This window comes from Meriones unguiculatus (genome assembly GCF_030254825.1).
Source record: "Meriones unguiculatus strain TT.TT164.6M chromosome 13 unlocalized genomic scaffold, Bangor_MerUng_6.1 Chr13_unordered_Scaffold_37, whole genome shotgun sequence".
NCBI lineage: Eukaryota > Metazoa > Chordata > Mammalia > Rodentia > Muridae > Meriones > Meriones unguiculatus.
This window is the reverse complement of record NW_026843647.1, coordinates 5,874,073-6,123,606: the sequence shown is the minus strand read 5'-3', so window position 1 is coordinate 6,123,606 and position 249,534 is coordinate 5,874,073. Positions and strand designations below refer to the sequence as shown.

General features: G+C 39.5%; 1 protein-coding gene and 4 pseudogenes across 1 annotated transcript; 2 read left to right on the top strand and 3 right to left on the bottom strand.

Annotated features, from left to right (window-relative positions):
* Positions 1 to 42,302: 42,302 nt before the first annotated feature.
* On the bottom strand, positions 42,303 to 57,024 carry LOC132650963 (zinc finger protein 431-like; annotated as a pseudogene).
* Positions 57,025 to 60,272: 3,248 nt separating this feature from the next.
* LOC132650962 (zinc finger protein 239-like) lies at positions 60,273 to 92,207 on the bottom strand. Its single transcript, XM_060376280.1, has 5 exons — positions 92,190 to 92,207; positions 68,088 to 68,214; positions 67,830 to 67,890; positions 61,312 to 61,398; positions 60,273 to 61,149 (listed from the first exon to the last, which is right to left on the bottom strand). The coding sequence occupies exons 1-5, from the start codon at positions 92,205 to 92,207 to the stop codon at positions 60,273 to 60,275; spliced, it is 1,170 nt and encodes a 389-aa protein (XP_060232263.1).
* LOC132651019 (U4 spliceosomal RNA) lies at positions 69,753 to 69,879 on the top strand (annotated as a pseudogene).
* A 535-nt stretch (positions 92,208 to 92,742) lies between the features above and the next one.
* On the bottom strand, positions 92,743 to 95,731 carry LOC132650961 (zinc finger protein 239-like; annotated as a pseudogene).
* Positions 95,732 to 108,993: 13,262 nt separating this feature from the next.
* Positions 108,994 to 195,172, top strand: LOC132650977 (zinc finger protein 135-like; annotated as a pseudogene).
* The last annotated feature ends 54,362 nt before the right edge of the window (positions 195,173 to 249,534 follow it).

The window sequence follows — 249,534 nt, the reverse complement described above, 5'->3', positions numbered from 1 at the left end:
CTGCAGTCTTCAGCACTCAGGGCTCCTAAGAGAATGTTTGTGTGCATCAGGGAAGCAGAATACAATCCACTTCAGAAAAGTTGGTCTTCATGCCTTCAAATTCTTCTTCACTTTTTACACTAGGTATCATCTCAAGCAGGTGTCCTTGTGGGCTCTCATTGCTGCCTATTTACGACGTGTGGGATAAACTCAGTCTGGTGGTTTTGGTCAAGTGGTCATGCACTTTTTAAACACTTGTAGTCTCAGTCTCTATCCTGATAATTTTGGATACTTCCATATTTTTGTGAAGATATTGGATTAGAAACTTCTTTTAGCACCAAGCCTAAGTTACTTTTTATGCTCTCAATTTTCTCTTTCTTCTGGGTCATCAGGGATGAGTTAAAGATGAAGTTAGGATTAACCTTTCACTCCTCAAAAGGCTATTCATGACACGTTTATGGGGCCAAATACATGGCTCAGCACCTAGGAGAACTGGCTGCACACTATCATTTTCAAACAAATTTTATCCTTCAAATTGCCCTGAATCCCTCAATTATTTCATGACAGTATGTTTACAATGTAAAAAGAAGACAGTATTTTATTGATGTAATATCTCAACAAATCTAATTTGAGCATCAGGGAAACAGAGCTGTAGGAAAGGCTTTTGGTGTCCAAAGCTGGCAATCAGTCCTCAATCATCATATTAAGAAGGCCAAAGGAGTTCCAACAAACTTGTCTCCCACTCTGTACATATCAGTCATGGCCTAAAACCCATAATAACCTTACACACACACTAGAAATGTTTCTTTTTAAGTAAATATCCTTTCTGTTACTTTATCTATAACCTTTATATTACATATTTCCTATAGAATGCAGAACTTTAAGATGAAATGACATATGGATAATTCGGAGGAACATATGGATTCACAGAATCCAATCTTATGTATATATTCATGTCACATCAAGGTATGTAGTGAGATGCAGTTGATGGATGATTAGACCACTTCATTACATCTCCAGGATAGTTCAAAACACAAAGCTTTGAGTTAACAAAATGGACATATTCTTACAGTTTCTCTTCAGTATGTTTCATTCATGAAAGTGAAGCCTATAGAAATTTACAAAGGCTTCATCACAGTGAGTATATTCATAAGGATTTCTCTTGAGTATGATTTCCTTTATGGCTTTGAAAATTTGTGACATGCAAAGGCTTAACTAGTTATAGTCATACGGTTTATTTCTAGTATGAAATCTTTCATGCCTTCGGATATCATATCAATGTACAGAGGCTTTACCACACTGATTACAATCTTATAGGTTCTCTCCAGTATGTGTTCTTTTATGTACTTGAAGACTACTGAATTGTGAAAAGGCTTTACCACCTTGATTACATTGAAAATGTTTCTCTCCAGTATGAATCCTTTCATGCCTCTGGAGGTAGCAGCAAAATGGAAAGGCTTTCCCTCATTGATTACATTCATACGTTTTCTCCTCAGTAGGTGTTCTTTTATGCTTTTTGAGATTTCCGTGTTTTGAAAAGGCTTTCACACACTGATTGCATTCGTATGGTTTGGCTCCAGTATGAATACTTTCATGTCTCTGGAGGTTGCACCAACCTGAAAAGGCTTTATCACATTGATTATATTCATAGGATTGCTCCCCAGGATGTATTCTTTTATGCTTCTTGAGATTTCCGTGTTGTAAAAAAAGCTTTCTCACACTGATTACATTCGTAGGGTTTGGCTCCAGTATGAATTCTTTCATGTTTGTAAAGGTTGCACAAATGTGCCAAGGCTTTAACACATAGATTGCATTCAAGGGGTTTCTCTCAAGGATGTATTCTTTTATGCCTTTGGAGATGTCCTTTTTGTGAAAAGGCTTTCCCACACTGATTACACTTGTAGGGTTTCACTCTAGTATGTATTCTTTTATGCACTTGGAGATTTCCTTTTTTTGAAAAGGCTTTCCCACACTGATTACATTCGGAGGGTTTCTCTCCAGTATGTGTTCTTTTATGGAGTTTGAGATTACTGTTATCTGAAAAGGCTTTCCCACACTGATTACATTCGTAGGGTTTCTCTCCAGTATGTGTTCTTTTATGTCTTTGGAGACTTTTACAACATGCAAAGGCTTTACCACATTGATTACATTTGTAGGGTTTCTCTCCAGTATGTGTTCTTTTATGTAGTTTGAGAGTACCGGTTTCTGAAAAGGCTTTCCCACACTGATTACATTCGTAGGGTTTCTCTCCAGTATGTGTTCTTTTATGCTTTTGGAGACATACGTGTTGTGAAAAGGCTTTCCCACACTGATTACATTCATAGGGTTTCTCTCCAGTATGTGTTCTTTTATGCAGTTGGAGACCACTAGGTTGGGAAAAGGCTTTACCACACTGTTTACATTCATAGGGTTTGTCATAAATATGTATTCTTTTCTTTCTGCAAAGATAATTCAGATATGTGTAAGCTTTACCATATTCGTTACCCCATTAAATCTTTTTTTAAAGATATATTTACTTAATATTTATACTGTGTTCTGACTGCATGCTAGATGAGGACACCAGATCTTAGTATAGAGGGTTACAAGCCACCATGTGGTTCGCTGGAAAATGAATTCAGGACCTATGGAATAACAGCCAGTGCTCTTAACCTCTGAGCCATCTCTCCAGCCACTGATGAATCTCTATGTCATTGTAAACTATGTTTGCAATTTGGTTTAATCATAAACTGAAGTTACATCTTAACCTCTTATCACTTTCTTTACATTCATAGTTTTCCCCTTGATTGTGGGTTTCTGTACCTTACAAGATACCTTTGATGGTAAGAAACTTCATTACATGGCTCACTGACAGCACCACGTTTCTATGAGTGGTTTTTCATATTTAAAAAGAACTAGAAGGAGTCAGCTTTAATACAGGGACTGCAATCATAAATTTTCCTATAATTGTAATCACACTGCATTCATAAAGGGAACCAAAATAAACACAACAATTATAGTAATCATAGGGATTTTCTGTAATGTGATTCCTTTGGCTATATTTTCATTGAGCTTGGAAATCTAATTAAGTATATTAGTTGAATTTTTAACAGTCCTCTCTTTTGAGCAGATATTCCGAAGGTGATAGGAGTTCATAATTCATTCGTTATTAATCATGAATGGATGAATGAATACATGAACAAATATAAATTTATAGTGTTGACACTATCATGCTTTCTACTGTACACATGTACAGGACAGTTTAGAATGCAATAGTCTATAATGATGTGCATCTGGAAAAACCCAACCAGGAAAACTGGGCATTGCTGGATCCTTCCCAAAAGCATCTCTACACAGATGTAATGATGGAGATCTACAAGATCATCACTCCTTTGAGCAGACAATAAATACTCTTTAACAATTCTCTGCAGAGTGGAGGGAATTTTATGAATTAAGGAGAAGATAGCAAGGGGAGGACAGGAGCTCCACAAGAACAATTGAATCAATATATTTGAGCACAGGGTTCTTTTCTAAGACTAATATTCCAACCAAGGACAATTCACGAATATAACCTAGAACCCCTGCTCAGATGTAGCCCATGGCAGCTCAGTGTCCAAGTGAAATTCCCTAGTAATAGGAACAGGAACTGTCTCTGAACAACCTTTGCTCTTTGAATAAACCCTGCTGAGGGTGCAACAGCCTTGGCAGGCCACAAAGGAGGACAATGTAGCCTGTCCTGATGAAACCTGGGAAGCTAGGGTCAGACTGAAGGGGAGGAGGGACTCACATATCAGTGGACTTGAGGAGGGGCTTGAGAGGATATGAGAAAGGGAGGGAGAATTGGCAGGTAATGGGGTACAGCTGGGATACAATGTGAATAAACCGTAATTAATATTAAAATATAAATAAAAACGGAAGAACAACAAATGAAACATTTGAACGTACACACACTTTTGCTTTTTGTTCTTCAAAGACATGGGGATTATGGTTCCTCCACAACAGTATTCTTGACCCTCACAATTTCCATCTGAATAAACTTCACAACTTTGCTTCAGGTATTTGAGTAACATAACCTTTATTATGGAATATTTGCTCATCAGTAGTTTGTGTAACACAAAATTATCACCTATTTTATGAGTATGATGTTTACAATATGAGTGGCGAGAGAGGATCAACAGATGGGGATTTCTACAGAGTATCTGCAATGTGCATATGATTAATGATTTATCATTTATAGAGGAATTTTAAGTTACAACATGGCTGCTCTGGCAAAAGACCCCATCCAAATACCTTCTATGTCAATGTGATCTGGCTAGAATACAAACACGCCTTTAATCCAGGAGACAGAGGCAAGCAGATCTGACTTCAATGCCTGCCTGGTATAGAGCAATGTCCAGTAAAGAAAAGCTTGGATTCAGGCATGGTGGTACATGCTTATAATCCCAAACTATGGGTGTAAAAATAGCAGGTAGAAGGAAGCACCCATATTTGAAAGTGCTGTCTAATTAAGTGGCAGCAAAGGGGACAAATTCAGAGAAATATTTGACAGAATAGGATACATGTATCTCTCATGAGAAGAGAGAGAAAAATGACGATCCTTAAAGTGGCAGTACATGGACAGAGGAGAGAGTTTTACTTGGATATTAATAGAAAGAGAGGGTGGAGAGAGAGAACTAAGGTGAAGATCAAATGAAGCAGAGAATAAAAAAGAGCTGAAGATTAGAAAAGACTGATGGAGTTAGTTTGAGACTAAACAATGAAATTTAGAATTCAGGACAAAAGCCAGATTAAGCAGTAATTCTCAAGCCCAGAAAATCTTGTAGGCCAAAGAAAGAGTGTATGGAACCTAGAAGCTACCCTGCCCAGGCCTACGGTAGCAGACAGAGGGGCAGTAATTTTCAGAGATCATAATTTCTAGATTGAGTAAATGTCATTTTTACAGCAATATCTATTTAGCAAGGGTTTCATTGTCTTCTTTTGCATTGAAATGCCTGGCAAAAATAAATAATATAATATACCTAACAGTGAGGAACATGGGTTTGGGAGAATTTAATGTTCCTTACTACTCTTAAAGTGGTGTTTGTTTTTCCACTGTTGCTTTTCTTTAAAATTTCTGGGACACATTCAAATTTCTTCACAGAGCTGGGGAGCTGGCTCAGAGGTTAAGAGCACTGGCTATTCCTACAGAGGTCATGAGTTCAATTCCCTGAAACAACATGGTGGCTCACAAGCATCTATAATGAGATCCCATGCCCTCTTCTGGTGGGCAGGCACATGTGCAGGCAGAATAATATATAAATAATGAATAAATAAATAATCTTTAAACATTTCTTCATAGGCATATTTATATAAGCTTCAATGAGTAATTACCTTCCATATCTAGTAGATAGTCCATAATGTTCTTCAGTATTATGCTCTTCCCAATTGTAGCCTGAAATATGGACCAAAAAGTGAATGAGAGGGAATTAAAAATTAGGCAAAATTTAAGTTTCTATATTCAGTGAACCTTAGAAACATGCCTGATTTTTTCTTCCTCATTCCAAGTGAACTTATATAAGAACATCAATAAGAAAAGTCAACAGTAACAACAGTTGTCCTATTTACCTGAATAGAGAAAGAACATTCACTGTCTTACCTATAGCTGTAAGGTGCTTTAAGGTCTCCATCATCACATCTTTGTAGAGACTCTTCTGGGAAGGATCCAGCAAGGCCCACTCTTCCCGAGTGAAGTTCACATCCACATCAGCATAGGTAATTGAATTCTAAAAGATCCCATACATGAGTAGAACACAAAGCACAATGGTGACAACCTTTTATACCTTCCTCCAAAGAAGTACACAAAGAAGAAATAAATGTTCAATGGTATTCTCCTACTTGATTCTGTGGATCTTTTCCACTCTCTGTTACTGAAGACTCAATTCTCAATGCCTCTACCACTCCAAAAGAACAGCAGTGGCAGCTCCCCTTTCCTGTGTCCAAGTCTCCCTTGGATTACACACTCCCACTCTCTGTTCTGTTCCCGGGAACCCACTCCCAAGTCTTCAGGTAAACCGTAGGCCATGTTTGCATAGAGACCGAGGCAGTGTACCAGGGATCTTCTCCACTACCTTTGTTACATCACTCTCAATTCTCAGGATCTTCCCGAGTGTTCCAACAGAACACATATGGCACCATCCACTCCATACCATCCCAGCAAGCCTAACACCATGAATACACTAGCCAAGGAGGTCATTAAAAAAGTAACACTCCGCCAACACACTTTCTGAAATTTGAGATAACTAACAGAAAACTAAGAACAAAATCCCCCCACAAGAAAAGAGCACTTGCACCTATAATCAATAAAGTAGAAGGAGAAGATGAAGAAACAATGAAACAAAGGGTTGGTTCTTTGCGAAAAACAAACAAGATAAACCCTTACCTAAACTAAATAAAAGACAGAGAGGAAATATCCAAATTAATAGCATCAGTAATTGTATTAAATATTTTTGTTTCTTTAAAATCCCACTCATGTTATGTGAATTTTTTTTTTTCTATTATCCCCAGGTGTGGAGCAAGAAGCTGCTTCAGTTTGTCCATAGCTGTTCCTTATGATTGTCTCGTGCTCTAGCAGGGCTGTGGTTGTTCCACCTGCACATATTTTAGTTCTGAGTCTTCTGGATAGGGTACACATGCAGAGCCATGAGAGGACACTGGGTCTTGGAAGAAGAAAGAAGCTGCTGCTCTTCCTGATGCTGTTCACCCACACTGCTACTCTGTTTGCCATTGCTGGTTTATGGGCTGCTGGATATCCTGGTGACTAAGAGGTATTGCCCCAAAGATCCTGACCACCCTAATCCACAGGAAGTAGTTAAAGAGACCTCTGTTTCTTTCCCCTCTAGCATTCTCTCTCCTTTACCAATTGGGGGTTTTGGAAGGAATAAGGGTTGTAAGGGGGATATAGGTTTAAGAATCCAAATAAAGGGCTGAAGAGATGGCTTATGTTAGGAGCACTGGCTGCTCTTCCAAAAAACCTAAATCAATGAGATTTAAACAAACAGTGCCATTTGTTGTTTGCTGTTTCAGTGGGGTTCTGGAATCCACACAAGTAAGACAGTTATTGCACTAAAGTACCCAATGAACCCTAATCAGCATTAAGTAGCTGGAAATCTGCATTCCTTGTCTGTACTAACTGTTTTCTCTCCTAACAAGGGGTGGTGAGTGAAAGGGAGGTAGAGGTATTTAAGAACCAAGAATAAAGTAGGTATTTGAAAAAGGAAAGCTTACAGTTTTGCTCTCAGTAATATGAAATATAATTCCTAGTTGAAAAAAAAAAACCTCATGTCACATTTTTTTGTTCTTTCCATTGCTTAAATTGTGGCATTCCTGCTCATTTCATTCCAAAGCAATACTTTTGCTACCAAAAAAAAAATCCCATGCCTCAACCTTCAGGTCACCTGTGCCTGTGCCCTTACATCGAAATACCCACTACTGTGAGGCTACATCTGAAAGCCAGAACGCATTTAGGTTCTCCTAGACATATTTCATCAGAAGGAAGACTATTCCAGAGTCTGGAGATGAACTTCTGGAGGTAACTACATACATGACTTCAAAGTATACTAAGAGTACTAATAATAAAAACTGCATGGTACTGGCATAGAAATAGGCTGGGTGATCAATGGAAACAAATCAAAGACCCAGAAATAAATCCACACACCCATTCACAATTGCTTTTGGACAAAGGAGCCGAAACCATACAATGGAAAAAGACAGCATCTTCAACAAATAGTGCTGCTCCAAATGGATGTCCATATCTAGAAAAAAGCAAACAGATCCATATTTCTCACCCTGCACAAAACTCAATTCCAAGTGGAACAAAAACTTAAACATGAAGTCAGATTCACGAAAACTGCCAGAGGAGAAATTGTGTAACTCCCTTGAACTCACTTGTCTACGAGACAACTTCCTGAATAGAACACCTGGAGCTCAGGCTCTAAAAGGTACAATTAAAAAATGGAACAAAAGCTTTGGTAAAGCAATTGACACTATGAACAAGAGGAAATGGCTATCTACAGATTGAGAAAAGGTCTTCACAACCCTCCACCTGAAAAAGGGCTAATATCCAGAATTATATTAAAGAAATCAAGAAATTAAACATCAACAGACAAAATAATCCAATTAAAAATGGGACACAGGCATAGAGAATTCTCAACAGTGCATAAACCCTTAAAAAAGGGCTCAACATCCTTACTCATCAGGGAAATGCAAATCAGAACTGTCTGTGAGACTCCATCTTACATTTGTCACAATGACTATGGCCAGAACCTCAAGTAGCAATACATGCTGGCAAGGATGTACAGAAAGGGGAACACTCCTCCATTGCTGGTGGGGGAGCAAATTTATATAACCACTTTGGAAATCAATCTGGCACGTTCTCAGAAAACTGGGAAAAGACACACCTAAAGACCCAGCTATACCACTCCTGGGCACACACCTGAAAGTTGCTTCACCATCCAACAAGGACATTCCCTCAACCATGCTCATAGCAGCATCAATTCTACTAACCAGAAACTGGAAACAATCTCTATGCCTCTCAACCGAAGAATGGGTAAAGAAACTGATATTTACACAATAGAATACTACCCAGCCATTAAACACAAGGAAATCATGAAATTTTCAGTCAAATGAATGCAACTAGAAAAGATCTTCCTGAGTGACATGACATAGACCCGGAAAGACACACAGAGAAGACAGTAGTAAGCCTCAAGGACAACATAAACAGGACAATGAGACTCCCTTTTAGAGGACAGAGCCGCAGAGTCTCCTCCTCACCAGGGAATCCACACTCAGAAAAGCTGACAGGGAAAGGGCCTCTGCCCAGGGCACCACATACATACTGGCTCACAATCCATCCCACTTCTAACACGTGGAACTCTCCTAGCTCAGCAGACCAGCTTTTCTGGGACTGGCATCAATGAAACGCATTGTCTCCATGGCATAGCTTGTGGTCCTGGATATTGATCACTTTAGAAGCACCAGAGAAGAATCTTGGAAAACTCTGCAAGGTACTTTGTACTGGTCCTCGTTCCTGGTTGTGTAGCTTCCCCAGAGTCCATCATCATTTGCTTAATCCAAGCATTTGGGCCTCAGGGCTCTGGCAGATCCTCTACTGGAGGATTAGAGATAAGGGGACTCAGACAGCACAAACTATCTCAGCTCTTCCCTAGGGCAGACAGAGCCTCAGCCTAGTAAATTAATAGTTTAATAAATGTTTCCACTCTCCCAGGGTACATGTTTATTTTACAAGTCACAGGGTGCTGCATGTATACATTTCATTACCCTCTCACTGTCCAATGCAGCCATCTCTACCTCACAGCTGAGAATTCCTGCATCACCCCTCAGTCAAATGCAAACAGTAACAAAAACTGAAGCCTAAAGGAGCCTTGAAGTTGAAAGAAAAGAGTAGCAAATAAGAGATGAATGAAAAACTAAAAATTAAATGACATGATTCTTCCTAGGTATGGTGGGGAGAAAATTTATTATCCCTAGAAAGGCACACACACCGGCAAGTACTTCTGGGACAGCCCAAGGTGCACACATCCCTGAGCCATGGGAGGACAGGGAGGAGAGGAGAGGGGCACGCCAAACTATGAGACTATGATAGTAAATAGATGAAACAGATCAGGGAACCAAATTGTGTAAATAACAGAAAGAAAGGCAGCTGGGTTAAGGGCCCGAGCCCTGGGCTCGAGGGCAGTGTATTCCAGCCATAGCCTGTAAACAGGGAAGGACTCGGCGATGCTGGGCAAACTTGGTAGCTAATTCTGCTCTGAACTGTTAAATAGGCACCTCAGCCATTTGTCCCAGGATTTGAGTCTTAACAGTGCCCAGGTCGCCACATCCAGTCTGCTCACAGTCCATCCCACTTCTAACACGTGGGACTCAGTCAGCTCAGCATTCCTAAGGCCAGGACAAAGGACCTCACAAGCAGCTGCTGGCTGCCAGGTTCCATCCAGCCGGGGAAGGACCAACCACACCAGCTCCTGCTGCTCAGCCCTCAGCCTCCTACTCCACCACCATGTTGGGGGCTGCAGCCACACACTCACCATGGTGCCGTTTTGGATGTCGCCTGAAACCCCTCACAGGACCCAGCAGCTGAGCTCAGACCACTGGATGCCAAACACTCCTGAGAGCTCAGCTTCCAAATGGAACCTGAAACCTGGCACCCGGAAGAACCCTCCTCTTCCTCTGAGTACAGGATTCGTCTGGAAGTCCTGATTGGCCAGTGAGTCTTGAGCGACAGGAGCACCTTCCATAGGGTCACAGTGTACTGAAGAGACAAAGTAAAGTGCTTCCTGGACCAGTCGGAATGAATGCATGTTTGCTAATTAGGAAGAGTAGTGAGGGCCTGGCTTAGGGAGGAAGCTCAGGAGAATCCTATGCCTCAGGCAGGGACTTTGGATCCATGATTCGACCTTTGGTTTCATATGTGGAGAATCAGGGTCACACCTTTCCCAAATCGGCAGAGATTTTTTAAGTAGATTTGTTCCTGTTGTCTAATAACCTACCCTTCCATCTTTCAGCTCTTTGTAAGCTGTTCCTCCTCCTGGAATCAATTGGGATAGCTTGTACAGCCCATTATTCAACTTGCAGTGGAGTGAACAATCTGTACACAGGCAGAAGGCTATCACGAATATTAACAATTAAAGAGCGATTTTAGGAAACAAAGGAGATTTTTTTTGTGACTTCACACTGGTTCAGGTTAACTACAGCTAATTTTCACCTGGTTGGTGTGAGATAACCTTGTGAGAAAAGCAGGAAACAGATGATACATAATTTGGAGCATGTGTATCATCCTCATGATAAGGTTAGTTCTTTGTTCTGACTCCTGATTTGTTCCTCTATAAGCCACACTGGACATTTATTGATCATGTACAACTGATTACCTCACTTCACATTGTTACTGTCAACTCCTGTCACAGCAAGAATGCTTTCTCCCTCTTTCTTGCCCATTCCCTTCAGTGCTGTGATTTTAAAAGCTCCAATACTGGTCAGTTATCTCACTTCGTACACAGTTCCTCCTTCATTTGTAAGGCACCAATAAAAGTCAGAGAGGTTGAAAAAACTACAGTCCCTTATAGGTCCTAAAAGCCCACTGAACCCCTTCTTATCTGTACTCTAAAGCTGCCCATCTACCCCAGCCTTTCCCACAGATGACATTCTCCCTATGAGAACTTGGCCTTTCTGCCCATAAAGCCCTGGTACTAGGCAAGGAGGTTCCTGGTTTTAGCTGGGCTAAGTCCCTGACCTGCAGTCCTATTTGGTTGATGAACCACTAGCCACATGGTCCAGTTCCATTTCCCCTTTCTCATGCACAGGAATGACTTCTTCATATTCTCTTCTCTTTGGGAAACATGTAGTTTCTCCACTGATATGTGCCCTACTCAAATGTCTCATACCAAGGAACACTAAGAGTGATCAGAAAGTCAAAGCGATTTCCTGTATTTCTTTTCTCAAAGTCCTGTCTCTTTCTCTCTTCCTGCTATCCCACTAAATAAAAATACTCTCTGGTTTCTTTTTATACTCTCAAAAGAAATGTGAAGATTAAACTGTAAACCTTAAGGGGACCACATGGTATGAACAATTTTAATCATAACTAATTCTCTGTTTATTTTATCTCCTTTTAGATAAAGAGAGGGACAACTCTCATTTTAAATTGGAATGGAATTTTATAAAAATTCCAGTTATATTTTAAACCTGCTATGCAAAATGCTTCAACCCTGGTTCAACATAATTTTTATAAGATGCTAAAATTTCAAGACTATAAAAGTCTATTCAAATTAAGCTAATTTAAAATGCCTGTCTAACTGCCTGTGGCTTTATCTATTCCTAAATTCATAAATAAATGCCTTTTTTCCTGCCATGAGCTGCCTATGATCCAGATTTACCACTAGACTTTCTGGTTAATGTATTTGGTAAAATAAATTCACATGTAATTTTAAAGTTGCTTTATAAAAAATTGCTTTATACTATTCTACTATATGGTTGTTTATTCTATATCTCACAGCTTGAGGGTTAGTAAGTGAAAGTTTTGGCCTAAATACCTTAAAACTATATGATATAATTCCAAGAATATAATAAATTAAGATCTGTTAATTTTAGAGTCATTTATTTATTCATGTTAAATCTTGGTCATTATGCTATATCTTCACTATGAAGGTTAAAATATTTTTTCTTATTTTCTAAGTATAAAAATATTATTGATCTACAATATAAGTTATAGACTATGTTTATGACTTTTAAGGCTCTACCTTGACAGGGACAAAACCTAAAGTCCTAATATTTGATGGTTTACAAATGCAAGTTAACAGTCAGTCATCTCACACATGATCAATTCTTCAAACATGTCCAAAATTATATTTATATTCCTACAGATGCAAACATGGTCTCACTGCTATCTTAATAAAACAAGTAAGGATGGTTCCTGAATCACCATATAGGATCTGGTAAAAAAGAATAAGAGAGGTGTCTTCCCGACAGGCTCATCTATGGCATAAACTATGCTCCAGACCTTGGCTGCTGCTCTGAGGCTGTTGGCATTCTCACACAGAAAACCAGAGGTCTTCAGTGCCCCATCGAGTGGGAGTGTAGCCAAAAGTCAACTTCACCAGGTGACTGCTTGAAATGCAGCCAAAGGGGACACTGGTCCCATGGCTGCCTCCAAAATCCATGACTACCTGCTAGAAGATTGGCTTCTGGTAGTCAGAATGCTCCCAGGCAGGCTTTTTCTCTATGCCCAGCCATGGAGGCTAAACCAGTACAAGAGCCACAGATACTTCCAGCCTTCCTGCTCTTGTCCTGGTAGAGAACAAATGGCTCCTAGATTCAGTGACCCCCACCACCCTTGCCAAGCCCACGGTAACACTACAGGTCTGTGTTGACCTCACACTAGGGTTCCTTGGTCATATTGTCAATTTCTGTGTTGGCAGGCTTCAGATGCCTTCTCAGTTCTCTTCATATACAGGAGACCAGGCCTTAAGCCTCACTGGTAGAGTTGTAAGTTCTAGGTGGTCTAGTTTGCTTCAGACTGAAAAAAAACAAGCCTCAGTTGTAACCTTTTGCCATCCCTTTGGCTAAAGAACAATAAATGTTCACAGCAGTCTCACATATGTCTCATGGTATGTAACTAGATATAAAGGTCTAAGGAGAAGAAGTTTAAGTTATAAAGGTTCTACAAAAATGTTTAAGGGTCTAAGAATGTGTTTTAAGGTTGATAAATGCAAACTTAAAAATTTGTTAAGCCTCTTTCCATAAGGTATAGTCATAGTAAAAGTTAAGACCAAGTGAGCTTTTGTCCCTTCTACTTCATGAAAGGCTTCTGCCTTTCCACAGTTCACCTTTGGAAATGTTGATGTAGTTAACACAAAGGTGTATGTCTACCACCTTTTCTACAATGTGTATTTCAATGCATGTTATAATGGTGATGCTGCCATCTCTAAAAGTTTATCTCCATTATAAAACTTAAAAGTGCCAGTCATTGAGTTCCTGTTAGAAATAGTCCTTGTTCCCCTCACTTTGGAAACCAATTGGTTACTGAGCTACCACAGGCTACATCTGAGTGGAGGTTCTAGGTTATATCCATACATGGTCCTTGGTTGAATGTCAGTCTCAAAAAAGACCCTGTGCCCAGATATATTTGGTCCCTGTGGAGCTCCTATCCTTTCCCCATCAGACTAACTCCCCTTCTTTCTTATGATTCCCTGTACTCTGCCAAAGGTTTGGTCATGAGTCCTTGCTTTGAAAACACTGCTAGTTAGAGTCTTTCAGATGCACTCAGTAGACTCCTGTCATACGTTCAATGCACATCCCATCTGTCTTTCTAAACGAGGATTGATCATCTCACCCCATGTCCGCTCATTTGATTATAGTTTTTAGGTGTATAGATTTCATTATGTTTATCATATCTTATAGGTCTATATAAGTGAGTATATCCCATGTTTGTTTCCCCACCCCCGAAGGGAGGAGCAGTCCTGTTAGGCCACAGAGGAGTGCTTTGCAGCCAGTCCTGAAGATACCTGATAAAACAGGATCAGATGAATGGGGATGAGGTCCCCCCTATCAGTGGACTTGGAAAGGGGCACGGTGGAGATGAGGGAGGGAGGGAGGGACTGGGAGGGAATGAGGGATCGGGAAACGGCTGGGATACAGAGTTAATAAAATGTAACTGATAAAAATAAAAATAAAAAAAATAAAGTAAAAAAAAAATAAAAAAATTTAAAACTTAAAAGTGATCCTTGTAAGCTGCAGAAAAGCCACCTGAACCCACCTCTCAGATCAATTAGGCTCCAGATATTGTACTGCACCTATTGTTTATCTCAAAAGGGGGGATTATTCCCTCTCCCTTCCCTGGGTTTGGAACTCCTCTTTCTTGGCCACTCAGTTGCTATATCCATACATGCAACACCAGTTGACTGATGCTTTCCTTTCCATGTTTCGCATAAATGTTTCCCTTTGCCTGAGAGACTGATGGGTATCTTTCTATTTCCCTGGAAAAAGGAAGTATCCTCCCTTTTGGCCAACCCACACACAGATGCCTTCCCTTGGTTGAATCATCTTTTTCTTTTTAGCAACAAGATTTTTGGCTTTCCTTTCCTCTCCTGTGTGGGGTGTTTCCTCTGAAAATCTTAGTACTAGTTGAGCCATGACTCCCGACAGTCTTCCCTGTGGCCCCTGTGTTGTAAGCGGTGATTAATGTTTAGTATTAGTTTATCTTTTATTAAAGCTTGCTGTTAATCCTAAACAGCTGTATAACCAAATCACCACACAGAGACCTGGTTTATTTACTTAACCTAGAACACAATGCTGGACAATATTTACACTCTCCTAAACCTCCAAACCCTCATAGTGTCCTAACACTTAGATTTAACTCATTATATTTGCTTTTTTTGAAATCTTAGGTCTGGTTCATTCTCTCCATGCTGTTCCAAGATCTCTCCTCCAGGTCTCTCTCATCATTCTCCTCCAGCCTTGCTCTCCCAGCTCTTTTCCCATCTTCCTGTCTTCTGGCTCCTCCCTCTCTTCCTGCTTCCTTTCCCTGCTCAACATTGTGCCTAGTTACTTTATTTTGGATGTTTGCACAAAGTTGAGACAAGTGATGTTTAGAATAAGTATCACAATGCAATGTCTGGATTGAAACCAGACAGTAGGGGAGAGAAAGCAGCATTTGAATGAACAACGGTAAAGTGTATTACATTTCAAAAGAACATTATACCAACATTTCCCACTTTAAGTCCAATAAAAGGCTCCTTTTCTTTCAATACAATAATAATTTTGAAATTATGAAAACTGTTAGGTAAAATCTACATGTGCAATGTCCAGTGCATGTGTATTTAGCAACTTAGGAGAAAGTATCTGATCATTCTATTTATCTTGACAAGTTTAAAGTTCTATACTTAAATTAACTTTTATCCCTATTGGTATGACCTATAGGAAAGCATTTCTTAACTTCTAAACAACTTGAGCTTAATTGTGGCACTATAACTCTTTGGTCTTCAACCCTATCAGAGACTTGAGAAAGAATAAAATTAAGTATTAGATTAAATAGGAAGTGCATGTTAGCAACTTCCAAATATTAAGAATTGAGAGAAACAGTTTGCTGCCTGAACAGTCATCCATAACTCTCTGTAAGGTTGGAGCATCATCTTCAGCCTTCTGGCTCAGAATGTTTGACAGACATATATGTGAAACAGGAACTATTTAGGGCTTGCTTACCCTGTCTTGGCATAGTTCAGCAGTCAACTTGTCCTGCATTATCTTGCCCATTTTTGGCAGAATTTGTCTTTCATGAAGGAAGGGTATTTATCTGAGTGGCTTGTTTGCCACATTTAAAGCCATGGAGGTTCTTCGATGCTCATTATCTTCTTTCATGTAGGTGGGGTGCTGCCAGGAGATGACCTGTCTCATTGTCAAAGAATCTTTAAAATAATAAAGACATTTCAAAAGTCCATATTCTGTAGGTCTCTGAAGTTTTTGAAGACTACCTATCTTTATATCATCGATCTGTCTACAAAATCATATTTATCTGTTAAAACTCAGATGTATGCTCATTGGATAAATTAGACTGGTGTCTGACATGACTATGAGTTAAATAACTAGCAATTAACTTGCATTACCTAATATCCTAACCAGTCTTTAATAGCAGTTTAAAAGTATTGGAAGTAACTTTGAATTTGTATCAATATACTAAAGCTTATACCAATGTGTCAAAAATACTTATTTTTGTATCAGTATGAAAATTCCTATACCAGAGTTAAATTTACCTTACTTGAGAATAACAAATTAAACCCTAAGCTGAATAGATTCAATAATCTAAATTTTGTCTTATTCCTATAAGTAGTCTCTGTATACTATTTTCTTTTTAACCCCTTTTCTCCTTATCTAAGAAAGAAAAAGGAAAAGAGAGAAATCCCTGAGTATAACCTTGTTTCACTCTGAATATGACCATTAATAATTATAAACAGCTCTCAATTACAATAAATTTTTGTAGCCATAGCAAACAACCAAAACACACCCAACCCCCTTTAAGGAAAATCAGACGTTGTTCTTATGGATTTCTTCTAGCTGACATTTTGGACATGTAGAAATCCTGCAGTGAGTACAAGTAAAATTGGGAAAATGGTTAATTAAGCAAGCAATAACATTTGTGGTCCAGTCTTTGAATGTTGAGAAATGTTAGGCTTAATAAAAGTCCTCTTTGGAACAGTCTACAATGCTGGACCAATAACGATTAGTAGCTTTCTTCAAAGTTCTTTTGGGAGCAGGCTTAGATGAGATACAGCAATTGAAGCAGTTGAGTCAGGAACAAGCAGAATGCTGGAACATGCAAGATGCTGGAACAGATGTGTCAATGTCTCAGCATGCTGAAGAATGCTTCTGTTTAGGTTTGATCTGGCATCTCTGGTGTCCAGTTCTTTTGTTCGGCAAACACATAATTTCTCACAAGCATTATAGAGTTCTAAAATTATAAATGTATGAGATGTGCAGGATGAAATTAAAGTGTGAGCAAATTCTATCTATGCAAATTAAAAAAGATTAGCATAATATATTTTGAGGACATTATAGCCAAGGATTTACTGGCCAAGTATTGTTGAAGTTCTGCCTAGAGATATTTTTTAATCTCTCAGTTAGTTTTAGAGTTGTTCCCATGTAAAATGATCAGAGCAATATAACTTACCATTATTATTGAACATACAGTCATTATCTTGTTGAAATCAAAACAAGGTTGGATAAGTTAAAATAGCTTTTGGGGCTCTTGCATGCCTATTTTATTAGGCCAAGTTGCTACCTATTTCCCTAGAAAAGCCTCCCATTATAGAGACAAGCTGTTGTCTTGATCGATAGAAAACGCATGTTTTAAGTAAATTTTATATAAACACCTTTTTAATTGAGAATATAAGCATAAAGCAAGTGGCTTGTATCTGTTTAGAAGTTTAGCCCCAGATTTTTATAGATGGTGTAGCTATGTGTCCTATTCCTTTTTTATACAGAATGGGTAGTTTTTCCTTTACAGCCAAACTTTATATAAACTCCCTCTTACCTTTAGCATTTAAGCATACCCTAGGCATCTTATACCTGGGCTTTACATTGATAATGGCTATTTTTTAGCTTGCCCCTTTTTTATACAGAGTGGACAGCCTTTATAGCCACCCTTTATATAAACTCTCAGCATAAAGCATATAAACTCTCTTACCCTTAGCATTTTAGTATATCCTAAGCATCTTGTACCTGGGTTTTTACATTGGTTTGGGCTATTCTTTGGCTTCCCATCTTTTTGATATGGGATGGACAGTGTTGTTTTTTAAACGTATGAATATAATTTTTGAGTGTTTTTGACTAAACTAGGTTGGCATGCACTTTGCCATCTTTAAGCCTCTTGTGTCTTTTTTACATAAGCATGGCCAGTATTTTTTACCTGTGAAAATATCTCATGTTTAAAAGGATAAAGCAGTTTCCAGAGCAGTGTGACATTATCTCTCTTTACATAAACCTAAAATATATGTGAATCCAACCTTTAGATCAGTAAGTACATAACATCTATTATTAGGAAAAAAGAATTTACATGGTAACCTTGAGGAAAATGTTGTCATTTTGAACCTTAGAGTATCTCTGCAAGTGGCTAAACAGCAGGAGTTGCCATCTTGGCTTTTATTATGTAAATTAGTTTGATCATGAACTCAGAGACTTGCCTGTTTCATTTTATTTCATGTTGGGAAGAAAGGCATGTGCCTTCACTACCTTGTCCAAATCATTATCATTGTAACTCAAAGCCCTTTAATAAAAATCAAACAAAGATACAAGAAAATTTAAGTTTAAGTTCAGTTTTGCCAATTTATGCTGTAACTAACAAAGCTCAGTTGGTTATTTTAGTTGATGTTTTAGTGAATTGATGGACCTTTACCTGAAAGAGCTGACAAGTATATTGCAGCCAGAGAGCTTTGAATTTTAGCTGTTATTAATCTAATTATTAGGAAGAGTGCCCTTTCTCTTGTCTGTAACTTAGTATTCCAATCCTTGTTATTTTTCCCCCATTTTTCTCCTTGAACTTTCTTGGAGAAGGCATGGAAAAGAACCATCACCATTAAAAATATTGTAACTAGATCCATGACTATGAAAGCCAAAATGAAGCCAAAAGCAGGTAAAACACCCTCTGCCATGGCATTTTTAAAAATTTAAGATGCAGTTCAGGCCAAACTCTGTCTAGAAGTTTTTCTGCCTCCAATGCCTCTCCTTCCCACCATGGCTGCTGAGCTGAGCTGAGCTGAGCCAGCCACAGTATAAGGAAGCCATGCTTGTTTACCCCTCAGTTAAACTGCTGAAGCAGTCAGTTTTGTTATGGAAGTCTCAGGTCTGCTAAAAGGAGGCTATTTTTTGCTCCTCACTGGGTTTAAGAGTCTCTCTTAAAAAGACAGTAACTGAACTGGGAGTTTTTAGGTTTTAAGTTTGGGTTTTATCACTGGGAGCTTATTACCCCCACCAAGTTATGATAAAGTGTGATTACTTAGATTACTTGGGCGTTATTTGTTGTAAGTTGCTGTTAAAATTTACTATTATCTGTTAGTAATGCTTGCTGTTACCCTTAAACAGCTGTGCAACCAAATCGCCACACAGACACGGGGATTTCCTTAGTTAACCTAGAACACAATGCTGGGCAATATTTACTCCATCCTAATCCTCAAAGCCCTCATAGTTTCCTAACATTTAGATTTTCCGCATTATACTTGCTTTTAGTGATAACTTAGGTCTAGTCCATTTCCACCTAGTTCCAAGATCTCTCCCCCAGCTCTCTACTCCCTTAGCTTTCCTCCCACACATTTCCTGTCCTCTAGCTCCTCCCCTCTTTCCTACCCTCTGGCTCCTCCCATTGCTCAACATTGTGGCTAGTTGATTTATTTTGGCCTGTTTAAACAAAGTTGAGACAGGATGCATAGAACAAGTATCACAATGCAATATCCGAATTGAAGCGAGAGAATGGGGGGAGGGAGAAGAGAAATCAGCATTGGAATGAACAAGGGTAAGGTGTATACATTTCAAAGGAACATTAAAAGAAAAGAGAACACACTAGCACTCCATGTGACTGGGTCTGTGTCCAGCCCTAGGATAATGTATGTGTTAAGGGTATGTAAGTGACCCTAGTCTATATGTGTATACCACTAAGATGAATGGGGAGTGTTGGTCTATGGGGGATGGGATTCAGCATCAACTTTTGGGAAGTCCTGAATGTTCATTTCTTCTGGAAGCTGGGATCTACATGGATCAAGATCAGCAACAGTGTGTGATCTCCTCAGAAGAGTGTAAGTGATGTGTTTGGTGGTGTCCTTGACCAGAAGGGATGCCAAGGAGCAGGTTGAGCTGATGTCTGTGGATTCAGTTGGTATTTTTCACACTTAAGAGGCAAGGCACTAGTTTCTGGAGAAGGAAAGAGTACAAGGATCTGCCTTGGCATCCTTGGAGAGAGTGAGGGTGCAGGGCAGACAGAGAATACAGGAGGCCAAATGAGGGGTTTAGGGGGGAATATACAAGGGATTTTGTGCCAGATTTTGTGTCTCTGTCACTCAGACTCATTTGGGCTGGGCCATCCTGGATCCATGTTCCAGGTGCTTCCACAGTTTGCCTCGTCTGGGTGACCAGTGAACTGTGGCTTCAATGTTGGGTACTCATCCCAAGGAACCCCAATACTGCTTTCAGGGGACCAGGAGGGATCCAATGTCTGGGTGCTGGAGAGGAAAGTCCCTGGACCTGATGATCTCCATTCACTGGCATATCTGTCAAGTGCTGGGGGTCCATGTTTAATGACTGTCAGACCTGAGAAACAGCTCTGGGTGTACCAGATCTATTGACCCCAAAATGTTCCAAGAATCCTGAAGATGCTTGAAGGGGATTAAATGAGATTAGATGTCGGGCTGCAAGAACAGAGGTTCCCTAGACCTAGGGGTCTTCAGTCGCTGGCATCAGCATAAAGTGTAGAGCCCCCATGGTTCATGACTCTCAGACCTGGCAGACAGCCATGGGGGGACTGGGTGCAATTGAGCCTAACTGTCCAAGGAATACTGAAGCTCTCTTGAGGGGAGCACGGGCCATGTGATGTCTGGCTGTTTGAGCGGAGGTTCCTGGACCTGGGGATGCTCACTGGCAGGGATGGGCAGAAAGTGCAGGAGCTCCGCACTTTGACTCTCAAATATTAGAGATGACCATGGTGGGGCTGGGTCCAATAGGCCTCAACTCACAGGATGTCCCCTGTAATCAGGGAAAATTCAAGGTTGATGCTCTGGATCCAGCTTCCTAGCCCCTTACCAGTTTCAGAGTCTCAGATCCTCTGCCCCTCTAATACAGGGCACACTGGTCACCGCCATCTTGGGAACCTCCCACACTTTGAATAATCCCATCTGGAAATGAAGACTGCAAGTCAAGTTCCTGAAGCAGATGAAGATTTTCCCAGAAAATCTATCTTCTAGATCCTCATGTGTGATATAAAAGATACATTTACAAGATTCATCAATGCCACAAGTCTCTCACATACCAAGGGGAGAGATCACAAATACAGAAAACATCAAGGAAATGTCACCAATCAGGACTGTGTTTGCAGTTCTTAGATGAACAGCTATGTTGAGTTAGTTCAACCTTAGAATAAGGCTGTTTTGCCTCTAGTCAGGTTGGCTCAATTAAGAAAGAGGAGTTCATTGCAGCTACCCAAGACTGCTATCTTTCTCAGAACTGTTACATCGATATAGAGAATTCTGTTAGTAAAATTTATTGGTTTTTTTTATTATTATTATTTCATGTGCATTGATGTATTGTAAAAGTGATGGACCCTGGAGTTCTAGGCAGCTGTAAGATGCCATGTGGTTGTTGGGATAAAACCCAGGTCATCTGGAAGACCAGTCACTGCTTCAAATCACTGAGCACTCCAACCCTGAGAAAGCCACATAGTTAAGCTTTCCATGTCTTTCAGATATATGCACGTTTTATGTTCAAGTGTCTGTGTACCCTACTTGCAATGGCCAAAGTAGGCACCAGATCCCATGGGAACGCATTTACATGGAACTTGCTGGCTAGCAAGTGATATCTGAAATGGAACTTGTCTTCTGTAACAACACCCAGTGCTGTTAACTTCCATGCTAATCCAGCCACCATTTATTTAACTTTTTCTACAGATGTTAATTAAAATATATTACACCATTTCCCCTTTCCTTCTGCTTTCTCCATGCCTTTCTGAATTCCCTCCTTCCAATGTCTTAAAAAGTAATATGTGAATATGTATGGACCTGTATATATATAAAACCTACTAAGTCTATTCCTATTGGTTGTGTAGATAAGGTTTCTGTGTTGAATCCTTTGTATAGGATATATAATTCAGGAGTGCATCCCTGCCTGAGGTTAATCCTCCAACTTGGTGGGTGTTCTAGTCTTCAATACCCACAGGAGTGTAACCCTGAAGTGAACTAAACTGTCTTGGACAGGAAACATTAGAAAGCACAGGGTGACGAATTCTTTAGATAACACATGGTGCTGGAATGGCTTTGATGTTCTGGAGCTGTGGGGAGGACTATGGACATTGGTCTTATCCAATCTGTCTCCCTTTGTTCTGTGGACCTCCCATTATACCATTCACCTGGGATATTTCCGTGGATTACTTTGTCATCTTGAACTTCCTGCATTATCTTTCTGAACACCATGATTACGGGCCTGTGTTACCATGCCTGGCTTGGATGGTTTCAACCTCAGTGATTTACTAGAATGTTGGGATGAGTGTAGTGAGTACTTACACTTAACTATATTGAGAATCTCCTTATGTCTGTGAGGCTGGTTTTCACTATCTGTTGAATGAAGAACAGAACTCCAATCTACTTTGATGTGTCATAAAATCTCAATGTTAAAGAAAAAGACAATAATTTTCTTTATACTTAGAAGAGAGGATTTTAAGCCAAACAACTGCAACTGATCAATGCTTTTTTTTCCATTACTGGACTAAGGAACAGAGTCTGTGTCCTGCCTAACATGACCATTTGGATTCAGCAATTTACTCTCAATAAGCCCACTGAAAAAACTGAATTATTGAGGGAGACCATGCCCAACTATACTGCAGGTACTAGGGAGGCAAGGTAAGCAGATCTATTATGTACACTAAGTTCAAGGTCAGCCTAAAATTTAGAGTGAGACTATGATTTCAAATAAAAAAGAGAAAACAATGTTAGAAAATGAAAATACATTTAATTAAGCTATTTGTTTATTACAATTTATTCCCTTTGTATCATGGCTGTATCCACTTACAATTTTGACCATTTCCAGCCAGCCTCCCAATCTCCCCCATGAACCTTCCCTAGTCCTCATATAGCGGGCTAGGGAAAAATCAAAAACAATGGTTAAAACACAAATTATTAATAAAAACTGGAAACATATTCACATATTTATTCAGTGTGACAAATTTTGACCAGTGATGAATATATAATGTTATGGTGTTTCTTTCTTCCCACAGGTAATATTTACTAATTGAAGACATGGTAAAGTATTTAATTGCAAGCTTATGCAAACAGTTCTCAGGGGGTTCCCAGTTCCCAAGTAATAAGGCCATGCAAGCTACCGTGGAGGAATCCTAAATGTGGGCAAAGAGAAGGGTGGAGAGAGAGAGAGAGAGAGAGAGAGAGAGAGAGAGAGAGAGAGAGAGAGAGAAAGAGAGAACAAACAGAAAACAGAGAAAGAGAAGAAAAGCATATAGAAGAAAATAAAATATCTGGGTACCTCTGGGAGAGGGCAGTCCCATTCCACTGGACTGAAAATTTAAGGGTGGAGGTGGGGAACACCAATCTTACCCTTTAGAAGGTAGGGACTGAAGGATCCTGGGAGAACCTGGAATCCAGAAAACCTTCTGTCAAAAAGGCACCTCAGCAGCTTGTCTTATGTGTGAAGTTCAACATATGGTTAAACGTTCATCCTTTACATGTAATAGGTTCAGAGAGAAGAGATACACAACCACGTAATCTCTCCAAGCCATACATTAAAATCTTCCTGCCTATAAGTTGCTTTCTCATTCTCAGCTTATTTCTCTCCTGCAAGGTATTCAAAGAATGACATAATGCTATTGAGCAGAAAATATCTCATCTAGGGGAATAGGTCTTTTCATCAATGACAGTCCAGACCAGATTAGAATTTCAAGGAGTCTATTGATTTATTAGATGTTCACCTAAGGGAGGTATAGGAATGTTTATTCAGAATATCCCTATTCCTACCAGGCAGAGAGGTTGCAGTGATGAAAGATGGGGGAGAGAGATTTAAAATCAATTTGAGACCACCAACTGGCAGCCTACATGGTGTTCTGACTGACATACATATACATGTATCTGAGAAGACAAGGAAAGAGTGAAAGAACTGGAGAGTTGACCTACCATAGCTGAGTAGATACAGAGACTACAGTAGGAAACAGCTTGTGCTCAGGTACAGACCTAGAATTAATTGCTCTCTGGGGATTGTATCCTTTCTTTAACATCCAAATCTACTTCCCTTTCTTTAACACCCAAATCTCCTTCTCCATGTCTCTTCAGTCTCTGCAAATGCCTGATTTCTCCAGCCTTCTATTGACATCTGTTTGAACCTCAGGCTCCCCTGACAACAACCTTCACAGCACCTGCAGTCTTCACCACTTAGGGCTCCTAACAGAATGTTTGTGTGCATCAGGGAAGCAGAATACAATCCACTTCAGAAAAGTTGGTCTTCATGCCTTCAAATTCTTCTTCACTTTTTACACTAGGTATCATCTCAAGCAGGTGTCCTTGTGGGCTCTCATTGCTGCCTATTTACGACGTGTGGGATAAACTCAGTCTGGTGATTTTGGTCAAGTGGTCATGCACTTTTTAAACACTTGTAGTCCCAGTTTCTATCCTGATAATTTTGGATACTTCCATATTTTTGTGAAGATATTGGATTTGAAAATTCTTTCAGCACCAAGCTTAAGTTACTTTTTATGCTCTCCATCTGTTCTTTCTTCTGGGTCATCAGGGATGAGTTAAAGATGAATTTAGGATTAACCTTTCACACCTCAAAAGGCTATTCATGACACGTTTATGGGGCCAAATACATGGCTCAGCACGTAGGAGAACTGGCTGCACACTATCATTTTCAAAGGAATTTTATCCTTCAAATTGCCCTGGATCCCTCAATTATTACATGACAGTATGTTTACAATATAAAAAGAAGACAGTATTTTATTGATGTAATATCTCAACTAATCTAATTTGAGCATCAGGGAAACAGAGCTGTAGGAAAGGCTTTTGGTGTCAAAAGCTGGCAATCAGTCCTCAATCATCATATTAAGAAGGCCAAAGGAGTTCCAACAAACTTGTCTCCCACTCTGTACATATCAGTCATGGCCTAAAAGCCCATAATGACCTTACACACACAACAGAAATGTTTCTTTTTAAGTAAATATCCTTGCTGTTACTTTATCTATAACCTTTATAGTACATATTTCCTATAGAATGCAGTACTTTAAGATGAAATGACATATGAATAAATCGGAGGAACATATGGATTCACAGAATCCAATCTTATGTATACATTCATATCACATCAAGCTATGTAGTGAGATGCACTTGATGGATGATTAGACCACTTCATTACATCTCCAGAACAGTTCAAAACACAAAGCTTTGAGTTAACAAAATGGACACATTCTTACATTTTCTCTTCAGTATGTTTCATTCATGAAAGTGAAGCTTATAGAAATTTACAAAGGCTTCATCACAGTAAATATATTCATAAGGATTTCTCTTGAGTATGATTTCTTTCATGGCTTTGAAAATTTGTGACATGCAAAGGCTTTACTAGTTATAGTCATAGGGTTTATTTCTAGTATGAAATCTTTCATGCCTTCGGATATCATATCAATGTGCAGAGGCTTTACCACACTGATTACATTCTTAGAGGTTCTCTCCAGTATGTGTTCTTTTATGTACTTGAAGACTACTGAATTGTGAAAAGGCTTTACCACCTTGATTACATTGAAAATGTTTCTCTCCAGTATGAATCCTTTCATCCCTCTGGAGGTAGCAGCAAAATGGAAACACTTTCCCACATTGATTACATTCATATGTTTTCTCCTCAGTAGGTGTTCTTTTATGCTTTTTGAGATTTCTGTGTTGTGAAAAGGCTTTCTCACACTGATTACATTCGTAGGGTTTGGCTCCAGTATGAATACTTTCATGTCTCTGGAGGTTGCACCAACCTGAAAAGGCTTTATCACATTGATTATATTTATAGGATTGCTCCCCAGGATGTATTCTTTTATGCTTCTTGAGATTTCCGTGTTGTGAAAAAGCTTTCTCACAGTGATTATATTCGTAGGGTTTCGCTAAAGTATGAATTCTTTCATGTCTGTAAAGGTTGCACCAATGTGCCAATGCTTTAACACATAGATTGCATTCATGGGGTTTCTCTCAAGGATGTATTCTTTTATGCCTTTGGAGATGTCCGTGTTGTGAAAAGTCTTTCCCACACTGATTACATTTGTAGGGTTTCACTCTAGTATGTATTATTTTATGCACTTGGAGATTTCCTTTTTTTGAAAAGGCTTTCCCACACTGATTACATTCATAGGGTTTCTCTCCACTATGTGTTCTTTTATGTAGTTTGAGATTACTGTTATGTGAAAAGGCTTTCACACACTGATCACATTCGTAGGGTTTCTCTCCAGTATGTGTTCTTCTATGTCTTTGGAGACTTTTACAACATGCAAAGGCTTTACCACATTGATTATATTCATAGCATTTCTCTCCACTATGTGTTCTTTTATGTAGTTTGAGAGTACCGGTTTCTGAAAAGGCTTTCCCACACTGATTACATTCGTAGAGTTTCTCTCCAGTATGTGTTCTTTTATGCTTTTGCTTTTGGAGATGTCGGTGTTGTGAAAAGGCTTTCCCACACTGATTACATTTGTAGGGTTTCTCTCCACTATGTGTTCTTTTATGCAGTTGGAGACTACTAGGTTGGGAAAAGGCTTTACCGCACTGTTTACATTCATAGGGTTTCTCATTAATATGTATTCTTTTCTTTCTGCAAAGATAATTCAGATATGTGTAAGCTTTACCATATTCGTTATCCTCATGAATCTGTTTTTTAAAGATTTATTTACTTAATATTTATACTGTGTTCTGCCTGCATGCTAGATGAGGACACCAGATCTTAGTATAGAGGGTTACAAGCCAACATGTGGTTGGCTGGAAAATGAACTCAGGACCTTTGGAGTAACAGCCAGTGCTCATAACCTCTGAGCCATGTCTCCAGCCAGTGATGATTCTTTACGTCAGTGTAAATTATGTTTGCAATTCGGTTTAATCATAAACTGAAGTTACTTCTTATCCTCTTATCACTTTCTTTACATTCATAGTTTCCCCCTGGATTGTGGGTTTCTGTACCTTACAAGATACCTTTGATGGTAAGAAACTTCATTACATGGCTCACTGACAGCATCGCTCTTCTATAAGTGGTTTTTCATATTTAAAAAGAACTAGAAGGAGCCAGCTTTAACACAGGGACTGCATCCATAAATTTTCCTATAGTTGTAATTACAGTGCATTCATAAAAGGAACCAAAATAAACACAACAATTTCCACAGGGCTAGTAATCATAGGGATTTTTGTAATGTGATTTCTTTGGCTATATTTTCATTGAGCTTGGAAATCTAATTAAGTATATTAGTTTAATTGTTAGCAGTCCTCTCTTTTGAGCAGACTTTCTGAAGGTGATAGGAGTTCATAATTCATTCTTTATTAATCATGAATGGATGAATGAACACACAAAAAATATAAAATTATAGTGTTGTCACTATCATGCTTTCTATTGTACACATGTACAGGATAGTTTAGAATGCAATAGTCTATGATGATGTGCATCTGGAAAAACCCAACCAGGAAAAGTGGGCATTGCTGGATCCTTCCCCAAAGCATCTCTACACAGATGTAATGATGGAGATCTACAAGATCATCACTTCTATTGAGGAGATAATAAATACTGTTTAACAATTCTCTGCAGAGTGGAGGGGATTTTATGAATGAAGGGAAGATAGCAAGGGGAGGACAGGAGCTCCACCAGGAGAACAATTGAATCAATATACTTGGGCACAGGGGTCTTTTCTAAGACTAATACTCCAACCAAGGACAATTCATGAATATAACCTAGAACCCCTGCTCAGATGAAGCCCATGGTAGCTCAGTATCCAAGTGAAATTCTCTAGTAATAGGAACAGGAACTGTCTCTGAAAAACCTTTGCTCTTTGAACAACCCCTGCTGAGGGTGCAACAGCCTTGGCAGGCCACAAAGGAGGACAATGTACCCTGTCCTGATGAAAACTGGGAAGCTTGGGTCAGACTGAAGTGGAGGAGGGACTCACATATCAGTGGCCTTTAGGAAGGGGCTTGACAGGATATGAGAAAGGGAGGGAGAATTTGGAGGTAATGGGGTACAACTGGGATACAATCCGAATAAACTGTAATTAATATTAAAATATAAATAAAAAAGGAAGAACAACAAATGAAACATTTCCACATACACACAATTTTGCTTTTTGTTCTTCAAAGTCATGGGGATTATGATTCCTCCATAACAGTATTCTTGACCCTCATAATTTCCATCTGATTAAGCTTCACAACTTTCCTTCAGGTATTTGAGTAATATAAAATTTGTTATGGAATATTTGCTCATCAGTAGGTTTTGTACACTAAATTATCACCTATTTTATGAGTATTCTGTTTACAATATGAGTGGCGAGAGGCTCAACAGGTAGGGATTTCTACAGAGTATCTGCAATGTAGATATGATTAATGATTTATCATTTACAGAGGAATTTTAATTTAGAACATGGCTGCTCTGTCAAAAGACCCCATCCAAACACCTTCTATGTCAATGTGATCTGGCTAGAATACAAACACGCCTTTAATCCAGGAGACAGAGGCAAGCAGATCTGACTTCTATGCCAGCCTGGTATAGAGCAATGTCCAGTAAAGAAAAGCTTGGATTCAGGCATGGTGGTACATGCTTTTTATCCCAAACTATGAGTGTAAAAATAGCAGGTAGAAGGAAGCACCCATATTTGAAAGTGCTGTCTAATTCAATGGCAAAGGGGACCAATTCAGAGAAATATTTGACAGAATAGGATACATGTATCTCTCATGCATATCTCATTTGAAGAGAGAGAAAAATGAAGCTCCTTAATGTGGCAGTACATGGAGAGAGGAGAGAGTTTTACTGGGATATTAATAGAAAGACAGGTTGGAGAGAGAGAACTAAGGTGAAGATCAAATGTAGCAGAGAATAAAAAAGAGCTGAAGATTAGAAAATTCTGATGGAGTTAAGTTTGAGACTAAATAATGCAATTTAGAATTCAGGACAAAAGCCAGATTAAGCAGTAATTCCCAAGGACAGAAAATCTTGTAGGCCAAAGAAAGAGTGTATGGAACCTAGAAGCTGCCCTGCCCAGGCCTAGGGTAGCAGACAGAGGGGCAGTAATTTTCAGAGATCATAATTTCTAGATTGAGTAAATGTTATTTGTACAGTAATATCTATTTAGCAAGGGTTTCACTGTATTCTTTTGCATTGAAATGCCTGGCAAACGTAAATAATATAATATACCTAACAGTGAGGAACATGGGTTTGGGAGAATTTAATGTTCCTTACTACTCTTAAAGTGGTGTTTGGTTTTCCACTGTTGCTTTTCTTTAAAATTTCTGGGACACATTAAAATGTTTTCACAGAGCTGGAGAGCTGGCTCAGAGGTTAAGAGCACTGGCTATTCTTACAGAGGTCCTGAGTTCAATTCCCTGAAACAACATGGTGGCTCACAAGCATCTATAATGAAATCCCATGCCCTCTTCTGGTGGGCAGGCACATGTGCAGGCAGAATAATATATAAATAATGAATAAATAAATCATCTTTAAACATTTCTTCATAGGCATATTTATATAAGCTTCCATGAGTAATTACCTTCCATATCTAGTAGATAATCGATAATGTTCTTCAGTATTATGCTCTTCCCAATTGTAGCCTGAAATATGGACCAAAAAGTGAATGAGAGAGGATTAAAAATTAGGCAAAATTTAAGTTTCTATGTTCAGTGAACCTTAAAAACATGCCTGATTTTTTCTTCCTCATTCCAAGTGAACTTATATAAGAACATCAATAAAAAAAGTCAACAGTAACAACAGTTGTCCCATTTACCTGAATAGAGAAAGAAAATTCACTGTCTTACCTATAGCTGTAAGGTACTTGAAGGTCTCCAGCATCACATCTTTGTAGAGACTCTTCTGGGAAGGATTCAGCAAGGCCCACTCTTCCCGAGTGAAGTTCACATCCACATCAGCATAGGTAATTGAATTCTAAATGATCCCATACATGAGTAGAACAGAAAGCACAATGGTGACAACAGTGTAAATGTATACTTCAATGAAAATATATTCATATTATTCTGGTGCTTCCCTGACTTCTACTGACACAGAAATTTCGATGTACTCACCAAATCATTTTAGAAGGAAACTAAATGGGGAGGTTCACCTCATTTCAGCAACTTTTGAATAGAATTCAGCCTTTCAAGAGAAATGAAAATTAACAGAAGTAAAGAAAGCAAGACATGCAAATAGATGAAAAGTACGGAACACAAATCACAGACATTGTATGCAAAATCACTACCTAAAAACAGGGGCAAACAAGAAGTACTGGTTCATAACTTTAATTCCAGCATTCAAGAGGCAGAGGTATGTGTATCTCATTGAGTCAAAGGCCAGCCTAGTCTCTGAAACAAGTTTCATGACATGCAGAGGTACATTTAAGACCTGAATCCACCACAAAAATCATTCAAATAAAAAAAAAATACTGCAAACTCTGTGATCTATCTGAAGTTCCTACAAAGAATTATATATTCACTACATTTCTGTATCTATCTTCCAGAAACCTGAAGTGTCCCAGGTTAAACTGTAATATTAATGAAAGCTAAGTAAAAGGGAACGAGTGGTCAAGAAGGTACAAATGTACATATGAAAACATTAGTACTGGAAATAAATGAGCAACATAAGGCAGTTGAGGTGGCTCAGCAATGAAAAGCTCTTGTTTGTCTTGCCAATAACTGGGCTCAATTGCCAGTGCTTACATTCAGGCTCACAACTACACATTGCTCCAAATTCTGAAGTTCTGAGGCCATCAGCTGACTATTGTGAGGACCAGGTACACAAGAGGTGCATAGTCACACATACAGGCAAAATACTACTCATATTCACCCAGTTAAAACAAAATAAACACATGAGGCAGGAATAAGGAGACACACCTGCAATCCAATGACTCATAAGTCTCAGTAAGTATTAATGTTATGAATACAAAACATCCTGAGAAACAAAATATACTCGGTGCCAAATAGCAGAATCCAAGAGTGGATATGGATGAAGATCAGGAAAGTACCATATCCTTGACATGTACAAAAAGCTACATACCACATCAGCCAACATATCAAAAGAATAACAGCCAGGCATATTGGGCCACATTGAATCCCAGCCCTCTGGAGACAGAGTGAGGTGGATCTCTAAGTTTGAGGCCGGGTTGGATTGCATACCAGCATCCAGGACAGACAAATCTGCACAGAAACCTTGGTATTCAAAAACAACAAAATAAAAAATGTAAAAACCTCAGGATACCAAAATAGCTTAGCAATGAATAGCAATTTCTTTGACTCTTTCTTGTGATTTAGAGATAGACTGGATAACGATGAAGCCCACGTGAGCATGAAAGGGAAACAGAATTATCAGTTTCAATCACAACACAGACGGAAACAAAAGGAAATGGTTTGAGATCATAGACACTCAAATCCATTCCCCAGTAAGGAATCTAGACAGGTTCCTCCTACAAAACCTTTTATACCTTCCTCCAAAGAAGCACACAAACATAAATAAATGTTCAATGATATTCTCCTACTTGATTCTGTGGACCCTTTCCACTCTCTGTTACTGAAGACCCAATTCTCATGGTTGCCCCTAGCACTCCAAAAGAATAGCAGTGGCAGCTCCCCTTTCCTGTGTCCAAGTCTCCTGTGGATTACACATTCCCACTCTCTGTTCTGCTTCCAGGATCCCACTCCCAAGTCCTCAGCTCAACCAGAGGCCATGCTGGATAGAGAGCAACGCACTATACCAGGGATCTTCTCCACTATCTTTTTTAGAGCACACTCAATTCTCAGGATCTTCCCTAGTGTTCCAACAGAACACATATGACAACGTCCACTGCATACCATCCCAGCAAGCCTAACACCAGGAACACACTAGCCAAGCAGGTCATTAAAAAAGTAACACTCCGCAAACACACTTTCTGAAACTTGAGAGCACTAACAGAGCCCCAAGAACAAAACTCCCACACAACAAAGAGCACTTGTACCTATAAAAAATAAAATAGAAAGAGAAGATAAAAAACGATGAAACAAAGGGTTGGTTCTTTGCAAAAAACAAACAAGATAGATAAACCCTTACCTACACTAAATAAAAGACAGAGAGGAAATATCCAAATAATAGAATCAGCAATTGTATTAAAATTTTTGTTTCTTTAAAATCCCACTCATGTTATGTGAATGTGTTTTTCTTTAACCCCAGGTGTGAAAAATGAGGCTGCTTCAGTTTGTCCGCAGCTGTTACTTTTGATTGTCTCGTGCTCTAGCAGGTCTGCGGTATTGCCACCTGCACATAGTTTAGTTCTGAGTCTTCTGGAGAGGGTACACATGCAGAGCCATGAGAAGGCCCTGGGTCTTTGAAGAACAAAGAAGCTGCTGCTCTTCCTGATGCTGTTCACCCACACTGCTACTGTGTTTGTCATTGCTGCTTTGTTGGGCTGCTGAATATCCTGGTGACTAAGAGGTATTGCCCCAAAGATCCTGACACCTCTAATCCACCAGAACCAGTTAAAGAGATCTATATTTCTTTCCCCTCTAGCATTCTCTCTCCTTTAGCTATTGGGGGTTTTGGAAGGAATAAGGGTTTTAAGGGAGGTATAGGTTTAAGAATCCAAAAAAAGTGCTGAAGCGATGGCTCAAGTTAGGAGCACTGGCTGCTCTTCCAATAAACCCAAATCAAAGAGATTTAAACAAACAGTGCCATTTGTTGTTTGCTGTTTCAGTGGGCTTCTGGAATCCACACAACTGAGACAGTTATTTCACTAAAGAACCCAATGATTAGGGAATCAGCATTAAGTAGCTGGAGATCTGCATTCCTTCTCTGTACTAACTGTTTTCTCTCCTAACTAGGGGTAGTCGAAGGGAGGTATAGGTATTTACGAACCAAGAATGAAGTAGGTATTTGAAAAAGGAAAGTTTACAGTTCTGCTCTCAGTAATATGAAATATAATTCCTAGTTGAAAAAAAAAAAAAAACTCATGTCACATTTTGTGTTCTTTCCATAGCTTGAACTGTGGCATTCCTGCTCATTTCATTCCAAAGTAATACTTTTGCTACCAAAAAAATAATCCCATGCCTCAACCTTCAGGTCACCTGTGCCTGTGCCCTTACATCGAAATACCCACTACTGTGAGGCTACATCTGAAAGCCAGAAACCATTTGGGTTCTCCTGGACATATTTCATCAGATGTAAGACTGTTCCAAAGTCTGGAGATGAACTACTGGAGGTATCTCCATACTTGACTTCAAGATATACTAAGAGTAATAGTAATAAAAACTGCATGGTACTGGCATAGAAGTAGGCTGGGTGATCAATGAAAACAAATCAAAGACACAAAAATAAACCACACACCTATCCACAATTGCTTTTGGACAAAGGAGCCAAATCCATACAATGGAAAAAGACAGCGTCTTTAAAAAATAGTGCTGCTCCAAATACATGTCCACATGTAGAAAAAAAAGAAAACATCCATATTTCTCACCCTGCACAAAACTCAGGACCAAGTGGATCAACAACTTAAACATAAAGCCAGATTCCCAAAATCTGCCAGAGGAAAAAGTGGGTAACACCCTTGAACTTACTGGTCCAAGAGACAACTTCCCTAACAGAACACCTACAGTGCAGACTCTAAGATCTACAATTAATGAATGGAACATCTTGAATCTCAAAAGCTTTGTAAAGCAATGGACACTATCAATACAAGGAGATAGCCATCTAAAGATTGAGAAAAGGTCTTCACCAACCTAAATCTGAAAAAGGGCTAATTTCTAGAATTATATTAAAGATCTCAAGAAATTAAACACCAACAAACCAAATAATCCTATTAATAATGGGACACAGGGACAGAGAACTCTCAGCAGAGAATTCTTGAATGGTGCATAAGCACTTAAAGAAATGCTCAACATCCTTACTCATCAGGGAAATGCAAATCAAAATTAACTTTGAGACTCCATCTTACACTTGTCAGAATAACTAAGATCAAAACCTGAAGTGACAACACATGCTGGCAAGGATGTACAGAAAGGTGAACACTCCTCCATTGCTGGTGGGGGAGCAAACTTGTACAACCACTTTGGAAATCATTCTGGCATTTTCTCAGAAACTAGGAAAAGACATATGTAAAGACCCAGCCATTCCACTCCAGGGGAAACACATGAACGATACCCCACCATCCAACAAGGACATTTCCACAACCATGTTCATAGCAGCTTTATTTCTAATAACCAGAAACTGGAAACAACCTATATGCCTGTCAACCGAAGAATGGGTAATGAACCTGATAATATTTACACAATAGAACACTACCCAGCCATTTAAAACAAGGAAATCATGAAATCTGCACAAAAATGAATGCAACAAGAAAAGGTCTTCCTGAGTGACATACATAGACCCGGAAAGACACACAGAAGACAGTGCTAAACCTCAAAGACAACTATAAGAAGAGAAGGAAAGTCCCCTTTACAGGACAGAGCTGTAGAGTCTCCTCCTCTCCAGGGAATCCACACTCAAAAAGGCTGACAGGGCAAGGGCCTCTGCCCAGGTCACCACATACATACTGGCTCACAGTCCATCCCACTTCTAACACATCGGACTCTCCTAGCTCAGCAGACCAGGACTGGCAACAATGAATCCCATGGTCTCCATGGCATAGCTTGTGGTCCTGGATATATGATCACTATAGAAGAATCAGAGAAGAATCTTGGAAAGACTCTGTAAGGTACTTTGTACTGTTCCTCCTTCCAGGATGTGAACTTTCCCCAGAGTCCATCATAATATGCTTACACCAAGCATTTGGTCCTCAGGACTCTGGCAGATCCTCTACTGGAGGATGAGAGATCAGTTGTCTCAGACAGCACAAACTATCTCAGCTCTGCCCTTCCATTCTAGGGGCAGACAGAGCCTTAGCCTAGTAAATTAGTAGTTTAATAAATGTTTCCTCTCTCCCAGGGTACATGTTTATTTTAAGAGTCACAGGGTCCTGCATGTACACATTTCATTACCCTCTCAGTGTCCAATGCAGCCATCTCTACCTCATAGATGGGAATTTTTGCAGCAACCCTCAGTCAAATGCAAACAGTAACAACAACTGAAGCCTAAAAAGCTATGAATTTGAAAGAAAGGAGTAGCAAATGAGAGATGAATGAAAAACTAAAATTTTAATGACATGATTCTTCCTAGGTATGGTGGGGAGAAAATTTATTATCCCTAGAAAGGCACACACACCGGCAAGTACTTCTGGGAGAGCCCAAGGTGAACACATCCCTGAGCCATGGGAGGAGAGGGAGGAGAGGAGAGGGGCACGCCAAACCAAGGGACTATGACAGTAAATAATAGATGAAACAGATTAGGTAACCTAATTGGGTAGATAACAGAAAGTAGTGGATGCTGGGTTAAGGGCCCGAGCCCTGGGCTCGAGGGCAGTGTATGCCAGCCAGAACCTGTAAACAGGGAGCGAATCGGCGATGCTGGGCAAACCTGGTAGCTAATTCTGCTCTGAACTGTTAAATAGGCCCCTCAGCCATTTGTCCCAGGATTTCAGTCTTAACAGTGCCCAGGTTGCCACATCCAGTCTGCTCACAGTCCATCCCACTTCTAACACGTGGGACTCAGTCAGCTCAGCATTCCTAAGGCCAGGACAAAGGACCTCACAAGCAGCTGATGGCTGCCAGGTTCCATCCAGCTGGGGAAGGACCAACCACACCAGCTCCTGCTGCTCAGCCCTCAGCCTCCTACTCCACCACCATGTTGGGGGCTGCGGCCACACACTCACCATGGCGCCGTTTTGGAAGTCGCCTGAAACCCCTCACAGGACCCAGCAGCTGAGCTCAGACCACTGGATGCCAAACACTCCTGAGAGCTCAGCTTCCAAATGGAACATGAAACCTGGCACCCGGAAGAACCCTCCTCTTCCTCTGAGTACAGGATTCATCTGGAAGTCCTGATTGGCCAGTGAGTCTTGAGGGACATGAGCACCTTCCATAGGGTCATGGTGTACTGAAGAGACAAAGCAAAGTGCTTCCTGGCCCAGGCGGAATGAATGCATGTTTGCTAATTACGAAGAGTAGTGAGGGCCTGGCTTAGGGAGGAAGCTCAGGAGAATCCTATGCTCCAGGGAGGGACTTTGGATCCATGATTCGACCTTTGGGTTCATATGTGGAGAATCAGGGTCACACCTTTCCCAAATCGGCAGAGATTTTTTAATTAGATTTGTTCCTGTTGTCTAATAACCTACCCTTCCATCTTTCAGCTCTTTGTAAGCTGTTCCTCCTCCTGGAATCAATTGGGATAGCTTGAACAGCCCATTATTCAACTTGCAGAGGAGTGAACAATCTGTCCACAGGCAGAAGGCTATCACGAATATTAACAATTAAAGAGCGATTTTAGGAAACAAAAGGAGATTGTTGTTCTGTGACTTCACACTGGTTCAGGTTAACTACAGCTACTTTTCACCTGGTAGGTATGAGATAACCTTGGGAGAAAAGCAGGAAACAGATGATACACAATTTGGGGCATGGGTATCTTCCTCATGATAAGGTTAGTTCTTTGTTCTCACTCCTGATTTGGTCCTCTATAGGCCACACAGGACATTTATTGATCATGTACAACTGAGTACCTCACTTCACATTGCTACTGTCAACTCATTTCACAGCAAGAAAGCTTTCTCCCTCTTTCTTGCCCATTCCCTTCGGTGCTGTGACTATAAAAGCTCCAATACTTGTCAGTTATCTCACTTCATACACAGTTCCTCCTTTATTTGTAAGGCACCAATTAAAGCCAGAGAGGTTGGAAAAACTTCAGTCCCTTATAGGTCCTAAAAGACCACTGAACCCCTTCTTATCTCCGCTCTAAACCTGCCCTTCTACCCCATTCTTTCCCACAGATGAGATTCTCCCTATGAGAACTCAGCCTTTCTGCTGATAAAGCCCTGGTACTAGGCAAGGTGGTTCCTAGTTTTAGCTGGGCTAAGCCCCTGACCTGCAGTCCTATTTGGTTGATGAACCACTAGCCACATGGTCCAGTTCAATTCCCCTTTCTCATGCACAGGAATGGCTTCTTCATATTCTCTTCTCTTTGGGAAACATCTAGTTTCTACACTGATATTTGCCCTACTCAAATGTCTCATACCAAGGAACACTAAGAGTGATCAGAAAGTAAAAGCGATTCCCTGTATTTCTTTTCTCAAAGTCCTGTCTCTTTCTCTCTTCCTGCTATCCCACTAAATAAAAATACTCTCTGGTTTCTTTTTATACTCTCAAAAGAAATGTGAAGATTAAACTGTAAACCTTAAGGGGACCACATGGTATGAACAATTTTAATCATAATTATCTGTTTATTTTATCTTCTTTTAGATAAAGACAGGAACAACTCTCATTTTAAATTGGAATGGAACTTTATGAAAATTCCAAGTTATATTTTACAACATGCTATGTAATATGCTTCAACCATGGCATCAGCATAAAGTGTGCGGCCCCCATGGTTCATGACTGTCAGACCTGGCAGGTAGCCTTGGGGGGGCTGGGTTTAATTGACACTAACTGTCCCACGAATACTGAAGCTCCCTTGAGGGGAGCATGGACCATCTGATGTCTGGCTGCTGGAGTGGAGGTTCCTGGACCTGGGGATCCTCACTCCCTGGGATGGGCAGAGTGCAGGAGCTCCACACTTTGACTCTCAAACAGGAAAGATGACCATGGCGGGGTTGGGTCCAATAGGCCTCAACTCACAGGATGTCCCCTGTAATCAGCGAAAATTCAAGGCTGAAGCTCTGGATCCAGCTTCCTATCCCCTAACCGGTTTCAGAGTCTCAGATCCTCTGCCCCTCTAATACAGGGCACACTGGTCACCACCATCTTGGAAACCTTCCACACTTTGAATAATTCCAACAGGAAATGAAGACTGCAAGTCTAGTTCCTGAAGCAGACAGAGATGTCCCAAGCAAATCTATCTTCTAGATCCTCATGTGTGATATAAAAGATAGATTTACAATATTCATCTATGTATGTCAAAAGTGGCTCACATACCAAGGGGAGAGATCACAAATACAGAAAATATCAAGGAAATGTCACCAATCAGGACTGTGCTTGCAGTTCTGAGATAAACAGCTATGGTGAGCTAGTCCAACCTTAGAATAAGGCTGCTTTTGCCCCTAGGCAGGTTGGTTCAATAAAGGAAGAGGAGTTCATTGCAGCTACCCAAGACTGCTATCTTTCTCAGAACTGTGACATCAATATAGAGAATTCTCTTCTTTTTATTTCATGTGCATTGGTGTATTGTGAAAGTGATGGACCCTGGAGTTCTAGGCAGCTGTAAGATGCCATGTGGTTGTTGGGATAAAACCCAGGTCATCTGGAAGACCAGTCACTGCTTCAAACCACTGAGCACTCTAACCCTGAGAAAGCACCTTTTTAAGCTTTAAATGTCTTTCAGATGTATGCATGTTTTGTGTTCATGTGTCTGTGTACCCTACTTGAAATGGCCAAAGTGGGCAACAGAACCCATGGGAACGCATTTACAGGGTACATGCTGGCTAGCAAGTGATATCTGAAATGGAACTTGTCTTCTGTAAGAACATCCAGTGCTGTTAACTTCCATGCTATCTCCTGCCACCATTTATTTAAAACTTTTTCTACAGATGTTAATTAAAATATATTATACCATTTCCCCTTTTCTTCTGCTATCTCCATGTCTTTCTGAATTCCTTCCTTCTAATGTCTTAAAAAAGAATGTGTGAATAAGTATGGACCTACTAAGTCTATTCCTATTGGTTGTGAGGATAAGGTATAAGGTTTCTGTGCTGAACCCTTTGTGTAGGATATATAATTAAGGAGTGTATCCCTGCCTGAGGCTAATCCCACAACTTGGAGGGAGTTCTAGTCTTCAATGCCCACAGGAGTCTAACCCTGAAGAGACCTAAGCTGTCTTGGACAGGAAACATTAGAAAGCACAGGGTGACAAATTCCTTAGATAACCCATGGTGCTGGAATGGCCTTGATGTTCTGGAGCTGTGGGGAGGACTATGGACATTGGTCTCAGCTAATCAGTCTCTCTTTGTTCTGTGGACCTCCCATTATACCATTGATCTAGGATGTTTCCTTGGATTACTTTGACATCTTGTACTTCCTGCCAACTCTTTCTAAACACCATGACTACAGGCCTGTGTTACCATGCCTGGCTTGGATGGTTTCAACCTCAGTGATTTACTAGAATGTTGGGATGAGTATAATGAATAGTTACACTTAACTATGTTGAGAATCTCCTTATGTCTGTGAGGCTACTTTTCACTATCGGTTGAATTAAGAACAGAACTCCAATATACTTTGATGTGTCACAAATTCTCACTGTTAAAGAAAAAAAAACAAAATAATTTTCTTTATACATAAAGGAGAGGATTTTAAGCCAAGCAACTGCACCTGAAGAATGCTTATTTCCATTACTGGACTTAGGACCAGAGCCTGTGTCCTGCCTACCATGACCATTTGAACTCAGCAACTCACTCTAAGTAAGCCCACAGAAAAACTGAATTATTGTGGTAGACCATGCGCAACTACATTGCAGGTACTAGGGAGGCAAGGTAAGCAGATCTATTATGTACACTAAGTTCAAGGTTAGCCTGAAATTTATAGTGAGAGTATTATTTCAAATAAAAAAGAGAGAAAACAATGTTTAAAAATGAAAATATATTTAATTAAGCTATTTATTTATTACAATTTATTCCCTTTGTATCATGGCTGTATCAACTTAAACTCTGACCATTTACACCCAGCCTCCCAATCTCACCCATGCACCTTCCCTAATCCACATATAGGGGTTGAGGGAAAAAAGAAAAACAATGGTTAAAACACAAATTATTAATGAAAACTGGAAACATATTGACATATTTATTCAGTGTGACTAATTTTGAACAGTGATGAATATATAACCTTATGTTGTTCCTTTCTTCCCACAGGTAATATTTGCTAATTGAGGACATGGTAAAGTATTTAATTGCAAACTTATGCAAACAGTTCTCAGAGGGTTCCCAGTTCCCAAGGAATAAGGCCATGGAAGCTACCATGGAGGAATCCTAAATGTGGGCAAAGAGAAGAGTGGAGAGATAGAAAGAGAGAGAGATAGAAAGAGAGAGAGAGAGAGAGAGAGAGAAAGAGAGAGAGAGAGAGAGAGAACAAACAGAAAACAGAGAAAGAGAAGAAAAGCATATAGAAGAAAATAAAATATCTGGGTATTTCTGGGAGAGGGCAGACCCATTCTACTGGACTGAAAATTTAAGGGTAGAGGTGGGGAACACCAATCATACCCTTTAGAAGGTAGGGACTGAAGGATGCTGGGAGAACCTGGAAGCCAGAAAACCTTCTGTCAAAAAGGCACCTCAGCAGCTTGTCTTAGGTGTGAAGTACAATGTATGTTAAAACATTCATCCTTTAGGTTTAATAGGTTTAGAGAGCAGAGATACACAAATAAGTAATCTCACCAAGCCTTACATTAAAATCTTCCTGCCTATAAGTTGCTCCTCATTCTCAGCTTATTTCTCTCCTGCAAGGTATTCAAAGAATGGCATAATGCTATTGACAGAAAATATCTCATCTAGAGGAATAGGTCTTTTCATCAATGACAGTCCAGACCAGATTAGAATTTCAAGGAGTCCATTGATTTATTAGATGTTCACCTAAGGAGATATAGGAATGTTTATTCAGAATATCCATATTCCTGCCAGGCAGAGAGGTTGCAGTGATGACAGTTGGGGGAGATTTAAAATCAATTTGAGACCACCAACTGGCAGCCTACATGGTATTCTGACTGACATACATATACATGTATCTGAGAAGACAAGGAAAGAGTGAAAGTACTGGAGAGTTGACCTACTATAGCTGAGTAGATACAGAGACTACAGTAGGAGGCAGCTTGTGCTCAGGTACAGACCTAGAATTAATTGCTCTCTGGGAATTGTATCCTTTCTTTAACATCCAAATCTACTTCCCTTTCTTTAACACCCAAATCTCCTTCTCCATGTCTCTTCGGTCTCTGTAAATGCCTGATTTCTCCAGCCTTCTATTGACATCTCTTTGAACCTCAGGCTCTCCTGACAACAACCTTCACAGCACTTGCAGTCTTCACCACTTAGGGCTCCTAAAAGAATGTTTGTGTGCATCAGGGAAGCAGAATTCAATCCACTTCAGAAAAGTTGGTCTTCATGCCTTCAAATTCTTCTTCACTCTTTACACTAGGTATCATCTCAAGCAGGTGTCCTTGTGGGCTCTCACTGCTGCCTATTTACCACGTGTGGGATAAACTCAGTCTGGTGGTTTTGGTCAAGTGGTCATGCACTTTTTAAACACTTGTAGTCTCAGTCTCTATCCTGATAATTTTGGATACTTCCATATTTTTGTGAAGATATTGGATTAGAAACTTCTTTCAGCACCAAGCCTAAGTTACGTTTTATGCTCTCAATTTTCTCTTTCTTCTGGGTCATCAGGGATGAGTTAAAGATGAAGTTAGGATTAACCTTTCACACCTCAAAAGGCTATTCATGACATGTTTATGGGGCCAAATACATGGCTCAGCACCTAGGAGAACTGGCTGCACACTATCATTTTCAAACAAATTTTATCCTTCAAATTGCCCTGAATCCCTCAATTATTACATGACAGTATTTTTACAATGTAAAAAGAAGACAATATTTTATTGATGTAATATCTCAACTAATCTAATTTGAGCATCAGGGAAACAGAACTTTAGGAAAGGCTTTTGGTGTTCAAAGCTGGAAATCAGTCCTCAATCATCATATTAAGAAGGCCAAAGGAGTTCCAACAAACTTGTCTCAAACTCTGTACATACCAGTCATTGTCTAAAAGCCCATAATGGCCTTACACACACACCAGAAATGTTTCTTTTTAAGTAAATATCCTTGCTTTTACTTTATCTATAACCTTGATTTACATATTTCCTATAGAATGCAGAACTTTAAGATGAAATGACATATGGATAATTCGGAGGAACATATGGAGTCACAGAATCCAATCTTATGTATATATTCATATCACATCAAGCTATGTAGTGAGATGCAGTTGATGGATGATTAGACCACTTCATTATATCTCCAGGATAGTTCAAAACACAAAGCTTTGAGTTAACAAAATGGACACATTCTTACAGTTTCTCTTCAGTATGTTTCATTCATGAAAGTGAAGCCTATAGAAATTTACAAAGGCTTCATCACAGTGAATATATTCATAAGGATTTCTCTTGAGTATGATTTCTTTTATGGCTTTGAAAATTTGTGACATGCAAAGGCTTTACTAGTTATAGTCATACGGTTTGTTTCTAGTATGAAAACTTTCATGTCTTCGGATATCATATCAATGTGCAGAGGCTTTACCACACTGATTACATTCTTAGGGGTTCTCTCCAGTATGTGTTCTTTTATGTACTTGAAGACTACTGAATTGTGAAAAGGCTTTACCACCTTGAATACATTGAAAATGTTTCTCTCCAGTATGAATCCTTTCATGCCTCTGGAGGTAGCAGCAAAATGGAAAGGCTTTACCTCATTGATTACATTTATAGGTTTTCTCCTCAGTATGTGTTCTTTTATGTTTCTTGATATATCCATGTTGTGAAAAGGCTTTCTCACACTGATTACATTCGTAGAGTTTGGCTCCAGTATGAATCCTTTCATGTCTGTAAAGGTTGCACCAATGTGCCAAGGCTTTACCACATAGATTACATTCATGGGGTTTCTCTCAAGGATGTATTCTTTTATGCCTTTGGAGATGTCCGTGCTGTGAAAAGTCTTTCCCACACTGATTACATTTGTAGGGTTTCACTCTAGTATGTATTATTTTATGCACTTGGAGATTTCCTTTTTTTGAAAAGGCTTTCCCACACTGATTACATTCGTAGGGTTTCTCTCCACTATGTGTTCTTTTATGTAGTTTGAGATTACTGTTATGTGAAAAGGCTTTCCCACACTGATTACATTTGTAGGGTTTCTCTCCAGTATGTGTTCTTCTATGTCTTTGGAGACTGTTACAACATGCAAAGGCTTTACCACATTGATTACATTCATAGCATTTCTCTCCACTATGTGTTCTTTTATGTAGTTTGAGAGTACCTGTTTCTGAAAAGGCTTTCCCACACTGATTACATTCATAGGGTTTCTCTCCAGTATGTGTTCTTTTATGCTTTTGGAGATGTCCGTGTTGTGAAAAGGCTTTCCCACACTGATTACATTCGTAGGGTTTCTCTCCGCTATGTGTTCTTTTATGCCTCTGGAGATTTCCATGTCGTGAAAAGGCTTTCCCACACTGATTACATTTGTAGGGTTTCTCTCCAGTATGTGTTCTTTTATGCAGTTGGAGAATACTAGGTTGGGAAAAGGCTTTACCACACTGATTACATCCGTAGGGTTTCTCTCCAGTATGTATTCTTTTATGCTTTTGGAGATGTCCGAGGTGTGAAAAGGCTTTCCCACACTGATTACATTCGTAGGACTTCTCTCCAGTATGTGTTCTTTTATGCCTCTGGAGATTTCCGTGTTGTGAAAAGGCTTTCCCACACTGATTACATTTGTAGGGTTTCTCTCTACTATGTGTTCTTTTATGCAGTTGGAGACTACTAGGTTGGGAAAAGGCTTTACCACACTGTTTACATTCATAGTGTTTGTCATAAATATGTATTCTTTTCTTTCTGCAAAGATAATTCAGATATGTGTAAGCTTTACCATATTCGTTACCCTCATGAATCTGTTTTTTAAAGATTTATTTACTTAATATTTATACTGTGTTCTGCCTGCATGCTAGATGAGGACACCAGATCTTAGTATAGAGGGTTACAAGCCAACATGTGGTTGGCTGGAAAATGAACTCAGGACCTTTGGAGTAACAGCCAGTGCTCATAACCTCTGAGCCATCTCTCCAGCCAGTGATGAATCTTTATGTCAGTGTAAATTATGTTTGCAATTCGGTTTAATCATAAACTGAAGTTACTTCTTATCCTCTTATCACTTTCTTTACATTCATAGTTTCCCCCTGGATTGTGGGTTTCTGTACCTTACAAGATACCTTTGATGGTAAGAAACTTCATTACATGGCTCACTGACAGCATCGCTCTTCTATAAGTGGTTTTTCATATTTAAAAAGAACTAGAAGGAGTCAGCATTAACACAGGGACTGCATTCATAAATTTTCCTACAGTTTTAATCACACTGCATTCATAAAGGGAACCAAAATAAACACAACAATTTCCACAGGGCTAGTAATCATAGGGATTTTTGTAATGTGATTTCTTTGGCTACTTTTCATTGAGCTTGGAAATCTAATTAAGTATATTAGTTTAATTTTTAGCAGTCCTCTCTTTTGAGCAGACTTCCTGAAGGTGATAGGAGTTCATAATTCATTCGTTATTGATCATGAATGGATGAATGAACACATGAAAAAATATAAAATTATAGTGTTGTCACTATCATGCTTTCTATTGTACACATGTACAGGATAGTTTAGAATGCAATAGTCTATGATGATGTGCATCTGGAAAAACCCAACCAGGAAAACTGGGCATTGCTGGATCCTTCCCAACAGCATCTCTACACAGATGTAATGATGGAGATCTACAAGATCATCACTTCTATTGAGGAGATAATAAATACTGTTTAACAATTCTCTGCAGAGTGGAGGGGATTTTATGAATGAAGGTAAGATAGCAAGGGGAGGACAGGAGCTCCACCAGGAGAACAATTGAATCAATATACTTGGGCACAGGGGTCTTTTCTAAGACTAATACTCCAACCAAGGACAATTCATGAATATAACCTAGAATCCCTGCTCAGATGAAGCCCATGGTAGCTCAGTATCCAAGTGAAATTACCTAGTAATAGGAACAGGAACTGTCTCTGAACAACCTTTGCTCTTTGAATAAACCCTGCTGAGGGTGCAACAGCCTTGGCAGGCCACAAAGGAGGACAATGTACCCTGTCCTGATGAAAACAGGGAAGCTTGGGTCAGACTGAAGTGGAGGAGGGACTCACATATCAGTGGACTTGAGGAGGGGCTTGACAGGATATGAGAAAGGGAGGGAGAATTGGGAGGTAATGTGGTACAACTGGGATACAATGTGAATAAACTGTAATTAATATTAAAATATTAATAAAAAAGGAAGAACAACAAATGAAACATTTCCACATACACACAATTTTGCTTTTTGTTCTTCAAAGACATGGGGATTATGGTTCCTCCATTAACAGTATTCTTGACCCTCATAATTTCCATCTGATTAAGCTTCACAACTTTCCTTCAGGTATTTGAGTAACATAACATTTGTTATGGAATATTTGCTCATCAGTAGGTTTTGTACACAAAATTATCACCTATTTTATGAGTATGCTGTTTACAATATGAGTGGCGAGAGGCTCAACAGATAGGGATTTCTACAGAGTATCTGCAATGTAGATATGATTAATGATTTATCATTTACAGAGGAATTTTAATTTAGAACATGGCTGCTCTGTCAAAAGACCCCATCCAAACACCTTCTATGTCAATGTGATCTGGCTAGAATACAAACACGCCTTTAATCCAGGAGACAGAGGCAAGCAGATCTGACTTCAATGCCAGCCTGGTATAGAGCAATGTCCAGTAAAGAAAAGCTTGGACTCAGGCATGGTGGTACATGCTTTTTATCCCAAACTATGAGTGTAAAAATAGCAGGTAGAAGGAAGCACCCATATTTGAAAGTGCTGTCTAATTCAGTGGCAAAGGGGACCAATTCAGAGAAATATTTGACAGAATAGGATACATGTATCTCTCATGCATATCTCATTTGAAGAGAGAGAAAAATGAAGCTCCTTAATGTGGCAGTACATGGAGAGAGGAGAGATTTTTACTGGGATATTAATAGAAAGACAGGTTGGAGAGATAGAACTAAGGTGAAGATCAAATGAAGCAGAGAATAAAAAAGAGCTGAAGATTAGAAAAGACTGATGGAGTTAAGTTTGAGACTAAACAATGCAATTTAGAATTCAGGACAAAAGCCAGATTAAGCAGTAATTCTCAAGACAGAAAATCTTGTAGGCCAAAGAAAGAGTGTATGGAACCTAGAAGCTGCCCTGCCCAGGCCTAGGGTAGCAGACAGAGGGGCAGTAATTTTTCAGAGATCATAATTTCTAGATTGAGTAAATGTCATTTGTACAGTAATATCTATTTAGCAAGGGTTTCACTGTCTTCTTTTGCATTGAAATGCCTGGCAAACATAAATGATATAATATACCTTACAGTGAGGAATATGGGTTTGGGAGAATTTAATGTTCCTTACTACTCTTAAAGTGGTGTTTGGTTTTCCACTGTTGCTTTTCTTTAAAATTTCTGGGACACATTAAAATTTTTTCACAGTGCTGGAGAGCTGGCTCAGAGGTTAAGACCACTGGCTGTTCCTACAGAGGTCCTGAGTTCAATTCCCTGAAACCACATGGTGGCTCACAAGCATCTACAATGAAATCCCATGCCCTCTTCTGGTGGGCAGGCACATGTGCAGGCAGAATAATATATAAATAATGAATAAATAAATCATCTTTAAACATTTCTTCATAGGCATATTTATATAAGCTTCGGTGATTAATTACCTTCCATATCTAGTAGATAGTCGATAATGTTCTTCAGTATTATGCTCTTCCCAATGGTAGCCTGAAATATGGACCAGAAAGTGAATGAGAGAGGATTAAAAATTAGACAAAATTTAAGTTTCTATATTCAGTGAACCTTAGAAACATGCCTGAATTTTTATTTCTCATCCCAAGTAAACTTATATTAGAATATCAATAAGAAAAGTCAACAGTAACAACAGTTGTCCCCTTTACCTGAATAGAGAAAGAAAATTCACTGTCTTACCTATAGCTGTAAGGTGCTTGAAGGTCTCTATCATCACATCTTTGTAGAGACACTTCTGGGAAGGATTCAGCAAGGCCCACTCTTCCCGAGTGAAGTTCACATTCACATCAGCAAAGGTAATTGAATTCTAAATGATCCCATACATGAGTAGAACAGAAAGCACAATGGTGACAACAGTGTAAATGTATACTTCATTGACAATATATTCATATAATTCTGGTGATTCTCTGATATTTCCTGAACCAGAAGTTTCGATATACTCATCAAGTCATTTTAGAAGGAAACTAAATGAGGAGGTTCTCCTCATTTCTGCAACCTTTGAATAGAATGCAGTCTTTCAAGAGAAATGAAAAGTAACAGACATAAAAGCAAGACAAGCAAGTAGATGAAAAGTACAGAACACAGATCTGCATGCACAATTACTAACTACAAAATTTAGGAGCAAGCAGGATGAACTGGTTCAAGACTTTAATTCAGGCACTCAAGAGGCAGAGATATGTGTATCTTATTGAGTCAGAGGCCAGCGCAGCCTCTGAATCAAGTTTCATGACATCCAGAGGTACATTTAAGACCTGAATCCACCACAATCATTCAAATAAGAAAGATAAGAAAGATACAAAGAACTCCATAGTATTTCTGAAGTTCCTACAAAGAATTATATATTCACAACATTTCTGTATCTATCTTCCAGAAACCTGAAGTGTCCCAGCTTAAACTGTAATATTAATGAAAGCTAACTAAAAGGGAATGCATGTTCAAACAGGTACAAATGGACAGATGAAAACATTAGTACTGGAATAGTTGGTCATAAATGAGCAACATAAGGCAGTTGCGGGGCTCAGCAATGAAAAGCTCTTGTTGGTCTTGCCAATAACTGGGCTCAACTGCCAGTGCTTACATGGAGGCTCACAACTACCCATTACTTTAAATTCTGAAGTTCTGAGGCCAGTCAGCTGCTGACTATTGTGAGGACCAGGTACACAAGAGTTGCATAATCACACATACAGCAAAAATATTAGTAATATTCAATCACTTAAAACAAAACAAGAAGCAGGAAGAACCTGACTTGCCTGAAATCCAATGACTCAGAAGACTCACGCAGTATTAATGTTATGAATACAAAACATCCTGATAAACAGAATATACTCTCTACCAAATATCAAAATTCAAGTGTGGATGTGGATGAAGATCAGCATAGTAGCATATGCTTGACATGTACAAAAACCTACATACCACACTCATCAGCAAACATATGAAAACAAAAACTGCTAGGCATATTGGGCCACAATGAACCCCAGTCCTCTGGAGCCAGAGTGAGGAGGATCTCTAAGTTTGAGGCATGGCTGGATTGCATACCTACATCCAGGACAGTCAAATCTACACAAAAGCCTTGGTCTTGAAAAACAACAAAATTAAAAATGTAAAACCTCAGGATACCAAAATAGCTTAGCAATGAATAGCAATTTCTTTGACTCCTTCTTGTGATTTAGAGATAGATTGGATAATGATGAAGCCCACATGAGCATGAGAAGGAAATAGACTGATCGGTTTCAATCACAACACAGTAGACAGAAACAAAAGGAAATGGTTTGTGATTTCAGACACTCAAATCCAATCCCCAGTAAGGAATCTGGACAGTTTCCTCCTACAAAACCTTTTATAACTTCCTCCAAAGAAGCACACATAGAAGAAATAAATGTTCAATGATATTCTCCTACTTGTTTCTGTGAACCTTTTCCACTTTCTGTTACTGAAGACCCAGTTCTTACGGTTGCCCCTAGCACTCCAAAAGAACAGCAATGGCAACTTCCCTTTCCCTGTGTCCAAGTCTCCTGTGGATTACACACTCCCACTTTCTGTTCTGTGTCCAGGATCCCAACTGAAAGTACTCAACTCAACTCTAGGCCATGTTTGCATGGAGACCAAGTGGTATACTGGGCATCTTCCCCACTATATTTCTTACAGCATGCCCAATTCTCAGGATCTTCACTAGTGTTTCAACTGAACACATGTGGCACCATCCACTCCATACCATCCCAGCAACCTTAACACCATGAACAAACTAGCCAAGCAGGCCATTAAATAAACAACATTCCGCCAACAAACTTTCTGAAACTTGAGAGCACTAACAGAACCCCAAGAACAAAACTCCCACACATCAAATCAGCACTTATACCTATAATCACACCAAATGATGCCTAGATCCCAGCTTAGAAACAGATTCAAGAACAGTCAGGCAATATATCACCACCTGAGCTCAGCTATAATACCACAGCAGGACCTACAGCTATCTGAAAATTACAAAACTTTCTACAGAAACACAAAGGATATACCTTCTCTTCATTTCATGAAACTTCCTCTAACATTGACCACATACTCAGACACAATGTAAGTCTTAACAGAAAATTGAAATAACACCCTGTATCCTAACAGACCACCATGGTTTAAAGCTGAGCAGAAATATCATCAGAAAGAACACATAGTTTACAAACTCATGGAAAGTGAATAATCTTCTACTGAATGAAAAATGGGTTAAAACAGAAATTAAAAAAATTTCAAATTTGAAGACTATTGAATTCAATGAAAATAAATACAAATCATATTCAAACTCATGGAATGTAATGAGGAATAAAAGTGATGCAAAGAGGAAATATCATAGCACAAATTGCCTACATAAAGATATTGGGGAGATCTCATACTATCAACATAATGGCACACCTGAAAAGTCTACAACAAAAATATGTAAGCACACAAAAGGAGTAGACATCAAGGAAGAATCACTTTGAGGGCAGAAATCAATAAAATAGAAACAGAAGTTAAAGAATCAATGAGACAAAGGGTTGGTTCACAAGAAAGACAAACCCTTATCTAAACTAAGTATAAGACAGAGAGGAAATATCCAAAGTAAGAAAATTAGAAATTTTATTAAGAGTTTATTGTGACAATGCAGCCACTTCTGATGAAAATTGATAGACTAAGATAAGAAAGGAGAGGAGGACCTCCCCTATCAGTGGACTTGGGGAGGGGCATGCATGCAGAAAGGGGGGGAGGGGAAGAGGGAGGGGCTTATGGGGTGATACAAAATGAATGAAGTTTAATTAATAAAACTTAAATAAAAAAATAAAAAAATCAGTAAAAAATAAAAATAAAAATAAATAAATAAAATTTCACTCATGTTATGTGAATGTGTTTTTCTTTTAACCCCAGGTATGGACCTTGAGGCTGATTCAGTTTGATTATGATTAAATCATAGCTGTTAGTTATGATTGTCTCATAATTTAATTTTGAGTTTTCTGGAGAGGGTACACATGCCAGAACCATGAGAGGGCCTGGGTTCTTTGAAGAAGAAAGAAGCTGCTGCTCTTTCTGCTGCTTTTCACCCACACTGCTACTGTGTTTGTCATTGCTAGTTTATTGGACTGCTGGATAGCCTGTGAATAACAGGTATTGCCCCAAAGAACCTGGCCACCTTAATCCACAGGAAGCAGCTTAAAGGGACCCTAGATCTCCTTTCCCTCTACTCTTCTTTCTCTTTTACATAGTGGGGGTGTTGGAAGGAATAAGGGTTGTAAGGGAGGTATAGATTTAAGATCCCAAATAAAGGGCTGGAGAGATGGCTCAGAAGTGAAAAGTACTGGTTCCTCTTCCAAAGACCCCAAATAAAATAGCTTAAACAAATAGTGCCATTTGCTGTTTGCTGGTTGAGTAGAATTCCAGAATCCAGATGTCTGAGACTGGCACTGTCCAAAAGAAGCCAATGACCCTACACAGCATTAAGAAGCTGGAGAAGTCAGAGTTCCTTCTCCGTACGAACCTACTTTCTCTCCTAAATAGGGGTGGTGGATAGAAAGGAGGTAGAAGCATTTAAGAGCCCTAAATTAATTAGGTTTTTGAAAAAACAAAGCCTATAGTTTTGCTCTCAGCAATACGAAATGTGTATCCTTGAGGAAAATACTCAGGTCATTTTTTTTATGTTATCTTTCACTAGCTTGGACTGTGGCATTACAGAGGTTTCTTCTCATTTCATCTCAAATCGATACCTTTGCTTCTCAAAAAGATAAGAAAACTGAACTCTATCCATGTCCCTTACCCTTCAAAGGCTGCCATTACCATGCCTCACCCTTCCGGGCACTATGCCCATTCTCTTCCCTTTGAAATACACACCCCTGCATGTCTCCATCCCCAAAGCCAACACTCACTCTTGTCATAGAGAAGAGTACTACAGACTACAGAGATGAACTTCTGGAAGTATCTCCATACGTGACCTCAAGATAAATTACAGAAAAAAACAGTAATAAAAATGGCATGGTACTAGCATAAAAATAGGCTGTTTGATCAATGGAATCAAATCAAAGACCCAGAAATAAACCCACACAGCTGTGCACAATTGCTTTTTGACAGAGGAGTCAAAACCATACAATGGTAAAAGACAGCATTTTCAACAAATAGTGCTGCTCCAAATACATGTCCACATGTAAAAAATGCAAATAGTTCCATATTTTTTTTCTCACCCTGCACAAAACTCAAGTCCAAGTGGATCATAGACTTCAACAAAAACCCAGGCTCCTTAAATCTGCTAGAGGAGAACCTGGGTAACAACAGCCTTAAACTCATTGGTCCACGAGACAAATTCCTGAACAGAACACCAACAGCACAGACTGTAAGATCTACAATTATTAAATGGAACATCTTGAATCTGAAAATATTTTGTAAAGCAATGAACACTATCAATAATATAAGATGGTCATCTGCAGATTGAGAAAAGATCTTTACCACCCTACAGCTGACAAATTACAACACATTGTACAGAAACACAATAGAATATACCTTCTCATCATATCATGAAACTTCCTCTACAATTGGCCACGTACTCAGACACAATCTAAGTTTTAATAGAAAAATGAAATAACATCCTGTATCCTATCAGTCACGATCGTATAAAGGAAGATATAAATAGCATCGTAAAAAGCACAAAGCTTACAAACTCATGGAAAGCGAATCATCTACTGAATGAAAAATGAGTTAAAACAGAAATAAAAACTTTTAAAGACTATAAAATTCAATGAAAATAAATACACACCATATGAAAACTCATGGAATACAATGAGGAATGAAAATGGTGTTAAGAAGAAACTTCACAGCACAAAGTGCCTACATAAAGATATTGGAGAGATTTCACGCTATCAACTTAACAACACACCTGAATAATCTAAAACAAACACATGTAAGCACACACAAAAGGAGTAGACATGAAGAAAGCATCAACTTGAGGGCAGAAATCAAAGAAATATAAAGAGAAGGTATAGAATCAATGAAACATAGGGTTGGTTCTTTGAGAAAATCACAAGATGGACAAACTCTTATCAAAACTAACGAAGAGAGAGAGAGAGAGAGAATACCCAAGTTAATAAAATCAGAAATTGTATTAAGAATTTTTGTTTCTTTAAAATCCCACTCATGTCATGTGAATATGTTTTTCTGTTTTTCTTTTAACCCAATATGGGGAGTATGATGCTGATTGTCTTGTGCTCTAACAAGCATTTTGTTTTGCCCCCTGCACATAGTTTAATGTTGAGTCCTCTGGAGAAGGTACACATGCCAAAGTTATAAGAGGGCCTGGGGTCTTTGAAGAAGGAAGAAGCTGCTCTTCCTGATGCTGTTCACCCACACTGCTACTGAGAATTCCTGCAGCAGACCAGACAAAATATCAAACAGTAACAACAATTAAAGCTAAAATGAGATATCAGTTTCAAAGAAAGGAGTAGTAAATGGGAGGTGAATGAAGAAAATAAAAATTAAATGACATGACTCTTCCTAGGTATGGTGGGGAGAAAGTTTATTATAGATAGAAAGGCACACCCACAGGCAGGAAGATCTGGGGAAGACCATGGTGAACACAACCCTGAGCCATGGGAGGACAGGGAGGAAAAGAGAGGCGCACACAAACCCCAGAGCCAATGACAGTAAATAACAGCTGAAACGGAGCAGGTAACCAAAATGGGTAGACTACAGAAAAAAGGGCAGCCCCAGCTCTGGGCTAGAGGGCAGTGTATGCCAGCCATGTCCTGTGAACAGGTAGGGATCAGGGATGCTGGGCAAACCTGGTAGCTAATTCTGCTCTGAACTGTTAAATAGGCACCTCAGACATTTGTCCCAGGATTTCAGTCTTAACAGTGCCCAGGGCCACATGAAGTAGGGCTCACCATCCATCCCACTTCTAACACGTGGGACTCAGCTAGCTCAGCATTCCTAAGGCCAGGACAAAGGACCTCACAAGCAGCTGATGGCTGCGGGTTCTCACCCAGCCTGGGAATGACAAACCACACCAGCTCCTTCTGTTCTGCCTCCTGCTCCACCACGTTGGGGGCGGCAGCCACACACTCACCATATCGCCGCTTTGGAAGTCGCCTGAAATCCCCTCACTGGACCCAGCAGCTAAGCTCAGACCACAGCACGCCAAACATTCCACACACCTCAGCTACTGATCTGAACCTGCAACATGGCGCCCGGAAGAACCCTCCCCTTCCTCTGATTCCTGGAATCGTCTGCAAGTCCTGATTGGCCAGTGAGTCTTGAGCGACATGAGCACCTCCCCTAGGATTGCAGTGTACTGAAAAGACAAAGCATAGTGCTTCTTGCCCTAGGAGAAATGAATGCATGTTTGCTAATTAAAAGAGCAATGAGGACCTGGCTTAGGGAAGAAGCTGACTCTGGAGAAGCCTATGCTCCGGGCAGACACCTTGGATCCATGACTTGAACTTTGGATTCATATGTGGAGAATCAGGGCCACACATTTTCCAGATCTGCAGAGATTTGTGTTTCGACAGACTTATGCCTGATGTCAAATAGCCTAACTTTCAATCTTCCAGCACTCAGTAGACACTTCCCATCCTCCTCCTGGAATCAAGGTGAATAGCTTGAACAGCCCATTACTCAAATTCAGTGGAATGAACAATCCATCCACAAGTGTAAGAATATTAACAATTTGGAAAGATTTTAGGAAACAAAATGAGATTGTTGTTCTGTGACTTCACACTGGGGTCAGCTAAACTGTAGCTACTTTTCACCTGGTAGGTATCAGACAACTCTGGGAGAAAAGCAGGAAAGAGATGATACACAATTTGGACCAGGCATATCTTCCTCTGTGGGATTTTGGAATTAAAGAAAAATGAAACACACTGTGTTATCACAAATGCAGTGTAGATGAACACAACAGATAGAATGACTCTCTCTATTGATGAAGAAACTGGATCTATAAAAATTGCCTGTACCTGTGGACAAATGGAATATTGAAGAATCCAGTAGCTGCTCATAGCATGTGGCTGAATGTCTCAGCTGGTCTTCAGTAGATACCAGAATTCCAAAGTAGGCTCTACTCCCAGTTTAAAAAAAATGAACTTGCTAGCTAGCGTTCTGGCAAGCTGAAAAGAGGCAGAGGTATCATCTTCACTGGCCTTTTCATGTGTAGGTTGCCATCAGAAATATGTATTAGAATAAAGAATGATCTTATAACCTCAAAAGATGCAGATTAATCTCCTAGTGGTGGTGGCACAGGCTTTTAATCCTAGAAATCCAAAAACAGAGCCAGGCAGATCTGTGTGACTTCAAGGCCCACCAGGTATACAGAGGGAGTTCCAAGATATGCCTGGCTACATAGAGAAGCCCTGTCTCAAAAAATAAAAATAAAAATGAATAAAAACAAAAATCAAGATCAATAAGTAGTACTTGAGGAACTGGAAAAAATTGTCATGGCTCAGAAACACTAGGGACTTAATATAATAAGAATTCAGAGCTATGTTGCATTAAAGAAGTCAAATTTAAAGAGAGAAACCAACAGTTGCCCCTTCAAAATGATGAGTAAATTGTGAAATGCACAACTATACTGTGACCTTGACAAAGTTCAGACCATTTCCTGGTAGACCAAATGTGATTAGTAAGATACTCATCAACCTTGACCCTATGTGCAATGTTAGCTGCTTAGATCTATAACCCAACACACACAGCTCTAGCAGGTTACCTGTATCTCAAAATTTGAAGAGACTGAACATGGTCAACCAGAATACCATATATTTTTTAGGAGAAAGCCTTATTTTAAATTCAATATCCATTGGCTCAACCTAACGTTCACAAATTGCACAACCCTTAATCTTATCTCTCTTCATTATATAATATAAATTAAGACATGCTGTGATATTACAAAATCAATCACACTGCCATAAACAACTTCATTTTCTTAATGGTATTCCCAGCAGCTGATTGCCTGCCTGTGTCTGGTGCAGTTTACACAATGAACTATGCCCCCAACACTGGTCTGAAGACCAAAACCATGCACCATGTACAAATCCTGTGCTTAGGTGGACATCTATGATATGATGTGTTAATAGCTCAAGATGAAATAAATTTCAAATGTTTCCATTTTTATAAATATTTAGTTTTTAGATTATACTATACTCATAATTCCCTCCTTTGGTTCCCTCCAAATACTATATACACCAACTATTCATGGATTTGTTGTCTCTTTATTCTTTTCTTGTTTATAAACATATGTATTCATAAATATGTACAAAATAGCACAGTAAACATTGCTGTATGTTATGCAATAAATGGTTATTTGACTGAAAATGATATATTGGAACAAACTCTAAGTTAAACAAGAGGGAAAATAACAAGGGAACATAGATTGAAAATTAGTATCAATAAGGTACATATCATAAATTCTATCTGAAAAGATGGTGTGGCTTTGCAAACATTTCTAATAGATTGTAGCTAAAAGGTGTGAAATTAGATCTTCACACACTTAGTAGCTGTATAACTCTGTAATAGTTTGTATGGACTGCTGTCCGTCGACCCTAAACCATCCTGAAACTACCACTGATGCCTGGAAGTAAGGGTTTGACAGCAGTTTTAATTATGCCTTATAAATTATCCTTGAACTGAGAAAACAAAAAGCATGGAAATACCATGTCAATACATTAAACAATATCAAACATATGAAAAGATTTTTCTCAAACCCAGAAATTTTCACTAAACTGTGGTACTTTTATTGTAATAAGCAATATCATGGCTTAAACTCTCTCATAATTTGATAGAAATAGTGATCTTTAGTCGAGTAGCTAAAGAAATTGTATATCAGTTTTCAGTGCTGTTATATTTTGGGTCTTTATTTTCCTCCATGTCCTGCTTTTTGCTTCTTGTTAGTTTCAAAGTCGGCCTCATAAGTGGTAGAGCTGCTGACAATGTCCCCACTGACAGTCCAGGAGAACTTCTGACCGGGAAACAGAAGGACTGCTGTCAGAGAAACAGAAATTGAAACTCAGTATTTCTCAGAGATTTGTGCAGCAGATCTCTGTTTGGTAGAAAAGTCACCCCTTCCTTTGTCAACCCAAAGGGTCATCTGGTGCTGATAAGAACAAAGAGACTACAACAGACCAAATTTGCCAAGCTAACTCCCAGGTAGTCCTAGGATGGACTCTTCTTCTGCTGCAAACTCTCCTTATAAAACTGACATGGATTTTACAGCCAGGTACAGTTCTCTGCCATATAAAGACATTCAACAGTTTGTTTACCCAAAGGAAGTGTTCTTTGGACACACAAAGTGGTCTAGTTCAGTGATTTCATTCCTGTAAGTTCAGTTGTTGGTAGTAAGTTTTTCAGGTACTTGCATGGAAACGTGGAACCTGCCCTGGAAACCCTGGCCCAGGTCTAACAGGTTCATGTCTTGCTCTAGACATTTTGAGAGCTTTAGAAGGCCCTGAGAATTTTGTCTGTCTATCTGTCTGTCTGTTTGTTTGTTGGGGTTTGGGCTTTTGTTTTTGCTGTTTTGTTTTTGGCATTTTGGTGATTCAGGTGAAGGCCAAGCACCAAGTCAGCCTATGAAAAATGCCTGCTGCTATTCTACATCATAGGCCCTAAAGAAGGCCTAGTCAAGTTTCCCATAGTTATATAAACCACTCCTTAGCATGCGATGTAAACTGGTGAGCAATAAGGTTAGATTCCTTGTGGCTATCTCTTGACCCAGGACAGATCTCATCATAGGAAATTCAAAGCAACTGGGCCCTTCATCTGTTCATTATGCAAGTTCCCATCAGCTTTAAGTGGTCAGTCTTAACATGTAGGGTCAGTGGCCTGGTATGCCAGGTCTACTATCATTTGTAGAACGACTTGGGGCACAGATCATTGACATACTCACCATAACAACCGTTGCCAGGTAAAATTCCTGACTCTTCACAGATGGACCCAAAGGCCAAATCATACCTTCAAGGTCCCTGCCCTTGAAGAAACATAGGCTTCTCCTGGGTCAACTTCCTCCCTATTCCAGGCAGCAGTGCACCACAATATCTTGCACAGCCTCAGTCTAAGCAAGACCTGATTCTTGATGCCTGGCTCTACTCTCAGCCTGCACTGTTATCAAATTACCCTAATTGGTAAATTCGTGTTTTCCTACTGTGTCATGTGTCTGTGTGTCATACCTGCAAAGGCCAAAGAGGACAGCAGATCCCTTGGGAATTCATTTACAGGGTATGCTATCTTCTATAACATCACCCAGTGCTATTAACTCCTATGCCCTCTATAGCCAAATTTTATTTAAATTTAATATTACAGATGTTAATTCAAATATATTACACCATTTCCCCTATTCTTGTCCTTTCTCCACCCTGTTCCAAATTCTTTCCTTCCAATGTCTTAAAAAAGAATGTGTGAATAAGTATGGACCGATGTATATAAACAAAACTTACTGAGTCCATTTATATGGCTTGTGTGGGTAAGGGTTTTTGTGTTTAACCATTTCCATAGGATATATAAATAAGGAACTAACCACTGCCTGAGGCTAATTCTCCCACTTCCAAGAGTGTTCTAATCTTCAATGCCCAGAATGAGTCTGACTCTGAAGTGACCTGAGCTGTCTTGGACAGGAAACATTAACAAGGAAAGGGTGGCAAATTCCTTAGGTAACACATGGTGCTGGCATGGCCTGGATGTTCTGGGGCTGTAGGGAGGACTATGGACATTGGTCTTAGCCAATCAGTCTTCCTTTGTATTGTGGACCTCCCATTATACGTTTGACCTTGGATATTTGCTAGGATGTCATTGAAATCTTGAAGTTCCTGCCTCCTCTTTCTGTACACCATGACTATAGGCCTGTGTTACCAAGCCTGGCTTAGGTGGTTTCAACCTCAGTGATTTAGTAGAATGTTGGGATGAGTGTAATGAGTAGTGACACATACATATACATACTTATGTCTGTGAGGCACCTGCTCAGTATATGTTGAATAAGGACAGAACTACGATTTACTATGATGAGTGATAAAAACTCAATGTTAAAGAAAAAAATATTTTTCTTTATAATTATAGGAGAGGATTTTAAGCCAAACAACTGTAGTTGAACAAAGATATTTTTTCTCTTACTGGAGTTAAGACCAGAGCCTGTGTCCTGCCTACCATGACCATTTGAACTCAGCGATTCATTCTTAATCAGCCCATTGAAAGAACTCAGTTACTGAGGTAGACCGTGCCCAACTATACTGCAGACACTAAGAAGGCAAGGTAAGCAGATCTAGTATGTATACTAACTTCCAGGTAGGCCTGAGATTCATATTGAGACTATTCTTTCAAATGAAAAAAAAAAAAGAAATCAATGATTGAAAATGAAATAACCTTTAATTATTTATTTATTACAATTTCTTCATTTTGTGTTCTGGCTGTATCCCCTTCCAAATCCACCCATTCTCACCCACTTCCCATCTTCCCATATGCAATTTCCCTAGTTCACTGATAAGTAGCTAAGGAAAAAAGAAAAAAAAAACAATGGTTAAAACACAAATTATTAACGAAAACTGGAAACATATTAACATATTTCTGCATTGTGACTAATTTTGAACAGTGATAAATATATAAGGTTTCACTTTATCTTTCTTCCTGCAAGTGAAATTTGGTAATTGAAGACATGTGAATGCATTTAAAAGCAGGCTTATTGCAAACAGTTCTCAGAGGGTTCCCAGTTTCTAAGGAATTGCATGGAAGCTCCCATGCAGAAAATATAAATGTTGCCAGAGAAGTATGTGTAGAGAGAAAGAGAGACAGAGGGAGCAAAAGAAATAGAGAGAGAACACACAGAGAGTAAACAGAAAGCAGAGAAGAAGCAAAGAAAGGAAGAGTGAGAGAAGAAAAGCATATAGAAGAAAACAAAATATCTAGCTATATGGGGAAGAGCCTCTAGGAGAGCGGAAGCCTATTCTACAGGACTGGAAAGTTAACCGTAGTGGTTGAGTATGCCAATCATGCCTTTTAGAAGGTAGGGACTGAGGGATGCTGGGAGAACCTGGAAGCCAGATCCCCTTCTGTCAAAAAGGCACCTCAGCAGCTTTTCTCAGTGGTGAAGTACAACATATGGTACCTAATTCACCCTTTAGGTTTAATAGGTTTAGACAGCAGGTAAGAGATACACAACTCAGTAATATAACCAAGCCATGTATTAAAAACTTCCCATCTGTAAATTCCTCCTCCATGCTCAGCTTATGTCTCTCCTGCAAGGTATTCAAAGAATGACATAATGTTATTGAGCAGAAAATACCTCATCTACAGGAATAGGTCTTTTGAACAATGACATTTCAGAGGAGATCAGAATTTCATGGAGTTCATTGATTGACTAGATATTCACCCAAGGGAGATATAGAAATGTTTATTCAGAATATCCTTATTCCTGCTAGGCAGAGAGATTACAGGGATGACAGAGTGGGGACTGAGGAGATTTAAACTCCTATTTGAGACCACAAAGTGGTGGCCTGCTTGGTATTCTGACTAACAAGTACACATGTCTGAGAAGACAAAAAAAGAGAGGAAGAACTGGAGAATTGACTCACCATAGCTGAGTAGATACAGAGAATACAGTAGGAGGTAGCTTGTCCTCAGGTTGTCTAAAGCAGGTAACCAGACCTCAATCATCATATTTAGATGGCCAAAGGAGATGGGACAAAGTTGTGTCCCACTCTGTACATATCTGCCATGGCCTCAAACCCCATGAACCTTAAACACACACACCAGAAGTGGTTCTATTTTAGTAATTATCCTTGCTGTTACATTATCTAGAACCTTTTTTTACATATTTCCTATAGAACATAGTACTTCAAGATGAAATGACAAACGGATAATTAGCAGAAACATACAGAATCATGGAACATCAAATTATAAATACATATTCATATCACATCATGCTATGTAGTGAGATGCAGTCAATTGCTAATTATACCATAGTCATCAGCTTTCTTGTCAGTATCAATCATTCATGAAAGTGAAGCCTATAAAAATGAACAAAGATTTTATCATACTAAATACATTCATAAGGTTTTCTCTCTAGTATGATTTTTTTCCTGGCTTTGAAAAAAAATGTGACATGCAAAGGCTTTACTGGTAATATTCAGAGAGTTTCACTCCAGTATGAAATCTTTCATGCTTTCGGAGATCACAGCAATATTCAAACGCTTTACCACTTTGAGTACATTCTTAGGGTTTCCCTGAAGTATGAATTCTTTTATGCCTCTGGAGACCACTACAACTTGCAAAGGCTGTATCACATTGATTACATTCATAGGGTTTCTCTCCAGTATGTGTTCTTTTGTGCACTTGGAGCCTATTGTTTTGTGAAAAGGCTTTCCCACACTGATTACATTTGTAAGGTTTCTCTCCAGTATGTGTTCTTTTATGCACCTGGAGATTACTGCAGTGTGAAAAGGCTTTCCCACACTGATTACATCCATAGGGTTTCTCTCCAGTATGTGTACTTTTGTGCACATGGAGACTACCGGGGTGTGAAAAGGCTTTACCACACTGATTACATTTGTAGGGTTTCTCTCCAGTATGTGTTCTTTTATGCACATGGAGAGTACTGGGGTGTGAAAAGGCTTTCCCACACTGATTACATTTGTAAGGTTTCTCTCCAGTATGTGTTCTTTTATGCTTTTTGAGACTACTGTGTTGTGAAAAGGCTTTCCCACAGTGATTACATTTGTAGGGTTTCTCTCCAGTATGTGTTCTTTTATGCACATGGAGACCACTGGGTTGTGAAAAGGCTTTACCACACTGATTACATTTGTAGGGTTTCTCTCCAGTATGTGTTCGTTTGTGCTCCTGGAGAATACTAGTGTTTGAAAAGGCTTTCCCGCACTGATTACATTTGTAGGGTTTCTCTCCAGTATGTGTTCTCTTATGCCTTTGGAGACTACTGGGGCATGAAAAAGCATTACTACTTTGGTTACATTCATAAAGTTTCTCTCTAGTATGTGTTCTTTTATGCATTTGGAGACTACCCTGTTGTGAAAAGGCTTGACAACAATGATTATAGTCACAGGACTGCTTTCCAGTATGAGTTCTTTCATGCTTTCGGAGATCACTGCAACATACAAAGGCTTTATCACTTTGATTACATTGGTATGGTTTCGCTCCTGTTTGTGTTCTTTTATGCATTTGGAGATTTCCATATTGGGAAAAGATTTTCTCACCCTCATTCCATTCATAGGGTTTCTCTCCAGCATTTGTTTTTCTATGTAGGTGGAGTTTACTGTGTTGCAAAAAGCCTTTACCACATTGATTATATTCACATGGTTTCTCTCCACTCTGATTCCTTTTATGCCTTTGAAGATCAGTGTGATGTGTGAAGGCTTTACCACACTGGTTACTTTCATAGGGTTTCCCATAAACATGTGTTCTTTCATTCCTGCAAAGATAATTAGGATATGTGTAAGCTTTACCATAATCATTACAATGATGATCTATTTGTCAGTGTAAATTAAGGTTGCAATTTGGCATAACTGTAAAATAAAGGTTCATATTTACATTTTATCCCTTTGTTTACATTCATAGTTTCCCCCTTGATTGTGGGTGTTTTGTACCCTACAAGATACCATTGATCGGGAGAAACTTTATTACATGCCTCACTTATAGCATCATTTTTCCATAAGTGGTTCATCACATATTTAAAAAGACCTAGAAGAACTCAGCTTTATCACAGTGAATGCATTCATTTAGTTGTAGTCATACTGATTTTGTAAAGTGAACCATCATAAACACAACAATTTCCAGAGGGCTTGTAATCATAGTGATTTTTTGTAGTGTGATTTATTTGACTTTATTTTCAATGAGTTTGGAAAACTAATTAAGTAATTAGTTTAATTATTAAAAATCCCCTGCTCAGACTAGACTTTATGAATGTGATACAAGTTCATGATTTATTTGTTATTAATAATGAATGTATGAAAACATGAACAAATATAAATTTATACTATGGTCACTATCATGTGTTCTATTGTACACAAGTACAGTGATGTTTAGAACGCAATAACTTATGATAATATACATCAGGAAAAAGCCTGCTCAGGAAAAGTGAGCTTTGGTGAATCCTTCCCAAAAGTACCTCTACACAGATGTAATGATGGAGACCTACAAGATCATCACTGCTACTAGAGAGACAATGAATAAAATTTAACATTTTATTAATATATTTTTTTATGATTAATGATCAATAAATTAAATATAAACGTGCACCACATTAACAAAGTCTGAATTAAAGAAGAACTACATATCTTCTACTTGTTCTGGGAAAGATAGTTACATTTCTATTTTCCATATCTTTATGCTTACATGACTTGTATCAAACTTGACAAAAAATATACTTATTAAAAAAAGGACAACAAGGGATCCAAGATGGTAGCGACCAGCACACATCATATCTGAGAGGACGAGTATCTGAACTCTGAAATTGGTGAGTGGAGATGCAGCTAAAGCCAGGACATCTACATTGATGCTTCCTTGGTGAGAAGGGACAAAACATGACCTGAGACCATTTGGATCCATGTCATCCAAGGACTCCTCTGGGGACTGAGAGTAGGAACATTCAATCCCTCTGCACTTACCCTTGGCAGGTCTCCCTTCTCCTTAGCCGAGGCAGCCCACAGTGCCCTGCAGCTTCTAGCTAATCACACCCTGCTTCCTGACTAAGACAGAAGGAGCAGGCCTCCTAAGTCCTCAGCGGCAGTTGCTGGCTATACCAGCCTTCTATGTCCCAGGTCCACAAGCAACTGTATTGGCCCTTCAGGGCCTCCCAGCCAGTGACTGTACCAGCTTCCCAGACCCTAACTGGAGGGCAGCTGGCTGTACAGGCCACCCAGGACTGCAGACCGCTGTAGGGTCTCCACAAGGCTTCCCATCAGACATCTATACCTGCCTCCCACTTCTGCAGCTGTCGCTGGACTCCCCCAGTGGACTGTTTTACCAGCTTCCAAGTTTTGCAGCTGCAGCACCACTGAGCTGATAGAGCTCCTACACCCACATTTGCCCAAGCAGGGACACATCTGGGAGTAGAAAACTGGGGGAAACCCTGTGTTCTCTCATTAGACCAAAGAGCTCTGAGCATGCCTTAAAATGAGTGCCTGCAGAGCCCCAGATCCAGGGTCCCTCTATGCTAGCAACCAGACATCGGATCCCTCCCACCCACATACCCACTGTGGACAACATTGGTATTCTTGGGACAGTGTTCTCAACATGGAAGCCCCTGTTCTGCAGATTTACCAGTGGACTCCAGGCAAAAAACTCCTGGAGCCTATGCAGAGCTACCAGTGGCCTGTAGAATAATGAGATAGTCAGGGAATCTGCACACGTGCATTGTGTCTGCCAACTCTGGCAGCATAAACAACCACACTTGTGCCTGCACTATCCCCAGCAACATATTCCAGGCATTTACACTCTTTAACACACTGTCCTTCAAGGCACAATTCCATGCACAAGCTTGCTCACCCACATTTGTGCTTCTATGCTTGTGGATTTTCCAACACACACACTCAAACCTGTGGACCTCTCCCATCTTCCTGAAGAATACTCCATATACCAGAGAAAGATGTAACCAGTCTGAACTACAGACTTCAAGAACAAAAAGTGAAGAGTACAGATAGGCAGGTGGCCAGTGGTCAGTTTAGGAACACATCCAACAAAAATCAGGACATCATGGCTTCACCAGCAAACCCCCCCCCCAAATGAATGGATACTCTAATTCATCAGAAACACAGGAAAATGATTTTGAAGCTATACTTATCCATTTATCACTGGATAACCACACAAATGGAGGGAAATAAAGAGGAAATGACGAAAGCTCTTAAAGAAATACAGGCAAACATAGCCAAATGAAGAGAGGCACAAGTAGAGGCACAATTAGTGCCATATAGAGAGGACACCAGCAAAAAATAGAGCCCATCACAGAAAGACAGAAATCCACATTCAAACAGATGAAGGAAATGGTGCAAGGTGTGAAAACAGAATTAAAACCAATAACAAAAACACAAACAGAGAAACCCCTGGAGCTGGAGAACTTATAGAAAACATCAGGAACCACAAAAGTAAGCATCACCAATAGAATACATGAGATGGAAGGGAGAATCTCAGGTACTTCAGATACACTTGCAGCAACTTAAACTTCTCTCAAAGAAAAAGCAAAATCAGAAAAGTTGAAAACACAATCATTCTAAGAAATCAAGGATACTCTGAGAAGACAAAATCTATATAAAGAACTAAGGAAGTTAAACAGCAAAAAAAATCAAGTAATCCAATTAAAATTGGTGTACAGAGCTAAACAGAGAATTCTCAATAGAGGAATATCGAATGGCAGAGCAACACTTAAAGAAATGCTCAACCTCATTAGCCATCAGGGAAATACATATCAAAACGACCTTAAGATTTCACCTTACACGTATCAGAGTGGCTAAGATAAAAACCTCAAGAGACAACACATGCTGGAGAGGTTGTGGAGAAAGGGGAACCCGACTCCACTGCTGGTGGGAATGTAAACTTGTACAACCACACTGGAGAGCAATCTGGCACTTTCTCAGACAACTAGGAATAGCGCTTCCTCAAGATCCAGATACACCACTCCTAGGCACATATTCAAAACAGGCTCAAGTACACAATAAGGACATTTGCTAAACAATGTTGGTAGCAGCCTTATTTGTAATAGCCAGAACCTGGAAACAGCCCCGATGCCCCTCAGTGGAGGAATGGAAGCACAAAAGAGGTAATATAAAATAGACTATTACTCAGCAATAAGAAACAAGGAAATCATAATAAATGCAGGTAAATGGTGGGATCGGGAAAAGATCATCCCAATTGAGCTATCCCAGAAGGAAAAAGATGCACACGGTATATACTCACTCATACAGACATATAATATAGGATAAACCTACTAAAATCTATACACCTAAAGAAAATAATCCAGAGGGAAGACTCTTCCTAAACTGCTCAATTCCTATCCAGAAAGACAAAGAGGATGGACATCAGAAGAAGGAGAAAAGAGGGAACAAGTCAGGAGCCTGACATAGAGGACCTCTGAAAGACTCTGCCCTGCAGACTATCAATGCAGATGCTGAGACTAATGGGCAACCTTTGGGCACAGTGCAGGGAATCTTAGGAAAAAAGTGAGAAACAGTAAGATTTGGAGAGGACAGGAACTCCATAAGGAGAGCAACAGAACAAAAAATCTGAGCACAGGGGTCTTTCCTGAAACTGATAATCCAACCAAGGACTGTGCATGGAGATAACCTAAGACTCCTGCACAGATGTAACGATGGTAGTTCAGTATCCAAGTTTGTTCCATTGAAATAGGAATAGGGATGTCTCTGACATGAACTGATTGGCCTGCTCTTTAATTACCTCCTCCAAAGGGGGAAGCATCATTACCAGGCCACAGAAGATGACAATGCAGCCACTCCTTATGAGACCTATTTGACTAGGATCAGAAGGAAGGAAAAGAAGACCTCCCCTATCAGTGGACTTGGGGAGGAGCATGCATGCAGAGGGTGAAGGAAGAGAGGGATTGGGACAGGAGGAGTGAGGGAACCACAGGGGGAATAAAAAAGGAAAAAAGTTTAATTAATAAAGAATAAAAAAAGAAAAAATCTAAGAATAATAGGAATAGATGGAAAAGAAGATTCCAGGCTCCGAGGTCCTGAAAATGTTTTCCAGAAAATCATGGAAGAAAATGTTCCCAACTTAAAGAAAGAGATGTCCATTACCACAAAAGAGGCCTACTGGACACCAATAGAGAGGGCCAGGATAGAAACTCAAATCACATCATAGTCAAAATGTAATCTACATATAAACAAAATGAAGAAGAAAAACCACCTGATCATCTCCTTAGATGCCGAAAAAGTATTTGACAAAAATCCAACACCCATTCAAATTTAAACTGTTGGAGAGATCAGGGATACAGGCCCATACATAAACATAGTGAAGACAATATACAGCAGGCCTATAGCCAACATCAAACTAAAGGCAGAGAAACTTCAATCAATCCTACTGCAAACAGGGAGAAGGCAAGGCTGCCCACTCTCTCCATATCTCTTCAACACAGTACTTGAAGTCCTAGCTACAGCAATACGACAACTAAAGGAGAGAAGGGGATACAAATAAGAAAGGAAGAGGTCAAAGTATCACTAATCACAGATGATATGATAGTATACATGAGTTACCCCAAAAATTCAACCAGAGAACTCCTTCAGCTGAAAAACTCCTTCAACAAAGTGGCTGGATCCAAAATAAATGAAAAATAATCAGAAGCCCTCCTGTATACCAAAGACAAAAGGGTTGAGAAGTTAGTGAAACAACACCCTTTACAATAGCGACAAATAAAAAAGTACCTTGGTGTGACTCTAAACAAGCAAGTGAAAGACCTCTTTGAAAAAGCTTCAAGTTCCTGAAGAAAGAAATTGAAATCACAAGATGGAAAGATCTCTCATGCTTATGGATCCATAGGATTAACATAGTGAAAATGGCCATCCTGCCAAAAGCAATCTACAGATTCAATGCAATTCCCTTCAAAATAGCAACATAAATCTTGCAGACCTGCAAAGAACAATTCTCAACTACATATGGAAAAAGAAAAAAAACCCAAATTGCCCAAACAATCCAGTACAACAACAATTTGTCTGTAGGTATATCTATCCCTGTTCTCAAGCTATACGACATAGCCATAGTAATAAAACCTACATGGTATTGGCATAAGAACAGAATGGTGGATCAATGGAACCAAATAAAGGACTCAGAAAAAAAAAAAAAACACACACCTACAGTCACTTGATTTTTGACAAAGAATCCAAAAGCATACAATGTAAAAAATGCAAGCACCTTCAACAAATGGTGCTGGTCTAACTGGATATCTACCTGTAGGAAAATGCAAATAGATCCATACTACCCACTCTGTACAAAACTAAAGTCCAATTATATCAAAGACCTCAACATAAAACCAGACACACTAAATCAGTTAGAAGAAAAAGTAGTGGCAGAAAAGCCGACAGAATCAGAAAAATATTTGGCAGAATATGATACATGCATCTCTCACGAGACAAGAATGGAAATGAGCTTCTTAAGGGGTACTACATGAAGATGAAGGGAGTTTTACTGGGACAGTAATAGAAAGACAGGTTGGAAGGAGAGAACTGAGGTCAAGATCAAATGAGCCAGAGAATAAAAAAGACCTGAAGATTGGAAAAGACAGATGGAGTTAGTTTGAGACTATACAAAGCAATTAGGTGACAGCAGAAAAGCCAGATTTAATAAGGAAGCTATGAGAGGAGTTTGAGCCAGAAAAGCTGAAATGAATCAGCCATCTATGAGCTCAGAAAGAACAAGATAGGGTGTGTCTATTGAGCAGTAATTCTCAGAAGCCAAAAAACTGCTAGGCCTAAAGTAGGTTGTATGAAACCTAGAATCTGCCCTGCCCAGGCCTAGGGTAGCAGACAGAGGGGCAGTAATCTTTGGAGACCATGATTTCTGGGTTGAATAAAAGTCCTTTTTACAGTAATATCTGTTTAGCAAAGGTTTCACTGCCTTCATTCATATCAAAAAGCCTTGAAAACATAAGGAAAATAGCTTACATTGAGGAACATGAGTTTGGGAGAATTTAATATTCCTTAATACTCTAGAATATTGGATTCTTTACACTATTGCTTTCCTTTGAAATTCCTGGGACACATTGAAAATTTTTCACAGGCATATTTATATCAGCATCCATGAGATAATTACCTTCCATATCTTCTAGAACGTTGACACTGTTCTTCAATATTATGGTCTTCCCAATTGTAGCCTAAAATATATACCAGAAAGAGTTGATATTTTACTGAAAATTAGGGAAAATTTAACTTTCTCTCTTCAGTGAACTTTAGAAACATGATTGATTTATTCTCCCTGATTCCAATTGAAATTACATAAGAGCATCATTGAGAAAAATCAACAAAAGATGTCCCCTTTACCTTAATAGTGAAAGAAAATTCACTGTCTTACCTATGGCTGTAAGGTGCTTGTAGGTGTCTATCATCACATCTTTGTAGAGACTCTTCTGGGAAGGATCCAGCAAAGCCCACTCTTCCCGAGTGAAGTACACATTCACATCATCATAGGTGATAAAATTCTAAATTATCCCAAACATGGGTATAAGAGAAAGCACAATAGTGGCAACAATGTAAAAGTATACATCATCGACAATATATTCATATAATTCTGGATCTTCCCTGACTTACCTCCTGACAGAGAAGTTCTGATGTACTCACCTGGTCATTTTAGAAGTAAACTAAATGAGGAGGTTCATATCATTTCTGCACCTTTTGAATAGAATATAGCCTTCCAAGAGAAACGTCAATTAACAGACATAAAGTAAGCAAGGCAAGGATGCTGATGAACAGTACAGACCGCAGATCACAGAATTTGTATGCACAATTACTAACTACAATAATTATGGACAAGCAGGATGTATTGGCTCATGACTTTGATTCCAGTAGTCAGGAAGCAGAGGTATGTGTATCTCATTGAGCTAGAAGCCTGTCTGGCCTCCAAAACAAATTTCATGACATCCAGATGAGGTAAAGTTAAGGCCTTTATCTGCTGCAAAAATCATTCAATTAAGAAAGATACAAAGAACTACATGGCATTTCTGAAGTTCCTACAAAAATTATATATTCAATACAGTTCTGTATCTATCTTCCAGAAACCTGAAGTGTCCCAGTTTAAACTCTAATATTAATGAGAGCTTACTAAAAGGGAATTTGTGTTCAAACAGGTACAAATGGACAGATGAAAACATTAGTACTGGAATAGCTGGTCATAAATGAGCAACATAAGGCAGTTGAGGTGGCTCCGCAATGAAAAGCTGTTGTTGGTCTTACCAATAACTGGGCTCAATTGCCAGTGCTTACATTCAGGCTCACAAGTACCCATTACTCCAAATTCTGAAGTTCTGAGGCCATTGGCTGACTATTGTGAGGACCAGGTACACAAGAGGTGCATAGTCACACATACAGGCAAAATACTACTCGTATTACTTCATTTAAAAACTCAAAACAAACACAAGAGGTAGGAAGAATGTTACACACTTGCAATTCAATGACACAGAAGTCTCAGGAAGTATTAATGTCATGAGTATATGACATCCCGAGATAAAGAATATACTCTCTGGCAAATATTAAAACATAAGGGTGGATTTGGATCAGCACAATAGCATATGCTTGCATGGAGTCTAAGGTGGTATACTGGGTATCTTCCCCAATATATTTGTTAATTGAAACCCAATTCTCAGGATCTTCCCTAGTGCTCTAACTAAACACATGTGGCTCCTTCCTTTCCATACCATCCAGCAAACAGAACACCATGAATACAGTAGCCAAGCAGGCCATTAAAATAGCAACACTCATCCCACACTTTCTGAAACTTCAGAGTGCTAACAGAACCCCAAGAACAAAACTCCCACACATCAAATCAGCACTTGGCCTATAATTGCACCAAACCCAGATGCCTAGACACCAGTTTACGGATAGATTCAAGAACAGTCAGGTAATATGTCACCACCTGAGCTCAGCTATATTACCACAGCAGGATCTAAGTATCTGAAATTGACAAAACTTTTTACAGAAACATAAAAAAATACATCTTTTCATCATTTCATGAAACATCCATAGCTTTGCGCAGTGGCAGTATCATAGCCAATGATGTTTATCCGAGGCGCAATTATTGCTAATTGAAATATCCTTTATAATTGACCACATACTCAAACAGAATATAAGTTTTTAGAGCACATTGAAGTAACATCCTGTATCCTATCAGACCACCCTGGCTTAAGGCTGGATATATATAGCATCAGAAAGAACACAAAGCTTACAAACTCATGGAAAGTGAATAACCTTTAAACAAGTGAAAAAAAAAAGGTTTCAAACAGAAATAAAACATTTGAAAAGCATAAAATTCATAGAAAATAAATACATATCACATGCAAACTCATGGAAAATAATGAGGAATGAAAAGTGATACTAAGAGGAAACTTCATAGCACAAAGTGCCTACATAAAGATACTGGAGAACATTCATACCATCCATGTAACAGCAGACCTGAAATGTCTAGAAGAAAAATATATAAGCACACAAAAGGAGTAGAGATCAAGAAATTATCAAATTGAGAGCAGAAATTAAAAAAAAATTATATAAAGAGATGATAAAGAATCCAAAAAATAAAGGTTTGGGTTTGGGAGAAAATAAAACAGATGGACACACTCTAATCAAAACTAACTAAAAGAGAGAGAAGATATTAAATTATAAAATCAGAAACTGTGTTAAGAATTTTTGTTTCTTTAAAATCCCACTCATGTTATGTGAATGTGTTTTTCTTTTAACCCCAGGTGTGGAGCCTGAGGCTGCTTCAGTTTATCCACAGCTGTTACATATGATTGTCTCATGCTCTAGCAGGCCTGTGGTTTTGTCACCTGCACATAGTTATTTCTGAGTCTTCTGGAGAAATTTCACATGACAGAGCCATGAGAGGGCCCGGGGTCTTTGAAGAAGGAAGAAGCTGCTGCTCTTCCTGATGCTGTTTACCCACAATGCTACTCTGTTTGTTACTGCTGGTTTGTTGGACTGCTGGATATCCTGGTGACTAAGAGGTATTGCCCCAAAGAACCTGGCCACCCTAAACCTCACAGAGTAGCTTTAAGGGACTTAAAACTTTTTCCCTTCTAGCTTTTGTTCTCTTTTACCTAGTCAGGGTGTTGGAAGGAATAAAGTTTTGAAGGGAGGTAGACATTAAGAAATGGACAAAGAAAAGAGATTCAAGAAAACAGTTCCATTTGCTGTTTGAGTGGACTTCTAGAATCCAGATGACATAGACTGGTAATGCCCTAAAGAAGTCAATTGCCGTAACTCATTTTGTGTTCTCTTTCAATAGCTTAAATTGTGGCATTCCGGCTCATTTCATTCCAAAGCAAAATGTTTGCTTCTTAAAAAACAAAAACAAAAACAAAAAATACTAAACAACCTTTGACCCGTCCCTTCAAGGCATCTGTTCCCATGCTTCATCCTTTAGGTCACCTGTGCCTGTGTCCTTACATCAAAGCACCCACTACTGTGTGGCTACATCTGAAAGCCAACACCCATTTGTGTTCTCCTGGACATATTTTTTCAGACAAAGATTACTTCAGCCTAGAATGATGAACTTCTGGTAGTATCTCCATACGTGTCTTCAAGATATATTAATAGCAATAGTAATAAAAACTACCTGGGGCTGGCATAGCAATAAGCTGAGTGATCAATGGAAACAAATAAAAGACACAGATAAATAAATAAATACAATGGAAAAGACAGTATCTTCAACAAATAGTGTTGCTCCAAATACATGTCCACATGTAGAAAAATGCAAACAGATCCATATTTCTCACCCTGCAGAAAACTCAAATCCAAGTAGATCAAAAACTTAAACATAAAGCCAGATTCCCAAAATGTGCAAGAGGAGAAAGTAGGTAACACTCTTGAACTCATTGGTCCAGGAGAGACAACTTCCTGAACAGAATATCTGCAATGCAGGCGATAAGATCTACAATTAATAAATGGAACATCTTGAATCTCAAAAGCTTTGTAAAGCAATGGACACTATCAAGACGAGAAGATGGCTATCTACAGATTGAGAAAAGGTCTTCACCACCCTACATCTGAAAAAGGGCTAATATCCAGAATTATGTTAAAGATATCAAGAAATTAAGCACCAACAGACCAAATAATACAATTAGTAATAGGACACAGGGATAGAGAATTCTCAACAGTGCATAAATACTTAAAAAAGTGCTCAACATCCTCACTCATCAGGGAAATGCAAATCAAAACTGTCTGTGAGACTCCATCTTACACTTGTCAGAATGTGTAACCATGAGACTATGGCCAAAACCTCAAGTAGCAACATATGCTGGCAAGGATGTGCAGAAAGGGGAACACTCCTCCATTGCTGGAGGGGAAGCAAATTTATATAACCACTTTGGAAATCAATCTGGCAATTTCTCAGAAAACTGGGAAAAGTCACACCTAAAGACCCAGCTATACCACTCCTGGGCACACACCTGAAAGTTGCTCCACCATCCAACAAGGACATTCCGTCAAAAATGCTCATAGCAGCATTATTTCTACTAACCAGAAACTGGAAACAATCTATATGTCTCTCAACCGAAGAATGGGTAAAGAAACTGATATTTACACAATAGAATACTACCCAGCCATTAAACACAAGGAAATCATGAAATTTGCAGGCAAATGGATGCAACTAGAAAAGATCTTCCTTGGTGACATACACAGACCTCAAAAGACAGTACTAAGCCTCAAGGACAAATATTAGAGGAGAATAATGAAAATCCCTTTTACAGGACAGAGCTGTAGAATCTCCTCCTCCCCAGGGAATCCACACTCAGAAAGGCTGACAGGACAAGGGACTCTGTCCAGGGCACGACATACATACTGGCTCACAGTCCATCCCACTTCTAACACATCGGACTCTCCTAGCTCAGCAGACCAGCTTTTCTGGGACTGTCAACAATGAATCCCATGGTCTCCATGGCATAGCTAGCTTATTTTCCAGGATATTGATCACTATATAAGCACCAGAGAAGAATCTTGGAAAGACTCTGCAAGGTACTTTGTACTGTTCCTCCTTCCAGGATGTGAACTTTCCCCAGAATCCATCATAATATGCTTACTCCAAGCATTTGGTCCTCAGGACTCTGGCAGATCCTCTACTGGAGGATGGGAGATCAGGTGTCTCAGACAGCACAAACTATCTCAGCTCTGCCCTTCCATTCTAGGGGCAGACAGAGCCTTAGCCTAGTAAATTAGTAGTTTAATAAATGTTTCCTCTCTCCCAAGGTACATGTTTATTTTACAAGTCACAGGGTCCTGCATGTATACATTTCATTACCCTCTCACTGTCCAATGCAGCCATCTCTACCTCACAGCTGAGAATTTTTGCAGCAACCCTCAGTCAAATGCAAACAGTAACAACAACTAAAGCCTAAGGGAGCTTTGCATTTGAAAGAAAGGAGTAGCAAATGGGAGGTGAATGGAAAAAATAAAAATTAAGTGACATGACTCTTCCTTGGTATTTTGGGGAGAAAGTTTATTATACGTAGAAAGGCCCCTGTGAGCTATGTGAGGAAAGGGAGGAGAGGAGAGGGGCACACCAAACCATGAGACTATGGCAGTAAATAATAGATGAAATAGAGCAGGTAACCAAATTGGATAGCTAAGAGAAAGAAGGGCAGCTGGGTTAAGGGCCCGAGCCCTTGGCTACAGGACAGGGTACGCTTGGGCAAACTGATAGCTAATTCTGCTCTGAATTGTTAAAAAGGCATCTCAGCCATTTGTCCCAGGATTTGAGTCTTAACAGTGCCCAGGTCACCACATCCATTCTGGTCACAGTCCATCCCACTTCTAACATGTGGAACTCAGGGAGCTCAGTATTCCTAAGGAAGGACAAAGGACCTCACATGCAACTGATGACTGCCGGTTTCCTTCCAGCCCAGGAAGGACAAACCACACCAGCTCCAGCTCTTCAGCCTCCTACTCCAAAAACCACGTTGGAGGTGGTGGCCACAAACTCACCATGTCGCCTCTTTGGAAGTCGCCTGAAATCCCCTCACAGGACCCAGTAGCTGAGCTCAGACCACTGCATGCCAAACCCTCCGGAAAGCTCAGCTTCCAAACCGAACATGCAACAAACCACCAGGAAAAACCCTCCCCTTCCTCTGATTACAGGCCTCGCCTAGAATTCCTGATTGGTCTGGAGCGACATGAGCACCTCCCCTAGGCTCACAGTGTACTGAAGAGACAAAGCATAGTGCTTCCTCACCCAGGAGGAATGAATGCATGCTTGTTAATTACAAAAGCAATGAGGGCCTGGCTTAGGGAGGAAGCTATGCTCAGGGCAGGGACTTTGGATCCATGACTTGAACTTTGGGTCCATATGGGGAGAATAAGGGCCCCACCTTTTCCAGATCTGCAGAGATTTCTTTGTCAGTAGACTTGTGCCTGTTGTCTACTAGCCTACCCTTCTGTTTTCCAGCACTCAGTAGGCCCTTCCCCTCCTCCTCCTGGAATCAAGTGGGATAGCTTGAACAGCCCATTATTCAACTTGCAGTGGAGTAAACAATCTGTCCACAGGAGGAAAGCTGCCAAAAATGCAGACAATTAAAGAGAGATTTTAGAAAAGCAAATGACATTGTTATTGTGTGACTTCACAGTGGGGTCAGTGAAACTGCAGCTACTTTTCACCTGGTAGGTATCAGACAATTCTTGGAGAGAAGCAAAAACATACAAACAAACAAACATACATACAAAAAACCAAAACAACAACAACAACAAAAACCAAGGTAATATACAATTTAGAGGAGGCATGTCTTCCTCTTGAGAAGAATAGTTCTTTATTCTGATTCTTGAATGCCTGCGCTCTAAAACACATGAATGTCCAATCAGGACATTTATTGATCATCTATAACTGACTACCTCACTTCATATTGTTAATGTCAACTACTGTCAAAGCATGAAAGCTTCCTCCCTCTTTTTGCCCATCCTTTTCAGTGCTGTGACTACAAAAGCACTGGATGTTATTATGTGGGCTTATAATGTAGGCAAGCAACCAACAGTGTAACACAGCTGTACGTATAAACTATAGCAGTGATTACCATGGCAAGATATCCCTATGGTTTCCATAGCGGCATTCATATCTTGATGGTAACTAACACCTGATCAGTTGAACTGAGGTCCCAACCAAGAAAATGGAAAAAAAAAACTGGTATAAGAAACCTAGGCAAGTACTCCAGGAGAATGAAGTCATGGACCTGAGAAAAAGAACCTACAGCATTCAACTTAATAAACCACAACTATTGACCTAATTCTAATTTATAGACTTGTATCTACTTCTCTGTATCCATTGCCTTCCTCATAGAAAATCATTGAAACATGAAAATTAGTTGAAATGCCATAACAAAATATTGCACAATAACCAGGCTCTCTCTCTCTCTCTCTCTCTCTCTCTCTCTCTATATATATATATATATATATATATATACAAAGATGAGCATAAATATAGCATTATTTATAAATATGTCATATGTAACTATAAAACATAAAATTCTATACCCTGGAAGACATAAAAATCAACTCTAATGTTAGGATCAAGAACCATGATTATTATGACTATGTTTTAAAGAGATTGTCATTAAATAGAATTCAATGCAATATAATTGGATTAATGGTGAACATTAAGTGTATGTGTAAAAACCAATCTGTAATACTAGGCAAAACTATTTAAAAAGTATTCATCACTTGGTGAACAAACTAGCTGTTTAACAGTGTATGAACTGAGTAAAATAATAATTATTCCCTGCATTGTATATGAAAATATAAAAAGAGTTATGTGAAGCTCACAGGTTTCTTACCAATGTTTTCAGTAGGGATAAGGATATTGTGTAATTCAAACGCTGATTTCTCTATCCTCTTTTGTGGTTGGAAGCCTTGTTCTGAGAATCTCCTGTCTTAACGTTGTATAAACTTTGCTCCCCAGTGATCCACTGATATATCAATAAAGCAGCGATAACCAGTTGCTGAGCAGGATAGAGAATCGGGCTGGATTGCATACCAACATCCAGGACAGCCAAATCTATACAGAAACCTTGATCTTCAAAAACAACAAAATTAAAAATGTAAAAACCTCAGGATACCAAAATAGCTTAGCAATGAATAGCAATTTCTTTGACTCTTTTCTTGTGATTTAGAGATAGACTGGATAATGATGAAGCCCACGTGAGCATGAAAAGGAAACAGAATTATCAGTTTCAATCACAACACAGATAGAAACAAAAGGAAATGGTTTGAGATCATAGACACTCAAATCCAATCCCCAGTAGGGAATCTAGACAGGTTCGTCCTACGAAACCTTTTATACCTTCCTCCAAAGAAGCACACAAAGAAGAAATAAATGTTCAATGATATTCTCCTACTTGATTCTGTGAAACCTTTCTACTCTGTTACTGAAGACTCAATTCTCATGGTTGCCCCTAGAACTCCAAAAGAACAGCAGTGGCGGCTCCCCTTTCCTGTGTCCAAGTCTCCTGTGGATTACACATTCCCACTCTCTGTTCTGCTTCCGGGATCCCACTCCCAAGTCCTCAGCTCAACCATAGGCCATGCTTGCATAGAGACCAAGGCAGTATACCAGGGATCTTCTCCACTATCTTTTTTAGAGCACACCCAATTGTCAGGATCTTCCCTAGTATTCCAACAGAACACATATGACACCGTACACTCCATACCATCCTAGCAAGTGTAACACAATGAACACACTAGCCAAGCAGGTCATTAAAAAAGTAACACTTCGCCAACACACTTTCTGAAACTTGAGAGCCCTAACAGAGCCCCAAGAACAAAACTCCCACACAACAAAGAGCACTTGCACCTATAAAAAATAAAATAGAAAGAGAAGATAAAAAACGATGAAACAAAGGGTTGGTTCTTCCAAAAAAAAAAAAAAAAAAACAAACAAACAAGATAGATAAACCCTTACCTAAACTAAATAAAAGACACAGAGGAAATATCCAAAATAATAGAATCAGCAATTGTATTAAAATTTTTGTTTCTTTAAAATCCCACTCATGTTATGTGAATGTGTTTTTCTTTAACCCCAGGTGTGGAGCATGAGGCTGCTTCAGTTCGTCCACAGCTGTTACTTATGATTGTCTTCTGCTCTAGCAGGTCTGCGGTTTTGCGACCTGCACATAGTTTAGTTCTGAGTCTTCTGGAGAGGGTACACATGCAGAGCCATGAGAGGGCCTGGGGTCTTTGAAGAAGAAAGAAGCTGCTGCTCTTCCTGATGCTGTTCACCCACAGTGCTACTGTGTATGTCATTGCTGGTTTGTGGGCTGCTGGATATCCTGGTGACTAAGAGGTATTGTCCCAAAGATCCTGACCAGCCTAATCCATTGGAAGCAGTTAAAGAGACCTATATGTCTTTCCCCTATAGCAGTCTCTCTCCTTTACCTATGGGGGGTTTTGGAAGGAATAAGTGTTTTAAGGGAGGTATAGGTTTAAGAATCCAAATAAAGTGCTGAAGAGATGGCTCAGGCTAGGAGCACTGGTCCTCTTCCAATAAACCCAAATTAAAAAGATTTAAACAAACAGTGCGATTTCTTGTTTGCTGTTTCAGTGGGCTTCTGGAATCCACACAACTGAGACACTAAAGAACCCAATGACCCTAATCAGCATTAAGTAGCTGGAGATCTGCATTCCTTCTCTGTACTAACTGTTTTCTCTCCTAACTAGGGATAGTGAGTGGAAGGGAGGTAGAGGTATTTAAGAACCAAGAATAAGGTAGGTATTTCAAAAAGGAAAGCTTACAGTTTTGCTCTCAGTAATATCAAATATAATTCCTAGTTGAAAAAAAAAAAAAAAACCTCATGTCACATTTTGTGTTCTTTCCATAGCTTAAATTGTGCTTTCCTGCTTATTTCATTCCAAGGTAATACTTTTGCTACCAAAAAAAAAATCCCATGCCTCAACCTTCAGGTCACCTGTGCCTGTGCCCTTTCATCAAAATACCCAGTACTGTGAGGCTACATCTGAAAGCCAGAACCCATTTGGGTTCTCCTGGATATATTTCATCAGACGTAAGACTGTTCCAAAGTCTGGAGATGAACTACTGGAGGTATCTCCATACCTAACTTCAAGATATACTAAAAGTAATAGTAATGAAAACTGCATGGTACTGGCATAGAAGTAGGCTGGGTGATCAATGGAAACAAATCAAAGACCCAGAAATAAACCCATACACCTATGCACAATTGCTTTTGGACAAAGGAGCCAAAACCATACAATGGAAAAACAGCGTCTTCAACAAATCGTGCTGCTGAAAATACATGTCCACATGAAAAAAAAATGCAAAGAGATCCATATTTCTCATCCTGCACAAAACTCAGGACCAAGTGGATCAACAACTTAAACATAAAGCCAGATTCCCAAAATCTGCCAGAGGAGAAAGTGGGTAACACCCTTGAACTTACTGGTCCAAGAGACAACTTCCTGAACAGAACACCTGCTGTGCAGACTCTAAGATCTACAAGTAATAAATGGAACATCTTGAATCTCAAAAGCTTTTGTAAAGCAATGGCACTATTATTACCAGGAGATGGCAATCTACAGATTGAGAAAAGGTCTTCACCAATCCTCCATCTGACAAAGGGCTAATTTCCAGAATATATTAAAGATTTCAAGAAATTAAACACCAACAAAACAAATAATCCTATTAATAATGGGACAAAGGGATAGAAAACTCTCAGCAGAGAATTTGTGAATGGTGCATAAGCACTTAAAGAAATGCTCAACATCCTTACTCATCAGGGAAATGCAAATCAAAATTAGCTTTGAGACTCCATCTTACACCTGTCAGAATAACTAAGATCAAAACCTGAAGTGACAAAACATGCTGGCAAGGATGTGCAGAAAGGGGAACAGTCCTCCATTGCTGGCAGGGGAGCAAACTTTTACAACCACTTTGGAAATCCATCTGGCACTTTCTCAGAAAACTGGGAAAAGACATACCTAAAGATCCAGCTATACCACTCCAGGGGATACATATGAAAGATGTTCCAACATACAACAAGGACATTTCCTCAACGATGTTCATAGCAGCTTCATTTCTAGTAACCAGAAACTGGAAATAACCTATATGCCTCTCAACCGAAGAATGGAAAAGAAACTGATATATTTACACAGAAGAATATTACCCAGTCATTAAAAACAAGAAAATCATGAAATCTGCAGGCAAATGGGTGCAACAAGATCTTCCTGAATGAAATAACACAGACCCAGAAAGACACACAGAAGACAGTACTAAGCCTCAAGGACAACAAAAACAGGACAATGAAAGTCCCTTTTAGAGGCCAGAGCTGCAGAGTCTCCTCCTCTCCAGGGAATCCACACTCAGAAAGGCTGACAGGGCAAGGACCTCTGCCCAGGTCACAACATCCAGTCTGGCTCAAAGTCCATCCCACCTCTAACACATGGGACTCTCCTAGCTCAGCAGACCAGCTTTTCCGGGACTGGCAACAACGAACCCCATGATATCCATGGCATAGCTGCTGGTCCTGCATATTCATCACTACAGAAGAACCAGAGATGAATCTTGGAAAGACTCTGCAAGGTAATTTATACTGTTCCTCCTTCCAGGTTGTGAAGTTTTCCCAGAGTCCATCATTAGCTTAGACCAGGCATTTGGGCCTCAGGACTCTGGCAGATCCTCTACTGGAGGATGAGAGATCAGGTGTCTCAGACAGCACAAACAATCTCAGCTCTGCCCTTCCATCCTAGGGGCAGACAGAGCCTTAGCCTGGTAAAGTAGTAGTTTAATAAAAGTTTCCACTCTCCCAGGGTACATGTTTATTTTACACGTCACAGGGTCCTGCATGTACACATTTAATTACCCTCTCACTGTCCAATGCAGTCATCTCTACCTCACAGCTGAGAATTCCTGCAGCACCCCTCAATCCAACACAAACAGTAACAACAACTGAAGCCTAAAGGACCTATGGATTTGAAAGAAAGGAGTGGAATATGGAAGGTGAATAAAAAAACTTTAAATTAAGTGACATGACTCTTCCTAGATATGGTGGGGAGAAAGTTTATTATAGAGAGAAAGGCACCTGTGAGCCATGTGAGGAGAGGGAGGAGAGGAGCACGCCAAACCATGAGACTATGACAGTAAATAATAGATGAAATAGAGCAGGTAACCAAATTGGATAGATAACAGAAAGAAGGGCAGGTGGGTTAGGGGTCCGAGCCTTTGGCTACAGCACAGGGTATGCCTGCCATGTCCTGTAACCAGGTAGGGACTCGGGGATTCTGGGCAAAATGGTAGCTAATTCTGCTCTGAACTGTTAAATAGGCCCCTCAGCCATTTGTCCCCGGATTTGAGTCTTAACAGTGCCCAGGTCGCCACATGCAGTCTGGTCACAGTCCATCCCACTTGTAACATGTGGGACTAAGACAGCTCAGCATTCCTAAGGCCAGGACAAAGGACCTCACAAGCAGCTGATGGCTGCAGAATTCCATCCAGCCCAGGAAGGAAAAACCACACCAGCTTCTGCTGCTCAGCCTCCTACTCCACCACCATGTTGGGGGCAGCGGTCACACACTCACCATGTCGCCTCTTTGGAAGTCGCCTGAAATCCCCTCACAGGACCCAGCAGCTGAGCTCAGACTACAACACGCCCAACATTCCAGCCAGCTCAGCTTCCTAAAAAAACCTGAAACCTGGCACCCGGAAGAACCTTCCTCTTCCTCTGATTACAGGCCTGGTCTGGAAGTTCTGATTGGCCAGTGAGTCTCGAGTGACCTGGGCACCTCCCCTAGGCTCACAGTGTATTGAAGAGACAAAGCATAGTGCTTCCTGGCCCAGGAGGAATGAATGCATGTTTGCTAATTACAAAGAGCAACTAGGGCCTGGCTTAGGGAGGAAGCTATGCTCACGGCAGGGACCTTGGTTCCATGACTTGAACTTTGGGTACATATGTGGAGAATAAGGGCCACACCATTTCCAGATCTGCGGAGATTTCTTTGTCAGTAGAATTGTGCCTGTTGTCTAATAGTCTACCCTTCTGTCTTCCAGCACTGAGCAGGGACTTCCCCTCCTCCTGAAATCAAGTGGGATAGCTTGAACAGCCCAGTATTCAACTTGCAGTGCAGTTAACCATCTGTCCACAGGAGGAAGCCTGCCAAAAATGCTGACAATTAAAGAGAGATTTTAGGAAAACAAATGAAATTGTTATTGTGTGACTTCACAGTGGGGTCAGTGAAACTGCAGCTACTTTTCACCTGGTAGTTATCAGACAACTTTGGGAGAAAAGCAAAAACAAACAAATAAACAACCAAAACAACAACAACAAAAAACCCAGGTGATACACAATTTAGAGCAGTCATGTCTTCCTCTTCAGAAGGTTATTTTTTTATTCTGATTCTTGAATGCCTGTGCTCTAGAACACACAAATGTCTAATCAGGACATTTACTGATCATCTATGATTGACTACCTCACTTCATATTGTTAATGTCAACTACTGTCAAAGCATGAAAGCTTCCTCCCTCTTCTTGCCCATCCTTTTCAGTGCTGTGAATAGAAAAACTCCAATACTGATAAGTTATCTCACTTCTTACACAGTTTCTTCTTCATTTGTAAGTCTCCAATAAAGGCCAGAATGTTTGGAAGTCTCATTCACTGGCCTAATTTATCTTCGCATTGACCAGTAAGGCCCAGCCTGGAAGGAGTTTCAGGACTGTCTTCTCAGCACTAGGAGGCAGACACCGGTCTTGGTATTCAAGACTATTTGTAATTACATTGCATGAGGGAAGCCTGGGCTATAGGAGACAATGTTCTCTATGGAAGTAAATAATACAGAGCACTTGAGAAAATAAAAAATACCTTTGTAATTACTAAGAAACACTAGGGACTAAATAATAAGAGAGTAGATCTATGATGCATTTAAAGAAAATGCAATTTAAAGAGAGAAACCAAGAGTTGCCTTTTTGAAAAGATGAATAAAGCTGAAAAATGCATAGCTATAGTGACCTTGAGAAAGTTCAGGCCATTCCCTGGCAGAAAGAATTTCATTAATAAGACATCTCTAAGACATGTGTATGTGTCTATATAAACATACATATAGTTTGTAAAAAAGTTATGACACATGGGCCGCCAATGCTCCCCACAGAGGACATAGACTACTATGTAATAAAAGCACCAGTGCCATGCATGGAAAAATTCTCTTTCACATGAAAAGTGTCCAATGCATGTGAAAAACCCTTAGGTTGCTGCTGTTACCTTTGGTTCTATTCCAGAGTTTGAAGGCAAGCCCCCACTTCTTGAAGCCAACATGAACTTCAGAAACAGGCCTCAGAGAATTCATCTTGGATTTGACCTGAAAGCCTCCTGCATGCAGCCTAGATTTCACAGCACTGGATGTTTTTATGTGGGCTTATGATGTCAGAAAGCAACCAACAGTGTTACACAGCTGTACCTATAAACTACAGCAGTGATTACCATGGCAAGATATCCCTATGGTTTCCATAGCGGCACTCACAGTTCGGTGGTAACTAACATCTGTTCAATGGAACTTAAAACTCAACCAAGAAAATGGAAAACATGTCTGGTATTATAAACCTAGCCAAGTACTCCAGGAGAGTGAAGTCATGGACTTTAGAAAAAGAACCTAACGTGTTCAACTTAATAAGCCACCATAATTATTGACTGCATTCTGATTTCTACATTTCTACAAACTTTGTATGTGTTGCCTTCCTCATAGAAGACCGATGAAACATGTCAATTAGTTAAAATGCAGTAACAACTTATTACACAAAAACCAGGCACTCTCTCTCTCTCTCTCTGTCTCTCTCTCTATGTATATATATGTATATATATATATATATACATGTATATATATATATTACATATATGTCATATATAATTTTAAAAGGTAAAATTCTATACCATGGAAGAAATAAAATTTAACTTTAATGTTAGGATCAAGGACCTTGAATATCATGATGTGTTTCAAAGAGATTGTCCTTAAAGCAGAATTCAAAACAATTTAATTGGTATAATCTTGAAAATTAAGTGTATGTTTAGAAAGCATTCTATAATACTATCCAGAACTATTTTAAAAGTATTAAAACCTTGGTGAACAAACTAGCTGTTTAACAGTGTATGAACTGAGTAAAGTAATTATTATCTGCAGTATACATGAAAATATAAAAAGAGTTATATGAAGCTCACAGGTTTCTTATTTATGTTTTGCCTAGGCATAAGGTTATTGTGTAATTCAAGTGCTGTTTTTTGTATTACATATATATGGTTGCCAACCTAGTTCTGATCATCTTTCTGAATGTTTTATAATCTTGAGGTTTAGATCCAGGATACAGAGGCCTTCCAGAATAAAGATCTGTGCTAGGGCTAGGTGAACCACAGTGTAATCATAGGTTTGCAATTAACAGAAAGTTCTTAGATTAAAGGTGTGTATTATGGCTCAACCAATAGTAAACAGGATTTTACAATTCTCAATTTTGGGATTCTCAAGGGGATTAAATACCCTGTAAAAAAAACAGACTCATAGACTTTGGTGAAATAGAATCAATAAAAGATCTTCTGGAGCTATCTCCATCAATGTTTTTGAGCTGTACTATAGAGCAACAGCAATAAAAAAAGGCTTGTTACTGGCATAGAAATATACTGCTGGATCTGTGGACTCGAGAAGAACACCCAGAAATAAACCCATATGCCTACAGATTCTTGATTTTTGACAAAGAAAACACCACCATACAATGGAAAAATGATAGCATCTTCAAGAATTGGTGCTGGTCTAGCTGGATGTCTACATGTAGAAGAATGCAAATACATCTGTACTTTTCACCCTACACAAAACTATAGTCCACCTGGATGAAAGAACTCAACATAAAACTATACACACTAAGTCAATAAATGGGACATCAGAAAACTGAATATCTCATGTAAAGCAAAGGATACTGTCATCAGAACAAAACAACAAGCTAAAGACAAGGAAAGGATATTCACCAACCTATATTTGATAGAGGGCTAATATCCAGAATATATAAAGAACTCAAGAAGTTAAACAACAGCAAAGCAGTTTTTAAAATGGGGTACAGAGCTACTCAGAGAATTCTAACAGAGGACTATCAAATGTCAGGGACGCACTTAAAGAAATGCTCAACATTCTTAGTCATCAAGGAAATGCAAATCAAAACAATCCTGAGATTCCACCTTACACCCATCAGAATGACTAAGTTTAAAAACTCAAGTGAGAACATATGCTAAAGAGGTTTTGGAGAAAGGAGAACTCTCTTACAAAGCTGGTAGGAATGTAAACATGTACAACCTCTTTGGACATCATTCTGGCATTTTCCCAGAAAATTAGCAATAGTGCTACCTCAAGATCCATCTAGAGCATTCCTGGGTACATATTTGAAAGATGCTCAACCATACAACAAGGACATTTTGTTCAACTATATTCATTGCAGCTTTATTCATAATAGCAAGTTTCTTGAAATACCCTGGTTGTCCATCAACAGAGGAATGGAAGAAGAAATTGTGGTACATTTCCACAGTGGAATATTACTCAGCCATTAAAAATGAGAAAATCATGAAATTTTCAGGCAAATGGAGAGCACAAAAAAAAAAAAAGATGATCCTAAATCAGGTAACCCAGAAGCAGAAAGACACCATGGTATATACTTACTTATAAGTGGATATTAGATATATGATATAGGATTAACGTACTAAAATACAGATTCTTAAAGAAAGTAAACAACAACAAGGACCCTAAGGAAGGGGCTTGATCCTCATTCAGAAGAGCAAACAGGATAGACATAGGAAATAGGAGAAGACAAGGAACAGAACAGGAGCCCTCCATAGGGTCCTCTGAAAGACTCTAGTCAGCAGGGTATCAAAGCAGATGCTGACACTAATTGCCAAATTTTGGGCAGAGTGCAGGGAATCTTATGAAACAAGGCAGATAGAAAGACCTACAGGTGACAGGAGATCCACAAGGAGATCAACAGAGCCCAAAAATCATGGCCCAGGGGGTCTGCAGAGACTGATGACTCAACCAAGGACTCTACATGGAGAGGACCTAGGCCCCAGTTATTTTTTTGTGGGTATTCAGTATTGCCTTTTCTGTTTCTGTGAGGAAACACAGTGTCTAAGGCAACTTTTTTACAATAGTTTCCCTTGGCTCATGGTTCCAGAAGGATATGGGATCACTATGAAAGTGATGTGACAGCAAGTTTCAGATCTGGCAGCTGAAGAACTCACATCATCATCTTGAGGCCTGAAGCAGAGAAGGAAACTGGAAATGCTGTAGGAAATGTAAACTCTCAAAGCCCACCTCATAATACTTCAGCAGGACAGCATTTCTGAATTCTTCCCAAATGGCACCACCAACTGAGAAGGATTACTCTCTCTGACATCAAGCCTACATGCCTGTTTCCTGTTACACGAGCCAATTCATGAGGAAGAAAAACTCTTTAAGTCAACCTTTAGAGGCATCAGAATCTGGGTTACAGAAAGGAATGCATAGGCAGTATCCTAGCAACTGAATCTCCAGTGGGCAGGAAAAGAGTGTAGTGAAGCTCGTTCCTTTCCCCAGGTGGCCAGACTTGTCTGCACCTGGCTGGCTTTCCTTCAGGCTTGTGCTTTAACTTTAAACCAATGCCCAAAATTCTTTGGTGTCTCAAGGTCACATGTTTAGTAAAAATCAGGTGATACCCAGAGAGCTCATTGACAGCAGGAAGTTTATGGATGCCTCCATTTTCTTCTATGCAACAATAACCAAGAAGTCACATGGCATTTACCTTTTCATGAAATCGTTAGTAAAGAACATGGCAAATTCATGGTTGCCTCCATGGTGGTAAGGTTATTATCCAAAAGATGATCAAACCACATGATTCCATTGTGCTCAAGGTCAATGGGGTGGTTTGAAAAAGAATGGCCCAGACATGTTCATGTATTTGAATGTTTGACAAATTGGCAGTGCCAAGGTTGAGTAGTGGGGCCTTGTTGCAGGGGGTATGGCCTTGTTGGAGGAAGTGTGTAACTGGGAAAGTGGGATTTGACTTCTCATATGCTCAACCAGGCCTAGGGTGACTCTGCAGCTGGCTGATCAAGATCTAGAACTGTCACCTCCTTCTCCATCCCCATCTCTGCCTGACCACTGCCATGTTTCCCTCCATGGTAATCATGGACTAAACCTCTGCAAATGTCAGCCAGCTCCTATTCAATCTTTTTCCTTTCTATGTGCATCCAAGGTCACCGCATGTTTTCATAGCAACAAAATCATAAGAAGAGTTAGCTCACCTTCAATGGATGGTGAGCTCAACACTCATTAGTCACATGGCCGTGTGGGATACATGGTTTAGATGACTCCAGTCAAACTCCCTTTTCTTTATAAAACCATATTAGTTTGTCCTGGATACAGGAGGAGAAGATTTCTATGGCTGGGGTAATTAGGCATGGAACAAAGGAAAGAATTCTGCTGTCTCAATCAGAAACTGTGGAGTCCACATATTTTAGCAGAGGAACTGCAACTGTGGAAGCAAAGCCTTGTCATTCAGGGGTTTTACCTCCTCAGTCCCCAGGTACAAGAGGTTTCTAGACCCCACTGTATTGTGGTTGACTGTGATGGGGCTGAGCTCAGATGGTTCTGGGACCTTTTATATGATCTGGAATTTAATACTTTGGGAAACACGCTTTCTGAAATAGTTTATCATGAGTAAAATATTGGTAGTGTGTGTGTGTGTGTCACTTTTGCTCAGAAAAGCATTGACTTATGGCATTGAAGACAGTCAAAATTAACCACCGCAAGAGACTGCCATTAACTGCAGAGCTGACCTAAATGTTGCCATCTTTTTCTGTGAGGACTGGTAGGGAGGGAAATTACAGATAATGATACACACAAAGAGGAGAGAGACTTGAACTAAAGTATGAAGCCTGGATAAAAACCTACGTTGGAAAACTTGCAGTGTTCAATCTCTCCCTAGTCAGCATAGGTCAGGGGAGATGAAGGAAGCCTGTCACAGAGCAGGAGGAGTTGGCTCCCCTGTGCCAACAAGAAATGATTTCTCTCTTCAGTTTGTTTCTACTTTCTTTTTCTCTAGAGCTATCTCTGCCTTGGTGGCTCACCCATGTTGGTTTACATTTTGCTGAATGTCTTTTTATAAGATTTCTTGCACCCAAATTTCATATGAAGCACATATGTCTCAACCCTGAGATGACCCAATTACCAAAACAGGACTTTTTGGTTCCCCACAGCATTTCTTAATTTTGGTGTATGCACAGATGGTTCTTGCGTCCCTGCTAATTTCCTTGGACCACAGTCACTGTAATGTCTCAAGACCTGCACCCCAGGGGTTCCTTTACTCAGATGGAGAATTCTCAAGGTACAAGGCCATTACAGAAGCTGGTGGGAGGCATTTATCTTCAGAGGATGATTCAGGTGTTTCCTTAACTGACTTACCTTCTCACAATAAATTATGAATTGCTACAAATAATTGCCTGGACAAGACTACCTTTTCACTTCATCAGGAGGATGTGCTTGTTAAAAGAGAACTTACCTATTTGGGAGAAGAACAGTTCCTCAATAGCAAATGCACTTTGTTTTATCCTAAGGAATGTGATGGTGACTGAGTTTTTTCTTCAAAATTTGTGGTCAGAGCTCATAATCTCCTTCACAATGTGAGTATGAAAGGAACTGGTGCATATGGAAAGAAGGAGGAAGGGGAAGGAAGACATTGCTCCAGGAAAAGAAAGGTCACTGATCCTGGTCATCAAACAACTAGAATTCAGACATGTTCCTGGGAAGGAAGAATATTATGCTGGATGGAGGACATGTTGAGATTTGAATTCCATATGTTAAATACAAGTTTTACACTCTTTGAGAGAAAAGACTTGTGGTTGATATTTCTTTTTATATTTATTTTTAATTTTTGTATTCATTTTACATCCCAATCACAGTCCTCTCCCTCCTCTCCTTCCTATGGCTCCTTCTCACCCTATTTGTCCTTCCCCTTGTCCTCAAAAAAGGGAGCCTCTTTCCAGCACTGACACATCAATTCATATCAAGACTGAACTCCTCCTCATCCTCAGGCCAGGCAAAGCAGCCTGGTAAAGATGAAGCAGTGAAAATCAGGCAACACATTTATGTCATAGACAGCACTTATTTCTTACAAGCATCTGTGTAGCTGCATCTGTAGAAACCAGAGATTAACAGGAGACGTATAGAAGGCTATTCTGATCTGCCCCATGTCTGGAGAAAACTCTAGAGATGAATGCCTCTCTGTCTGGGAAAAAAAAATCTCAGTTCCTGAAAAGTCAGTAACCCATTTCTTGGCATATCTGCGTTTTTCAATTGTTGCTGTGTTACCTTGTGGTTTTCCTACTAAGATGATTGAGATGGCTAATACATTGGTTTTAAATTGTTAAAAATTCTTATACCTTGTCTGTGTGTGCTCGTTGGCTTTAGCTGTCAATGTTACATAGCTTAGCATGATCTGAGGTAGTACCAACTGGGGGTTCCCCAGATGACACTCACTTGTGGCTATGTTTGTGGGTGAATACAGTGGTTGTGAATTCAGTGGCAAACCCCAGACACTGATGGTCTAAATTTATCTCAACACGGGGCCTGGGCTGGTTAAGAAAATTTACATAGAAGTAGACAGTGACCTTGTAAAAGAACATAGCAACAAAAGTGTTCCACCATAATCCATGCCTTCATTTGATAGCCTGAGTTTCTTTCCTGAGCTCCCTCAATGTTTGGGGCCTGCCAGCATCAGCCAAAGAAGCCAACTTATCACCTGAGTCATTTTCCATTAGTGGAGTTAATGACAGCAACAGAGAAGAAAGGAAGAACAAAATTTGTACCCTCAAAATATGCTTGTCATTGTCAGAAAATCCAAGTATTGTTGTTTTTACCAATATACAATATATAAGAAATCTCGATATCAAAAGCCACTTTATGTTTAACATGGAGATTAATGTTTTATTCCAGGAAGTACTGAAAGAAGGGAGTGGCGAGAGATATACAGGTCATGGAGGTTAAGGTAAGGAAGATTCAGTGGAAAATAGACTCAATGAAAAGTTGGCTAGAGGTTACATGATTATTTGAATGATGATGGCCCAATATGCTTATGTAATTGAAAGCTTGGTATTCAGCTAATGGAACTGACTGAGGAAAATTAAAAGATAATGGAATCATTGGATGGGGTGTGTCACTCTCTGGAGTCTAAGTATGGCTCCATTTCAAAAAGAATATGGTGAGAAGGACAACCTGGTGAAAGAGTTGTCACCACACAATCTTCTATTTTCTGAGTTATGGGGACATGTGAGGGCACTGTGCTGGTGGAGTTCATGGAGATATGTGCATGTTTGAATGTGTATGTATGTGTGTGAGAGACAGAGAGAGAACAATCACCCAAAGGTCTGGGACTGTGTTGAGCCCCTTGGAAGATGTATATGTTACAGGTATCTAAGGGCCCCAGTCTGTGTGTGAATCTCTCAGTCAGAAGAACAGGGAGGCTGTGTCCATGGAAGATAGGATTCAGCCTTATCTTTTGTGAAGTCCTGAGTGAGTTTTCCTAAATACAGAGCCATCTCATCAGCCCTTAGAAAGCAACATTTTAAAGCTTTGTATGTGTTTCTTTTATTTGGATGTTTTGCATTCACCTGTCTGTGTGTCTTAACTGCAAAGGCCAAATAGGACATCAGATCCCTTGGGGATGCATTTACAGCTTATGCTTACCTAGCTTGTGATTCCTGAAATGGAACCTGTCTCCTATAACAACACCCAGATCTGCCCCATGTCTGGAGAAAACTCTAGAGATGAATGCCTCTCTATCTGGGAAAAAAAAATCTCAGTTCCTGAAAAGTCAGTAACCCATTTCTTGGCATATCTGCATTTTTCAATTGTAGCTGTGTTAGCTTGTGGTTTTCCTACTAAGATGATTGAGATGGCTAATACATTGGTTTTAAATTGTTAAAAATTCTTATACCTTGTCTGTGTGTACTCGTTGGCTTTAGCTGTCTATGTTACATAGCTTAGCATGATCTGAGGTAGTACCAACTGGGGGTTCCCCTATGCCCTCTATAACCAATTTTTATTTGAATTTAATTTTACAGATTTTAATTAAAATATATTACATCATTTCCCCTATTTTTGTCCTTTCTCCACCCCATTTCAAATTCTTTCCTTCCAATGTCTTAAAAAAGAATGTGTGAATAAGTATGGATCGATGTATATAAACAAAACTTAGTCCATTTATATGGCATGTGTGGGTAAGGGTTTTTGTGCTTAACCCTTTCCATAGGGTATATAAATAAGGAACTCACCACTGCCTGAGGCTAATTCTCCCACTTCCAAGAGTATTCTAATTTTCAATGCCCAAAATAAGTCTAACTCTGAAGTGACCTGACCTGTCTTGGACAGGAAACATTAGCAAGCAAGGGGTGGCAAATTCCTTAGGTAACACATGGTGCTGGCATGGCCTGGATGTTATGGGGCTGTAGCGAGGACTATGGACATTGGTCTTATCCAATCAGTCTCCGTTTCCATTATGGACCTCCCATTATATCATTGACCTTGGATATTTGCTAGGATGACATTGAAATCTTCAAGTTCCTGCCTCCTCTTTTTAAACACCATGACTATAGGCCTGTGTTACCAAGCCTGGCTTAGGTGGTTTCAACCTCAGTGACTTAGTAGAATGTTGAGATGAGTGTAATGAGTGGTTACACGTAAGTATACATACTTATGTCTGTGAGGCACCTGTTCACTCTTTGTTGAATAAGGACAGAATTCGGATTTACTATGATGAGTGATAAAAACTCAATGTTAAAGAAAAAAAAATCATTTTTCTTTATAATTATAGGAGAGGATTTTAAACCAAACAATTGTAATTGAACAAAGATTTTTTTTCTCTTAATGGAGTTAAGACAAGAGCGTGTGTCTTTCCTACTATGACCATTTGAACTCAGCGATTCATTCTCAATAAGCCCATTGAAAGAACTGAGTTACTGAGGAAGACCGTGCCCAACTATACTGCAGACACTAAGAAGGCAAGGTAAGCAGATCTAGTATGTATACTAACTTCCAGGTAGGCCTGAGACTCAGAGTGAGACTATTCTTTCAAATGAAAAAACAAACAAACAAAAAAAAAAGAAATCAATGATTGACAATGAAATCATCTTTAATTATTTATTTCTTACAATTTCTTTATTTTGTATCCTGGCTGTATCCCCTTCCATATCAACCCATTCTCACCCACTCCCCATCTTCCCATATGCACCATCCCTAGTCCACCGATAAGGGGGTAGGTAAAAAAGAAAAAAAAAGCAATGGTTAAAACACAAATTATTAACGAAACCTGGAAACATATTAACATATTTCTTCATTGTGACTAATTTTGAGCAGTGATGAATATATAAGTTTTCACTTTATCTTTCTTCCTACAAGTGAAATTTGGTAATTGCAGACATGATAATGCATTTAAAAGCAGGCTTATTGCAAACAGTTCTCAGAGGGTTCCCGGTTCTTAAGGAATTGCATTAAAGGTCCATGCAGAAAACATAAATGTGGCCAGAGAGAGGAAGGGAGCAAAAGAAATAGAGAGAGAACACACAGAGATTAAACAGAAAGAGAGAGAAGTAACACAGAAAGAAAGAGTGAGAGAAGAAAAGTATATAGAAGAAAACAAAATATCTAGCTATATGGGGAAGAGCCTCTGGGAGATAGCAAGCCCATTCTACAGGACTGGAAAATTAATGTTAGAGGTTGAGTATGCCAATCATGTCTTTTAGAAGGTAGTGATTGAGGGATGCTGGGAGAACCTGGAAGCCAGATCCCTTCTGTCAAAAAGGCACCTCAGCAGCTTTTCTCAGGTGTGAAGTACAACATATGGTACCTAATTCATCCTTTAGGTTTAACAGGTTTAGACAGCAGGCAAGAGATACACAACTTAGTAATATAACCAAGCCACATATTAAAAACTTCCTATCTGTAAATTCCTCCCCCATGCTCAGCTTATCTTCTGCAAGGTATTCAAAGAATGACATAATGTTATTGAGCAGAAAATACCTCATCTACAGGCATAGGTCTTTTGAACAATGACATTCCAGAGGAAATCAGAATTTCATGGAGTTCATTGATTGACTAGATATTCACCCAAGGGAGATATAGGAATGTTTATTCAGAATATCCTTATTCCTGCTAGGCAGAGGGATTACAGGGATGACAGAGTGGGGACTGAGGAGATTTAAACTCCTATTTGAGACCACAAAGTGGTGGCCTGCTTGGTATTCTGACTGACAAGTACACATGTCTGAGAAGACAAAAGAAGAAGGGAAGAACTGGAGAATTGACTCACCATAGCTGAGTAGATACAGAGAATACAGTAGGAGGCAGCTTGTCCTCAGGTTGTCTAAAGCAGGCAACCAGACCTCAATCATCATATTTCGATGGCCAAAGGAGATGGGACAAAGTTGTCTCCCACTCTGTACATATCTGCCATGGTCGAAAACCCCATGAACCTTACACACACACACACACACACACACACACACCAGAAGTGGTTCTTTTTAAGTAACTATCCTTGCTGTTACATTATCTAGAACCTTTTATATATTTCCTATAGAACATAGTACTTCAAGATGAAATGACAAACGGATAATTAGCAGAAACATACAGAATCATGGAACATCAAATTATATATTCATATTCATATCACATCAAGCTATGTAGTGAGATGCAGTCAATGGCTAATTATACCACATTCATCAGCTTTCTCTTCAGTATCAATCATTCATGAAAGTGAAGCCTATAGAAATGAACAAAGATTTTTATCATACTAAATACATTCATAAGGTTTTCTCTCTAGTATGATTTTATTCCTGGCTTTGAAAAAAAAAATGTGGCATGTAAAGGCTTTACTGGTAATATGCAGAGAGTTTCACTCCAGTATGAAATCTTTCATGCTTTTGGAGATCACAGCAATATTCAAATGCTTTACCACATTGAGTACATTCTTAGGGTTTCTCTGAAGTATGACTCCTTTTATGCCTCTGGAGACCACTACAACTTGCAAAGGCTGTATCACATTGATTACATTCATAGGGTTTCTCTCCAGTATGTGTTCATTTGTGCACTTGGAGCCTATTGTATCATGAAAAGGCTTTCCCACACTGATTACATTTGTAGGGTTTCTCTCCACTATGTGTTCTATTATGTATTTTGAGATTACTGGTTTCTGAAAAGGCTTTACCACACTGATTACATTCATAGTGTTTCTCTCCAGTATGTGTTCTTTTATGCCTCTGGAGACTGTTCCAACATGAAAATGCTTTACCACATTGATTATATTCATAGGGTTTCTCTCCAGTATGTGTTCTTTTATGCTCTTGGAGATGTCCGTGTTGTGAAAAGGCTTTACCACACTGATTACATTTGTACGGTTTCTCTCCAGTATGTGTTCTTTTATGCACCTGGAGATTACTGTAGTGTGAAAAGGCTTTACCACACTGATTACATTCATAGGGTTTCTCTCCAGTATGTGTTCTATTATGCACATGGAGACTACCAGGGTGTGAAAAGTCTTTACCACACTGATTACATTTGTAGGTTTCTCTCCAGTATGTGTTCTTTTATGCTTTTCGAGACTACTGGGTTGTGAAAAGGCTTTCCCACACTGATTACATTTGTAGGGTTTCTCTCCAGTATGTGTTCTTTTATGCACATGGAGACCACTGGATTGGGAAAAGGCTTTACCACACTGATTACATTTGTAGGGTTTCTCTCCAGTATGTGTTTGTTTGTGCACCTGGAGAATATTAGTGTTTGAAAAGGCTTTCCCGCACTGACTACATTTGTAGGGTTTCTCTCCAGTATGTGTTCTTTTATGCACCTGGAGATTACTGTGGTGTGAAAAGGCTTTACCACACTCTTTACATTTGTAGGGTTTCTCTCCAGTATGTGTTCTTTTATGCCTTTGGAGACTACTGGGGCATGAAAAGGCATTACTCCTTTGGTTACATTCATAAAGTTTCTCTCTAGTATGTGTTCTTTTATGCATTTGGAGACTACCATGTTGTAAAAAGGCTTGACAACAATGATTATAGTCACAGGACTGCTGTCCTGTATGAGTTCTTTCATGCTTTTGGAGATCACTGCAATATACAAAGGCTTTATCACTTTGATTACATTGGTATGGTTTCTCTCCTGTTTGTGTTCTTTTATGCATTTGGAGATTTCCATGTTGGGAAAAGACTTTCTCACCCTCATTACATTCATAGGGTTTCTCTCCATCATGTGTTTTTCTATGTAGGTGGAGTTGACTCTGTTGTGAAAAGCCTTTACCACATTGATTATATTTGTAGAGTTTCTCTCCAGTGTGATTCCTTTTATGCCTCGATAGATTAGTGGGATGTGTGAAGGCTTTACCCCAGTGGTTACATTCATAGGGATTTTCATATATAGGTGTTCTTTCATTCCTGCAAAGATAATAAGTATACATGTAAGCTTTACCATGTACATGACACTGATGAATCTTTTTATCGGTGTAAATTAAGTTTGCAATTTGCTCTCATTGTAAAATGAAGTTACATCTTAAACTTTTATCACGTTGTTTACATTCATAGTTTCCCCCTTGACTATGGGTGTTTTGTACCTTCCAAGATACCTTTGATGGTAAGAAACTTATAGCATCATTTTTCTATATGTGGTTTTTCACATATTTAAAAGGACCTAGGAGGACTCACCTTTAACACAGTGAATGCATTCATAAATTTTCCTATATCCATAACCACACTGAATTTGTAAAGTGAAACAGAATGAACACAACAATTTCCATCGGGCCAGTAATCATAGGAATTTTTTTGTAGTGTGATTTCATTGTTTATATTTCCAATGAGGTTGGAAAACTAATTATATTAGTTGAATTTATTAATAGTCTCATGCTTTGACTAAACTTTCTGAATGTGATACAGGTTTATGATTCATTTGTTATTAATAATGAATGAATGAACACATGAGCAAATATTAATTTATAGTGTTGTCACTATCATGCGTTCTATTGTACATAAGTATAATGAGGTTTACAATGCAATAGGCTGTGATGATGTTCATCTGGAAAAAGCCTGCTCAGGAAAACTGAACTTTTGTGAATCCTTCTGAAAAGAACCTTTACACAGATGTAATGATGGAGACCTACAATATAATAACTGCTTTTGGGGAGACAATGAACACTCTTTAACATTTTAACTAATACTTCAGTACTGAATAATGATCAATAAATTAAATATAAACTGGCACCACATTCAGAAAGTCTGCACAAAATAAGGACTACTACATATCTTCTACTTGTTCTGGGAAAGAGAGGTATGTTTCCATTTTCCATGTCCGTATGCCCACGTGAGTTGTATCACACTTGACAAAAATAGTTATTTAAAAAAGAACAATGGGGGATCCAAGATGGTGGCAACCAGCGTACATCATATCTGAGAGGCCAAGGATCTGAAACTCTGAAATTGGTAAGTGGAGGGGCAGCTGAAGCCAGAACATCTACATTGCAGCTTCCTTGGCAAGAGGGGACAACACATGAGCTGAGACCATTTAGTTCAATGTCATCCAAGGACTCCTCTGGGGACTGAGAGTGGGAACAATCGATCCCTCTGCACTTTCCCTTCTCAGGTCTCCCTTCTCCTTAGCCGAGGCAGCCCACAGTGCCCCGCAGCTCCTAGCAGAGCACTCCCTGCTTCCTGACTAAGTCAGCAGGGGCAGGCCTCCTAAGTCCTCAGCGGCAGTTGCTGGCTATACCAGCCTTCCATGTCCCAGGTCTACAAGCAACTGTATTGGCCTTTCAGAGCCTCCCAGCAAGTGACTGTACCAGGTTCCCAGATCCTAAGTGGAGGGAAGCTGGCTGTACAGTCCACCCAGGACTGCAGTCTGGTGTAGGGTCTCCACAAGGCTTCCCATCAGACATCTGTACCTGCCTCCCACTTCTGCAGCTGTGGCTGGACTCCCAGTGGACTGTTTTACCATCTTCCAAGTTTTGCAGCTGCAGCACCACTGAGCTGATAGAGCTCCTATACCCACATTTGCCCCAGCAGGGACACATCTGAGAGTAGGAAACAGGGGGAAACCCTGTGTTCTCTCATTAGACCAAAGAGAGAATGGGTATGCCTTCAAATGAGTGCCTGCAGAGCCCCACATCCAGGGTCTCTGTACTCTAGCAGCCAGACATCAGATCCCTCCCACCCACACACCCACTGTGGACAACATTGGTATTCTTGGGACAGTGTTCTCAACATGGAAGGACAAAATCTATATAAAGAACTAAGGAAGTTAAACAGCAAAAAATCAAGTAATCCACTTAAAAAATGGAGTACAGTACTAAACAGAGAATTCTGAATAGAGGAATATTGAATGGCAGAGAAATACTTAAAAAAGTTAATCCTCACTAGCCTTTAAGGAAATGCATATTAAAAAGACCCTAAAATTTCACCTTACACGTATCAGAGTGGCTAAGATCAAAAACTCAAGAGACAACACATGCTGGAGAGGTTGTGGAGAAAGGGGAACCCGCCTCTACTGCTGGTGGGAATGTAAACTTGTACAACCACTCTGGAGAGCAATCTGGCACTTTCTCAGACAACTAGAAATAGCACTTCCTCAAGATCCAGATATACCACTCTTAGGCATATATTCAAATGAGGCTCAAGTACACAATAAGGACATTTGCTAAACAATTTTTGTAGCAGCCTTATTTGTAATAGCCAGAAGCTGGAAATAGCCCAGATGCCCCTGAGTGGAGGAAGGGAAGCAAAAATTGTGGTATACCTACACAATGGAATATTACTCAGCAATAAGAAACAAAAAAATCATGATATATGCAGGTAAATGGTAGGAAGAAAAGACATTAAGAGCAGAAAGGGAAAAAGGCCAAGTAACAAATAAAAGGAAACCTATCAGAATCACACCAAACTTCTCAACAGAAACTAAGAGAGCCAGTATGGCCTGGACAGATGTCACGCATAATTTAAGGGATCACAAATACCAGCCTCCACTACTATTCCCAATGAGGCTTTTGATCAACATAGATGGAGAAAAGAAAATATTCCATGACAAACTAAACTTAAACATAGCTACACAGCAACCCAGCCTTACAGGAGATGCTAGAAGGAAAACACCAATCCAATGAAAAGAACTACACACAAGAAAACATATGATATAGATAACTGCACAACAAAAAAATTAAAAGAAAACATGCAAAACAGCACAGTAACACCCCCAACTCCACAAGAAGAGAAACTAACATTCATTGGTCACTATTGTTTATCAACATCAATGGAATCAGCTCTCCAAAAAACAATTCAAAGAATCAAAGAAACCAAGATCTGGATATATGAGAAAATCAACAAAAGAGGTAAACCCTTAGCTAACTAACTAAAAGGCAGAGAGAAACTATACAAATTAGCAAAATCATAAATGAAAGGGAGGACATAACAGGAGACACTGAGGACATCCAAACAATCATTAGGTCTTACTACAAAAGTATATACACCACAAAATTTGAAAATCTAAATAAAATGGACACTTTTCTTGTAGATTCCATTTACCAAAATTAAGTCAAGATAAGGTAATAGATTGAATAGTCCTATATCCCCCAAGGAAATAGAAGCAGTCATCAAAAGTCTCCCTTCCAAAAAATGCCAAGGACCAGATGGTTTCAGCAAAGAATTCTACCAGACCTTCAAAGAAGAGTTCACTCCATTTCTCTTCAAACTATTCCACAAAATAGAAACAGAAAGAACATTACCAAACTCATTCTATGAAGCCACAGTCACCTTGATCCCTAAATCACTCAAAGATGCAACCAAAAAAAGGGAATTTCAGCCCTATCTCTCCTGAACATTGAAATAATCAAAAATTTCAAGCCAAATCCAAGAACACATAAAATATATCATACACCAAGACCTAATAGGCTTTATCCCAGGCATGGAGGGTGGTTCAATATATGGAAATCCATCAATGAAATTCACATATAAACGAACTGGATGAGAAAAACCACCTCATCATCTCCTTAGATGCTGAAAAAGCATTTGACAAAAATCCAACACCCATTCAAATTTAAACTCTTGGAGAGATCAGGAATACAGGCACATACCTAAACATAGTGAAGACAATATACAGCAGGCCTAGAGCCAACATCAAAATAAAAGCAGAGAAACTCCAATCAATCCTACTGAAAACAGGAACAAGGCAAGGTTACCCACTCCATACTTGTTCAACACTGTACTTGAAGTCCTAGCCAGAGCAATAAGAAAACTAAAGGAGAGAAGAGGATACAAATAAGAAGGGAAGAAGTCAAAGTATTGCTAATCACAGATGATATGATAGTACACATGAGTGACCCCAAAAATTCAACTAGAGAACTCCTTCAGCAAAGTGGCTGGATACAAAATTAAGTTAAAATAATCAGAAGCCCTCCTATATACCAAAGACAAAAGGGTTGAGAAAGAAATTAGGGAAACACCACCATTTACTAATGACATGAAGTACCTTGGTATGACTCTAACCAAGCAAGTGAAAGACCACTTTGAAAAGAAAAACAACTACAAGTTCCTGAAGAAATAAATTGAAGAGGATATCAGAAGATGGAACGACCTTCCATGCTCATGGATGCATAGGATTAACATACTGAAAATGGACATCCTGCTAAAAGCAATCTACAGATTTAAAGCATTTCCCTTCAAAATAGCAACATCAATCTTTGAAGACCTGCAAAGAACAATTCTCAACTACATATGGAAAAAGAAAAAAAAAACAAAATTGCCCAAATGATCCTATACAACAACAGTTCATCTGTAAGTATCACCATCCTTGATCTCATGCTATACAACACAGCCATAGTAATAAAAACTACATGATATTGGCATAAGATCAGAATAGTCGATCAATGTAACCAAATGGAAGACTCAGAAAAATACCCACACACCTATAGTCACTTGATTTTTGACAAAGAATACAAAAGCATACAATGTAAAAAAGACCAGCACCTTCAACAAATGGTGCTGGTCTCACTGGATATCTACCTGCAGGAAAATGCAAATAGATCCATACTACTCACTCTACAAAAAACGAAAGTCCAAGTACATCAAAGATATCAACATAAAACCAGACACACTAAATCAGTTAGAAGAAAAAGTAGTGGCACAAAAGCCGACACAATCAGAAAAATATTTGGCAGAATAGGATACATGCATCTCTCACAAGACAAGAATGGAAATGAGATTCTTAAGGGGTACTACATGGAGAGAGGAGGGAGTTTTACTGGGATAGTAATAGAAAGACAGGTTGGAAGGAGAGAACTGAGGTCAAGATCAAATGAGCCAGAGAATAAAATAGAACCTGAAGATTAGAAAAGACAGATGGAGTTAGTTTGAGACTATACAAAGCAATTAGGTGACAGCAGAAAAGCCAGATTTAATAAAGAAGCTAGGAGAGGAGTTTGAGCCAGAAAAGCTGAAATGAATCAGCCATCTATGAGATCAGAAAGAACAAGATAGGGTGTGTCTATTAAGCAGTAATTCTCAGAAGCCAAAAAACTCCTAGGCCTAAGGTAGGTTATATGGAACCTAGAATCTGCCCTGCCCAGGCCTAGGGTAGCACACAGAGGGGCAGTAATCTTTGGAGACCATGATTCCTAGCTTGAATAAAAGTCCTTTTTACAGTAATATCTGTTTAGCAAAGGTTTCACTGTCTTGATTCTTATCAAACTGCCTTGAAAACAAAATAACATAGCTTACATTGAGGAACATGAGTTTGGGAGAATTTAATATTCCTTAATACTCTAGAATATTGGATCTTTACACTATTGATTTTCTTTAAAACTCCTGGGACACATTGAAAATTTTTCACAGGCATATTTATATCAGCTTCCATGAGATAATTACCTTACATAACTTCTCGAACTTTGACACTGTTCTTCAATATTCTGGTCTTCCCAATTGTAGCCTAAAATATATACCAGAAAGAGTTGATATTTTATTGAAAATTAGGGAAAATTTAACTTTCTCTTTTCAGTGAACTTTAGAAACATGATTGATTTACTCTTCCTCATTCCAATTGAAATTACATAAGAGCATCATTGAGAAAAATCAACAACAGATGTCCCCTTTACCTTAATAATCAAAGAAAATTCACTGTCTTACCTATGGCTGTAAGGTGCTTGTAGGTGTCTATCATCACATCTTTGTAGAGACTCTTCTGGGAAGGATCCAGCAAAGCCCACTCTTCCCGAGTGAAGTACACATTCACATCATCATAGGTGATAGAATTCTAAATTATTCCAAATATGGGTATAAGTGAAAGCACAATAGTGGCAACAATGTAAAAGTATACTTAATTAACAATATATTCATATAATTCTGGTTCTGGTTCTTCCCTGACTTATCTCCTGACAGAGAAGTTCTGATGTACTCACCTGGTCATTTTAGAAGTAAACTAAATGAGGAGGTTCATCTCATTAGGCACCGTTTCAATAGAATTTAGCCTTACAAGAAAAATGTCAATTAACAGACATAAAGTAAGCAAGTCATGGATGTTGATTAACAGTACAGACCGCAGATCAGAGAAATTATATGCACAATTACTAACTACAATAATTATGGACAAGCAGGATGTATTGGCTCATGACTTTAATTCCAGTAGTCAGGAAGCAGAGGTATGTGTATTTCATTGTGCTGCAAGCCTGTCTGGCCTCCAAAACAAATTTCATGACATCCAGATGAGGTAAAGTTAAGGCCTTTATCTGCTGCAAAAATCATTCAATTAAGAAAGATACAAAGAACTCCATGGTATTTCTGAAGTTCCTTCAAAGAATTATATATTAAATACATTTCTGTATCTATCTTCCAGAAACCTGAAGTGTCCCAGTTTAAACTCTAATATTAACGAGAGCTTACTAAAAGGGAATGTGTGTTCAAACAGGTACAAAAGGACAGATGAAAACATTAGTACTGGAATAGCTGGTCATAAATGAGCAACATAAGGCAGTTGAGGTGGATCAGCAATGAAAAGCTCTTGTTGGTCTTGCTAATAACTGGGCTCAATATTCAGTGCTTACATTCAGGCTCACAACTACCCATTACTCCACATTCTGAAGTTCTGAGGCAGTTGGCTGACTATTGTGAGGACCAGGTACACAAGAGGTACATAGTCACACATACAGGAAAAATACTACTTGTATTACCTCATTTAAAAACTCAAAACAAACACAAGAGGTAGGAAGAATGTTACACACTTGCAATTCAATGACACAGAAGTCTCAGACAGTATTAGTGTCATGAGTACATGACATCCCAAGACAAAGAATATACTCTCTGGCAAATATTAAAACATAAGGCTGGATTTGGATCAGCACAATAGCATATGCTTGCATGGAGTCTAAGGTGGTATACTGGGGATCTTCCCCAATATCTTTGTTAATTGAAACCCAATTATAAGAATCTTCCCTAGTGCTCTAACTGAACACATGTGGCTCCTTTCCCTCCATACCATCCTGAAAACATAACACCATGAATACACTAGCCAAGCAGGCCATTAAATAGCAACACTCATCCAACACACTTTCTGAAACTTCAGAGTGCTAACAGAACCCCAAGAAAAAAACTGCCACACATCAAATCAGCAGTTAGTCCTATAATTGCCCCAAACCCAGATGCCTAGACACCAGTTTAGGAATAGATTCAAGAAGAGTCAGGCAATATGTCACCACCTGAGCTCAGCTATATTACCAGAGCAGGGAGTAACTATCTGAAAATTACAAAACTTTTTACAGAAACATAAAGGAATATATCTTCATCATTTCATGAAACATCCTCTATAATTGACCACATACTCAGACACAATGTAAGTCCTTAGAGTAAATTGAAATAATATCCTGTATCCTATCAGACCACCATGGCTTAAAGCTGGATGTATATATAGCATCAGAAAGTACACAAAGCTTATAAACTCATGGAAAGTGAATAACCTTCAACCAAGTGAAATAAAATGATTTCAAACAGAAAAAAATATTTAAAGAGTATAAAATTCAATGAAAACAAATACATATCACATGAAAACTCATGGAATATAATGAGGAATGAAAAAATGATGCTAAGAGGAAACTTCATAGCACAAAGTGCCTACATAAAGGTATTAAAGAGGATTCATACCATCAAGGTAACAGCAGACGTGAAAAGACTAGAACAAAAATATGTAATCACACAAAAGGAGTAGACATCAAGAAATTATAAAATTTAGGTAAAAAATAAAAAAAAATAGAGAAAGAATCCATGAAATAAAGTTTTGGATTTTTGAGAAAAATCAACAAGACGGACAAACTCTAGTCAAAACTAACTAAAAGAGAGAGAGAATATATCAAATCATAAAATCAGGAACTGTATTAAGAATTTTTTTTTTCAATGCAGTTTATTCAGAAACCTTGAACAATCCTCGGACCCTGGGGAAAGCCAGCCCACAGCTTAAATAGCCTCTGGGTAGTCAACCCAGGCGTGCCACGGGGGCAATGCAGATAGGTCCACATACATGGAAGCAAGCCAGATCCTCAGCCTTAGCCAAATGTGGAGTTGTTCGTGACAGAGAGCACTCACCATCGGGAAGGTGGAAGGCAGAAACCAGCTCCATCTTTAAGGCATAGCATTCCGCAGCTCTCTACAGTTCCCCCTTTTTGTTTTAGACGCATCAGGCAAGAGTAGAGGTCTGATCTCTGATATTAGAAATAAATTGGGACTTTGTACAGATGTTCATTTAGGTGTCATCCACCCAAAGAGCATCAGACCCGTCTGATACCTTTTTCTCAGAGGCGGGACCTGGGGCATCAACCTGCATGCAATCAGACATGCTCTTCTCTGGGTCCAAAGCGGCTGACCCTGAGTGCAGTGCTTAGCCTCGCATCCTGAGCGTATCATTTTAGCTTTTTATGGTATCCAACCATGCTTGGGGAGAATGTCCTGCTTCAATGGCTGTAAAGGCCTGAATGATCATGGCTGCATCACACTGTTGTGAGACTCTAATCTTGCATATATACCACAGGCAAACCAAGGAGACCAACACCAGAAGGCCTGCTAAAACTCCCATGCCCGCCCATTCCTTCAGATGATTCATGGCTGCAGCAATCCATGTTGATAATCCTGTGGCTAGTCCTGCGTCCACTCCGGTAGAATTTACTGTGACAATGGCCACTCACAGCTGCTCCATCGTAGTATCGAATTCTCCAGTCCAATTACCTAAAATATAGCTCGACAATTGTTTAGACAGATTTGCAGCACAGGAAAAATTCTCATGTTGTATGCTAGTGACACAAAGTCCAGCGTACTTTCATTGACAGCCAGGTTGAGCGATTTGCCATAGGGTATCAATTTGCTCCTGCAAGAGGTCAATCCTCTGATTGAACACCATCAAGCTTCCTTTTAGTTGAGCATTAATTCCTTTATGTACAACTAAGGCATGAGCTACATTGGCTAAATGATTATTCAGGGTCTGAGCAGTCTGCCCAGTATGACTCATGGCTAATGCCCTGGTGGTAGCTCCAACAGCCGTCAATGAGATGGTAGTAACAATGGTGGCTGTAGTTCCAAGATCCCTTTTCTGTTTGAAGAGAGTCATAGCGTGAGGGGCATCAATGGGCACAGGCACCCAGTGAGGCATGCGAGTAACCAGGGCATACCTAAATGTACTAGCATTCCAGCATTGGGCAAAAAAGCAAGTATCATTACCACAATTACTTGGCTCTATCTGGCTAATAATGAATAAAAATGGGGGATAGAGACAAACAGGTGTGGGCTTATAGGAAATATTATGAGAAGCCTTAACCCCTCGTTGGAACATCCTGCGTCAGTTCTAGAACTAGAAGTGGTGGTGTCCGAGGTCTGAGTAGGTTCAGGAGACCATTGCCCCCAGGGGCGAGACATGCTCGATGCCAATTGACTAACTCCATGTTTTCCTCCAATTTTGAAAGTCACTTAAGTTTGTTTTTTTTTCAATTTATTTATATGATGGATTACATTGATGGATTCCATGTATTTAACCACCGCTTCATGCATGGGATGGAGCCTACTTGGTCATGGTGGATGATATCTTTAAACTGTTCTTGGATTTGGTTTGTGAGTATTTTATTTGAGTATTTTAAGAGTGATTGGTCTGAAGTTCTCTTTCTTTTTTGGGTCTTTGAGGATTTATCAAGGTGATTGCAGTCTTACAAAAGTAGTTTGGTCATGTTGCTTCCATTTACATGTTATCAAATAGTTTGAAGAATATCAGTATTCTCTCTTCTTTGAAGCTCTGGTAGAATTCTACTCTGAAATCATTTGGCCCTTGGTTGAGAGTCTTTTGATGTACGCTTCTATTCACTGAGGGGATGTAAGATTATTAAATTCCTCTACCTGATAGTGATTCTACTTTGGTAAGTGGAAACAATACAAAAATTGTATATTTCATTTTGATTTTCAAATTTTGTGGCATATAGGCTTTTGACATAAGAGCTAGTGGTTCTTTGGATTTTCTTAGTGTCTGTTATATCTCTCTTTTTATCAGACATGGTTGATTTGGATAGTGTCTCTCTGCCATTTTCTTAGTTTGGCTAAGAATTTGTCTGTTTTTTTTTTTTTTTTATTTTCTCAAAGAACTAGCTCCTGGTTTTGTTGATTATTTGAATTGTTCTCTTTGTTCCTAATTTATTGATTTCAGCCCTGAGTTTGGTTATCTAGTAGTCTACACCTGTTGGGTGTGTCTGCTTCTTTTTTCCTAGAGTATTCAGGTGTGCCATTAAGTTGCTTGTATGGGAAGTCTCCAATAGCTTATGAAGGCACTTAGTGCTATTAAATTTCTTCTTAAGACTGCTTTCATTGCACCTCATAAGTTTTGGTATGATGTGCCTTCATTTTCATTGAACTATAGGAAGTTCTTTATTTGTTCCCTGACCCAGATTTCATTGAGTAGGGAGTTGTTCAGTTTCCACGTATGTGTAGGCTTTTTGCTATTTCTGTTATTGTCAAGATCCACCTTTAGTCCATCATGGTCTGATAGGATGCAAGAGGTTACTTCAATCTTGTATCTTTTGAGGCCTGGTTTGTGACTACTGTATGGTCATTTTTAGAGAAGGGTCCGTAAGGTGCTGAAAAGAAGATATATTCTTTTCTATTTGGGTAAACATTTCTCTAGATATCTGGCAGGTCCATTTAATTCATGACATCCATTAGTGTCATTATATCTCATTTTAGGTTCTGTTTCACTGCTCTGTCCTTTGATGATATTGAGTTGTTGTGGTCTCTCACTATTAATGTGTGGAGACTGAAATGTTCTTCAAACTTAATTAATGTTTCTTTTACAAATGTGTTTACCCTTGAATTTGAGGCATAGTTGCCCAGAATTGAGACACCATCTTGGTGGAATTTTCCTTTTTTTTGAGTTTGAAGTATCCTTCCTCATCCCTTTCAATTAATTTTGGTTGAATGTTTGTTTTATTAGATATTAGAATTGCTATTCCTGTTTGTTTCTTGTGTCCATTTGCTTGAAAACCACATTCCTGCTTCAACATCCCAGGAACTTTTTTCAGGGATTAGCTCAGTGATCTGAGGTTGGAACCAATTTTTTCCTCACCATTGGGTTTCCTTTCACCTGGGAAACACAGTCAGTGGTGTTTTGTGGCCTACTGTTCCAACTGTTGGTCACTGTGCAGTCTCTGCTACCCTGCTGATCAGACACAGTGTGCAATCAGCTCTGCCATCTGGGATATGTTTTTTAATTTTTACTGAATATGAGTATTTGGTTGTATGCATGATTATGCACCTCTTGTATGTCTGATCCTCACAGTAGTCAGAAGATTGCCTCAGAACTCATGAACATAGAACAATGGATAGTAGTGGGTTCCATGTAAACACTGACAATTGAGCCCAATTATTTGCAAGAGCAGCAAGAGTTCCTCACTGCTGAGCCATCTCTCCTGCCTTATGTTGCTTATTTATGATCATCATTTACATTGCTAATATTTTTCTCTTTCTATTTTTACCTGTTTAAACATGCATTCCCTTTTAGTAAGATCTTATTAATGTTGCAGTTTAAGCTGTGGCACTGCTGGTTTCTGGAAGATTAATACAGAATTGGATTGAATGTATAATTCCTTGTAGGAGCTTCAGTAAAGACCTCTGAGTTTTTTCTACCTATTATATTTGTTAGATTGACTTTTAGGGGAAGCTCTGTCTTACAATATAGGTCTGGCTGTCCTGGAACTCTTTGCATAGATCATGCTGGCATCTAACTCAATGAGATTCACCTGCCTCTGCCTCCTGAGTCATGGAATTAGAGGCATAACTGAATACACTGAGCTTGTCCATCATTTTTTGTAGTTAATAAATGTTTATACATTTCTCTGATATGTAATCAGTACTTTTCATATGTTCATTTCTCTCTGTATCTCTGTCTCTATCTTTCTCTTTCTATTTCACTCTCTTCTCTCTGTTTGTCTTTGTCCACATTAATAGGCATATCTATTTCAAGGCTACATCCTATTGAAAAAGTTCAGATATGACACCGTTATTCAATTTTCTTCTAAGAATTACTTATTGATAACATTAGCACTTCCCTTTTAATATAAAAGCTTTATTCTTTATTTTTCAACTATAGACTATACATGATTTGGAAAGGAGAATATACAAAACAATTATCAAAGAATAATCATGTGTTCTATGCCTTTTCTTTTGTCTGGTCACTCACAAATATGATCTTATTAGCTATGATTGTTGTTGTTTGCCAACTCACATTATTTTTATCCATGAATTCACCATAGTCCACTATCCTGTCCCAAAACATACAAGCCCCCCTTTTTACATATTGATATGTCATATCACTGAGGCCTGGTCTAAACACAATATTCAATGCCACATTGTCTTTGGACTGATGCCAGTGTCCCCTGATCACAACATCTCATTTGTTGCTAGACAAAATATCGTGGCTATGTTTTTTTTCCTTCCACCTCTTTCATCACTGGGTTCTGACCAACTCACCCAAGTACCTGAACCCAATTCATAGATTGCTCAAGGATCCAACTGCTGGCTACTTGAGATTCATCAGTTTCACAAACTGATAAAACTTCTATAATATAGGTCTTTAAAGCATGGCTTTGTTTTTTCTTACAATCTAATATTTAGGCTTTTCCTTCTCCCCTCCTTCATCTGATGCACAACACCTAACTGTCTCTCATTAGTACTTCTGTGTCAGAAAATAAATGAAAGAAGTACCAGAAATATGTGAATATGTTTCCAATGAAGTATAAATTTATATTGTTGCCACTGTTTCTGTTGTACACATGTATCACATATTTTAGAATTCAGTGATCTTCAATGATGTGCATGTGAAATTCAGCCAAGAAGAGTGGGCTTTGCTGGAACCTTCCCAGAAGCAACTCTACAAAGATGTGATGGTAGAGACCTGTAAAAACCTCACTGCTATAGGTAAGACTGCAAATTTTCTTTCACTTTTAAAATAAGGAGACAACTCTTACTTTATTATTGATCCCCTTCTATAATTCCAATTGAGAATGAGGTAGAATGAGGTGAATAAATCAGACATGGTTCTAAGAGTCACAGAAGATAGTGATTTAAGATTTTCCTTAATAATAATATGATATTTCCAATAATATATATTTTTGGTACTATATTTTAGGCTACAATTGGGAAGATCATAATATTGAAGAACATTTTCAAAGTTCTACAAGTAATAAAAGGTAACTTTATGTGCACAATGAAATAGATATGAATCTTAAGAAATTTTAATGTGTCCTGGTACAGATATGAATCTTAAGAAATTTTAATGTATCCTGGAAGTTTGTTTTCTTGGTTTGTTGTTTGTTTGTTGGCTCCTTTTTATTTTCTTTTTTTTAAGTTTTTTTTCTGTGTAGCTGTGGCTTAATTTAGAATTGCTTGTTAGACCAGCCTGACCTCAAAATCACACAGATCTGCCTGATTCTGCCACCACAAGTGCTGGAATTAAGGGCATGTACCAGCATACCTTGCTGTGTCCTGGAAGTTTTAAAGAAAAGCAACAGTGTATAAACAGCACTGCTTTAAGTGTACTGATAATCATTAAAATCTCAGAATTTCTTGTACTTCAATGTCAGGTATCTGATTTGTTTTTGCAAGGTACTCCCCTAAGATAGAAGAAAACAAAATAATGTTGTAACAGAAAATACCATTTGAATCATATAGACATTACAGCTACAGAGTTGAACTGGCAATTTGTTTAGTCTCATTCTATCTACTCAGATATTGTAAAAGGCATATACATTGAATAGGTGATCAGTATGTGTCCAAAACCTTTTAATAAGCATATATGTCATAGTACAACCAGTGTTGTTCATATTCATACAGTAATATTGTAAAGTTTACTGAAAGGAGCAGCTTATGAGAGTCAGAATTATTGTTGTGGAGAAACCTTAATCCCTATATGACATGTCTATGATGAATAAAAAACAAACTGTTAATTCAATGTGGGAATCTTTTATTATTATTATTGGAAATTAAACTGGTATATCATATGTCACAATGTTTGTAAGACACATGAGCATAGGGATATTGAAAGAAGCAGTGTCCCTGTCTTTCTCCAAGAAAAACTGATTTTGTAGTACTCCCCACTTTGAGTAGATTTGCTGAATGTGATAAATGGATACTATTAATTGGTTTTGCAACTTCACTGAGAATTCATCAGCAAACTCATACTGCTGAAAAAACCTATGAATACTAGGAATTTGGAACTTCTTCTGCATGTCCTGCTCACTTTTTAAATGAAGTGTAATTCATACCATACAAAAGTTTGTGAATGGGATTGTTGTGGTAAAGCTCTGAATTCTTACAAAACTCTTCATATATACAAAACAAAAACCTCTTATAGAAAAATGATGGTATAAAAGTGAACCGCATAACAAATATTTTTACCGTCACAGGGATCTTCAAAAATACCCATAATGAAGGGAAAAACCATGAATGTGAATAAAGTGATAAAACTTTAAAATTTGATTCTCCTTTACCATTAGACCAAAATATGACATTAATTCATATAGATAAATATCTTTATTAGTGTAATGCAATGACTGTGGTAAATCTTTCCCATGTGCTAATTATCTTTGCAGGCATGAAACCAGTCATACTGAAGAGAAACCTTCTAAATGCACTCTATGTGGGAAAGCCTTCCCGTATACCACTGTTCTCATATGGCATAAAAGAACACACACTGGAGAGAAACCTTACGAATGTAACGAGTGTGGTAAAGCCTTTGCACAAAACAGTCATCTCATAAGCCATAAAAGAACACACACTGGAGAGAAACCTTATGAATGTAACCACTGTGGTAAAGCCTTTGCAAATAACAGTACTCTCTTAAGCCATAAAAGAACACACACTGGAGAGAAACCTTATGAATGTAACGAGTGTGGTAAAGCCTTTGCACAAAACAGTACTCTCTTAAGCCATAAAAGAAAACACACTGGAGAGAAACCTTATGAATGTTACCAGTGTGGTAAAGCCTTTGCAGAAAACAGTACTCTATTAAGCCACAAAAGAACACGCAGTGGAGAGAAACCTTATGAATGTAACCAGTGCGGTAAAGCCTTTGCACAAAACAGTGCTCTCATAAGCCATAAAAGAACACACACTGGAAAGAAACCTTATACGTATACTCAACATGATAAAGCCCTTGCACAACAGAGTAGTCTCCAAACACATGAAAAAACACACAGTGGAGAGAAGCCTGGTGAGGGTAATTAGTGTGATAAATTCTTTGCATGTAACAATCACCTCCTAAGACAACAACACATTCTGGAGGGAATCCATATGAATATAATTATGTGGCAAAACCTTTGCATATAACATCTCTTAATACATAAAAGAACACATACTGGAAAGAAGCTGTCTCACTGCATCCAATGTGAATAAACTTTTGCACTTCAGAATCATCTTCAAACTCATGAAAGATATCCTAATGGACAGAAAGCCTATGAGTCCTTTTAACATGGTGAAACCATTCTATATTTGTACAATCTTCATCATCATGAAAGTATTCATACTTGAGAGAACTTATGAATATGTTAAAATAGTGAGGCCTTGCACAAATCTAGAGTCGTCATCATCATCATAAAATTATCCTTACTGGAGAGGAATTCTGTGACTATAAGCAAGGTGGAAAGCCCTTTGTGTACTTTGGTCCACTGAGATGCAACAGAACTGTAAACCTAGCTCAATGGAAATCACCTCACTTTTCTGAAGGGGAAGGGGAATAGAGGCAATAAGAATGGAGGGTAGTAATTGGGGAGTGAAAGGGGGGAGACTTAGATTGGAATGTAAAGTAAATAAACTCATTTTTTTAAAAGAATACAATGGATAGTGAATATGAATTACACGCAACAGTATTATATGATAAGGTGTTTATGGAAGACTTATTGATAATCCTGATTCTCAATATTTAGTGTTTTCTTTTTTTTTTTCCTACTCCATCATTTATTTTTCCATAATATGTAAGAACAAAGCATCGAGAGCATGATAAAGTGGGGAGCAGAGAGTGTTTTAATCATCACCTCTTGAAGGATGGAGTACATTTAGATAGTTTCAAGGTTGAGGGCCATTACCTCCCTACACAGATGTGAAGGGGTTGCTTGACTCCCTACCCTTCCCTCTTTTTCAGCACCCCTGGGGCAAGCTGTGAAACTCATGGTGTTCCCCTGAGAAAGGTATTGCATGCCTTCTTATGCCATTGTGCAATCACAAAGGACAGGACACAGAACTTATCATACTATAGCATATCTTAGGGAACAAAATACATTACAAGGAACAAAAATCAAACATAATTGCCTCACTTTACACAAGAAACTTTTAGTTCAGTGGATGAATATGTAAGAAATGAACTTTCACCAGCCAGGAAGTTCTCTGAGAGTATCACAAGAGTGGTAGCCTGTAGAAGTTTCTTAGTGTACATATACCTATTGTTCCAGGGGTACTATTGAAAAAAATCACTTTTTTTCTATGTATGACTCTGCTTCTGGCCTAGATGGGTAACCATGTCAAGGGTGCGTTTTCTCTGCCTGACTTCATCTGGAGAGTATCTTTAGACATGGAAACCACCAATCAAATTTGATAGATGGCCTTTGACACAGATCCCTGATAACTCTCCCCTCCCTTCAAATATAGGATAATTTGGTTCTGTGTTCTTGTTCTTCTTATTCATATAATAGGAATGTGCTGTTTAATGCAAATCTAGCATTCTTGAATTTCCTAGTATTAAACAATTATCTACACCTATGCTTGGAACATCCCAGGTACTCCCCAAGGGATATAAGCCACTGAGTTCTGTTTTCTGGAATTAAAGTTGAACTTACTTTCTCAAGTGGTTCCCAGAGTGGCTAACCAATGTTATGCTCGTGAGCTTTCCAAGCTTTATACTACTCATCTTCTGCCCCTCATGCCTTCCTGGGCTGGTGGGAAACAGCCACCCAGGTAGCAAGAGAATCACATTCTCTGAAATGCCTGTGATAAAATATTTCAGACTGCATAGCATTTCAAATTTCACATGTTTCTGGATTTGAGATGGTCAATCAAACAGTATCTTGGGATGGGACTCATGAAAATGAGTTATACTTATTGTTTAGTTCAAGGTAAGGTTGCAGGCAAGCTTCATGGTATGAAATCTTCTAAGGTGAGTACAGTGGCCCATGGAAAATAAATACAAGCAGAAATTTTATTTTTCTGTTTTTAATAGCTGAGTACTGTTCTGATAATGTGAGGGTGAATGGCAGGGGAGAGGAACTCTCCTTTTGAGTAGTCTATGGGAAGGGGATGGGGGAAGGTGGAGGGAGGGACCAGTAGGAGTTGAGGGAGTGACCTTCAATCAGCATATATAATGAATAAATTGTGAAAAATAAAAAAAATTGATAAAATAAAATATAGTAAAGAAAACAAAGCAAAACAGCAAAAATTTGAGTCTAGTTTGGGTAACTGCCCTCCCTCAAAGAAAGAAGATAAATAGAAAGAAAAGAAAAACAGAATCTTTGTCTTTGTCACCTTTCTTCCCTGTGAGCTCAGTTGAAGATCATTATTCAATGGAGACCATGATTCTCTCTCTGAAGTTTATGTTACCATAGAAGTAGGATTCAAACCTGAAACTAATGGCAGAGTTTCCTAGTTAACATATCAAATCAAACCCACCTGCCATTTTCTCTCAGAAATCCTTCAGTCCTTCCATGTTATCTGGTCTTCCAGGCTAGTACAGCCCATGCATTACCCTGAATTCTCCTTCCCAGGTCCTGAGATAACCTTACCCCCCCACACATATAGGCAAACTATTTTGGCTACCTGGTTCTGTCAAGCACCATGCAGGAGCAACAGCAGAACAGCTGTAGAACTCATGGAATGTGGCTCCCCTGTTAGCATAATCATGATGAGTTTGTCTTGGAGAAACATAATCCCAAAAACGGATTTTCCAGATGAATTTGTGTTCTTATGTAGCATATCTCTGCTTGTTGCCCTTATGATGTCCATAATCCTTATAACATGAGTTGTATGAAAACTTTAAGAAGGCTTCTAACTCTTCACTGGGAAATATCACTGACATTTAAAATTAACAATGCTTGATCTCTTTTCACATGTTAACTGGAGCAGATTAATGAATTAACCACTGTCCTTGAAAGGAGCCATAGATATAGATTGTTAGCAATGACCATTATATTTAGAAACAATTTGGAAAAATAGATTGTTTCACAAGGTCAGGGAAGATGTTTGGCTCTGATGTAAAAAATCTTAGAGAACAATTTAAAGTTAAGAAAAGTACACTATTAATAGTAAATCCAGGGATATTTTAAGGTTGATGAGCTGAAACAATAGCCCAAGGTAGCATTGGCCGTCTGGGCACCCGCAAACTGGGTCTAAACCTGAGACAGCAGTTGATTCCCTTATATTTGTTTTTCCCCTCAGCTTCTTGATATGATTTAATAAAAATGATTAATGAGTAGATGTGCCAGTACCATGCCATTTTTTATTACTGTTGCCCTATAGTACTACTTGAGATTGTGGATGAAGATACCTCCAGAAAATATTTATTGTACAGGCATTTTTTTAAAATCAATTCTGGGTTTTTGTTTTTCCATATGAAACTGAGAATTGTTCTTTGGAGGTCTGTAATGAGTTGTGCTGGTGTTTTGATTGGAATTGCATTGAGTCTTTAGATTTCTTTTGGTAGAGTGGCCGTTTTTATTATGTTAATCCTACCAATTCTGGAGTATGGGAGATTTTCTGATATCTTCCTTGAAGTTCTTTTTTTTTTCATACAAGTCATTCACTGGCTTGATTAGAGTCACACCAATGTACTTTATGTTATCTCTGGCTTCTGTGAAGGGGTTTTGTTTTCCTAATTTCTTTCTGAGCCCATTTGTCTTCTGTATACAGGAGGGCTTCAGATTTTTTTAAATTTAATTTTGTATCCAGTCATTTTGCTAAAGTTGTTTATCAGCTGTAGGAGTTCCCTGGTTGAATTTTTAGGGTTGTTCATGTGTACTATCACATCATCTGCAACACAAGCTGGACTGGATATGGAGAAAAGGGAACCCTTCTCCATTGCTGGTGGGAATGTAAACTTGTACAACCACTTTGGAAATCAATATGGTGCTTTCTCAGAAAACTATGAATAGTGCTACTAGAATATTCAGTTATACCAATCCTGGGCATATATTCAGAAGATTATCAAACATACAACAGGGACATTTGTACAACTGTACTCATAACAGCTTTACTGATAATAGCCAGAATCTGGAAACAACTTAAATGTCCCCAAACCGAGGAATAGACATAGAAATTGTGGCACATTTATACAATGCAATACTATTTAGCAATTAAAAACAAGGAAATCAGCAGGCAAATGGATTGAACTAGAAAAGATCACTCTGAGTGAGGTATCCAGAAGCAGAAAGACACTCATGGTATATCCTCACTTATATGTGGGTATTAGTCAAAAAATGTAAAATTAAAATACTAAAATCTATAGTCCTAAAGGATCTAAGCAACAGGAAGAACCCTAGGGAAGATGCTTAATCCTCATTTAGAAAGGCAAATGGGATAGACATCAGTAATGGGAGAAGACAGGGAACAGGGCAGGAACCTACCACAGAGGGCCTCTGAAAGAATCTACCTAGCGGTGTACTGAAGCAGATGGTTAGACACAAAGCCAAACTTTGGGCAGAAAGCATGGAATAATATGGAAGATTCAGGAGATAGAAAGACCTGGATGAGAGAGGCCCTCCACAAGGAGGCCAATTGAGCCAAAAAATATGGGCCCAGGGGTTCCTGTTCCAACCAAGGACCATGCATGAAGAACGCCTAGAACCCCTGCTCAGATGTAGCTCATAAGTATCTCAGTTTCCATGTGAGTTCCCTATTAAGGGTAACAGCAGCTGTCTCTGACATGAACTCAGTGGCAGGCTCCTTGATAACCTACTCCTAGAAGGTGCAGCCGTGCCAGGCCACAGAGGAAGATGCAGCCATTCTTGGTAAGACTTGATAAGATAGGCTAGGATAAGACAGTAGGGAAGTAGGACTTCCCCTATCATTGGACTAGAAGAGGGGCATAGGGGTAGAAGAGGGAGGAAGGTTGTAATTGGTGGAAGATGAGGGAAGGTCTTACAGCCAGAAAAAAAAGTGAATAAATTGTAATAATCAATAAAAAAGAAAAAAATAAGGTTTTTTTTTCCTGAAATGGCTGCACTCAGGCAACTGTCTCTTAAAAACAACTAGAAAGAATAGTATTTTATCTCTTCACATTTTTCTTTTTCCTGTATATAATAAATACCCTTGATAAAATTCAGTGGTTTGTTATATATTCCTAGTATTATAATATTATAAAATATTTTACAAATCAAATTTTGATATATTAAGTGTGTAAAAATAGTTTATGAAAAAGTGGCTTGAATTTTCTAAAGAGCAAAGAATGTTTACTCAAAACTCAGGAGGATGAAAATGGAAGGAAAATTGATGGAAGAATAAATAATATATAAATAAATATCTCTTACACAGTAATGATAACATTTTGATTATTGAGATTTAAAAAATATATACAGAATATTTCTCAAGTAAACAATGTAAGCTATTAGTAATAGCTCTTATGCATGTACCCTGAGATATTTCTTTAAATTATTCCTCTTGTCACTTAAATGTGTTCTTTGACAAGTCATGCCACTACACCCTGATGTTCAGGCTCTAATACTGACTTTTCAGTTCTTATTTCAGTGTACTGACTTCTTTTAGCCCAATTAGGACTGAAGTCATACAATGTTTGATTTCTGCGTCTAGCTAAGGTCACAATTTTTGATGATACATTTTTAGTTCATCCACAATTTCAAAGTAAAATGATTGCCTTTCTTAAAATGTTAAATGTTCTCTCTCACACACATGCACACACACACACATACATAATGCATGATACATGTAATAGTAGTTATTGGAAACACAAGACTTGAAATTGAAAGAACCAAAAGAGGGCTGTATGGGAGATTTTGTACGGGGGGAACAGAGAAATGAGAAAAAAAATGTGATTATATTAAAATCTCAAAAAACAAATGTACATGTTTTCTATGAATAAAAAAATTGAATAATATAATATTTTGCACTGATGTGATTCAGGACAATCAGGTGTATTCTATCTTAGCACACAGTCAGCTGTGTTTCAGTAAACATGAGTATATATGTGTGCTGGACCTGCCCAAGTCATCTGTTGTTTTTATGTGGATAATGGTAGAACTCCTCATTCAGTGTGTACAGTATATATTCTCTTTTAAATTGACTCAAGAATTTTAGGTATTTTTTGTGTGTGAACTGTATAAAATAAAGTTCCCCTAAACTTCTTTCTTGATCCACTTTCTTCTACTGTCTCCTTCCATCCTTTTACACAAAAATGCTATCTAATGTGGATGGTAAAGAGTGTTCAGTAGATGCAGCAGAAGAATGGACATTTTTTTCTAGTCCATTCTGTTAGTTCCTGTCTTTCTATTGGAGAATTGAACATTTAAGTTGAGAGTTTTCAATGAACAATGTTTATTATTTCCCTTTATTTTGTAGTTATGATGTGGGGAGTTTGCCTCTTTATATTTGATGCTTGGGATTATTCACTTTTTGTCTGTTATTGGGTGTGGTTAACATTTTTAGATAGGAGTTTGGCTTTGATTGGCTTCTGTAGTGAAGGAGTTTTACAGAGATATTGCTCATATTTGGTTTAATTGTGCAATATATTTTTATTCACCATTTATTATTGAAAGTATACTGGATATAGTAATAAGGATCCCTTAAAGATTATATACAATCTGTCTCAGCCATTCTAGGTTTAGAATTTTTCTTGAGAGATCAGGAGTTACTCTAATGAGCCTGAATTTATATGCAACTTAGTCTTTTCAACTTGCAACTTTTAATATACCTTCTTTGTTTAATATAATTTTCTTTACATTTAGGGTTTTGATTTTATATGCTGAGCACAATTTCTTTTCTGGTATGCTTTGTTGTTTTCTATACTTTTTGTACTTTTATAGGCTACCCCGTCTTCATTAGGTTAAGGATATATTCTATTATTTTGCTGAAAATATTTCTGGGATTTTGATGTGAGTTTTGTCTTCTTCCTCTATTTCTATTATTCATAAATTATTTTTTTGCACTTTTTAGATATTCTGGATCGTTTGTGCATGGCTATTTAACATTTCTTTTGATGCAATTATCCAGTTGTTGTTGTTTCTTTATTCTTGTTGTTCATAATCATCTTCAACTTCATCTCTTCATCCTCCTGCTTTTCTTCTTGCTCCTCCTCCTCCTTTTTTTTCTTTTCAAAATAGTCACTTTACTCATATATTCACCCTGATTAAAGTTTTCCCTTCCTCTAATCCTGGCAATTCTTTCCCATCTCCCCTTCTATCCTGTTTAAATTTACCCTCATATAAAACAAGGAGGGCTATAATGTATAATAAGAAAGTAAAATAGAGAAAATACAAAAACAATCACATCTTATTATAAAAGACCAACAAAAGAAAAAGAGCTCAAGGGGGGAAAATATGTAGACTTGTTCACACATGCAGAAATTTCATAAAATATTAAACATGAAACAGTAGTACACACAGAGGGTCCATGTAGCTTTAAAACTAGGAAAAACTCTTCAGCAAATTAAAATGAGAAATGTGATAAAATTTTTAAAATGCATACCAGAATTACAGGACATGGAAATCCAAACGTGCCAGTGAGTGAAATTTTTGGCCATCTACCTTTTGGAATGTATGCTTAAAAGTACAATTAAGTGTAGTTCATTGGATAAAATGAGTGCACCTTGGAGAAAACTACATTTTCATTTGCAAGCACTTATCAATTAGAGATAGGGCTAGGGACAACATTAAATTCCTTTTGCATGCTGCCTCAGTCTCTCACAGCTTATATATTCTTCAGTCCTCTTAATTTATAATGCTTTCTTCTTTGATATCCTCTATCCTTTCTGGCTCTTATACTCTTCTGGCTGAATTACTGAAGAGTCTGAAGGGCATATTCTGAGGTCTCTCACTAACTGTCTATTTTCTCTATGGGTCTCTGAATTTGTCTCCATCAGATGCAGGATGACATTTTTTTTATGATGGCTGAACAAGATACTGGTCTATGAGTATAGCAGAATGGTGTCAATGGTCATTTTATTACTGTTAGTAGAATGCAGTATTTGCTTTTCCCCCAGAACCATGGTCTGTGTAATTTCTTTTTCTTGATCAATAAACCAGTGTCAGGTATGGATTCCATCATGTGAAGTGGGCCTTAAGTCAAACTATAGATTGGTTATTTACTCCTACAACTCTTGCACTAATATGTCTTACAGGTAGGAAACTGTCATAGTTCAAAAGTTTGGTAGATGGCTTAGTGTTTGTATTTCTCCTCTTGTAGTTGCAGTGTACTTCTCATATCAAAGTTGCTAGAATGTAAGTGTGAAGGTTCTATGTAAGCACAAGCTCTATTTATCTATGTTCCATGTAAGTGTAAGTGTTGTCTCCAGCAACAGAGCATTGCAGTCAATTTGTGGAGAGCAGCCTATAGTTTTGGCAAAAGCCTGTATTGTTTGGGCATTACAATCACACTACTTTGGCCAGTACCTCAGTTAAATATAAACCATTACCAGTACTGGATGCTTAATTTAGTGACAAGAGATTTCCAGTTGGGACTTTCTTGTGTGGTGATTTCATTTATATTGGCTCTTAATATGAACATGATTTAAAATGTTTCTATTGCATTAGGTTTCCACTGTACCAAACAAATGACCCTTAATTTTACCTGTGTTTTCTCATGTTACCTTTTCATTGTGCTCTTCCTTTTCCAATCCCCTTCAATTCTATCTTTTTAGTCCAACTTCCATTTGTACCAAGTATTTTATTTCCTTTTCCTATGGAGAAATCTCTACCTCCCCTAACCTCCAGTTCTTAACCTTTATGTATCCCCTGTGGTATTATGTTCAGTTGCTTGGATATTATACATCTTGCAACTAATATATATGTAAAATCAAATACATACCCTATTTGTCTTCGGGTGTCTAGGTTCTCTCACTCTCAGTTACCTGCAAAGGTGCATTTACCTTCACATTTCATTATTATATTTTTTAAATGTCTGAGTAATATTTGATTATGTAAGTACACTAGCACTATAACAAAAATAGAAATACACACTGGAAAAACAGATAAAATCTTCACCAATGATGTTGACCAAACTAGATGCCTATATGTAGAAACATGGAAATAGATGCTTATTTTCACTCAAAAGTCACCTCCAAATGGATTAAAACCTCACCAAAGTTTATATACAGTTAAAGTCTTGAAGTCAGCACAGCTATTTCACAAACATCCAGCATAGCTGAATTGCATGTTAAAATAGCCTTCATGCTATCTTTCAGGCTTGGTCTTGATCTCCACTTGCTATATGCTTAGAGGGTTTTCAATACATGTACAACCTGGGGACATTGGAGCAAGGGAAAATTTTTTAATGAATCATTTATGCCTTCACCCTGGAGTACTGCTTCTAAGCTTCCCTAGAACAATCCTGAGCATACTGCTACTCTCATTTTTAGGGGGAATATCAATTATCTGGCCCTACATGAATGTCTTCCTCATGGAAGTTGTAACTCACATAAATATGGCAGAAAACTCCTTATGAGACTTCAGCTCCAAGATAGTCTTGTGAAACCTACCCCTGTGCTTCCTCAAGAAGAAAATAATCAGAAAAACATACTCTTAAAAAGGCAAACACAGTTTCTAGAGCTAAAAGAGTTGATAGTATTTGAGATTAATTACCTTATACTGCTGTATCTTCAGATGATTACTTGGCATATAAGATTAGGAGTTACATATGGTATGCCCTCAATGATTAGATAAAGATGTAAATGAATGGCTGGAGACATCATCACCTTACAGTAGGGTCTATAATGATGGACAAAGAATGTTTTATAAAAATGATTTTTAAAATTAGGTATTAGGACCTCCTTTTTTCCAGAAATATCAGCTTTCACAGTATCACTGTGGTGTCGTATGACCAAAACAATAAAAGAATACTTAAATTTAGCATATAAATAAATCCTACAAAGATATGAGGTATAGACATTGAATTATGCCAGTAATGGAATAATAACTGTTGCTGCTTTGGCCTAAATTGTTTTTCTTGAGGCTGTCCATTAAAATATGATAATATACTTCTTGGGACAAAGCAATATGCCCAAGCTGGCTTGAATATTTTCTGTCTATTGCCATTGAATCTGAGAATGCTTTCAACCTGAGGATGGGCTTTCAGGCTGTGGCAAATATGCCTCCAGATTCTCAAAAATGTCAGGTTATGGGATTGATGAAGAAAAAAAGATAGTAAAAGATAAGGTTTATCACTGATGACTAAATTTATGACCAAGGAACAGTTAAAACTCCTGTCTGGGGACAAGAAGGATATCATCCATGTTTTAAAACAATGTGACTCTATCTTTTATTATTGAACTCTGTCTAAATAAAGAGGTACTCTGACTGCCAGTCAGTCAAGACTTTCAGGTTCTTTGGACAACCATGTCTGACTCATTTCTGCCCCACCTTATCCTTCCCTCTTCTCTGGATACTATCAACTGCTGGGGCTGGTCACCAGTCTTTTGCCACAGTCTTTCTTTTCTTTCACAGTAGGGTCAATACTCACAACTGAAGATCTAGAGCTACATGCTTCAGAGTAGATAGGACATGTGATATCTGTTTTCTGGATCTGAGTTACCTAAATCAATATCGTCATTTATATTTCTACCTGCTTATGTGCATACCATTTCACTTATCTATATCAGTTGAAGGTTATTTAGGTGTTCCCATTTTGTACCTATTATGAACAGAATAGCAATGAGTAGGGATGAGAAAATATTTTTGAAGGAATATGTTGAGTCCATTATGCATATGTCAAGGAAAGTTATAAGTGGTTCATATGTTAGATTTATTTTCATCATTTTGAGAATTCTGCACACTGATTTCCGCTGTGGATGTACAATTTTTCAAGCTCCCTTTGCCAGAGATCCAGGTTTTTGCCTGTCCAACAGAAGCTGTCAACTGTCAACCTAATTCCTGTTTCCTCCAGAAAAATAAAATACTAAGGGAAAATATATAGTACTTGTAATATTTATCGCAATTACTATTATGTAATTAAAATCTGAATACTTATATTGTCCACAAATTAAAAAGTAACATGTATAACTTACTAAAATGTGTTTTCAGAAGTAGTTTCTATTCTGAAATAGAGTGTATCTATATAACATTGCTTAAATGAAGGGCTCTTTTAGTTATGATTAGATATACATTTTATATAAACTTACTAAAAGTAGGGGTAAATAATTTCATTTGAAGACACTAAGGTATTTTATTATAGTCCAGTTATTGGACTTAATGATGGGTGAGTCATGGTGCTTGAGAAAGATCCCCAAAACTATAGTTGTGCTGACAGATAAGCACAAAGCCATGCAGGACATGGCCAAGCACAGAGGATCCTCAAATGACAGGAAGGTCACTGCCATGGGCAGGCAGTGGTTTCTCTCAAGGTTTGGGTACCCTTGAGTTCAGCAAGGGATACATTTCTGCTGATCTGCGGGGAGAAAGTAAATCAACATCTCAACTCCTACAAGTCACTCCATGTTCAGTCCATGAAGAAACATTTCCAATAATATTGTAATTTTGTGCTCTGTACAAAATTTTGCTGTGGGTCTCTGCATCTGCTTCAATCACCTCTTGAGTGGAGTCACTTAGTGTTCATCCATGGAAGGCTGCTATCCTGTTCTCTCTTCTATGGTTTCTGGCATCTATCCTGTTTTCTTTTCTGAATGAGAATTAAGCATCTTCTCTATGTTTCTCCTTGTACTTTAGCTTTTTAAAGTCTGTAGATTTTAGTATGTCCAATCTATATTGTATGGGTAATATCCACTTGTTTTTTTAATTTTATTTTTTCTTATCAGTTACATTTTATTAACTCTGTATCCCAGCCGTGTCCCAATCCCTCATTCCCTCCCAGCCCCTCCCTCCCTCCCTCATCTCCACCATGCCCCTTTCCAAGTCCACTGATGGGGAGGACCTCCTCCCCATTCATCTGATCCTATTTTATCAGGTATCTTAAGGACTGGCTGCAAAGCCCTCCTCTGTGGCCTAACAGGACTGCTCCTCCCTTGGGGGGGTGGGGAGGCCAAAGAGCCAGTCATTGAGTTCCTGTTAGAAATAGTCCTTGTTCCCCTCACTTTGGGAAACCAATTGGTTACTGAGCTACCACAGGCTACATCTGAGCAGAGGTTCTAGGTTATATCCATACATGGTCCTTGGTTGAAGTGAATATATACCATACATGTATTTCTGCTTCTGGGATACATCACTCAGGGTGATCTTTTTTAGTTCCATCCATTTGTCTGCAAATTTCATGATTTTCTTGTTTTTAATACCTAAGTAGTATTTCCTTGTGTAAATGTACCACAATTTCTGTATCCATTCCCCCATTGAGGGACATCTAGCTTGATGCCAGATTCTGGCTATTATGAACAAAGCTGTTATTGTCATAATTGAACAAAAGTCCTTGTTGTATGGTTGAGCATCTTTCTGATATACGTCTAGGAGGTGTTTAGCTGGGTCTTGGGGTAGCAGTATTCCCAGTTTTCTGAGAAAGTGCCAGACTGATTTCCAAAGCAGCTGTACAAGTTTAGATTTTCACCAGCAATGGAGGAAGGCTCTCCTTTCTGCACATCATCTCCAGCATGTGTTGTCCCTTGAGTTTTTGATCTTAGCCATTCTGATGGGTGTGAGGTGGAGTCTCAGAGCCATTTTGATTTTCATTTCTCAGATTTTTAAGGATGTTGAGCATTTTTAATTGTTCCTACACCATTCAATATTCCTCTGTTGAGAATTTCTGTTTACCTCTATACTCAATTTTTAATTGGATTATTTAATTTGTTGGGTTCTTTATATATTCTAGGTATTAGCCTTCTGTCAGATGCAGAGTTGGTGAAGATCTTTTCCCAGTATGTAAACCATCATTTTGTTCTGCTGACAGTGTCCTTTGCTTTAGAGAAGCTTTTCAGTTTCATGAGGTCCCATTTGTTGATTGCTGATCTTAGAGCCTGTGCTACTGGTGTACTTTTCAGGAAGTTGTCTTCTGTGCCAATGTGTTCAAGGCTCTTTCTCATTTTTTAAATAGCAGAGTAAGAGTGTTAGTTTTATGTTGAGGTATTTGATCCACAAGGACTTTACTTTTGTGCAGGGTGATAAGTATGGATCTATTTGTATCTTTCTATATGTGGACATCCAGTTAGACAAGCACAATTGGTTGAAGATGTTCTTTTTTCCATTGAATGGTTTTCTCTTCTTTTCAAAAATCAGGTGTTTTAGGTATGTGGGTTTATTTCTGGTTCTTTGATTCAATTCCACGGATCCACCAGTATGTTTCTATGCCAATACCACACCCTTTTTACTGTTTCTCTGTAGTACAGCTTGAGATCCAGTATGGAGATACCTCCAGAAGTTTTTTATTGCACTGGATTCTTTTAACTATTCTGGTTTTTTTTTGTGTTTTTATGTGATGTTGACAATTGTTCATTTCAAAGTCTGTAAACAATTGTGTTGGTATTTTGATGGGAATTGCATTGGATCTCTACATTTCTTTTGGTAGGATGGCCATTTTGCTGTTATTCCTACTGATCCATTAGTGTGGAAGATCATTCCATCTTGTGATATCTTCTTCAATTTCTTTCTTCAAAGACTTGAAGTTTTTTTATACAGATTTCTCACTTGCTTGGTTAGAGTCACACCACTGCACTTTATGTTATTTGTGGCTATTGCAAGGTTGTTGATTTTGTTCCTAATTTCTTTCTCAGCCCTCTTGTCTTTTATATACAAGAGGGTTTCAGATATTTTTAGTAACTTTTTATCCAGTCACTTTGCTGAAGGTGTTTATCAGCTGTAGTAGTTCTCTGGTAGAATTTTTAGGGTCACTCATGTATACTATGATATCATCTCTGAATAGTGATTCTTTGACTTCTTCCTTTATGCTTTGGATCCCCTTGATTTCTTTTAGTTGTTTTACTGCTCTATCTAGAACTTCCAGTACTATGTTGAAGAGAAAGGAGAGAGTGAGCAAACTTGACTCTGAGTTCAGTGGGATTGATTTAAATTGCTTTCCATTTAGTTTGATGTTTGCTATAAGCTTGTTGTATATTATCTTTACTGTGTTTAGGCATATGCCTTTTATCTCTGATATCTCCATGACTTTAAACATTAATTGAGCTTGGTTTTTATTAAATACTTTTCAGCAACTATTGAGATGATCATGTGGTTTTTCTTTTTCAGTTTGTTTATGTGGTACACTGATGGATTTCTGTATATTGTACCTCCCCTGCTTGCCTGGAATGAAGCCTACTTGGTCATGGTAGATGAGATCTTTGATGTTTTCTTGGCTTAATTTTGTGAGTATTTTATTCAGTATTTTTGTTTCAATATTCATAAGAGAGAATGGTCCGAAATTATCTTTCTTAGTGTATTTCTGCCTTTTAGTTAGCTTTTGTGAGGTTTAGGTATCAAGGTGAATGTGGCCTCATAGAATTAGTTTGGTAATGTTCCTTCTTTTTTTTGTTTTGTGAAATAGTTTGAAGAGTATTGGTGTTACCTCTTCTTGGACGGTCTGGTAGAAATCTGTGCTGAAACCATCAGGCTCTGGTCTTTGTTTGGCAGGGAGACTTTTGATGACTTCTTCTATTTCATTAGGGCATATAGGTGTATTAATTTAGTTACCTGATCCAGATTCAACTTTGATAATTGGAATCTAGCAAGAAAATATTCCATTTCATTTAGATTTTCAAATTTTGCGGCATATACACTTTTAAGGTAAAACCTAATGATTCTTTGAATTTCCTCAATGTCTGTAATTATCCCCCCTTTTATTTTTTGATTTTGCTGATTTGTTTAGTGTCTCCCTGTGTTTTAGTTAGTCAGGCTAAAGGTGTGTCTGTCTTTGTCATTTTCTGGAAGAACCAGCTCTTGCTTTGTTTTTTTTTTGTTTTTGTTTTTGTTATTTTTTCTTTTTCAATTGTTTTCTTTGTTTTTAATTTATTGATTTCTGCCCTAGGTTTGATTATTTCTAGCCATCTACTCCACTTGTGCATGTCTGCTTCCTTTTGACTAGGTCTTTCACGTGTGTTGTTATGTTGATTTGAGATGCCTCAGATTTCTTTATGAAGACACTTAGTTCTATGAACTTTCCTCTTAGAATTACTTTCATTATGCCTCATTAGTTTGAGTAAGTTGTGCCTTCATTTTTGTTAAATTCTAGAAAGTTTAATTAGTTTATTTCTTCCATAATCCAGCTGTCATTGATTAGAGTTCAGTTTCCATGCATATGCAGGCTGTTTACCATTTTTGTTACTATTGAGGTCTAGCTTTAGACCATGTTGTCCTAATATGATACAAGGGATTATATTGGTATAATGTTCTTCTTTTTGGAATGTATACAATTTACCCTTGTTTATTCAAATGCTGATTTCTGTCCTCCACTGTCTGGTTTCAATCCAGATATTGCATTGTGATGCTTTTCTAAGCATCACCTGTCTCAAGTTTGCATAAACATGCCACCATTTGTTCTCTATATTGTCAATTAAAACAACGAGTCCTAATACTGAGCAATGGAGAGGATAGGGTGAGACATCCTGGTCCAGAGTGGGAGGAAGAGATAGGAGGCAGGAGAAGAGAGGAGGAGAATCTGCAGGAGAGGTTGGCACCACATGCCAAAATGAACTGGAACTAAAATAACACTAAAAGCAAGTATGATGGGTGAATCTGCATGGTAGAGAACTCTGTGGGCTTAGAGGTTTAAGATTGAGTAACTGTTGTCCAGCATTGTGCTCTAGGTTAATTAAATGAATCTTAGTCTCTGTGTGGTGATTTGGTTATACAGCTATTTAGGAATAACCACTGCTTAACTAAAAGATTTATCAATAGGAAATATTGATAATCTACAACAAATGACACCCAACTAATCTAAGTATCCACACCCTTTAAATCCTACTGTGATATAATTTGGTGGGGGAGAAGAATAAGCTCTCAGCGATACAACCCAAACTTTAAACCTAAAAACTCCCAGATAAATTACTGGCTCTTTAAAAGAGACTCTTAAACATGCCTCAGAGCAAAAGACAGCCTACTGTGGGCAAACCTGAGACTGAACAAAACTGGTTGCCACTACAGTCTAACAGGATGAGAGAAACATTAAAACAGAGTTCTTTGAGCTTGGCTGATAATCTCTTCTATGGTTTTAATACAGAAATAAAGGAAAGTTTAGAAATTATGACTATGGTTACATTCATATTTCTCAATTTAACTTTAATAATTGAGTTAGCCTTTTGTGTCTTCTCAAAGGCAAAGGCTTTAGAAAAGATACTGGAACAACACAAAGAACAAGTAGAACAATATAAAGAAAAAAATGAAGGTTGGAAACAGGACATAAAACAAGAGATACACAAACTTACAGAATATGATAAACAATAGGGAAAGAGGGCAGAGGTTTTAGAAAAGATACTGGAAACACAAAAAAACAGCTAGAACAATATAAAGAAAAAAATAAAAGTTAGAAACAAAGCATAAAAAAAGACATTCAAGAGATTATTGAACAAAACGAATAACAGAGAGATAGGTGTGAAATATGGGTACAGACCTTAAAAAAGTGAGTTCAGAATACTAAGTAAAGAAAATACTCAGGCAGAGGCAAAAGATAATAATAAAGAAAGCCAAACAACGGTGGTTAGAAAACAAATGTTAGCTTATCCAGTCAGTGTACAACAGAGACCAGCAGATGATGATCTCCCACAGGATGACCATGAGGCTGAATGGCACCCTGTGGAAGTGCCAGACCAGAGAAAATTTAAGGAAAGTGTCACCAATTTTCGAATGCATTCATCATTTGTAAAACAAATGCTGACTTCCTGGTCAATCAGTAGAGTAATCCCAAAGGACTAGGAGGATATGGCAAAAGCAATAAAAGAACCTAAGCCATATTTATAATGGCTATCATGATGGAGAGAAGCGGCTAGAGAGATAGCATACAAAAATACAGCCAGGGTTGTTGGTGTTTCTAAGGAACAGTTGCTTGGTGATGGCCCATAGGCTGACACAGAGATACAAGCTGTATATAATGAAGAAACCTTGGCATTATGTCATGTAGCAGCCTTAAATACCTTGGACAAGGTTGAGGAATCAGGAAAACGGCTTGAGTCATTTTCTCAGGTCATAGAAGCTTTAAGTGAAATATTCATTAATGTTTTGCAAAGATTGACTTCAGCTGGGGATACAAGTATATCAGATCCACTAGCTAGAAAAGCTTTTGAAAATGCAAAGATTTTGAATGCAAAGAGGTAATACAGACATTAAAAGCAAGGTGTGCACAAATAGATGAATGGGTTATAAATACATTTGACAACAGACCTCAATCACCCAATTTGGCCTTGATAGAAGAAGCTACCCCTAAAGACATTGGGAAATGTCTTAATTTTGATGGGCAAATGGAGTTACCAGAGAAAAACAAAATCATTCAAAAGGGAGTCTATACTTTTTAGAATATGCAGATGTGGCAAGGGTTGACATTGGATTAGTGAATGTAGAGCACAGACAAATGGGTAATTCTTTATAAAAAAATGCCTGAGGGGGCCTTTCTCAGGCCCCAATACAGGACAGGGATACTCCTCCACAAGAAAGTTAAACCCCACTGCTCTGGGAATAAAAATTAAAAACTTCAACAGGAAGGCCAGAGCAGGTTTCATAGATAAGAAACAAAAAACAGGAAGGGAGCAACAACAAAAAACAAATATATTGGCAAAACTGTATAAATGATCAAAGGCCAAAGTTAAAGATAATTTTAAATAATATTGAAATTGAAGGCATGGTGGATACTGGGGCTGATGTCACAATTATCACTCCTAAATTCTGACCCCCAAATTAGCCAATTCAAGAGGTGGATATCGAATTCATGGAGTTGGAACTTTATCTAAAGTAAAACAACCTGTCAGATGGCTTAAATGTATAGGACCAGAAGGTCAAAGAGGAAAACTAAGGCCATATGTGACTGAGATAACCATAAACTTATGGGGAAGATATCTGTTACAACAATGGGAGACCCAAATTAACAACCCCAATTTCAGAGGCTAAACAGGTAATACTCCTGATAAACAAGTTAAAATTATTTTAAAATGCCATCAAAAACGGTTACAGGCTGTCCAGGCTGTCAATAAACAAAATACAACAGAGGCTGTCTTTTCAACTTCATGTTGGGAAGCCACTGCTAATAAAACCCCCACAACCTTACCAAGGTGGTTGGCTGACCAACCTATTTGAACAATGGTCTATGAGTAAAGACAAATTACTGGCACTAGAACAGCTAGTCCTGGAACAGCTGGAGGCTCAACATATAGAGGAGTCCAACAGCCCTTGCAATTTTCCTGTATTTGCCATAAAAAAATCTGGCAAATGGAGGATGTTAACAGATCTCAGAGCCATTAACAAAATTAATCCGGAAATGGGGTCATTACAATTCAGAATCCCATTGCCTTCCATGTTACCTAAAGAATGGCTTATTATAGTGATTGATTTAAAGGATTGCTTTTTCACAATTTCTTTACATGTGCATGATAGGGAAAGGTTTGCTTTCTCAGGACCCAATTTGAATAGAAGCTGTCCAATAAACAAATATCATTCGAGGGTCTTACCACAGGGGATGTTGAACAGTCCTACTTTGTGCCAATATTTTGTATAACAGCTGTTGGACATAATTCATAAGCAGTTTCCTCAATCCATAATTTACCACTATATGGTAAATATATATACATATATATATCTTCTTATATATATCTTATATATCTATAAGGTATATGATATTAGCTAACTCAGATAGAAAAACATTAGAAAATATTTTTGATGACATAAATAGAACTTTGCCTTGTTGGGGTTTAGAGATTGCTCCCAAAAAAGTACAAAGAGGAGATTCTATTAATTACCTAGGATACAAAATGGGTCTACAGAAAATCGACCACAAAAAGTACAAATTAGAAGAACCCAATTAAAACTCTCAACGATTTTCAAAAAATGCTGTGAGATATTACCTGGCTATAGCCTACATTTGTTTTAGCTACTCAGGAGCTAAACATCTTATTTCAAACCTTACAGGATGAAAAGGACTTTAAAAGTCCAAGAACATTGTCAACTGAAGATGAAAGTGAATTGGCTCTGGCAGAAAGGAAATTACAAGATGCATATATAGACCATATTGATCCAAACAGGGCCTGTATTTTTGTTATCTTGTTTTCCACTCATTCTCCCACAGGAATTCTTATGCAGAAGGTGGACTGTGTCTTAGAATGGATATTTTTGGCACACAAACAAAATAAAAAATTAAAAACCTATATAGAAAAGTTCCTGAATTGATCCTAAAAGGAAAAATGAGACTTTATCTGTTGGCTGGAATAGATCCAGCTGAAATTGTGGTGCTCTTTACCAATGCTGAGATTGTATCGTTATGGGCAGAGAACGGATATTGGCAAAGAGCTTTTTGTGAGTTTTTGGGAGAAATCATCAACAGATACCCAAAAATCAAGTCACTTCAGTTTATAAAAAGAAACAATTGGATTCTCCCTCGTATAATAAAAGGAACTCCAATTTCTGGAGCTCCCACATTTTCTACAGATGCCAATAAACCAAAAAGGGCAGGTTGTAAGTCAGAAAATTTGAGTAAAGTGGTGGTGGGGTCCTTATGATTCAGTTCAAAAATCAGAATTATATGCAATTCTCTTGGTGTTATCAAATTTTTAAGAATCTCTTAATATAGTCACTGACTCTCAATATCCAGAAAGAGTTGTTCTATGTATAGAAACTTCAGATCTAATTCAGGATAATTTGGACTTAACTTCACTGTTTCTTCAATTACAAAGAGTAATCAGAAATAGAAATAATCCATTGTATATAACATAGATCAGATTTGATATGGGTCCACCAGGCCCTCTAGCACAAGGCAATGATGAAATTGTTCAACTATTGATAGGAAGTGTGTTAGAGGCCTCAGAATTTCATTAAAACACCATGTTAACAGCAAAGGTTTCAAAAGAGAGTTTTCTATCACTTGGCAACAGCCAAAGAAATTGTGTGAAAGTGTCACACTTGTTCATTATATAACTAAACTCCACTAACTGCAGGAAGTAACCCTATTGGTAACTAAAGAAATGAAATTTGGCAAATCATGTGTATTATGTTTGGTAAACTGAAATATGTGCACCATACTATAGACACATGTTCAGGGTTCCAATGAGCAAAAGCCATAAGTTCTGAGAAAGCTGATTCAGTTATGCATTTATTAGAAGTGATGGAAGTTATGGTTATTCCTACACTATTCAAGACTGATAATGCTACAGTATATGTCTCCAATAAAATGAAAAGGTTTTTTTTTTACATATTTTAAGATAAAATATGTAACAGGTATACCTCACAATTCTGCCAGTCAAGCAGTCATTGAAAAATTGAATCATACTTTAAGGGACATGCTTAACAAACAGAGAGGGGTATTAAGACCCCCCAGAGATAGATTACATAATGATTTATTGACCTTAAATTTCTTAAATGTTAATGAACAGAAATCAACAGCTGCAAGGAGATACTGGGTTATAGAAAAAACTGCTGAATTATTTCAGTCTATATATTTCAAAGATACCCTAACTTCACAATGGACAGTAGGGAATGTGTTACACTGGGGAAGAGGTTTTGCATATGTTCATACAGGAGAAGAGAAATTATAGGTTCCTTCAAAACTAATAAAAATGAGATATCACAGAGGAAGACCACCTGAAGACCTTGGCCACACACAAGAAGAGAGAAATCAAGAAGACCAAACAGAACAGGTAATGTAATTTGATAATCCCTTCACATGGGAACAACTCGAAAACTGACTGAGACATAAAAAAAAAAAAGTCTCTAACCAGAACTTCAGCAGTACATGGCCAATAAATCCTTGGCTATAATATCCTCAAAATTTATTATGCCATTCTTTTAATTGACATTGATGAAATTGGTTCACAGTTTAATTTTATTCTGAACATCTCATACATTTATAATTTTATTACTGTGTAATGCTTGTGAGAAATTATATGTTTTCAGAACAAAAAGAGTGAATACTGGAGATGCTGGACCAAACCTGACAGAATCCTCCTTCCAGCATGCTGAGACATTGACACATCTGTTTCAATATCTTGCATGTTCCAGAATTCTGCTTGTTTCTGCCTCAACTGCTTCAATTGCTGTTTCTCATCATGGCCTGTTCCCAAGAGAGCTTTGAAGAAAGCTACAAATCTTAATTGGTCCCGCATTTTAGACTGTTCTAAACAGGACTTTTATTAACTCTTATTATTTTCTCAACATTCAAAGACTGAACCACAAATATTGCTTATTTAATTAAACATTTTTCCAATTTTCTTTGGGTCCCTTAAAGTATTTCTGCATGTCCAAAATGTCAGCTAGATGAAATCAATGAGAATGATGTCCTATTTTCCTTAAGGGGGATTGGGTAGTTTTTGGGTTGTTTCCTGTGGCTACAAGTGTTTATTGTCATTGGGAGATGTTTATAAATTACTAATGGTCTTATTCAGAGTGAAACTGTTATGCCCAGTTTGGGAACCCCAAAAGCCCAGGGGTACACTCTACTGTAAATACATGAGGTTTTTAAAATTGTATACATGTTCAGACATGGGACACAAACTTCCTGTGGACACAGGAGAGGAATATAGCCCTGAGATCTAGGGAAGCAAGGTTTTTATGGGGCAAAACCGCAAGCAGGGACTTACATGCTTTGGTGTTACGTGATTTTGAAATGGAAACTGACTTTTGAAATGGTTGGTCCACTTTGGGCAGCAAGAGTACAAACAGTTCTGGCCTGGCCCTATGGGCTAGTTTCCTAGCAACTGTATAATTAGTGGGCAGGAAAGAATGTAGTAAGGTTAATTTGTCCCCTCAGGGCATTAAGGCTAGTTCTTCCTCGAAGGAGTTTGGACATGTCTCCAACTAACTAGCCTTTATTCATGCTTCTGCTTTAAACTTTAAAACAATACCCACTGACTTTAAGTCTTTGGTCTCTCAAATCCACTAAGAATTAATGTAATTGAGATTTTAAAAATGAAATAAAATGAAGTTTCAAATCTTTCTTCCATCTGCTATTTTTCCCATAAACTCTACTGTGTGCCTTCCTTGTGAAAGGAACCTGGGTCTGGCAATGTGCCAGCAGGCCAGGCTCTGATTTTTTTATTTCAATATTATTATTATTATCATTATTATTATTAATATGGGTTTTTGAGACAGGGTTTCTCTGTGTAGCCCTGGCTGTCCAGGCCTCTTTGTATACCAGGCTGGCCTTGAACTCACAGACATACTCACAGACATCTACCTGCATCTGCCTCCCAAGTGCTGGGATTAAATGTGTGTGCACTGTGCTTGGTAGGACTTTCTTATAGCCTGGTTGAAGTCATACTTTATGACTTAGGACATGTCTAGACAAGTGAGTGTGAAGAGCTGGCAGGGGTATAAACCCTTGCTTTTGGAGAGAGGGTTTCGCTTGTGGCCTTGCATGTCCTGAACTCATTTTGCAAACCCAGATGGCCTGGAACTCACACCAGCCTCTGATTGCCCCACTGACAGCCACAGGCATGCGACACCACACCTGGCTTCTTGTTATAGTCTTTAAAAATGATTTATAATCTCTGTCTGCCTTCCTGAGACCAGCCCTGTTTTGACTGAGAGAGTTGGTACCCACTAAAAGAAAGGGGAGTAAGGACCCCAGCATTCCTTCTGCAGTGAGCAGGGACTGGCTGGACCCTGGCTGAGCAGGGGAATTAAAACTGGACACATTTAAACTAGGAATACATAAATTTAAGCTGGGGCTGTGTGTGCAATGAACTAGCTTTACTTACTAATGGACACTTGTGCTTTTTCCCCCTTTTCTAAGAAATGTAAATTACATCTACTTGTTTATTTTTATGTGTATGACTGTTTTGCCTGTGTGGATAGGTGTGCCTGTGTACCAGGTAGATGCCTGGTGCCTGAAGAGGCGGCATTGACAACCCACAAGTATACCCTTGAGTTTTTCTGTTGCCATCTGTTGCTTCTCATGGGACCTACACATTAGTCTGGTTTGTTGCCTCAATGAGAGTCCCTTGAAGAAAACTAAGATTTTCATTTATTATTATTATTATTAAAAAGGGAGTGAGCGTTCTTTTTGGAGGAAACTTTATTTATTTATGATTCATGGTGTAGTTCTCTTTATTATGGAAGATTTGTTTAATATTTGTTCAGTATTCTGTCTGCACACCAGAGGAGGGTGCCAGGTCTCACTATAGATTGTTATGAGCCACCATGTGGGTGCTGGGAATTGAGTTCAGGACCTCTGGAAGAGCAGCTTGTGATCTTAAACTCTGTGCCATCTCTCCTGCCCCCTCATTTTTTTTATTTTTATTTTTTTTAATTTTTATTTATTCGTTTTACATCCCTGTCTTAGATCCCTCCCTCTTCTCCTCCCAGTCCTACACTCCCTGTTTCCCCTATCATTCCTCACCTGGCTCCTCAGAGAAGGGGATCACCCTGCCTCTCCTGTGCACATCAATCCACCCCAGCATATCAAGTAGCATCAGGACTGAGCACAACTCTTTCCCTGTCAATGCAACCCCAACAGGGGAAAGTGAAAGAAAAGCTAGCTTGTGGGTCAGGGTGCATTCATATGTGTGTTGGTCCTGCTGTGTTTACAAGGCCTTGTTACCCTTGTTTCCTTCATCCACTCTAGTGCTTACACTTTGCACACAGAGTTTCTTGAGCCCTTAGGGGCTTAGGGTTTATTGGAGACATCTCATTTAGGGTGGAATGGTCCAAGGCCTCTCACTGTTTGCATATCAACTGGACGTGGGTCTCTCTATTTATTCCCATCTGCTGCAGGAGGAAGTTTCCAATGATGGCCTAGCAAGGCACCAATCCATGAGTATGGCTGTTGCCATTTAGCATACGTGTAGCATTTGGATTTCTCTAATGTACTTGGCCTCTGTAGACTCAGGTTCCTGGCCACTCAAGCAATATTGGATCAAGGTTCCTTCTCATGGAGTGGGCCTCCATGGCCTGGTTGGTGTGTACTTTTCTCTTCTGGTGGCATGCAGTGTATGTTCCAGTATCGCAAACAGCGGTCTATAAGGGTGAAGGTTCTCGGTAGGTGCCAGCTGGGATTCGCTGTGTCCAATGACTTGTGAAGGTGTTGTCCTCAACAACAGAATCTTACCATCAGGTTGAGGAGAGCACTGGAGGATGGACACAGGTTGGGTGTCCCCAGGCCTTGCTTTGATCTAGCACAGAGACCTCCTGCGTACTGGCTCCACAGGACTCTGGGAAGCCTGCTCTCAAGACACGCCCTTGTCTGTTCTTATTAAATTTTAATAAATACATAGTATTAAATGAAAACATCATATATATAAAGCTAGTTATTAAGTGACACGTGTGCTCCACCAGAGGGCACCAGATTCCTTGACAGATGGTTTGAGCGCCACCGTGTGGTCCCTGGGATGGAACCTGGCACCTTGATAAGAGCGGGATTCTCTGTGTCTGATGGCTGTTGCGATAACAAAGGTCGACTTTTTTTTTTTAAGATTCATCCATCCAGGTATTCATTCATCCATTCATTCATTCTGCTTGTGCACCAGAAGAGGGCACCAGATCCCATTACATCTGGCTGTGAGCCACCATGTGGTTGCTGGGAATTGAACTCAGGAACTCTAGAAGAGCAGCCAGCGTTGTTAACCTCTGAGCCATCTCTCCTGCCTCCGGTTATTTTTTAATATTTAAAAGACATTTATTTTCCATGTGAGCGCGTTTCTGCCTTCCCAAGACTAGTCCTCCTTTGACTGGGCGACTCAAAATTAATTTTAAAAAGAGGGAGGGACCTCAGGATCCCTTCTCCAGGGACCAGTGACCAGCTGGACTTCCTCTGATCAGGAGAATTCAAAGCGCTCATTTTTCCTGCACACAAGTGCAGCAGCCCTGTGTGTTTACTTCCGGTACCAGGGGGCGGGGCGATGGCATCACAAATTGGTTCTGAAAGGCTCCTGATCCTGAAGACTGCGAGGGGCACAGGGCGGGGACATTGACAGAACACCAGGGACCAGGGAAAACACTGTGTGCTTTGTGACGACGGGGAAAGCGCTTCCGGGGGATACTTCTGGGTCCTGACAGAGCTCTAGGCTAAGTAGGGAGGAGGAGGATAGGTTGTGAGGGTGTAATTCGGTGCATACAGCATTCTGGGAATTGTATTTCTGCGTCTGCGACTCGGCAAAGCGATGATATAGTGAGACCTGGCTATGTTACAACAAACAATCCCAGAAGTCCTTGCTCTGAGGCAGTTTTCACAGAGGCTCTCACAGAGCCGGCACAATGCACTCTGGGATTATTTGTAGTTCCCTGGCTATGGAATGCTTGGCTTTAGGATGGAGTGCTTGGCTTTAGGAATTTTCGTGTCTGGGACATTTCATCATTGGTTCAGTGCTCTCTCCTAAGGATGTTCACAGTCGTACAAGAAAAAACAGATATCTTTTTTTTTTTTTTTTTTTTTTTTTTTTGTCTATGAGACACCTATAATACAACTTGAGTGGCTAGAAGTGGAGCTGAAATGCGGTAGATAGATTTAAAGCCTGGACAGCTCCTAAGAGGGTGGATGGGGTATTGGAGCTTTTGGACAGGACTGTGCTGAATGTTAAGTGGGACGCGAGCACCCACAAGCATACATGCCATGTCTTCATTGTGTTATGTACTGTTGAAAAAGCAGGCTCTTGAGGAAAACTATAAGGTTATATTCCCAGAAGCTGGCAGTTGAAATTCAAAGTTCAAGAGTTAGCGCGGCACCTCTTCATTTTCCTCGTTCCTCATTCTGCATCCTGTTATTTTCAGGTATTTCAGACCGAACAAACAACATCTTTTCGGGCTGGAAATGGACTGTAGTTTTCAGTTCAGATAGGTAGTAGCATATAATTTTTCAGGATTCTCTTAGAAATCCCTTCCAATAACTCAAAAGTTGACTTCTCATGCCTGGTGTTGGAGTTTTTGTTAGACGGAGGGACAATTGTCATCACAAATGGCAAAATTTCATTGAAACTAAATTTTAGTTTTATACAACAGCTTACATGGATTGTACATATCTTAGATAGTTACTAGTATTATTCCATATTACTTTTTCAGACATCCTTATTGTTATTTTACCATCTTCCCTTTTGTATTTCTTTCTGTCTTACCTCTGAAATTATTTTAACCCCTTTATGTTTTTTCACATTTCCTCTTTCATATCTTTATACCATTCTACGTCCTACTGCCCCCACACACTTCCATTCTCACCTTGGAAATGGTCACTATTTCATTCTTGGTTTTTCAATTACTGCCGGATATGGACTCACATATGAGTACACACATATTCAGTTTAGAGCTGGGAAACTTAGAAGAGAGAATATGTGAAGTTTGTCTTTCTGTGTTTGGATTACCTCATATAACATGATTTTTTTCTAGTTCCATCTATCTACCTGCAAGTTTTATGTTTTTATACTACTCAATAGTGATGCATTTTAAAATCATGACCTAAAGAGCTAATATTTAATTCATTTTTAAGGTTATTTAATAATTACATCATTTTGTGCCTTCTCTTTTCTTCCCTCCAAACCTTCCCACAGACCTCTCCTATTTTTCTTTCAAATTCATCTTCTTTTTTCAAAATGGTATTATGCTCTTAATATAAGTTGCTCAGTTTAATAATGTTACTTCCATGCATGTTTTCAGGGTTGATTGCTTGGTATTGGATAACTAACTGATTTTATGCACTTTCCTGGAAATAGTTTTTTCTCACACTCTCAGCATTTATTAGTTCCCTGCAGATTTTTGCATAGGATTAAGGAAAATGGTTTCTTCCTAGACCACTTTTGCATATCTATTAGCATTTCTAATTTTCAGCTCGTTTTTATACAGGTATATTGGTAAGACCCTTTTTCTTTATTTTTTTTTTATATTGGTCCATCTTATGGGTGTAGCTTCTGGTATTATTAGGAGACACATTACCAGAACATACTCTCATCCTCTGTCCTATATAATTTTTTTTACCTCCTATTATGCATGATCACTGAGTCTTAGATCTGGGAATTGTTTTGTAGATGTATCAGATGTGACTGTTCTCCAGAATTCTGCCTTGTGATTGGTTGTGATTTCAAAGTTTTCAATCATGATTGTGGTTCAAAGAAAAGCTTCCTTGGTCAATGTTGAACTATACTTATGTATGTGCATTATTAAAAGTATTTAGGTTGCAACATGTTTATATTCATGCATGCACTTACATGTATTATAGGGATTTTATGTAGATAATTCACAGTATGATTGCTTAAAACTCTTTAAAAATTTACTGTTATTTCACCCACTTACTTCTTTTATATTTATCCTTTAAGACCTAGGGTTTCACAGCTCAGGAGTTCACGATTGTGCCCTTCTTGGGAATTCCCAGAGACCACAACTCGATGCAAAAGCAAGAGTTTTTTATTATGATTATTATTATTATTTCAATCATGATAGGGTCACCCCTCCTAAGGCAGGAGATGACCCTGAGCATGCAAACCACAGGATTTTTATACTTAAAAATCTGGCCACTTTTGCTCTATACATTGATTGGTCAGCAAAAATAGCATGAAGATAGTTTACAGCTAGTTGTTTGCAGTTTTTGGCTGCTTTTGACTTTTCTCAAAACAACTCACCCTGCCCTTCAAGAGCTGCCTGCTTCTGGCTTCAATTCAAGGCTATCTTGGAGCAGTTCATCCTGCCATTTAAGAGCTATATGCCTCTGGCTTTAAATCAAGGATGGGAATAGTCACAGCTGTTTTTCTTTTAGAGTTGTTTTCATTCTCAGGTGGACTCTCATCTCCCCATTTTCTTTGTGCTCCAATTTTAACCCTAAAATTGTGGATCAACCTCAAAGAGAGGTTGATACTGCCTCTGGAGCATCAGGACCTGAACCACACTCACACATTCCCTAAAGAAGGCGAGTAGTCAGTTAACAATACAGGGTACTATTGTGACAAGGAGCAAAAGGGTAGCAAATGATCCCAGTAAGAGAAGCACATAGGGGAGCCAACCATTAAACCCATTTCAAAAGGGAGATTCTATTAATACTCATCTCCTTTTTTCAAGATCTTTTTGTAATGTTTTAATCTTTCCTTTGACAATGCCTGATTTATTAGTGTAAAAGCAGCATTTTTCCTGTAGGGTTAAGCAGATTCCTCCTTTTTCGGCCATAAGGAGGTCTAATCCACTCCAGGTCTGGAGAACTACTTCTGCTAAGGAATTGAGCTGGTCTTGGAGGTCATTGATGGTGCTCCAGCAAATTGTACATTTGCTCAAAGCAATTGTACATCACTAATTACCTGTTGGGACAGTTTGTTGTACAGTTGTACAACAAGAGGTTACCACTAGTTATGTCAACGGGGTCCCCAAGAAGAGTCAAGGGAGCAGGAACCTTATATAGTAGTTCAAAGGGAGTTAAGCCTAGTAGGGAGGGAGTATTTCTGACTCTAAAGAGGGACAATGGAAGGATCACTGCCAAGTAAGCATCAGTCTCCATGGTCAATTTGGTGAGAGTCTCTTTGCGAGTTCTATTCATTCTCTCTACCTGTCCTGGACTTTGATGTCTATAAGCACAATGTAACTTCCAATCAAGCCTGAGAAACCTGGCCACCTCCTGGCTTACCTGAACAACAAAGGTTGGCCCATTGTCTGATCCAATTACCTTTGGAATACCAAACCGAGGAAAAATGTCTTCCAGAATCTTTTTGGCCATGACCAGGGAGATTTCTTTCTTTGTGGGAAAAGCTTGCATCCATCCTGAAAAAGTGTCCACAAAAACCAGGAGATATTTATTGCTGTACCTGGCTGGTTTAATTTCAGTGAAATCTACTTCCCAATGCATTCCAGGTCTAGTTCCTTGTCACAGGCCAGCAGTGACACCTGAATACCACCTGAAAGAGGGCTGGGAGAGAGAGAGAGAGAGAGAGAGAGAGAGAGAGAGGCACAGAGAAGGACACCAAGTATACATGCTGATCCAGGTGTCGATTTAATGGACGTCAGGTTAACAAGTAGGCAAAAAAGTACAAGCAGTTTCTCATGTAGGAGCTTTACTTGGTCAGAACATAGGAGAGCTCACTCATGGTTACACAGAGCCTGCTGTCTGGTTACTATGGTTGCACACAGTTTCTCAGGGTCAGAGCAGTCTGCTGTAGGACCACCAAGGTCAGTTTATAAGAAACTGGACTTTGGAAAATAGCCAAAGCCAATAGGCAGGGTTCCACTGCTCAGATGCCATTAACTCCAAATTTGCCATTAACTCCAAAAAGGCTGCCACAGTTCCTCTCGGCCGCTTCCCTGGGCTCTGGAAACTCTCACCTATGTTTACACTCTGACAAGGTTCACACACCCTAGTCACTCACTCACTCAAGGTGGTGAGGTTTAGTATTAGGTACTAGGATTGGCGGGCAACTGCAGCCAATTTCTTTGCCCTCAAGTGAATCCATTTATACATCTGAGTTATTAATCTCTCAGCGTCTTCCTGTGGTAGAATGATCTTACCTTTGGAGTTAATCCATGCCCCCATGTCGGTGTCAATTATCCCCTTTTTTTGCCATATTAACTTTAAGTCACTTTCTGAGTAGTTTATTCATTCTTCTCTGGGCAGTTCAGCAGTTAGTACCACTGGGACAGAGTTTCCTCTAGCAGCTGCTTTAGCCTCCTGATCGGCCATGTTATTCCCCTTTGCTGTATGTGGAGGGGGAATATGAAATACAGTCTCTTTTCTAGCGCGACGGCCATCACTTTCCCTCTTTTAATATATATCCCAGATAACTGACCTGCAGGATGGGAGTTTTTCGCTGTAGCTGAGCTCACCCGTCTCTTGCAACAGCTGTTCGGTGGCGTCAAAACAACTTTCTTTACAATCTGCTGCTAATAGTATATCATCCACATATTGGAGATGAGTTACCTGGAGATTGGTGGCCTGGAGGTGTGCCAGGTCTAGGTGTAGGGCTTCATCTTCCTTTTGGGACAATCCTGGATCCAATGTCCTTTCTCCTTGCAATAGGCACACTGATCCTTAGACAGAGGGCCCCTCTGATTTCCAGGAACTCTCTCCCTATCATTATGATTGCACTGTGGTGGCCAGGATCTTAGTCAACGTTCTGTCTTGCCTCTTATCCTTTCTCTTTCTCTCATTTCCTGCTCATTTTGCTTTCTTTCCTCTTTCTCTTCTTTCATCTCCCGGCTGTAAAAAACCTTTTCTGCTACCTGCTCTAAATCCTTTAATGACTTTTCCTGTAAACCCTCTATTTTTCTGGAGTTTTCTACTAATATCTGTGGCTGACTGGTCTATAAAGATTATAGTCACCATTGCCTTATGCTCATCTGAGGTAGGGTCATAAAGTGTAAACCAGCTATATGCCTCCATCAGCCATTGAAGAAAGGCTGTGGGAGATTCATCTGGCTCCTGAACCATCTCTCTTACCTTCATCAAATTGGTGGGCTTTTGAGTGGCCCCATGGACACATGATATTAGAGTCTGGCGGTAGACCTGCAGGCATTCCCTACCTCCGGACACGTTGTAATCCCAGTTGGGGTGGGTGAGGGGAAAGCCATCATCAATCTCATTAGGGAGGATGGAAGGCCTCCTATCCATTCCTGGCACAGTCTTTCTTGTCTAAAGGAGGACCCGTCTCCTTCCTCACTAGTCAAAAGGGCCTGCAAGAGTTGCTGGCAATCATCCCAAGTGGGCTGGTGTGAGAATAGGACATATTCAAAGAAATATGTGCCTTGTATCTCACCTCCAAGACATGATAGTCACAGCCTGTCCTATAATAAAGTCATCCATCAAGAAAGTCAAAGAAGCAACAATGATAGAGACAAAAAGAACAAGACAGGCAATTTGACAAGGACACCCTCATGGGTGGTACCACAGAATTCTGATTGAGAGGCTGCCTCACGGCAGCTGTCTCTGAAGAGAAACAGATGGGAGGAAGACCATGCAGGACCTAGCCTCCCCAAATGGAATCCGGAATGTCCTCCAGTTCCCAGTCAATCGATATTCTGACAAATATGTCTATCGCAGTGACTGAGCAGATGACCAAAAAGGTCCAGATAGGTGACTAAAGAGAAACAGTGGTATACCAGAAATCAGACGAACCTGTTCCGAGCTTGACCTCTGAGCCCAGTCTGTTGAGGGTTAAGGAAGGGCATGCTGTTTTCCAGGCAACACACCAAAATGTAAGACCTGGAGTCTCACTGCTCAGGAGCTCAGGATTGCGCCCTTCACAGGAACACTCACAGACCACATCTCAATGCAATAGCAAAATGTTTTATTGCTGTCGAGATAGGTCGCACCTCCAAAGACTGGACATGACCCTGAACATGCAAAGCACAGGGTTTTTATGCCTGAAAATCAGATCACTTTTGCTCTATACTTTACAGCTGGTTGTTTCTCAGAACAGTTCACCCTGCCCTTCAAGAGCTATCAGCACCTGGCTTCAATTCAAATAATCACAGTTGTTTTTCTTATTCCCAGGTGGTCCCTCATTTGTTCTGATGATGAAGTCACTGAATAATGTCATGTTGCAGTGTTAAGGGTGCAGGGATCTGTTTAGGAGCCTGTGCAAAACAACCGCCTCATTCAGTAAGGTAATTCAAGGCCCTGGAGAAGACTGTTCACCAACTTCATACAGAGATTGGGTTCAGCTCTAAAGAGGGCAGTACCAGACTGACACCAGATAAACAGTGATGCAATTATGGGCACATGATACTGCAAATACCACATGTAGGAGAGCATTTAGAGCATGAAAAGGAGGAGCAGCCCCAAGAGATGAATGATTAAGAGAGACAACTGCTATTGGCTCTCAGGAACATCATGCCGACCTCACAGGACAAGCTACAGCTAGAGTTCCCAGTTCTCAAAACACCTGGTGTGCTATTTTGGGTGAATCCGGGCATTTACCAAAAAACAAAAACAAACAAACAAAAAAAAACTGTGAGGTTAAAATCTCTAGAACCCAAAATAGGAGGTGTGTTAACACAGAGGCAAGTGGTCCCTTTACTCACAGAAGGGAACAAGCAGATTCTGGCTCCAAGGGAATGCAAAGGTTCCCGGGGTTTCATGGCAGCTGTGGCAAGGGAAAGCACTGGACTAGGGATCACTGCCCAAGAGGGACATAGAGGCTAACGTCTTGCCATCAGGAAACCAAAAGAGGGGACTGTCAGGCTTAGGCCCCTCATGCAACAGTACGAGCTGTCTCCCATCAGGCAGCCATGAGGTACTAGGCAGGTAGGAAAATATCAACTGAGGATTTTAGACTTGATACACACCACTGCATGCAGCAGCACAGCTTTGCATCTGGCTGCAGATAAACCTCTAACCCTATCCACAAGGCTTCTATGTTACAAAGGAAATACAGCTGTTTATGGACCTGTGTATTCAGGGATGGTAAAGCGGATCTCTGGAAGAAGCAGAATAACTTCTACAGTATTTATTGTACACCCAGGTACTGTTGATGGGGACTGCAAGGAAAAAGTTAAAATTATGGCACATGTAAAACATGAGATGCAAAAATAAGGCAGGGTTAGAATTTCTCAGCTGTTACTGTTCTCCTCCATCTAGGGCAAAGCTACACCCTGAAGAATGACAGGCACATTTGGCAGTACCGGAAATTGTGTGTTCTGGAAAACAGTGCCGAATGATCAGAGATCCAAATTAATGGCAGCAACAAATGTTGTTCCTTGAAATGAAGGAAATGACTTCAGTATCCTCTCCCAAAAGTCTTGGGAACCACAATGTGTGCTTCTGAAGGTTCATACAGTTTCTAGGAATCTGTAAAATTTCTCCAGTAGGACAAAGTGTATGGTGGATTAAATAGGTGGAACCAGAGGAACCAAGGGGGAACTTGACACCTTCTGTGGACTGCCACTGAAGGAGAAATTCAGAAATAATTCCAGGAGTCTTTCTGCAGGATAAGTCTACTCTTTGCCCAAATGCTTAGACTTGCAGGGTCCTAACCATATTTAGATTGTTGAAATCATACACCGGGAGACTGGAGCTCAAAGGAACTTAAGGCAGATGGCACACGCAGAGTGCAAGATCTGTTCTAGCCACGTTCCTCCTTGAGCATCAGCCAGAGCTGAATGAATGACCTTGTTAAAGTAGGCAAAGACTGCTCCTGGCTTATGCCTCTTCTCCTTGCCTGATCATCAGAAGCCGTGCCTTAGACTCTCCCCTCAAACTCCTTGTGGGCCAACACAGATGCGTACTGTGAGCTAAGCAGTGGGATTTGGGTAGAACACAAGGCCAACTGTTTCTGGAAAGGCTGCTTTAGGGTGGGATATGGGAAAATTCGCAGGAGGAAGGAAGGGTTTCACAGTTTGGAAGCAGAAGAGCGTTCCACGGTTTGGCCTGTAATTGGAGGCCTTGAGGGAGTGGGTGGGGCCTCAGGTGGGTATTTAAGGGTGAGCAGCGGACTCCTTTATGCATTTGCCATAGTCTGCACTTTCCTGGGTGTTGTTCTGAGTACACACTGGAGAGGAAGAACTCCTGTCAAAGTGTCTTCAGCAGGACGGAAGATCAGGCAGATGTGGGTGGCTGCAGCACGGCAAAGACATCCCGGCGTCAAAAGACTGTTTGGCAGGCCAAGCAGAAGGAGGTCTTGCTCTCAGTTTTCGCCAAGACACCTTACCCGAGCTTCAGGACCAGGCAGGAACTGGCCAGGGAATTCGGAGTTCCAGAGTCCTCTATCCGCGTGTGGTTTCAAAACCGCAGAAATAGAACTGGCATGTCGAGGAAGACCTCAAAGCAGACCACCGCTGGCTCCAGCCATGAAGCCTCCCAACAGCCTCCTGAAAAGCTTGTCGCCAGGGTACAACAAGCAAGAGGCCCGCCCTCAGAACGGAGAAGGCCTCGAACGCGGCTTAGTCCAGCACAGATCAGCATGCTAGTGCAAGCTTTTGAGATCTCTCCATCTCCAGACTATGCCACGAGGGTGCAACTGGCACTGCGCACAGGTTTGCCTGAGGACACCGTCCACATATGGTTCCAGAACAGAAAGGCCAGGCAGAAAGGCCGCGCTGGAGGCAGCACAGCTAAAGGTGAGGACCTGCCTGCCTCTCCTGGCCCAGAAAGGGCTCCTGGAGCATCGTGTTGCATTGAGCAGGAGGCTTCCCGGGACAGCTTGTTGACATCGGTTCTGCAGGAGGCCAGTGTGCAGAAGCGTTGATGTCAAGACCCGAGCTCACCTTCTTCACAGAGGCCTTCCCAGAATCCAGCGACTTCTGCCCTGTCCAGCTCTTCCTGGAGCAACTGGTGAGAACAGTGGAAGAGGAACCGGGACCAGCCGCTCTGGACCCAGATGTACCATGGGAGCAGATCGAACCAACACTCGAGGCTCCTCTCACGGAAGAAGAATATCAGGCTCTGTTGGACGATATTTGACCACATTGAGAACGCCCAGAATTGGGACTGTAAAACCCCGTTGCCTGGACCCTAACCTGACCATTGTCTCAGAGACTCCAGCCAGAAATGAGCTTGGACAGATGCTCAGACTTGCACCTAAGAAAGGTGCAGAGCTCTAGGGATCCTGAGTAAGTGTTGGGGAAAAGATGGAATGCCATGGAGGTGCGAGGAACCTCACAAGAAGACCAACAGAAACAGCTGCCCCAGCCCCCAGGGGGCTTGCAGAGACTGAGCCATCAAATAAGGAGCATGCTTGGTCTGGACCTAGGGACCCTACATACACATAGCAGGTGGGAGGTGAATCCTTGTGCTTAATGTGGGTTGCCCTATGAGGGAGGTGTTGTGGAGTGGCCCAGCGGCGGTGGAGAGTTGTTTCTAACCTGGACTTTGTTGTTTCTAACCTGGACGGTTTTTGAAGGACAGTTATATAATGTTAGCTTCAGTTATTATCAAGATAAATATGTAATTTGTCTGCTGTTGTACTCTGCGTCATTAAATTATTTTTAGGCGTTACTATGACCTGTTATTCTTTTCATTTGGAAGTTAATGTAAAGAGGAGATATGATTATCTTTCAAGCTGAAAAGAGGTGTGATCATGAGTCTTGGTTTTTAACTTGACTGCATATGGAATTAAGCAAAACACCCAAATTAAGGACATAATTGTAAAGTACTCTTGCTTGTTTGAAATAGTCTTCTCTACTTCTCTTCTGGATCTATAAAGCTGAAAAATATGACTTTAATCCATATCTTCATACTGCAAAACCAACCACTCATCTTTGCCTCATCTTCTACTGGAAACCTATACAAGGACATGGAAGAAGGAATGTTTTACTCTTTGCCTGTTCTTTTTCGCTTTGGTAGCAAGTCTATTTCTTCATTGACTATACAACCTTCTTCTTGAGGAGTTCTGTGTATATGAAGGTGAGTTGAGCCAACCAGCCTCATGGACTAAGCCACTGATAGATTCCTCGATTTTCCATTTTTAGGCATCCACTGTTGAATTAATTGACTCACAGATTGTAAATCATTTTCATAAATCCTTTCCTATAAAGAGAGTTAGAGGGAACATAAACTATGCATATAATTATCTTTCACATAGAACTACCAAATTTTCTGCTTTTAAAAATGTTATGTAATTCATTCAGAAATCACATAAACAACAGTACTTTTCATATGAGGAGTTATAGAAAAATATTCATCATCATGCAAAGGCAAAATGCTACATACATTTTTGGGTATATTGATGGCATAGGAATTAAATTTTTTGATGCAGTTATATTCTAAAATATCATAATTGAATTACAAGTATTTTAATTTTTTGCAGCATTTATATATAGTTTATTTTTACCTCAAATTAGTCCCTTCTTCGTCTTAATTCACTCAACACACATTATCGTGTGTTCATTTTTTATTTTCTTAGGTTACAGAGATTCTATTTTATATGGGGATGACACCATGAAAATTAACTGTTCTATGCATGACACTGCTAATACCAAAATAGCATTCAAATAATGAGTAGACCTATCCGAATCACACGAGAATTCTCAGCAGAGACTATGAAAGCCAGAAGGGCTTGGATGGATATCATGCAGACACTAAGAGACCACCGATGCCAACCCAGACTACTATACCCAGTATATATGCAGCCATCCAGCCCTACAGAAGATACTAGAAGGAAAACCCCAACCCAATAATGTGAAATACACTCCAGAAAACACATTGCGGCCCACACCATGAGGGGAAGTCCATGCCTGACACTGCCTGGATGACCATGAACCAGAGTCAAGATAACCTAGAGACACACGATATCTGTAAACATGACAGACAAAAAATGACAATGAAAGATACTATGCTATAATCATTGATGAGTGCCTAGCCCAGTTGTCATCAGAGAGACATCACGAGGCATCTCATGGGAACAGATGCAGAGACCCTTATCCAAACACAATGATGTATCCAGGGGAACCCCACAAACGAGGGAATATGTATTGTAGGAATCAGAGATATTAAGGACACAACAAGGACATGGCCCACTGAGTCAACTGAGTTCATAGGGGATCAGAGACTGAAGGACAAAAACATAAACATTCTATGAGTCTTGTGAGCTAGGTTGTTGGCATACACCTTATGATTATTATCCTGATGTCGCTGAGGGACTTCCAACAGTGAGAATGGGGGTGTCTCTGACTCTTTTTCCTGCTTTAGCTACACTTTCTCTCCTCATGTATTGCTTTAACCAACTCTGATGTGAGGGATTGTTCCTAGTCTTATTATAACTTGCTATGCCATCACATTTTTTTTCATTGAAAATAAAATAAATGGAAAAAAAGCAGTGGATGAAGGAGAGGTGAGCTGGGCAGAGTAGTGGTGGATAGATTGTGTCTGGGAGGAGTGGAGGAAGAGGAAACTGCAGTTCAGATGTAGTGCATGAAACAACAACAAAAATAAAATGCTAAAACTAAATAAACTGTCAGCAGCTAGGGCTGTTGGTGAGCGCCTGCATTCCTAGCACTCAGGAAGTTAAAGGTAGGTGGATCTCTGTGAGTTCAAGCACAGGTTGTTCTATAAAGAGAGCCTGGGACAGGAAAATTGTTCAGAAAAAAATTCTGTTTTCAAAGAAACAAAAAACTGTCAGCATTTTGTGTTTCATCTTTAGGAACTTTGTTTTATGTTCCACCTTTTTACTTTTTATTTTTTTTAATATTAGATACAGTTTATTAACTTTGTATCCAAGCTGTAGACCAGTCCCCTCATTCCCTCCCTTTCCTACCCTCCTTCCCTCATCTACTACCTATACCTTTCCAAGTCTACTGATAGGCGAGGGCTTCTGCCTGTTCCAACTGACCCTAGATTATCAGGCATCATCAGGTTTGCTGCAATGTCCTCCTCTGTGGCCTAGCAAATCTGATCCTGCCTTGTGAGGGGGGAAGTCAAAGAGCCAGCCATTGAGTTTATGTCTGTAATAGTCCCTGTTCCACTTAGTATGGTACCCACTTGGATACAGAGCTAACATGGACTATATTTGAGCAGGGGTGCTAGGTTCTATGCGTACATTGTCCTTGGTTGGAGATACAGTCTCATAAAAGACCCCTGTGCCCTGATATATTTGGTCCTTGTGGAGTTCCTGCCCTCTCCAGGTCACACTAACTCCCCCTTTTTTATATGATTCCCTGTGCTCTGCCCAAGGTTTGGTTATGAGTCTCAGCACCTGCTTTGATATACTACTAGGTAGAGTCTTTCCCAGGTCCTCTGTGGTAGGCTAGGGTCCTGTTTCTTGTTTTCTCCTATGTCCATCCCATTTGTCTTTCTACGTGAGGATTGATCATCTTAACCCAGGTCCTCTTTCTTGTTTATCTTTTTGTTTATCTTCTTATAGATTTTAGTATGTTTATCCTATATTATAGGTCTAGCCTCCACTTAAAATCGAGTATATACCGCGTATGTCTTTCTGCTTCTGAGATACCTCACTCAGGATGATCTTTTCTAGATTGTTTGTTTGTTTGTTTCTTCATGTTTACATTTTATGACTTCTTTGAATGGTCTAGATATAAACCTGTCTGTTGCATAGCTGGAACAGTGGTTTCCCATTTTATAAGCTGCTTCACCACCTAAAGAATGGATGGCAAAAGCATTTTAGTTTCATGTTGTTAGACCTGGAGTCTCACTGCTCAAGAGCTCAGGATTGTGCACTTCCCAGGAACACTCATAGACCACAACTTGAGGCAAAAGCAAGAGTTTTATTCCAATTTCTATAGGGTCCCCCTACAAAGACAGGAGACAGCCCTAAATATGCAAAGGACAGGGTTTTATACCTGAAATTGAAACCACTTTTGCTCTATACATTGATTGTTCAGCAAGAATAGCATGAAGATAGTTTACACCTGGTTTTAGGTAGTATACAGCTGGTTGTAGATAGTTTACAGGTGGTTGTAGATAGTTGTTCTCAGAACAGTCGACCCTTTCCTTCAAGAGTTATCTACACCTGACTTCAATTCAAATAATCACTGTTGTTTTTCTCATTCCCAGGTGGTCTCTCACACCCCCTTTTTTGCCTCAATTTTAACCCTAAAATTGTGGATCAACCTCATGGAGAGGTTGATACTCTTTCTGGAGCATCAGGACCTGAACTGCACTTATACTTTCCCAGAAAAAGGGGAGTTCTTGTCTGAGAGTTTATTGTCCCTGATGAGTTTCAGTTTCAGCCGGTAGCTGGAGGCTTGGAGTTTCCAGGTGTTGCAGGTTGATGAAAAGCCGGCTTAACATGTGACATGTGGATTCAAGCTATGATTCCCTCTATTTTGACGGCAGTTGGCGTGGTGAGGAAGATGTAATAAGGACCCTTCAACTGAGGTTCCAGATTCTGGCTGCCATGTCACTGCACATATACCAGATCTTCAACGTGGAACTGATGGGGCACCTAAAAGGACCCAGGCACATATGCACTGCCAACCTTGCTCCAAATTTCTTTCTGAATAAGCTGCAATTCTTTCAGCCTGTACAAGTCAGATTTACCACTAGTTTTATCAAGGGGGTACCCAAGAAGAGTCAGGGAACAGAAACCCATATAGTAGTTCGAAGGGTGTTAAACCTATATGGAGAGAGTATTTCTGACCCTAAAGAGGGCCAAGGGAAGGAGCACCGCCTTGTCACCGCCAGTCTCCATGTTCAATTTGGTGAGAATCTCTTTGAGAGTTCTATTCATTCTCTCTAAATGTCCTGAACTTTGGGGTCTATAAGCACAATGTAACTTACAGTCAAGCCCCAGAAACCTGGCCACCTCCTGGCTTAACTGAGCAATGAAGGTTGACCCATTTTCTGACCCAATTACCTTTGAAATACCAAACCGAGGAAAAATGTCTTCCAGAATCTTTTTGGCCATGACCAGGGAGGTTTCTTTCTTTGTGGGAAAGCTTCCACCCATCCTGAGAAAGTGTCTACAAAAACCAGGAGATATTTATTGCTGTACCTGGATGGTTTACTTTCAGTGAAATCCACTTCCCAATGCATTCCAGGTCTAGTTCCTTGTCACTGGCCAGCAGTGACAGCTGAATACCACCTGAGAGAGGGCTGGGAGAAAGAGAGAGACAGGGTGACACAGAGAAGGACACCAAGTCTACATGCTTATCCAGGTGTTGATTTAATGGACGTAAGGTTAACACTTAAGTAGGCAGAAAAGTACAAGCAGTTTCTCATGTAGGAGCTTTACTTGGTCAGAACATAGGAGAGCTCACTCAAGGTTACACAGAGCCTGCTGTCTGGTTACTATGGTTGCACACAGTTTCTCAGGGTCAGAGCAGTCTGCTGTAGGACCACCAAGGTCAGTTTATAAGAAACTGGACTTTGGAAAATAGCCAAAGCCAATAGGCAGGGTTCCACTGCTCAGAGGCCATTAACTCAAAATTTGCCATATACTCCAAAAAGGCTGCCACAGTTCCTCTCAGCCACTTCCCTGGGCTCTGGAAATTCTTACCTATGTTTACACTCTGGCAAGGTTCACACGCCCTAGTCACTCACTCACTCAAGGTGGTGAGGTTTAGTATTAGGGACTGGGATTGGCAGACAACTTCAGCCAATTTCTTTGCCTTCAAGTGAATCCATTTATACATCTGAGTTATTAATCTCTCAGCATCTTCCTGGGGTAGAATGATCTTACCTTTGGAGTTAATCCATGCCCCCACGTCAGTGTCAAATATCCCCCCTTTTTTTGCCATATTAACTTAAAGTCACTTTCTGAGTAGTTTAGTCATTCTTCTCTGGGCAGTTCAGCAGTTAGTACCACCAGGACAGAGTTTCCTCTAGCAGCTGCTTTAGCCTCCTGATTGGCCATGTTATCCCCCTTTGCTGCCCTGGAAGTCCCCTTCTGCTGTCCCGGGAAATGAATAATGCTTACCTTGTCGGGCAGCAACAGGGCATTGACCAAAGCCAGAATCTCATTTTTTTATTTTTTATCTCTTTACCGGCTGATGTTAGCAGGCCTCTCTGCTGATAGATGGCCCCATGTACATGGGCTGTTGGTAAGGTGAACCAACTATCAGTGTAGATGTTTGTCTTTTTACCCTTTTCCAGAGTTAATGCTTGGATTAAAACAATCAATTCAGCTCCCTGAACAGATGTGCCCTCCGGCAACACCTGGGCCCAGAATACCTTATGTCCATTTACCACCACTGCCTCTGCCTTTCTCTTTCCGTTCTACAAAAAACTGCTCCCATCCATATAGTATGTCACCTCCGCATCAGGAATTGGTTGATCTTTCAAGTCCTTTCGCCATGGTAGAACCTGCAAATCATGCTCCATGGTCTGGATTTCTGGATCCTACAATAAGGTGGCAGGGTTTAGCTCCATAGCCAGGGCAAGGGTGACTCTACCTTTATTCAATAGCAAAGCCTGGTATTATGTCATACAGGTGTTCGTGAGCCAGCGATCAGTTGGCTGCCTTATGACACTCTCAGGGGCAAGACGAGCATAGATGGTGAGGTCCTGTCCCACAGTCAGTTTGTCTGCATCGTTTACTAGTGCCGCCACTGCTGCTATTATTCACAGGCAGGTTGGCCATCCTGCCGCTGCTGAATCAAGCTTTTTGGATAGATAGGCTACTAGTCTCTTCCAGGGTCCAATTTACTGTGTTAGCATCTGTTGGCCATTCCCTGATTCTCGGCCACATAGAGATGGAAGGTTTTGGTCACAATCTGAGTACCAAAGCTGGGGCAGACATTAAGGCTTGTTTGATATTATCAAATGCAGCTTGTTCATCCTTTCCCCAGATGCAAGAATCAATGCCCTTTGTAAGGGGATACAGAGGGGCTGCCATCTTGGCAAATACTTCTTTACTTAAAATTTCCCTCAGTTGTTCAGTAGTCCATGAAGGGGGAATATAAAATACAGTCTCTTTTCTAGCCTCCGATAGCCACCTCTTAACTGACCTGTTTCCTGTAGAGATGAGCTTTTTTCGCCGACAGTCTATAGCCGAGGTCACCCAGCTCTTGCAACAGCTGATCTGTGGCTTCAAGTAAGGTTTCTTTATAATCTGCAGCTAATAGTATATGATCCACATATCAGAAAAGAGTTACCTGGGGATTGGTGGCCCAGAAGTGTGCCAGGTCCCGGTGTAGGGCTTCAATTTTCTTTTGGGACAATTCTTGATCCAGTGTCCTTTCTCCTTGCAATAGGCATACTATTCCTTAGACAGAGGGCCCCTCTGATTTCCAGGAACTCTCTCCTTATCATTAGGACTGCACTACAGTGGCCAGGATCTTAGTCAACTTTCTGTCTTGCCTCTTTTCCTTTCTCTTTCTCTCACTTCCTGCTCTTTCTGCTTTCTTTCCTCTTTCTCTTCTTCCATATCCCAGCTGTCTAAAACCTTTTCTGCCACCTGCACTAAATCCTTCAACGACTTGTCCTGTAAACCCTTTATTTTCTGGAGCTTTCTACAAATATTTGTGGCTGACTGGTCTATAAAGATTATAGTCACCATTGGCTTACACTCATCTGAGGTAGGGTCATAGGTTGTAAACCAGCTGTATGCCTCCATCAGACATTCAAGAAAGGCTGTGGGAGATTGCCTTCTACACGCACAAAGTGTATGGTGGATTAAATAGGTGGAACCAGAGGGTCCAAGAGGGAAGTTGACACCTTCTGTAGTCTGCCACTGAAGGAGAAATTCAGAAATAATTCCAGGAGTCTTTCTGCAGGATAAGTCTACTCTTTGCCCAAATGCTTAGACTTGCAGGGTCCTAACCATATTTAGATTGTGGAAATCATACACCGGGTGACTGGAGCTCAAAGGAACTTAAGGCAGATGGCACACGCAGAGTGCAAGATCTGTTCTAGCCACGTTCCTCCTTGAGCATCAGCCAGAGCTGAATGAATGACCTTGTTAAAGTAGGCATAGAGTGCTCCTGGCTTCTGCCCCTTCTCCTTGCCTGATCATCAGAAGCCGTGCCTTAGAGTCTCCCATCAAACTCCTTGTGGGCCAACACAGGTGCGTACTGTGAGCTAAGCAGTGGAATTTGGGCAAAGCACAAGGCCACCTGATTCTGGAAAGGGTTTAGGGTGGGGTATGTGGAAATTCGTAGGAGGAGGGAGGGGTTGCACAGGTTGGAAGCAGAAGGGTGTTCCACAGTTTAGCCGGTAACTGGAGGCCTCGAGGGAGTGGGTGGGGACACAGGTCAGTATTTAAGGGGCAGCAGCAGGCCCCTACTCGCATTTGCCATAGCCTGCACTCTGCTGGGAATTACTCTGAGTATACACTGGAGAGGAAGAACTCCTGTCAAAGTGTCCTCGGCAGGATGGAAGATCAGGCAGATTTGGGTGGCTGCAGTACAGCAAAGACATCCCGGCGTCAAAAGACTGTTTGGCAGGCCAAGCAGAAGGAGGCCTTGCTCTCAGTTTTCGCCAAGACACCTTACCCAAGCTTCAGGACCAGGCAGGAACTGGCCAGGGAATTCAGAGTTCCAGAGTTCTCCATCCGCGTGTGGTTTCAAAACCGAAGAAATAGAACTAGCCTGTCGAGGAAGACCTCAAAGCAGGCCACCGCAGGCTCCAGCCATGAAGCCTCCCAACAGCCTCCTGAAAAGCTTGTCGCCAGGGTACAACAAGCAAGAGGCCCTCCCTCAGAACGGAGAAGGCCTCGAACGCGGCTTAGTCCAGCGCAGATCAGCATGCTAGTGCAAGCTTTTGAGATCTCTCCATCTCCAGACTATGCCACGAGGGTGCAACTGGCACTGAGCACAGGTTTGCCTGAGGACACCGTCCACATATGGTTCCAGAACAGAAAGGCCAGGCAAAAAGGCTGTGCTGGAGGCAGCTCAGCTAAAGGTGAGGACCTGCCTGCCTCTCCTGGCCCGGAAAGGGCTCCTGGAGCATCCTGTTGCATCGAGCAGGAGGCTTCCCGGGACAGCTTGTTGACACCGGGTTCTGCAGGAGGCCAGTGTGCAGAAGCGTTGATGTCAAGACCCGAACTCACCTTCTTCACAGAGGCCTCCCCAGAAGCCAGCGACCCCTGCCCTGTCCAGCTCTTCCTGGAGCAACTGGTGAGAACAGTGGAAGAGGAACCGGGACCAGCCGCTCTGGACCCAAATGTACCATGGGAGCAGATCGAACCAACACTCGAGGCTCCTCTCACGGAAGAAGAATATCAGGCTCTGTTGGACGATATTTGACCACATTGAGAACGCCCAGAATTGGAACTGTAAAACCCGGCTGCCTGGACCCTAACCTGACCATTGTCTCAGAGACTCCAGCCAGAAATGAGCTTGGACAGATGCTCAGACTTGCACCTAAGAAAAGTGCAGAGCGCTAGGGATCCTGAGTAAGTGTTGGGGAAAAGATGGAAGGCCCTGGAGGTGCGAGGAACCTCACAAGAAGACCAACAGAAACAGCTGCCCCAGCCCCCAGGGGGCTTGCAGAGACTGAACCATCAAATAAGGAGCATGCTTGGTCTGGACCTAGGGACCCTGCACACATGTAGCAGGTGGGAGGTGAATCCTTGTGCTTAATGTGGGTTGCCCTACGAGGGAGGTGTTGTGGAGTGTCACAGCGGCGGTGGAGAGTTGTTTTTAAGCTGAACTTTGTTGCTTCTATCCTGGACGGTTTTTGAAGGACAGTTATATAATGTTAGCTTCAATTATGATCAGGATAAATATGTAATTTGTCTGCTATTGTACTCTGCGTCATTAAATTATTTTTAGGCATTGCTATGACTTGGTTATTCTTTTCATTTGGAAGTTAATGTAAAGAGGATATATGATTTTCTTTCAAGCTGAAAAGAGGTGTGATTATGAGTCTTGGTTTTTAACTTGACTGCATATGGAATTAAGCAAAGCACCCAAATTAAGGACACAATTGTGAAGTACTCTTGCTTGTTTGAAATAGTCTTCTCTACTTCTCTTCTGGATCTATAAGGCTGAAAATACACCTTTAATCCATATCTTCATACTGCAAAACCAACCACTCACCTTTGCCTCATCTTCTACTGGAAACCTATACAAGGACATGGAAGAAGGAATATTTTACTCTTTTCCTGTTCCCTTTTGCTTTGGTAGCAAGTCTATTTCTTCATTGACTATAGAACCTTCTTCTTGAGGATTTCAGTGTATTTGAAGGTGAGTTGGGCCAACTAGCCTCATGGACTAAGCCACTGATAGATTGCTCGATTTTCCATTTTTAGCCATCCACTGTTGAATTAATTGACTCACAGATTGTAAATCATTCTCATAAATCCTTTCCTATAAAGAGAGAGTTAGAGGGAAAATAAAGTATGCATATAATCATCTTTCACATAGAACTACCAAATTTTCTGCTTTTAATAGTGTCATGTAATTCATTCAGAAATCACTTAAACAATAGTAACTGACATATGAGGAGTTATAGAAAAAAATATTCATCATCATGCAAAGTCAAAATGCTACATAAATTTTTGGGTATATGGCTGGACCAGGAGTTAACTTTTTTGATGCAGTTGCATTCTAAAATATCATAATTGAATTACAAATATTTTAATTTTTTGCAGCATTTATATATAGTTTATTTTTAACTCAAATTAGTCCCTTTTTTGTCTTAATTCCCTCAACACACATTAAAGTGTGTTCGTTTTTCATTTTCTTAGGTTACAGAGATTTTATTTTATATGGGAATGACATCATGAAAATTAACTGTTCTATGCATGACACTGCTAATACCAAAACATCATTCAAATATTAAGTAGACCTATCAGAATCACACTAGAATTCTCAGCAGAGATTATGAAAGCCAGAAGGGCTTGGATGGATACCATTCAGACACTAAGAGACCACTGATGCCAACCCAGACTACTATACCCAGTATATATGCAGCCATCCAGCCCTACAGAAGATACTAGAAGGAAAACCCCAACCCATTAATATTAAATACACTCCAGAAAACACATTGAGGCCCACACCATGAGAGGAAGTCCATGCCTGACACTGCCTGGATGACCATGAACCAGAGTCAAGATAGCCTAGAGACACACAATATCTGTAAACATGACAGGTAAAAAAATGGCAATGAAAGATACTCTGCTATAATCATAGATGAGTGCCTAGCCCAGTTGTCATCAGAGAGACATCACCCGGCATCTGATGGGAGCAGATTCAGAGACCCACAGCCCACCACAATGATGTATCCAGGGGAACCCCAGAAATGAGGGAATATGTATTGTAGGAACCAGAGATATCAAGGACACAACAAGAGCATGGCCCACTGAGTCAATTGGGCTCATAGGGGATCACAGAGACTGAAGGACAAAAACATAAACATTCTATGAGTCTTATGAGCTAGGTTGTTGGCATACACCTTATGATTATTATCCTGATTTCGCTGAGGGACTTCCAACAGTGAGAATGGGGGTGTCTCTGACTCTTTTTCCTGGTTTAGCTACACTTTCCTCATTTATTGCTTTGACCAACTCTGATGTGAGGGATTTTTCCTAGTCTTATTAAAACTTGCCATGCCATCACATTTTTTTTCATTGAAAATAAAATGAATGAAAAAAAATACAACCGGATGCAGGAGAGGTGAGCTGGGAAGAGTAGAGGTGGATAGATTGTGGCTGGGAGGAGTGGAGGAAGAGGAAACTGCAGTTCAGATGTAGTGCATGAAACAACAAAAATAAAATGCTAAAACAAAATAAACTGTCAGCAGCTCAGGCTATTGGTGAGCACCTACATTCCTAGCACTCAGGAAGTTAAAGGTAGGTGGATCTCTGTGATTTCAAGCACAGGCTGTTCTATAAAGAGAGCCTGGGACAGCCAACATAATTCAGAAAAAAATCCTGTTTTCAAAGAAACAAAAAACTGTCAGCATTTTGTGTTTCATCTTTAGGAAATGTGTTATATGTCCCACTTTTTATTTTTATTTTTTAAGATTAGATACAGTTTATTAACTTTGTATCCCAGCTGTATCCCAGTCCCTCATTCCCTCCCTATCCTACCCTCCTTCCCTCATCTCTTCCCTACCTCTTTCTAAGTCCACTGATAGGGGAGGGCCTCCTCCTATTCCAACTGACCCTAGCTTATCAGGTATCATCAGGACTGGCTGAAATATCCTCCTCTGTGGCCTAGCAGTCTGATTCTCCCTTGGGAGGGGGGAGGTCAAAGAGTGAGCCACTGATTTCATGTCTAAAATAGTCCCTGTTCCACTTAGTATGGTACCCACTTGGATACAGATCTCACATGGAATACATTTGAGCAGGGGTGCTAGGTTCTATGCGTACATTGTCCTTGGTTGGAGAAACAGTCTCATAAAAGACCCCTGTGCTGATATATTTGGTCCTTGTATAGTTCCTGTCCTCTCCAGGTCACACTAACTCTCCCTTCTTTCATATGATTCCCTGTGCTCTGCCCAAGGTTTGGATATGAGTCTCAGCATCTGCTTTGATACACTGCTAGGTAGAGTCTTTCATTGGTCCTCTGGAGAAGGCTTCTGTCCTGTTTCTTGTTTTTGCCTATATCCATCCCATTGGTCTTTCTAAGTGAGGATTGATCATCTTAACCTAGGTCCTCTTTCTCATTTATCTTCTTTAGGTGTACAGATTTTAGTTTGTTTATCCTATCTTATAGGTCTAGCATCCACTTGAAAGTGAGTGTATACCGTGTATGTCTTTCTGCTTCTGGGACACCTCACTGAGGATTATCTTTCTGGATTGTTTTTTTTTGTTGTTGTTCATGTTTACATTTTATGACTTCTTTGAATGGTCTAGAATTGAACCTGTCTGTGGTATAGCTTGTAAAGAGGTTTCCCATTTTATAAGCTGCTCCACCACCTAAAGAATGGATTGCAAAAGCATTTTAGTTTCATGTTGTAAGACCTGGAGTCTCACTGCTCAAGAGCTCAGGATTGTGCCCTTCCCAGTAACACTTATAGACCACAACTTGAGGCAAAAGCAAGAGTTTTATTTCAATTTCTATAGGGTCCCCCCTCCAAAGACAGGAGACAGCCCTAAATATGCAAAGGACAGGGTTTTATACCTGAAATTGAAACCACTTTTGCTCTATACATTGATTGTTCAGCAAGAATAGCATGAAGATAGTTTACACCTGGTTTTAGGTAGTATACAGCTGGTTGTAGATAGTTTACAGGTGGTTGTAGATAGTTTACAGGTGGTTGTAGATAGTTGTTCTCAGAACAGTTGACCCTTTCCTTCAAGAGTTATCTACACCTGACTTCAATTCAAATAATCACTGTTGTTTTTCTCATTCCCAGGTGGTCTCTCACACACCCCCTTTTTGCCTCAATTTTAACCCTAAAATTGTGGATCAACCTCATGGAGAGGTTGATACTCTTTCTGGAGCATCAGGACCTGAACTTCACTTATACTTTCCCTGACAGAGGGGAGTTCTGGTCTGAGAGTTTATTGTCCCTGATGAGTTTCAGTTTTAGTGGGTTGCTGTAGGCTTGGACTTTCCAGGTGTTGCAGGTTGATGAAGAGCAGGCTTAACGTGTGACACATGGACCCAAGCTGTGATGCTCTCTACTTTGGCAGTTGGGGTGGTGAGCAGGATGTAATAAGGACCCTTCAACTGAGGTTCCAGATTCTGGCTGCCATGTCACTGCACATATAATAAATCTCCCACCTGGAACTGATGGGGCACCTCCAAGGACCTGGGCGCATATGCACTGTCAACCTTGCTCCATATTTCTTTCTGCATAAGCTGCAGTCCTTTTAGCCTGGACAAGTCAGTGTTACCACTAGTTATGTCAAGAGGGTCCCCAAGAAGAGTCAAGGTAGGAGAGCAGGAACCCCATATAGTAATTCAAAGGGAGTTAAGCCTAGTAGGGAGTGAGTATTTCTGACTCTAAAGAGGGCCAAGGGAAGAAGCACCACCCAGTCACCCCCAGTCTCCATTGTCAATTTTGTGAGAGTCTCTTTTAGAGTTCTATTTATTCTCTCTACTTGTCCTGAGATTTGGGGTCTATAAGCATGATGTAACTTCCAATCAAGTCCCAGAAATCTGGCCACCTCCTGGTTTACCTGAGCAAGGAAGGCTGGCCCATTGTCTGACCCAATTAGCTTTGGAATACCTTACTGAGGAAAAATGTCTTCCAGAATCTTTTGGTCACGATCATTGTGGTTTCTTTCTTTGTGGGAAAATCTTCCACCCATCCTGAAAAAGTGTCCACAAAAACCAGGAGATATTTATTGTCATACCTGTCTGGTTTAATTTCAGTGAAATCCACCTCCCAATGCATTCTGGGTCTACTTCCTCTTAGCCGCTTTCCTGGGCTCTGGAAATTCTTACCTATGTTTACTCTCTGGCAAGGTTCACATGTCCTAGTCACTCTCTCAGTTAGGATGGTGAGGTTTAGTATTCGGTACGGGTATTGGAGGGCAACTTCAGCCAATTTCTTTGCCCCCAAGTAAGTCCACTTATGCATCTGAGTTATCAATCTCTCAGCATCTTCCTGGGGTAGAATGATCTTACCTTTAGAGTCAATCCATGCCCCCACATTGGTGTTAAATATCCCATTTTTGCCATATTAACTTTAAGTCAGTTTCTGAGCAGTTTAGTCATTCTTCTCTGGGCAGTTCAGCTGTTAATACCACTGGGGCAGAGTTTCCTCTAGCAGCTACTTTAGCCTCCTGATTGGCCATGTTATTCCCCTTTGGTGCCCTGGAAGTCTCGACCTTCTGCTGTCCTAGGAATTCAATAATGCTTACCTTGTTGGGCAGCAACAGTGCATTGAGCAAAGTAAGAATCTTGTTTTTATTTTTTATCTCTTTTTATTTTTTATCTCTTTACCAGCTGATGTTAGCAGGCCTCTCTGATGATAGATGGCCCCGTGCACATGGGCTGTTTATGAGGTGTACTGACTATCAGTGTAGATGTTTATCTTTTTACCCTTTTCCAGAGTTAAATCCTGGGTTAAAGCAATCAATTCAGCCTGCTGAACAGAAGTGCCCTCTGGCAATGCCTGGGCCCATATTACCTTATATCCATCTACCACCACTGCCTCTGCCTTTCTCTTCCATTCTCAAAAAAACTGCTCCTATCCATATAGTATGTCACCTCAGCTTTATGAAGAGGGTGATCTTTCAAGTCCTTGCACCATCCCTGTTCCTTTGCTAGAACGTGCAAACAATCATGCTCCAGGGGCTGGATTTCTAGATCCGTAAATAAGGTGGCAGGGTTTAGCTCCATAGCCAGTTCAAAGGTGACTCTATCATTATTCAAGTGCAAAGCCTGGTAAGGTGTCATGCAAGTGTTCGTGAGCCAGCAATCAGGTGGCTGCCTTATGACACTCTCAGGGGCATGAGGAGCATAGATGGTGAGGTCCTGTCATAGAGTCAGTTTGTCTGCATCTTTTACTAGTGCCACTACTACTGCTATTATTCGAAGGCAGGTTGGCCATCTTGCCACTACTGAATCAAACGTTTTGGATAGATAGGCTACTGGTCTCTTCCAGGGTCCAATTTTCTGTGTTAGCAACTCCTTGGCCATTCCCTGTTTCTCAGCCACATAAAGATGGAAGGGTTTGGTTACATCAGGGAGTCCCAATGCTAGGCTTGTTTGATATTATCGAATGTGGCTTGTTCATCCTTTCCCCAGATGAAAGTCTTTGCCCTTTGTAAGGGAATACAGATGGGCTGCCATCTTGGCAAATCCTGCAATCCACAGCTGGCAAAACCCTGCTGTACCTAAAATTTCCCTCAGTTGTTTAGTAGTCCGTGGAGGGGGAATATGAAATACAGTCTCTTTTCTAGCCTCTGATAGCCATTTCTTTTCCTCTCTTAATATATATCCCTGATAACTGACCTGTTTCCTGCAGAGCTGGGCCTTTATTGCTGATGCTCTATATCCAAGGTCACCCAGCTCTTGTAACAGCTAGTTGGTGGCTTTAAGGCAGGTTTCTTTACAATTTGCAGCTAATAGAATGTCATCCACATATTGGGGAAAAGTTACCTGGGGATTGGTGGCCCGGAAGTGTGCCAGGTCCCAGTGTAGTGCTTCATCAAATATAGTAGAAGAATTTTTAAACCTTGAGGAAGTTGCGTCCATGTAAGCTCACCTGAGTCCCCTGAGTCTGGGTCTTTCCATTCAAAAGCAAAAATGTCTTGCCTGGTAGGGCTGAGTTGGAGACAAAAAAATAAAATGTGTCCTTAAGGTCCAGGACCATATACCAAACCCTGTCAGAGGGAGGGGAACTCAACAGGTTATATGTGTTGGGTGCGGTAGGGTGTAAGTCCATGACCTGTTTGTTAACTTCCCTCAAGTCCTGTAGGGGTCAATAGTCATTGCATCCAGGCTTCTGAATTGGCAGCAATAGAGTATTCCAGGCAGAATAGCACCTTCTGAGAACCCCTAGATCAAGGAACCTCTGTTTGTGAGGGTGGATCCTCATGGGTTATCTTAGACATTGGATATTGTTACACCGTGATTGGGGTAGCCTGAGGCTTCAGCTCTATCAGAACTGGAGCTGTTTCTCTGCTTTTCCTAGGCCATCTGTTTCAGCCCATGCCCGGGGAATCTCTGTAGCCACCAGTCAATGTCTTTTTCTGGACTTACCACCTTTTCAGAAAGGCGGCATTCATCTTCCAGTTGAATTGTCAGTACATGAATGGGATCTCCTTTATTGTCTGTCAAATGTGGGCCATCTGGTCTAAAATGGATATGGGCTCCTATCTTAGTTAGAAAATCTCGCCCTAACAGCGGGTATGGGCATTCAGGGAGAACTAAGAATGAGTGGTATACTCGGTCCACTCCAAGGTCCACCATTCTTCGGGTAGTGCATGAGTATTGTTTACATCCAGTGGCTCCTTGGACCGATGATTTCTTCTTTTTTAGCTTCAAAATCTTGTAACAGAACAGAATGCTGGAAGCCAGTGTCCACCAAGAAGTGGACTGGCTTCCCGTCCATCTTAAGGGTTACCCTGGGCTCTGGGTGAGGGGTCAAACTCTGTCCCCCCCTAATCACTGTCATCATCCAGGGTTAGGACCTGGGTCTCCAGGGCTTGGGCATTCGGTTTTTCTGGCTTTTTCGTCCTTTTAGGACAATCCTTGATCCAATGTCCTTTCTCCTTGCAATATGCACACTGATCCTTAGACAGAGGGCCTCCTGGAGTCTGGAGGGTCTTAATCTTGACAGCAAGGATCTTGTCAATGTGAAGGGTGCCCTCGTGTGGACATTCAACCTGAAAAGTAGGCCACTCTGAGGAACAGAAAGTTTGCCATTTTCCCCTTTTAACTTCAACTGAAATGTTATGTGCCCTATATCTCACCTCTGAGAAATGATCAAGGGTGAGGGATAAGGGTGTAGTCACAGTTTGTCTCATAATAAAGTCGTCTGTCAAGAAAGTCAAAGAGGAAACACAGATAGAGACAAAGAGAACAAGACAGACAATTAGACAAGGACGCCCTTGCGGGTGGTACCACAGAACTCTGATTGAAAGGCTGCCTGGCGGCAGCCATCTCTAACAGGAAATAGATGGGAGGAGGAGCGTCCCAATCCTAGCCTCCCCAACCGGAGCGTCCTCCAGTTCCCAGTCAAGTGATAGTCTGATACGTCTGTCTATCACAATGAATGATCAGATGACTAAAAAAAGGTCTAGATAGGCGCCTAAACAGAAACAGATTGGTAAGACAGAAACAAGCAAAGCAAAACAGAAATTAGACTAACCTGTTTTGAGCTTAACCTCCGAACTCAGTCTGATGAGGGTTGGGGAAGGGGCACGCCCTTTCCCGGTCAAACGCACCAAAAATGTAAGGCCTGGGGTCTCACAGCTCAGGAGTTCAAGATTGCGCCCTTCCCAGAAATCCCCACAGAGCACGACTCCATGCAAAAGTAAGAGTTTTTTGTTTGTTTGTTTGTTTGTTTGTTTGTTGTTTTTCCAATCGTGATACGGTCACCCCTCCAAAGACAGGAGACGACCCCAAGCATGCAAAGCACAGGATTTTTATACTTAAAAATCTGGCCACTTTTGCTCTATACATTGATTGGTCAGCAAGAATAGCATGAAGATAGTTTACAGCTAGTTGTTTGCAGTTTTTGGCCGTTTGTGAGTTTTCTCAAAACAATTCACCCTGCTGTTATTTTTTAAAACCTCTCTCGGAGCAGTTCATCCTTCCTTTTGAGAGCTACGTGGCTCTGGCTTTAATTCAAAGATGGGAATAGTCACAGCTGTTTTTTATTTTACAGTTGTTTGCATTCTCGGGTGGTCTCTCAGATGGAGATGAAGAGAGAGAGAGAAGGAGACAGCAGGACATGATAGCGGAAGAGAGAGAAGGGGGCACCCCAACAGAGAAGGGGGAGAGCGCAAGAAGGCAATAGCAAGAGGGCGAGAGGCCAAGAGAGAGACAAAGTGGGCAGGCAGATCCTTTTAAGGAGCAAAGTAACCACACCTGCCCTCCCTGGCAGTCAACACGTAATGACATCACAGGTTGCTAGGAAAGCCAGAAACAGGTGCCTAAATACTAAGAGTTGGCATAGGCCTTTAATCCCAGTACTCTGCCAGGCAGAAGCAGGCCAGTCTCTGGTAGTTCAAGGTCAGGCTGGTCTACAGATCTAGTCCAAGATAGCCAAGGCTAAAAGGAGAAACCCTCGCTCAAAATACCAAAATATTCATATGTATAATTAATATATTCTCACTAAATATAGTAATATAAACCAATATATTTAATAAATGTTATATATTAATATATACATTTTGTTTTAATCATATGTATATGTTTCAATTTATGTTTTAATCATATAGATATATTATTGAAATAAAAAATCTGAGCCAGGCTTTGTGGCACATATCTCTAATCCTGTCTCTCTCGGAGACACAAGCATGCTGCTGTGTAAGTTCAGTGTCACCCTGGTCTACAAAGCAAGTCCAGGACATGCACGGCTAGAGAGAAACATTGTCTAAAAAAACAGGCTAGATGTGTGGCTAGATATATCTGAAATCACATAGTGTGACAAGGCTATAAGAAAGTCTTATGAGGCATGGTGACACACATCCATAGTCCCAGCACTTGAGAGGCAGATGAAGGTAGATCTCTGTGAGTTCAAGGTCAGCCTGGTTTACAAAGAGAATCCTGGATTGGCAATGATGCACTGAGATACCATGTCGCAAAAATAAAACATTAAATTAAATTAAAAAAATCAAAGCCTGGATTGTTGGCAAATGCCTCTAATACTAGCACTATGACTGGCAGAAGGAAATGGATCTGTGTTAGTTTAAGGCCTGCCTGGTCTAGAAAGTATGACAGGCCAGTCAAGGTAATACAGAAAATCTCTTTCTCAAAAAACAATATCCTGGGATGTAAACAAAAAAAACCTTCTAGTATCTGAAGGTTGTTTCTTTTTTTTAACTTTTAAAAAATTTATGTTTTTGTAAATTACAGTTTATTCACATTGTATCCATGCTGTGGCTCCATCCTTCATCCCCTCCTTTATTCAACCTCATAACTTCCTCCTATTTCTGTCCTAAAGTCCACTGATATGGGAGGTCCTCCTCCACTTTCATCTGACCCTAGCCTATGAGATCTCATCAGAACTGGCTGCATTGTCCTCTACTGTGGCCTGCTCCCCCATCAAGGGGAGGTGACCAAAGAGCCAGACACTGAGTTCATATCAAAGACAGTTCCTGTTCCCATTACTAGGAAACTCATTTGGAGACTGAGCTGCCATGGAATATATCTGGGTAGGAGTTGAAGAGGTTCAAGGTTATCTCCATGCATGGTCTTTGGTTGGAGTATCAGTCCCAATGCTCTCCTTGTGGAACTCCTGCCCCCTCAAAAGTCTTCCTTAGTCATCAGGGAAATACAAATCAAAATGAACCCAGGATATCACATTACACCTATCCGAACAGAAAAGATCGAAAACTCAAGTGACAACACATGCTGGAGAGGATGTGTGAAAAGGGGAACACTCCTCCATGTCTGGTCGTGATGTAAACTTGTACAACCACTTTGGAAATCAATGTGGTAATTTCTCAGAAAATTAGGAATAGTGCTACCTCCAGATCCAGCTATACCACTCCTAGGTATATATCCAAAATTTGATCAAGTGTACAAGGACATTTGCTGGACCATGTTTGTAGCTGCTTTATTTGTAATAGCCAGAAGCTGGAAACAACCCAGGTCCCACTCCATTGAGGAATGGATATAGGAATTGTGGTACTTTTACACATGGGAATACTACTAAGCATTTAAAAATGAGGAAATCATGAAACTGGCAGGCAAATGGTGGGATCTAGAAAAGATCATCCTGAGTGAGGTATCCCAAAAGCAGAAAGACACACAGGGTATATACTCACTCATAAGTGGGTATTAGACATATAATACAGGATAAACATACTAAAATCTGTACTCCCTAAGAATCTACTAAAAAATTTTTTTTAATCTGTTTTTCATCATAGCCTTGGAGGAAGTAAATTATTTACCATGTTCAATTATAACGTAATGGAGGAAGTCACCAATTGTGGTTGTGTTCTATATTTTGAAACATTGGAGTAGGTATTGAAGTTTGATGTATGTGTATCAAATCCAATCACAGAAGTTTATTAGGTAAATCTGTTATTCTTTCTGTGGCTGCTGTTGATCTAATGCATTTCCACTTGCTGATAGGTATTTTTCTGCTGAAAAGTATAGAATGGGATTCCCATCATCTATGTGATCCATTGCTTATTTATACCATGTGGTATGTGATCATGCTTTTCAATGAAGGGCCTCTGAGAAAGCATGGTGCTTTTGTTTTTCATTTTCACAAATTCCTTTAAGATGTTTGTTTTCAAGCCTGATTTGGATGTCAGTAATTAGGCAAAGCTGCATTTGAAGTCTTGATTCTCATGTCAGCTTTCTGAGTACACGTCCAAGGGTGAAAGATGTTCCCCCAATGTGTTCTATTTTTACCAACGTTACTGTTAAAATGCTTAATAGTGTATATGTATGTATGTATATATGCATAAATATATATGAATATATATATACACACATATATATGTTATTTGAAGTTCCATTCTTCTTATGTTCCCATTAGTTACTACATGACACATAATGTTGAAGTACTGCCTTCTGAGAGAATTATCTAGAGGTGCTGAATAATGTAACAGCAATGATATTTATTTCAAAACAGCATGTTGTGTGTGTATGTGTAATCTGACTATGGGTTCTTAGGCCATGACAAATGTATGAAGACTTGGTGACAGCTTTATGGGGTTTATTTTAGTCATTGTTATATGTTCAAAGTCATGTTGCCAGTTTTGCTTACCACAGACATTCCCCACTGAGTTCATTGATACTCAAATAAACTTAATTGAAATATTACATCAGTAAAATATTGTCTTCTATCCAGATTATAAACCTATTGTCCTATAAGGATGGAAGAACATGAAATAATAATAATAATAATAATAATAATAATAATAATAATAATAATAATGATAATAATAATAAATGCTATGTACAAATTAAAATGATATAATGCTGTCATTTTTTTTTGGAATATGTTAGTTCATTCTTAGGAGTAAAGACTTATTCATAAAACTGTCTCAGATCTACAAGTGAATGTCAGAGAGTTGTCTCCGTGGGAATAGTTGGTTGTTTCTAAGCCTGATGATTTGAGCTCAATTTCTGGGTAGCCAATATTACTCCTATAGAATTTTTCTAATATTTCTATACTTGGGCCTTTGTATGTACAAATTCACACACCAGCACATACATAAATCATTTTTAAACCTAAATAAGGGCCAGTTCTTTCACTGGTCAAAAGACTCTTTGGGTTTCATGTTGAAAACTCATATATGGGATGTAAACAGATAGTAAACAGCAATAAGTTGTCCTCTCATGGCACATACATACTCAAACATTTTTCAATGGATGGAATTAAAGCAAAGGAGAAAACACACTTACTGACAACATCAGAAATGATTTTGCAATTGTAAATAAATGTAGAATTTGAAGACTTATTACTGTTCATTAAAAGAAAAAAAGTTACCTGTGTACATCTTATTTTATCCATTCATTCCTTGATTCAAGAATAAGTCATTAAAAATATCTTAGCTTTGCTCAGAGATGCATCCCTGTCATCGTAGACCTGGGAGTCCATGGAAACCTAATCTTTCTGAGATCATGGTCAGCTTGGTACACACAATTAGCTCTCTTTTGTGTTTGTTTGTTCATTTATTTGTTTGTTTTTTAGACAAAATTTCCTTGTGTAGTCTTGGCTGTCCTAGATCTACTTTGTAGACCTGGCTGGCCTCAAATTCAAGTCTCTTCTTCCCTGAGTGCTGGGATTACAGGTGTGTGCCACCATGCCCAGCTCCAAAACTGAGTTCTAAAACAGGCATGGCTGTGTAGAAATATCATGTATTTAAATGATCCCCCAAAATGTACTTTGTATCTCAAATTATAGTTTTTTTTTTCCCCCTCAGGGATAGTGTCCACAGAGCTGCGTCCTGGTACTGTTCCTGGTCCTGGTCCTGGTCCTGGTCCTCAGAGCCTAGCTCTTGGCCCAGCTGTGGCCCCCAAATTCTGCTGTCAAGCACTGGCCCTGCTGGGCTTTTTTTTCTGGGGCTCAATCTATCCCAGTAGACCCCCTGCACACCAACTACACACCTGGCAGCATCTTCTATAAATGGATGCACATGCCCAACTCGCAGAAAACTCTCGACAAAAACAGGCTCCATACCCCTTGGCTAAGCCACCCACTGTGGGCCGATGGGAAGGCCCCATCTCTGAATACATCACTTAAGTTGAGTAAGCAACACCTTTTTAATAATAATAGTATGAAACTAACAACAATAACACAAGAGTGAAAAACAGCAATTTAAAAATATATAAAATTAAGGGAATCTTTTCTCTAAGGGGAGCAGGCGCAGGGTGCAGCTCAGCCGGCAATTGTACCAACTATATGTCCACCTCGGGCAGCTAGTACATGGGCTCAGGTGCCCCCAAGTGTGCCACAGTGGAGAGAAACAGTATCTCATCCACCAAGTGCACAATGGACTGCGTGTCCTCTGATGCTAAAGCCAGAGGTTGCACTGGTTCAGCTTTTGGCAAGATTGGGGGACCCGCAGCCATGGGATCCAGGAGCTCAGTATCCTCTTGGGGCATAGCTCCTGCCCTTGAAGCCGGTCTCAGTGTCTCCTGTATCCCCAAGGACTCCTGCATGTGCAGGCTGCAGTCAAGGACCCAAGGATCTGAACACAGAAGAGGGTGAGCCATCAGCCGGGATAGGGGGACTGCCTGAAGGCACCCAAAAAGGTGTGAGCTCTCCCAAGATGGTGTCTACTTGCCAGGGAAGGCTCAGTCCGCTCTCCTGCCTGCAGGACGGTCAAGCTGACTGGCGTCCAGATCTACTCTCCTGGCAAGAGCTTCAGGACACATTCCCAGTGAGACCCAGGGATGGAACCAGCTGCAGGTTCTCCAGACACCTCCCCGAGCTCTTCCTCCTCCTGCTCTTCCTCCTCCTCCTTCTCTTCCTTCTCCTCCTCTTCCTCCTCTTCATCTTCTTCCTCCTCCTCCTCATCGGGCTTCATCCTCCTGACCTTCTCCTCCATTGCCAGAAGGATCTCCCCGGCCTGGCGGTCCAACTCTGCAGTGAGCACATGGATCCTTGCATTGTCCAGCAGCCGCCTCATGATGGTCAGGTCCGGAGCCCCACAGATATCCTGGGGGAATCTCTGTAGCCACTGGGACAGGAACGAGAAGATAACCCTGCGGGCAAGAGCAGGACAGAGGGACTTGGGGTCGGGAGCCTGGCCTTGCTTCTGGGCTACGGGGGTGGAGGACATGGGTGTCCACCAGGGCAATTCCTCTCCTGTTCCTCCCTCTGCTGCTCAAAACCCAGGAGCCCGGTGGGAGACCTCTGTACTCCACCAGCCGGCGAGGTTGCGGGGACAGTTCCTAGGGCGAGAACCCCAAAGGCGAGGCTTCTGGCCATTATTGGTCCTCCATCCTGGCCATCCCAAATGCTCCTCCCCACTTACCTCCCCCTCCAAACAAGCTCACTCACATCCTTGTTTTCTGGTCCTCCTCACATTCGAGCCTGAAGGATCTATACCTGTGACAGTCCACAGGGATGCCACCCCTAAGGCCCATGTCCCCAACCCACCCATATGTCTAGAGGGAGATATTCGAATCTTCCTAGGAAGGGGTTTGGGGGTGCTGGGGGCTCCATTTATCCCAAACACCACAGATGGGGTCCAGAATCCTTTACCCAAAGGATGCTCAGGGCTTGAGAAAGGGTGGTGTGTGACACTCCCTGGGGAAGGTGAATGGCACCTGCTAGAGCCCCACCCCTGCCCCAATCGCCCATGTATGGCTATGTCACTTTAAAGGGCCAGGCCCGGAACCTAGGCTGCTGCGACACAGTCGTCTGGTTCTGTGAGGGCACAGGCCCTAGAAAACAGCAGGAGGAAGTCTGAGGGCTGGATCCCTGGTGGAGCCGCTCGACTGCCTTTTCAGGATCAGGTCCAGAAAACCATTCCAGTGGTCGCAAACTTTGGATAAAGGGCCAGGAATAGTGGTGGGCAAATAGGGGATCATCTGCTCCACGAAGTTCACGCCATCATTCTTGAGAAAGGGATACCATTCTTGCATGGGGATACCATGCAGGAAGGCTAGCTTCCTTTTGCTCTGAGGAAGGACCACGGCAGGAGGAAGGCTTGAAGTTTGCAAACCCCGAGGGGCACCAACAACCCCTTTCCCTATACTGAAGAGGGAAGCGGGCATGAAACGTGTTCCTCAGTGACCCAACAGGAACATTCGCCCAGGCCGCAACCGTGGTGGATGGGGGGTGGGAGTGGACCAGAAAGCTCCCCCACCACACAGCGGCCCTGATTACCTTGGTCTCACGGTGGCGAACAGGCCAGAAACGTGTCAGTGAGCACACCATATGTCTCCAGCAGCGGCCCAGGCGACCACCGTTGGCTTCCAAGAGACCTAAGCCTTTGGAGGTCTGGAAGCAGAACAACAGACTCCTCTCTCCAGCTCCTCTGGACGAGCTGGTCTGTCCAGGCAGCTGTTGCTGCTACTGGCGTCTGGTTACCTGGCAACCAGTGTTCTGAGTTCCAACCAGAACAATGCTGAGGGAGCATGGTCACTTCCTGAAGTCACCTGCCCAAGCCTCGCCCTCATGGGCTCTCCCTGGGGGCCACCAGCCCTGCAGGATCTGCTGATTAAACCATCAACAATTCCAGAGAGAAATGATGGAGAAGTTCCCTCCCGTCACCACTATAGGGCACAGAAGCACATGAGAGGGTGCAAGGATGAAAAGAACAGCAGCAGCATAGAGGGATGGCTATCATCCCTCTTTATTCCTTTATTATTATTATTATTATTATTATCATCATCATCATCATCATCATCATCATCATCATTCCTTTCTTCTTCCCTAGTATACTGAAAACAAATTCACCTTCTTTCATTTACCCTACTGAACTAAAATGTTCTCATCTCTCAGCCTTTGAATATGTATGCTCTTTATCATTTCTGGGGTGTTAGGTACCTCTTGCTTTCCTTTAGGTTTCATAGTGGAATTTATAGTGATGTAAACATTTCTATGCATGGTCTCTGGGTTTGTTTATGGTGGATTACCCCACAAGACTGTAAGCTTATAGAGAAAGAGTGGTGTTTACATCAATCATTTTTGTGTGTTCAGGACTTAGCACAGTATTGGGTACCTAATTCACAATAACTGTCTGTGGAAGGACAAATAACCTTTTAAACAGTAAATTCCCTTAACAAAATCTTCATAATCTCATAGTACTACAGAATTCCCACCTAGAGGATGGGAGCATGTAGCATCCTATTTGTTAATGCCAACCATTGTGCCATCTGTAAAAAACTTTTCCTCAAGTCTTTTTATCTTGTTCTGTTACTGCTGTTACTAGGACAGCCTCCTCTATCCCTGTTGCCTTCTCTGCGTTCTCTTTAATTTATCCCATAATAAGTTACTTCCTCTAAGCTTTAGTGAGCTTTAGCATCTGGGTTTATTAGATCTAAAGACTATCTGTTTCTGCCTGTTTTGTACAGAAGTCAGGAATACAACTCAGAGGTAGAACATTTGCTTCACATATAGAAGGTAAGGAAGGAGAAGAAAGGGGAGGAGAAAAAAAGGAAGAGGAGAAGTGAAACATTGCTTTTCTTTATGCAGATGCACTTCCTTAAATACAGGGGTTAACAGTCTTCTTGTCTCTGCATTCCAAATAAAGTGGAAATTCCAGATACAGCAACAGTTATACTTATTTGCTGTTAGTTTTTAACCTGATCCTTCTCCTGACATTTACTCTGTACCTGCTTTATATGTAGTTGGTTTTATGTACATGTTCATTTTCTGGGAAGAATCATTTTTTTTCATTAGGTTTTATGAGAAGTCATAACCTCAGAAAGTGTCCTGGGCTTTTAATCCTACCATACTTATCCCTAGAAGACCATATCAGCAATGGTGATTATGTCCTCTCTGTACATAATTTGATGTTATGACTTCAGGATGCATCTTGAACCTTTTTTTCAAGAGAATGTTATAAACAAGCCTTAAGCTTAACAGGCATTCGTGCCTCATGAAAAAAATTTTTATCATAAAATGTCCTGTCTGAAAAGAACATCTGAGATCATTGTAAAATACACTCTGTTACTTTCATTTTAGTCATTAACATTATTAGTACTATTTACTGTTCTTCATTATTTTGTTAAGATCCAAATATGATGACTCAGGTGTAAGAGACTGTGTACACACTGTTAACTAAAAAAATAAAACCACACATTCAAAACAAGTAAAACCTCCAAATATTGATAAGAATTAGGTTTAGATTTAGTGCCCCAAAATAATTCAGTTGAAATGTGGAAAAAACATTGAAACACCATTATTCAGCAAGTGTTTAGAGTATATATGTAAATATGATGAAAGGAATGTACACATAAACACAACTTAAAAATTCTTGGCACATGGTATATACTCACTCATATAGACATATAATATAGGATAAACCTACTAAAATCTGTACATCTAAAGAAACTAATCAAGAGGGAGGATCCTGACTAAAATGCTCAATCCCTATCCTGTAAGGCAAAGAGGATGGACATCAGAAGAAGAAGAAAACAGGAAACAAGTTAGGAACCTGCCACAGAGGCCCTCTAAAAGGCTCTGCCCTGCAGACTATCAAAGCAGATGCTGAGACTTATGGCCAACTGTTGGGCAGAGTACATGGAATCTTATGAAAGAAGTGGGAAATAGTAAGATCTGGAGAGGACAGAAACTCCACAAGGAGAGCAACAGAATGAGAAAATTTGAATACCAGGGTCTTTCCAGAGAGTCATACTCCAACCAAGTATCATGCATGGAGATAACCTAGAACTCCTGCACAGATGTAGCCCATGACAGTTATTGTCCAAGTGGGTTACATAGTAATGAGAAGAGGAACTGCCTCTAACATAAACTGATTGGCCTGCTTTTTGATCTCAGGCCACAGAGGAAGACAATGCAGCCACTCCTGATGAGACCTAACAGACTAAGATCAGAAGGAAGGAAATGGAGACCTCCCCTATCAGTGGACTTGGGGAGGATCATTCATGAAGAAAGGGAAAAGTAGGTGGGATTAGGAGGGGAGGAAGGAGGGGTTTATGGGAGGATACAAAATGAATAAAGTGTAATTAATAAAAGTTTAAAAAATTAAAAAAATATTTAACACAAAAAAATTAAATAAATAATAATAAAAAATTCTTGGGCACATATACAAAAAGTGGGACTTCATTAAGATTTTTTTCCTTTTTGTTTTCTTGACAGGAAAAGTTTGAATATGTTCCTCCCCTGTCCTCCTTTTTATTCTCCTCCACTCCCCTTCCCTTCCCTGCCTTCCTTGCTCAGTGTGAATTTACAAACATTGCACTTGAATGGATGCAGTTCTTCGAAAGCATTGCCAAAAGGACCCCTGCAGCCTCACTTCTAAACTTTGAACCTCAAATGCATTCTAGCTATTTTTTTTCTTGCATTGGTGATTAAGTAAAGCAACTCATTTTCTGGGGGGTAGGGGTAGATACCCAGACATGGTGAATTCCTCATCTACCCCTCCCTGTTCCCCATGCTTACATCCTTTAGCACTTTGGGGAGCACATTGATAGAGGTTCCCCACCCATTCAAACCACAATCAAACATGTGCTTTCTAATATTTTCTAATAAAATTCTTTTAGTTGCCCGTATGAGACCTTGACTAAAAAAGAATTGGCTTCATTCTCAGGTGATAATCTCATAAGTACAGCCAGGCTAATAAGTGACATATCAAGGTGCTCAGGTGGGTATTCTGTGTACAGTGCTAGTACACAGGCTCAGACCCAGGAGCTCAGTGGAGCCAGGCCTTCCCTATTTGAGTTCGGTTCACTTCCTTGTTGAAGCCACCTATGAGTAAAAAAAAAAAAAAGAAGTTTGTGGGATTGGGATTGTAGCTCAGTTGATAAGTGGTGAAGCAGAAGAATTAGAAATTCAAGGTCATCTTATAGCTGTTTAGTTTAAGGCCAGGCTGGGCTACAGGGGACCCTAACCAAATAATAATAATAATAATAACTACAATATGTTTCAGTTAAGAGCATTATTTGGCGGTCATTGTTCCAAGCCAGAGCTAACCTCAGGTCACCGACCTTCCTCATAGAGATAGCAAGGAGGCAACAAGGTCCAGCCCAGCAAGATTTTCTGCACACCGACCCCTCTCCAACCGAGGCTTCCTAGCCAAATATGTGGAAATATGTGTTCCCACTGATGACCAGAGGTGCCCCAGCTTGTAGTGTTGGGAACATGGGGAAGGCAAAGTCACAATGGAGCACAGCTGTTTGATCAACAGCCCACTGAGACCATCACAAGCAAACAAAATCACAAAAGAACAACAAAGGAAAAAATGTATTGTGTATAATACGCTCAAAGAGAATGGAAGAAGAAAATACCAAAACTCAGAACAGTGGCCTGTCTCTCTATGGGCTCTCTATCCTGTTCCATTAGTGGTGACCTATCCCCAAGTCAGGCTCCACCCGAGTTTGGAATGGTGACCTGCATTCAGCCAGACCAGAGAATGGAGCAGCAACATATCGGTTGATCTCTACCAGACCAGAAGCCAAAGCACCAGCCAAACTCTGTGGGACCAGAGACCACAGCAGCAGCAAATCTCTGCCAGATCAGAGTCCAGAGCAGTGACCAAGCTCTGCCGGACCCAAGGTCAGAGTAGTGGCTAAGCTCTTCCAGACCAGAGACCAGAGAACATTGTCAGAGGTGCCAAGCCTGGGGATCCACATACTGTATCCATCCTTTGGCACCTCCTTGCCACTCTCACTGGAGCCTGTGGAGCATGGATCAAGCTTCCCTGAAATGGGAAAGAATCAAGTCTAGAGGGATTCTGTCCCATGTCCTCAGTCAGTCCCAAAGACAGAAAAAAAAAGAAAACTGGCAGTGAGAGACAAAACAGTTAAACAAGACACAAACAGCTAGATCCCATTGCTTGTGCATCAGAAAAATACAGAGAGCCAGACAGCAGATCCCACCACTCCTGCAGTGAAAAAAATGAAAGTAGGACATCAGTGAATCCCTGATGCAGGAGCTACCTGCATTGTCCTTGTTCAAAGATTCAGAGATCACAGAAAATTGGGTACTCTACCACCCTTTACAGATAGGGGCACATCCGTCATCTCTGAGGTCCAGAGAACACAGAAAACTCGGTGCTCAACCCTTTACAGATTTGCCTCTTCGAGTGGGGGTTCTACAAAGTCTTCCAGGCCCCCTCTGGCCCACAGTTGTCCAAAGCATCAGCTCTAACCTTTCTGACCACACAGATTACAAATTTTGCCCCAAGGCCCTAAAAAGGAAACTAGAGAAACGCAGAGAAAGACCTAAACAGAGTGCTCACTTACTGGCTGTTGTTCAGCCCCATGTACCAGGGGTGCTTGGGAGAATTGGGGATCCAATATGAGACTGCAAATGTTATGCCTAGATCTTAGGGTCCCCAAAGATCATAAAGAGCTGGACCACATATGTAAGAGCAAAGAGTTTTATTTGAACTTAAGCTGGGTTTCTCCATCATCACCAACACAGTGGATCAGAGAGGAGAGCCCTGAGCAGCTGCATGGCAGGGTTTTGATTGGGGTTTTAGGAAGGACCAGGAAGTTCCAGTTCAATAGTTTCAGGATTGGGTGACATTCAGCAAGGGCAAGCTTTTTACAAAGTGATTGGCTAGCTAACATATCTAACATTGAGCAAGCTATCTCTAGGCCTCAGGAATGTTAGATATTTTCCGTGTCATTAATATTCTACTACAAGGTTGGTAGGCTGCTCAGCATAAATGCCCCATTTTGCTATAAGATATTTCCCATCCTTGTGGTTATCCTCAGGCTGTTCCTTGGATAGGGAATCTTACAACATTGTTTTTGGAATTGGTGACCCATGGCCCAATTCCTGGTGACCTTGGGGCAGACTCACTATTCTGGTGACCTTGAGGTGACCTTTTTTAGGCCTAGTTCCTGGTGACCTTGGGGGTGACAGATAGGTTCTCTCAGTTCTAAAAGATACTTATGAATTTTGTGGGGGTTGTAAATGGTATGTCCTGTGTTAGGGAGTACTCCAATATTAAGCTGTGATATAGAAGAGTAGAACCAATGATATAAAGGATTTACTATTGCTGAGAAACTAGTGGTCCCAGATAGAATGTAGCTGAGGGAAGAATGTCTGTAAAATACTCCACAGAGAAGTAATATGCTAACCAGGCCTGTTAGAGATTAGGATTCCAGGAAACTCATGTTTGCTCACCAGGATTATCTAGAAATGTAGCAGGGTGAGGTTTTTTAATTTGTAACTTCCCAATGTATATTTATTAATTTATGAATGCGAATGAAAACAGACCAGATTGATGGGTGTACAGTTTATGTCAGGTAACTTGATCCAGTGAATATTGAATTTTGAATTAAGGGACTGTACTATGCCCATATGTACAACCCTCATTGACACAGTTCTGCCAGTTCAAATTTGAGAAACAGGCTATTGACTAATGCTTTGTCAGGTTACAGGTCTCAGCAGCTAATATTGTACACAGGGACAACATTGAACAGTATCTTATTAATGGATTTCCCTCTACAAGAGAATAGCCTGTGTTTTTCAAAGTCAGTATGCCTATGTATTTTCTTTTTCAACTCTGAGGTTAAGAGCACTGGATGCTCTTCCAGAGGTCAGGAGTTCAATTTCCACCAACCACATGGTGGCTCACAACATCTATAATGAGATCTGGTGTTCTCTTATGGTGTGCAAGTGTACATGCATGCAGGACACTGTATACATAAAAATGAATAAATAAATAAATAAATGAGTCAGTTGTTGGTATTATTAAATTTTATTTTGTTGATGCATCACTGCTCTACTCTCTTATTTGTTAATATTCTCTGATAATCAACAGTCATTAAGAATTCCATTCCTTTTTCTCTAGTGCTTTGATTTTTGTTTTTGTTTAAAGCAATGTCTCCTGCAGATCATGTTATGTAGCTTACACTTTATTTAAACACTGAATGCTACTTCTACTGCCCAGTGCCTAGAACATAATCCTGCAACTCTTTTCAGGTGGGCCCTGACTGGTCAGTATGAGGTAAAAGAGATCAGCGAATGAGTGTCCACTGACTTCCCTGGGTTTTGTTTGTTTGTTTGTTTGTTTGGAGCTGGGTGATTACAAATAAAGAGAGACCTGTGTAAGAATTGAGTTCACTGACCTACTTTGAAGCTGGTGTTGTCACAACACAGAAAGGGAGAGGGAAGAGGGAAGAGGGAAGAGGGAAGAGGGAAGAGGGAAGATGGCAATGATAATGGTAATCAATTTTAGATGGTCAGTAAATGTGAAAAGTGTATACTTAGGGCTGGGAGTTATACACAAAGAGAATCAAGAATATGGATTAGTTGCTGAACTTGTTTCTGGAAAGCAAATTTTTACAGTTATACTAGTTCAAACACACAGAAGATCTGGACAAAGTGGGGTGGTAGTGCCTAACAGGAATGCTTTCCCCTCCCCCCATTTGAAAATGCACAACCTGAGAGAGAAAAGGTGTGAGTAATACTTTGTGTGCTCTAATACATACTTGAATTCCCTGAAGAATATTGGACCATAAAGCCATTTTCAACTTTTAAAAATAATTTTTAAGATTATAATGAAATCGTTTCAACTTTCTCATTCCTCTCTACTCTTACATCTCAAAAGATGGGATAAATCCTTAAGGTGGCTACTTAACAATCCAAGCAGATTTGGCTGTCAGGTTCTCCCAGCATCCCTCAGTCCTTACCTGTTACAAGGTATGGGTGTCAAACACAGTTCTCTAGCCCAGGAGTTGAGATGCCCTCCTCCCAGCTGTCCTTCCTTATGTATTCTAACCATTTTGGTTACCTGGTACTTTTCATTTATCATTTATCCTCCTGGCCCTTTGTTCTGGCTCTCCACTTCCCTCTCTCCTCTCGTCTCACATAGCTCAGGGTCATGTCAACTTTAGACTGTTGCAGATGTTCTTGTGTCTGACTATGTTCTCTCATCTATAATAATAAACTTTCTACTCCAATATTCCTAGGTAAAGCCATATCCTTTTTATTTTATTTCTCATTTTCATTGAGCTCCCATTAACTACTCCTTTCTTTCAAATTCATGGCCATTTGTTTCTTTAATGGTTGTTATTCTTTGGCTTTGACTGAAGTTTCACTGAAGGACTTCCTAACTATGAGGTAGAGATGAATGCACTGGACATTGTGTATGTAACATATCTTGGAAAATGAAAAGGTGCCCTGGGAGAGTGGAAGATTGTATTTTAAATCATTTACAAGATGATGGTGTTGCAGGATATTTTATCCCAGTGTGATGTTGGACCCCCAAGGTGGGGAGACCCTCCATCTCTCAGGATAGCTGCCAGACCCAATGACCAACAAATACGAGAGCTTGATGCAACAGCAAGAGGCTTTATTCAGTATCCAGCACAGTCCTCATGCAGGAGGCAGTGAAGATCCCTGAATAGCAGAAACACAGAGTATATAAAGTCAAAAACCACAAACCAGGAGGTGGTCTAGGGGTTAGGGATTTTCCTAATGGGGCAATCAGTGATTGGTTGTATCCAGATGCGGTGAGTACAAAGCAAACAGGAGGGGGGTCTAGGGAGTGTTTGCACTGTAGTCCATGACTACAGACTCAAACAGGAGTGTGTTTCTCAGAAACGTTTTGTATCAGATCCTGCATTTCTCAGTAATGTTTTGTATCAGATCCTGGTTTGGTAAAGACTAAAGTTTACAAGTTCAGGTTCCCAGGGTATGGGGCCAAGTAAAAATTTTCTATCCTTACAGTGATCCCTTAGATTGTGAACTGTAAAAACCTGTGCTTTGTTTGGTATGGTTGATCCCTAACACAAACCTTAATTCCAAGAACTTTCTGTTTATTCTAAACAGGTGATTACGGTATGGTTCCATCAGCCCTGGAACATACCTTTAATTCAAAAGTTCTTTGTGCACAGGATTAAATAATGTTAACCCTAGATCAAGAGGCAAAGCAAGAAGCCAGCTGACAGGGATTAAAGAGTAAGTGGAACTTTCAGCTGAAAGGTATTTAAGACAGAGTGTAAAAGTGGAAGAAGTTTTAGCATGGTAGATTTTGGGCTGTTTGAGCTTTGAGCTAGAAAGCCTTTGGCCTTGGGTTCCTTTGGCCTATCCCCCCTGAGCTGGTGAGCTTTTGGGGCTTTTTACTCTTGGAGTTGAGGTGAGTACGATGGGTGCTTTCTCTGCTTCTCTGCGCTAGAAGGTTTTAAAATAGAATAATTGGGATTTTCATTCTTTTATAACAACGCTAGGGTTCTGTGTGCCCATAGGGTTTAGGGCAAAGCTAGAATGCATCTGCTATCAGCATCATTTGATCTTTGATCCACTGGTAGAGGAGCTACTATTGTCCTGAGACTCAGCTGTATTGTTCAAGCTAATGAGGGACTCTGGGTAGGCCTAGCATTCAGGAGCAATAGTGGGAGGTAGTTTATGGGTTTGTTCTGGGATTTTCCTCTGATGTAGCTCTAAAGAGCTGTGAGTGAGACCAGAGGTGATGTCATGTTGAGTGTGGGGCCATTGTCTCCAGGCCATGAATAGCAGGCTGCTGAGCTATCACAGTCTGATCTGCTTTGGCCGAGATGGACTGTGGTTCAGACTGTGGTTCAGGCTGTGGTTCTGTTTGTCTCCATGGGGTGATCTTGTCAGAGACCCATGGCCTCTGACCCTTCCTGAGAATTGATTGTCCAGAGAAGTGAGGATTTTGTGGCCTGGGCAGTAGAAATTTGTGGTGCTTATAATATCAGGCATTGGTTGGAAAACTGAAAGTCTCATTTCTAGAAATGATGAATGTTGTATTCCACATACACCTTTGTGTAACAAATCGTCTTGAAACTGGAAGAAAAGAGGTGGTGGTCGTCATCTTTCAGCAATACTTGATTATGTTTTTTTAACCTTTCAACTTCCACCAGTCACAATGGCATGGTTTAGGGAAATTCAATTCCAGGGTACAAAAGGAATTTCCGCGATGCAGAATTTTCTCAGGTGTGCCTGGTTTTAAATAAGTGGATAGGGCAGATTACACATCTTGTGACATAATTCATGCAGCAGGAAACAGATACTAAATTATTCTCCAACGTTTTTTTGTGTGTGAGTGTCCACAAGGGCTGGGCTGTGCCTGAACCCACAAGGGGATATGAGGGACTGCAAGCCATAGCTTATCTTTATGATCAACTCCATTTTCCACTTCCAGAGCAAAAGGGCTCTCTGGAAAGGAGGTTATTAGTAGATGGAGGGTCAGAAATATAACAGTTTAGGTGTCACTTTGTGTTTGCTTGTAGCAGTTGTGAAATACGTGTTTATTTAATTTGTATTAATTATAAAATCAAAGGTATCTCTGGTCCAGTGCAAATTTTTCATGTTAGCGTTTACTTACATCTTTTCATGTAAACTTGGCTATATTTTAGTCTTATTTTTTGGCTTTTTCTCTCACCCCCACATTCTTTCACAAACACTGTACACATTCTTGATTATTGAAGTTTGTGGTAAGTACAGAAGTCACATCATGCCAGAAGATTATGAGATCTGTGACAATAGAATCATCCCTTATTTTTCTGTTTTCCTCTGTTTCTTACCAGGTGGCTTTTCTGATATGAGATAAAGATTTTGGATTGTTCTTTAGCAATCACATAAAGACAATTTGCACTTATGTCTGTAGAAGGCAGAAGAGACAACCTGAAGGTGAGTGATATCAGTTGGCCAGTTTACTCCTTCTCTTTTGACATTTTTTTTGTGATCTGTCATTTTCTTCAGAAGGTTCATGTGTCCAGAGATCTCCATATACTTTAGTTGGATGATTTTATTCTCCTGAAAAGATTAAATCAAAACCCTGCCCCATCCCTAATTCAGGGGTGAGGGTCGTACCTTTTCAGGCATGTTATATCTTTTATAGGGCAAAATGTTTCTTTTTTTGAAATAGAAAAAGCATAATATCTCAATTAAAGTTTAAAAAATCTTTGAAAGTTTGCAAATATACCTTAAAGTGTATTTATTTCTAGATAATAAAGGGCATTCACTTTGATTTTCTGCCTGCCTATTACAAGCAGCTTTTAAATAAAATCACTGTAAATCCTATGTGCCTACCTCTGCCTCCCAGGTGTTATGTAAAAGGCACGTGCCTCCCAAACGCTGGGATTAAGGCTATGAACCACCAACACCCTGTCATTGTAACTCCTGAATTTAGAAAACGACTAATTAATAGAGAATTGCTTGTCTCTGCTAGGATTAAATGCATGGTTTATCACCACGCTGCTCAAATATGTTATATTCACTCCAAATTATACCAACTCAAACAAGTTTATACCTTTGAATTTACTTCAAACATTTTAAACCTCTTAACTGTTTTTAATATGAAACAACAAAAGTATCCTTTTTCATTTAAGAAGAAAACACTAGTCTTTATTAAGTTAGTTTGGACTGAATGACCACACTGTCTGATGAACAGTTACCACTGCTTATTCAGGAGATCTCTACTATTCAAATCTAATCATTATCAATTTTTATTGAATCCACCTTTCTTTTCCTGTGGAAACATTCAGTTTTACCAGTGAAGACACAGTTCAGTAATTTCTCACTGTCTACTCCTTTTAGTTTTGTTTACTTCTTTTTTTTTTCTAGAGTATTTAGGTGTGCTGTTAAGTTGCTACTAAGAGATCTTTCTGATTATTTTTTCTAAATGTACTTAGTGGTATGAACTGTCTTCTGGTCAACAATTCCATTATGTACTATGACTTTTGATATGTTGTGTGTTCATTTCATTGACTTCTAGAAAGTCTTTAATTTCTTTCTTTATTTCAGTTTGGATCCATTTTTTATTCAATGGAGTGTTGTTCAATTCCTATGAGTTTGTAAGCTGTCTATTGATTTTGTTATTGGTGATGTGATGTTTTAAACCTTTGTGGTCTGATAGGATGCAGGAGGTTATTGCAAGTTTCTTAAATCTTTTGAGACTTCCACTGTTCAAGTATATCATCAATTTTGGAGAACAATATATGTGTTGCTGAGAAGAGGGAACAATCTTTTGTGCTTGGGTGGATGTTCTGTAAACATCATTTGGGTATATTTAGTTTTTTGATGTTAGTTATCTGGGCCATTTCTCTGTTCAGTTTGGTCAGGAGGACCTGTCCATTGGTGAGAGTGATATATTGAAGTCTTCCCCTATCAGTTTATGAGGGCCAAGATGTGATGCAAGCTGCAGAAGGGTTTCTTTTATAACTTGGTTGCTCTTATATTTGGGGCACAGATGTTAAGTATTGAAACGTTATATTGCTGGAGGTTTTTTTTTTAATATATGTCATGTCCTTTGCCATCTTTTGATTAGTTGTTTTTGAAGTCTGTTTTGTTAGATATTAAAATCGCTTTACAAGCTTGATACTCTAATTCATTTATTTGGAATATATTTTCCTTGAGATAATGTCTATCTTGATGTGAAGCTGTGTTTGATGTATTTAGAAGAAGAGTGGATTTTGTTTTATCATCCATTTTTGTGAGCCTGTGTCTTTTTATTGGTGAATTTGGGTCAATGGTATTAAGAGATATCAAAAAACAGTGATTGTAAATCCTGGTATTTTGGTGGTGGTGGTGGTGGTTTTAGCACCCTGTGTTGGGCTATATTTATAGATACATATTGTTTAAATTTGACCTTATCATGAAACATCTTATTTTCTTCATTTGCTGATTGAAACTTTCTGGGCATGGTTAATAATTTGTCTCGGCTTCTGTAGGTTTTAGAGTCAGAAGCACTCTGTCTAAGCTGTTCAACTTCTAGCATTTTTACTGAGAATACAGGATTAATTCCAATAGATTTGCCTTTTTGTTTTTTGCTTGTTTTTTTTTTTTTTTTTTTTGGTTTGTCTGATTTGTTGGTTAGTTTGGTTTATTTTTTTTTTGTTTTCAGTTGCACCTTTTCATATTCTTTCTTTGTTCTGCATGTTTTGTATTTTGATTATTCTGTGCTAAGAGGACTTTCTTTTCTGCTCCAGTCTCTTTGGTGTTTTGTATACTTCTTGTGCCTTCATAGACATCTTCTTCTTTAGGTTAAGAAATTTTTCTTGTATGATTTTGTTGAAAATATCTTCTGGACCTTTGATCTCATCCTTCTTCTTCTAATCTGATTATCAGCATGTTTTGTGTTGTCATAATATCCCAGAGTTCCTGGATGTTTCCTGAAAGTTTGTATGTAGACCAGGCTAGTTTTGAACTTACAGCTCTAACTTCAGTCAAGTGTTGGGCTTAAATCTAGGCCAACATGCCTGGCATCAGCATCACCATCATTGGCTGCTGAGCATGGAATATAGAGTTTTAGGTATTTATTTTCTTTTGTTTTGTATGTAAGCATAGGTTATTGTGTTGATCTTCATCAACATCTTCCATTTGAAATTTGACAGGGAGTATATTTAAATTCTTAGGATGCCATTTACTCATGACACTAGCACGATCTGAGCTTTCCGAGTCATTGAATAGTAGGTGTGTGACACTCTTCTTACCTGTTGTATTTTTTTAATTTTATTTGTTTGTTTTATTCACATTTAATTTATTTTTAATTTAAATTTGTTTTTTTTTTTATTTATTCTCTGACATGAACTTGAGTCTTTGATCACCTCCTCCTGGGTGGTGCAGCCTTGCAAGGCCACAGTGGAAGATAATGCAGCCATCCTTGATGAGACCTGATAAGCTAGAAGGGAAGGAATTCCTCCCCAATTGGGCGACTAGAGAAAGGGCATAGGGGCAGAAGAAGGAGGGTGGGTGGGACTGGGAGGAGATGATGGAGGGGGCTATGGCAAGGATACAAAGTGAAAACATTGTAATAAATAAATTAATTAAATTAAAAAATAATTTCTCCACTTAACATTCCAATTGTAATCTTCTCCCTTGACTCTTCCTTGTCTCACCATCCATTCTTCTTTCCTCCTTATCCCACTTCCTATATCTCAGATACAGGGAACCCTCCTCTCCTACCATCTGAACCCAGCCTATCAAGTCTCACTAGGACTTCCTGCATCCTCTTCCTCTGTGGCGTAGCAATGCCCCCTCCACCAAGGGGAAATGATCAAATAGCAGACAACAGAGTCCATGTCAAAGCCAGCACCTTCTCCCCTTACTATGGATTGAACATGGAGACTGAGCTGCCTATCAGCTACATCTGAGCAGAGGTCTGGTTCCTCTTCATGAATGGTCTTTGGTGGGTCCATCAATCTCTGCAAGTCCCAATGGCCCCAGATTTGTTGTCCTTGTTGGTCTTCTTATGGAGGTCCTGTCAGCTATGGGTCTTTCTATCCCCCAAGACTTTCCTATGACCCCCCTGTGCTCTGCTCAAAGTTTGGCTGTGAGTCTTAGCATCTGCTTTGATCCCCTGCTGGGTAGAGACTTTCAGAGGATATGTATGTTAAGCTCTCACTCTGTTCCCTCTCTTTAGTCACTTCTGGTGTCGATTCTATTTGCCCTTTTGAATGAGAATTGAGCATCCTTCATAGGGTCCTCCTTTTTATTTAGCTCCTTTAGGTCTGTGGATTGTAGTACATTTATCCTGTATTCTGGCTATTATCCACTTACAAAAGATTATATACCATGCATGTCTTTCTGCTTCAGGGTTACCTCACTTAGGATGATCATTTGTAGTTCTATCCACTTGCCTGAAAATTTCATGGTTTCCTATTTTAAATACATGAGCATTATGTAAATATACCACAATTTCTGTCACCATTGTTCAGTTGAGAGACATGTAAGTTGTTTCACAATTCTGGCTATTATGAATATAGATGCTATGAACATAGTTGAACAAATGTCTTTGTTAAATGGTGGAGCATCTTTTTGTTATATGCCCAGGAATGGTATAGCGGGGTCTTGAAGTAATACTATTTCCAATTGTCTGAGAAAGTATCAGATTGATTCCTAAAGTGGTTGTATAAGTTGCACTCCCACCAGGAGTGTTCCTCTTTCTTCACATTCTAACTAGCACATGCTGTCATTTCAGGTTTTTTTCTTAGACATGATGAGTTTAAGATGGAATGTCAGTGTAGTTTTGATTTGCATTTCCATGATGACTATGGATATTGAGCATTTATTTAAGTGTTTTCCACCATTTGATATTCCTCTGTAGAGAATTTTCTGTTTAGTTCTGTACCCCAGTTTGAAAGTGCATTATTTGGTTTGTTGGAGTTTAATTTATAGCGCTCTTTATATATTTTGTTTGTTATTTATAGAGCTCTTTAGAGAGCTCTCTGTTGTTTGTAGGGTTGGAGAATGTCTTTCTCAGGCTGTAGGTTGTCATTTTGTTCTATTGACAAAGTTCTTTGCTTCATAGAATCTTTTCATTTCATGAGATCCTATTTATTAATTGTTGATTTTAGAGCCAGTGATCTTGGTATTCTGTATAGGAAGTTATCCTCTATGCCAATGACATCAAGGCTCTTTCCCACTTTTTCTTCTAACAGATTTTGCATATCTGGTTTTATGTTGAAAGTCTTTGATCAACTTGAACTTTAGTTTACTGCAGGGTGATAAATACGGATCTACTTTTATTTTTCCACATGTGGACTTCCAGTTAGACCAGCACCATTTGTTGAAGATGCTGTCCTTTTTCCATTGCATGGTTTTGGATTCTTTGATAAAAATCAAGTGTCCATAGATGTGTGGGTTTACTTATGGATCTTCACTTCAATTCCATTGATCCACCATTCTGTCTTTATTCCAGTACTGTGCAGTTTTTATTACTATTGATTTATAGTAGAGCTTGAGATGAAGAATGGTGATACCTACTGAAGATCTGCTATTGTACAAGATTGTTTTAGCTATTCTGGATTTTTTATTTTTCCATAATAAAACTGAGAATTGTTTTTCTCGAGTTCCTTAAGGAATTGTTTTGATATTTTGATGGGAATATCATTGAATCTGTATATTGTTTTTGGCACCATGGCAATTTTTGCTATGTTGATCCTACTGATCCATGAGCATGAGAAATATTTCTATCTTCTGGTATCTTTTTCAATTTCTTTCTTCAGAGACTTGAAGGTTTTTTTTTTTTTTTTTCATATAGGTTTTTCACTGGCTTGTGAGGATAACATCAAGATACATTATATTGTTTTTTTTTTTTCCTGGCTATTGTAAACTGTGTTATTTTCCTAATTCTTTCTCAGTCCATTTGTCTTTTGTATACAAGAGTGCTACTGATTTTTGTTTTTTAGTTAACTTTATATCCAGCTACTTTGCTGAAGTGTTTTTCAACTGTAGGCATTTCCTACAGTAGAATTTTTGGGGTCATTTTTGTATACTGTCATATCATCTGTGAATAGTGATATTTGACTTCTTCCTTATCAATTTGTGTCCCCTTGATCTCTGTTAGTTGTCTTATTGCCCTAGATAGGACTTTGAGTACTATATTGAAGAGATTTGGAGAGAGTGTGTAGAATTGATTTAACCTTCTTTTCATTTAGTTTGATGTTAGCTATAGGATTTTTGTATACTGTCTTTACTATTTTTAGATATGTGCCTTTGTCCCTGGTCTCTCCAGGACTGTAAACAAGAATAACTGTTGTATGTTGTCAAATGCTTTTTCAGCATCTAAGAAACTGGTCCTGTGTTGTTGTTGTTTTTTTTTTAATTTCTTTATATGGTGGATTACATTGATGGATTCCATATACTTAACCACCCCTGCATGCCTCAGATGAAGATTACTTGGTTATGGTGGATGATATCTTTGATATGTTCTTGGATTTGATTTGCGAGTATTTTATTGAGTATTTTTACATCATTGTTCATAAAAGAGATTGGTCTGAAATTCTCTTTCTTTTTGGGGAGCTTTGAGGATTCATCAAGTTGACTGTGGTCTTACAAAAGGAATTTGTTCATGTTGCATACATTTCTATTTTATGGAATAAATTGGAGAATATCAGTATTAGCTCTTCTTTGAAGGTCTTGTAGAATTCTGCTCTGAAATGATCTGGCCCTTGGAATTTTTTGGTTGGGAGTATTTTGGTGGCTGCCTCTATTGTCTTAAGCACTATAAGACTATTTAATATCTTTACCTGAATTGATTCAACTTTGGTAAGTGGAATCTAAAGAGAATTGTAGATTTTCAAATTTTGTGTCATATAGGTTTTTGACATAAGAGTTAATGGTTCTTTGAATTTTCTCAGTGTCTGTTAGATCTTTCTTTCAGACTTTGTGGATTTGGATAGTATCTTTCTGTCATTTACTTAGTTTGGCTAAGAGTTTGTCTGTGTTTTTGATTTTCTCAAAGAACTACCTCTTGGTTTCTTCGATTCTTTGAATTATTATCTTTGTTTCTAATTTATTGATTTCAGTCCTGAGTTTGGTTTTTCCTAGTGGTCTACTCCTGCTGGGTGTGCCTGCTTCTTTTTTCCTAGGGCTTTTAGGTGTGCCATTAAGTTGCTTGTATGGGATGTCTCCAATAGCTTACGAAGGCCTTTAGTGCTGTTAAAACTCCTCTAAGTACTGCTTTCATTGCATCCCATATGAAGTTGAGGAATCTTCTATCAAGGTCTGCAAAGTATTCTGTTGGTATTTTGATGGAAATTGCATTGAATCTGTTGATTGCTTTTGTTAAGATGTCCAATTTTACTATGTTAATCCTGCCAAACTATGAACATGGAAGATAGTTCCATCTTCTGAAATCTTCTAATTCTTTCTTCAGAGACTTGAATTTTTTTTCATACAAGTCTTTGACTTGCTTGGTTATGGTCACACCAAGATACTTTATGTCCTTTGGGGCTATTGTGAAGGGTGTTGGTTCCCTAAATTCTTTCTCAGCTCTTTTGTCTTTTGTAAGAGGGCTACTGATTTTTTTAAGTTAATTTTGTATCCAGGCCCTTTGCCAAAGGTGTTTATCACCTGTAGGAGTTCTCTGCTAGAATTTTTGGAGTTACTCGGGTATACTATCATATCATCTCCAAATAGTGATAATTTGACTTCTTCCTTTCCAATTTGTATCCCCTTGATCTCCTTCAACTGTCTTATTGCTCTAGCAAGGACTTCCAGAACTATGTTAAAGAGATATGGAGAGAGTGGGCAGCCTTGTCTTGTCTCTGATTTCAGTGGGATTGATTTAAGTTTCTCTCCATTTAGCTTGATATTGGCTATAGGCTTGCTGTATATTGCCTTTACTATGTTTAGGTATGTGCCTTGTATCCATGATCTCTCCAAGACTTTAAACATGAATGGATGCTGGATTTTTTCAAATGCTTTTTCAACATCTAAAGAGATTATCATGTGTTTTTTTCTTTCAATTTTTTAATATGGTAGATTACATTGATGGATTTTTGTATATTGAACCACCCCGGCATACCTGGCATGAAGCCTATATGGTCATAGTGGATGATATATTTGATGTGTTCTTGTATTGGGTTTTCAAAGTATTTTGTTGAGTATTTTTACATCAATGTTTATAAGGAAGATTGGCCTGAAATTATCTTTCATGGTTGTGTCTTTGTGAGGTTTAGGTTACAAGGTGACTGTGGCTTCAGTGAATGAGTTTGGTAGTGTTCCTTTTGTTTCTATTTTGTGGAATATATTGAAGAGAGCTGGAGTTACCTCTTATTTGAAGGTCTGGTAAAATTCTTCACTGAAACCATCTGGCCCTGAGCTTTTTGTGGATTGGAAACTTTTGATGAATGTTTCTATTTCCTTAGTGGATACAGAAATATTTTATTGATTTACCTGGTCTTGATTCAGCCTTGGTAAGTTGAATCAACCAAGAAAATTGTCCATTTCATTTAGATTTTCAAATTGTGTGGCATAAAGACTTTTGAAGTAAGTCCTAACAATTGTTTGGATTTCCTCAGTGTCTTTTGTTTTGTCCCTGTTTTCATTTCTGATTTTGTTAATTTGGATAGTGTCTCTCTGCCTTTTCATTAGTTTGGCTAAGGGTTTGTCTATCTTCTTGATTTCCTCAAACAACCAGCTCTTGGTTATATTGATTCTTTGAAATGTTTTATTTGTTTCTAATTTACTGATTTCACTCCTGAGATTATTTGATTATTTCCAGGTGTCTATTCCTTTTTGCTGTGTCTGCTTCTTTTTTTCTAGGGCTTTTAGGTGAGCCATTAAGTTGATTATATGAGATGTTACAAATTTCTTCTTGAAGACACTTCGTGCTATGAACTTTCCTCTTAGTACTGTTTTCATCATGTCCCATATGTTTGTGTATGTTGTGTCTTCATTTTCATTGAATTCTAGAAAGACTTTAATTTCTTTCTTTATTTCTTCCCTTACCTAGCTGTCGTTTAGTAGTGAGTTGTTCAGTTTCCATGTGTGTGTAGGCTTTTTACTATTTCTGTTGTTGTTGAGGTCCAGCTTAATCCATGGTAATTAGATAGGATACAAGGAATTATTTCATTCTTCTTGTATCTGCTGAGGCTCACTTTGTGACCAACGATATGGTCTATTTTGGAGAAGGTTCCATGAGGTGCTGAGAAGTAAATTCTTTTGTGTTTGGGTGTAAGGTTCTGTAGATGTCTGTTAGGTCCATTTGATTCATGACCTCTGTTAGAGATATATATATTTGTTAATTTCTGTTTTGTTGACCTATACTTTGTTGAGAGTGGGGTGTTGAAGCCTCCCACTAGTAATGTATGGGGATCTGTGTGTGGTTTAGGTTTTATTAATGTTTCTTTTACAATCGTGGGTATCTTTGTATTTGAGGCATAGATGTTCAGAACTGTGATTTCTTCTTGGCAGAATTTTCCTTTGGTGAGTATGAAATTACCTTCCTCATATCTTTTGATTAATTTTGGTTGAAAATATATTTTATTTGATATTAGAATGGCTACTCCTGCTTGTTTCTTAGGTCCATTTTCTTGGACCCTTCCAGCTCTTTACTCTTATGTAATGTCTACCTTTGTGACTTAGATGTGTTTCTTGTATCCAACAGATTGTTGGGTCTTGTTTACGTATCCATTCTGATAGTCTGTGTCTTTATTGGAGAGTTAAGTGATTTGATGTTGAGGGAAATTAACCTGCAGTGGCTGTTAGTTCCTTTTATTTTGATATTGGTTGTGATACTGTATTTGTGTGCTTGGTTACTTTTAGTTTTCCTGTAATGACATTATTTATTCCCTGTCTTTTCCTGAATGTAGTTAGCTTTCCTGGGTTATAGTTTTCTTTCTAGGAGCTTCTGTACCTCTGGATTTGTGGGTAGGTATTGTTTAAATTTGTTTTTGTTATTAAATATCTTGTTTGCTCCATTATGATGACTGAGACTTTTGCTGGGTATAGTAGCCTGGGCAGACATCTGTGTTCTCTTAGGGTCTGCATGATAACTGGTCAGACACTTCTGGCTTTCATAGTCTCTGTTGAGAAGTCAGGTGTGATTCTGATAAGTTTGCTATTATGTGTTACTAGGCCTTTTTCCCTTGAAGCTTTTAGTAGTTTTTCTTTGTTCTGTATACTTATTGTTTATTATGTGGTGGGAGGATTTTCTTTTATGGTCTAATTTATTGGGTGTTCTGTAGGTCTCTTGTATTCTTACAGGCCTCTTTTTTAAGTTGGGGAAATTTTCTTCTATAATTTTGCTGAAAATATTTTCTGGGTCTTGGAGGAGGGAATCTTCTTTTTCCTCTATTTTTATTTTTCTTAGGTTTTGTCTTTTCATGTTGTCTTGGATTTCTTGGATGGTCTCTGTCAAATTTTTTTTAGATTTAACATTTTCTCTGATGGATAGATTGATTTTTTCCATTGTGTCTTTCACACCTGAGATTCTTTCTTCCATCTCTCAGAGTATATTGGTTATGTTTACCTCTGTAGTTCCTGTTTTCTTTCCTAACTTCTTTCTCTCCACAATTTCCTCCATTTGTGTTTTCTTTAATTTTTCCAATTCTATCATCATATCTTGAGCCTTTTTATTGATTTCCTTCACCTTGAAGACTGTATTCTCCTTCAATTCTTTCAGCTGTTTGTTTGAACAATCATCTGTTTCTTTAACTTCTTTCAGCAATTTAAATATTTCCTCTCTAAAGGACACAATTGTTTGGCTGCAACTTCCTGTGTTTCTTTTTGGATGTCCATAATCTGTTTGACTTTATCTTCTTCCATTTCTTTGCAGATGGAAATAATCTGTTTGACTTTATCTTCCTCTAGATCTTTACGCAGTGTATTTGTTTCCTCTATTTTCCTGTTCATAAGCACAGATGTAAGGTCATCTTCTTGAATTTCATTTATACTGGGGTATCCAGGGCTGCTTGCTCCTGGATAACTGGGTTCTGGAGATGCCATATTGCTCTATATTTTGTTGGTTGAGCCTTTATACTGGCCTCTACCCATTTGGCTACCTTAGGTGTTGGGTGTTAGTTTCTGTTACTTCCTGGAATCCTGTTGTGGGTCAAATCTCCTTGGCAGGAAGATGATTTTTCCCAAAGGAGACCTCCTCAGCTTTTTGGGTATGGTCACTGAATGGCAGGTGATTTTCAGGAATTGCCACAGCTCACCACAGGCATGCAGACCTGAATAGTAATTGTGGCCTTTGTTAGTAAAGGGGACTATCCTCTCATCCAGAGAAATCCTGGAGACAGCTGCCCTGCTGCTGGGTTTCTTGCTGTAAATTTAGTGAGCTGCTGCTGTAACCTGGGTGCCTTGTGGTTTGGTCAGTTTAGTTAGGGAAAACTGATTGTCCTTTGGAGCTGTATCTGGGGGTTGATCTTGGGGAACCCAGGCTTCCGTAGGTCTGAGTTTGGAGCTCTGTGCCCCAGTACCCAAGTGGTAATAAGTGGCAGGCAAGCACCACTCTCATGTGTACAGCAGGAGGCTAGAGTCTGGAGCCTGTGGATAACCAGAAACTTTTCTGGAGCTATAAAAGTTTCTGGCCCTGAGGTAGGGCCAGATATTTTCCCCCAACTTTGGGTTTTCTCCCTACAGGAAGACCCAGTCTATACTGTTCGGGGGGGCATGTAGAGTGCATAGGCACTCGCTTGTGAGTTGTTGCTCCAAGCTGGTGACTGGCAGGAACCTGAGAACTTTTCCTGAGAACTTTCCTGTGTGTGGTGATCGTAGTGGTGGGGGTCATCTGAGTGCTCTAAGCTGGGACCTGCTCTTTCCCTCTTTGTGGGGTTTTCTTCCAACGGAGAAACCCAGCCTCTAGTGCCCTGGGGCACACAGTTCTGTCTGTGACAGAGAGTCAGGTGCACAGAGCTGGCAGCTGGAGCCCCACTCAGGGCTGACTGCTGTACACCCGCAAGTCTACAGGACCTTTTCCAGGGATAGACTGGGTGACCTGAGATCAGACCCACTTGCTTCCTTCCCTGTGGGGTTTTCTCAAGACTGGGGATCCCAGTCTCTGGTGCCCTGCAGTGCACAGTTCAGCTGGAGAAGGTGATCAGAACATGCTTCTTGGGTCTATTTGCTTGAAAACCTTACTCCTGCCACAACAGCCCAGGAAATTTTCCAGGGATTAGCTGGGTGCTCTGAGGTTGAACCCAATTTTTTTTTCTCATCATTGGGTTTCTTATCACCTGGTAAAAACAGTCAATGGTGTTTGGGGGCCAACAGTTCCAACTATTTGTCACTGTGCAGTCTCTGCTACCCTGCTGATTAGTCACAGTATGCAATCAGCTCTGCAATCTGGGATCTGTTTTTAATTTTTACTGAATATGAGTATTTTGATTGCATGCATGAATATGAACCTCTTGTGTGCCTGATTATCACAGTAGTCCAAAGATGTGTTGAGAACTCATGAACTTATAGCAATTGATAGTAGTGGGTCCCAGTTAAACACTGACAATTGAGACCAATTACTTGCAAGAGCAGCAAGAGCTCCTCACTGCTGAGCCATCTCTCCTGCCTTATGTTGTTTATTTATGATCATCATTTACATTGCTAATATTTTCATCTTTCTATTTTTAGCTATTTTTAAACATGCATTCCTTTTAGTAAGATCTTATTAAAGTTACAGTTTAAGCTAGGGCATTGTATATTTCTGGAAAATGAATACACAACTGCAGTGAATGTATAATTCCTTGTAGAAGCTTCAGTAAACACCTTTCCATCTTTTGTGTTTGTTTTATTGACTTATAGGGGAGACTCTTTCTTACTATATAGGTCTGGCTGTCCTAGAACACTTTGTATAGATCAAATTCAATAAGATATACCTGTGTCTGCCTCCTGAGTGATGGAATTAAAGGCATGACAGAATATACCCGGCTTGTCCATCATTTTTTTTTGTAGTTAGTAACTGTTCATAAATTTCTCTGATGTGTACTTAGTACTGTTCATCTGTTAATTTCTCTCTGTGAGTCTCTGTCTCTCTCTTTCTATTTTGCTCTCTTCTCTCTGTTTGTCTTTGTCCACATTAATTGCCATGACTATTCCAAAACTCTATCCTATTCGGAGATGACACAGTTAAACTTTGTTATTTCGTTTTCTTCTAAAATGACTTAGTGATAATATTAACACTTATTTTTTTAATAAAAAATTTTTAATCTTTATTTTAAACGATAGACTATACATGATTTAGAAAGGAAAATATACAAAACAATGATCAAAGAATAATCATGTGTTCTATGCCTTTTCTTTTGTATGGGAACTCAGAAATATGATGTTATCAGCTATGATTATTGTTGCTTGCCACTCACATTATTTTTATCCATCTATTCACTGTAGTACAATTTCCCTTCCACAAATATATGAGCCCCCATTTTCATGTACTGGTATGCCAAATCTCTGATCCATGGTCAAAACATGATATCCAGTGTCATGTTGTCTTTTGACTGACGTCACCCATCTGTTCACTGTCACCTGATAGCCACATCTCATTTGTTGCTAGATAAAATATGATGACTGTGTTTTTTCCTTCCACCTGTCTTATGACAGGATCCTGACCTACTTGCTCAAGTAACTAAAGATGATTCATAAATCACTCAAGAACCAAACTAATGTCTAATTCATATTCATGCCTTACAAACTAATGAAACGCCTTTAACAAAAGTTTCCAAAGCATGCCTTTGGTTTTCCTTACAATTTAACCTTTAAGCTTTTTCTTCTCCCCTCGTTCACCTGATGCACAGCACCCAACTATCTAACACTGGCACTTCTGTGTCAGAATATAAATGGAAGCAGCACTAGAATTATATGATTCTATTGCCAACGAAGTATAAATTTATATTGTTTCTACTCTTTCTGTTGTACAAATGCATGGCATATTTTAGAATTCAGTGACCTTCAATGATGTGCATGTGAAATTCAGCCAAGAAGAGTGGGCTTTGCTGGAACCTTCACAGAAACAACTCTACAAAGATGTGATGCTAGAGACCTGTAAAAACCTCACTGCTATAGGTAAGACAGCAAATTTACTTTCAGTTTTAAAATAAGGAGACAAGTCTTACTTTGTTATTGATCCTTTTCTATGATTCCAATTGAGAATGAGGAGGAATGAGGTGAATAAATCAGGCATGGTTCTAAGGGTCATAGAAGATAGTGATTTAACTTTTGCTTTAATAATAATATGATATTTCCAGTAATATATATTTTCTGGTACTCTATTTTAGGATACAATTGGGAAGACCATACCGTTGAAGAACATTTTCAAAGTTCTACAAGTAATAAAAGGTAACTTTATGTGCACACTGATATAGATATGAATCTTAAGAAATTTTAATGTGTCCTGGATGTTTGTTTTTTGTTTGTTTGTTTGTTTCCTGCTTTTTATTTTCTGTTTTTGAAATAGTTTTTTTTTCTGTGTAGTTGTGGCTTGACTTAGACTTCCTTGTTAGAACAATGTGATCTCAAAATCACACAGATCTGCCTGCTTCTGCCTCCACAAATGCTGGGATTAAAGGAATGTACCAGCACACCTGGCTGTGTCCTGGAGAATTTAAAGAAAAGCAACAGTGTAAAAAGAGCACTGTTTTAAGTGTACCGATGATCATTAAAATCTCACAATTCCACGTACTTCAATGTCAGGTATCTGATTTGTGTTTGCAAGGCACTCCCCTAGAATAGAAGAAAATAAAATAATGTTGTAACAGAAAATACCATTTAAATCATATAGACATTACAGCTACTGAGTTGAACTGCCAATCTGTTTAGTCTCATTCTATCTACTCAGCTATTGTAAGAGGTATACACATTGAATAGGTGATCAGTATGTGTCCAAAACCTTCTAATAAGCAAATATATCATAGTACAACCAGTGTTACTCATATTCATGCAGTAACATTGTAAAGTTTAGTGAAAGGAGCAGCTTATTAGAGTCAAGAATATAGTTGTGGAGAAACCTTAATCCCTATATGACATGTCTATGATGAACAAACAAAAAAAAACTGTGTTAATTCAATGTGGGAATCTTTTATTATTCTTGTAATTTAAATTGGTATATCATATGTCACAATATTTATAAGACACATGAGCATAGAGATATTGAAAGCAGCAATGTACCTGTGTTTCTCCAAGAATAATTAATTTTGTAGAAGTCCCCACTTTGAGTAGATTTTCTGAATGTGATAAAAGGTAACAGTTAATTGGTTTTGTAACTTCACTGAGAATTCAACAGCAAAATCATACTGCTGAAAATACCTATGCATACTAGAAATTTGGAACTTCTTCTGCTTGTCCTGGCTCACTTTGTAAATGAAGTGTCATTCATACCGTACAAAAATTTGTGAATGGGATTGCTTTGGTAAAACGCTGAATTCTTACAATACTCTTCATATACATGAGAAAACCTCTTATAGAAAAATGATGCTATAAATGTGAACCACATAACAAATGATCTTACTATCACAGAGATCTTCAAAAATACCCATAATGAAGGGGAATGCCATGAATGTAAATAAGATAATAAAAGTTTAAGATTTGGTTCTTCTTTATCACTAGACAAAATTATAAAATTAATTCATATAGATAAATATATTTATTAGTGTAATAAAATGACTGTGGTCAATATTTCACATGTGCCAATTATCTTTGCAGGCATGAAAGCAGTCGTAATGGAAAGAAACCTTTTAAACGCACCCTATGTGGTAAATCCTTCCACCATACCACTGTTCTCATAAGCCATAAAAGAACACACACTGGAGAGAAGCCTTACAAATATTATCAATGTGGTAAAGCCTTTGCAAAAAACAGTCAGCTCATACGGCAAAAAAGAACACATACTGGAGAGAAACCTTATGAATGTAACCAGTGTGGTAAAGCCTTTGCAGAAAACAGTCATCTCTTAAGCCATAAAAGAACACACACCGGAGAGAAACCTTATGAATGTAACCAGTGTGGTAAACCCTTTGCAGAAAACAGTCATCTCATAAGCCATAAAAGAACACACACAGGAGAGAAACCTTATGAATGTAACCAGTGTGGTAAACCCTTTGCAGAAAACAGTACTCTCTTAAGCCATAAAAGAACACACACTGGAGAGAAACCTTATGAATGTAACCAGTGTTGTAAAGCCTTTGCACGAAACAGTCATCTCTTAAGTCATAAAAGAACACACACTGGAGAGTAACCTCATGAATGTAATCAGTGTGGTAAAGCCTTTGCACATAACAGTACTCTCATACAGCATAAAAGAACACACACTGGAGAGAAGCCTTACAAATGTAACCAGTGTGGCAAAGCCTTTGCAGAAAACAGTACTCTCTTAAGCCATAAAAGAACACACACTGGAGAGAAACCTTAAAAATGTAACCAGTGTTGTAAAGCCTTTGCACAAAACAGTCATCTCATAAGCCATAAAAGAACACACAATGGAGAGAAACCTTATGAATGTAATGAGTGTGGTAAAGCCTTTGCACGCAACAATAATCTCATAAGCCATAAAAGAACACATACTGGAAAGAAACCTTATGAATATACCCAATATGATAAAGCCTTTGCACAGCAGTCTCCAGAAACATGAAAAAACGCACAGTGGAGAGAAGCCTGGTGAGGATAATTAGTGTGATAAAACCTTTGCATATAACAGTCATCTCCTAAGACAACAACACATTCTGGAGGGAAACCATATGACTTAACTGTGTGGCAAAGCCTTTCCACATAACATCTCCTAATACATAAAAGAAAACATACTGGACAGAAGCTATCTGACTGTAACCAATGTGAAAAAACTTTTGCACTTCAGAACCATCCTCACCCTCATGAAAGAAATCCTAATGGACAGTGCTTTTAACATGGTGAAACTATTCCATATTTGTATAATCTTCATCATCATGAAAGGATTCATACTGGAGAGAACTTATGAATGTGTTAAAATGGTGAAGTCTTGCACAAATCTAGAGTCATCATCATCATAAAAGTATCCTTACTGGAGAGGAATTCTTTGACTATAAGCAATATGGAAAGGCCTTTGTGTTCTTTGGTCTACTGAGATCCAACAGAACTGAAAAACTAGCTCAATGGAAATGACTTCCCTTTTGTGAAGGGAAAGGGGAAAGGGAATAGAGACAATAGGAATGGAGGGTAGTAATCGGGGAGAGAAGGGAGGGGAATTATGATTGGAATGTAAAGTAAATAAACTTATTTTTTTAAAATAATACATGGAATGGTAATTATCAATCACATGCAAAAGTATTATAAAATGTTGTTTAGGGAAGACTTATTGATAAACCTGATTCTCAACATTTACTGTTTTCAATTGCCTCACTTTAGACAAGAAAAGTTCAGTCCAGTGGATGAATATGTAGGGAATGGTGAACTAACACCAGCCAGGAAGTTCTCTGAGAGTAATAGAACAGTGGTAGCCTGTAGAAGTTTCTTTGTGTATACATATATATATTGTTCCAGGGGTTCTACTGAAAACCATTCCAACCCAGACTGAATTTTGAGATGTGAAGGAGGAGGCTTTCTCTTCCATGTATGACCCTGCTGCTGGCCTAGTTGTGTAACCATGCAAGGGTGTTTTCTGTGCCTGACTTCAACTGGGGAGTGTCTTTCGACATAGATGCTACTAGCCAAATTTGATAGATGGCTTTTGACACTGATCCCTGCTAACTCTCTCCTCCATTTAAATATAGGATGATTAGGATCTGTGCTCTTGTTCATACGATAGGAATGTGCTATTGAATGCAAATCAAGCATTCTTGAAGTACCTAGTTTTAAACGATTATATACACCTATCCATGGAGCATCCCAATCATTTTCCAAGGGGTATATAGCCTCTGTTTTCTGGAATTAAATTTGAACTTATTTCCTGAAGTGGTTCCTCTAGACAGAAGGAGAACCAAGTTCTTTGAAATGCTTGTGATCAAAAGTTTCCGACTTCATAGCATTTCATATTTCACATGTTTCTGGATTTGAGATGGTCAATTAAACATTGTCTTGTGAGTGGAACTCTGTAAAATGAGTTATACTTAGTGTTAATTTCACAGTAAGATTTCAGGCAAGCTTTTGAGTATGGAGTCTTCTGATGTGAGCAGAGTGGCCTATGGAGAAATAATAAGAGCAGAAATATTATTTCCTTGTTTTAATAGCTGAGTAGTATTGTGATAAGACATGGGTGGATGGCAGAGGAGGGAAACTCGCCTTTTGAGTGGACTAGGGGAAGAGGATAGAGGAAGAGGAAGGATGGGACCAGTAGGAGTTGAGGGAGAGGCCTTCAGCCAGGATAGATAATGAATAAATTGTGAAAAAATTAAAAATAATTAATAAAAGAAAAAAAGAATTAGAAAAACAAAACCAGAGAGCAAAAATTTGAGTTCAGTCTGGTAAGTGCACTTGCTCAAAAAATTATATATATATATATATATATATATATATATATATATAAAGAAAGAAAGAAAGAAAGAAAGAAAGAAAGAAAAGATTAAGCATCTTACCACAGTCTTCCTTCTTGATTATCTTCCCTAGGTCTACAGATTTTAGTACGATCATCCTATATTATAGGTCTAATATCCACTTATATGTGAGTATGTACCATGTGTGTCTTTCTCCTTCTGAGATACCTTACTCAAGATGATCATTTCTAGATCCCACCATTTGCCAGCAAATTTCATGATTTCTTTGTTTTAATTGCTGAGTAGTATTCCATTGTGTAAATGTACCGCAATTTCTGTATCCAGTCCTCAACTGAGGGACAACTGGGTTGTTTCCAGCTTCTGGCTATTACAAGTAAAGCTGCTATGAGCATGGTTGAGCAAATATTCTAGTTGTATACTTGAGCATTTTTGGATATATGCCTAGAAGTGGTATAGCTGCATCTTGAAGTAGCACTATTCCTAATTGTCTGAGAAAATAACAGGAGCCTATCAGAGGTCCTCTGGAAGACTCTACGCAGCAGGGTATCAAAACATATGCTGAGATTCAGAGCCAAACATTTTGCAGAGTGCAGGGAATGTTATGACAGAAGGGGGAGATAGAAATATCTTGAGGAAATAGGAGCTACACAAGGAGAACAACAGAATCAAAACGTCTGGGCACAGGGGTCTTTTCTGAGACTGATACTCCAAACAAGGACCATGAATGGAGATAAATTAGAACCTCTGCACAGAAATAGTCAAAGACAGCTCTGTATCCAAGAGGGTACCCCAATAATAGGACTAGGGACCATCTCTGACATGAACTCACGGGCTAGTTCTTGGATCAGCTCCACCTGAGCAGAGAACAGTCCTGCCAGTTCACAAAAAAAGACAAAGAAGCCAGTCCTGATGAGACCTGATTGACTATAGTCAGATGGAAGGGGAGGAAGTCCTCCCCTATCATTGGACTGGGGGACAGACATAGAAGAACAAGAGGGAGGAGGGTGAGATTGAGAGGGAATGCTGGAGGAGCAAGAGCTGGGATACAAAGTGAATAAACTATAATTAATAAAATAAAAGAAAAGAAAAGAAAAAATTAAAAAATATTTAATAAAAAGGAGAATCAAAGATGGTGGTACCAAGAGGACAGTATCTGCAGAGCAGTACAGCAGTGACTACACAGCAAGCAACAGACCAAACTCTGGGCCCTAAAACAACAGCAATTGTGTTTCCAAGTTAAGAACAAACCCCAAGGAGTGGGAAGTAATTGGGTCCATTCTCCGGTCACCCAGCTAAACCATGGAAGAGTTTCTGGGTCCCTGCATCCAATAGGTTACCAGCCCAGAGCCACATGACTGTGTGCTCTGGTCACCATCCTAGACTGTACTGTGGGCCTCACAACAGCAGAGATTGGGATTTCCAGTCTAGATAAAACCTCATGGAGTAGGAAGCAATCAGGACTTACCTCAGGTCACCCAGAAAATCCCTGAAAAATGTCTGGGCTCTAGAAGCTGCTCAGCCCAGACAGCTACTTTTACACCCAAATCACTGTCCCACACAGAACTGTGGGCACCAAAGCACCAGGGACCAGGTTTCCCTGTTGGGAGGAATCCCCATGGTGAAAGAAACATCAAGTCCAACCTCAGGGCATCCAGTGGAATTTCCCCACACTCCCCCAAAAAGTTCTCAGGAAAAGTTTTTGGGTTCCTTCAGATGCCCAGTCAGCAGCATAGAGACACTTACCTGCTCCTGTGTGCTCTACTCAACATCCTAGACTGAACTGTGTCCCAAAACAGGACAGACTGGGTCACCCTGTCAGAAGGATACCATACAGTGGGGGAAATATCAATTCCAAACTCAGGACACCCTGTTCAGGAAAAGTTTCTGGGTTCCCATATGCTCCAGGCTCTAGCCTCCTACTGCATGCATGACTGCTGCACTCTCCTGCTGTTGATTACTGCTTGGGTACTGGGGCACAGAGCTCCAACATCAGATCTACAGAACCCTGGGATCCACAGGATCAGCCCTAGACAAAACAGTAATTAATTATTCACTTTTCCTTTTGCTAAGGGGAAAAGACCCTGATGAAGGACAAGTTTTAAAATTCACTCCCAGCATAATTCTTAAAGCTCTAGCAGGGTGGCAGGTCTACCCTAGCCTCGCTAACAACAGAGGAAACACTCTGTCTGTACACTCTCAGGGACACAGGGCTAAAGTCAGGTTCACTGTTATCTGCAGTCTGTGGCCTGGAACACAAAATAAGGACCTGAAACCATTCAAGAAAAAGACTGGCAGGCATGAAGTTGCAGACTTTTAATTGGAGGACAAGAAGCTGAGGGAGGATGAGTTCCAGACCAACCTAGGCTTCATGTTTCCAAATTCTTGTCCCATCAAAACCTAGAGAACTGGACTGAAGAGATGGCTCAGTAGTTAAGACACATGCTGCTCTTGCAGAGGACTGGGTTACGCTCCCAGAACATGTATCAGGTGGCTCACAATGACCTCTACCTCTTGGGTATCTTTTACCCTCTGCTGGCCTTTGCCAGGCATGCATACCCACATGCACACAGATAAATAAAATAAATCTACTTAAAAACAGAATGACAGACAGAGACAAATGGACAGGTGGACACAGCATGAGCTCTCCCTGAACTGGAGACTACTCCTGTGCCTAAGTCCCCTCACTGTGCCTGCCAAGCTGCTGTGCCCATCGACCTGCTGCAGCTCCTGCTAACCCTACTGCCAAGTCCATCAAATCTTCTGCTACTTTCTCTGTTCATCGCTGCACACTAGTTCACTCTTTCTTTTTCTTTCTTGAGGTGGGGTCTCATATACTCTGGCTGCCCTTAATCTTGTTCTGCAGCTGAGGGTGACCATAAGCCTGAATAGTCTTTTGAGCTTTTGATCTTAGCTATTCGGATGGGTGTAAGGTTAAATCTCAGGGTCATTTTGATTTGCATTTCTCTGATAACTAAGGGCATTGAGCATTTTTTAAGTGTTTCTCTGCGATATTCCTCTACAGAAAATTCTATGTTTAGCTCTGTCCCCATTTTTGATTAGATTACTTTTGATTTAAAACATTGTTTTTGAACAATTTTTGAACCATATTTCTTTGGAAGACATAACAGATTTTCACAATATGTGTGTGTATGTGTGTGTAATAGATATATGACAAAGATGATAGATAGACAGATGATAGATGTGTGATAGATGGCTAGATAATTGTAATAATATGTGTGAAACAATAGGAGGGATACTTGTATAAAACATCGTGATAGGCTAGGGTCAAATAGAAAGGGAGTAGGATCTTGCCTATCAGTGGGCTAGGGGAGGGGTTTAGGCGCAGAAGAAGGAAGGAGGATGTGAGCAGATGGAGATGAGGGAGGGGGCACAGCCATAGTACAATTTGAATAAATTGTAATAAATGATAATAATAAACAGTAATGTAAAAAAAATCACCTTGAAATTTATATGCATCTCCAAAGATTATGAATACCTAATTCTTTTAAACTGTTAAAGGTCCATGGTGAAAATAAAAGAACAATAAGGCAAGAATTCTAGAAAAAACAGAATGTGTAATCTTGACTGCTTAGAAGGACAGAAAGGCCCCAGGTGAGGCTTACATATCAAGCATTATTAACTACTCATACAATGTCTTTGAGTCCTTTAAAAAATAAAGATTTGAAGTTGGGCATCTTGGTGCAAGCCTACAATTCCAGCCACTCAGGGAAGCAGAGGTAGGTGGATCTTTTTTATTTCCAGGCCAGCCTTGTCTACAAAATGAGTCCAGGATAGCCAAGCTATAAAGATCAAAGAAGGAAGAAGGAAGGAAGGGAAGGAAGAAAGGAAAGTAAAAAGCCAGACCTCACTAGTACATGGAGCTGGTCTTTTTAAGTTTTAATAAAACACATTCAAAGTTTTCCAAACATATGTTCATACCTATCACAAAAACCAAAAACTGAAAAAAAGATGTATAAATTCTCAAAAGAGTACATCATTCATTAGAGTAAACTTGCAGTTCATGATTTGCTCTCCAATAATGGAGTTAAGTACTCACAAGAAAAAATGGGAGGCTACAGGAAGGAGGGAGACTTTACAGTCTCCTCCTTATCTGTACAATGCATATAAGTAGATCATCTGTACATTCAACCACAAAGTTCTTCAATAACTGCTTCTCTCAATGATGTCCTCAATTGGTTACACATGACACAGCAAAACATTCCTTCACTATCTATGTCCCTGGATACTGATAACCCATCCTTTCACATTGTACCTGTTTTGCCAGCATGAAACTGAAAACTCAGATTTATAATGCTTTAAACATGATAAATAAATGTTGTTATTTATCGTGTTAAAAACAAAGAAAAACAAAACACAAAGCAGCTATCTAGACCTGCTATGGCAACCCTACTGTCAGTCATTAGTTATCCAGAATCTTTCTAGCTGTTTGCTCTGTTACTCCTACCCAAGATGGCTGCTACATCTCCAGTCCATTTCTTGCTTGCTTGCTTGGATATGGTTTCTCTGTGTAGGTTTTCTGGCTGTCCTGGAACTAGATCTATAAACCAGGATGGCCGTTAATGCAGAGATCCAAATGCCTCTGCCTTGCCTCCCAAATTCTGGGTTTAAAGATGAGCCACCACCTCCCAGCCAATCTCCAGTCTCAGCTAAAGAAAGGCTAGGAGGGCATACATACCATTATCTCCTTAGAACACTTTTGAAACATTATATTCATCATTCTTTTTATATTCAAGTAATGTAGACATAGTCACATGATTGTATCTGTTAAAAATTTAAAAAGCACTGGAGTTGACTCAGTGATTAAGAGTACTGACTGCTTATCAAGTGGTGCAAGCCTTTAATCCCAGTGCTTGTGAGGCAAAGGCAGGTGGATCTCTGTGAGTCTGAGGAAGAGTTCCAGAACAGCCTGGACTACACACCCAGAGTCCATGTCTTGATGACTCCTTTTCTCCCCCACAAAAAAGAAGGAAAAAAAATGTAAAAAATTTGTTTTAATTTGAAAACAATCTCTTCTATACAGCCATGTAACTAGACAAAAATTATGGCTCATATCATCTACAAGAAAAATAATATATATTAGGGAGAGCTGAATATCTCTTCCAAGTTCACAAAATGCATTTGCTGCTCCTCTTCTTTCACCCCTAAGCAATGGTGTACCCCAAAGCCTGGGCCTTCATCATTTATTCATATCTTTGCTATGCTTGTAGACAGGAGACCAGCATAACTGTCATCTGAGAGGCTTCATCCAGGAAATAATGGAAACAGTTGCACAGACCCACAGTCAAACAAACATTAGGCAGAACTCTGGGAATCTTGTGGAAGAGTTAAAGGAAGGATTGAGGTGGAAAGGTAGAACACCACAAGAAGACCTACATAGCCAGCTCACCTGGGACCATGGGGCCTCATAGAAACTGAACCACCAACAAAAGAACATGCCTGGACTAGCCCTAGGCCTCTTTCACATATAAAACTGATGGGCTGCTTGTCCTTAAGTCAGTTCCCTAGCAACTAGAGCAGGAGCTGTCTCTGACTTGAACTCTGTTGCCTCCCTTTGGATCCCATTTTCCTAGTAGGGCTGCCTTGTCTTGCCGAAGTGAAAGAGGAGGCAATTAATCCTGATGTAACTTGATGTGCCTGGGTGGGCTGGTTGAGGGAGGGACAGGGAAAGTGTTTGGGAGGTTGGGACTGGCAAGAGATGAGGGAGTAGGGTTGTAAGTGGGCTGTAAAATGAACAAATAAATAAATTAATGAAGAAAAAATATAACTGACCCATAGTCATCAAAGTGACAAGATCATGAAAAGATGAGGGAACTGTTCCATATTGAAAGAGACTAAAGAGATAAAGGACAATGCAACACTTAAATGTACCAGCTTCTTTTGACATTTATGTGAGTAATAACATAGTCAATAAAACCCACATTAAATGGAATACTATGCCAGCGTGAATTTCCTATTTTGATAACTGCACTGTCATTATGAAGGACCACATTCTTGTTTGCATAAAATTGACACTAAACAACTCAGAGTGACAGGGCATAAAGTCAGCAGCTTCCTCTCAAAATGTCCAAAGTAAAACAGCAATTAACTGTGTGCCATACTTGGAACTTTTTTCAAGTTTGTTATTGTTTCAAAATTGTTGTGGGGAAGTTGTGCATGGTCTTTAACTCCAGCACTAGGGAGGCAGAGGAAGGCAGATCTCTGTAGGTTCAAGGCCAGGCTGTTCTACATAGGTAAACCCAGAACAGCCAGGGTTCTGTAGAGAGAGTTTGTCTCAAAAAAAAAACCTAAATAAAATTGTTGTAGGGGGAAGAACAATGTAACTGAAAACTGAACAAGATTAAATACAAAACTGATTCTCCACACTAGCAGTCTGGGTAAGACTAAGTCTTTAAGAGACCGACAAAGACATTTTGGAGCAGCAAAAATATTCTCTAAATACAGCACAATGTCTTCTTTCTTTAGTGTGTGTGTATGTGTGTGTGTGTGTACGTGTGTTCATGATGCCGGTGAAGCATGCATACTAGGGAACACATAGAAAGGTTAGAAGACAACTCTGTGCAATCACTTCTTACCTTCCACCTTTTCATAAATTCAGGGATCGAACTCAGGTCTCCAGGCTTGCCCAGCAAGAGCCTTTATCTGCTGAGCCATCTCACCGACCTGCAAGCGATTCTCTTAAATGACCTCAATTAGGCATTAGTGAGAAAAAATGTGAACAACTCCTTCTCTTGAACAAATTCATAGGAATAAATAAACAATAAAATGATGATTAGAACAGCAGTACTCTAGTGCTACAAATGACTAACAATCATCCAAACACAACCTAAGCACCTCCTGAGACAAAGGGCTGCAGGGCTGGTAGCTAAAATTCCTTGCAAGTGTAAAGCTGGAATTACCCTGGCATAAAAGCTTTCCAGGCTCTACAGTAAACTTGTAATTACATCCTGTTTATCTATACATAACAACACAAAGAGATAAAAATAGCAAAATAAGCCTGCCTGAACCCTGTATACTCCTGATTGTGCAAATCCATCAAAGTATAAATAGCAATTTAACTGCCAAACTGTTCCTTCTTAACAATTCTCTGACAAATAAAGATAACAATCAAATCACGTGAAAGCTAAGTGAGAGAGAGCACCTGCAGTGGTTGGCTGGCTGTCTTAAGAAGAGTCATTTCATTCTGGAATGCCTGCACATAGGCCCTGAAAAAATGTTCCTAGGAATCTGCACGTATCCTGTGGCCTTTCCAGTTACTCCGCCTTAGTTCGACCCGAATGTCCAAGCTTCCCCCACCCTGCTCCCCCAAGGCAAGCAGGAGGTAGCACAGGACTCTGCACTTCCTTTCCAGGAGGCCTGGCCACAGCATCACTCTTCCTCAGGATGCAGGGCACAAGTGTATCCCTAGGAAATCCTCAAAGTGTGCTCCCGTCCTCCCAACCCCTGCGGCCCAAGGGCGCGGTCCCGGGTACCAGCAGCCTCCACAGAAGCTCTTGGCAGAACCTGGGCAGGCTCTCACGACCCGCCCAGCCCACCAGCCCCCAAGTGCACAGCCCCAGCCTTGCCTCGCGACCGCCGTCTAGCGGGTCCCTCACATACGCCCACAGCCAGCCAGGCTCGGCTGCTCCGCGATGGCTAACACCCGTGGACCCACCGCTCCTCTGCCTTGGGGCCCAACCCTCTCTCCTCCCCGCCTCCCAGCCGCAATGCCAGGCCCAGCACCGCCTAGGACACTGGATGGCTGCTGGGGGCGGAGGCGGAGCCTAGAGGCGGAGGCGGGGGAGGAGCCCATGGGTGGGGGCGGAGCCAGGGGAGATAGGCGGAGCCCGGGGGCAGAAAGAGGCGGAGCCCTGGTAGCAGAGGTGGAGCCTAGTGGGGGCAGAGCCCGGGGGCGGAGGGAGGCGGAGCCCGGATTGGCGGAGGCAGAGCCCAGGCCGCGCCCGCCCCACACCCTTACCTGGCTTCTCCCGGTCTCTGCCTTCCACGATGAAGTAGTCCACTAACCAAGCCAAGACCGCTGCCACTGCGCCCAGGAAGCGGATTCCCGTCGCCGCCCTCGAGGCCACCGCTGCCCACCTCAGTGGTTTCCCTTTGGCGGCTGTAGCCATAGCAATGGCGCTTCTGTCACGCTTGACAACGGAGGCGCGCACTGCGCCTGCGCTGCATCTCGCGCAAGCCCCTCCCCCGCCCCACCCGAGAGGGCTCAGCCTTTGGGGTCCTTGGACACACTGATTGCGAAGTCAGCGGCCCTACGCATTCTTGCCGCGGAGGCCGAGCTCTTAGAGGCCAGGCCTCTGCTTCAACCCCCACCCCCCATTCTTTATTCTCCTGGAGCGGGGTCTTTCTTTCCTCCTCTCTCCCTTTTGCAGTGTGGGGAGAAAGGCGTGGAGGGGCGCGGGATCAGTTGGAAAGTTTGCTCTTCTCTGCTGCCTGCTTGCCACTGGCAGCACGGAGGAGATTCCCCCGCCCTCGGCTGGAAGCTTGGAATTTGCACCGCTGAGGCGTTTAGCTGCCCGTTCCCTGTTTATGTTATGCTGATGGGAATTTTAGAAACATGCCACCGAGCTGGCGGGGGGAGGAAAAGACTTGTGTAATCTTTAGAGGCGCCTATGGTTTCTGGGATTCCTGGGTTGGGGGCGCTCACCTTGGGCTTTCCTCTGAGTGCCCAAGAGAGTTGGGTTCCTCCTAGGAGCAGGGCATCAGGGCATCCCAGGGATCCTCCTGAAATGGTCCTGTCTTTCCTCCGGGAGCCCTGCCCACCTGAATATCACTGCTTTTTTTGTCTCAAAGTTCTGGTAGCTGAAGCAGGTATTAACTTCCAAGTTGCTTTATTGCAAACGTGCAATCAGATAAATTCATGGGGCTCTTTGTCCAGTCTAGAGATCATCCTAGTCGATTGAGTTTATTTTTTATTTCTTTTTTTTTTAATTTTCATTAGTTAAAATTTATCCACTTTGTATCCCTCCTGTAACTCCCTCCTTCCTTCTCTCCCAATCCCATCCACCCTCCCCCTTCTCCGCCCATGCCCCTCCGACAGTCCACTGATAGGGCTAGTTTTCCTCCCCTTCCTTCTGATCCTAGTCTATCAGGTATCATAAGGACTGGCTGCATTTTCTTCCTCTGTGGCCTGGTAAGGCTGCTCCCCGCTCAAGGGGAGGTGATCAAAGAGCGGGCCAATCAGTTCATGTCAGAGACAGTCTCTGTTCCCAAAATATCCACTAGTTATGTTTTCAAATTTGGCTGGCACAACAGTTGGATGAGTTTACTTTGTCACTTTTTCTTAATGATCATGAAGTTTTAGTAGTAGAATATGTACCCAAATTAAGACTGAAGCTTTCAGAACCTGTGGTTTAGAAATTATCTTTGTGAGGATATCATTCATTCAGGGGTTTGATCCTTAATATATTGTATGTAGTAGATGCCAATGAGCTTAGTGCAACACATACACCTTCTGCCAATGACTAGCAGGAAGCTAGTGACTAGAGCTGTGAACTCAAAGAGTCCAAAGGGTCATCACCTCAGTTGCTCTGATTGACTAGTTCTCTTTTATGGGCCAGCATTTCCCTTCCCGATTCCATGCTGGTAATTGAACTTATGGTCTCATACAGTGTAGGAAAGCCTTCTACCGTTAAGCTATATTCCCAGTGACAGGGCAGACTTTTCCAGCAGGGGTCTGAGTGGGTTGGGCTGGGCCATGCTGTAAGAATTGAAACTGAGGGGTACTTTAACTCAGGGCCTCCTTTGTAAATGGCTGCTAGTCAGACAGAGGAGTCACCATAACTGAAGTGATGAAGAGTAGGTTGTTAAAAAAAAAGAGTAGGTTGTTTTTCAAAATAATTAAAGCAAACAAATCAGCCAACCACACCTCATATAGACATTTTCCCAAATCATGTCCTTGGGAGCTCTTCCTCCACCTTTTCAGTAAAGAGAATCTCACTTCCTCCAGAGACAGCCTGTTCCAAGGCTTAACAGCCAAGTTAGAAAGAGCTTCCTTATGAAGTCAGGATTGGCCCCCTGTAACTGCACTTGTGTTCTCTGAAGCTACCAGAAGGGGAGGGACACCACATGACTGTGTCTGATTTTTTAAAATTATTATTGTCGGGTTTTTTTTTCCTTCAGTTTTACCTATTTTTTTTGAAATTTGGGGTAAGGGACTGAAGTGATGACTATGCAGTTCAGAGCACTATTTTGCTCATCCAGAAGACCACATCCAGAAGACTAGATTCTACTCCAAGCATTTGTTTGACAATTCAAAACCATAACACCAGGTACATGATATCCTCCCCTGATCTCCTCCAGAAACAGGCATGCATGTGGCACATGAACATGCAAAATCAATACACATAAAATAAACAATCTTTTTATACTTGGAATAAATTTATATATCATAAAAGTAAATATACACTCCAGTGGCATTTAATATATCTCACCATTGGACAATGAATACAGCTGTCTTGTTTCAAACCATTTTCACCACACACCCTAAATCCATTAAATATACACTACCATTTCTCTCTCTAGGCCCTGGCAATAACCACTCATTTTCTGATTCTATGGGTGTGCCTGTGTCCTATAACTTGAATTAATCTTGTCTGGAATATCGTTTCCTAGGATTTCGGTTTTTGCTTTTCAAGTTGGTTAGTTGATATTTTGAGAGAGGGTTTCTCTGTGTAGCCTTGGATGTCCTGGAACTGTCTTTGTAGACAAGACCAGCCTTGAACTCACAGAGATCTGCCTGCCTCTGCCTCCTGATTGCTTGGATTAAAGGCATGAGCCATCACAGCAGTGCCTGGCTTGTTTCCTAGTTTTATCCCTGCTGTATCATTAGGACTGCCTTGTACTATATCAGAGCATCAGTACTGCATTTTCCCTTACTACTGAATAACCCTCTACTGTATGTACACAACAACGCTTTGCTTATCCACTGGTAGTTTGGGGTATTCTTTCTGTCTATCACCATGACCATGTATAGAAAATATGTGAGCTAAAGAGATGTCTCAGTGGTTAAGAGCACTGGTTGCTCTTCCAGAGGTCCTGAGTTCAATTCTCAGCACCCACATGGTAGATCATAACCATCTATACTAGAATCTGATGCCCTCTTCTGGCATGCAGGTGTACATGCAGATAGAGCACTCACATACGGAAAATAAATCTTAAAAGAAAAATAATGTCTCTGAGTACCAATTTGGAATTCTCTTGGTATATCCTTTCGAGTAGCACTGCTGGACAGTGGTGAATTACATATGGTAATGATTTTACCTACCAGCACTGAACAAAGATTCTAACTTTATTTCAAACTTTATATCTTTGTCAACACTTGCTTTCTTGTTTGTTTTTTTTTTAATATTATAAGTATTTTAAGAGGTATGGATTACTTTTTGTTTGTTTGGGTTTTTGTTATTTTGGTTTAGTTTTTGTTTGCTTGCTTTTTAAGACAGGGTTTCTCTGTGTAGCCCTGGCACTCACTCTGTAGACCAGGCTGGCCTCAAACCCAGAGATCTGTCTGCCTCATACTCCTGAGTGAGTGCTGGGATTAATGGAGTGCCCTGTCACTCACTCTGTAGACCAGGCTGGCCTCAAACCCAGAGATTTGTCTACCTCATACTCCTGAGTGAGTGCTGGAATTAATGGAGTGCCCCACAACTGCCTGGCCAAATAAGTATGAATTATTAACCTTTGCTGATGCTTTTAAGACAGAGTCTCACTAGAGACCTAACTAATCTGTAACCTAGTTTACTCTTTTTTTCCTAGTTTGCTCTTAAACTCTGGATCCTCCTGCCTAACTTTCACCCCCAATACTGAGGTTAACAACATGGAATTGACCACCAGGTCTAGCTGAGGAGATGTCTTACTGTCCTTCTGATTTATATTTCTTTAATGACTCACAGTGTTCACCATTTTTTTTCCGGTGTATGTCTGCCATTTCCAAATCTTCCTTGGAGAAATGTCTAGTCAGGTCCTTTGCCTAACCACACCCTTACCCTACTCTGCTGAGGCTCTAAACCTTGGCTTCTCCCATGCTAGGTAGGCTCTGTTGTATTGAGCCATACCCCTAACCCAGCCATGTTTGTGTTTTGTGTGTGTTTGTTTACTCTAAAAACAAGATTTCTATCAAATATAAACTCTACAGTTGTTCTTCCTGTAGACTGTCATGTTATCTTCTTGATATTGCCCTTTGGTTGACAAAAATATTTTACTTTGATGAAGTCCAAACTTTTATTGGTTTTATATTATTTTTATATCTAAGAATTAATATTGAATTTAACATCATGAAGATCCACTTCTATGTAAGCTACGCATAATTATAGCTCTTATATTTGGGCCTTTGATCCATTTTGGATTGACTTTGTAATGGTAGGATTTTCATTTTACCTTTTCTTTAAGATCTATGTTTATTTTCTGTGTGTGTGTGTGTGTGTGTGTGTGTGTGTAACTGTGTGTGTGTACATATGTATGGGTCTGCTTGTGATAACCAAAAAAGGGTGTCAGAGTCCCCAGAGCTGGAGTTAGAGGCAATTGTGATCTACCCAGCATGGACGCTAGGAACTGAACTTAGTTCTTTGGATGAGAATCAAGTTCTCTTAAACACTAAGCCATCTTCCCAGCCCCCATTTACTCTTTAAATGCATATTATTTAAATTATATTTGCAAATTTTGACATTAACCCAAGGTAATCATTGTTCTTCCTACTAATACTAAACTACACCCCAACCTGCAAGTTTATTTTGATTACTTTCTTTTTCTTTATCAAAGTTGTTTTTCAAACCAAGAATTGAGCATTACCTTCCTGAGTATACTTATTCTATTAAGGTCTTAAATAGACTAGTGGATATGTAAATTGCTGTTTTGTAAATAAAGTTTTCCCATGACCTAAGGTAAAGGCCTAAAAGTACTGTGTGTTCCTATCTACACATGAACACATTAGCATCCACTAAAACTCTACTTTGATTTCTCACCCCAAAACTGCCAGGCTGCTGAAACTGATAAGCCTGGACAGGGGAGCCTGATTGCTGAGGTTGGCTGAAGGCCATCCCACCTCCTAAGATAGATACCATCACCTTTCACTAACAAGGGCAAGAACAAAGCAAGTTCAGATTTGTTTTTCTGAAGGCTGGGAGCCACAAGGGAGGAAGGCTATACAGCATAGCGATGAAGCTACACAGGAGAGACTAGAGCCTTTTTTATCTTAGAAGACAAAATGGAGCTGATTGCTAGTGGGAGGATTTCTCACCCTGGTCCTCCCCCAGTGGGCTACAGAGGGGCAAGTGGTTTCATTGTACAGTCATTGCAAGTGATTCTTGTGGTTAGCCACTACAGTTCAGGCAGGCAGTCTGAGATTTGGATTTGACTATATATCCAGCAGACACAACCAGGGCCCCTTCAGATTGCTTCTCCAACCCATAACAAAGGAGACTGAGAGATGTGTTGGAAATTTCCCTTATACATCACCACATCTCAGACCATTCAGTTGCCTAAGAAAGAATCTTAATGACTGCTACCCTTGATACTGGCCTTTCTCTCAGCCCCATATTCGTCATTCAGTCCTGTTGGTCCTACTTCCAACATGTCCACATCACTCTCATATCATTGTCATCTCTAATCTTGATACTTTATAATAGCTTCCTCACCTGTTTCCTTGTTCGTGTCTTCCATGTATGTAAAAGATGGTTTTATATATGTAAAACTTATTTTTTAAGATCAGCTTTTACGTATATCAGGCTAGTCTCAAACTTGCCAAGTACACAAAGATGACGTTGAACTTCTGATCCTCCTGATTGCACCTTCTTATTGGGATTACAGCTGTGTAACAAATGCAAGGTTTCATGGATGCAACGCAAGACTTTACCAACTGAGCTACATTCCAAGCCCTTACATAGAAAACCTAAAGACAAAAAGCAGTCTATTGAGCCTGTCTTAAAATTAAATCTGCAAGCCAGGTGCAGTGGCGCATACCTGCGAGTCCAGCACTCAGAGTGGCAGAAGCAGGTAGGTCTACAAAGGCCAGCCTGGTCTACAAAGCCAAGACAGACAAGGCTACACAGAAAAGTCCTGTCTTGAGAAAAAAAAATGTTTGTGTACAAAGCACACCATTTTCAGGTTAAACTATGTTTTGGATGCAGGAAAGAGAAATTCAGAGATGGTTGATGGACTGTGTCCTAGGCCTTTTAGTCTTGACATATTTTTCTGAAGTACCCATGACTCTAGTGGCTACAGTATAAATAGGTACTGTGTAGCTTAGCAGGTTGCTCTTACTTATTTGCATGTTTGGTAAAGAGGCCTTGGCAACAGTGCAAAACGAAAGTGAAAGACCCCTTGTTCAAAAGTTAAGGATTTCAAAATTTGGGTTTTTCTTAGATTTATTTGTTTATTCTACATACACCGCAGAAGAGAGCACCAGGTCTCATTATAGATGGTTGGGAGCCATCATATGGTTGCTGTGAATTGAACACAGGACCTCTAAAAGACTGGCTTGTATTCTTAACCTCGGAGACATCTCTCCAGCCTGGGTTGTTTTTTTTTTTGTTGTTGTTATTGTTTTTCTTTTATGAGTGCTCTACCTGCATATACACCTGCATGCCAGAAGAGGGCATCATAACCCAGTATATGTGGTTGTGAACCACCATGTGGTTGCTAGGAATTGAACTCAGGACCACTAGAAGACCAGCCAGACGTTTTAACCTCTGAGCCCTGATACTCTGCTTTTGTTGTTGGTATTTTGGAGCTGACAATGGGGCCTAGAACTACCTTGTGCATGCTTAGTACATGATTTACCACTGAGCTACACACCCCAGCCTCAAAACGATCTCTGGTTGCTGTTGTGTTGTCATCATTGTTGAGATAATCTCACTATATACCCCAAGCTAAAATCCTTATGCCCCAACCTCCTGAAAGTGCATCATTACACCCAATATTCAAAATTATTGTTTGTAAAATATGTGTGTGTGTGTGTTTAGCTTTTAGGAACTTGATTTTCCTTCCACCTATTTTCCCTTTGCTCAGGTGTCTGCAGAGTTGCTCAGGACCATTCAGTGGTGGCTCCAACCCACTCAGTACCCTGTGCTGTGGGAGAACTGACCAGTCATCAGTGGCTGGCTGGGTACTCCAGTCTTCAGTAGGTAACTGCTGGGTGGGTACAGAGGGCACCTGCTTACCCTCAGACCAGTCTGCCACCTTGGGATGAGCGACAGTGAACTCAGGAACTGGCACAGTCCATTCACCTTGGAATTCCTCCTTGCTCATGGCCTTCTCAGCAGCAGCCTGCTACTCTTTCTCAGTCTCCTCTGAGTCTATGTAGAAGTAAAGATCAAGCATAACCTCCCATGACTGCTCATGGGAGATAGTGCCATGTATGAGCAGTACTTCCTGGGCCAACATCCACCACATCTGGCCCACTGAGTGAACTCCCTTGTTGTTGCATGGATGGCAATGTCCACATAGAGCAGAAGAGAATCTGTGTTGCACTGAGCGATGGTGGGCAGGTTGACCTAAGCAGCCTCTGTGAGGGGCTGGTTTCAGCCCTGGGATCAGTTACCACTAGAAGCCATGGCTCCCTGAAAGCTGCTTGCATCTAGTTAGTGAATGTTCCAGGTGTGAAAGGGGCAGCAATTGGAGTAGTGGCAAACTTCAGCATAGCTTGCTCACCAGGGTCCCTGGAGGAGATGACACTGACATCAGCAAGGTTCTCAATGGCAACAATAGCCTGAGCTGCAAGCAACAGGTCCTCTTCAGATTTATGATGTAGATACCATCACTCTTCCTTTTGTAGATGCATTGCTCCATCTGAAAGTCAAGGTTGGTGCCACATAACTGGGTTCCTGTGGCAAGGCATTTGAGGACATCCTCCTACTTCATCTGCAGGACATCAAGGGCTCAGAACATTGTGTAAGTTTCCCCTTTAAATTATTCTGGGAATCAAGAACAAGACTATATGGACCCATCCCCAGGTAGTGCATAAAAGTGTGTGTATGCTTAAATTTTTGAAATCTTACTATTAATTTTACAGGACAAAAAGATCTTTGAGATAAGTGTACACCAAATCAATTCTATCCTATTTTCAAACCACTTGTCTTAATTACTTTTCTATCACTATGCTAAGATATCATGACCAAAGCAGCTAATAGAAGAAACAGTTGTTTGGGTACTTAGAGTTTCAGATGTTAAGTCCATGAATATCATGGCAGGGACCATGGTAGCAGACAGGAATGGCAGGCAGAGCACCAGAGAGAACAGTGGCTATGAGCCTACATCCTGATCTACAAGTATGAGGCAAAGAGCTAACTGAGAATCGTGTGGGATTTTAAAACCTCAAAGCCCAACCACAGTGACACACCTCTTCAACAAAATCACACTTCTTAATTTTTACAAAACAGTTCCTCCAAATGGGGACCAGATTTTCGAACATATCATTCAAACAACTACACTCCTCAATAGCTTCCTATGTAGCCAGGAATTAAGATAAAATATTTGAATGTCCCAAAGCATCCCAGGCACTCAGATTCTTGTGCTGTTTTGTTGTTGCTGCTGTTTTGTTATTAGACAGAGTTTCATATAGTCCAGGTTGACCTTCATTCCTGAACTTCCTAATGCTCCATTTACAGGCATGTGTCAACACACTTGCTTTAAGATCTTGTTTATTTTTGTATTGTTTTGCTTTATTTTGTTGTTGTTTTGCTTTTCAAGACAGGGTTTCCTGTTTAGCTTTGGCTGGTCTGGACTCACTCTGTAGACAAGGATGGCCTCAAACACACAGATCTGGTGGGTGCCACTATGCCTGCTGATCTTCTTTTTTGAAGGGGGGGTATTTTTAAATTTTGCATAGATCAGTGTTAAGAGTATTTTACTTGTATGAATATAAGTGTACCACATGTGTGTCTTATATCTCAGGAAGTCATATGTCATCAAATTCCCTAAAACAGGAATTATAGAAGATTGACAGCCACCATGGACATGCTAGGAACTTGGCAAAAAAAAAGCAGAGAATGTTTTGTTTGGTTTAGTTTTAAGATTTTTATTTATTATGTATACAATGTTGTGTTTGCATGTACACCTGCATGCCGAAAGAGGGCACTATATTTTATTATAGATGGTTGCGAGCCACCATATGGTTGCTGGGAGTTGAACTCATGACCTCTGGAGGAGCATCCAGAGCTCTTAACCTCTGAACCATCTCTACAGCACCACAGAAAGTATTTTTCATCACTAGGCCATCTCTTCAGTCCCTCTGGCTTCCTCTTTAATTATCATCATTATTGTTGTTCCTTTCTTCTTCCCTAGTATATTTCAAACAAATTCACCTTCTTTGATTTCCCCTACTGAACTAAAACTTTCTCACCTCGAGGCCTTTGAATATGTATATTCTTTATCCCTTTTGGGGTGTTAGGTACCTATTGCTTTTCTTTAGGTTTCACAATGCAATTTATAGTGATGTACGCGTTTCTATGCATGGTCTATAGGTTTGTTTATGGTGGATTCCCCCACAAGACTGTAAGCTTATAGAGAAAAAATAGTGTTTGTATGATTCATATTCGTGTGTTCAGGACTTAGCACAGTACTGAATACCTAATTCACAAACAGTAACTATCTGCAGAAGGACAAATAACATTTTAAACAGTAAATGTTATTAACAAAGTTTTCATAATCTGATAGTAGTACAGAATTCCCACCTAGAGGATGGGAGCGCAGAGCACTTTATTTCTTAATGCCAGCCATTATGCCATCTGTAATAAACTTCTCCTAAAATATTTTTTTATCTTTCCTCTGTTTCTGCTGTTAGTAGGACAGCCTCTATGTCTGTTGCCTTCTCTGTGTTCTCTTTCATTTATCCCATAACAAGTTACTTTCTTTAAGCTTTAGTGAGTTTTAGCATCTGGCTTTATCATATGCAAAGACTATGTCTATCTGTCTGTTTTGTACAGAAGCTAGAAATACAGCTTGGGGGTAGAACATTTCCTTCACATATATGAGGTAAAGAAAGAAGAGGAAGAGGAAGAGGAAAAAAAGGAACAGAAGAAGCAAAGCATTGCTTTTCTTTATGCAGATGCTCTGCCTTAAATACAGGGATTAACAGTCTTCCTGTCTCTGCCTTCCAGATAAGTAGAAATTACAGGTACAACAACAGTGCTACTTATTTTCTGTTAGTTTTATCCTGGTCCTTCTCCTGACATTCGCTGTATACATGTTTTATACATAATTGGTTTTATGTACATGTTCATTTTCTGCAAAGAGTCTATGTTTTCATTAGGTTTTATAAGAGGTCAGGTCCCCAGAAAATGTCCTGGGCTTTGCATCCTGCCATACTTATCCCTAGGAGACCATATCCACAAAGCTGATCGTGTCCTCTCTGTACATCATTAGATGTTATGACTTCAGGATGCATCTTGAATTTTGTTTTTAAGAGCATGCTGTAAACAAACCCTAAGCTTAACAGGCATTTTGTTCCTCATGAAAAAATTTCATCATAAAATGACCTGTGTGAAAAGATCATCTGAGATCATTGTACAATGCATTCAGTTACTTTCATTTTAGTCACTAACATTATAAGTACTGTTTATTGTTTTTCATTACTTTTCTAGAGACCCAAGTATGATGACCCTGGTGTAATGGACTGTGGACACACTATTAACTAGGAAAATAAAACAACACATTCAAAACAAGCAAAACCTCCAAATATTGATAAGAATTGGGTCTAGATTTAGGGCCCAAAAATAGTTCAGTTGAAATGTAAGGAAGACATTGAAACATCATTATTCAGCAAGCTTTTTCATCATATATGTAAATATGATGAAAGGATGTACACATAAACACAACTTAAGAATTCCTGGACACACAAAAGGTGGAAATTCATTAAGCAGGATTTTTTTTCCTTTTCGTTTTCTTGCCAGGAAGATTTTGAACATGTTCCTTCCCGCTCCCTCCATTCCCCTACTCTCTCCTCCCCTTCACTTTCCTCCCATTCCTTTCCTTCATTGCTCAGTGTGAATTTACAAACATTGCAAGTGAATGAATGCAATTCTGCAAAAGCATTGCCAAAAGGACCCCTCCAGCCTCACTTTTAGACCTTGAACTAATACATTCTAGCTATTTTTTTCTTGCACTAGTGATTAAGTAAATTAACTTATTTTCTGGGGGGAGGGGTAGATACCCAGACATGGTGAATTCCTCATCTATCCATTTCCCCACCCTCTACTGCACCCTCCACTTAAGTCCTTTTGCTCTTTGAAGAGCACATTGACAGAAGTTCCCTGAGGAGTTTAAGTTAGCATGTGTGACTCCATTTTGAAATAAGGCACCATCTTGACCAGGAGCTGAACTCAGGTACCAGGAAATATCACAGAATGTGCACCTGACAGAATACAAAGTTAGCTCTCCAAGCAACGGCCTCCAGGAAATATGACAGAATAAATGTTTAGTAAAAAATTGAGACAATCTCCCGGGGAATTGTGATCATGTAAACGGTCACCTCTCCCTTATGGCTTCTACCCAATTCTGTAACATCAAGGCATGAACCTTCCTGCTTTCTCTCATGGAAACATGTATCCTCCTGCTTGCTGTTATGGAAACCCACCTGCTTAGAGTCTTTCCCTTTAAAAACCTCACTCAGGGCTCAAGGTCCTAGTTCTCTACTGCTGTGTCAGTGAGACTTGGGCCCCAAGTTCAGTCACTCTTGTAATAAAGCTCTCTTGCTCTTGCATCAATTCATCTCCTGGTGGTCTCTGAGGGTTTTGTGTTCCTGGTATTACATCCCCACCTAAGGAAACCACAATCATACATGTGCTTTCTAAGATTTTCTAACAAAATTCTTGTAGTTGCCAGTATGAGACCTCACCTAAAAAAGAATTGGCTGGGTTGGAGAGATAGCTCAGAGATTAAAAAGCAATGACTGCTTTTCCAAAGGTCTTGAGTTCAATTCCCAGCAACCACATGGTGGCTCATGACCATCTATAATGAAATCTGGTGCCCTCTTCTGGCCTGCTATTACACATGCAGGCAGCACACTGTTTAAAAAAATAAATCTAAAAATAAAAAGGAAAAGAATTGGCTTAGTTCTGAGGTGACAATTTCATAAGTGCAGTCAGGCTAATAAACCTTGTGCCAAGGTGTGCAGGTGGGCATTCTTGGCACAGTTCCAGTACACTGGCACAGACCCAAGAGCTCAATGAAACCAAGCCTTCTCCTTTTGGGTTTGGTCCATTTCCTTGTGGAAGCCACCTGTGGTTCAATACAAGAAGCTTGAGGAATTGGGGGGTAGCTCAGTTGTTAAGAGGTGGAGAAGAAGGATCATAAATTCAAGGTCATCTTATAGCTGTTTAATTTCAGGCCAGGCTGGGCTACACGGAACCCTAACCAAATAATAATAGTAATAACCACAATACATTTTGGCTGTGAGCATATTTGGCAAATCATTATTCCAAGCCAGAGCTAACCTCAGGTCACCAACTTTCCTCAGAGAGGAAGCAAGGAGGCAAAGAGGTCCAGCCCAGCAAGATTTTCTGCACACAGACCCCTCTGCAACTGAGCCTTTCCAGCCAACCATGTAGAAATGTGTGCTCCTACTAGTGACCAGAGGTGCCCCTACTTGTAGTGCTGGAAACATGGGGCAGGCAAAGTCACAAAGAAACACAGCTGTTTGGTCACTGGCCTACTGAGACCATCAAAAACAAACAAAACCACAAAAGAACAACACAAGAAAAGAATGTACCAGGTACAATGTGCACAAAGAGAATGGAAGAAGAAAATACCAAAACTCAGAACAGTGGCCTGTCACTCTACCGGCCATCTATCCTGTTCCATTAGTGGTGGTCTACCACCAAATCAGGCTCCACCCAAGTACACCAGAGTTTGGAATGGTGACCACATTCAGACAGACCATAGAATAGAGCAGCAACATATCTTTTGATCTCTACCAGATCAGAGGCCAAAGCAGCAGCCAATCTCTACCAAACCAGAGACCATAGCAGCAGCCAACCTTTTCCAGACCAGAGGCCAGAGCAGAGGCTAAGTTCTGACAGACCAGAGACCAGAGGACATTTGCAGAGGTGCCAAAACTGGGGCTCCGTATACCTTATCCATCCCTTGTTGCCTCCTTGCCACTGCCACTGAAGCCTGTGGAGCATGGCTCAAGCCTCCTGAAATGGGAAAGAATCAAGTCAAGGGGGGTAGAAGGATTCTGTTACATATACTCAGTCAGTCCCAATTAATGAAAAAAGGCAGCTGGCAACAACAGACAATACAGTCAAACAAAAAGACACAAACAGCCACAACCCACTGCTTGCACAGCAGAAAACAGAGGGCCAGACAACAAATACCACTACTCATGCAGCAGAAAAACTGGAAGTAGGACATCAGTGAATCAGTGCTGCAGGAGCTACCTGTCTTGTCCTCATCCAAAGATTCAGAGATCACAGAAAACTGGGTTCTCTCCCACCCTTTCCAGATAGGGGCACATTCATCATCTCTCCTGGTGACCTTGTGGTAGAGTCAGTAGTCTGGTGACCTTTGGGTGATGATTTTTAGGCCTAGTTCCTGGTGACCTTGAGGGGTGTCAGGTCTGGTTCTTTCAGTTCAAAAAATCCATTTGGATTTTGTGGGGGTTGTCAATTGTATGTCATGTGTCAGAGAGCACTCCAATATTAAACTGTGATATAGAAGAGTAGAACTGATGATATAAAAGATTTCCTATTGCTGAGAAACTAGTGGCACCAATTAGAATTTAGCTGAGGGAAGCCTGCCTGTAAAACACTCCACAGATAAGTAGTATGCTAACCAGGCCTGTTAGAGATTAGGATCTGGGGATACATGTTTGTTCACCAGGATTATCTAGGAATGTGGCAGGATGAGGTTTTTTAATTTGTAGTTTTCCAATGTGTATTTATTAATTCATGAATGAGAATGAAAACAGACCAGATTGGTGGGTGTACAGTTTGGGTCAGGTAGCTTGATCCAGTGAATATTGAATTTTGATTTAAGGGACTGTCCTATGCCTGTATGTACAATCCTCATTAACACAGTTCTGTCAGTTCAACTTTGAGACACAGGCTATTGGTTAAAGCTGTGTCTGTCAGATTACAGGTCTCATCAGCTAATATGCTACACAGGGACAACCTTAAACAGTATCTTATTAATGGCTTTCCCTGTACAAGAGAATGGCCTGTGTTTTTCAAAGTCAGTATACCTATGTGTATTTTTCAACTAAGAGATTAAGAGCACTGGCTGGACTTTCAGAGGTCACAAGTTCAAATCCCAACAACCACATGGTGGCTCACAACCATCTATAATGAGATCTGGTGCTCTCTTCTGGTGTGCAAGTGTACATGCATGCAGAACACTGTATACATACTAAATAAATAAATCTTTAAAAAGTCAGTTGTTGGTATGATTAAATTTTATTTTGTTGATGCATCACTGCTCTAGTCTCTTATTAGTTAATATTCTCTGATAATCCCTAGTCATTAAGAATTTCATTCCTTTTTCTTTAGTGCTTTGATATTTATGTTTAAAGTAATGTCTCCTGTAGATCTACCTTTCACATGTTATGTAACTGAGACTGTCTTTGAACATGGAATGCTGCCCCTACTGCCCACTGCCTAGAACATAGTCCTGCAGTTTTTTTAGGTGGGCCCTGACTTGTGAGTGTGAAGTAAAAGAGACCAGTGAATGTTTGTCCACTGAACACCCTGAAGTTTTAGAGGTGGGCATTTACAAATAAAGAGGGACCTGTGTGAGAACTGAGTTCACTGACCTACTTTGAAGAGGGTGTAGTCACAACACAGATAGGGAGGGGGAGGAGGGAAGATGGTAATGAGGCAGGTAATCAATTTTAGAAGGTCAATAAAATTGAAAACTGTAAACTTGGGAGGAGTCATACACAAAGGGAATCCAGAATATGGATTAGTTGGTGAACTTGTTTCTGGGAAGCAAATTTCTATAGCTGCATGAGTTCAAACAACACAGAAGTTCTGGATAAACTGCTGTGGTAGTGACTAACAGGCATGTTTCCCCTCCCCACATTTGAAAGTGCACAACCTGAGAAAAAAAGTTGTGAGTAATACTTGGTGTGCTCTAAAACATATTCAAAGTCTCTGAAGAATATTGGACCATAAGGCCACTTTCAAGTTTTAAAAATAATTTTAAAGTTATAATGAAATCATTTCAACCTTTTCATTCCTCTCTGCTCTTACATCTCAAACGCTGGGATGAATGGTTAAGGTGCCTACTTAACAATAAAAGCAGACGTGGCTGTCAGGTTCTCCCAGCATACCTCAATCTTTTCCTGTTACAAGGTATGGGTGTCATACACAGATCTCTACCCCAGAAGTTGAGCTGCGCTCTTCCCAGCTCTCATTCCTTATGTATTCCAACCATTTTGGATACATGGTCTTTTTCATTTATCATTTACCTTCCCACCCTTTTCATCTGGCTCTCCATTTCCCTCTCTCTTCTCTTCTCACATGGCTCAAGGTCATGTCAATCCTAGACTGTCCCAGATATTCCTGTGTCTGACTCTGTTCTCTCTTTTATCTATAATAAACTTCCTACTCCAACATACCTAGGAACAGCCACATCCTTTTTGTTTTATTTCTCATTTTCATTGAGCTCCCTATAACTACTCCTTGCTTTCAAGTTAATGGCTATTTGTTTCCTTAATAGTTGTTAATGTTTTGCTTTGACTGAAGTTTGGTGGAAGGACTTCCCAACTATGAGGTAGAGATGACTGCACTGGACACTGATCATGTAATGGAATGCACAACATAAATGACCTGTATCTTGAATGAGCAGATGCCCTAGGAAGGTGGAAGATTGTATTTTAAAACATTTCTAAGATGAGGGTGTTGCAGGATATTTCATCCCAGTGTGATCCTTAGATTGTGAACTGTAAAAAACCTGTGCCTTGTTTGGTGTGGTTGAGCCCTAACACAAACCTTAATTCCAAGGACTTTCTGTTTATTGTAAACAGGTGATTAGGGCATGGTTCCATCAGCCCTTGAACATACCTTTAATTCAAAAGCTCTTTATGCACAGACTAAATAATGTTAACCCTAGGTCAGGAGGCAAAGCAAGAAACCAGCTGACAGGGATTAAAGAGTAAGTGGAGCTTTCAGCTGAAATGTATTTAAGACAGTGTGTAAAAGTGGAAGGAGTTTTAGCTTGGTAGATTTTGGGTTTTTTGAGCTTTGAGCTAGAAAGTATTTGGCCTTCGGTTCTTTTGGCCTATCTCCCCTGAGCTGTCATCTGAACTGGTGAGCTTTTGGAGCTTTTCTCTCTTAGAGGTGAAGTGAGTAGCAGGTCAGATGGGTGCTTTGCTTTCTCTGCCTTTCTGAACTAGCAGGTTTTCTCCCCAGTATCTGGCTCCTGGGTCTGTATTGGTAAAATCGAACAATTGGGATTTTCATTCTTTTATAACAACTCTAAGTTTCTGTGTGCCCATAGGGGTTAGAGAAAAGGTAGAATGCCTCTACTATCTGCATCATTTGACCTTTGATCCACTGGTAGAGGAGCTACTACTGTCCTGAGACTCAGCTGTATTGTTCAAGCTAATTGGAGACTCTGGGCAGGCCTAGCAGTGAGGAGCACCAGTGGGAGGTAGCTTCTAGTTTGTTCTTGGATTTTCCTCTGATGTAGCTGTAGGAAGCTGTGAGTGAGTCGCCATGCCATACCATGGTGAGTGTGGGGCCATTGTTCCCAGGCCAGGCAGAGCAGGTCTGCTGAGCTATCACAGCCTGATCTGCTTTGACTGAGATGGACTGTGGTTCAGACTGTGGTTCTGTTGTTCTCCATGTGGTGACCTGGGCAGAGTCTCTTGGACTCTGACCCTTCCTGAGTGTTGATTGTTCAGGGAGGATGGGACCCTGCAGCCTGGGAAGTAGAAAGCTGTGGTGCTTATAATATCACTATATAGTGTGCACACACAGGCATTGCTTTTGTTGTGCAGTAGAGAGACATATTGGAAAACTGGAGGTTTTATTTCTAGAAATGATAAATTTTGTATTCCACATACAGTTTTGTGTGACAAATTTTACAAATAGTTTTGAAACTGGTAGAAAAGAGGTGGTGGTGATCATCCTTCCGCAAAACTTGATTATTGATTTTGATTTTTTTTTTTTTTTGTTTTACCTTGCAACTACCACCAGGCCCAATAGAGATTTAGAGAAATTCAATTCCAGCATACAAAATGAATTTCTGAGATGCAGAATTTTGTCAGGTGTGCCTGGATTTAGGTAAGTGGATAGGGCAGATTTCACATCTCTTGACATAATTCACGCAGCAGGAAACATATTAAATTATTCTCCAATATTGTTTTGGGTGTGAATGTCGGCAAGGGCTGGGATGTGCCTGAACCCACAAGGAGACATGAGGAACTGCAAGCCATAGCCCATCTTTATGATCACCTCCATTTTCTAAGAGACTTCCAGAGCTAAAGGACTTTCTGGAGAGGAGATTTTTAGGTGTCACTTTGTGTTTGTCTTGTAGGAGTTGTGAAATCTGTGTTTATTTAATTTGTATTAAAAAAAAAACATCAAAGGTATCTCTGGTCCAGTGCACATTTTTCATGTTAGAGTTTCCTTAGGTCTTTTCATGTAAACTTGGCTATATGTTTTTGGCTTTTTCTCTCATACCCTCATTCTTTCACAAACACAGTACACATTCTTGATTATTGAAGTTTGTGGTAAATACAGAAGTCACATCATGCTAGAAGATTATGAAATTAGTGGCAATAGAATAGTCACTTAGTTTTCTGTTTTCCTCTGTTACTTACCAGGTGGCTTTTCTGATAATAAATAGAGATTTTGGATTGTCCTTTAACAAACACATAAAGACAATTTGCACTTATGTCGGCAGAAGGCAGAAGAGACAACATGAAGGTGGGTGATACCACTTGTCCAATTTACTCCTTTTTGGGGCATCCTTTGGTGATCTGTCCTTTTTCTTCAGAAGAGTCATTTGTCCAGTGGTCTCCATATTCTTTAGTTGGATATTTTTATTCTCCTAGAAACATAAAATCCAAATCCTGCCCCATCCCTAATTCTGGGGAGAGGGTAGTTCCTTTTTAGGCAGGTTATATCTTTTATAGGGCAAAATGGTTTTTTTTGGAAATAGAAAAAGTATAATCTCTCAATTAAAGTTTAAAAATCTTTTAAAAGTTTACAATTAAATATATCTTCAAGTGTATTTAATTTTAAATAACAAAAGATATTCACTTTGAATTTCAGCCTTTTTACAAGTAGCTTTTAAATGAAATCACTGTAAATCCTATGTGCCCATCTCTGCCTCCCAGGTGGTATGTAAAAGGCATGTGCTTCTGAATGCTGGGATTAAGGCCATGAACCACTCACACCCTGTTCATTTTAACTCCTGAATTTAGAAAACAACTAATTAGTAGAGAACCTCCTATCTCTGCTGGGATTAAAGGCATGGTATATTACCACACTGCTCAGATATTTTATTTTCACTCCAAATTATTCCAACTCAAACAAGTTTGTACCCTTTGAATTTACTTACAACATTTAAAATCTCTTAATTTTTTAATGTGAAACAATAAAAATATGATTTTTATTTAAGAAGAAAACTTTAGACTTTATAAGTCAGTTTGGACTGAATGACCAAGCTATCCAATGAACAGTTACTTCTACTTATTCAGGAGATCTTTCCTATTCATATCTAATTATTATCAATTTTGATGGTGTCCATCTTTCTTTACCTTTTAAAACAAAGGCAAATCATCTTTCCCAACGTAACACATATCTTGGTTTCAATGCTGAGTTCAGAACTTCTTTAAAATATACAAGCTGATTTAATGCAGTAGTTTTTCTCCTGTTATCCAATGTCTCTTCACAGCTGTTGTAATCTCCTTAAGGGCAACCTGAACATTCTGTGACTGTTCTTGATAATACCTTTTATCATTTTCCTTAGAGGTCTTCTGTATTTTATGGTTTGTTTTTGAGATTTCAGGAATGTTAATCTGTGTTTTCCATTACTGCAAACAAATTACACCCCCATAAATTCATTAGCTACATATGGCTTTAATTTTTCTATTTGTCTGTCTGTCCCTATACGCTTGACCCATCTTGCACTTTGTTTTATCTGAGATAAAGTTCCAGTCTCTAAAAGCTGAATATGTACCTATTGAAGAGGCCAATCTGGATGTCAAGAGTTTGGTGAAATTTTAATTACATATTTTCCTGTGTTTATTAATCCTTCCATATCAATGCCAATTATTTCTAACTTCAGCTTTGGTCTCAGGTCATTTACATCAGTTTACTAGAAAACTAGTTCAGTGATCTCTCCTGAAATTTTTGTTTTACTTACTGAAGCATTTCTATACATGATTACATTCAGAGAAATGTTATTTTTAAAATTGTATTTATCTATTTATTATTGCAATTTATTCACTTTGTATACCAGATGCAGGCCCCTCCTTCATATCCTCCCAGTCCCACCTACTCTCCCTCTTGTCCCCCTATGTACTTTCCCCAGTCTCTGATAGGGGAGGACCTCCTCTCCTTCTATCTGGCCCTAGCTTAGCAGATCTCACCAAGGTTGGCTTCATCATCTTCCTCTGTGCCTGGGCCAGTTGTGGTGGCAATAGTGTTTTTAACAACAGTAATCTTTTAATTACTCTGTGGATGAGTTTCTCCAAAGCTGAAAGGAAATGAATGAATTGTGTTTAATACTGGGAACTGGGGACTGTTTCAAATACAGTCCCCCTAGGGCATTTCTGGATGACAAAGGGTTACCTTTCCTATTTCTTAGTGATCTACATTCATTAGTTCACAGCTGGCTGTTGCCAGATCTTATGAATATTCCAGAAGGCTGTGGCCTTCTTTTTGGATCATTCCTAGAAAAAAAAAAAAAAAACAAAAAACAAAAAACATTGGATCACGTTGACTACAATCCCTTTTCAAATAATCTTGCTTACTACAACTAAAACATCAGCCATGCTCACTCATATAGACATGCAACGTAGGACGGACCCACCGGAATCTGTGCATCTAGAGAGGCTGAGCAGGAGAGAGGACCCTGGCTAGAGTTTTCGATCCTCATCCTGAGGGGCAGGGAGGATGGACAATAGAGAAAGAAGAAAATAGGAAACAACCTAGAAACCTGCTACAGAGGGCCTCTGAAAGCCAGAAGAAGAAATCAGGAAACAAACTAGGAACATACCATAGAGGGCCTCTGAAAGCCTCTGCCCTGCAGACTATCAAAGCAGATGCTGAGCCTGATGGCCAACTCTCAGGCAGAGTGAATGGAATTTTGTGTAGGAAGTGGGAAATAGTGGGAGCTGGAGAGGGTGGGATCTCCACAAGGAGAGCAACAGAACAAGAAAATTTGAACACAGGGAACTTCCCAGAGACTCATACTCCAACCAAGGAGATGACCTGGAACCCCTGCACAGATGTAGCCCATGGCAGGTCGGTGTCCAGGCGGGTTACCTAGTAATGGGAAGAGGGACTGCCTCTGACATAATCTGATTGGCCTGCTCTTTGATCACCTCCCCCTGATGGGGGAGCAGTCATACCAGGCCACAGAAGAAGACAATGCAGCCACTTTTGATGAGAACTGATAGACTAAGATCAGAAAGGAGAGGAGAACCTCTCCTATCAGTGGACTTGGGGAGGGGCATGCATGCAAAAATGGGAGGGAGGGTGGGATCGGGAAGGGATGAGGGAGAGGCTTATGGGGAGATACAAAATTAATAAAGTGTAATTAATAAAAAAAGAATAAGAGAAAAAAAGAAGAAAGATGCTCTAAGATTGTTGGAGGATCCAATAGAGCAAAACAGAAGAGGGATTACTGGGGGGGGAAGGGCATAGCACGAGTGGGGAGAATCAACAAAATGAAAAGTGTAAATGTTTTTTGTTAAAAACTTAACTAATTAATTCAAATACTAAATACCTTAAAGTTAACGTAAGTGGGGGAAAGGGAGGGCACATTGCTATGATGCTTTTTGGAAAGCTGAAACACAATGGAGCACTTTAGGAATAAATAAATAAATTCACCTTCTGGAGAAAATTTAAAAAAAAATAGCCATTTTGGTTTTTCTTAAGATTCTCAGAATTTACTTCTTTCAGGTTAGCATCATAAACCTGAGATCCAATATCCACTGTATCTCTAATCTATTCCTTTCTTTCTGCTGATCTTGCCTTGTCTAATCACCCTTTTGCATTTTTAATTAGCATTTTCAAAAGCTAAAAATTCAATCAGTATTTTTCTGACTTCTGAATCTGATAATATTTCACTTACAGATAGTCAATCTTTGTAAAAAAAAAATTGAAGGCTTTTTGGGGGAGTGGGGCTTCTATACTTTTAGTAAATGATGCAGAGCTCTTTTCTGTTTATTTAACCTTATCCCAAGCATTTGAAACTGTTAACCATATCATACCAATATGTGATTGTCAAATTCAGCTTCCTGTGTAACTCAGCATATTGACCTTCACCTAGCAACTGATCCTGGGAAATATCAATACCACTGGCTGGATATGTTGGTTTATAAGTCTAGCTTTGTCTTTCCACCATTGTTGCCATTGTAACTGAGAATGAGCTTTCAATACTGTGGTTGCCAAATCTCTCCAGGCTTGGGGATTAATTCTGTTATAAGTTACCCAACAATTTAATATCTGATTCATAAAGGATAAATTCATATCATAGGAACTGACAACTACTTTAAATATTCCCAAGTCTAATATGCCTATATAATTCCACTGAATCTCATTTTAACCTTGAGGTGCCTATCCTTTCCTGATGTCTCATATACTATTTGGATAAACTAAAGTTGGTTTTCTAACAACCTTGTGCTGCCCCCTTCCAGGTTCATTATGCACTTTTATGATAGGTGATAAGCTCCTGTCTAAAATCCTCTGTTTGTGTCTGAGTATATTTCTTTTGTCTTTCTAAGGCTTGTCTAAATTCCTCTTTCTGTATCTGATTATTTTCTTTATTCTTATATATAAGTTTCTATAATTTTCCTCATAAAGCTTGCATCATAGGAATTCACTTTCTCTTTGGGTGGGCACAAAAAGCCAATATAGCTATTAAGAATAAATTAAATTATCAAAATGATAATAATCATAAGTGGCAGTGAGCCAATTTCAGTTAAGTTATTTAGTTTTCCATTTTGTGCTTCTATTTAAAAGCCTTCTAAAATAGCACCGTACATGGTACTAAAGCCTTCTATTATGGTACTACCAATCCTTAACTCTCTCTTTGAGGAATCCAGAGATGATTTACCAAAAAATAATGGCTTCTCAGATTGTTTGCAGCTAGAGCAATCTCTTTGTGTTGTCCTGACGGAGGTAGAGTGTCAAAATGTTGTATTTAAAAAGAAACACACAAATTTTAATCATTCAGTTTTACCAGTGAAGGCTCATTTTAATAGTTTTTCACTGTCTACTCCTTTTGGTTGTGTTAACTTCTATTTTAGAGAATTTGGGTGTGCTGTTATGTACCTAGTAAGAGATCTCTCTGATTTTTTTTCTATATGGACTTAGTGCTATTAACTGTCTCTGGTCAACACTTCCATTGGGTACTATGAGTTTTTATATGGTGTGTACTCATTTTATTGACTTTTAGAAAGTCTTTCATTTTTTTTATTTCAGTCTTGACTCATTTCTTTCTTTTCTTTTCTTTTTTTTTTTTTTATTCCGCAGAGAGCTGTTCAGTTTCTATGAGTTTGTAAGCTCTCTATTGTTTTGGTTATTGATGAAGTGATGTTTTAATATATAGTGGTCTGATTGGATGCAGGAGGTTATTTCAAGTTTCTTATATCTTTTGAGACTTCCACTGTTCAAGTATATCATCAGTTTTGGAGAACAGTCTATGAGTTGCTGAGAAGATAGAATACTCTTTTGTGTTTGGGTGGATGTTCTCTACACATCATTTGGGTATATTTAGTTTTTGCTGTTAGTTAGCTGGATTATTTCTCTGTTCAGTGTGGTCAGGAGGACTTGTCCATTGGTTAGAGTAATATATTGAAGTCTTCCCCTCTCAGTTTATGAGGGCCAGTATGTGATGCAACCTGCAGAATTGTTTCTTTTATAACTTGGGTGCTCTTATGTTTGGAGCATAGATGTTAAGTATTGAAATGTTATATTGCTGGATGTTTTTTTTTTTAATATGTCGTGTCCTTTACCATCTTTTGAATAGTTTTTGTTTGAAGTCTGTTTTGTTAGATATTAAAATAGCTATATGAGCTTAATACTTCAGTCCATTTATTTAGAATATTTTTTCCAACACTTTACCTTGAGATAGTGTCTATCTTGATGTGAAGCTGTGTTTGTTGTATTTAGAAGAAAGGTGGATTCTGTTTTATCATCCATTTTTGTGAGCCTGTGTCTTTTTTTTTTTTTTTTTTGGTGAATTTGGGTCAATGTTATTAAGAGATATCAATGAACAGAGATTGTAAATCCTGGTATTTTGGTGGTGTTGGTGGTTTTAGCACCTTGTGTGGATCTGTATTTATAGATACATATTGTTTAAATTTGACCTTATCATGGAACATCTTATTTCTCCATTTGCTGATTGAAAGATTCTGGGCATAGTTAGTAATTTGTGCTGGTTTCTGTACTTTTTTTTAGAGTCAGAAGCACACCATCTGAGCCCTTCAACTTCTAGCACCTTTATTGAGAATACAGGATTAATTCCAATAGATCTTCCTTTATTTGTTTCTTGGTTGTTTTTTGTTTGTTTGGTTTGTCTGTTTGGTTGGTTAGTTTGGTTTGTTGTTTGTTTGTTTTCAGTTGCAGCTTTTCATATTCTGCATGTTTAGCATTTTTATTATTCTGTGGTAAGAAGACTTTCTTTTCTGGTCCAGTCTCTTTGGTATTTTGTATGCTTCTTGTGCCTTGATAGACATCTTCTTTAGGTTAAGAATTTTTTATTGTATGATATTATTGAAAAAATCTTCTTTGTTCTCATTCTTCTTCCTCTAATCTTATTATTAGCAGTTTTTTTTTTCATAATGTCCCACAGTTCCTAGATGTTTTGTGATAGGGGATTTTTATATTTAACATTGTTTTGACATATGTATCCATTTCTTTTTTGTGTGTTCTTTTTTGTTTTTGTTTTCTTTTCTTTTCAGACACAGTTGCTTTGTATAGCCTTGGCTGTACTGGAATCATTTTGTAGACAAGGCTGGCTTCGAACGCACAACAAACCAACTGCTTCTGATTCCCTGAGTGTTGGTATTAAAGGAGTGTGAAAACACACTGTCTTCCATTTCTTCTATTTATAGATACATATTGTTTAAATTTGACCTTATCATGGAACATCTTAAATTTCTCTCCTTCATCTTTCTTTTCTGTGTGAATCTTGCCTCTATAGTTCCTTATTGTAGTCTTTAAAATTTAAATTCCAGGATTTCCTAAGTTTCTGCTTTAAAAAACTTTAAATAATTTCTTCTTCTTCTTCTTCTTCTTCTTCTTCTTCTTCTTCTTCTTCTTCTTCTTCTTCTTCTTTCTGAGGCTGGGATTCTCTGTGTATGGCTAGCTCTCCTGTATTTTCTTTTTTTGACCAGGCCAGCCTCAGAGTCACAGATATTTCTTTCCCTCTGCCTCCCCAAGTGCTGGGATCACAGGCGTGTTCCATAATGGCCAGCTTGTTTGTGCTTTCTTTACTGTTTCTACTTCCATATTTCAAGAATGTTTTCATTCTCTTAATCTCCATTCAACAAGGGCCTGGAGATCAACTTCCAGATAGAGAACAGTGCATCCATTTCTCTCAGTAGAAGATGGAGCACTTTAGAGTGGCACCCATGTTCACTAGGTTGGGGTGTGGAAAGAATTTTCAATAGACTGTTACAACTAGCTAGCTCTTTTAGGATGAGACCACCAGTGGTAGTGGAAATACAGGTGTTCCAGAGCCTATGCCAATACAAAAGTATTACCATTCTTGGTTAAGCTGCTGTGCTAAGCACCCCAGATGTGCAGGTGAAAGTCCATGCTTGTTGCAATGCAACCAAGACACAGGCATGGTGAGACCAAGACTCAGTGAGGCCTAGGCCCAGTGGGCCAGAGACTAGGCCCATAGGGGAATAATTAATGATTCTCAGGGGCCGTAATGGAAGGATGATGGTATCAGAAAGCATATGACCAGCCAGCATGCATCCCCAGCATGTTTATTTGAAGTCAGGGATTTATAAACCTTATGCAGAGGGAAAGATTTTGAATATGAATGTTTGATTTGTTGGAGTCTAGGGGTCAAGGATACTTGGCTTACATATAGTGGTACCATACCTCATTTTTCATGTAGTGTGGTCTTATTGCAAGAAGGAGAACACAGTACTTAATTATCCTATATGTGAGGGAAAACCTCCAAGTACAGTTGAAAGTCACTGCTGAAGTTTAAGATCCTTAGCAGGGTGATGCATTTATAGGAATTCCCAGATGCTTGTTGGAGCACTTTCCTTAACAGGAAAGTGTTTGCCTAGTAATCTATCCTGAGGGCTATGTGAGCTCTTTACATGACCTGAGGTCATACAGATCAGGAGGTGGATATTTTTAGGCCCTTCACTGAGAACAGAGTTCACCATCATAGACCGAGTGTAAACAAGTGGCTATCCAGAGATGTCAGACTTCCCCCTAATCCAGCAAAGCCTCACATCCCTCAAATGTTTGCTGTTTCATGGCTTTATTTAAGGAATTTGTTTCCTCCAATTGTTTGATTATGTTTTGCCTGGATTTCTGTATGGAATTTATTCATACCACATACCAGAGCATATCCTGAATATACAAACATAGCTGCAAGCACAAGAAAATATCTTAAAACAAACTACATGAAGATGATATTGGTTGTTAAAGCAATTAGTGCAAAAAAAAGATGTTTAAGCGTATAATACAAACACACTGTTTCTTAAAATTCTGCTTTCTTCCACTTGGCTTAGAAGTTTACATTTTCTTACACCAATGCATACATATATCCCATCATCAGTCAGAAAATAATATGGTTTCCAAGTGATTCTAACAGATATCTTTTTCTTTATCTTAAGAGTATGAGATAATTTTAGTAGTCAATATTGAAACATTTGTATGCTTTAATGGAATCTCTTCCATTGGAATATCCCTCCACCTCCAATACATTTTTTTATTGTTGCCAAAGGAAATAACCATATTGCACAAGTTGAGTAATGGACAGCAGTTTCTTTGATTTTGATTTTGAATATAATCCTATTGAATTTGCTTATAGGACTCTGTTATATTTATAGGTCTATCTTTGTGTTTGCTTTTGACGGGGTGCTATGTATATTGTATGATTTTATTAGTTATAATCTAACTATATTGTTTCTCTTGAAAGTCATAGACCTTCACATATTTTTACCTTCTGAAAACTTATTATATTATGTTATAATTCCTTGAGTTTTTGTTGATTTGTAGACTCGATTTACAGAAACAGTTTTAGTTATCTCTTCTTGATCCTGAAAGCTTGCCTATTATTATTTCTTAGTATATATATATATAGTATATATATATGTTTTCAAGTTGTAGCAATAATCAGTGTATTGGTTTTTCTACTTAAGTGATTGATAGAGTTAATACATTGTTTTGGGGTTTTTAAAACTTTGTCATATATTGTCTCTGTGTCCAAATTAGCTTCAGTTTCTAATATTTCAAACCCTACAGTCAACTGTGGGAGCCTCAGTTAAGGGCATGCCCTCATCAGAGAAGCTGGTTGCTCTATCTGTGAGAGATTATTTTTACAGATGATTAATGTAGGAAGGCTCTTCCACTGAGAGATGCAATATCCCTAAGCAAGTGGACATGAGCAACATTAGACAGCTACCTGAGCATGAGACAGAGGTGAAACAAGAAATCAACCCAGGAAACATTTGCCCATTGCTTTTGCCTTAATTTTCTTCAAGCCTGACTCTCTATGCTAAGCTCTCAAAATGGTGGACTGTGATCTGACAGTACCAAACTAAACAAGTAAACCCATTCATGACCTGAGATGCTTTTGATTAGATGATTTAGTCACAGCAACAAAGAAGCAAATTAGAACAAAAATCATATGCAAAGAGTGATTTAGCTGCTGCAAAGAATCTTGGAATGTTCTCTTTTTAAGGAAAGTGGAAAACATCATGACTTAAGATGGCAAAAGCATTAAAAAGCTGTATATACAACTTCATCAGCTGTTCTGGTAGGACCTAGAAGATCAGAGTATTGAGAGTAATGCAGACAGAGGAAGTCCATGTCATAGGATTTTGGTGGACAATAGACTCTACGGAAAATTAAACTCGAGGTCATTTGTGTGATATTTTAGCTGCAAATCATACTTATTCTGCACATGCCTTGAAATTGAGTAAGGCAGAATTAAAAAATGATGGATGGGATTTCTTAGATGGAATATTGAATCTGTTGAATGGTTATTATTAAAGAGACACTCAGGACCATAGTGAAAGAAAGAGACAAGTGGAACAGAAATAAATGTAAAGTCTTTGTTTTGTAAAGAAAAGCAGTACTAGGTAGTTTCAGATGGCAGTCATGTAATGAAACAGAGGCAGAATTTTTCAAGGAGATTATCACCATCAAAGAAGAGGTCCTAGCTTTGGATTTGAAGCCTAAAATGATATTCATAGAGTAAATGCCTTCCTTTTAATTCTTCTGTTAATGGAAGGAGGACTCAAAGTGCCAGGAATGAGCTTCATATAAAGCCTGCTCCACATGGTCCAAATGTGGCATGGTCCATTCCAATTTTGAATCCAAATTGACAGGCTCACCCATGTTGTGCTTTTTCTGAAAACAAGAAAGATGCAAAATTTAACATAATAGATTCATTGTGGTTTCTATTCAGCACGGTGCCACCCATCTGTGTTTGGCAGAGTCAGATCACCAGTGAAGATACTGTAAAGGTTCATTGCATGAAGCCGTGAGGGTGAAGCCTGAGTTGCATCTTGACACTACAAGATGTTGAGATACCTAAGTTATGAGACACCTGTCATAGAGTACTGCCTATAGGGAGTGGAAGTAACCAATCTGAGAGATATATGAGACATTGCATAGATAGGACTCTCTAAGACTTTTGAAACAGCAACAGGATTTGCTGTTTTCCTTGCTGGTCTTCTTTCCTTGGTACAGTCTTCCCTCACTATATATATATATATATATATATATATATATATATATATATATATATACATTCCTCTCTACTGGAATGGGAAGGAGTCTTCTGTGCATCTATGTAGGATTGATGTAACTTGCTTCTGATGTGGCAGTCAAGAGATTTTCTTATATGTCAGAAGAGACTTTGGACATTTAAACAGTGTATGAGTTATTGCCAAATTTTAGGATCACTGTACTTCAGTGATTTTCATCATGGGATGGCCATAAGCCAATAATGAATTTGTTCAGCAATTATTTGATTGAATCAAAAGAGCTACCAGAGAAGATGTTTCTGGTTTTGACATTGAATGAAAAAGTTTCTGTGTATGCCAGGCTGTCCTGAAAGTCAGTATGTACACCAGGCAGGTTTTGCACTTACAGGTCTAACTCCAGTTGAGGGTTGGGGTAAAATTTAGGCCAACATGCCTAGCATCAACATCATCATTGCCTGCTGAGTCTGGAATGTAGGGTTTTGGGTTTTTAGTTTAGTTTTGTTTTGTCTATGTAAGCATAGGTTTTTGTGGTGATCTTCATCCAAATCTTGCATTTGAAATTTGGCAGAGAGTATATTTAATTTTTTATGGGGCATGTATTCATGACATTACCACTGTCTGAGATTTTTGAGTCATTAAGTTGCAGGGGTGTGACATTCTTCCAACCTGTTTTTTTTTAACTTTATTCATTCATTTTATTCACATTTAATTTATTTTTATTTAATTTTTTTATAATTTATTCTCTGACATGAACTTGGTTCCTTAATCACTACTCTTGGGGGTGCAGCCTTGCAAGGCCACAGAGAATGATGATGTAGCCATCCTTGATGAGACCTGACAAGCTAGGGTCAGATAGAAGTGGAGGAGTTACTTCCATATCAGATTAGAGAAAGGGCATAGGAGAAAAGAAAAAAGGGTGGTTGGGACTGGGAATAGATGATGGAGTGGGCTACAGTGGGTATACAAAGTGAATAAATTGTAATAAATAAAATTTAAAAATAATTTAACATCTCAATTATAGCCTCCTCCCTTGTCTCTTCCTCATCTCATCCTCTATTCCTCTTCCCCCCTTGTCCCATTTTATCAGATAGGAGGAACCATCCTTTCCTACCAGCCAACCCCAACTTATCAAATCTCACTAGGACTGTCTACATCCTCTTCCTTTGTGGTGTACTAATGCCTCCTCCACCATGGGGAAGTGATCAAAGAGCAGGCAACAGAGTCCATGTCAGAGCCAGCCCCTGCTACCCTTACTATGGGTCCAACATGGAGATTCAGCTGCCTATCAGCTACATCTGAGCAGGGGTATGGATCCTCTTCATGAACAGACTTTGGTGGTTGCATCATTCTCTGCATGTTCCCACAGTCCCAGACTTGTTGTCCTTGTTGGCCTTCTTATGGAACTCCTGTCATCTCTGAGTCTTTCTATCCCCCACTCTTTCCTGTGACTCCCTGTGCTCTGCCCAAAGTTTGGTTCTGAGTCTTAGCATCTGCTTCGATTCCCTACTGGGTTAAGTCTTTCAGAGGACATGTATGTTAGGCTCTCATCCTGTTCCTTCTCTTCAGTCACGTCTTGTATGGATTCTATTTGCACTTTTGAATGAGAATTGAGCACCCTCCATAGGGTCCTCCTTTTTATTTAGCTTCTTTAGGTCTGTGGATTGTAGTATGTTTGTCCTGTATTATGGCTATTATCCACTTGTAAATGAGTATATACCATGCATGTCTTTCTGATTCTGGTATACCTCACTCAGAATAATCTTTTCTAGTTCCATCCCATTTCCCTGAAAATTTGATGATTTCCCTGTTTTTAACACATGAGTAGCATTCCACTGTGTAAATGTACCACAATTTCTGTAACCGTTGTTTCATTGAGAGATATGTAGGTTGCTTCCAGATTCTGGCTATTATGAATACAGATGCTGTGAACATAATTGAGCAAATGTATTTGTTGAATGGTGGATCATCTTTTGGAAATATGCCCAGGAATAATATATCTGAGACTTGAAGTAGCACTATTTCCAATTTTATGAGAAAGCATCAAAATGATTTCTAATGTGTTCGTATAAGTTTGCACTCTCACCAGCAATGGAGGAGTGTTTCCCTTTTTCCACATCTTCACTAGCATGTGCTGTCTCTTCAGGTTTTGATCTTAGCCATTCTGATGGAGCATCAAAGTCATTTTGATTTGCTTTTCCACGAGGACTATTGATATTTGGCATTTATTTAAATGTTTTTCCACCATCTGATATACCTCTGTGGAGAATTCTCTGTTTAGTTCTGTACCCCAGTTTTAAAATGGTTTGATGGAGTTTAATTTCTTGAGCTCTTTATATATCTTGTTACTAGCCCTCTCTGCTGTATATAGGGTTGGTGAGGATCTTTTCCCAGGCTGTGGGCTGTTGATTTGTTCTATTGACAGAATTCTTTGATTCATAGAAAGTTTTAGTTTCATGAGATCCTATTTATTAATTGTTGATCTTAGAGCCAGTGCTCTTCGTGTTCTCTTCAGGAAGTTATCTTCTATGCCAAGGTGATCAAGGCTTTTTCCCACTTTTTCTTCTAACTGATTTAGTGTGTCTGGTTTTATTTTGGAAGTCTTTGATCACCTTGGACTTTAGTTTAATGCGGGATGGTAAATATGGATTTATTTTCAGTTTTCTACATGTAGACTTCCAGTTATACCAGCACCATTTTTTGAAGATGTTGCCATTTTTACATTGCATGATTTTGGCTTTTTTGTCAAAAATCAAGTGTCCATCGGTTTGTGGATTTATTTATGAGCCTTTGCTTCAATTCCATTGATTCACCAGTTTGTTTCTGTAATAGTACCATGCTGTTTTTATTACTGTTGCTTTATAGTATAGTTTGAGATAATGGATAGAGAAACCTCCTGAAGATCTGTTTTTGTACAGGATTGTTTTAGCTATTCTGGTTTTTTGTTTGTTTGTTTGTTTGTTTGTTTTCACATGAACTTAGAATTGTTCTTTCAAGGTCTGAAAGGAATTGTGTTGATATTTTGATGGGGATATCATTGAATCTATAGATTGTTTTTGGTAATATGGCAATTTTTACTATGTTGATCCTACTGATCTATGAGCATGAGAGATCTTTCTATCTTTTGTTATCTTCTCCAATTTCTTTTTTCAGAGGCTATTGTGAGGGGTGTGGTTTCCCTAATTCTTTCTCAGGCAGTTTGTCTTTTGCATATAGGAGTGCTACTGATTTTTTGTTAACTTTGTATCCAGCCACTTTACTGAAGTGTTTGTCAATTGTAGGCATTCCCTGGTAGAACTTTTGGGGACACTTATGTATACTGTCATTTCATCTGTGAATAGTGATACTTTGACTTCTTCCTTTTCAATTTGTATCCCTTTAAACTCCTTTAGTTGTGTTATTGCTCTAGATAGGACTTCAGATAATATATTGAAGAAATTTGGAGAGAGTGGGTAGCCTTGCCTTGTCCCTGAGTTCACTGGAATTGATTTAGCTTTCTTTCCATTTAGTTTGATGTTAGCTATAGGATTGCTGTGTATTGCCTTCACTGTTTTTTTCCATAATTTTATTTTTCTCATTAGTTACATTTTGTTAATTCTGTATCCCAGTTGTATCCCTCATTCCCTCCCCAGTCCCATCCTCCCTCCCTCATCTCCTCCCTGCCCCTTTCCAAGTCCACTAATAGGGGAGGACCTCCTCCCCTTTCATATGACTCCCTTTTGTCAGGTATTTTCAGGACTGGCTGGAAAGTCCTCCACTGTGGCCTAACAGTACTGTTCCTCCCTTGGGAGGTGGGGAGGTCAAAGAGCCAGTCATTGAGTTCCTGTTAGAAATAGTCCTTGTTCCCCTTACTATGGGAAACCAATTGATTACTGAGCTATCACGGGTCACATCTGAGCAGAGGTTCTAGGTTTTATCCTCTCATGGTCTTTGGTTGAGTGTCCATCTCAGAAAAGACCCTGTGCCCAGATATGTTTGGTCCTTGTGGAGCTCCTATCCTTTCCACATCAAACTCCCCTTCTTTCATATGATTCCCTGCACTTTGCCGAAAGTTTGGTTGTGAGTCTTAGTATCTATTTTGGAGCACTGGTAGGTAGAGTCTTTCAGATGCTTTCTGCGGTAGACTCCTGTTATACGTTCAATGCATAGCCCATTTGTCTTTCTAAATGAGGATAGATCATCATACCCCGTGTCCGCTTTCTCGATTATCTTCTTTAGGTGTATAGATTTCATTATGTTTATCCTATCTTTTAGGTCTGTATAAGCGAGTATATTCCATGTTTGTCTTTCTCCTTCTGGGATACTTCACTCATAATGATCTTTTCTAGATCCCACCATTTGCCTGCAAATTTCATGATTTCCTCCTTTTTGATTGCTGAGTAGTATTCCATTGTTTAAAAATACCATAATTTCTGTATCCATTCCTCCGTTGATGGACATCTGGGTTGTTTCCAGGTTCTGGCTATTACAAATAAAGCTGCTACAAACATGGTTGAGCAAATGTCCTTATTGTGTACTTGAGCAAATTTTGGGAATATGCCTAGCAGTGGTATAGCTGGGTCTTGGGGAAGCGCTATTCCTAATTGTCTGAGAAAGCGCCAGATTGACTTCCAAAGCAGTTGTACCAGATTACATTCCCGCCAGCAGTCGAGGAGGGTTCCCCTTTCTCCACAACCTCTCCAACATGTGTTGTCATTTGTGTTTTTCATCTTGGCCATTCTGATGGGTGTAAGGTGAAATCTTAGGGTCGTTTTGAACTGCATGGTATTGGCATAGAAACAGAAAGGAGGATCAATGGAACCAAATTGAAGACCCAGAAATAAACCCAGGTACCTATGAATACGCAATTTTTGACAAAGCAGCCAAAACCACTCAATGGAAAAAAGATAGCATCTTCAACAAATGTTGCTGGTCTAATTGGATGTCTACATGTAGAAAAATGAAAATAGATCCACATTTATCACCCTGCACAAAACTAAAGTCCAAGTGGATCAAAGACCTCAACATAAAACCAGATACGCTAAATCTGTTAGAAGAAAAAGTAGGGAACAGCCTAGAACTCATTGGCACAGGAGACAACTTCCTAAACAGAACTCCAACAGCACAGGCTTTAAGAGCAACAATCAATAAATGGGACCTCATGAAACTGAAAAGCTTCTGTAAAGCAAAGGGCACCATCATCAAAACAAAACGACTGCCTACAGATTGGGAAAGAATCTTCACCAACCCTCTATCTGACAGAGGGCTAATATCCAGTATATATAAAGAACTAAAGAAGCTGAAAAGCAGCAAAACAAGTAATCCAATTAAAAAATGGGGAACAGAGCTAAACAGAGAATTCTCTGTAGAGGAATATAGAATGGCAGAGAAACACTTAAAGAAAGAAATGCTCCACATCACTAGCCATTAGGGAAATGCCTTCACTGTTTTTAGGTATGTGCCTTATATCCTTGCTCTCTTCGAGATTTTAAACAAGAATAAGCGTTGGGTATTGTCAAATCCTTTTATAGCATCTAAGGAAATGATTCTGTGGTTGTTTTTTTTTTCAATTTATTTATATGTTGGATTACATTGATGGATTCCATGTATTTAACCACTGCTGCATGCATGGGATGGAGCCTACTTGGTCATGGTGGATGATATCTTTGATATGTTCTTGGATTTGGTTTGTGAGTATTTTATTGAGTATTTTTGCATCATTGTTCATAAGAGTGATTGGTCTGAAGTTCTTTTTCTTTTTTGGGGTCTTTGAGGATATATCAAGGTGACTGCAGTCTTATAAAAGTAGTTTGGTCATGTTGCTTCCATTTATATTTTATGAAATACTTTGAAGATATTGGTATTCTTTCTTCTTTGAAGTCCTGGTAGAATTCTGCTCTGAAATCATTTGGTCCTTGTTTGGGAGTCTTTTGATGTTTGCTTCTATTCACTGAGGGGATGTAAAACTATTAATTTTTTTAATCTGATCTTGATTCAACTTTGGTAAGTGGAATCAATCAAAAATGTATATTTCATTTTGATTTTCAAATTTTGTGGCATAAAGGCTTTTGACATTAGAGTTAATGGTTCTTTGAATTTTCTCAGTGTCTGTAATATCTCTCGTTTTATCAGATTTGGTTGATTTGGATAGTGTATCTCTGCCATTTTCTTAGTTTGGCTAAGAATTTGTCTGTTTTTTATTTTTCTCAAAGAACTAGCTCCTGGTTTTTTGATTCTTTGAATTGTTCTCTTTGTTACTAATTTATTGAATTCAGCCCTGAGTTTGGATATGTAGTGGTCCTGTTGGGTGTGTCTGCTTCTTTTTTCCTAGAGTATTCAGGTGTGCCATTAAGTTCCTTGTATGGGAAGTCTCCAATAGATTATGAAAGCAATTAGTGCTATTAAATCTCTTCTTATGACTGCTTTCATTGCATCTCATAAGTATGGGTATGATGTGCCTTCATTTTCATTGAACTATAAGAAGTTCTTTATTTCTTCCTTGACCCAGATTTCATTGAGTAGGGAGTTGTTCAGGCTCCATGTGTGTGATGGCTTTTTGCTATTCTTTTATTGTCAAGATCCATCTTTAGTCCATCATGGTCTGATAGGATACAAGATATTATTTCAATCTTGTATCTGTTGAGGCCTGGTTTGTGACCTATTGTATGGTCAGTTTTAGAGAAGGGTCCATGAGGTGCTGAAAGGAAGATATATTCTTTTCTGTTTGGGTGAACATTTCTCTAGATATCTGGAGATGTCATTTAATTCATGACATCCATTAGTGTCATTATATCTCATTTTAGGTTCTATTTCACTGCTCTGTCCTTTGATGATAGTGAGTTGTTGTGGTCTCTCACTATTAATGTGTAGAGATTGAAATGTTCTTTAAACTTTATTAATGTTTCTTTTACAAATGTGGGTGCCCTTGAATTTCGGACATAGTTGCCCAGAATTGAGACACCATCTTGGTAGAATTTTCCTTTTATGACTTTGAAGTATCCTTCCTTATCTCTTTCTATTAATTTTGGTTGCATGTCTGTTTTATTAGATATTAGAATTGCAACTCCTGCTTGTTTCTTGGGTCCATTTGCTTGAAAACCTAATTCCTGTTTCAACATCCCAGGAACTTTTCCAGAGATAAGCTCAATGCTCTGAGGTTGGAACCAATTTTTCCCTCACCATTCAGTTTCCTTTCACCTGGAAAACACAGTCAGTGGTGTTTTGTGGCCTACTGTTCCAACTATTGGTCACTGTGCAGTCTCTGCTACCCTGCTGATCAGACACAGTGTGCAATCAGCTCTGCCATCTGGGATCTGTTTTTTAATTACTGAATATGAGTATTTTGCTTGTATGCATGACTATGCACCTCTTGTGTGCCTGCTCCTCACACCAGTCAGAAGATTGCCTCAGAACTCATGATCCTAGAATAATGGATAGGAGTGTGTTCCATGTAAACACTGACAATTGAGCCCAATTATTTGCAAGAGCAGCAAGAGCTCCTCACTGCTGAGCCATTTCTCCTGCCTTATGTCACTTATTTATCATCAGCATTTACATTGGTAATTTTTTTAACTTTTTAAACATGCATTTCCTTTTAGTAAGATCTTATTAATGTTATAGTTTAAGCTGTGGCACTTCTGGTTTCTGGAAGATGAATACAGAATTGGATTGAATGTATAATTCCTTGTAGGAGCTTCAGTAAAGACCTCTGAGTTTTTTCTACCTATTATATTTGTTTGATTGACTTTTAGGGGAGGCTCTGTCTTACAATATAGGTCTGGCTGTCCTGGAACTCTTTGCATAGATCATGCTGGCATCCAACTCATTGAGATTCACCTGCCTCTGCCTCCTGAATGATGGAATTAGAGGCATAACTGAATACACCCAGCTTGTCCATCATTTTTTGTAGTTAATAAATGTTCATAAATTCCTCATGATATGTAATCAGTACTGTTCATATGTTCATTTCTCTCTGTATCTCTGTCTCTATCTTTCTCTTTCTATTTCACTCTCTTCTCTCTATTTGTCTTTGTCCACATTAATTGGCATGTCTATTCCAAGGCTATATCCTATTCAAAAAGTTCAGATATGACACAGTTATTCAGTTTTCTTCTAAGAATGACTTATGGATAACATTAGCACTTCCATTATAATATAATAGCTTTAATATTTATTTTTCAACTATAGACTATACATGATTTGGAAAGGAGAATATATAAAACAATTATCAAAGAATAATCATGTGTTATATGCCTTTACTTTTGTCTGGTCACTCACAAATATGATCTTATCAGCTATGATTGTTGTTGTTGGCCACCTCACATTATTTATATCCATGTATTCACCATAGTCCACGTTCCTGTCCACAAATATACAAGCCCCCTCTTTTCACATACTGATATATCATGTCCCTGAGGCCTGGTCAAAACATGATATTCAGTGCCACATTGTCTTTGGACTGATGCCAGTGTTCCCTCATCACAACATGTCATTTGTTGCTAGAAAAAATATGGTGACTGTGTTTTTTCGTTCCACTTCTTTCATGACTGGGTCCTGACCAGCTCACTCAAGTAACTGAACCCAATTCATAGATTGCTCAAGAATCCAACTCCTGGCTACTTTAGACTCATGTTTTACAAACTGATGAAACTCCTAAAACATAGGTCTTCAAAGCATGGCTTCGGGTTTTTTTTACAATCTAATATTTAGGCTTTACCTTCTCCCCTCCTTCACCTGATGCACAACACCTAACTGTCTAATATTGTCAGACAATAAATTAAAGAAGTACTAGAAATATGTGAATATATTTCCAATGAAGTATAAATTTATATTGTTGCCCCTGATTCTGTTGTACACATGTATCACATATTTTAGAATTCAGTGACCTTCAATGATGTGCATGTGAAATTCAGCCAAGAAGAGTGGGATTTGCTGGAACCTTCCCAGAAGCAACCCTACAAAGATGTAATGCTAGAGACCTGTAAATACCTCACTGCTATAGGTAAGACTGCAAATTTTCTTTCACTTTTAAAATAAGGAGACAACTCTTCTTTTATTATAGATCCTCTTCTATAATTCCAATTGAGAATGAGGTAGAATGAGGTGAATAAATCAGACATGGTTCTAAGAGTCACAGAAGATAGGGATATAAGTTTTTCCTTAATAATAATATGATATTTTCAATAATATATATTTTCTGGTACTATAATATAGGCTACAATTGGGAAGATCATAATATTGAAGAACATTTTCAAAGTTCTACAAGTAATAAAAGGTAACTTTATGTGCACAATGAAACAGATATGAATCTTAAGAAATTTTAATGTGTCCTGCTACAGATATGAATCTTAAATTTTAATATATCCTGGAAGTTTGTTTTTTTGGTTTGTTCTTTGTTTGTTGGCTTCTTTTTATTTTCTGTTTTTAAAAGTTTTTTTTTCTGTGTAGCTGTGGCTTAACTTAGAATTGCTTGTTAGACCAGCCTGACTTCAAAATCACACAGATCTGCCTGATTCTGCCACCACAATTGCTGGGATTAAGGGCATGTACCAGCACACCTGGAAGTTTTAAAGAAAAGCAACAGTGTATAAACAGCACTGCTTTAAGTGTACTGATGATCATTAAAATCTCACAATTCCATGTACTTCAATGTCAGGTATCTGATTTGTGTTTTCAGGTACTCCTCTAAGATAGAAGAAAATAAAATAATGTTGTAACAGAAAATAACAATGGAAACATATGGATATTACAGCTACTGAGTTGAACTGCCAATCTGTTTAGTCTCATTATATCTACTCAGATATTGTAAGAGGTATATACATTGAATAGGTGATCAGTGTGTGTCCAAAACCTTCTAATAAGCAAAAATGTCATAGTACAACCAGTGTTACTCATAGTCATGCAGTAACATTGTAAAGTTTATTGAAAGGAGCAGCTTATGAGAGTCAAGATTATTGTTGTGGAGAAACCTTAATCCCTATATGACATGTCCATGATGAACAAAAAACAAACTGTGTTAATTCAGTGTGGTAATCTTTTATTATTTTTGTAATTTAATAGATATATCATATGTCACAATGTTTCTAAGACACATGAGCATAGGGATATTGAAAGAAGCAGTGTATCTGTCTTTCTCCAAGAAAAACTAATTTTATAGAAGTCCCCACTTTGAGTAGATTTTCTGACTGTGAAAAGTGGTTACTCTTAATTGGTTTTACAACTTCACTGTGAATTCATCAGCAAACTCATACTGCTGAAAATACCTATGAATACTAGGAATTTGGAACTTCTTCTGCATGTCCTGCTCACTTCTTAAATGAAGTGTCATTCATACAGTACAAAAATTTGTGAATGGGATTGTTGTGGAAAAACTCTGAATTCTTACAATAATCTTCATATATTTGAGAAAAGCTCTTATAGAAAAATGGTGCTATAAAAGTGAAACACATAACAAATGCTCTTACCATCACAGGGATCTTCAAAAATACCCGTAATGAAGGCGAATACCATGAAAGTAAATAAAGTAATAAAACTTTAAAATTTTATTCTTCTTTACCATTAGACCAAATTATGAAATTAATTCGTATAGATAAATATATTTATTAGTGTAATGAAATGACTGTGGTAAATCTTTCACATGTGTCAATTTTCTTTGCAGGCATGAAAGTAATCATACTGGAGAGAAACCCTTTAAATGCACTCTGTGTGGTAAAGCCTTCTCCTATATCACTGTTCTCATACGGCATAAAAGAACACACACTGGAAAGAAACCTTATGAATGTAACAAGTGTGGTAAAGCCTTTACAGAAAACAGTACTCTCTTAAACCATAAAAGAACACACACTGGAGAGAAACCTTATGAATATAATGAGTGTGGTAAACCCTTTGCACGAAACAGTTATCTCTTAAGCCATAAAAGAACACACACTGGAGAGAAACCTTATGAATGTAACCAGTGTGGTAAAGCCTTTTCACGAAACAGTACTCTCATACGGCATAAAAGAACACACACTGGAGAGAAACCTTATGAATGTAACCAGTGTGGTAAAGCCTTGGCAGAAAACAGTAATCTCTTAAGCCATAAAAGAACACATACTGAAGAGAAACCTTATGAATGTAACCAGTGTGGTAAAGCCTTTGCACAAAACCGTACTCTCTTAAGCCATAAGAGAATGCACACTGGAAAGAAACCTTATGAATGTAACCAGTGTGATAAAGCCTTTGCACAAAACAGTCATCTCATAAGCCATAAAAGAACACACACTGGAGAGAAACCTTATGAATGTAACCAATTTGGTAAAGCCTTTGCAGAAAACAGGACTCTCTTAAGCCACAAAAGAACACGCAGTGGAGAGAATCCTTATGAATGTAACCAGTGTGGTAAAGCCTTTGCAGAAAATAGCAAACTCATGCGGCATAATAGAACACATACTGGAAAGAAACCTTATACGTATACTCAACATGATAAAGCCCTTGCACAACAGAGTAGTCTCCGATAACATGAAAAAACACACAGTGGAGAGAAGCCTGGTGATTGTAATTAGTGTGATAAAACCTTTGCATGTAACAGTCATCTCCTAAGACAACAACACATTCTGGAGGGAAACCATATGAATATAACTATGTGGCAAAGCCTTTGCATATAACATTTCTTAATACATAAAAGAACACATACTGTAAAGAAGCTGTCTGACTGCATCCAATGTGAATAAACTTTTGCACTTCAGAATCATCTTTAAACTCATGAAAGAAATCCTAATGGACAGAAAGCTTACGAATGCTTTTAACATGGTGAAACCATTCTATATTTGTATAATTTTCATCATCGTGAAAGGATTCATCCTCGAGAGAACTTATGAATGTGTTAAAACGGTGAGGCCTTGCACAAATCTAGAGTCATCATCATCATAAAAGTATCCTTACTGGAGAGGAGTTCTGCGATTATAAGCATTGTGGAGAAGCCTTTGTGTTCTTTGGTCCACTGAAATCCAACAGAACTGTAAAACTCTCTCAATGGAAATGACCTCCCCTTTCTGAAGGGGAAAGGGAATAGGGGCAATAGGAATGGAGGGTAGTCATGGGGCAGAGAAGGGAGGGGGATTACAATTTGAATTTAAAGTAAATAAACTTATTTTTAAAACAATACAATGAATGGTGAATATCAATTACATGCAACAGTATTATATAATAAGGTGTTTAGGGAAGACTTATTGATAATCCTGATTCTCAACATTTACTGTTTTCAATTGCCTCAGTTTACACAAGTAACTTTTAGTCCAGTGGATGAATATGTAGGGAATGGTGAACTAACACCAGCTAGGAAGTTCTCTGAGAGTATCACAACAGTGGTAGCCTGTAGCAGTTTCTTTCTGTACACATACCTATTGTATGCTCAACTATACTCATAACAGCTTTATTGACAATAGCCAGAATCTGAAAACAAATTAGATGTCCCCAAACCAAGGAATAGACACAGAAACTGTGGCACATTTGTACTATGCAATACTATTCAGCAACTAAAAACAAGGAAATCAGCAGGCAAATGCATGCAACTAGAAAAGATCACTCTGAGTGAGGTATCCAGAAGCAGAAAGACACTCATGGTATATACTCACTTATATGTGCATATTAGTCATATAATATAGGATTAAAAATACTAAAATCTATAGTCCTAAAGGATCTAAAGAACAGGAAAAACCCTAAGGAAGATGCTTAATCCTCATTCAGAAGGGCAAATGGGATAGACATTGGTAATGGGGGAAAAAAGGGAACAGGGCAGGAAACTACCACAGAGGGCCTCTGAAAGAATCTACATAGCAGGGTATTAAAGCAGATGGTTAGACTCATAGCCAAATTTTGGGCAGAAAGCATGGGTTAATATGGAAGATTCCGGAGCTAGAAAGATCTGGATGTGAGAGCCCTTCCACAAGGAGGCCAACTGAGCCAAAACATATGGGCCCAGTGGGTCCTTTTCCAACCAAGGACCATGCATGAAGAACACCTAGAACCCCTGCTCAAGTGTAGCTCATAAGTATCTCATTTTCCATGTAAGTTCCCTATTAAGGGTAACAGCATCTGTCTGTGACATGAACTTAGTGGCAGGCTCCTTGATCACCTACTCCTGGAATGTGCAGCCTTGCCAGGCCACAGAGGAAGGAGGTGCAGCCATTCTTGGTAAGACTTGATAAGATAGGCTAGGATAAGATAGTAGGGAAGTAGGACGTTCCCTATCAGTGGACTAGGAGAGGGATATAGGGGTAGAAGAGGGAGGTAGGTTGTAACTGGTGGAAGATGAGGGAGGGGCTTACAGCCAGAAAACAAAGTGAATAAATTGTAATAATCAATAAAAAAGAAAAAAAAAATGAAATGAGGTTTTTTTTTCCTGAAATGGCTGGACTCAGGCAACTGTCTCTTAAAAACATCTAGAAAGAATAGTACTTCATCTCTTCACATTTTCCTTTTTCCTGTAATACTATAGATAATAAATACCCTTGATAAAATTCAGTGGTTTGTTATATATTCCTAGTATTATAATATTGTAAAATATTTTACAAATAAAATTTTGATATATTGTATGTAAAAATAGTTTATGAAAAGTGGCTTGAATTTTCAAAAGAGCAAAGAATGATTACTTAAAACCAGGAGGGTAAAAATGGAAGGAAAATTGATGGAAGAATAAATAATATATAAATAAATTAATATCTCTTACACAGTAATTATAACATTTTGGTTATTGAGATTTAAAAAACATACACAGAATATTTCTCAAGTAAACAATGTAAGCTATTAGTAAATATTTTTCAAGTAAACAATGTAAGCTCTTATGCATGCACCCTGAGATATTTCTTTAAATTATTCCTCTTGTCACTGAAATGTGTTCTTTGACAAGTCATGCCACTACACCCTGATGTTCAGGCTCTAATACTGACTATTCAATTCTTATTTCAGAGGACTGATTGCTTTTGGCCCAATTAGGACTGATGTCAAACAATGTTTGATTTCTGTGTCTAGCTCAGGTCATAACATTTGATGATACATTTTGAGTTCATCCACAATTTCAAAGTAAAATGATTGTCATTCTTGAAATGTTAAATGTTCTCTCTTGCTCTTGCACACGCACATACACACACTCACACACATGCATGATATATGTAATAGCAGTTATTGGCAACAAAAGACTTGAAATTGAAAGAGCCAAAAGAGGGATATATGAGAGATTTTGTAGGTAGGACAGAGAAACGAGAAATAATGTGATAATATTAAAAATATCAAAAAAACAAAAGTACATGTTTTTCATGAATAAAAAATGAATAATATTATATTTTGCACTCATGTGATTCAGGACAATCAAGTCCATTCTATCTTAGCACACGGTCAGCTTTGCTTCAGTAAACATGAGTGTAGATGTGTGCTGGGCCAGTCCAAGTCATCTGTTGTTTTCATATGGATAATGGTGGAACTCCTCATTCAGTGTGTACAGTCCATACTCTCTTTTAAATCGACTCAAGAATTTTAGTATTTGTTTGTGTGAACTTTATAAAATAAAGTTCCACTAAACTTCTTTTTTGGTCCACTTTCTTCTACTGTCTCCTTTCATCTTTTTACACAGAGATGCTGTCCAATCTGGATGATAAAGAGTGTTCAGTAGATGCAGCAGAAGAATGGATATTGTTGTCTAGTCCATTCTGATACTTCCTGTCTTTCTATTTGAGAATTGAACATCCAAGTCGAGAGTTTTCAATGAGCAATGTTTATTATTTCCCTTTATTTTGTAGTTATGGTGTGGAGTTTTTGCCTTCTGATTTGATGCTAGGGATTATTCATTCTTTTTGTTGTCTTGGGTATGGTTAACACTTTAGATTGGAGTGTTCCATTGATTGGCTTCTGTAGTGAAGTTTTACAGAGATATTACTCATATTTGGTTTTATTATGCCATATATCTTTATTCGTCATTTATTATTTAAAGTTTACTGGATATAGGAATAAGGGTCCCTTAAAGATTATATATAATTTGTTTCAGACATTCTAGGTTTAGAATCTCTCTTGAGAGATTAAGAGTTACTCTAAAGAGCCTGAATTTATATGCAACTTAATATTTTCAACTTGCAAATTTAATATCCCTTCTTTGTTTAACATACTTTTCTTTACATTTAATGTTTTGATTTTATGTGCTGAGCACCATTTCTTTTCTGTTGTTGTTCTATATACTTTTTGTACTTTTATAGGCTACCCCTTCTTCATTAGGCTAAGGATACATTCTTCTATTATTTTGCTGAAAATATTTTCTAGGATTTTGATGTGAGTTTTGTCTTCTTTTTCTATTTTTATTATTTATAAATTACTTTTTTGCACTTTTTAGATTTTCTGGATCTTTTGTGCATAGCTATTTAACATTTCTTTTGACACAATTTTTCTTCTTCTTCTTCTTCTTCTTCTTCTTCTTCTTCTTCTTCTTCTTCTTCTTCTTCTTCTTCTTCTCATCTTCTCCTCCTCCTGCTTTTCTTCTTTCTCTGAATCTTCCTTCTTCTTTTTCTTTCTCTTCATTCTCCTCCTCCTTTTTTTCTTTTAAAAATAGTCACTTTACTTATATGTTCATCCAGATTAAAGTTTTCCCTTCCTCTAATCCTGGCAACTCTTTCCCATCTCCCCTTCTATCCTGTCTAAATTCACCCTCATATTAAAAAAAGGAGGGATATAATTTATAATAAGAAAATAAAATAGCAAAAAGACAAAAGCAAACACATCTGAGTAGGAAAAAAAAAAACAAAAAGAGACCAAGTTGGGAAATGATGCAGACTTGTTCATACATGCAGGAATCTCATAAAATATTAAACTTGAAACAATGGTATACACACAGAGGATATGTAGCTTAAAAAATAGAAAAAAAATCTTTAGCAAATTAAAATGAGAACTATGATAGAAACATTTTAAATCAATGCCAGAATTCTAGTACATAAGAATCCAAACTTGCCAGTGAGGGAAATTTTTGGCCATCTACCTTTTGGAATGTACTCTTAAATGTACAATTAAGAGTAGTCCCTTGGAGAAAATGAGTGTCCCTTGGAGAAAACTACATTTTCATTTGCAAGCACTTATCAATTAGAGATAGGGCTAGGGAGAGAACACTAAAGGCCTTGTGCATGCTGCCTCAGTCTATCACAGTTTATCTATTCTTCAGTCCTCTTAATTTATAGTGCTTTGTTCTTTGATATGCTCTATCCTTTCTGGCTCTTACACTCTTCTGGCTGAATTACTGAAGAGCCTGGAGGGCATATTCTGAGGTCTCTGACTAACTGTCTACTTTCTCTATGGGTCTCTGAATTTGTTTCCATCAGCTGCAGGAGGAAGCTTCTTTGATGATGGATCAACAAGATGCTGGTCTGTGAGTATAGCAGAATGGTGACAAGGGTC

What these genes read in the sequence shown, in the direction of transcription:
- LOC132650962 (XM_060376280.1), bottom strand. An exon ending in CAAGCACCTTACAGCCATAG is followed by an intron (nt 67,891 to 68,087) that starts GTAAGACAGTGA and finishes TATATATTTTAG; the next exon opens with GCTACAATTGGGAAGACCAT. An exon ending in CGTTCTAGAAGATATGGAAG is followed by an intron (nt 61,399 to 67,829) that starts GTAATTATCTCA and finishes TGATCTTCAAAG; the next exon opens with GCATAAAAGGAATCAGAGTG.